Source organism: Gymnogyps californianus, chromosome 8, assembly GCF_018139145.2.
Source record: "Gymnogyps californianus isolate 813 chromosome 8, ASM1813914v2, whole genome shotgun sequence".
NCBI classification, from domain to species: Eukaryota; Metazoa; Chordata; class Aves; order Accipitriformes; family Cathartidae; genus Gymnogyps; species Gymnogyps californianus.
Window position 1 is genome coordinate 5,490,784 of NC_059478.1, and position 268,382 is coordinate 5,759,165.

General features: G+C 40.8%; 5 protein-coding genes across 13 annotated transcripts; 3 read left to right on the top strand and 2 right to left on the bottom strand.

Moving 5' to 3' along the window:
• The first annotated feature begins 5,312 nt into the window (after positions 1-5,312).
• RALGPS2 (Ral GEF with PH domain and SH3 binding motif 2) lies at positions 5,313-133,884 on the top strand. 3 transcript variants are annotated; one of them, XM_050901452.1, is made up of 21 exons: positions 5,313-5,405; positions 26,111-26,241; positions 29,945-30,052; positions 40,825-40,875; positions 49,351-49,434; positions 58,739-58,828; positions 62,297-62,389; positions 66,661-66,787; positions 93,150-93,287; positions 93,462-93,464; positions 94,185-94,275; positions 96,998-97,065; positions 97,738-97,873; positions 98,706-98,857; positions 110,125-110,179; positions 113,828-113,905; positions 115,478-115,583; positions 116,310-116,402; positions 123,824-123,929; positions 125,143-125,234; positions 127,503-133,884. In XM_050901452.1, exons 2-21 carry the CDS (start codon positions 26,185-26,187, stop codon positions 127,530-127,532), a joined length of 1,758 nt encoding a protein of 585 aa, XP_050757409.1. In that variant the 5' UTR covers positions 5,313-5,405; positions 26,111-26,184; the 3' UTR covers positions 127,533-133,884. The 3 variants fall into 3 exon arrangements, with proteins under 3 accessions (XP_050757409.1, XP_050757407.1, XP_050757410.1); XM_050901450.1 differs by lacking the exon at positions 93,462-93,464; XM_050901453.1 differs by lacking the exons at positions 93,462-93,464; positions 113,828-113,905.
• ANGPTL1 (angiopoietin like 1) lies at positions 73,025-82,770 on the bottom strand. Its single transcript, XM_050901454.1, has 4 exons — positions 81,930-82,770; positions 76,740-76,933; positions 74,230-74,500; positions 73,025-73,212 (listed from the first exon to the last, which is right to left on the bottom strand). Exons 1-4 carry the CDS (start codon positions 82,753-82,755, stop codon positions 73,025-73,027), a joined length of 1,479 nt encoding a protein of 492 aa, XP_050757411.1. The 5' UTR covers positions 82,756-82,770.
• Positions 133,885-170,033: 36,149 nt separating the features above from the next.
• On the top strand, positions 170,034-189,022 carry FAM20B (FAM20B glycosaminoglycan xylosylkinase). The gene is made up of 7 exons (XM_050901285.1): positions 170,034-170,538; positions 173,310-173,396; positions 175,692-175,801; positions 178,029-178,200; positions 180,944-181,135; positions 183,439-183,498; positions 185,264-189,022. The coding sequence occupies exons 1-7, from the start codon at positions 170,162-170,164 to the stop codon at positions 185,493-185,495; spliced, it is 1,230 nt and encodes a 409-aa protein (XP_050757242.1). The 5' UTR covers positions 170,034-170,161; the 3' UTR covers positions 185,496-189,022.
• Positions 189,023-193,425: 4,403 nt separating this feature from the next.
• Positions 193,426-201,320, top strand: TOR3A (torsin family 3 member A). The gene is made up of 6 exons (XM_050900914.1): positions 193,426-193,729; positions 194,138-194,251; positions 195,006-195,271; positions 195,944-196,119; positions 198,349-198,473; positions 199,032-201,320. Exons 1-6 carry the CDS (start codon positions 193,426-193,428, stop codon positions 199,280-199,282), a joined length of 1,236 nt encoding a protein of 411 aa, XP_050756871.1. The 3' UTR covers positions 199,283-201,320.
• Positions 201,321-203,696: 2,376 nt separating this feature from the next.
• Positions 203,697-252,271, bottom strand: ABL2 (ABL proto-oncogene 2, non-receptor tyrosine kinase). 7 transcript variants are annotated; one of them, XM_050900868.1, is made up of 15 exons: positions 252,091-252,271; positions 226,649-226,677; positions 224,982-224,995; positions 221,003-221,022; positions 218,160-218,330; positions 217,083-217,378; positions 216,136-216,408; positions 215,271-215,355; positions 213,381-213,558; positions 212,553-212,737; positions 212,103-212,255; positions 210,506-210,595; positions 209,072-209,245; positions 208,186-208,419; positions 206,417-207,870 (listed from the first exon to the last, which is right to left on the bottom strand). In XM_050900868.1, exons 1-15 carry the CDS (start codon positions 252,269-252,271, stop codon positions 206,723-206,725), a joined length of 3,231 nt encoding a protein of 1,076 aa, XP_050756825.1. In that variant the 3' UTR covers positions 206,417-206,722. The 7 variants fall into 7 exon arrangements, with proteins under 7 accessions (XP_050756828.1, XP_050756825.1, XP_050756823.1 ...); XM_050900866.1 differs by having other exon boundaries at positions 206,417-208,419; XM_050900865.1 differs by lacking the exons at positions 221,003-221,022; positions 224,982-224,995; positions 226,649-226,677 and adding exons at positions 244,082-244,110; positions 244,306-244,333 and having other exon boundaries at positions 206,417-208,419.
• Positions 252,272-268,382: the final 16,111 nt, after the last annotated feature.

The window sequence follows — 268,382 nt, forward strand, 5'->3', positions numbered from 1 at the left end:
CACACCTCCATCTTAAACAGTTTCTTCCCCTATTTTTTTTTTTTTTCATTGAGATTAGGGATTAATCTCTTCCTTTATATTTGCTTGGAGCTGAGTCATTTGGGCTCCTCCTTTCATTCAATGAATAAAGCTGAGTTGAAAACTTCCTTTAGGGGTGGGGAGTGTAATTGGTTGCATTTTGTCGAAGTATAAGACATCAAAGGCATGGTATATGTCTGATTTGAGTGTTGGTTTACAGCCCTTGTTAGAAAAGATACTTAAAAATGCATTTTCAAAATAATGAGAAAACATTTCTGTTAACCTTTAGATTTAAATACCTGGAACAGCTGCAGTAGAAATCATCTTTTAATATTTGTGCATGCGTAGTATTTATTGCAGGAACAGAAGCTTTGTGGGCTTCATGTTTTGTCTATTTATGAACTAATCACCTTAAAAGACTGCTGAAGCAAGACAGTCTTAATCTTACAGTTGAGTGTTTTAAGTAGATGCTCTGTATGCTTAGTCCCCTAGAATGTGCAGATATGTGACTGCAACTCTTTTTCCTTTACATAGATCCTTTAAGGCCTCGTAGGACTCCGGGGAAAATGGCATTGGAATCCTTCTTGTGGGCAAGCTGGTACCACCCAGTATTCTGCCGAGCAGAAAGGGGACATCTGAAATCAGAGCTGGAGCAAGGCAGTTGTGGGGTGTCAGGTAGAGGGCTTGCAACTCTTGCTGCTGCAGTGGCAGTCCAGTCACTGGGCTAAGCTGGTGGCAGCAGCTTTACGCAGTCAGGAGGAGCTGTGTAAAACATAGAAGGTAGGGGGGAGAAAAGGAGAGGGTGGCCCAAAGTCACAGAAGAGGAGGACGTATTCAGCAGCATGGTATGTTCTGAACATTGGAGCTTCTTGCTGTGACTTTCGAAAGTTAGCATGGTGTAAATGATGGTCATTGAACCTGCTTGCTGGCTGAGGAAGAAGGAGACTGTTTCTTGTCTGTGTTTCAGTTTATAGGAGAATTTGTCTAGAAAAACTGACCTGTTCGCTGAATCTTACACTATAGCAAAATAAAATACTGGGAAATCTAGTGGGCCAGTACTAAGTATTTTAAAATACAATGTTCCTGACATGCATAAAAGGTTAATGTTTTCTCTCTTGGGCTCACTGTTCTGAGGTGTGCTACTTTCAAGTACACTCAAAGCTAGTCTTTTCAAAGCTCCCTACAGGCTTCCAGATGGGTTGTAGACTGTCAAATGGCACAAATGGTGTCTTCCTTGAACCCATGGAGATGCCTTGAGAATGCTCTCGGAATCCTTGCTATCCCGGCTTTATTGTCAGTGTAACTTTTTCTGTGGCTGTAACTTCAGTGCAGAGAAGCGACAGCCTCCATGCTTATTGTGTACCTTTCTGTAAGTAAGGATAGGATTCCCTTTTCCTTCCCCTGCCTGTGTTGTGTTACAGTCCCAACTGCAAGAATGACAGTTTAGGTAGAACTGCAGGGCAATAATGCTGGGGAAAAAAGAAGCTGTGTACCTTGCAGGTCCCAGAAGCTTTGCCCTTGTTTCCATAGGGCTGCACCGGTCAGGCTGTGTTTTGGCTTTTTGTGACTGTATCGGGTGCATCAAGAAGTCAAGGTTTCCTGCCCCAGAAAATCTCTGGCTGTGCTGCAGTGCGCCTCTCTGCCTGACACCGAGAGGCTCAAGAGCTTCTTGGTCGGAATATCAAAAAACGCTCTTGTCAGCCCCTCGTATGCATCATATTTGTGGTTTAAAAACCTGCTTATTTCTCAGTTGTAAAGAACAGCCTCCTTTGTTAAAGGTTAAGCATGTAACATGGCAGTTGATTTGATGCCAAATTTGAGAGAGCAATGCATCTGTTGCTGCTTGATGGTTAAATGGAAGCCCTCCCCTTTTTTCTCTTGGAGGCAGATACTGCTTGCAGTTCCCTATGGTAGGATTCACCTTGGTGCAAACTCTTTAGAATAGTTATTTATTTGGTTTCTTTGAGGTGTCGGACTTGTGACCTATTCTCCATGCCTGTTTCAGAATTTCATTTAGATGTATACATATGAACACATTTCGTAGGCAATGTAAGCTTTAGATTGCAAGTGAACTGGGAGAGGCATGTGGCTGCCCTATTTTCTCTGGTCTATCTGGGGAGACTGTAAGTCTCCCCCATACATTGCAAGTGTGACCACAGCAGTTAATGTAGCTCAGTGCCTCATCAGCATGTAGTTGAGATTTGAACATGAATTAGAACAAGCCGGCTGAAGTTCAATCCAGATAAAATATACATGATAATGTGGATGTAATTATCAGCCTTCCTAATTGAAGGAGTGCATTTGCCATTAGGTGGAAGTGTTAGTGCCCTCTGGTGACTCGAGTTTATTAGTTGTTCTTAGCAATCATATTGAAGCAGTAAAATCAGTTTTTTTAAATCTTTGACTAGAAGATTGAGACCTCCTAACCTGATCAGAGCTGACTAGAATTTGGCTGGAAGTCGTCTCTGCCCCTCCTCCCATCCGTTTTAGATTGTTATAGCAGTTCCTAGTGCAAGTGATGAAATATAACTTGGGGAGAGCCTGGGTCATTTAAGGAAGAAAGAACAGCATGCCTGGGGATAAGCAGAAATGCCAGAGAGGGAGACTGATCGTTAAGCTTGCTATGGGGTCCTCTGCCGAAATGTGGTCAGCCCAATTTAGTAATTTCTTGGAGCTCGTGAATCTCTTCACTTATACTGCTTGTACTGTAAGTCCGTAGGCTGTCCGAGGGCTGAAGCGCTCAGAGTGGCAGGGAAGAAGTGCATAACGAGGGTTGCAGAGGAGAAGCTTGAGCTACACTGGCTTTTATGCTGAAACTCCATTTTAAAGCAATTTGGAGGCAATATGTGGTGCAGAAGGTTTTGCCGGTTTTGGAGCCGTCTCGGTAGGATTCAGTGACACTGATGCTTTGGGATATGTATGTGTTACCTCTTTTTCTATTTAATGGAGCTGTGGTATTGGCAGCAATCAATTAAGTCTGAAGTGACCTAGGTCTGGCTATCAACTCTCTGACCAGTGTTGTAGTAGTGTGGCATTAAAAGCTGTTTGATTTGTGCCTCCCTCATTATTCATTAAGGGACAGCTTTGAGACTATGGAATTTGCTCTCCTCATTGAGATGGGCTCAGATTGATTGTGCTGGGGAAGAAGAATATTGATCTTTTTTTAAAAGTTGAAGTTGTATTTCTTAGATAATAGTGGCTAGATAAAACTGGCAGAGATCCTGAAAAAGTGATCTTAATGTAGTTTGTAAATTGGATTGCTTTTATCACATTATTAAGGTTCCCAGGGTTTGGGATAATTGTCTAAACTATAGTATTATATTTTCATTTAGATTTAGAATAAGTGGTATAATGTCACAGAGTAACTGGAGTTGGACCAAGAAGTGAATAAACAGGACTAGTACAAAGCACATTTTCTGCTGTGGTACAGCCTTTTCAGATTAATGTATAGGCAGACAGAAGCCTCCAATGAAAAGCTGGAAGTCTCAATTTACTAAGTTTTTCTTCATAAGCTTCATGTCTGAATTTGTATCTGAAGAGGTGTGTAAGCACAGGTGGACTTGTGACTTGTTAGTTCCATGTAAAACTCAAATTTATAAACTCTTTAAAAGCTTGTGTTTCTAGTCCACTCGTTTTATTGCCAAGTTGTTAGTTTAATCTTCTAATTGCTCTTAAGTTCTGTTACTTGCTTGATAATGTTGGGGTCCTCCACAGTTGCAACAAATTTAAATTGGTTTGTAATTCAATTAGGTTGTGACCCCACAGGCAGTGGGGCAGCTTTATTTATTGACTGCTGTCCTGGTTTCGGCTGGGACAGAGTTAACGCTCTTCTTAGTAGCTGGTACAGTGCTGTGTTTTGGATTTAGTGTGAGAATGATGCCGATAATCTTAAGCCAAGGATTTTTCAGTTTCCCATGCTCTGCCAGCAAGCAGGTGTGCAAGAAGCTGGGAGGGAGCATAGCCGGGGCAGCTGACCCGAACTAGCCAAAGGGATATTCCATACCATGGAACGTCATGCCCAGTATATAAATGGGGGAGTTGGCCGGGAGGCGCGGATTGCGGCTCGGGAACTAACTGGGCATTGGTCAGCGGGTGGTGAGCAATTGCATTGTGCATCACTGGTTTTTTTTCTTTTCCCCCCCTTCCTTTTTTTGTTATATTCCTTTTCATTACTATTATTATTATATTTCATTATTACCATTGTTAGTATTATATTTTACTTATTAAACTGTTCTTATCTCAACCCACGAGTTTTACTTTTTTTTCCTTCCTTTCCTCCTCCTCACCCCACTGGGAGGGGGAAGCGGCTGTGTGGTGCTTAGTTGTTGACTGGGGTTAAACCACGACAACTGCTCACTTCTCACACTGTTTTGGCAGAAATACTAGTACAGGGAACTGCATCAGGGAACTTACCCAGCTAAGAAATTAATTTCTTTTTTTCCCTTGCCTTGTTTTTCAGTTTGATAGTTCCCCCAAACTGTTTATTCTTCAGCCATACAAAATCTTGCGCTGATGTCATGGCAGGGAAATGACAATGGGAATGAAAAAAAGCAGTTAGTGGCAGAGATGACTGACCTGTACAAAATCAGAGTTCCCATAAACGAGCTGAAATCGATTAAGTGGATCAGTTGTCCCTTTGGTTACAGCTGAGCTTGGGGCGTGCTGATTTCTGGTACTAGAGCACAAGCTCAACTCTATCTTGAATCCCTAGCTGGGTTTGCAAGTCTGGGAACTTGGGAAAAACTTCTTAGTTTCAGATTTCATGCAGAAATATTTGAGGCATTATAGGATCCTTGTGACATTTTTGAAAATTGCTTGTGCATGGAGCTAAACTTAACAATTGTTGCATCTTTTACAGTAGGCTGGTGGAGCGAGTTGGGAATGATGATGGTGTTACTGGAAACTTGGTAATAGAGCTATTTGTCTGATGAAGCAAAAACTAATCCAGAAGCCTGTGAAGTATTTTGGGCATTCCAAAAGCATCTGCAATCAGCTTACTTGTGTGAAGTGTTAGAGTGCTGGTAGCATCGCATAGTTTCTTTAGGTGTACATTTTAGATTTCAAAATGCACATAAATTGTTTGAAGTGCTAAATCAATAAAAGAAAAAATGGCCCAAAGATTTGGGCTACATTCTCCCCCATTAATGCATCACTGTTTTGTGCTGTCACTAGTTAGTAACTCTAATATCATGAGGTATATTGATAAAACATATGGTTAAGTGGATGACTCATAATCATTGTATTTCCTCTTCTACTCTGTCACATAATTAATTTTCTCTGTGTGGTTAAAGGGCACCTGAACTGTGCTGCCGTTGCTAGCAAGTCCAGACCACTCTGCCAACAGCCTTGTCTTTGATTACCAGCCAGTTTTCCCATGTGCTTTATTGGTAAGTATACCTGAGTAGTGGCAGCTATCTCATTTATTTTTAGAATAATAGTCATGTACTTTTAGACTGACCAAGTTGTTTGGGCGTTAGTTGTCGGGCTTGTCTGGTAAGTACCTTTAAATAATTTTGATATTCTTATTGATCAAACTTTTAAGTAAATGTACCAACAGGCATTTCGGAAAGGAATAATGTATAAGAAGAGTAGAATCTATTGAGTTCAGTCCTTCCATGCAGTTGAGGTGGTCTTCAAGTATCTTCTGGAGCTCAGAGTGCAAAATTACTGAAGGCTTAGCAAGATTTCTTCTTAGCTACACACTAACCCTGTGCTTCTGAGAACCATGAATGTGGTGGACGGTGAACAGCCTGAAACTTGAGATGTTTGTTAGGGCAGATAAAACCTGGGCCTTGCAGGTCTGCCTTAAGATAGGATGAGGATAAACATTACCTAGGTATAAGGCTTTATTATTACTACTTTTTAATATGCGATGCATGGATGGTGTCAGGTGTGCATTTTCTAATGAAACTGTTTTCCATTTTATTTATATGATAATGGCAAATGTCCCTGTGTAGTAGAAATGTTTTTGCTACTTCCTGTTTGAGAAATGCTTGGCTAGACACCCTTTGCTGGTTGATTGCCTTATTGATGATACATAATTTCTTCTAATCCTCCTTTGTTTTTTTTTTCCTCCCAGTCTGGGCCTATTTTGGATTTATTTTGAACAGATTTTGCCAGATAACTCTTTGATAATAGATTTTTGTATTCTTAGTGATATGCCTTGCTAAAGGTGCTTTTCTCCTTACTAGTAGACAATAACTTTCTTTCTGATCCAGTGTAGTGTATGGCATTTCCAGTCACGGTAATAGATAATTTTTAATGGTAGTTTAAACAAGTATGTATTGTGTTATGTTGGACAAGGTCTTCATTACAAATGTACCAAAGGTCGTAGTACCAAATCTAATCGCAATATGAAACTGTGATTCTTTAGTTAGTTTTTTTATACCCGTGGGTAGATCTAGCTATGCTGGCAGAAAGTTGTTTTATTTGTGGAAGTTGTTCAGCTCTACTGGCAATATCTATTAAAGTGTTCAAAGTGTCCACCCAGAATACTTCTAAAGGAATTTGGAAAGGAAAATGATGTTAACAAAATTGTAGTCAGGAGATCAAACAAAAAGGCAAGCTTGATACTGTTTTCACTTCAGGTGGGTGCCAGATGTACAATGTTTTATAAAGTTGAAGGCATATTAAAGTGATATGAAGGAAGTGGAAAAACTGCTTTTGAGGTACAGTATTTCTTTACCTTTGAAGAACGGCAGCTATTCATAAGCAGATAGCGTGCTTTAGGACCTGCTTGCAGATAGCGCTTCCTCAATGTCTGCATGTAATGGCTTGCCCTTGTACTTAATTAACTTGCTGGCTTTTTTTTTAATGTGGATAGGGTCTGTGTGATGACAGAACTCAAAACTGTATTTCATGCTGTGACTTGTGTTTAATACTTCTGAAAAGTCAGTCTTGACTCTTTTCTGAAGCTGTCTTAGTGGTGGAAAGGCTTCTTCATTAGGACCTAGTCCATGTTTCAGATAAGGTAATTTAACTTCTCTTAAAAGAAGTATTCATACAAATCTGTGTATAAGCTAGCATTCAAAGACTGCAGTTAGAGCGATGTCTAAAAATTCTGTTAGAGACCAGCAATCAGAACTGCTTCAGTTTCTTCTCTTTTTGGTAACGAATGCTGTATGATTAGGAGAGGGAAAGAAGTATCTGCGTATTTGTTGTTACATGATCCCAAATTATTTTTTGTATGTACAATGGAAAGCTTTGCAGTATTTAAGGTGACATTATGCCAGGGCATCTAGAGAAACTTACTAAAAATCTTGGGGATTTTTTTGTCCTGTGAAATTTGTGTGCCTTCCCTGTTCAATTTGATTAGCTTATGGGAGAAAACTGAAACACCCACGGGTGTGGAAGCAGGGTTGTACACTTACAGCATGTGCTTGTTGTAAGTCCAAAGTGAATATATGCAAAATGGGTATGAATTCTTAAACAAATTTAGACTTATAGTAACAAAGGTATATGCACTAATGATTTGAGACTGACGCAGTTTTGTTGAGGAATAATTCTTGATCTGAATTTTGTAACTTAGTTATAAGTCAATCAAGACATTAATTGAAAGGATATTGCTGAGGCCAAAAAGCCTTTTATAGAGGATAGGTTAGGAAAATGTGAAATCTGTTGTGCGGATCTATATAGTAATATGATGCAGAGGTGTGTCGTATTTGTGTTATGCTGTTAGATAGACACAGAAATCTAGTTAGCCTATGTTAAGTGATACTGCTAAAAAGAGAAGCTTGTTTAATAATGCAAGTAGCTAGCATGAAAGATGTCTTGCTAAGCTATTGCGCCCACAAAACTTTTGTTAAAGCCCTCATTTATTGGTAAACAAAGGTATGTTGTAGGAAAGTTGAGAGCTTTAAGTAATTCTTTCAGCTGTACCTATTTTTTTAAAAAAAGCTAGCTCTTATTTTCATGACCTAGAAAAAAGTCCATGGTTTTACATACTTTTTCTTCCCCTCTTTCTATGAAGTGATAGTCTTAAGTGGAAAATGGAATCAGGTAGTGCTGGAGTTAAAGGACATGGACAGAAGTGAGATCTCTCCAGGGAACAGGAAAAAAGACAGACTTCCCTTGCTGTCTTGGGATGTGCTGGAGTTTCTGTGTTGCTTTTAGGTGTCAGATTGCTGTGTGGACTGATACTGAATGTCATGGATGTCTTCTTGATTTTACTTGTTGGAGTGAGGGAGGGAAGATGAGGAGAAGTGATGGGCTTCAGCAACTGAAGTTCTTGTTGCTGGTCTCTTTCTCTGGTGTCATCTTCCCCTATTACATTCCAGGTCATTAATGGAATTGGATATCTTTTTTTCCCTAGGGCAATAGGGCATGTTTCTATGATCTTATCATTGGACTAGCTGATTGGTATTTCTTTGCAGGTTTTTCTGTATTTATGATTCTCCTAATGTTGGTAGAAGTGCTTTGCTTACAGGAAGAAAATTACAATCTTTTGGAATTCATAATTGGCACCTTCTCTAATGCAGAGGAGGCCAATGTTTTTTTAATGTAACAATCCTCAAAATCAGAAAACACATCTTGGTAGGGAAAAAGGGGTCTTGCCTAGGTTGGAGATGCCATTTGCAAATTGTGGTTTTTTGGGGGCTGGGTTGAGCATGCAGTTGGGTCCCAGAGTGAATTGAAGTTGAGTTTGCTTCATTCCTCAGTGAGGGAGCTGGCTTACGTGGCAGTCTCTGTGGCAGAGCAGCCCCGCTGCCTGCTATTTGATAGCTTTGTCAGATTTACGGTGTTTATTAGCCACACGCAACTCAGCTGGAAAACCCTACTTTGTTACTTGTGAAAAAACTAGATTCTTAGATTGGAAAGATCCTGTAAATCACTATATGAATATTGCATTTAAATTGGTAGCTGCATTTGCTGTTTTTGCTGAGGTTGTTTTTCTCTGTTGTCTTGGAGGCAGTGGAAGATAAGTTTCTGCAGCTCGTTAAAATATCTTAGCTTTTAAGTGATAAAGCTGTTTCAAAAGTATACCACCTGCCAAAACCACGCTAACAATGTTGTGGCTAGTGACTTCGGTGGTATTTCAACGGTAAGGTACCAATACTCTATTTATGATGTGGCTGGCTCTCGTTTATGTTTAAATAACGTACATGACCAAAATGAACCTCCCCAACTTGGCAAGCTGAATATGAAGCTAACTAAAAAATTAAAGTATTTTCAAAGTGCAGCCAAGGTATTGGCTTTTTCGGTGATTCTTTTAGCAGGTACTTCCTGGTAGTATAGAATGGGGAAATGAATGACTAATTTGTGTGTTGTTTGTTTTTTTGGAAAAAAAAAAAAATATTCACTAATATGGATGGTCTTGGCTTTGAGACAATACTGAAAGATCTGAATGTATTTAGTTAAAATATATATTTTTTTTAACTGTAGAAAAATTTATCCATGTGTTCATGTCTTTCACCAAATTATTTGTAGTTCAGATTTTCCAAATCCTCATGGGCAGTATCAGTTGAATCTCTCATGGTGGTGACAACCATGAAGTGTTGCAGTATCATCAAGTATCAAAACACAATTAAACCTTTTGTCAAAGACATAGCAGGGCTAGGAGAAGTGGGTGCGGATAGGGCTTGCGCGTTCTCTCTCTTTGCTTCTGCCCCTCCATGATACCCAGCTGATTTGCTGTTACTTGCTCATTGGACTATTTCAGAATATGAGAGGTTGCAGGTTTTCTTTCCTATTCCTGGATTATGGCCTTCCATTGCCAGTACACTTCATTTCTTATTCTGGGGTCCACGGGCTTTCTCACCTCTGAACCTGCGTATGCATGTTTGGTGGTCTTGCTTTTCTGTGATGTTTTTTCAGGAACAACAAAATGGACTGTGATCTACCTCTGGTGCTCATTGATATTGGAGGGGAGAGGCCACATAACATCTTCGTCTGGGCTATCTGAGTATCCATCGCAATGCTGCTTTTCCTAGCTAGGAGAACATACCCATGCCACAAGTTGATTGCTTGAAGTGATGCATTTAAAAATAGCTTTCTGTGACTATTCTGCAGGATCTTCTTTGTATTTATTATGAAGTAGAATGTTGTTGTTGGAGGCTTGAAGCCATATTTTACCAGATCTTCCTAGAAGGAAATAAGGGGAGATTCAAATAAGTTCAAACAGATCTCAAGCTTTTTTAATAATGTTTATCCACTCTTCTTGGAATCTAAAAAAATACATAAAATTCACATCATCAAGAGAGCGGGAAATGAAGTAGATCGTGTGGTTTGATTCTGCTTGATCAGTATATTTGGAAATACTTCTTTCTCTCTGAACCTACACACTGTTTTAATTAGATTGTTAACACCTTTTGTGTTTTCTTTAAAGAATCAGAATACTTTAGGGGGACACACCTGGGGGTCATCTAGTCCACACTAGATGTTGCTCAGGGCATGGCAAAAACAGTTCAAAAGAACTGTTTGAAAATACTGCAATGTAAAGTATTTTAATATATTTTGTATGTCATCAAAGAATACCTTCTGGAACTGCAAATTTATGCAATTTCTGAACCGGCAATCAAATTTACTCCTTGCCGCAATATTGCAGTGATAAGGTAACTTGTCTTAAACTCAAAGTAATTGGTCATTAAAAATGCTTAAATGGTACAGAATTTAAAAGCATACAATTCTGCACAACAGGGTTCTCCAGCTGGCAGCCCATGGGCTGTGGTCTGCTCTGCAGGGCAACAAAATGTGCTGCTGGCAGCTGGGCTGCCTGTCCAGCTCTCCCAGCACAGTTTGTTTCCCAGCACAGCTTTCTCTTCACCGAGGCTTTTTTGTTGCTTCAAGCAACAAAACACCTTGTTTGGTGTGCAGTGTCCACTTATGTTTCTTATGTTGACAGATTTCCTTGTACCTCCAGGACAAGGACAGTTTAATGTCAATAATGATGAAGCGGTATCAAATCCTTGTCCAAACTGGAACTTAGGCTACTGGTTCCAAATACTTAAAAACTGTTCCTCAGATTCTTTCAGTTCTCTGTATTAGTCATGGCCTTTTTTTCGTGTTTTTCCTCCTATTCAAGGTGAATCTTGCGTGACATCAAAAATGCTCATCTTGGCCAAGCTGTGTATTTGAGTGGCTGAAATATATTTTTTTTTTTAAACTAAAACTCTTAAGGCAGCAATACAGAGCGTGACAGGGTCTCAAAGTGATGTTGTATTTTCATTTAGATGAGGTGAAGAATTAGCTTTCATTGGTTTGTCCAGAATGGCTAATCTCTGTTGCTTAAGAGTAAGCCAGTGCTATTGATTAGTCTGGGCCAGAAGATCCCCTCTCTGTAGAAGTCGGGGGGGAGAAGAATTTTGTGCAAGATTTAGGGCAGAACTCCTGCAAAGTTTCCTGCCAAAAGTTGCCAGAGAACAGAAAAGCTTACCTGGTAGGTGTTTTAGGATCTGAGTATCTTTGCTTTTGTCCTAATTGTGAGTTCCCCCAGACGTGCACTACTCCTTTGTTTTAGCACTGGGATGGTTTTGGTGATCCTAGAAAGATTAGAGATTTCAGCTGTTAGTACTAAGTGAAGTAGCAGTTATAGTGGATTTTTTTGGAAGGTGCCAGTCTGTGAACTTTTTAAAGATACAGTTAACATCGCTGAATGGTCACATGACAATGGTTTTGTATTCCTGATTGTGATACTCTGCCATCTCATGGTGTGGACTTTCTTGCATTATAGCATTCTAGATTTACTTTTTATCAGTTAAGAGATCAACACAAAGATGAATGTAATTTTCTTTTTAGTTAAATGAACTGTTAAACAGCATGATTTCCTTAAGAAGAAATAGTGTAATTGGCTGTAAAACAGTAGATGCACATTCAGAACACCATTCTCCTCCAAATGTCTTATCGAAACTATATTGTGTACAGGCTATCTCTCTGTCATTGCTCTTGGACCCAAGTTTTCAGCTTGCACGTATCTGCACTTAAATCAATTTCTAATGCATGCATCCATTGATTTGGCAGAAATGGACACAGCTGCATTTGATAAGCTGAAGGATATGTTTGAGTAATAATTTTCCAGTCATCCACTGAATATCTCAAATATCCAAGTAGAATTTGGGTAGGATATCACTTGTTAACTTACTGTGCTGAGTTCGTAGTGCTGGAATAACCTTAAAAATTCTGCTTGACAGACTGTATCGAAGGCATACTGGAATCTTTGTGTGTAGGGTAAGTGAGCTGGACTTGACTCCTAACTACTGAAAAGACCAGCAAATGCTGTTATTCTGTCAGCAGTTGCCACGCTCTTAAAGTCATATAAAAATTGCGGCATTCCTCATGCTTTCTGTGAGATCTGGAAGAAAATGCTTGTCCCTGCTTTGAACATGTTTAGCTGTTCTCACTTGGCTTAAGTGTCTACAGCCTTTTTGTGCCTGTCGAACTATGCAGGCCAATCAGCATTGTGTGTACATGTGAATCTTGTGCCTTTACTTCTTTAATGCCAGTAAACAGTGTTCAGGTTTGTGTTCTGCTTTCCTGGCTTGTTGATCATATGGCCACTAAATCCAGTGTAGAGCAAAAGGATATATGCACCTTTTTAGCAGTTAATGATTTTTGCATTCCTCATTTGAAGCATGGCTCACAAACAAAATAGCATGCCTCTACCTCCTTAGGAAGTAATTTGAGAAATTATTTCATTTCCTTGGTCCCTGGTTAGTTTAAAGTTGTCGTGTGTGCTGTAAAGAACTTTATCGTTAATCTTTCCCCTGCAGTTTGTCTTTTTCCCTGTTTTGTAACAAGAATTTGAGGCTTGCCTTTACTATCATTAGAGGTATACAAATGTTTTTGCATAGTTGGTTCGTGTGCTTTGCCAGCTATGCTCTTCAAATTAATGCTTGTGCTACATCTTGTCTTTTTGATGTCTTCTGGAAAACATTGTATTCTACATCAGTTACACAAGTTCAACGAACTCTGTAGGTATTTATTATGTCATTCCTTCTTTAGAGTAGATCCTTTCATCAATAATGTAGATAGATGGCTTAGAAATAGCTCCAGCAGGGCTCTTATTTATACTGTCCATGTACCTGAAACCGCATTTAGTTTTTTCTGGTGATTCAACTGTTGTTGTTAGCGCACAAGAGGTAAGGTGGGTATACCAGAATTTCAGGTCTTCAAGTAAATTCCTGTCTGCCTTGAGTATCTAAAGAGACAAGACTTCCCTGCAATCTACTGTAAGTTTCTGTTTTGATAACAAGAAAAAAGTCTGATACCATCTTAAAAATATGCTCTCCTCCTTCATGAAAATGCTCACTCTGAATTATTTCAGTTGAAGTGAACATATGCTTGGTCTCCAGTTTCAGGCAGTTTGAGTAGGTCATTGACATCTGGTTGGGCCAGCTGACAAATCCTCCAGGGATTTATCTGGTCATTCTTGAACATTTAAAACAAGATTCCAACATCCATTTGGTTTGTTGAAGTCCTGGATTTGTCTGAATTAACTTGGATTTGCTCGGTTTCTGTATCACGTTTTACTAGGCGGATGCTTTGGTGGTCAGCAGTTACTGACTGGTCTTGGGTGAGGAAAAGTATTTAATATTAAACTATTGGTATTTGGGTCTTTACCTGCTCTCTCATTAGTTGCCTGATTTACTGAGGTTCTTCCAAAGGGATTAAGAAATGTGGGAAAGGTGTGGATGCTTGGATGGATAAATAACTGTTTTGTGTATTGTTTGCTTGTAGAAGTTGGATACTCTGAGCTTGACACGCTTTCATAAACGAATGCAGGGGATAGTGGCACAGGCAGAAAATGCAGCTCTCTTCCCCAAATGTCTATTGTAGTTCCACATAACAGTCGTCATACCAAATATAGGCAATTCATATGCTGTTAGATTTTTACCTGTTAGCACCATTTCTATAGCAACGGTGCAAACTTCCGTATCAATGCCTGATGTTAAAAAAAGCATAATTATAGAGAACATAATTGAAATGTCCTCACAGGTGTTATTGATAAAGACTGTACTTATCTCTCTGAAAGCTGAATTTTAAAACAGACTAAGATATTGTGTGTCTTGTTCAAGAAAGATCCTCATTATCTATTAATGGCTTTACAAATAATACAGTCAAATGTTCTCTCAACAGTATTTTCTTCTTCCTGAATGAGAGAGGCATTCAGTGTGGGAGTAGTTTTGCCTTCTTTTCCCTAAATGTAAATCTTTTTTGTCTTACTGTACAAAGAAAGTGTGCAGTTGAGGCAGGTGTACGTACTGAGTTTTTAATTCTGTGGATTTGGAGGCTGTTACTCAGCAACAGTTGGTACTTTGTCATCTCTCGCTTGTGAAAAATCTTTCCTAGGATGATTTGATCATCTTGCTTTTGATTTGGCTGTTTGCAATTTTGACTCTAGCACTTAATGGCTACAGAAGATTATTCGATGAGTTGCATGAATATTTGAGTTTTCTTTACATCCACGTGTGATGTGTAGGTTTACACAGAATATTCAGTCTAGATCCTCAGTCTCAGTTTTCATCACTGGTTTTTCTTATATGTGCTTCTGGCGCGCAAGTTGTGGTGACTGTTGGTGACAGAGTTCCTGTAGCCTATTGACAGTAACAAAGCTCATGCTGTCAGTTGTCATCTCTGTTTCAGAACTTGCAAGTGTGCAGTTGCACATAAAATTTTATTTAAATATTTTTCCCAAATCTTTTTCCTGTGAAGTACTTTTTCTATTCTGAGAGAAGGTATGCCACCCACATGGGTCCATTTGTAGATTGTTATAATGATTTTCTTCAAGTTTGTCTTCTGCTGGAATTTAGTGTTGCCTTATTTAAAATAAAAAAATTAAAAAATTTATAACTAAGAATATAAAAGGCAGCTTCTAGAGACTTTTCACAGTGAGCGTGTGGTGATATTTTTGCTGATGCGCAGTCTATAATAATTCTTCCGTATTCATGTGGTGTTTGCATTATCCAGAAACGAAGCAAAACTGGATCTGAGTACCTCTGAAAAGAATGTTTGGATCCTGAAGTTCATGCTAGCAGCATTCAGTGCTGCGCTGTTGCATGCTCTTAAGTATGACTTTTCTGTTCAGAATGTTGTCCACGGATGTATTCTGCCTTTGCTAGTTCCACTAATATTGTGCCTGTGCATCTAACCCATAACAAAAATATTTTGCAAACTGAGTGTCAGTTAATCAACATGATATTAATGGTTTACTGCTCCTCTCGTTTGCAAACAAAACTGATAGCTACATGGCCATGTGGTCGGGGTCTTGGAAAAGCCAATTATGGAAAGGTTATCTTATAAAACTGCCTGATTAATTAAAAGTATCTGCTTCTAGTTTAAATCATTCCTATTTATTTTCTTTGCCCTCTTTTTACTTCTTATTCATGGAAATAAAAATCAGTAGTTCCTACCTTTCAAAAATGTCTCTAGGTTATGATTTCTCCTGTTTTGTGTGTTTGGGGTGAGGAGGGATCCTCCTCCGGTTCCTGACTGAGCAAGCCTGGATTGTCGTCTTCAGATATTTGAAATGTTGCTCAAACAGCCTAAACTGTCGGTAGGCTTGGATTCTGGAGAGGGAGACTGAGGAGGGCAAAACCTTATTATACTCTATGTACTTTCTGTGCTAAAATAATTTGGTTCCCTAGTTCTTACCCTTTTGGCATGTGGGAGGAAAAACCAAACCATGCATCATAACTTCAGATGTTCAGTCTGTTCTGACAGCAATTGTAAAATAATAGCCAGATCCAAAGGAATAAAACGTTCTTCTGTGCAATGTCCTTTCTAAAGAACTACAAAACGGAATAGAGGCTTGTAGGTGATCTCTGAAGAAAGAAGCTCTGGGAACCTGATAATTTGTAAGCAGTTTGTGAGCAGAAACTTCTTCAGTTCCTGTGCAGTTAAGTTATTTACTTAATGAACCTACATTTTGTCTTTTAACGCTCAAACTCTGCTGGAGAGACCTTTTGTTAGAAGAAAGCACAACCCCAGGCTAAACTTAAATAGCATGTACACATGTTCACATTTTTGGCTTACTCCATTTGTTGCCTGCAATGATTCTTTCCCTCTGCTTGATTCATGCTTGCGTTGTGCGAGGGCCAGGATCTGCTACTGCTTGCAGCTGTGTACCAATGCTAGTGCTAAAATTTGTTGCCTTGTGCTATGCTATCTACCAGTTGGCTATGAGTCAGTCCACTGAGTATAGCTGGCTTTTGAATGGTGGAAGTCAGAACGGTAAGGATCTCTTTCCTATTTGTGTGTAACTAATTTTAAAAACTTTCCATTTTGAGCTGAACTTCTTTATTGTTGTTGCAAGTTGATTACAAACTGAGCTAATAGTTTGATTTTTGTAATAAGATTTGGTAAACAAGTAACTTGTGCCCTGGAGAAGGATATTCTCCTGGATTTTTGAGGTTTTTTCTTTATTCCATCTGAGGAAATGGAAGCTACGAGCTGTACCAATTCTTGAGATTAAAGAGGAGAGCACTGGGTACTGGAGCACCATGAAGAAGGGATCTTGATAGCTGGAAACTGAGTAAGATATGAATGAGACAGAGCCTTACTATGTATTACCTTAATGTTAGCTCTCTCTGTTTCTTTTCTCTCTCCCCCTCTGCCGCCGAAGTCAGAGAATGAGGTGCACAAAAGCAACAATAAGACGATTTTGTTGCCCAGAATGTGAGCGCACACATGATAGTGAAAGTGCTCTGTGGGTGGTGTCTTCTTAAAAAAGAATAATAATTTCACTGAATTGTTTGTCCAGGTAAAGCCTTTTCTAGGGTAAGAGAAGAGAATCTAGATTAAGGACCATATTTAAATGAAGCATTTTTTTTATTTAAAACTTCATTGTCAAACCTAATAAAATGATTTTTTTGTTCTATTTGTTGCTATTTTGTGGATTCTAATTTCATCTGTCTTGGAGCTTAAACAGCTGATACTACTGTGACTGTTGTGCAACAGATGCTTAGGGAAAGAGTGGGTGTGTGACATAACTTTTGAGTGGTCGAGTTGTATGGGTATAGAAGTGCTTTGAGTTTGCAGCAGGACTAATCAAACCAATGAAAAACGGAGTCTATGTTACTGGGTTAGTTATACTGCTGATGCAGGCGCCATATGACACGAGTTCTTTCAGGAAGGAGTCTAGTATCAACTTAAGTAGCTACGGTTTTTTGCTTTTAGTACTGTTTTCTGGAAACTGTTCAAGAACCCGATTGCTGTATTCTGATTTTGAGCATAAATTTACTTTTTATTCATATTCCTGGTTTGTCCTCCTGATATTTAAACGTGGCAAGTGCATCCTCGTGCAGATTTCAGTTTGTTAGCATAAGCAAGCTGAGGTCTCCTGGTTTCTACTTCTGCAGTGGAGTCTTCAGAGAACCTGGAAGCCCTTCTTTGCATATATTTCGTTCAAAAATCTTTTGGAAGCCAGGTGACCAGAACTGTGTAGAGTACAGCATCAATGTCTCTTGAGAAATGTTTTGGAGGTAGTATTTGTCCACAACTAATGCAAACATCTTGATCTCATGTGGCTACTTCATGCTTACAGCATTGGTGGCAGTCATTTCCAAAGGATGTGCTGAAATTCATAGCGGAAATTTTACAGGGATCAGTCCAAATGATCCTTTAATGATTGACTTTCATTTTTCATTGTTTTGTCCATCAGATAGTTTTGTCCTGTACTATGTTGCTTTCCTGTATTTCCAAACGTTTTCTCGTTCTAATGTTTGTACTGGTGTTGCATATTTAATAACTGTTAGTAACCTCTTCCTACTCTAATATTATGCTCCTCTATCTCTGTTTTCGTCATTTCTCTACCCCATGCATGCCTTTTACTAGTGTCTCTTATCTCAGTCTTCACTAGTGGCAGCTTATCAAATGCTTTGCCAAGGTTTATGCATCTGACTGGAGATTTTGTAATATGTGAAATTTTAGGTCTGGGATTTGATTATCTTCAATGATAAATTTCCTGCAGGAGGATGGGGTTATATTAAGTTGCTTGAGCTTTTATTTCATCTCTGTTATGGAAGTTTCTATTTTTATCAGTTTTGCTATCTTATATTACCTCTTAATATTATCATGCTTACTGAAAACTGAATTAAAGCATGTGTTTAGGTGGCTTTCATTTTTCTTTTTTAATGCTGTGTATGTACTATCTTTATTCTTACAGTGCAGTGACCTAGTTGGGTTTTTTGTTTTGGTGGGTTGAGTGTAAAACTGAAGAATACAGTTTGGAAGGTACAATTTGGTTTGACGTGACAAAATCTTCTTTCATAGTTGGATGAAGATTCTTTGTTCTGTTGCCTATTCCTTGCTGACTTTCTGCTTAATTGTGGGGCTTTTGTGTGTGTTGTTTTTTGGTGTGGGGTGTGTGTGTTTTGTATTTTTTTTAATGTGTTTTGTCTGATAGTTTTCTTGTTTTGGTTTGGGTTTTTTTAGCAGTTATCTCTGCTTTTGCCTTTTAGACAATAAGCTTTCTTCCCATCTTTAGACATGTTTCTAGCTTTACCTATCTGTACATAGCTCCTATGGACTTTGAGAGGTTCTAACAGGAAGTAATTAATAAAGAACAGTGGCTTCTGGGGCAAGAGAGGAGGCTATGTGTTTATCTTTAAGTCAGGAGCGTTAAAAACCTGGTGGTCCGCTCAGACTACCTTGGATTTTTTTCCCCGCTGCAGTACCTGTAATGACTCCTGTTATCACAGTGCAGTCTTGTGCTGCTTCCCGAATCTTTCCTGTTGCAGAACGGACAATATACAGCCCGGCAAACGAGTGATTTTTCTTTAGTATTGGGTAATATGTGCCTTTGCTAACACAGTCCTTATGTGCACAGGTCTCCTAGGCATATTGAGGTGCATGTGCACCAAACTGCAGGGAAGCACCGTGAGTGTGATCAGCCCTTGCCCTGACAGCAGGTGGCATGAATACTTGTATAGGTGGTAGACATAGGGCCTGCGTGCCGGGGCACTTTCTCTTCCTTACTTAACCTTCCTTGGCGCCTGCATGTCCCTGGGGCACCTTGAACCATTTCCAAACAGCTAACTTGGGTGTGTGGCAGCTTGTATGCAGCTAGGGTCATACAGCACCCTTGTACATACAACGTTGTCCAGAACTTCCACCTGCCAGCTTGACACAGACCAGCGAGAGGTGCGCTCAGTGTGCCAGGCATCTGTGTTGGGGGTTGGGTCAGCAGAATTTCCTGTACCCCTACTTGCTCAAGGTGCAACACGTTACCTAAGTGAGTCTCACAACATGTATATAGTGATATTATGGGAAGTATAATCCATATTCTATTCATCTAAAAAAACCCCAAAAATCAGACTAAAAGGTATTTCATAACTGTATGCCTTATAAAGATTAAGGAAAAAGTACCTGGAGAATGCATTAAAGTGGCAGCATCTTAACATTGCCATATTTTTAGTATTGTTTGATTTATTTTGGCCATATTGTTGTAACTTTTTAGCAGAGAGATTTTGCCTCAAACTACTGAGGGGGGGAAGCGCACAGGAACCCACCACCCAAAACCACAAGCATTTCTGGGTGTTCTTCATGTAAGGTAGGAAACACCGTGTGCAAAATAAGTAATTGTAACAGAGGCTCTTTCTTGTGGCCCTGTATGGTAAGGAACTATAGATTAATTGGCCTGTTTTGTATTTAACAAGTTCTGATCAAAAGGACAGTGAGGCATCCAAGATACTGAAGTGATTCCACAAAGTACTTCGAGACAGAAGGATCCGACTTGGTGCATATTAGGCGAATGTGACAGTTGCTTGAAGAACTTGAATTCCTTTTTCATTGAAGCTTCTACCTTGTGTTTGGTGGTTAAAAGCAATGTTAATCTGGAAAGTGCCAAGCAGTGCTGGAAAAAAATACACTTCTAATTAAGAATCAAAGGGCTCAGATCCAGTGGCTCCAAAATGTCACTGAAGTGTCTTGAGGTCCTGGTATGGAATAGTTGAATCTAGCTAGGCTGTACTATGCGTGGGGGAGTGAAGATTCAGTGAAGCCCAATACACTTCTGTTCCTCGTTTAGAAAGAAATTGCTTTTTCTGTACTGTTTGTCAAAATACCAGTGAGAGTTTCCACAAGATAAGGAGCTCAGGCTGATTGTGTCAGGAACCGATTTTTTGGTTCCTACTGTTCTTTGGTCCCCAAAGTCTTTGGTAGTGTCTCTGCATTCGTAGTTGATCATAATCCATGCAAGGCACTTCTCTTTTCTTCATGGGGATCTGTGATCAAAACAAATGACACTTTGTACTGACATTATGAATAAGAACAAAGGGGATATTGGTCATCATGACTCTTGAGCTATTCATAAAATTGCACCGTGGCTATACTTCCTCAAAGCTTTTGTACTGTTCTGGACAGGAAGTTTTAAATGTAATTTTAGGGTTGTCTTTTAAAATGCTGCTTGTACAGTATATTTTGGGGATAGTGTTTGACCCAAGCTGAGACAAGAATATCCCTGGATTCTCCTGTGGAAGGGAGTCAGGCTTAGGTGTCCTGTTAGGTACCTGTCAGAGTCCAATACTCTCTGAATAGGTTCTTTTAGATATTCCACACATGGAGGGTATAATGTTTAATATTAAATTTACTATTTGAAGATAGTTGAAGTTACAGAGGATTTCTGATTTAGCAGAGTGATAGAAAATGTACTGAAATCACGATACAAATGCAAGTTAAACTTAGCAAAATATAGCAATTGCAATATACAGTTCACACACAATACCAGTGTGATCCCCATTACTGGTCTCTAGAATATGCTTACTGTCATGATGTTGGGCGTCCCCAGTCACCAGGAAGGAATACGTGGGTTGAAGCCAGCTCAAGCCTGTTGCTCTCTTTGAAATTCCTTTGTTAGTTATTTAGTTTCTGTACTCTGTTGGGCTGAGCCACGTATTCACTCCCCCATGCTGGTCTAGCTAACTCAGGGAGACATTCACTTTTTTAATGAACTCAGGGAGAAACATTTACACCACTAGTTGATTCACTCGACTGTAATATAGTCAGTTGATGCACTCAACTGACATAGCTGTTTATCTAAAACAAAGGCCACCCTCTGGTCCCCTTTGTGCTGAGATAAAGTCAGCTTCTTTGCAACAGCTGTGGTCAGTCACACCCTGCATTATTCCCTGAGCTTCTAGGGCATGTTGCCCTTGCTCATGTCCACTGAGCTGCCTTCCATTTTGGGGGTTTATAGGTCAGTCAGTGTAATGGAATGATCATCAAATACAGCCTTGGGTGAATTTGCAGAAAAACTCGCACTCATTGAAGACAGCAGACCCTGCTTAGTTGTGCTGGTTTTGGCTGGGATAGGGTTAATTTTCTTCATAGTAGCTAGTATGAGGCTATGTTTTGGATTTATGCTGAAAACAGTGTTGATAATTCAGGGATGTTTTAGTTACCGCTGAGCAGTGCTTGCACAGAGTCAAGGCCTTTTCTGCTTCTCTCACCACCCCACCAGCGAGGAGGCTGGGGGTGCACAAGAAGCTGGGAGGGGACACAGCCGGGACAGCTGACCCCAGCTGACCAAAGGGATGTTCCATACCATATGATGTCACGCTCAGCATATAAAGCTGGGAAAAGAAGAAGGAAGGGGGGGACATTCGGAGCGATGGTGTTTTGTCTTCCCAAGTAACCGTTACGTGTGATGGAGCCCTGCTTTCTTGGAGATGGCTGAACACCTGCCTGCCCATGGGAAGTGGTAAATGAATTCCTTGTTTTGCTTTGCGCGTCCGCATGGCTTTCGCTTTACTTATCAAACTGTTTTTATCTCAACCCATGAATTTTCTCACTTTTACTCTTCTGATTCTTTCCCCCATCCTGATGCGGGGGGAGTGAGCGAGTGGCTGTGTGGTGCTTAGTTGCCCGTTGGGGTTAAACCATGATATTAGTCTAGACATTTTCATTCTTTTGGTATGATGAATCTTTTTATCAATATTTTTAGTTTGCTTTTTACTGTACAGTATGCATGGTATGAAGAGATAGGAAGATACCACATAGTGTGTCCAGGCTTCAGATTGGCATAAATGCATGCTTAAGTATTTTATGCATCATATAAAACACTTTCAATTCCATGTTTAATGCATTTCTGAGCACAAAGGCATTTATTAAATTGAAGAGGAGAAACAGACTGGAAGTTCAGATTACTCCATGTAATTCAGTTTTTGTAATTGGATATACAAGGTATGCAGTGAAAACTGTGACTCATTATTGCAGTGTGGCAACAGTCATTTCACATATCCAGCTATGTTGCTCTGAACAGCTCTGCTGTTGATCACTTTCTGATATTGCTGTTTACTACTTATTTTGGTGTTGAGCAGAAGGGTAGTATAGCAAGCAAATTATTTAATTATTCCAGTGTTGGGATTTTTTCAATATTTGTCTTAAATGATACACTGGCCAAAATTGTTGCTGTGACTTCATTGTTATGGGAGTGGTGATGTTCTCATGTCTAATGCAGCTTTCAAAAGTACACTTTAAATGTTGCAAATTCTGGAACTTTAAAGTTGATAAATGCTAGTTTATAGCAGTTCAGTACTTATTCTGCCCCTTACTGTATCTCCACGAAGTGGGAAAAAGTATAGATGTATTCAAACATAATATTGTAATGCAGCCATGGGTACAAAGTTAACATTGTGTGGACAGCTTTGTTATGATACAGCCTGACTGGCAGATGTTATATTTTGTAATCTCAGTTTCCTTTGCATGCAGGGTTTTTCTAAGTGATTTTCTACTTTAAAAAAAAAAAAAAAAAATCCACCTTTTATTTTACGTGCCTCATAGGAGTCTCTTCTCCGCATGGTGGCCAATTTCAACCATACTTGACTAAGGGACAGAGTTCTTACAATTCTCGTCACGGTCAGTAACCGAGTAGAAAAGGAAAAGCCACATCAGCGTGCAGCACCACTGTACCCTCCAGGTACAGTCCTCTAAGGTGGGAAGTCTATAACATAGTTGCCAGGCTCACCCATCCCATTTAGCCTGCTGTTAGGTGAATAGGCATGTGCTGTGTTCAGACAGCACAGGAATAAGTGCCTGTCTGTCTGGCGCTCAGAATGGGTGGGCAGATGCAAACAAAACTCGTAGTAGCTTAGGAAACAGGTAGCAAACTGGAGCTGTTATGTTAAGGGACCAAGGGTAAGGCTTGAGAGAGTGCATTAGGAAATACGGGGGTGGGGGGGAATTGCTGGGCCCTGTCTGGGTGCCTGTGGGTTATGTGAGACTAATCATTAGGAAATTGGGCTTTAATGGTATACCATTTTGAACGTGTGAAAGGCCTGAAACTGGTTTTGGAGATGTGATACCTCTGTCCTCTACTGTCACTACATAAATGAAAATTATGACACATCAGTTAGAGTTTTATTTCCTTGCTTTTCAGTTCAGTAAATGAAAAGGCTATAGGAAAGAGGCATTGGGGAGCTGAGCATTTGGAAATATTCCACATGCGACAATCTGAAGGGTAATTGAGATAGGAAAGGACAGGACAGCAGTGACACTCGCAAGCCAAAGATGAGGTATTTTTTTCTCTTTGTATGGTCTGTTAGTGTAATACCAGCTAAAATCTAAGTGCGGTTAAGTGTATTTTTAGTAGAGGAAACACAATCTTAATTATAATGTACGGGCTGGGAGTATAATGTTAAAATGAAATGTGGTGTCTTCTGTCCTGTGAATGAAACAGTCCCATCAGTTTTTTAAAAAAACAAAACAAGAAAGGGTAGAATGTGGATGGCTGTTCTGAACTGCAGAAGTACATTTCAATGTAGTTCAGATGGGGCATATTAATACCCCAAAATACCTAGAAGCTATAGTGTTTGACTGAAATTTGCTATGTGGCTCTCTTTCAGTTGCCCTCCTTTCTGTATTGCGTTCTGTATTGGGTTTGCATGGCAAGGTTTTGGTAGCGAGGGGTCTACAGGGGTGGCTTCTGTGAGAAGCTGCTAGAAGCTTCCCCTGTGTCCGATGGAGCCAATGCCAGCCGGCTCCAAGGCAGACCCACTGCTGGCCAGGGCCGAGCCCATCAGCGACAGTGGCAGCGCCTCTGGGATAACGTATTTAAGAAGGGGAAAAATTTACTGTGCAGCAGCAATTGCAGCTGGAGAGAGGGGTGAGACTATGTGAGAGAAGCAACTCTGCAGACACCAAGGTCAGTGAAGAAGGAGGGGGAGGAGGTGCTCCAGGCATCGGAGCAGAGATTCCTGTGCAGTCCGTGGTGAAGACCATGGTGAGGCAGGCTGTCCCCCGGCAGCCCATGGAGGTCTACGGTGGAGCAGATATCCACCTGCAGCCCATGGATGACCCCACACCGGAGCAGGGGGATGCCCGAAGGAGGCTGTGACCCCGTGGGAAGCCTGTGCTGGAGCAGGCTCCTGGCAGGACCTGTGGACCCATGGAGAGAGGAGCCCATGCTGGAGCAGGTTTGCTGGCAGGGCTTGTGACCCTACAGGGGACCCACGCTGGAGCAGTCTGTTCCTGAAGGACTGCACCCCGTGGAAGGGACCCATGTTGGAGCAGTTCGGGAAGAACTGTAGCCCGTGGGAAGGACTCGTGTTGGAGAAGTTTGTGGAGGGCTGTCTCCCGTGGGAGGGACCCCACGCTGGAGCAGGGCAAGAGTGTGAGGAGTCCTTCCTCTGAGTAGGAAGGAGCAGCAGAAACAACGTGTGATGAACTGACTGAAACCCCCCTTCCCTGTCCTCCTGCGCTGCTGCAGGGGGAGGAGGTAGAGAACTTGCGAGTAAAGTTAAGCCCGGGATGCAGGGAGGAGTGGGGGGAAGGTGTTTGTAAGATTTGGTTTTATTTCTCATTATCCTACTCTGATTTGACTGATAATGAATTAAATTAATTTTTTTCCCCAAGTCAAGTCTGTTTTGCCCGTGACAGTAATTGCTGAGTGATCTCCCTGTCCTTATCTCGACCCATGAGCCTTTTGTTATATTTTCTCTCACCTGTCCAGTTGAGGAGGGGGAGTGATAGAGCGGCTTTAGTGGGCACCTGGCATCCAGCCAGGGTCAACCCACCACACATTCCTACAGTGACACTTTAAAGTTACTGCTCTTTTTTGAGGATATTTTATTATTTAAATATTGCAGTTTCTTGCCTTCCAGGCTGATTTATCTGACATACCTGGTTTAGGTCACTTGGAGATAGAGCTTTTTGGATTGCTTTATTTTGTTTATTTCATTACGTAGAGGTCTTAAGTATGAGATGCTGTAATAGTATTTTGTCATGTGGTATTACTCAGTTAACTGTCACTTCTCCATTTATTTGCAGACTGTGTAATAGTTCTGAGTTAAACTACAAACCTAAAGTGAATTTCATAAATAATAGCAACTTCAGAAACAGTCACACTTGTTATAAACATAGAGCTATGAAAACTGATTTATAATCGTTTTCACACTAGAGGGCACTAACATGTCATGAAACTTAAGCCCAAACCAATTTTTACTCTCTCTGTTAAGCTTAGATATTGGGTAGTCTTACTGTTTTTGTAGTGGATGCCAAAGGTTTCCAGTTTCAGTTTCTTTGCAGCCTTTTCTCTGTAGAAATGAAAAGTAATAGTATTCTTGCAAGGATGCATTAAAAGTTAGTGTGTGGACTTTTCCTTTGTGTGTTGTTTTGGGTTTTTTTTTTTTCCTAAACAATAATTTTGGGTAATTTGTGGAGAAAAGTGTAGATTCCATTTGTACTCTTAAATTGCTTTTAATGTGGTAATTTTTACTTGAAGGTGGTGAATAGGCATATAAGATAGGAAATTATTGGATAACTTCTTATAGAAGTTATCTAATAGAGTTAACATCTGGAAAATAGTTTTTAAAGTTGGTAATCAAAGGAAAAGAATCATATGTGAACTGATGTTGCAGGCCTAACTTTGAGTTAGGGTTAATGCGTACATTTACATATTGATACCTGGTACATAGAAAATAGTAGGGAAAAGAGTATGAAAGTCTATACTGCCAGTAAGTAATGGAACACAATGGAACCTTTAGTTGTTTATGTCATTTTTAAGTAGGTAATTTTAGAATATGTGTTTGAATCTGAAGTTTGGACCACTCAAAGTGGTGTAGCCATTTTGGAAGTACTTTATTCTTGTTATGGGGTTTAGATACTGAATCTTGTTTAAAACATGTGAATAAAATGGTTTCTGATTACTTTTTGTTCTTTGTAGGAATGGTTATTCAGTTGCCTTGGAGATGATCCTGCTGCTGTAAATGTAGGGCTGAAGATTAATTGTGGGGCAGTATGGACCTAATGAACGGACAGTCAAGCAGTGTTAATATTGCGGCTACTGCTTCAGAGGTAAGGATTACAAAACCCAGTTATTGGATACTTAAGACCATAGGTACTTAATTTTTTAAAAATGCACCAAAATGAGTTTTTCTTTTAACAGATCTGGTGCAGCAGATTCTTGTTGTGTGTATTGGTTTCATGTGCTCCAGTTTAAATGTGAATAACTTAAAAGTTCTGACCTTTGTATACCAAAATAAAGCATGAGCTAGCATTTACAGCCTTGCCGTAGCCAAAGCTGCCTTTTTTATGATCTCTTCCATCACACCTAGACAAGGAAGCTTTTCTTTTCAAGTTTTAACAATAATAGATGCTCTTAGTGCAAGAAGTTGGGCTGGCAAGGCCTGTGGGAAATGTTCTCTTCTTTGACGGGTAGTTGTGTGTGTGACAGTCTGACACAGCGCTGGAATAAGGCTGTTCGCTTTGTCTCTTGGACTGTATTCAGGCATTGGTACGGGTCCCCTCCTGCCCACCAAATTTTCTGCCCTCTAGAAGTGAACAGCTCACAAGTCAAGAGCATGTGTATCAGCCAAGCAATAGAGCTTGGCCTCCTATACTGATGCCTCTTATTTTGAAGTTAATATAGTTTTCCATTTGTCATCTACTTGTTAAGGAAAAGAAGGGGTGGGGTGAAGTTAGTACCAGAACTTTTTGGCTTTTTTGCTAGGGTCATTTGAGGAGCTGTTGAGAGTAGTGACTGATTTCTAAATTCTTAGGAATGTTGGAGGGTTTGCAAGACCTGGTTGGTTTGGGTTTGTTGTTTTTTTTTCCCCCAAAACTCTTGCAAATCATTCCCTCTTCAAGTTTTTGTTGTCTTTTTTTTTTTTTTTTTCTTAATGCCTTGTAGTACTGGGATGAAGGGAACTGAAAATCTGCCTTCAGTGTATATTGAGTGATCTTTCCAGATGCATTGTTTGTCTTTCTTTTTTAGGGTGCCTGAATATATGCTTTGGCTTGTACAGATGTACAATACTAACCTAAGCTTTCTGCTCAGGGGAGGCAGTTACTTTATTGCTGATGCCTATTGTTTTTATTGCTTTTGTCACAGTGTGAAACATATTTTTACCATAGTGGATTTCAGTTTGTCTTTTTTTTTCTTTCATTCTTTATTTGTCTTTTGTTGAAAAGACAAGGTATTCAAGAACACTACAAAGTCAGTAGTGAGCCACAAAGTAGAGCCACAAAGTCCTGAAAACAGTTGCTTCCTTGAATGAATCTTTGGACCTTAACAAAGATGTTTATTTTATTTATATATTTACACATGTGTTTTGATAGCAGAGCTGCATGTATGCTATGCACTTGCATGTGCATATGGAAATGGAAAGTAACACAAACAAGGTGAAAGGAAAATTGGAGTGTGGTGTTATCAAAAGGAATCAAATATTCTCCAGCACAATTTCACAAGTATTGTCAAGATTTAAACAAGAAAGCTGGCGTCAATCTCCAAGACCATTGTTTGTTTTTGTACAGATTCTTGTACTTCCCTTATCATTGTATTATGAATCATTAATTGACCATTTGTTGGCATGCAACTGAAAAATTATCTTGGAGGAAAGCTCTGTTTTTATTCAACAAGAGAGTCTTGAATGTTTACATGATGTCTGATTAAAATTGAGTAAAATATGTTTTGGCGAAGTTACATGAGTCTGCTTTCAGCAAGTGGTAATTTTTTTTTCGTATCTTGACTAACCGGGAGGAGGGAGGACTTGTAACTGAAATGTTTCTGTAAGTATGTTGGTTACTGAAAATGCCTGTCTGGTTTGGATTTTTTGTGGTGTTCTCAAAGTCAGGTTTTTCAGAGAGATGGTACTGTTGGAAGAACCTAACTAAAACCGGACATGATTATTAAATGAGTATGTATTTTCTTTGTGTGTCCTTATAACAAAAGTGCTTAAAAATGGACAAGAGTGTTTCAGGTGGCTGAATTCTCAAGGAGTTCAAATGTTCTCGTTTCTGTGAGTGGGAAGCCAGAGTCAAAATATATAGTGTAGCCCTAAAATACTGCCTTGTTAGGTTTTCAGGAGAAGACATTAGCACAGTAGAACTATTTACCAGCATCAGTGACCAAGTGCTGTTTTCCCTCCTGCCTTGGCATCAGCAGACGTGATGCAGGTGTTACTGAAAGTACGATGTAACGGTGCTGAAATTTGGCTTCCACCAGAAGCGATCTGGTGAAGTGGTGATTCATGTGCGTGTTGTGTATATGGCCCATATCCATGGTCTTGAAAACTTTCAACATTAGCAGTAAAATTACACAGACTGTCAGAAGGTGCCTTCATTATGTGGGCCAAAGTCTAATCTTTTTCAGCTTTCTAGGAGGTATCCCCCTGTGATGGCGGTTAGGTTAGAGTGCTTAAGGATACATCAGTCTCCAACATAAGACTAGGCAGGTCTTGATTTGTGCTCAGTGTGTATTGCCACAGCTGAGCTGGAGCTCCCAGCAATGGTGAGAATAAGCTCTGTGCACCAATACTAGTTTTCTTTCTCTCAAATCTCTCCAAACAAAGTGTTGGCAAAACTGTTGTGGGAGCTCTGTTAGCGCTTATGTCAAGGCGATGCTATTGCTGAAGTATGCAGGTGCCATACTGTACTTCGGGCAAGCATACTGTTTGCTGAAGAAGCAGCGTTAAATTTGATACAGTTATTGACTGTAATAGCTGTGGTCCTTCATGATGGTTTTGTCCACGTGTCTCATCTTATTTCTTACTTAGTCAAGAGTTTGCTTTATGCCAGGTTTCTGAAAGTGAGAAGAAACTAAGAAGCAAGAAAAATGCATAGCCTTTCAGGTCTTCAGAGGAGAGTGTGGGGCAGCAAAGTGATTGCATGCAGTATGCATATTTCTGAAATAAGTATGCCTGGGGTTCAGATGAGAAGCGTACATCTGGATATGACATCTCAATCTCCATGCGAAAATACCCTTCTTTCCTGTAATGACTGAACAGAATCTAGGTTTGCATCTATACACTAGAGGAAGCGATTACTCCTAACACAGATGTATTGTTTCATATGAAAACAATATATGAAACATATGGAACCAATACGAAGTGTTAATTTCATACAAACTGTTAATTTTTTGAACCATATTTGTATTTTGCAAGGAAGCTATATCTTTATGTTGTAGATAAAGATTCATAGAATAATATTGTAGGATCAGGTATATTTTGCAAATGTGAATTACTAGCATTTAAAAAAAAAAACAAACTAAGATTGTTTATACTAAGTGTCCTCAACAGGAACACATATGTAGCTCAGAGTGTAATTTTTCTAAGTTTTAATGCTTCTAAGAGAAACAGGAAGAGATTGATACTGGTCTTTGATGTTAACTATTTCTTTGGGGCAGACCTTGTCTTTTTCCTCACCATAGTGGTATTTTTTCTGTTTGAAATTCAGTGTGACTGTGGTGGTGGTGGTGGTGGTGTTATTATTAACTTTCCTGTCAACAAAATTGGAATTTAATTATGCGTTGAAATGTAACTGTTGTGTTTTGAGGAACACCTTTGAAATCCGTTGAAGTCAGTTTGAGAGTCTCTGATTTTAGCAGTCTTTGTCAGGAGAAAGTGTGTCTTGTGACTGACTTTTAATTGATAATTTGCCCAATAGAAAAATTCTGCAAACAGTGACGTTTGAACAGAAATTTTGCTTTTGGGAGTGTAAAAAAACAAAAAAGAAGAGGAGAGAACCAAAATATCATCGATGGGTTTTTTTGTTTCTGCAGAAGAGTAGCAGCTCTGAATCCTTGAGTGACAAAGGTTCAGCTGAACTGAAGAAGAGCTTTGATGCAGTGGTATTTGATGTTCTAAAGGTTACACCAGAAGAATATGCGGTAAGCAATTAATTTTTGTTACTTTGTATGTGAATCTTCTTGGCAGCTTTTCCTCTGCTTCTCCATTTCTATGTTTTTTGCCTAGCTTCTGTCATCCATGGGTTTCAAAAATGGATCCTTTACTATAGTTCTTCATTGTCTATATTCTGTTTAACGTTAAGTGATCTTTTTGGGCTATGCTGTCCAGGCATTTTTCACACTGTTACATATAACATAGACCAAAGATTCTTAAATCTATATGATGCAGCTTAATTCTGACATGCATATTTTAGTTGCAAGAATAGAATTGATCTGTACTTGTTTTTTCTGGACGTGTTTTCATTTTTAACTCTGTTAATTCTTACATCTAGGGAGCATTTTCTTCTTTCAGGTGCAATGGTACAGAATAATGAGTTGGATATCCTGCAGAACCAAGAACAAATGAGTAAAAATGTTTAATCAAAACATTGGGTGATTTTTTTTTCAATTTTTTTTTTCCTACTCTACTTGTAGAGGTTAAGATGACAGATGGTCCCTCTAAGTGATTCAAGTATGTTACTAGAAAGATTGCTAACAAGCTATTGCTCTTACTGCATTTATAATTCAAGTGATGAGATTCATCATGAGTTGTCCTGGGGAGATTATCGATATGTGGTAGTATGTATCACAAAATATTCCCATTAAGTTTGTTCTATTTTTTAATCGTTAATAACTATTTCAGTTAATTATTAATGGCTAAATTGATTTTAATGAGCACACTGAAAATTTATAGCATATGGATTATGAAGTGGTACTTACACATTAAATTCTTTTTGGATAGTTAATGGGATTTATTTCTTACTGAGGTTCAAGTCACGTGGTTCGGGCTTCTCCCTTGCTCTGTTGTCAGGAACAGCTGGGCAACGAATCACCTACTTTTCATGGGAAGATGTTTTTGGGGCTGGCTATCCTTTCAGTTTTATCTTACGGTTTCTCTACATAAAGGAAATCTAAGTACTTAGGGAATTTGGGGCTGGGGGCATGAATTCAAGTGGAATTATGCATTCAGGCCAGAATACCTACAGGTTCCTTTGAATGGCTCTGCTATGTAGCCAGTGGTGGATGCTGTTGAGCAGCAGAGTAAATCACTTAGTCTCTGTGGAGTTGCTGTCACTTGGACATCAAAATATACAAAGGTGCTTTGTCTTGTATCGCATTTCATAATCCTTTTGCTCTACTGTCCTCTACTGTCTGATCCTTCATCTCTCGTGCAGAAACCTGTTACTGTCGCGGGTGTTCTGAATGTTACCTACCTAGTAAATCTTGGTCAGATAAAAATCTTCATTAAAATCCAATGTTTTTACTGTTTTCATATTATGCCTCAAACTGGGTAGAGTTCCACTCACAAACAGGAATCTTTTAATTAAGCATTTCACATTACAATTACAAACCTGTGGCTGTATTTTTGGTTTATATTACCTGGTATAATTTTGCTGTTTTCTCAATTCCCCAAAAGAAAACATCTTTACTCTTAGCCTTCTCCCTTTTAAAGTATCTAGTTCTTCATATCAGGTTTCATTTGCTGTAAATGGATCTGAAATGTCTTATAGATAGAATTCTGAACAATTGAGCAAAATTGCTGGTAGTCAGTGTTCAGCCCTTTGACAAGGTTATAATTAGTTTTATTTCTTTTTCAATGTTTCTGTACACAGCTGCAGTTCTTTGTTAAGGTTTGTTTCCCCAGGGAAGTTTATCTGCTTTTCCAGTAGGGCTTGCTTGCTTTGAATGCTGTCTTTTTCTGACCATTCTTGCTGAAGGTTGTAGAAATAAGTAAATTTGCCAAAAACTTAGGTACCTTGGAGGAAAAGTACCTTTGACTCTTACACTTGTTTTTATTTTATTGGCCATTTCCTTATTCTTCCTGGTTTTAGTCCTATCATAACAGAAGAGTATAAAATCTTCATCTGGATTTCGGTGTTAATGTGAAGACTACCAGAGTGATGCAGTATGGCCAAGCTCTTGAGGATACCAGCGCTAATGAGAAAGCAAAACTGTGTTAGTAAGGTTTTCATTATAATAGTGGGTATGTACCTCTCAGATTGGACGTGGATATGCTACCAATTGCTTTTTCAAAGTGTGAGAAAACTTCTAGTTTAGTGATAGCTCTTGTAAAACGGATGCAGTGCAGACTACTGACATCTGTGACTTAGTAAAGACTGAATTCTATTATCAAATGCAGAATGAATACTGTTTTAAAAAAAAAAGTTTTTTTAAGTGGTAAACTGGGGAAATAATTTGTGGGCTGTGTAAGTACCTTATTCATGGAGAGAAAAGGTAATGTGATAAAGCCAGTAAAACAGCAATAAAAGCAAGTTGCTGCACAAGAGCTAGTTAGACAGCTGTCTAATTAATGGTTAGGAAACCTCGGGTTGAATGAAAAAGAATTCCAGTGCATAGGTAGCATAAAGATGAGAGTTAATGGAGAAAGTCAACTTCCCAACGTCAGCATTGGGAAGGCTCGTGCTGTACCTTATACAATATGTTGCATTTTGATCAAAATGGGTCACTGTGTACAGATGGGACAAGTACAATTATGCTGGAGAAAGAAGAGCAAAAAATCTGAAAGATAATTAAGTTTGAGAGATGCTGGAAATAAGATTCATGCTAGTGGTTTCATTACCAATGAGAGACACACAGATGTCTTTTCAGTTCCCACTGTTAGACACATCATTGTTATTTCAAAACTCGATCTGTTTAGTCAGTTAGTGGGTAAGAGACAAGTTGGACTACAAAAGCTATTGCTTGTAATCCTGTATTTTCAAGAAGCTGTTTACTAAGCCAGAGAGAAGCCCAAGTGTAAATATTTTTGGTGATTTTATTTCCATATTCTTCCCTTTGGCAGTCATCTAATACTATCCTGAATGCACAGTCGGTGTGCTGTTTCATGTAATGGTCCTTTGTTCAGTCTTGTACTAACTTTCTAGTAAAAGTAGTCCAGCCCTTCAAGGAGTCTAGTTTGAACAGTAACGGAAATTCTTATTGTAATATGTGTGTAATAGTCCAGTTATACTGTTGTTACCAACCAGATGTAAGTTCTTTGTAAGGTTGAAGGCCGCTTTGGAAAGGGCCAAGTTACAGCTGAAACAGGTGAGATCTTCAGGCGTAGCTGCTGCTGTTGCAAATTCGTAGTTTGCTTTATCCCCCTGCAGCTTACAAAAACAGTTTCCAGGGGATGTATTGAATGCCTGCATGTTTCATAAATTTTGGGGAAAAAGAATCCCATTCAATGAGTATGAAGTAGGACAGGTTTGTTTTCTGCTAAGGATTCTACAGACAGCTTTCTAGCTGTAACTAATAAGGAGACTGTCTCTGTTTTAAATACCTGCTTTTAGGCTGATCACTGCTCACTTCTTTATTAAACGGCTAAAAGCCACAAAACAAGTTGGTGCCAGGATTACCCACTGGTGTCTGGCCCTGCCGATGGAGCCGTTGTGTGTGTGTACAGGGTAGACACAGTTGCAATGAATGCTGTCCATTTTCGTTGAAGGGAGAAGTGTGGTTTCGAGCGTACAGGGCACAATTTGTGGGGGAGGGATATGTTAATGGTGTAGTGGCAGTAGAAAGGGGGGGCTGGTGAGACTGAAAGAAAAAAGGAAAATGCTTGGGGACATGAGCTCCAAATTAAGATGCTGGCGAACCTCAGGTTGAAGAAATATTTATTTTTTGCTTTACAGTAAATTCTTATTCGTTAGACTGCTACTGTTTAATTATTAAACTGTTTATTACTTTTTGACTCTCTCTTCCATTTTATACTTCAACTTAGCCACAGTGGTGTAAATATTTGAGGTAGAATTAAGGGAAGCGCAGCTGTATAAATCCATTGCTTTTTTTCCACCTAGTTATCTAAGAAGGATTCTTTATTCTTTGCCCTAGTCTCTGAAAGCGCTACGAAGTAAGCTCACACTAACATGTATGTGTATTTCTTTCTTTTTGATTCCAGTTAAGCTTTGTCAAATGGATGTTGGAAAAAAGAATGTTGCTTATTTTGGAAACAATACGCAAATAAAGTTTATTTTTAAAATGTTTAGAAGAAACAAGGAATTTTTCTCAGAGGCGTTCTTACGACAGTTAAATATCAAGCTATCTATATCTGAAGAAAGAGCACGAGTGTGTTTTGTAAAGGAAGCAGGTCCCAAGTGTTCTGGAACCGCATTGTGTGTGTAATAAAAGTGGCAGAAATAGGTTTTGAGGTGTGTGGGGTTCAACAAACTCATTTTTTGCCCCTTTGAACGTAACAAAAATAACTTAAACTGGCCCAAGGTTCCCCCCAGGAGAACTTTCTCTCTTGCGCGGGACTCTGGCAGATTCACAGTCCCCTCTGCGAGTTCCTGCGCAGCTACTAGTGTGAGTTGTGCTACGCGGTTCCTGGCAGTAATGTTGGTTTTGGCCTCTCCTGAGGCTGGTTGTCGGTGGATTAGGGAGTTTGAGGCAAGTCTGTCTGCTGCATCTGAGAGCAGTTTGAATAAAGTGAAGTACTGGGCCCTAGGAGCTTTTGATGAAAAAGGACCTCTGCTTGTATGTGTTCCTGTTAGCTTTATTTTACAGAAGAATATTAAAGAATAAGTATGTTCCCAATGAGAGCAAGAAGCAGCAACTTAATTATAGCGTGTGGAGGAACTATTAATGATAAAAGTTTTGGAGTGGACTTTGTGAGAAAACAAGTAGAGTTTCAACACAGGAACTTTAATCCCCCAGCGTTCATTTTGGACAGCAGAATTATTCTCCTGCTGATGCAGTGCTTAACAGAGGCTTAGCTATTTTTTCAGTGAGGAAAAGTATTCTGGCAGCCTGGAGAGACAGGGCTAAGCCAAGTTGGAAGGCTTAAATATAATTCCTTCTAAAAATTCAGATTAAGGAACAATTTATGAAGTGCTGCTTGAACCAACATGGCTTGAAGGAAAATCAGATTATGGCAGTGTTCTTCAATAACCAAAATGTAGACGTTTGATTTTTTTTTTTCACCTCAGACAGAAACTTAGTTTTTCTTTTCACACTGAGGGTCTCTGTCCAGGAGCTCTATGGGAAGTGCACTGTCCTTACAGTAGGTACATGGCAGGAAAACTTGTAGTACAGCAAGTAGCCTGATAGGAGTTCATGCTTGAGGAGGTCTAGGGACTAGAAAGGTGGGATTATAGCCCAGATCGAATGGGAACTTTCATATAGGAGTGTGGAGAGGAGCTCAATGCAGTGGTGTTAACTGCAACTAGAAGTTCTTAAGTTACAGGTTTTTATGGAAGGAGGGTAATCCATATGTATTCACAGAAAAGGGAAACAATTGGGGAATATTTTAAAATTTCATTTCATTGAGCTTCTCCATATTCCTCAAAGCAGCAGCGTACTGAAATGTAGTTCTTAATCGTCTGGATGTAAAATTTCTGGCCTGACAGATCTCCCTGAGAGAGGGGTAAATCTCTTAATATGTATATGAAGCTGTGTGGTAATAATTTTAGTATTTCGAAGTACTTAACTGTTAACAAGTGCAACTTCTCAACACCCAGGAGAGCTAAAATATTTTTAAACTTTGCTGTTGGGGACTGTCCCCAGGCAAGGTCTTTCTACTACATGCAAAAGCTCCCATGGCTGTGCAGGGGGGAGAAATTATCTTCCAACTACCATTCCAGTGTGTTAATTGCAAGATGATCATTCACTGTTTTTAAAAGATGGTTTTCTTTTGTAGGGTTCTTCAGGTGGTTGAAAACTGGGAAATATATCGGTCATACATTAAAAACCATACCTCTTCTAATCATATTCTAGAATTGTTATCTAGGATTTAGGGCAAACAAACACAAAACTTCCATTCAGCTCTTTCATTGCCTGAGCAATGAAGTAGTACTTTAATATATAAATGAACTTGATAGACATATTACTTCTGAAAAGGCAGAAAATACCAAGTTTCCCTATCTTTGTGTAATCGGTATGCTTACTTAAATAATAAGTAAGAATAAGTTCACAGTTTTGTATTGCACATGTAATTCTATTTTTTTTTTTTTTTTTTTAAATCTATGCAGCAGACAACTCAAAAACCAGAGAGGTTATGGTTGGCTTGCTTCATGTAACAAATTGATGTGAACACTTACAATTTTTGGTTTGAATATTAAAACATTAAACCACATTTAGGAGAGGGAACTATCCAGGAGTTTGCATTGGCTGGGTTAAGGAGCTGGAATGAGAAAAGTTAGTGCATTGTATCTCTTTCGCTGCAGAAACCAAACTAGTGGCTTTGTTTATTGGGGTTTAAATTCCCCTTGATTTGGTCATGGTAGAAGGTGGTGGTTGTTGTTGTTAGAGTTGAGCAATGGCATCTAACATAAATATCATAAATTATTTGCAAAGTTTTGTCATTTCAAGTGCTATCAATTAGAATTCCAGCCTTTCAGTTTGCTTTATTTTTGACTTAGCAGTGAGCAAGCACCTTTAAAAGGGTAAAAATTCAGTTAAGTGTTAGACTTAAGAAGTTAATGTTTAAAAAATTCGTTTTTGTCAAAGGTATTTTTAAACTCTTATGTGAGGTACACTGTCATATCTACAAACTCAAATGGCTTCTTATCCATCAGCTTACGTATTCAGCTATCAGTCGCTTGCCTCTTGAATTGTGAACAATTTTTTAAGTGCTTGGAACTCTTGATGGAAATTGCAAGCTCTCTAAGAAAGGAACCTCAGTGAGGGATGTTTCTTGAACAAGTGGTAAGGTGATACAGTGTTACTGAAGATGGATATTGCTTTTAGTGAAAGCAGCAAGATGTGTAAAGCAAACAAGCAAAAAAAAAATCAGCCTAATATCAATGTGATACTAGAAGAAAGAAGTTTCTCTTTAAAACTTACTGAGTTTTTTTGGTTCTCAGACTTGCTTTTTTTAATATTGTAATGTACTTAATAGCGATTTCAAATCTTCTTAGTAATGAACATTAATCTTGAACTCTGACATTTGTGTGGTTTTTCAATGTTAATATCCCCATTTAATATCCCCATTTAAAATGTACAAATTTATTTTGATATGTGAATTCTGGTGTGAAGTTATAACAACAATCTTTGTTTCGTAAATATTGGGTATTGATCCTGTCTTAAAGTAGTAATTTATTTAGGAGTCACTGCTGAAGCAAGTAACAGTCTAATTTAGCTAAGGCAGTTCAGGTTGATTACAAGGATAAATTCTGGAGGGCTGGGAAGAAAGACAACATTTATTTTTAAGCATTCTCTCTTTGATGTGAATAACAAATCAGTTTCCTGGCTCATTTTTATTGTACTGTTGTTGTAATCTTGTTTTAGTAAGGAGGATTTGCAGTGAAATGTTAATAACCATTGAAATGCCTGGGTCTTTTGTAAGAATGTTTTAATATACCCTATATTCAAATTTTATTGAAGTGCCCGTTCTTTTGGTTTCACCTTCCCCACCCCAAACAATTTTCTAATTCATTTCCTTTGTTGAGAAGCATAGCGATACAGTCAATCAGCCACATATTTACCTAAAATAATGCATTTCTCAGAAAGCTTGGTATACTTTGGCAGACAAACAGGAGACTAGAGATTGAGTTCTATGGCTGGTGTTTCAGGACTGGGTTCTTCACCTTGGAAATCAAAAGGAAGAGTTAACTCTTGCTGTAATATGTGGCTGCTCTATGGTCGGGAATGGATCAGGTGAGAGAAATGAATCCACGCTTTCCTTCTGTCCCTTTGTCTCTTGAGTATTCTCTGCAGGTAAGAAAGTGTAATTCATTGGTGCTCGTGCCTGCACAGCCATGGATACATGGTTAGATGATTTACAGAACTGGGATAGATTTGCTCTTTCCTAGTAAGTGGGAAGTTTAGAAATAACACACACCCCCAAATATCAGGCAAATTTGTCCTACACAGTGGTGTAGACTTTCTGTGCAGTATTTAGGTAAGTGCTGCCTTCATAGGGAAGCCCTTTTCTTAGGCATTCTCAATTTATCCTCTTCAACTTTTGAGTAAGATTTAGAAATAAATATATAAACTTGTGCCTCAACTCCTTTTAGGTTAAGTATTCTCTGAACGCATCTTGCTTATTAGCTTCAAGTCCATTTTAACTCTAGAAATTAGTTAGCCAGATTTTCCCTGCCCCCTTCTTAAATATCATGCTTTTGGGGAAAAATCCTGTGCCCCCTACTTGTTGGATGTCTTTCTCTGCCCCAGTAAAGACATGCCGTGCCTATTTGTTTCCTCAAGAGCCTTATATGTAGATATCTCAAATAAGAGAGCATACTATTAAATTGTCAAGATGAAGCCATGTTTGCTTACCCAGGTGCAGTGTAACATAACCCAGAATGGCATCTATGACATGGTTGGAAGTTTCTAAAGCTCTTCTGTGCGTAATGTAAAGATCCAGCTGTACCCTTCACCTATAGCAAAGCATTGTCAAGCATGTTGTGGCTTTTGGCAAGGTGGTACTCCTGTCACTGTCCGAGGGTCCTAGTCCTTTCCCAGATAACCTGCTCAGGTTGGGAAAAGGTGGGAAGTAGCATGAAAAATTACCAGCATCGTCTGTGCACACATTCAAAATCCTTCAAAAGCAATGTTTTATTAACCAGCGTTGGAATAGTTTGTGTTGTATGGGTGCACTTTCACAAATTTGTCTGCTTCGGTCGCCAGGAATGACTTGTTGCTGTCGGTACTTTTTGTGGCAAGATAAAACTACCCCTCTTGAAAAAAGGCTTCGTGTGAAGATTTCTGTGCTTCTGACATTGACAGTGTAAAAAATAATGCTGAAAGAGTCTTTAATTTTAGGAAAAGAAACCATTTTTATTCCTTCAAGAATAAGTGACTTTTTTGTAGGCCTCATAATAAGAGTAGAATGGTTTCAGTTAGCAAGGTTGCTTTCAGTTTGAAAGGCATCTTTTGTTTTTGGCAAAAGTTTATTACATGTTTTTGCTGTAGTTGCTATGCGTGCAAGGGAATAGAGAAGTTAAGTGGAAGGCAAAGAGTGTTTTGGCCTGCTATATTCCTGAATTTCTATTCTTCCTAATTGCTGCTGCTTAAAACAAACTTTGGGGGTTATGTCTGTCTGATATCCTTGCCTTCATCTAAACTTTTAAGGTATAGTATAATTGGTGCTGTCGAGACAGATGGTGCAGCTGATCGGTTGATTGTTAAACCACATTTAAAAACGGTAGTTCGGGGATTCATTTTTAAGCTGGCATTTAAATAGTTTATGAATATTAATGAATTGTAGGTACAAATCATATGCCTCATAAGACATTCTTGGTCCTGTAACCAACAGGACCAACACTCGCATGTGGTGTCTATGTAAAAGTTTGTACAGGGTTTACTGCTACAAAGATGTTGAGACATGCACATTTGTGAGCATATATTGTCTTGTTTGTAGTTACGGATATGGATTCGGTTAAATTGGTCTGATTTAATCTCACTTTAGCCCAAGACTAGAAAAATCTAATATAGCTTTAAAACATCATTGTTTGGAAGAAGGAGCAGCCAACTAAAGCAGAGCCCAGGAAATAAAGTTTGTAAAAAGGAAACACATAAAGGGCTTGTTACTTCTATGGTGTTGTACTGCAAAATACCAGATGATTGTGTCCAGTGTGTCTGTTACAGAAAGTGGGACTAATTTATATCCCTTTTTTTTATGGTCATGTTTGATTGCCAGAATTCCTATCTAAAAATAGATTTAGAGGTCAAGGAGATGTGCTACAAAATGTAGGTTTGGTCGTCTTTGGCAAAACACATCACTTCTTGTCTCATTAGAGCAGGTACTCTCATTAGAGCAGGTGCATCTCTTTGCATCTGCTTTCTTTCAGCTAGAGCATCCTAGTTAAAATTTTTCTGCAAGGTTGACTTTATCTGAGAAACTATTCTGCTATCCAATAATGGCATTCAGTGGCAATTGCAATTTGTGAGAGTCACAAACCTGTCAGTGTGTATCGCAGAGTGTATAAATAGGGGAACCGCTGTTTTCAAGGAAATGGGAATAAAGGTATGCAGCTCACATCTCAGAAAACCAAACCAGGTCCCTGGATTCATTGTTAAAAGGGTATTTGTGATATCTAACTTGGACGGCACCAGTATTTCTGGGCTACCTACATACTTTTTGAAAGAGATGGTCTTTTTCTTTTGGATACATAGGCAGACAGCAATCCTAAATTGTATGCTTAAAATAAGGCTTTGTGAATATGTTTCAAAATGCAAAATCTGGTCTTTGACTCTGTGAGTTCCTCTTTACCCTTTTCAAAGCTAAACAGACATCCCAGAATGACAATGTACTTAATGGTTCTGACTTGCTGGAATCGAGATGGCTGTATTTTAATTTTAACTGTTGCTGTGCAACTGAACAATTACTTGCTTAGTTATTCAAATATGGTTCAAGTATTGATTGAAAAATTTTAGGGATGTTTCAGTAGAATTGTGTAATGCCTAGACTAAGATTCAGAGTTTGAAGAGAAACTGCCTTGAGCAACTAAAGTTAGTTCTTTCTATTCTGGGATAACTTCTTATATAGTGTTTCTGAGTTCAAGCTCTGACTTGCATATGTAACTGCAGGATTATGCTGCTGAGAATAATTTCTCATAATTTATTTTATTAAATGTAAAGCTTGGAGCACTTTATTCTCTTGTTTAGCAGGACGGCTCTGTGGTAGGAGCCGAAACCTCTGAAATCAGCTACAAAATGAAAGTGAAATAAAAGGAAACAGAACAAATACAGTTCTCATGCAGCACAGCAACTTAATGGAATGCAAGGTTAATTTTGAGCTTAACTTATGATTTTTATTTTTTTTTTAATTTCAGGGTCAGATAACGCTAATGGATGTCCCTGTATTTAAAGCAATTCAGCCAGAGGTAAGTAGTGCATTGGTTTTGTTTTCAAATTTAAATGAAAAAAAAGTTATGCCAGTATATAAATTCTGGAATTGCAAAGTGTAAGTATGTCAATAAATCTTAATTTTTGTCCTAGTTCATATAGCTCTGTAGCAGATGGGTTTATAACACAAATATCTGGAACTAATTGTTTGTTTGGGGAATGAAGTATCGGTATTTAAATATGTTCAGCTGGTGCTAGAGGTGAAGTATCTGGATTCTAATGTTTCTGAATGATAAACATCTTGATTTGGTTGTTCTGATCATAATGTTTTAGGTCTCAGCTCCTGACACCTCATGCCGTACCTCATCCTGTCCTGTGTTGCCCTAACTGGTTCATATCTTTTATGGAAAAAGAAAAATGGCTGTAACGGCATCTTGGATTCAAGATGGGTGTGATCTGTGGATATATTGGGATACTATATTGATGATTTGTGTTCTTTGTTTTGTTTTTGTATAATACCATATTCCTTTCTGATTGCAGTGTGACTTGAACTGATATTTTCAGAATCTTCACAGTGACTATAATAAATGATGAATTTGTTTATCCTTATTTCTGTACAACTAGCATTTTCCTGTGGGTATTGTTTTGCACTTTTGAAGGTTTATTTTTCAGTTTGTTGTGCACTTTCAGTAGTGTGGAAGTCTTTTTCAGCTCATCAGTCACCTTTAGACTATCATAAGCTATTTTATTGGTGGCAGGCTTTTGTCCTGTCACTCTTGTGGCATGCTGAAGAATATTTTGCTTCAAGTGGAGAAACCTGCTGAATCTCTTGGTTGTGATTATTGATGTCATTGTTTATGTACCCACAGATTTTTTGAAGGCTTCCTTTTGATCTGTACTTGAACATATTGTCATGATTTAGCGTTCATGATTTCAGCAAGCTATTTCCCAAGCCATATGGATTTGTGTGGGTTTTTTGGTTGGGGTTTTTTTTGTTTGGTTTGTTTTTTTTAAATCCTTCAAAGAGCCTCCCATTTGATCTCTTCCCCCGCCCCCCCCCGCCCCGGGCATCATTAGAGTCTTTTTGATTGGCAGAATATGTTTATCCTGATCTTCTAATAGGATATCTTTTTTTTGAAGCTATTTTCCAAAACTTTAAAGCATTTTACCCTTTTATCTGATTCTTTTAAATATTTTCCTTATATGTGTGTTTGTGTACTTTTTTCTAAACTTAAGCATTACTGCTATGTAGGGTTCCCCCCACCCCTGAGTGTTGAAGCTGAATAAGCCCTGGGTGCTTTTATGCAGTGCCTCATCTCTAGTTACACTGAACTTCAAAGTACTGGATATTGAAAAAATCAAAACACCAATTTAGCTAGTTAGGACTTTTCCTAATGATCTGCTGATAAAGAAATTCCACTGCTTGAACTTAATGGTAGTTTATTCTTTGCAGTCTGCTTCCAGCACTGCACAGGATGAGCAGTCAGCTGTGTAACAACCACAAGGAAGCAAGCAAGCAAGTTAGATACAGTGGCAGTGATCCAGTACTCCATACCTCATAATTTGTTGCTCTTTTAATGCTACCTGTTGTATCTCAGGTTATGTTGTGTGAGCAGACCTACAGAAAGTCTCTGGGAGATGAGGAGAAATGTCAAGAAAGTACATTTAATTTTGTTGGCTGTTCTAACCCATTATTGTAAACCATAAAAGGAAAAAGCAGAATAAAATAATGAAACTTATCTAAAAGAAAAACTGTGAGAGAGTAGGTGAATATATCTAGAAAGTAATTTCTTTTAAGAAATCTGTATGTACCACATAAGAAAAATTCAAATGATGCCTTCACTGGAAAATACCCATATGAGGAACGGTAGCTGTTTTGACACTTCTCAAGTGTTTGCGCAAAAGCAGTTGAAGGCACTGACAGTGTGCAAGTATTATCTGTCCATCAGTGCTCCTTCACAGGTAGACAGAGGTCTGTCTAAATTGTGTTAATCCCCTATAGAAAAGGGGCGTACAGATTAACTCTCAGGTTAGAAGAAGCTAGACACAGTTAAAATGCTTTCCTCCTGTTTTGCAGAAGGGGAAAACAAACATGGAACACTTAGTTTGCCTAAAGGTGTCTTGACAGCAAATTAATGAAGTGGTGTAGGTTTCTGAGTTTCTTTGAAGTATCTACCAGACTGTGTGCCATATCCATATCTTGATTCAAGTTGTGAATCTTTACACATACCTTGACACGTGCACTCAAACATTGTTGAACTTGTAATTAGAAAACAAAATAATGTTGAGCTGATTTCACTTGTATAAAAGGGCTTCGAAACTGAAGCTTTAATGAGTGACTGAAAGGCGTTGATAGAATTTGGTTTTTTTGTATTAGTGCTAGTAGATATTCTATTTAGAACCAAATTTCACAGCTCTTATCCGCATGCATTGTGGGAGATGAAGAACAGTACTTTCCCAGTGTGCCAAGATTTAAAAACTGGGTGTTTATTACAGATTGTTGTAGTTCACCAACAAATCTTTGTTGTACAGGCTGTGAATCTCAGTCTGCTTCCCAAACTCTGCTCCAAACATGAATGAATATTTTTAGCATTTAGTGTGTTTTCATTTGTTTTTGCACATAGGGGTTCTGAAAGATTTATTCCAAGATGCTTAATTTTTAAAAGAACTGGAGATGAATTTTCACCATCTTTAGGAAGTGTGTGAGCAGTATTCTTTAAATATCATAGTTTTTCTTGACTATCTAAAGTATTGTATTGCATCTTCTTCATTGTGTTAAAATCTTTTCTTAAGGTATTGTAGGTTTGTTTCTTTAAAAAGCAGCATCAGAATTTCATCTTGTTTATCTTAACAAAAACCAGAGCTGAATAACACTTTTTACAGCGATATATAATAATTTTTCCTTTAGCATCAAAATCAATGAACATACTCATAGCACACACTTGTATACTTCTACAGCCTTTTGCCTCTGTCTGTAGCAAATAAATACAATTCTTTCTGCCTATATTCAAATTTACTACAGTTATCGTGGGTTCACGTGTGTGCTAAAGTTCCTACACATCACCCACTACAATTTCCTCTTTCAAGCTCAGGAAAAATCGGACAGGGAGTTTTGTGTAGGCCGCATAACTCAGGATTAAGGTACAGTGGATCACTTTACATTTGGGGTGGGCCAGAAGCATGGACTTGAACAGTTACCGTGGCTCAGATAATATATAGTGACGTGATCCTCTGAGCTTTAAGCAGACGGTATCACTCCAAGCGATACTGGAAACCACCTTTCTTCATCATTAAAATGCCTGCAAGTTCCTTCTGAGAAAAGAAAGTAGAAGGAATTACTGTTTCTTTGCTAATTAATAATTGGGGAGTGCAGTATAAGAAATTAAGATAATAAAGAACACACCTCTGCTACATAAACTTCTGTCTGTATGAAAGCAGCTGATTTGCACTTTCATTTTTGGGAAACAAAAAAAGATGGAGTTCCCCAAGTCAATCATGTGATTTCCATCTATTCCCCAGGAATGACAAGTGGTATGTTGGTTTTTGTCGTCTTTTTCTTGTAGCGGTTGTGGCTTTCTAGACAGCGGTGACTATAAAGCAGAAAGGTAGTCATAGACTTGCTCAGTTGTGCTGCTGGTAGCTATGTTAACATTAACTAACTGCCAGATGTCCTCTTGCAGAACACATTAGCTTGCTTTTATTGGAAAATCTGATTACTTATTTCACATATTTTAATACATTCTCCAAAATTATTTACCCATATGTACTCAAATTGAAAATCTTTACTGGGTTATTGCCTTTAACTTCTTTATTCCCTCTGCTTTGCTAGGGTAGGCAGTGGAAAAAAAATAATTTGCTTATTGAATATTCATCTCTACTTGTTCTGAAGTTGTATAGTGGGTCCACTATTAATCCTTTCTTTTTCTCTCCTCCTATTTTTGAAACTTTCACTTTGATGCGTATATATAGATTTTAATGAGAAGCACAGTCTCTCCTTCTGCCATGTAGTACAGGTTATAATTTAAGTGTTCCTGTAGTATTTTGTTAAGGAAAATAAAACTCTGTAGATTCAAAAATGAATGAAAACCAAAATGAGTTATGAAGAAAGTTTAGCTTTTGTATTCTTGATCCTAGGTCTTTCAGTCTTGCACCTCATTTTAAATAAATTACACAGAATAAGAAATTGGTAGCTGTGGTAATGTAGCTCCTGTGCTTGAGCTGACTGACAGACTAAGGAAATAGTCCTTGTGAATACTTCAGGTTTAAAACTCATGGCAGATAAAGTGCAATTCTAGAGGAAGATCAAAGAAACATGCCTGAATTAGAGTAATGGAATAGGAGGCACGGTCTCTTTAATTAACGAAGAAGGGAGTATTTTTATAGAAGTATAAGAATGGTTTCTGAATTCCAGTTCAGCAAATTCGTGTGCTTTATTGCAGCAGTGTGAGCAGAGTCAGGCCCACGCTCGTTAGGACTGTATCATGCTTCTCCCAGACCAGATGCAGTGAAGGCAAAAACCTTGGTGGCTTCTTTTCTGTTGATGGCATCTTAGGGTGGTGGGATGAGCAGTGTCAAGGGCAATGACTTTAGGCAAGCAGGTTCTAGCGAGGGGGAAGAGGGTTGTGAACAACAGAGCTTCCCCTGAGGCAGACTGATCAGGTAATAATGCTGAGAAAATGTGGACAGGCAGCAAAGGGAAACTACTTTTATTTTAGTTTATAGTCAAGAGAAGAGAAGAGAAAGCTGGCTGTACAGGGGAGAGAGGTCTTGCAAGTGAGATGGAGAAGCTTTGTGCAGGAGGTAGAAGAAAAGTTCAAGTTAAAGTAGCATATACATATGCATTTGTTATGCCCGCCTTTATATTTCTGACACTAACTAAAGGGAGGGGAAAAAGGCTTTTTGAACTCTTGAAAGTCTGTGCCTCTCCTGTGTCTGTCCTTAAACAGTGGTGTAGACATTGGCTTAAGCTGTTGAAGAATCTGAACTGATAGCACAGGTCCTGGGGGCCTGTGTAACTGTGCCTCGGCACCTCTGTGAAAGGATCTTGATGTGTACCTTTCCAGTTAGGAGCAGGATCTTTTGCTTTGCAGTATCCAGTGCTACGTGCTTTCGCTGAAGAACATGGATAGAGCTAAAGGAGTCTCAAATTTGTTGCCACTAGCAGTTATTGGGACTGCTTTGTCTGTTACTTCTGTGCTGAGCTTCAAGCGTTTATAGGAGAGGAAGTGCCTTTGGCCCTGCTGTTTTAGTTGGGACTCCATATACTCTGGAACCACCTCAGTCCCATACCTATCTTCTCTCTACTGCACCCATGTATTTTCAGATTCTTAACCCTAAATCTGTTACAATGTAGTTTTTCTACTCTGTTTCCAGTCAACAACAACTTCTGCCTCCTACCTCCTCCTGTAGTCTGAGTTCATCATCTTTTTCCCCCTGAAATTTAGCAGTCCAAATGTGCCTGTAACTCTCCCATCTCATTGTATACCTCAGCCCTGTGCCTCTGTGTCCTATTGTACACTCCACAAATGACTGTTTCCACTTGTGATCTTACTACAGAGTTCAAAGGTTTTGGGGGAGGAAGAGAAAGGAGAGTTAGTAGAAGAGTGGTTGAAGCAAGTGCTCCATGCAGGTGGAGCTGGGAGCTGCTGTGCCTTTGAAGGGTTCATGTAGACCAGTAGCATGTGTAACACTGTTTAGGAGTCACTGGGTTGGAGGAAAATGTGGTGACCTTGTAATACCCTTTGAGTGCAAGATGACAGAACATTGCCTTTATACAATGTTTCACCTGTTTAGCTTTAATGGTGGGGAAAAATGCTAAAAACCTGCAGTAACGTTGAAGAATATTTTTTGTCTTTATTTTGGAAAACGTCTAGTTTCAGTCAGCCCTGGTGGGTTATTCTGTATTCTTGACTGAACTAGAATTTCAGAGTTTTAAACAGTATTTTATATGGTCAATAATGTACAAAGAAATCTTTACCTTTTTGTGAGACTGCATGAAAACCCATTTCATTCCAAGGTAAGGATGATCATGTACAACTCTATGTACAACCTTATAGCCAGCCTCAGGCCCAGGAATACAGAAACAGTCCTGGTCAGGAGAATCTGTTAGGAATGTGTTCCAAGAGCTATTTCTGCTGCCTCTTTTTTTTGATTTCCATCTTATTTACCAAAACATTTATGTCTGCCAGTCATTGCTTTCTCTTTTCATTCAGATAGGGAAAATCTCAACAAGATTTTTCTGGAGCAGAGGCTTTAGTTGTCTAAGCCTTCTGTCAAAACAGGGGAACTCATTCTTTCAAATAATAAAAATATATATGCGTATATATGGTTCATGGTCTGAGTGTCAGATCTTGCATCTGTGCCCAACTAATATTAAACCTCTCATTTTGAGTGTATAAATATGAAGTTGACCTTAATGTTAATACTGTTACTTACGTACTATCTAAAGATTCTTGGTAATGTTTTCTACTTAAAAATTACCATTTCTGTTGCTAATCACCTCAGTGCCAGCTAAGCCAGGTCTGCTTCTGATGTCTGTACCATGTAACCCCTTAGATGTAAAGTGCCAGGGCAATGGGTAACTTCTGCCTGGAATCATCATGGTTTTTTACTCGGTGATGAGAATTGAAATAGTACAAGGACATACCCTGAATTATTAAGAAATTACCATGCTTTCTCTAAACCTGAGATGGCAACTAATTTTTTTCTGCTGTTAGGGAACTGTAATTATCAGATGTTAGTAAGGATGAATCACCTTGTATTCTCCCAAGTGCAGAGCTGTGATTGTTATTCCAGGGGAAACTGCAGCACTGGGAGTTGCTGAGGGTTAGAGAATGTAAACAAGAGCCTCTTGGATGGCTTCCTTCTCCAATATCCACCTCTCCTTTGCAACAGGAGCAACTCAGGGCTGCGTGGTTGTCTTGTGCATAGTCATTGAAGTGCAGGTGCCGAACATGCCGGCATTTTCCAGGATAGGTTTTGGTGGCAGAACTTCCTAGTGAAATTTGAAGGAATGGCCCTAAATACAAAGCTAGAGACTCCGCATTCTTCCCTGTGCATGTGGACAGGAGCGTCTCAGTGTCTTCTCCTAACAAATACCAGCATGCCACAAACTTCAACAAGTGGAAGAATTCAAGGTCTCTCTTAACTGGCATGAGATTCTTTAGTAGTTTTGGGACGTTGGTTGAAAAGATGTTAAGAAGTTCCTGATTTAAAAAAAAAAAAAAACAAACAAACAAAAAAACCACCAAACCACAGAAACCCCAAAAAACTCTAGAGCTTAGAATATCCAGATACCAAATTCTTTTAAACTATGACTGTCTTAAATGGCACAATTATTGGTTACATGTTGAATCATCTTACCTACGTTATATGGTAGCTGGATGTATAGTGTGATTCTGGTTTCAGTAAGCAGTTTTCAATGCGGTGATAAAACTGAGAGCTCTTCAGAGTGGAAGATGGGGAAAGGAAGCATGAATAAATAAAAATGAAAGGCTGTACTTTGCTATTATGCCACTTCAATAATTTAAGCTGTCTCTGTATTGATTATTTTTCTTGGTAGCACTGTGGAATAGGTTGTGTGCTGTATGCTGTATATTTTGCATCTAGTCTGTATGCTGTTGTATATGAATAGAAGAGCTCATTGGTACATTTAGTTTTTTATGATTTTAATTCAAACTGCTTTATTGAAATTAAGTGGTAGTAATACTAAGGAAGATGATGTGGTTGCACAGCTGCTGACTAAGTTTTACAGACAAGTAAGAGGCATTGTAACTTTGTAGTTGTAAAGCCTGAAAAAGCATTACTTTAATTTGTTAGATTGTTGAAGCCTACAGTTTTTAGTGTGACTTAAGTACAGGAACTATGTGATTATATTTTATTTTTTAACCAGGTCCCCTTGCTCCCTTTTACTCCACAAAACTATTTGCTGAAGTGCTGAGTGTTGTTCAACTTAAAATAAAATTGGCTCCTTTGGAAGGGAAAACTGGAAATGGTGTTTCTTTTGTTGTTGCTGCAAGAGATGACAATTTTAGTATTTCTGTAATGCGACATGCCAAGTTAAAATAATGGGACATGTCTAGATTGAGTTGACAAGGTGTATCTTCTCAGTAGATTTTAAATATTTTCAGAAAGAAATAAAAAACAAAAGAATATGCTGCTCTCCCTAGCTCAGATTCACACTTAAAGCAGGATTTTTCTGTGGTAACAAAATGGATCTTGAATTATTTCACTGGTTTCTATAAGAGCTGAATTTAAAAAAAAAAAAAAGTCCCTAATCAACAAAAGATTAATTGTCAAAATCTAATCATTCAAAACAATTCAGAAATGACACTTGTGGATTCTCGATTTACAGAAGAAATCAGAAAAAGTGTAACTATATTTATTACTTCAATGTATTATTGCTCTGTTAAGTTATTCTGAAACTTTTAAGATTTGTCTCTCTATATGCTCTTGGCTCTGAACATGTCGTATGCACTAATTAAAAAAAAGAATTTTCATCCTTGTTCTCCTAGGAGCTGGCAAGCTGTGGCTGGAATAAAAGAGAGAAATACAGTTCTGCACCAAATGCTGTTGCTTTCACCAGAAGATTCAATCACGTGAGTTACTTTTTTCCGGTGTCATTATATGTACATGTTTTAAAAGTCTGGGGCAGTAAGTGTTCTGGCACATCACTTTTATTATTCATCACAGCTGATTACTTGAAAACTTAGTGTCTGCTATAAGGAGTTCCTTATCTTCAGGATATACAGAAAGACCAAAACAGTACTGAAGAAATAGCTGTGTTTTTGTTTTAAATAGCAGTTATTGATGAAACAGGAAAATATTAAGTGGTTGGGGTGGTTTTTTCCCCATAAATGCTGGCTGTCCTTTACATAAAGACAGAATCATCATCACAGGTTAAAGGCTTACCGTACAGGATTTCTGGAGTAGTAATTAGATGTAATTTCTTTCTGTGTTAGTTGAGTGTCTTTTGTTCCACGTAGATGTTTTTGTCCCTAGAAATATGAGCCTTTTGTCAGTATAATCACCTTTTTAAGGGGATTCTGGGCAAACTGTAAAAATTCCAAACAATTTTACTGTACAAAACTTGTTCTTTAACTGTCTGTTTGGCAAAATTTTTCAGGTAGTGTATTTGAGGTTTATGGCTTTCTTACTTAAATTTCTCTGTGTAAAATCAACTTCTAAAATAAGATCAGAATTTTAGCTTTCTCCACAATTAAAGCTGTAGGACTCCAGCTATGTAGTGAGCCAACCAAGTCTCAAAACTGTAATGCTTTCTTTATATAATGCCATATTTTGTATTTCAGATGAAGGAATTCTATTACCCTCATCTCTCCTCTTGTAAATGTTTAATAATGTCTCAAACTTACAAGCTCTATTCCAGACCTATCTTCTGTGCCCAGTCTCAGATCTACAGACATCTTTGTTAGTCATCTAAAACTCAGACCAAACCTCTAACCTTTTCAGGTTTTTTTCTCTCAATTGTTGTGTACTTTCTCATTTTCCATTATTGCTCACGTTCAGGATATGACCAAATCCTGTTACTTCTCATCGACAACACTTACAATGTTTCTTAACCTTCCGTCGTGGTTTAACCCCAGCCAGCAACTAAGCACCATGCAGCCGCTCCCCCCTCCCAGTGGGATGGGGAGGAGGATTGGGGAAAAAAAAAAAAAAGGTAAAACTCGTGGGTTGAGATAAGAACAGTTTAATAACTAAAGTAAAATAAAATATAATACTAACAATAATAATAATAAAAGATAATAATAATTGTAATGAAAAGGAATATAACAAAAAAAAGCAAAAAAAAAAAGGAATAAAACTCAATGAAAAAAACCACTGATGCACAATGCAGTTGCTCGCCACCCGCTGACCGATGCCCCAGCAGCGATCTGCACCTCCTGGCCAACTCCCCCCAGTTTACATACTGAGCATGGTGTTCTGTGGTATGGAATATCCCTTTGGCTAGTTTGGGTCAGCTTATCCTGGCCATGCTCCCTCCCAGCTTCTTGTGCACCTGCTTGCTGGCAGAGTATGGGAAACTGAAAAATCCTGAACTTAGGATAAGCGCTACTTAGCAACAACTAAAACATCAGTGTGTTATCAACAGTATTCTCACAGTAAATCCAAAACATACTGTACCAGCTACTAAGAAGAAAATCCCAGCCGAAACCAGGACACCTTCTGCTGACTGAAGTGCTTGTCTGGGCATGGGTTTTGGACACTTGCCTGGTTCTCCTCCTGACTGAAGAGAAAATGTTACACCACAAGCCTCTTGTGACCGTACCATCTATTGAAATCTGGGGGGTTTGGGTTGGGGTTTTGGGTTTTGTTGGCTTTTGTTGGGGGGGGAGGGGTGGGTAGGGGTTTGTGGTTTGGTTTTGGTTTGGGGTTGGGTTTTTTTTTGGTTGCATTTAGTTGAAACTTTCCTGATCTAGCTTTTGAAGTTGCTCCTTTGTTGGACTATATATCCAACCTGAGGCTACTCTTACACTAATACTTTTTACACTCATCTCACTGATATGACAGTGATTCCAACATTGTTTATTCATGTAAGCTGTCTCTTCAAAGAAACATCTTGTTTTGCTGAATATTCTGAAGTGTTTTTGTAGTAAGGGCCATGTTAGGCAGTGTACCTCATCAACGACCTCACTTCTCATTTGTTATTGTATAATGTACTAAAGAACTGCAGGAATTGGCTAAACAGAAAGTCAACTTCAGCCGTATTAAAGAATTGGTAAAATATGCTTAGTAGCAAGAAGGAAGGAGGGGAAGCCTTTTAGTGGGCATAAGCAATCAGCTGTCTGCAAACTGACCACTTGTCATTACAGAACCGCTGTTTAAAAATATTTAACCTGTGAAAAAATATTTAATGTGTGAAATATGTTAAGGACAGAGGGAAGGAAGGTTTGCCTTGTACAGCTGGCCAGAACCAGGAGGAGATACCTGTACTTTAAACGTAGCTGTTAAAGATCTTAAATGTTGCTAAAATGCTAACTCTGTTGTTAAATAGTGTTTAGAAAACTTCTAAATACAGTATTTTTAGGTTAACATACAGGAATTCCATCATGCCAGGAAAATCCTGTTAGTTTATTATGGTAATCCTATCTTAAGTCTCCCCTTCTTATTCATCTTAATGACTTTTTGGTTTTGTGACCATTTTAGATTTTAATTTTTTTAAAGGATGTTTCTGTATTTTACTCTGTGGAACATTTGTCAAATCTGTTCACGGGATTATTAATTGATGGGTGATATTCCTGTTTTGATCAGTCTTAGTTTTTATAAAAATCGATGCAAAACTGGCTATATGCATGCAACAAAGGCAATAAGGAGAATAAGATGCTAGAAATACCTGCCCTTTAGTAATACATTTCTTCATAATAGTTGGTAGTCCTGTTTCCCTGGAAAGCATTGCTAGCACTGCTAAAGGGAGCCTTACATATTTTCATTACCCTGGAGCGCATGTTAGATAGTTGTTGATAGTCACTGGCTATTTCATCTGTCTTAATTTCCTTATTCTGCTATGCTTCATTTGTTTCAAGGAACTGTTATTTTTGATTGAAAGACAGATCAAACTGAAAGAAATTATAAAAGTAGGTGACTCTCAAAGGTCTGTCGTGTCTTTGAGCTTGTTCAGTATGTTTCAATGGACTAACAGACCTACGTCACTGTCGAAATTTTTTCAGTATGGTAAAGGAGAACCTTGAATAAAATGCAGCACTCAGACAACTGCTCAAAGCCAGTCAATAGAATTTCTTGTACTATTTGTCTCCCCCCTCCCTTCCCTTTTGGCTTTGCATCTGAAGGCCTCGCTAGAAATGATGCAGTCAGAAAGGGACTAAGACTTATTTATGAACTCTCCGTTTCTGTAGCTTATTTTTGGGGAACGCCAGAAAAGCAATAAATGTACAAACAGAATATATTAGCTTTAAGATTGATGCCGTGACAGGTGGTCTATGGTTCTCTTTGGATGTCATTGTATTGACATTCCATATAGTGGTATGTAGACAAATATAGCTGCAAATTTCCTTGTCGTAACGTTTAGATTTGTAATTAAGCCTCACCCCGTTCATGTGCTTTCTCTACAGCCGTAGAAGTTGGATGTGCCCCTCTGTCAGCTGACAGGTTCCTTCACTGACAATATCTTTGCTAATGATTTCTTAAGAGCTTTCTTAATATCTTGAAAAATTTGTTTTCTGTTGTCTTTAAGCTCCAGCGAAGAGCTCTCCATCTGACAGGATCTGTCCCTGGCTTTCATTTCCCTACTGGGTTTCAGACGTTGTGTTGGCTGCTACAGAAGATTCCCTTTCTTAGATGCCTGTTATTGCTGCTTTTAATATCTAAAAGAAATACATTGCCAGTAATCTGAATTGTCCTTGGGACACCCCTGAAACAAGAACAGTGGTGAAATCTAGAGCGTGTCTTTGCTGTGTCAGTGAGTTTTGTGGAGTCACCAGTGTAATCAAGACAGGCCAGTTTGAGGCTCTATGCCATTGATTATCTCCAAAGAAATGAAAAAAGGTCTCTTTTTAACAGGCAGCCAGTAAGTACTTGAAGCCATTGCAGTTCACCATTAAATCACCTGGAACAGGACAAGTAGCTTCTCTTTCTGTTTTTCACATTGTCAGCACCATCACATTCGGATGTTGCAGTGCTGAGGCTGTCTCTTGGACTGTACTTAAAGCCAAAAGATTTGAAGGCATTTCTAGGTCGTCCTTCCTATTTCTTTTTTCTTGTTTCTGCTCTCTTTAAGGTGTCATTTGAAAAACATTGATATAGGAGTTGTAATAGCCCGTAGGAGAAACTCTGCCTTGAAGAGTCAAAGAATAGGTAATAAAGAGGAAACAAGTCCACCTATTTAACATCTGCTCAGATGCTGGGTTAGTTTGCCTCTAACCAATTTTCTGAGAAACTGCTGCATGCAGTTTTGGTGGCTGAGGGACATACTATTTGCAAGAAGCTCTTCCAAGAAGTTTGCATCAGCCTTTATTCTGGCACCAAGGAAAGTCATCAGTCTTACCTTTGAAGTATAGCAGGACTGGAGAGGGGAGGGAAAAGGAGCAAGTATTGTTTCAGTCACAGGTTCCTATTATTCATGTTAGTACCTCAACTTTTGACTTACTGAGACAGTACTTTGGATACCTTTTGATGTGGCGTGGGCCTACAGTTCCAAATGCGTCATTGTGGAGGACTCATTCATTCCAATAGTAATGTTGTATTTAGATTCACCATGCTTTCGGGAGCAGTGAAACCCAAGAATTCCTATGGGATAGGCAGTGAAAGCTGGGAATAAGAAGGCACAGTGGAGTAAGCAATTTTAATCTTCCTTGCCTGGTTTGCCCTCTCGGCGTTCAGTTCTTACCGAGGTGCTTGCTCAGCAGAGTGTAGTTCCTGTTGGGCACTTGCCCCGCTTACCTGAGGGTTTCTCACGCTTAGACCTAAAATAAGTAATCAGGAAAATCATTGTGACTTTTGGCTTTATCAGGCATTAATACATTTCATCAAACTTTTGTTAACCTTTGAAATTTCCTTGGGTTTAAATTATGCATTAAATTATGCTCTTTCCTTTTTCCCCCAACTTGCCAAAAGAAAACCATGAACAGCTCTCACTTTGTAAGTAAAGAGAATATTAAATCAACAACATCTGCTTCACAGCAAATTGATCTGCTGATAGTGTTTTGGAAACAGTAATGATTACGTGCAGTTGATTGCAGTCCACTGAGAATGAAGTAGTGTATTTCCAGCATTAGTTATGTGATAATTATATGTGGTGCCTGTAAAAACAGATTGAGTTCAGGGAAGAGGAAATCAATTGAATCGTTCCATGCCAGGATTCTTTTATTCTTGAAGAATACATTGCTACATGGTACTCCATAGATCTACGTATCTTCTATTAAGTGTTGTTTTTAAATATGTAATTTCTTTACATAATTTTTTTTAAAACTCTGATCTCTGCCTTTTTCAGCTTTCTTCTGAAAGTTAGTTGTATACTTGCATACTACTGTTGTAACTGGTAAATCTGACTAGTGCAAAATTGTCAAGTTTGTCTACTTACTAAACCATTGTTCTCTACCTTTTGAAAATAAGTGTTTATCATAAATTTCAAACAAACAAGAGGTGTGTATTTTTTAAAGATTGCTGTTAGGCATTGGTATAAAAACGTTTCATAGTTTCTGTAAAGGTAACAGTTGGTCTCCTGGTTATAAGATTATCTGTATTAAAAACCTCTTTCTTGAGGTTTTTATTTAAATGGGAGTCAACTGTGCTACCACAGAGAACATCTTGGAGAAACTTGTCAACTAGATTCAATATATTGGAAAAATTTTAAAACAAAAGATCCTACTTGAAAGGCAAATGTTATGTTTTACTTACTCTGTGAAACCGTGTTTGGGTTTTGGGGTTTGGGGTTTTTCTTGGGTTTTTTGGTTTTTTTTTTTTTTTTGAAACCAAATGCAAACATTATGTAGGAGAGGAAGTTTGTCTTGAATATTACAGTGTTGCTGAGTTGCAGTAAACTGTGATAGTGAAATTTTACTAGGTTATCAGAAATTAAAAAATGGGGTGGGGAAGAGGTTAGTGTGCTTCCTTTGGAAACAAAACAAAAGACGACAGGGATTCTACCTTAGATGTAATGATGCAAGGTCGGTACTGTCTGTTTTACATTACATGCTCTTTGTGTAGCATGTCAGGATATTTTTAACAGATATTTGGAAAAACGATCCAGAAACTCTATTAAAGAGAGAGTCTCAAATTTGCCTATCTACTAATTAGCACAGAAAGAACAATTAGTTTTGGAAGCAACAACTATGAACTTAAAAGCACCAGTATAACAAAATTAGTATTTCAGATGAGGCAAACAGGATAATTTAAAAAGCTTAAGCTGTGATTCGAGAAAAGATATGTTCTAAAGTTAAGCATGTTTTTCTAGGTTGACCTTAATAGGGAAGAATATAAATACACAAATATATGTGAAGGGTTAAATGCTGTCTTGAACTGGTATCAAGGGCATTGATGCCGAAAGGCTGTGGGTCATCTAACTGATTGATATTGGTGGGACAGTGTGAGAAATAAGACCATTTAAATGTGGTGAGAGAGGACTTGAAGCAAAATAACCACAAAATATGTATGGAACAAAAATGTATGATTTACGTGAAGAATGAACCTGGATAAAATAAAAAACTGGCCTATTGAAACAAAAGGGTTTATTTAAATTGTTTATTTTTCAGTATTTGGAATACATTAGATTACGGTGCTGTGTAAAGATACCAGTGAATAGACAAGACCAGCCAAAAACCAATGTCAATGCCAGTAAAAACACATCAAAGAGGAGTGGAGGTGGTTGGAGTGGAAATGGTTAAGTGTGTTTAATTCTTTTATCTCCTGCTTACCTTGTCACTGAAGGGACTGTATGGCTCTAAGCTTCGCAGAAAGTTTTGCATTTTGTTCTGGGGGTTTTTTCCTGCAAGAGCTTGGAAGTGTTGAGACTCAGTCTGGCTGGGACTGGGACAGAAACCAAGCTTCCTTGAGTAAATAAGAGTACTTGTGCGGCACAGTGCTTATGTCACTGTGATACTAATGAACTTTCATAGAAGTCAGGGCCAACAGAGTAAATTGTTTGTTTTTTCATCCTTATGAAAATGATTGAGCATTGCTCTGTATTTTGAGCAAGTGTTTCATAGTGTGGCCTACCACAAGCAGTCTCCTATTACATCAATGCTGTGTTAACTTGAGATGGAAGAGATTTGGGATTTTAAGGCATAGCAATACATGTATTGTCTCTAGCTGATTCTTTATGATACGAAAATCTATGTTAAAAATTTAAATTCCCTTGATCTTCAAAGGGAAAGCATCTCCTTAGAAACTCGTTCATCAGTCAAGGGAAAAGTTGGTTTTCTCAAGCTGTGTAACTACAGCAGAACATCAAACTGAAGTTTAACTTTTTTTGACAATATTTTGAAATACTGTCAAATACTTCAGTATTTATGTATTCAGTACTTATATATTTTATAGTAATGCTGTTTGCACACAGAACTGTTTTTTATATTTGTCAAGGTAACACAGTTTATCTGGAGATACTTTGCTTTAAAAAAAAAAAAAAAAAAGAAGGGAAAAAGAAAGGAGAAAGAAAACTGAGCCCCATGGCTAATTCTCTCCTGGCTAATACAGCCTTAGACAAACAGACCAAAGGAAAGCAGTTGTTATGCAAGATGTTTGTGCGGTTTTTTTGTGGTTTTTTTGTAATTCTTCCATTTTCTGGTTCCAAAGAGCTGTTGTGTTTTGACATCCCAGTTCTCATCAGATCACTAACTTCACTGAAAATGTAATAATTTTGGAGGTGAAGATCATCTTGTGCTATTCTGTATAAAGAGCTGTCATACTGCACGAAGTGAAACAGGATAAACAGGATATTTCATTTTTTTTAATTGAAATATTGGGCAGGAACCTGAATACATATGCAATGTTAGTTTACAAGAAGTAGTTTAGCATCACTCTTAAAAGTCAAAGCAGCATGACCAGTTGAAAGATATTTGCGTATGAGAGCATACATTTCTTCATACACTATTGTCATTCATTTTTTCCTAACTTCTGGTGAATACCTGAATAAAAGCTGCAGTATTTGTTACCATTTTCTAATTCTTTGCTACTGTTTTATCACAGTTTTGAAGGTATTTATTTTCTATCATTCTTTGTGCTAAAGTATATCAGGGCAGAGGGTGTGGGGGGAGCAGAGGAGAGAAAAGATTAGAATTTAGACAAGTTAACAAAGCATTTTCAAAGTATAGCTTTTATGAGGCATTCATGTAACTACGCAATGCAGCAACCATCCTTCATACCATACTGAATATAACAGCGATTTTTATACAACAGTGAAGTTAGTCCTATAAAACTTAACAAATGAGTACGGTAGCATGCTGTATATTAGCAGGTAATTGGTGTAGCCAGCAATAAGAGTACAAACTATAAACTCTAGGTTATAGCAGAGGCTTCCTACCTTATGTTCCAATTTTGCTCAGGTGATATCAGTCTGATTGTTATTTTTGTTCAGAGGTGTTGAGAATTTGGAAATGGCAGTGAACTGTAGTTGAAGCTGTTCAACTCATGTGAGAGTTGGATAGTGCAGCTTTGAAGCTGTGGAAAAGCAAAACCAAAGGATATAACTCAATTTTAGTTTTTATATTCCTTCATTTTGTAGACTCTCTTAATAAAATTTCATCATGATTTTATTTTCTTGGGAGAACGTTGTTTGAAGTTTGAAAATTTTGCCATTTGCTTTATGTCTGTGAGATCTCATCCTCAAACTTAGTCTGAAAACGAGTCTGCATAGATTGTATATAACTGATTTTGCTGAGGTTTTTTTGAGATGTACTGGTGGCAGAAGGATTTTCCTCATTAGAAAAACAGATCCCAATGTCTTTGTACTTAACTAACTGATGTGACAGATTTTACAAAGACAAGTTCTAGCCTCCCACACACTTACTGAGAAAAGCAGGCACCAAAACATGCGCTCTCCAACAAAATACTGGAGTGCATGGCTACCAGTTATGAAATGGGGAAGGTGAAGAGAGTAACAAGGTAAAAGATTCAATTCTAAACACAAGTTGGATTTATTAATAGGATTTAAGCAACTGCTTGACCATGTAATGGTAGAAGGTATCTTGGGTGAGAATGAGCAGAATAAGAGTGTCTTCAAAACACTTTGAAGAAAGTTTTTTATTAGTATCTGGATTTTATTGGTTGGGCTTTTATACTATAAGCATTTGCATCTTCTAGTATGTATTAAACTTTATAAATGGAAGTTGAAAGCTGTGAGACTTTTAATGTATTACTCATGAAATAAAAATATCAAAAATATAATGTTGAAGCTCTGTATTTTAAAAAGGCAAATTTTCTTCTTTTTAGGTAAGCTTCTGGGTTGTTAGAGAGATTCTACATGCACAAACTTTAAAAATAAGAGCTGAGGTTTTGAGCCACTATATTAAAACTGCAAAGGTAAGAATTTGGATGGTGGGGGGTGGGGTTGTGGGATTCACCATGATGAAAGTACTTATACTTAAGTTGGTCAGCTCAAAAATACACATGGGTAAATATTTATCTGATACCTGATTTAGCTGTGGTTGTATCTATTGACATGAATAGCTGTTTGCCTTATGCATGTAACAAAGTTGTCACAAGTAGTGACAAACCAAAGTCCTGAAATGGAAGCCTTTGTTTACAAAAAAATAGCTTAATTAAGGAAATGCAAAGATGCCTTATTTCAAATATTGTTTGTTAGATAATATAATTTACCAGATGTGTTTTCTAATGTTGGTTAAACCAAAGCACTGTGTGTAGAATCAGTTCAAACAGCATCAGTCAGAACAGAAATTGTTTGCTTTTACTGTTGGAAGGAAAGGATCTGTTACCTCTTATTCCAATTGTGGCATGAATAATATCAACCTAATAAATATTATTTCAAAAATACACCTGAACTCAGAAAACATTTTAGAGCTCTCATCCTGTGATATCTTCCTGAAAGCCTTTAGGACTGACATTCATAAGAAAATGGTCAGCAAATCTTGACTTACGTGTAGATGAACCAGAGTCCTGGCCCTTCAAACAGAATGAAACTTCTTCAATGTAGTGTGAAGAGAGGGATGTTTTTCAAGTTTTTGCTGTCAGCTGGTGGCTGACTGTTACTACAGCTAACGTCTGTGACCACCTCAGGGTTACCCGCAAAAAAAGATGTAAAATTTCTGTTAATTACCTTGGTATTCATTTTGCAAATGCATTCTTTGTCTTGATACGCACATTTTTTATGAAGTAATATTTTACTTCTATGGGATTTGACTATAAATTTTGGGCAAAGCAAGCTAATTTGGTAAGATTCCACAGGCTTTGCTCAATAATCGTGCTGTGGTCATAAACTGTTAAGGATCTGTCTTAAATATCCTTTGATATCTGGTGAGTTAATGTATCTTCATCTCATGTATTTTTAAAAATCAGTTCTTGGCTTTTTGTTTGAAATACAAACATACAAAAATTTGCCTCATGATCCATGTCCCTCCATGGAAGGCGGGAGGTTCACCTCTGTGGTCATAGTGCAGAACCAATCTTGGAAGCCAAGCGGGGTCAGGTTTGGTTAGTACTTGGATGAGACTTGGGTGGTGTTGGCTCTGCTTTGGGCACAGCACCCTGAACGTGTCTGATCTCATCAGTGGACTGCAGACAGCAGTGTCTGCTGAAATGCTGCTCATTTTGAGACAGTTATGTGCTCTAACAGTTAGTTGAGCTTCGCTTACGTATGGGTTGTAAAAAATCACAATTACAAAAAGCAAGAAACTATATATGGGGTGTTTTTTATATCTGTTAATTTACTTACTGTATTTATTATCTTGGTTTTGCTTACATATGGCTGCTAACATGAAGTTATTGCAGTTAGTGCCATTTGAAGGATTTTCTATTTACACCAAAGCAATTATCAAAGCCACTTGGTGCCAGGGGTCACACTAATTAACTTTTCTTCAGAGAAGCTGTAAATCCACTCTACAGTGAATTCCGTGTGCTGACAACTATCTATCCATTGTATAGCTAGCAGTCCTTTAATGGTGTATCATACTGTATTGCTTTATGCATGAGCTAATGGGTCTTAATAGTTGCATTCCCCTGAAGTTCCCAGACTATCCTGATTGGTTATGACTTCTGTTTCAATGGTGGCAGCAGCTAGGAAATCCCTTTTTTCATTTTTAATCAGCTACACTGTCCTTTGGGACAGTGAACTTTATTACCTTGTTTGGGGGTGGGGGGAAAGGGTTCACGTGTAAGCAGAGGGACAAACACGAGCAGTACTATTTGGAAGAGTAGTAGGACTATGGTATATGACAAATATCCACCCCCCTCACCTCACCTCACAAAATATTGAGTTCCCTTTACACGCAGTTACTAAAGAATCCTCCCAAAAGAGGATCAGGAGAGGGAAAGACTTCTTCAGTAGGTGTGGAAAGACTCGTTTGTCAGTAGACATGCTGGAACCGTAGGGTTCTGGGCAGCCAGACTGAAATTGCTACTAGGGTAACCTGACAGTAAGCATTAAATGTGGCATTTCTGAGTAATACCTATGCGGAATTTGTTCTATAAAAGGCTGTTAGTTTTCTGCCAGTATGTTAAGTGGAGAGAGAATCATTTGCCCTGCTCCAAAACTATTAGCCAGAAAGCCATCCTTGCAGTATCACATTCGGCCCTCCAAATACAAGGTCTACTCTGATATTCAGCATTTGTTCAGAAACAAGTTAGTCTAACTTTTTTGTCCTGTTATTTCAATGAAAGGCCTCCTAATCAAGAAAACTTGAGTAAGCTGAGTTTCAAGGAGGAAGAAAGATTTCCACCCTTTCTTGAATAGCAAGGGTTCCTTGTATTATTGTATTGTTTCTAAATGGAATCCTAACCTACCTTGGTGAATATTCCAAACGGGTTAAACAGGATTTGCAATACTGTGATTGAGCATCCATTTCTCTTATCAAAGTCTTTTTGTTAGGGGTAAAACCTCAGTTTCTGTGCGCTCCACCAAAAATCCCTGAATGTAGTTCAGATCTCTGGGTGCTCATAGCTATCGGAATAATTGATATTGCAGAAGAGCTTAAGGAACAGCATTTTCTTCCAGACCATTTTTAAGCTTTCATGACAGTAGTACCAGTAGTTAATTGGCCAAGGCAGAATGATGGTTTTGGAGACAGAGGGAAGGGAAAAAAAAAAAAGAGGGGGTGGAAATTCCAAATACATAAGAAAATGCACTTATGCGCAGTGTTTTGTAGAGAGTTTTTAAGAAAATTCTTTTACCCTGATGTTTTCTGTGTTCAATTTTGATTTCATTGTTCCTTTCCACTAGTTAGTTTTAGTTGTCATACCCCCAAAATTGTGTTTCAGTAAGAGAAGTACTCCAGGTATGTGGCTCTTGAAATTTACCTGCTTGATTTCATCCTGCAATAACATTTTTTGGGTGCTTTGATGCAGCCTTGGTAGGTACATAACCTGCAGCGCCAAATGCATTTACAATATTAAGTACTGCCATGATTACATTGTTCACAACTGGGTTATCCTTTTTGGCATGTTAAGTTTTAAAATTCTGTTGAATGCTATGAAAGGAATTTGTTGGGTTTGAATGTCAGAAAACTTCTGGCACTTCTGATATATGTCCCAAGATGTATGCCTATATAGTTTGGTTTAGTTTTTTTTTTTTTTGGAAGGGTTCTCTATGGACTATGAAACAGCTAGTATAGTCTAATCCAAAACTGTATAGATGCAGTAATGAAAAATTAGGAGGTGCCGTAAAAGTGGTTTGGGTGCACAGCAGTGCACTGTAACTAACTCTTCATTTTAGAACATGCAAGATTTCTTCATTTTTAGATTATTATTTATTCTATATTCATTATTGACAGCGCCTGGAATGTTGTTTATTGTTATTGTATATATTTTTGTCCTCAGAAACTGTATGAACTGAATAATCTGCATGCTCTTATGGCAGTTGTGTCAGGCCTACAGAGTGCTCCAATCTTCAGGCTGACTAAAACATGGGCGGTAAGTGAGCAGCAGGACAATGGAGGGGTTTTCATTTATTCTTAGGAAAATACAACATTCTGTAGCTTGTTCTCAGGGATGCAATAATTATTACAGATACTTTTAATCTTCTTGTACCGTGTACATAAAGTTTCTAGTGCCTCTTAAGTCTATGGTTTCCTGTTGAATTTTTTTTCCATTCTGGCATAGAAATATTTTCCTTTGAAAAATAGTTCCCTGCAGATTCTGCTAAATGCAGAGGCTTTTAATTTGGCCAGAAGCTATTTTGTATTTAGTTGCTGGAAAATTATGAATGCCAAAGTGGGTCATACTTTAATCGTTTAGGGGTTTATACTGTTGGAATTTTTTTTGCTATGGAGAGCAGATGTCCAGAAACTCTTGATGCAGTTTCCATAAAGAGATTTGTAGTTTCTCTGACTGATAACTAAATCTAGCAATTTTCCTCAGAGTGTTCAGAATAATTTTCATAGTTATAACAACTGCATTACACAGTATATTTGTAGGTCTGCTTGTATACAGTTATGAAAAAATGGCACTCTTTGGAAACATTTTTATTTGACATCTGTTTTTTGACTGGAATTAATATTATTTTTATGTAGTTGTATCCTTGATCAGAAGAACATTAGGAATGACTTTCGCTTATTGATACCTCAGAGCTGAGAAAGCACTGTGCTTGATTCAGCCATACATTGTGTAGTTATCCAGCTGTATAAAGAGGTGAACTGTGACATTTTCAAGTGTGATAGAAATAATCAGATGACTGAAATACTCCTGTGCAAGGGTTCCATATAAATAGAACATTAAAAAGAGCTAAAAACTTTAACTGAAGACATGTCAACACATCCTTACATGTTACAAAAAGTTTTTCTTTGTCTGATAACTGAATGATAATGTTGTTCAGTTGATAAATGTTAGCAAAATTGAATATAATTCACTCCTGCCGAGATACTCATCTAGAATTCTGGGCACATTTTGCAAATGCACAAATAAGTAAGACATTGTTGCAAAATACCAAAAATCTATCTAAGGAAATCTTAATGAAGTTAACACTTCAAAATGATCTTGAGGAGAACTTCTGTTTTTCTGGTTTTGTCATGTCGATGAATTGATGCCTCAGCAGTTTTACATAACTGTGATGCAACATTGGGGTTTTTTTTGTTTTTGGTTTTTTTTTTTTTTTTGGTGCATGACTGGAAACAAATGTCAACTATAACCATATTAGTTACTACCGTGATTATGCCATTCGGAACTGGGAGTCCCCAGTTTCTTTTCCTGCTTGGTCAACCAGAAGTCCTAGTTTGCACTTAGGAGGATTATTTGTGTGCTGTTGGCATATGTATCAGTTTTAAAAGTTTGCCCCTCTTCCAGCCTCTGAAATGCCAGGTAACTTCTCCCACATTTCTGCAGGTGTTTAATTTCTCATACAATCCCAAGCGAATCTATGCTTTTTATCATCTTTTATAAGCCTTCGCAAATTCAAGTTGCAGGATAGCTCCTAGCAATGTGCACTGCAGACTGATTTATTGTCTTTCTCTTGCAAGTTCAGTTTATAAATTCTTGAAGTAATTCTAAGCCTTTGGCTTTCTGTATATTAAAAGCAAGAAAAGACATGTGAAAAGGCACACCAAGCCGTTATTTGAGTCACCAAGTTGTTTGAGTAAGTTATACAGTAACCTTCCAAAACCTTCAATAAGGAAGGATTTCTTCGCAGTTTCTCAGATAGTTTGTAGCAACCTGCAATCAACTCTACTTACAAAGTCAGGAAAATATCCACAAGTATAGTCACTCCCCCCCCCCCCCCCCCCAAAGTCACCTTATATGGTTGGAATCTAGATTTGAAAGGAGCCATTAAATATTTGCTTGGTAATCTAATGTTCCTAAAAAAGATGAAATTCATGTCTTCTGACGGTATGTCTGAATATGTCTGAAATTTCTCTCTCTCATTGCCTGCACACCCTCTGAACTCTGGAGAATAATAAATGCTTCTAATGTGTGATTTGCCCCGTTCAAAACTTGAAAAGAATTATGAACCTTTCCAAGAAAGTTCATAGAATAGAATATTCTACTTCTCTCCATTTCATGTAAAGGAAGTCTAGATGACCAGCTGGGACTTGGGCAATGTAAGCAAATAATCATTAGGCATGTGAAGTTAGGTGGGTGAATCCTGCCCCACTCTGCCAGCACCCTGAAACCTCATCTCTCCTTTCTTGCATTTCAGAAAGATTGTCTTCAGTGCTGGCACACTATAATTAGAAAGCAAAGAGCAGTCTGGAAGGCTCCAAACCCTTCCCTGCTACTGTAAACTATCAGCCTTAGCTTTTATTGTCTCTGCCTATGTACATTTCTTTCCTTTGAGCCTAAGAGACAGAGGAAGAAAAATTATTTAGAAAAAGAAGCAGCTCTAAAACTGAAGAAATAACAGCTGGGTCCTTACTTGCCCTCACAGAAACACTTTTAATATTGTCGGCTTCTCTGTACTTTTCTACATCAATGCAGGGAAGTGGAGGCATGATGTGAATTGCACCATGAGCACAAGGGAAAGTCATACAGGATCAACTTGTTTAGAGATTATTCAAAGAGCCTGAAACGATATATCAGACTTGAACAAGATTGTGTAAATCAGCACGTTTTGAGGAAAATACAATTAATTTCATTTAATTCTGAATTTAAGCCATTACTGTATCTGTTAGTCTTGTCTTACCTTCCAGTCTGCAAAACTACAAAAGTCTTCCAGACACCAAATGGAGGCAGAATATTTTAGAATATTATTAATCAGCCTAGAGCAGCTTGCCTTTAAACTGGAACCGTCTTTGAGGAGATGAACTTCAAAAGATAAATGTCGTGTTCTGGTGGTTGGAAAGAAGTCATGCCTGTCTACTGTTTCCTTGTCCTGGAATTGGCAGATGTCTGCAGTTTTAATGAGCATGAGATGCTGTTCATCTGAATATTGGAACAAAAGCTGAAGATGTAAATTAATTGCTGGAATGTCAGAGATCAGTATGTCTTGGGAAACGATTCACTTTTTAAAAGTGACTTTCTTCTGAAAGCCAGTGTTTAGTTTGGTGGTGCGTTAGCTATCCAAATGAAGACTAGGATATAGGAAATATAAGTAAAAAGAGCAGTTATTTGAATAGGGAATTTACAGAAGTGACACTTCACTTCTATCATGTTCACATAGGTTGATCTTTAACTGAAAGAGAAAAGGGAACATGCATAAAAATTTAGCAATCTGACCCTTGTAATTTTTGCACTATTGGGTGTCTTATAGGGGAAAAATTGTGACTGGGACTAGAACACTGAGTCTTCTGCCAAAATGTTCAGCGGGAACATCTTACACCCTTCTTTAAATTCTGACTCTGAATTGAAATGAAGCCTTTAAGGTGGTTTTGCAGCAGTAGTTCAGCTAGATGTTTTAAAAATATCTTCACTTACTTTCCCAATCTTACAAGGAGAGCCTAGTTGCTGTTAATTCTGTCGAAGGAAGGGGCGGGGGGGAGGAGGAGTGGACCGTGAAGGAGATCCATGACTTTTAAGTTTTGTATTCAAAGTGGACATTCCTGTAATATTAAGAGCCAGTAACATTGCTAGTTGGTAAACAATATACACAACCTGTATTCAAGTCCATAATGTCTTCTGTAAAGAAAAATGGATTAAATCCTTACCCTTTTCCAGACCTTCGAGTACATGGATATGTGTATATCTGAATTCATTGTTTTTAAAATTGTGGTTTAGTTAAAGGTATTGTTTTGCTTTTTGGAAAATTGTTTGTTGAGATAGCTCTCAAATCAAGAATAAGAACATATTTTGGATTTTGGGTTTTCATGAAGCTGGATTAGTATAAAATTTCTCAGTGTATCTGACAAAGAAATGTTAACTTATAGATAATCAGAGTGAATAAATTACTGGTTTGAAATACTGTAGATGTGGACAGCACATGAAACTGTGATGTGCATTAGCTGTATTAGTCTTTTGGTAACTTGTATTATTTCAGAAGGATCCTCCAGGACACCAACATTTTACCTGGTTAATTTTTTAAAACAGTGGTTTAAGTTTAACAGCCAAAATAGTTGCTTTTCTGTGTAAACTCTCCAAGTACTCGTCCTTAAGTAGTAAATGCTGTAATTTTGAAGCAGTTGTATTTAAAAAATAAACCAATAACAACGACAATGGGGGGGTGGAGGTGGAAATTCATGCTTGTAAGGGTAAAAGAGAAATCATAATGATCAAACTTAAGCTCATCTGGTTTTGCCTTCCCCCCCTCCCCCTCCTAGTTATTGAGTCGGAAGGATAAAGCCACCTTTGAAAAGCTGGAGTATGTTATGAGTAAAGAAGATAATTACAAAAGGCTTAGAGACTATATCAGCAGCTTGAAGATGACTCCTTGTATTCCCTATTTAGGTAAGTTGAAGTATTTCTAGTGGGAAACACTAATGACAAACATACTTCTCCAGTAATTACACAAACTAAACACCATCTTTTAGGCATTCATGAAACTATTTCAATACTTCAGTAAAGAATCTATAACCACTAGTTGATTCTGGATACTCTGTATATGGCAAGAAATAACTTCGCTAGCTTCAGAAAGAAAATACCTATTAAACCTCACAAACACTTCAGGTTTTACATACACTATCAGTTGTCTAGGAAATTATTTTCCCATATGTTGTATAGGTACACTGACTTCTGGAGAAGTACTTAAATTGTTATGCCTGCTAGCACTCTTAGAGCTAAATACTTGACTGTTATAGTAACAACGGCTTTTAATTTATGAGAAGCTATAAATCACCAACCGCTGAGATAAATAGATGTAGATCTTAGGGTTTGAAACATGCTAAAATCTGGAGATATTACTGCATTTAATTATACTAAGGTGACAAGAGAAACTAGATCATATGACTGACTCAGCTTTATGGAATAATTGAGTAAATGATATTCTTGTGTATCTGAAAACTAGATAAATGTGTTTAGTATGTATTGTCTTTGTTGAGAAGCTCATCTAGTGTTACTTAATGTCTCAGTTAGTTTGTTTAAAGTAATCAGTGCACTGCTTTTTTTTAATGTAGCTTTTCTTTGATATCATAAGATGTCGGTAGTCACATAAAATTATGAAAACGTTTACCCAATTTTTTTCCTTTTCCAGAAAAACCAGTTGATATTTTTGCAGATACAAGTTGCTCTTACACCTAAATTCAAGATGACCTCCTGTGGTCACTAAGGCTTATTAAACTGTAATCTCTTTGTTCCTGAAGTTTGATACTTCCTTCACTCAGCTGGGCTATTAACTTTTTCAGGGTTAATAACTTGACAGTCCTCTTTATGCTGTGATCTATGTGTCAGTCACAATTTTATTTCAGTTACTTCATAGCTTGATATGAGCGACAGTACCATCGTTGATGGGAGAATCTAGAATGGTGCCTCTAAAATGCATATATTCAGGTTTTGCAAAATTGGTTGAATTTTACATGCTTTATACTTAAATAGAAAAAAATACTTTGCTGTGGAGAACCCATAATAATTTTAATGGCAAGTAGTCCTATAGAGTTCCTCACTCTGTCTTCGTTTTTTACTTCCCTGTTACATCCCTCCCAGAAACATCCATCAGTTCCAACATGATCTTAACAGCTGTTACTTTGCTGTATTTTCAAGTATTCGGATGTTGGTAATTGCTTGTGCCTAGAATGGAAGAATCAGCGTGAGTGTATTTTGTCTGAAGTGCAGGTGTGAAACTTGCTGGTGTGGCATGCTGTCACATGCTGCCCTGTTTGTTGGCATAGCTGTTAAAACTAGACCTGAATTAAAAGGGGCAAAAAAGAAGCCAAGCATAATGTACTGTGATTAAACATGTCATTTTGTGGCTTTCCCATCATGTGTACACATATAGTATATACGCACTGTATATGGTTCTGAAATGCAGTTTCTAGCTTTCCAGATGCTTTTTGCCTATTTGCCATGATTTTTGAAACATGAAGCCAGGCTTAAATTGTTTTCTTGCTGATTATAAAAGTCCCAAGCCAACCTGCTGTCAGATTTTTTTTAAAATCTCATAATAGTCTAACCCTTGCCATTATGGTCTTCTGATACTGCTGTACAGAGAAATCTTTATGATTTGATGTCTTTGTCTGACACTTTAAAAATACTGCCTTACTATGTGCAAGTGTATATTTAAAAAAAAAAAAGGTGAAATGTTGGAAAACAATGTTTTAAGTTTTGTTCAGTTACAGATGTTTTCCTCAATACATTAGCAACTTCCTGTCTAACTTCTGCATTAGAATAAGCTTTGGGCTTGACTTGATAGTTTGTTGAAGTGAAATGTATATTTCTTTTCTACTTAGAAAGAAAGAAATGCTCTTTGCTGGAACCCGCTGTAGTTAAAGAATGTGTTATGACCTGGTTTCATATCATATCAATTCTTACTAATGACATGAAGAATGTCCTCAAGCCTTTTTTAATTCTCCAAAGGAATAGCAAATGCCCACTGGTGCACTCCCTCTAAAATTAATTTTGTAAGGTTTAAATAAGTGGCAAAAAGAACGAAATTGCCTTGAAACTACAGTCGTGATAAATCTGGATCTATCTTGGAAGATTGGCTGTTCAGTCCAATTTTTCTCATTTGATCAAAGCTTTAATCTCCAGTAAGACCTGAGTAGATTTGCAGGAGTATTATTTCTAAAATTTCCTTCCCAAGGCATTTTTACTGATATAAGAGTCATATGGAACAGAAGTAACTTAAGTCACTTGTTTTACTTACTGTTTTAAGTTTATCATCTATAGGTTATAACTCCTGAAAGGATCTTTTTCTGCTGTTACTTCTGGTATAAAATTGTATGCAGGAGTAGTGCTGCTCCTGGTTTAAAATGTGTAGAAAAGTCTCCCTAAAAGTCTGCAGTTTGAAATTGTGATCATGGCATGTGCTGGGGAGGGGATTATAATCATAAGGTCCGTTTCCTCTCATGGTAAAAGTGGGGTGGGGCTTTCTTCACTCTTGGTGCGGAGATCGTGCAGTTGCTGTGCTCCCCTGAAATGCTCTTCAGAAGAGTGCAGAGAATCAAGCCTGCCACAGTTACATTTGCCATTGCAAATCCCCTCCGGAGAAGTATTGACTGTGGTCGTGAAGGACCCTGTTTGGAAGGTAGTAGGGAAAGTGAGCATATAAAGGAATTTCAGCTGTGATTTCAAGGGTGAATGTTTTACCCTCCAGAGGTTACTAGGTTTACCCTTACGCAACCAAATACCGAATGCGGGTGTGGAGTTTTTTTTCCATGACTGTCTTAGCATTTTAAGATAAAGCTTAAATGCTTTTTTTGTTTAGTCTTTGCAATGGGAGTGGAGCCACAGAAGTACAGATTGTTTTCTGATTAGCACATCTCACTGTGGACAAGAGAAAGATGTCCTTCCACGTTTAATTGGGGGGGGGGGGGGGGGGAATAAAAATATTTTTCAGTTCCTTGCAGCAATAAGTGTGATGTGATTCCAGAGTTCTAGAAATGCAAGTGAGAGCAGCACATCGTCAGTGTGGACTCACTAACTTAAATATGAGTGCTAAGAGCCGTGCAACACCAATAAAAATGTTCAGCATTAGGTCCTCATTACGTGATGTGGGATATGTCATCACTGTTGCATTACCCGGCCAACTAAAGTAGCCAAAACAAATGGGACCTGTATATGTAATGTTACATTTTGCCTTAGAATAAAAACCCATTCTCAGAGGGAGTCTTATCATGGAGTTCTGATTAATTTGAGATTGCACAATGAAACAATTGAGCCATATCTTGAGAAGTAAGATTTTTATTTAACTAAGCAGTACTACCTTGTGAAATATTTTCTTACAGCTGTCTTTCAGGAATTATATCCAGAAACAGAAAAGCTGAAAACAGGTTATTGACGTATTCACCTGATGAATATTCAGCTACTTCAGTGATACGCTTGCAATAGACTTTGGAAATATATGTGAAAACCGTGTTTCAGGTGTAGTACAGGTTAAACTTTTTCAAGGTCTGCTTGGTTAGATTTGGACTGATAGTACAGGAATGGTGAAAGCTATATCCTTCACAGAGAGACTGCTTCTGAATGTCCAGTGCAATAAGCTTGAGGGATGCTACAGCCTCTTTTGAAAAACTTTCTAAAAAAAGTGTGAGAGAAAACACTGAACCTTTTAAGTCATTTACCCTGTTTAGAAAATTCAACCCAAAAGCTAAGAACTGATAGAGTTACAAGCATTTGAAAGTAGTCATTTATTGTACAGAGTATGAACCAACCTGAAAAAGAGATGCTATGCTTTCCCTCCGTGTAATCTTAAATTGGCAACTTAAAATGAAGTCTTTCCTTTCAGAGCACAGCACTTGTACAGTCTGAGCTTTCTGGGTGTATGTTGTAATAATGTTCAGTTAACGTCATCCTGCAGCTTTAAATTGGGGAAGACTCACTTCTTAGATGTCTAACATACACGATTTAATTTAAAGGCTGAGTGCAAGCTAATTTTACTTAGGGGTTTCTGCAAAGTACACCTTTCACTGACTGCACTGAATAAGCAAACACTGTTTTTATAGCAGGCAAGAGATTCTTGTGGTAAAATAAGATCTCTTCCAAGGAGAGGAAATCTGTCAGTTGAATGAACTAAAGCTGTCAGAAGTGTTCATTAACGGAAAGTTTTGGAGGGCATTTTCAGCTTTTACCTGAACTGCTCTTCTATCCAGCTACCGTAGAAAAAAAGAATAGACTATAGATAGTCTGAATTTTAAGCATTTGCAATAAAAAAGCATTTTATAGAACACTCAATCAATGAGGTCTGTACGATACTTGTAACAAACAAATATTCCTTATATGAAGAACAATTTCAGAATTGTAACCTTAAACATTTGTGTCAGTTAAAATTCTTGGAATTTAGGAATGGAATATGCTGGACCTGATTCCCCACCTACCCACTCACTCCCGCCAACCCCAATTAAATATTGTTGAAACTTGTTGGCTTTGATCTCTGACCAAAGGTTTAACTACAACCCTTGCAGCCATATATTATCAATGAAGCTTTATCTACTCCAGAGAATGTGTTTTGAAAGCAGAATGCTATAGCATTTGCATAGCAATTGATATCGACTAATTTAACATAACAATAATATTAGATTATTCTTCTAGCTATTAGGGTTTCTTATGTTAAATAGGGGCAAAGTTCCTTAAAATCCTGAAGGCACATATGAGGTGCCAAACAAATACATTGGTTGCAGTTCAGAACAGCATATTTAGTTTTTGTGTGATATCAGATTAAATTAGGTAAGCTGTGTGGCTAAGTACAATTATTAAATAATTTTGTATACTAGGAAGAAAGCTTTAGTTTTGGAGACTCTGGTGCCTAAAGTGAACATTTTGTTGTTTCCGATTTTGGAAGTATCTTGTTTTGATGCAGTATGTTGTATGGCTTTTGTTAAAGGTTGGAAAAGTATTTTCTAATTAATTTCTTAAATTACATATTAATTCCAGTGGAAATCTGATATCTAGAATGTAGAAAACTTAATACAGACAGTATCAAAAGTTGTATACAGGTAGAGGAAGGGAAATGTGTATGTCATAAGAGCAGTCCAAGTTTGGGGTGGCAAGGAGAATAGACTCAGAGCTGATTTCTAATCCTTGTTTTACTATGTCAGCAGAAAGCTGTTGGACGAAAACTTCTAATATTCAGAGACTTGGTCCTTCTCTAAATTAGTATGTGCGAACACTCGCTCAGACCTCATCACTCCTAATTGGAGCAGGGGAGGGGTGTCCAAGTGTCAAGTCATTATTTTAATATCAGGACTTTTCTTTTGCCATTTAAGTTCAAAGTATCAAGAAATATATTTGTTCAGTTAGGATGCTTGAATACGGAGGTTGAAAGGAAAAAAAATACCGAGCAATTTGGTCATCTTAAGTTTATCAATAATTTCATACGATTATTTTTCTTTTCTTACGTTAGGAACTTTTTGCCTGAGTGTTTTACAGAAGGTAGGATATGTAGATCTTAAGGAATTGTCTACACCACTAAGAAATTTTATGTTTAATTCATCACTTCATTTTGAAATAATTATTTGTTGCAAAAATCTCTCTCTGCTAGCAAAGCTAGAATGTCTTCAATTTTTTGTGTAGCTTCTTGGAGTAAATCTTAAACAGTAATAGGAAGTCAGATTTTCATTGAAAGTAATACCAACATTTTTAAATAAATTGTTAAATAACTAATCAATTTTCACATTAAAGCAAGACAATGTCATTTCACATATTTACATTTAAGAGTTGAGCTAACCTGAAAAAGCATAAGCTTTTTAAGTGAAAAAGCTTATATCTTGTCATATATCTGGAATTTTTTACCAGCTTTAATGACTGTTTACATAAAGTATGTTGGACTTGAACAAGATAAATATGCTTTGCAAGCACAAACATCTGCTTTTGTGAATGTGTGTTTAAAAAAACACCGTCTGTCACAGTAGAAAAGGTTTCTAAAAAAAGGAGAGGGGAACACAACAGGGAAAAAAAGACAGGAAAACTGTAGACCTGCTTTTTGCAGGGGCAGATTGTGCAAAATAATGATAAAAAAGTAATATTTTATTTTTCTGGGACTCAAGCGCTGAGAAGTTTATACATGATCACTTGAGCACTGTGGGATTTTCCTCCTCAGTCTATAGGTCTGATCATCATTTGAACTGCTTTCAAGGAGTAGGAACCTCCCCGGTACTCAGCCCAAAATATTCCATCCTGATACTTGCTCCTGTAGTGGCCTCCTCTGTACCACACCCCGTTAAGGTTAGAGTGGGCACACGCGTTGTACCACCAGCCGCCTTTGTGAAAATGAGCACAGTTTCCTGTGGAACAGAAAGAAATGGGTGAACTTCGACATTAAAGAAGAGAAATGGAGATTAGCAAACACTTGCATATTCTGGCTTATTCTTAGAGGGAACTTTGAAGTGCTTCATAGCCTGTTGTGGTCATATCAATTGCTGCTTCTGCCTGAATTATAAATTCTATTGTAACAGCAACCATTGCCTGGAGGGGGGATTATTGACACGGTTTTTAATGTGACAGCTGAAAACTAAGGAGATCTGCTCTTCTCAGACTACCAGCAGTGCTTGTCCGTGAGCTAACATTCAAGGAACTCGGATTATGTACTGTTTAGAAATACTTCAGTGGAAGCAATGTGAGTTGATACAGTCCCAAGCAGCACGCAGGGCCACAGTTCCACAAAGAGTTGCTTGTAACTTGTGTATTTACTGTTACAGGCTTGCTTAAGGGTTTGCAAGATTTGTCCAGCTTTATGGTTATTGACAGCTGAGAAAAAGCAGTTGAAGTATTACACTCTCCAACCTTTCTTTTACCGCTAAGGCTTTAAGGGGAAAGCTGGAGGAAGAGAGTGGAAATGAACAAAAAAGTGTCCTTTAAGGAGAACGAAACAAAGTGATCTGCCCGTTTCTCACGTATTGGTACATAACTAAGCCTGTGCACAATTGCAGTTCCTTTCATGCTGTTCAGAGGCTTTAGTTCATGGTGATTGTTGTTATGTGGCCACAGCACTAATCTGAGAAATTGCCTGGACGGGTATTCTGACTGCAGAGAGTCACATGCAAGTGATAAGGATGTCACTGAGCTAAATATAAAGCTTGCTCAGGTGTGCCTGCAATGAGGGTAATAGAATTTGAATTTCTGACAGGGCTTGAAGGGGGCCCTGTCAACGTGATTTTTATCGTTATCGATTTGAAGCATCTTTCAATAGAATTGTTTTATCAGAATTTACATACTTACTTTGTACTAATTCTTTTTTTAAAGGTGATATCACTAATGGAATCTACTGTATTCACTTCTCACATACTTACTAGTTTCCTTACCTGAATACATATCTCTGTCTCTGTCCAGTGTTGTAAATTGCTTGCCATTATGCCATATCATGGAATCGCCTGCGTTTCCTTGGTATGTTCCTAAGCGTAGCCTGTAGAATTCGCTTTCAGGCTCCAGGCGGAAACTGCTGTATTCTGCATAGACTTTCTTATTGCTCCAGTCCTCTAACTCAATCAATAGTCTGTAATTATCCTGATTGGTAAGCATGTAAATATTTTCTAGTCCCAGCCAGTACTCTCCATCAATGTTTCCAAAACCTTTCTGTACAAAAGAAGATCAGAAGGTGATGTTAGCTAAGTTTTTTCTTGTCAAAGCACTCATCATCATCAGTATTATAAACCAGTGGAACTTGGGTACTGAAAGCCTTTAAGCTTCTGAATGACTGCTCAGCCCATGCATTTAAATGCTTCATTTTGCTGCACTTGGCCATTTACTCAGTTGGACTGCTAGGCACATGAGGTACTACCCGAATCAGTAAAGGTGGCAAAACTATCTGTTTTCTGTGATGCCCTCTTCTTTTTAAGATAAGGGGAGAGAGAATAGGGAAACTGAAACACTATATTTCTTGACAAAGCTAAGGGGATCTGTAGGAATGTATGAATAATGAAATTTAAGGGGGTATATTTCCAGGTTGGAAAAGGTATTTATGGATCAACGGTCTCAATGTTAAAGGTAAATAACTCTTTGTTGCCTTTTTAATGCAACTAGTGTGTTTTTTTTACTGTAAATTTAATCACATAATTCATCTGTGCTCTTTACTGGATTTATTAGAAATGAAATATAAAGACATCTTTCCTTTCAGATCACAGACTACCAGTACGGTAGCTGTGAAGTGATATTTCGTATCTGCTGTTTCCTGTCCCTGAGTAAACCAGTGTTGTTAATGTTTGGTGTTGCAGCTAAAGTAGGTATGTCACCCACCATAGCTATCCGTTATGATTTCTAGTTTTGAGGTCTTCCTACCCTCCTTCTCAGGCCGTTGATTATGTAGGACCTACAGTTAATTTCCTGCTTCGAATCACTTTCTGGGGAGGTCTCTCTCCAGTAGATAAACAGTCTAGGCTCCTAACTTAAGCTGCAGTTTCACAAGTGGCTTAAGTTGATCTAGCATCATGCTGCTGCCAAAAATGGTAGCGGTGCTTTTCTCCTGGCTCATGGCCACATTTGCAGTACTTCCCTTGCGTCAACATTGTAGCTGTGCAGCCACACAGAGATCGGGAAGGAAGTAGAAATGTGGGCATGGGAGACAGCTCTCTTGTCAGTGGTGCGGGCTTTAGTTTAAAGCCAGTCACAGAGGTGCACCTTCAAGTACTTGAAGTTAGGTAATAGGAATACCATCTTCAGCCACTGGAATTTAATGAGAAATCTCTTGGGTGCAAATTTGCCCAAGCTTGAGCCAGTATTAGGCACCAGTTATAACTGCGTTATAACATTAAAAAAAAAAAAAAACCAACCCAAAAACCAACCACCGACTTTTCTGAGAAGTAAAGACTTTGAATAACTGCTACTAAGGAATGATTAACATTTGAATCATTAAATTCCAAGAATGCAAAAAGTGAAAATCTTCGTCATAATTTTTTGTCATTTCCTTTGTATATATGATATTATTTTTAGATTACTGATTGAGTGGCTCAGTTCTCTCTTCAGATACAATGCACATGGCAATTGTAGATCCGTTTAAAGTGAGCGCAGCATCATAGGGAAAAACCGTGTCCTATATGTATGAAGTCAGCACATTATTATTATTTAAAAAACCCAACCAAATGGATTTTCAAATTGCCTGTCTAGCATGTAATTACTCCAAAGCAATATGAGTTTGTCATCCTAGGCATTATGCTTGCTAGTGCATAATATCGCAATAACACACAAGAATGTGTTTCCCTTCATCAGGCCTACATCTTCAGATTTCTAACCTAATTTTAAAGGTAGAAATTATTTCCTTAAATTCATTATTAGGAATGTTTTTAAGTTGAGGCCCTGATCCTGCAAATCTGTTAATGTGCTTAAATGAATAATTCCACTGGCTGAGATTGCTTATTCATAAGGGAGACAATTAAGCTTTTCAAGTACTTACTGTAGTTCTCTGTGTTAATAAAAATCATGTGTTTAGTTAGGTCTTGCTAATAAATGACTTCCCAGTCACTGTCTAGAATAACGTGTCTCCCCAGTTGTTGTGTTGTGCATTACAAATGCAGGCTGTTTCAGACAATAAGTTAGTTCATACAAAGTTAAATAATGTCTTGAGTGAAATAGGACATTCCCACTGAAATTTGTTTGCCTCTGAGGGATGACCACTCTTGTCAATTATCTTTGGTCATAAAATTAATTTCACTGTTTAACTTAAGCAGCTATCTATTCCAACTCCTCAGTGTTTATCATTCAGTACAACCATTTGCAATGAAGAACTGCATTGGAAATGTTCGCACCATCTTGATTGCGACAGATAATGTCACTGCCGCACTGAAGTGAAGCAGCTGATTTTCTGCGTTCCAGAATTTACCTTGTAACTGTCCCAGTTCCTGAAAAAGTTGACAGATCCATCTGTCCTCTTCTGAATAACTGCCCATCCTCCAGGGTCCAGGCTGTTCTCACACCATAGTTGCATTGGCTCATTACTATTTTCGGGTTTGATCATATAAATCCCGCTGTTGGAATGCCCAGCTTCCTTGGCTTGTTGGCAGTCTTTGAATGGACCTTTTTGAAAAGAAATACTGTAAGCATTCAAGCTTGGCTATGCAGTGCACATTGTTCAAGAATATTTTGTAATGGTAATGGAAAGTCAGTATTTCAATTAAGGTAAAACTACCATGGAAAACAGTGTAAAAAGTTACTGTCTTAGATTAATTGTGTATATATAAATAAATATGTCAATATCCTATATATTTTTTTAAACAAACACTTCATTTTGCTAAACAGATAATAGGGTTTGGTTACCAACACCCAGTTTTTAACTTTGACTACTGTGTCAAAGATTTATACTCTGACTCTTGATATTCAAGATGTGCATTATGATTTTCATTAGCTGTTTTCTCCTGTACCACTGTTACAAAAGGTAGACATCCATTTACTTCATTGTCCTAGTGCACCCATTTGAAACTGGTGGAAGTTTAAAACAAAGCAAAACAAACCAAAGACACCCAAACAATCCCCACACACACACCTGAATACAAAAATAGTTTGAAAACTGCTGTAAGAAGTATTTACTGCCAAAGTCTACAGACATGGAGTTTAGTGAAAGAGTATTCTTACACTGCATAACTTTTTTGCCTTTATGTACTTACCCAGTTCTAGGATCAGGCTGTTAACTGTGGATAGGAATCTTTTTAAGTTTCATGTGTCATCCTAGTGTGATACGTGTAGATGGATACTGATGAAGAAAATATGCCAGCAATGGAGAAGGACTTTTGAGCAGCTAAAAGGGCTCACATACTTGTTTTCAGGGCTGTGATTCTACAAAAATGCTGTTGCTGTTGACAGTGCTGCTTGAAAGCTCTATTTTAGACCATGTGAATAGTGGTTTTACAAATACTACTTACAGAATAGCAGCTGCTTGCTCTGTAAGAAGCACACAGCTTACATATCTCTGAAAACTTTGCCTAGTTTGCCTTTCAATTTTTGGTAATATTTTTATTTTCTACTTTTTAGAAAAGGATTTATGTGTCATTACTTCAGTTGATTTAGAGAGACTGGTTATTTACTAATGAAAAGCAGGATATGTTCTGATGGCTAGTTAGTGGTGGGTGCCCTAAATATATTTGAAAACTCATACTCAGTAAATCTGAAAGTAAATTATCTACAGCTTTCCTCTCATTTTAGAAGGCTCATTTTCTCAAATCTACTTGGAAGTTCAGAGAAAACTCATCAGTCACAGAAGAAGCTAATGTGCAAAGAAGCATAGAAGACGGTCGTTGAGGTTATTCTTTAATCAAAAGTAGAGGTCGAGTGAAAGTGACCTTCATTGCAGATTAAGGTTGCGTGACAAAAGCAAATTGAAAGTGGTCCTTTTTTTAGATTTTAAAGCAGTAGTTGCCAGTTGGATAAGTGTGTAATTAGCAAGAAATTAATAAAGCATTTCATATTAATTAGAGTGCAAAAAGCTTGTCTATCTAATGAAGGTGACTACTTGGAGCTTCTGGCTGTGACAGTGCTACCAAGAATGCTGCAGACATTGAGCCGTCGTTGTAAGTACTGCTGCATACTGTACTGTCAGTATCTGACGATGTTTTTGTCGTTCTTGCAGTGCATGCAGTAGTAGCTTAGGAAAGAAATACTGTAGCTGTGGTATATGAGTGCTTTTTCTCTTATTTACAATTAAAATTTCCATGTAGACTGTGCACATTGCAAAGTTTGTCCAGTGGATAGATAATTTCCGGGGCTAAGTTGGGTCTCATTCCCTTTCCTTGAACTGTCTAAAGTAAATTTGGGTGCTGTACAACTGAACAGGGAGGTTGTTCTAGAAGTATTATTGTAAAGCAATTATTGCATTAGAAAAAGTGTAAACAGACAAGTAGTATTTTTTGTAATGTTAATTGAATATTAAGAATAGCTCAGTTAGGTCTGCTGTGTATTATTTCACGTGATTTCTACTGGAGGAGGAATTGAGCACCCAAGCAGATGTTCAGAGTGGTTTTAAGTAGCTTTTAAGGCAGACAGAATTGTACTAGTCTGTTCATATAATACACTTTGATCACTTCTGAAATTCAGCTGGCATTAAGGTCACAGGATGCAACTTGTCTGCTTTTTGATGCTCAGATTTGTCTATGTGCTTATCGTAAGTTAATGTTGTAGTAGAGATAACAGACTTCTGCTCTTTGTGTAAGGAAATCCAACCAATCCCGTAACTTTTGGTGTATAGCCTTGAATCTTTTTTGAGAATTGTTTTAAGTTCACGGTATAAGAACTGATCCATTTCTTGTTCAGTGAAAATGCTGAGATTTGTGAAACAGTGTAAGATTCTCCACAGTGCTGGCGTGAGTGGAGGCTCTGGCTAATGAAAAAAGCATAATTATTCTGTTTGAAATCTTCTTATCTATGTAAGGAATAAGTATCTCATGCATATCTAGTCTTTTGTAACAGTCTGTGTACACTAACTTGTTGAGACAATTAGTTATAAGTTAGAAATACTCTGAGAAGATGATCTGTTAAATATTTCACTTCTAAAATTGTGGTTTAGATGTATGATTTAGTACAGATCATATTCTATTGTAAATTAGATGTAGTAGAGAAGGAAAGTGATGAAATATTTTAAGTTGGAAGCTTAATAAAATGATGGCTGAATCCTATTTTAAGATGCCAAATGTTATCTGGAGTGGATGATACAGAAGCCATGCTTGTGTAAGCTTCCTATAGAGGATTTTTTTGGGCAATAGTAGAGCAAAATTCCAAAATAAAACTGAGAGGTATTAGCAGCTGGGGGGGTGGGGTGGGAGTGGGGGTGTAATTTTCAAGTACTCTGTCTACTTGAAGCTACTTTTTGCAACATAGTGGCAGTAAAATTTGGGGACACTGGTTATTATTCCAAGGATTAAGATAATTGTGAAAGCTATAATTCACAGGAACTTTATTCTTCCTCAATTTTTAGAGCAATTTTAATACAAATTAACCAAAATACTCCTGAGAAAATACGATCTCATCCTTCTGTTCCCCATATATTTTGAATTTTACTCTCCACCCACAATGTTAAGATGCACATTGACCCTTCTGTAAACTTCCACTGCGTGCCAAGTATGTTAGGTACAACTTCATCAGATACAGTAGGAGAAACTTCCTACTTGTTTGCCAGTTGTTTACTCTGTCATAACCAAGTCTTTGGCAGGCCTGTTTCTAAATGGGACTGTTTGGTTTTCATTGGTCTTTTTTGACATCTTATACATTATAAATAGTCATGATCTTTTAACTGGAAAGTTCATTTTTCTATGACATAGACAATTTTGGTTCTGTGCACCATTAAATATGCGTACATTAATTCAAAAAATCAGAGATAACAACTGGGGTTTGTGTTGCAATTTAGAAGTGTTGGTTTTGATGATTGATGCTCTACCAGCTGTAGCAGTTCTCAACTCTCATTTTCCCAAGGCACTGCAAGAAACACTTAAACTTCAAACTCAAGGATCTAGTATTAAATAAAGGAAGTTCAATAGTGTTAAAATAAATTTCCTAAGATTTCTTTGTGTTCCCTTGCAAAAATGAATTCAAACTTGGAACTTTTAGGGGTAAAGGGGTTAGTGAAAACCATGGTAGATAATTTAGAGGAAAATATTTAGTGCTGTTGCTTCATTTTGTATGTACAGCAGGCATGTATTGAGAGAGAAAAAGATGCATTTATAACAAAACCTTGAAGCATGGGCTTTCTGGGAAACAGGAAGTCGCTGTTTTTTAGAATTATACTTTTGCTGTCTGACCAGACATTAATGTAATGCATTTATATTAGCTGTTTTCTTTGTGTTATGATGTGCAATTTAAATTCTCATGACATCTGGCATTTTACTTGGGCTTGTGCCTGAATTTTCTGCAGACCCTGAATAAAAATAGTTGTTCTTTACATCAGCAGCTAGTTGTTTGTAATGCTGTAGAACAGTCACAAATAAATGTTTGTCTTCATCTTAGGAACCAAGTTGAACTTCCAACTGTGACTAAAGGCAATTTGAAAGCAAAAAAACCTCCAACCAAACCTTTTTGCTCTGCAAGCTAACAGAAGCCAAGAGCAAGCGCTTGCATGGATGCCTGAGAAAAACTTGTTTTTCTGAATCCTTAAAATTTTTTTATCGCTATTCTGTCAAAATTTTAATGAAGTGAGAATCATGGTAGAATTCAGGACAGCTCAGAGGTAGTTAATTTTCTTGTCACTAGTTTTGTTTCTAGTGATAAATGAATTTATCTAATGACCTGAAGAATGTGACACATGAAGATGTGATACAGTCTCCTGAATGTATTTTCATAATGTTTGTGGTATTAGTTTAACTTGCCATCCCCTACTGACATCAGATTACTGGGAATGTAGTTACTCATTTTAAATTTTCAAAGCTGAGTGCATCTAATTGTATCCAGCCTTGATTCAATTATCCTTTCAAACTTATCTTACTCTCTTGAATATTTCAACCACTTAGAGACTTATTGCACAACTGTGTTGGTGGATTTAGATGTTCATTTTAAAGCAGCTCAGAATAGGAGGAGTAAAATTCTTCTAGCAGCATTAACTTCTGGCAAATGTATATGTGTAAGTATAAAGGACAACTACTTAAAATTACGTCATTTTTTAAGATGAATTAGCTTCTCTTTTTCACCATTGCCAGTTACTGTAACATGTAGCTGGTCGGCATCTTCAGAGAAACAGGGCTAAATACTAGAAAGTGTATGCTAATATTGAATTTTCATTCCCATAACTCTAACCCAGCTGGAGACAGAAAGCCCAATACTTTGTGACTCAGAGGCGTAAATTCTTCAGATTTTAATTTCTGAGTATCAACTATTTCAACAAATTCCTCTTATGCAGCTATAGCTTAAGAATTAGACTATTTGGCAAACTAAAGCTTTCCTTGGCGGGGGAGGGAGGGACGGAGAAACTCAGAATCAGGAGCAAGGGCTAGCTGTACCAGATACTTTAAATTCTTCATTCTATTTCTATAGCCAGGACAGTTTCCTTCTGAAATAGAGAAATCTCAGGTTAGATAAATAGTGATAGGTAACTCACCCTCATTAATTAAAGCCAGTGGTGGTACTCTGAAAGGACTCTTTGTAGGAGAAGTAGCTGGATCAGGTGGTGGCCTTACATCTCTGTCTCTAGGGTAACTGGGGTCTCGCTGTATCTCGTTACCTCCCAGAAGAACGGGCGTGTATGGCTGGCTGTTAGGAATGTGCTGTGGCACGACTTGAACAAGAGGTGGAGACCCATGGGTGTCCTGTCGTGAGAAGATTCTCAAGCACTGCTCTTCCAGCAGCGAGATAGTCACAGACTGATTATTTACAAGATCAGTTAGTGCTGCATATTTTACTTCAAGCTCTTTGTATTTTGTTGCCATCTTCAACATTTCTGTTGTAACATTGAGGACTTTGTTTTCCAGTTGGGAAAGCTCAAGTGAGTTATCGCGCTTTCGAATTATCTCATGCAAGAGTTGCATGTAGAGTTGGGTGACCCGAGAGTTCATGTTACGACTTTCTTTCCTCAGTAATTTTACTTCATTCACAATGTTTCCATCCACATCCACTACCAATTGCAAAATGTCAATCTCCCGCTTTTGCTTGGACAGCACATCCTTCAAGTTCTCTATGTCCATTCTTGTGACTTCGTCTTTTCTGTTACCAGTGCCTGGTGCATTAGTATTCACGCAAATTGGCCCTGTGATTTTTTGTTCCGGGACCAAGAATGTGTAACCACATTTCTTCCCTTCCTCTCCGCCGTCTGCTGAACGAGGGTGCCTCCGTTGGGATGTTTTATTAGGCGTAGATTGTTCTGTACAGCGCCCAATAGACAACAGCAGGAACAACAGTACACCCAAAGTCCATTTAAATATCTTCATTTTAAAGCAAGTATGATGACTGTCAGAAGAGACTATTGAACAGATAAAAGATAAAATCATTAAATTAGAGCCGTAACTAAGGCTCCTGTACTGCTTAAACTGCCTAAACTGATGGGTTTGCCATGGTTACATGTACGTAGACAAGTCTTTGGAATATGTTACTTGGAGTTAGATTCCATTAGATTAGCTTCAAAGAATAGTTTTCCATTTTGAGCAGCAAACCCTAAAATTTAGATACTGGGTTTAGTAGAAAAGTTGTTGCGATGGATAAATTTTCAGAAATAATGTTCTGCTTAGATTATGTATTATGCTTTCATTATTAATTTGACTGCTTAGATCTGTACTCACTACAATTAAATGCACAAGGTTATAGAACATACAGAGTGCTTGCAGAACATCTTCGTGGAAGGGAAGTAGGGAGACAGAGTGATAGTATTTTCAAAAATATATAAATTTTGGAATTTGGATTATATAAGCCTTTCTGGTCCTTTTAGCTTTATATATGTATATATAGATGTATAATTTGTTAAATACTATATATGTACCTATTCATATATACACACATTTTTCAAAGTTATATATACACAGATATGGTAGTGTCGTGGTTTAACCCCAGCCAGCAACTAAGCACCACGCGGCCGCTCGCTCACTCCTCCCTGCTTCCCAGTGGGATGGGGAGGAGAATCAGGAAAAAAAGTAAAACTCGTGGGTTGAGAGAAGAGCAGTTTAATAAATAAAGTAAAATAAAATATAATACTAACATCTAATACTAACAATAATAAAATATAATAATAATAATAGTTGTAATGAAAAGGAATGTAACAAAGAAAAGAGAGGGAAATAAAACCCAAGAAAAGACAAGTGATGCACAGTGCAGTTCCTCACCACCCGCTGACCGATGCCAGAGCCGCAATCCGCCCCTCCTGGCCAACTCCCCCCAGTTTATACACTGAGCATGACGTTCTATGGTATGGAATATCCCTTTGGCTAGTTCGGGTCAGCTGTCCTGACCATGCTCCCTCCCAGCTTCTTGTGCACCTGCTTGCTGGCAGAGCATGGGAAGCTGAAAAATCCTGAACTTAGCATAAGCACTACTTAGCAACAACTAAAACATCAGAGTGTTATCAACAGTACTCTCACACTAAATCCAAAACACAGCACTGTACCAGCTACTAAGAAGAAAATTAACTCTATCCTAGCTGAAAGCAGGACAAGTAGACTTGAAAAATACACACATATCTAACACTCTTTTTGGACATTAGTGTTAGGCAGGAGATTAGCATAAGATATTTGTCTTAAACATTGAAAATTACATAGTCAAGTAACTTCAAATTTGTAAGGAAAGCCTATAACGCTGTTTGCTCTGCATGTGTGTCCCTGCTTAGTTGCCTTTTGAGACGAACATTTAAAATTGTTGCCACGCTATTTTTGTATCTTTGAGAACATTTTTATCCAAGTAACACTGAAGTATCAGGTGTGTTATCACTATAAATACCATACTGAAGTGTTTCACCCTTTAAAGAAAATAATGTATTTCTTTTAACTTTGTGTAAAGAATTAAAATGCAGTGATAAAAATCCAAGAATGTTTTGAGACACCTGTTTTTTAACTTTATTTTTTAAATATTTGAGATGATAAACAAAGGTAGCACTTAAATTGGGGAAAAAAACTCCTTTTTCATGTTCTGTTTGCTTTGTCAAGCAGATCACTCTTCTTATCTCAGTTGTTGATCTGACTTTCCTTTCCAGACTACTACTAGTGGTTTTACAAGGCTTTGTACAGTGGCCTTTGTATAGTTACAAGGAGCAACAAAGTAAAACCAGAGAAAGCTCACTTTCATGCTCTTCCTGCCAAGTTCAAGTTTAAGTGGATTTGGCAATCCTGAAACAGTCACCCTGAAGGAGAAGCAGACCTGTGCTGCTTCCTTTACATTCACATTTACAAATGATAAGGTGGCTTTTGTGTCAGGTCACTTCTCCCAGTTCTGTCACTGGCTTTAATATAATTGCTAGAAATGATGTCTGCTCAACCTCAGAGTAAACATAGCAAGTCTTTATTTTTTGGCTTCACTAAGAGCAGTACTTACAAACTTCCAATCATGCTGTGCATGCAGTCAGGAATTATATCTAGGAATCTTGATCAAATGTTCCACTGTTGCCTAAAAAATAACTTCTTTGGCTGACAGTTGTATTGCAAGCCCTGCTTCTGGGAGGGGAAGAAAACACTTGCTTTTAACACATACTGAAAATCATTTCTTACACTACATAAATCGAAGGAGTACATAAAAGTTTGAGAAAGTTTATATTTAAAAAATTATTTCTGTATGTTTTACTGTTAGTATGTAGTAATAAGTATTTTGATGTCTACTAGTAAGTATTTTTTTCAAAGCCAGAACTTGGTTAAAAGTTTTGTTAATATTTCTTTGCTGAAAGTGTAACTTCTGTTTAAAAAAATTTTTTTTTTAAAAAGTAGGAAAAAGTATCACTTTTCTCCAGGGCTAGTTGTGTGTTTTTCTTTGGTAATTTCAGACATTTAAAATATTAATCACTTGAATAGTGCTCAGAGTTGTAAGTTCATTAGGTTAAATTTTCACATGAATCGTGGTAAACGCAAGGGAAACAGGTCTGTGTGTGGTTTCTAACTTGACAAGGATGAGCTGAACTAATTGTCTGAAGTTTGAAACCTCTTCACATCTCCTAAATTATTTTTCAGTACTTTTATGTTCAGTGTTTGTACATACAGGGAAAGTGACTTCATGGCATATGGTTAAGGATGGAGCCATAGTACACGTTCAGTATTTTACTATTTTCACAGTATATAATAGCTACTTCATAGTCCAAAAAGGTGAATAACACTTTAGTTCTTGGTAGTTTTTAAAGACCCTATACAGTTACTTAAATAATGAATGGCAGGGGGTTTTCCCCACAGCAGCACATTTTTTCCCTGAAATACATTAAAACTTAAATGAATCTTTCAAAACCAAACATTTTGCAATGCAGCCCACTTTCTGACCATGTATCTACTGCAGCCTGCTTTCCACATTTCTTTTGATATTATATGTGTTCATTTTGAACTTTTACACTTATGTGTTAGTTAGAGGTTCTGTGTCTATATATGTGCTGTCAGACCATAAAATGAATTAAATGGTCTAATACAGCAAAACCAAATGCAGCAGCTGCATAAGATTATGCCCTAGAACTTTGAAATAATTCAAACGTCTTGTATTAAACTGAGACATTCAGATAAGCAGGGATGAGTTCCTTCTGAGAATCTACCTGGTAGGCAACATATATGCTTCCATGGAAATTTTGATGTTGAAAAAAATTAAACATCTTATGATGTTGCTTGGAATGTTTGAGCAGCTTAATGCCTAACTTGTTATACAAGAATAGGTTCTGAGTAAGATATTTACCTGGAGTTTTAATCAGCTTAGAAGGAAATGAAAATACTGTTTCAGAAGTTTCCTGATGTTCTGGGCAAGCAGCTTAAAAAAATATAAACTGTTTATCCAAAATATTGCAGAATGATAGCCTAATATGTAAGACCTAAAAATGACAAATCATAGAGTTGGGAAATAGTTTTAGGGTTTTTTAATCAGACCCATTATGTCACAGATTCCCAGGTTTAGGTGTTTAGGTAGTGTCATAACTGTTATGAGATGAAGCGGTTGAGGCTCAGGGATCAGTTTAGACAGAACCACAGTCTCAAACCATTCCTGCAAGTCTGGAGTTGCTTGTAGTGAGTGGGGCTGCTGAAATACCTGAATGCAGACCTTGGAAAATAAGCAAGAGAGACCACGGTTACAGACCACATTGCTTTAAAATACGTTATTTAACTCTTTATGAATTGTCATGTTTTTTAAATTAGAATAGACTGTCACTTCACTTGGTTCTGTCGTGTTTCTGTGTCACCCAGTTTTGGGTCTCAGATTTCTGTAGAAGTTGTGTTACGTATGTTCTGGCATGCTGATGTTTTATTGCTTCTACAGGAGAAAATGTGCAGCTATTCATAGCAACACAAACTTCATCATCATCTTGTCAGAAATACTCAGAGCTGTGGATAGGGCTTCGATACCATTTTACATTTAATGCCATTCCTTTTCTTCTGGTTTCTTTCTTTTTCCAGACTGATCCCCATGCAAAAAAAACTTGTTTCCAAAATTAGTCTTTGATTTATTACTTTTAAAAGTATTTAAAGGAACAAAATTCCAATTTAAAAGAGCAAAATAAACCATTAACTACTATTTTTAACTTTCACTGAGAAACTACTGTAACATGGGCTGTGTTACCCCCCAAAATATTGTATCAGTTACAAATATTAGAGTTGCAGGGATGAGGAAGTGTGGAAGCTAGTATATATTTGGCATTTTTTTAACTTTCTACACAACAAACTATTTGTTCTTTGTTGTACTGCTGTGACTCTCAAGTTCACCAGGATGTAGAATTTGGAGACCCACAACACAAATTAGAATCTGTTCTTTCAGAGCTGGCGAAGACTGCTTCTCCCTGGGCAGTGTAGGTTGTTACGACTGAATGTAATGGAAGTGTTGCAGGTAAATGTGAATACAGGATTCCCTTTGTATGGAAAGCGCGGTATCAGTACATATCTTTATTCAGGATATTTATTAAAAGAATATGGTCAAATGATAAATACCAATGGTGCCCTCTCTTATAAACCTCCATTTATAAGCGTGTAAAACAGGAAGAGAAACAGACAGGGTTTTTTGAGAAAGTAAATGATAATACTGAGAATAAAGATCCTCTGAACATGGTACCAGTTAATCTGAAAGCTTTGTTATTGATGTTACACATACTTCATTTTCTGTTAAGCTTTGTCTAAGCAGCTAAACTCAATAGAACCATCTATGTTCCCATGTGTCTACACAGAATAAGTGGAGATTTTTGTGGGTTTTTTTAGCTTAAAACTGGGTCCATAACGTTAGAAGTAATACTGATGTGGGGAAAACACTCTTATTATAGAAGAAATGTTCACATGGATTTTTGATTTATCTGTGTACTTCAGTAAGTTACTTTCCCCTATATAAACAAGCGCTTTTCCAGCAGGTCACTCTGCCTCTGCTGAAATAACAGGATTACTTTCAATTGTATTGACTGGGATCCAGGAATAATACGTTCTTGGTTTTTGTTAGTCAGATACATGATGTATTGAGTCACAGAATTCTGCTGCTCTGAGATTAACGGGAATCTGATTCCTTTTAGGAAAGGCAATCTAAAAATCTTCAGGGGTTTTCGAAGTAGTCATTGAAAATGTATCACTTCTAAAAATTAGAGATTCTTAGAAATTCTCTGCAGAAGAGATTTGTAAATCTTGTCATACTAGATATTCTGAAAACACAGCAAAATATCATAAGATTTCCAGATTTTTTGGTGAAGTTTTTTTATGTGAGGGTTCCTTTACATTTGTTTGCAGCCATTGTGTGTGTTTGCACCATTTTAACAAGGAGGTACAATGGAGTGGTGCATTTTGCATTTGGAAATGTGTTATTTAGGGGCTCCAGAATTCTCTGTAAAACAGATACTGAAGACATTAAGCATCTAGTGATGTTTGCTATAGGAAATTTTGCTTCATTCATTGGTGTATAAATTTTAAGGACCAGACTAATAGGGCATGTTACAAAAACCAAACTAAGCCCACTAAAACAATAATTAAGACCTGATAAAGCCATGTAGTTGCTGGCAAAAGTTTAAAGGTTCAGAACTTCCATTCTTTGAAGTAAATTTCTGTAAAACTTTAAATGGCATATTTTTCCATCATACTTCAGATCATTCTTGTGGCAACAGCATAATATTAGTATTCCATTATTTGTTTTAAAGTAAACATTTCAAAATTTGAACTCTAAAGTTGGAAGTCGGCAAAGGAGAGAGAGTTAAAACCTTGCACAGAGCCAGTTTATTGCTTTAAAATTATTGACTCAGCTGTTTTCATTTGTGAAAGATTTAGGAATTCTTCTAAGCAGTGTAAATCAAAACCTTGGCTAATCGTGAATGAATGGAGACTGGTGTCCAAAGCACACAATGTAGGCTTCAAATGGGGTTTTTTTGTTGTTGTTTAGATTGTTCTCTTTAATATGTAAAGAAGCACAAAAGGATAGTAAGAAAAAGGGCTCAAGAACTTGGAAAGGATCCATCTTTCTTGTTTGTCAAGACTGCTTCAGACTTCTTTCCTCCCATAGCTACTAAATCTTAATTAAGTTTGCTTTCTGTAACACTTTGTCTCTTCTTTTAGCATCACCCCCTTCATTCTCTCTTAATGTGTCAGACATTTCTGAGAGTTTGTTAATACAAATACGTAATTTAAATTCTTTTCCATTGTTCTGGATTATTTACCGTATTTTAATTTCCAAGTCAGCTTGAAGAAAGGCAAAAAGTAGAAAATTATGTATTAGCAACTCTTTTTTGGTTTTTTATCTGTACTTTTGTCTTCTGTTTGTAAACAACTTTCTTGTTTTAATCGTTGACTTGCAACTGCATCCTTCCCCCTCCCTCCCTCCCCCAAGGAAGAACTGTAACAAAACCCTCTATTTTCCACTTAATGTAGTATTGCCTTGTATGTTGCATTTCATGTTTATGAAATGAATCTTTATTTAGAAACAAACTGCTGTTCAATTGAGGTACAATTAACTTCCCCATCGTTCCACAGATTGTTAAAGGAAGGGATTAATGCCTGTTGCAGCAATGTCTTTGGATTTTCAGCTGCACAGTTGTTTGTGCTACAGACTTGATTATATTTTGAATCAATGTATGACTCGGGTTTCTTGGTTGGTTGTACAACTCGGACTACTTCTACTGCTCAGAAGTTCCATAGATAAAAATTTAGTTGAAACAATATACAATGATTGCTACTTACAGATGTGCATTGATTTACTTGGGATTTTTTACAGTGGTTTTATTGAGGTATCCATTTTCTAGTTCTAGTAATGCTAGGTCTATGCTCTGGTGTTGGGTGAAATCCAGCTTCCCTGAAATCGATAGGATTTTTGGCTCTTGCTTTCTGGTAGGATCAGAATTTCACATTAATAAGTTCACAATACCCAAATTACATGCTTAGCAAAGAATCTGGTCATACTAATTTTCTGTAACTGTAGATAACAAAATCTACAGAGGATTTTACAGCTAAACAACTGAAAATTGTTCATCCTTACAACTGGAATGAGTTAGTCTCTGCTCTTATGCAGAGTCCTTTTTAATTCTTTCCAAGTTTCCAAAGTCTACCAAATGCCACAAAAGTGAGTTTTATATTTTAGCTGTCAAACTTTTCTCAATCTGAGAGATGCGTTTCTTCACAATTGTATGTTGAGGGAGATGTATGTAGAGTTCACAAATAGCCAAAATTAAGCTTGCAAGTAAGAATAACTTTAAAACTTACCAAGAAAAAAAATCTTCCAGCTGTTTTGCTTCTGTGGTAGATGGAAAATCCAGAGGCCAGATTGCTTTTTCTTCCTATATTACCCGATGCTGTGGATTGTTAATCTGCAGTTGGAGTTGAAAACTGCTTTTGTCTTTCTCTGTTAGATCCAAGCTGTACTGAGGAATTGGGTTTCTCCATACGATAACCAAGCTAACTAATCATTAAAAAAAAAAAAGAAAAAAGTAATGTTCCAGTATGTGTTATTCCAAAAGACAGAAAGAAATGTTTTTTGAAACTGCAGTGTTTTATTCTCACATGCAGAAGTGCACTAACCAGCTACAGCTGACCCAGATTCCATATACATCACTTTTGGACAGTTTTTTTTTTTTAAACAAACACACACTCGACTTAGACGTTCAGCCCACCTATGATGTCACCGCGAACACACTGAGAGCAGAAGAAACTCCTCCTTCGGATTTCCTATCCATACCCTCCAGAAAAGGAGGGGGTAGGGAGGCTGAGAAGTTAGGAACAAGGAAAGATTGTTTGCCAGCAGAAGGGAGGGTACCATATGGCAACAGACTGTGCAAGAGTTCAGCAGGCAATTACAAATCAAACATTTTTACTACGCTGCCTAAAGATGCCTTTCAAGTTATTACAGTACTGGGCTTCATTTAGAATAAAGATTCTTTCAGGCTGATAAAACTCGATTTGTGTTGCTGGGAATAAAAGGGGCAGCCTGGCTGGATACAACAGGAAAAATGAACCATTTATAGTCTAGAAGAATGTTCAACAGAATGTCGCATTCAATTCTTGACATTCACTTAATAAGAAACAGTTCCAGTTGTTAAACACATGAAGTCTCCGATACATGTGGAAAATGTTAAAACTGTGTGTGTGATGGTTTTGGGTAGGTATCAGAATATTTGATAACATCTGACTGGTGTTAGAAGTAGCAAAAGCCACAGAGATTATGCTCTGTGAGGAATGCAGAATACTGTTTTTAGTTCTGTCAGTAGTCAGCCAGCGCTTAAGTGCATTCGATTTGCTTTCATTGATCTTTTTGGTTTCTTCACAAAGGACGTGCCAATTACATTTGAAAGAGAATTACCCTAGTATGCTTTCAAAATTATTTTAGACTTCATAGAAATGCATTGAATAAGTTCAGAGAACAGCTCTCTACAGAAGAGTTCTTGATTTAGCTAAAAGAAAAAAAATCAGTGCTTAATTGAGCAAGTCATTCAGAAAGATAATCCTACAAATACATTGGTTTATAAAATCCTGCATAATATTGCAGGTGCCTGTTCATAGTGAATTTCCTTAATTATGATTATTAAGCATGGTTTACTTCTTTCTGTGGAAGGCTGTGCAGGTTTGGGATTTTTAAGGCCTGTTTGGACGTTGCTTAGCAAAGTTAGGTTTGGGACAGCTTATGCAGTCTAGAGAGCATAGCAATTAAATGTCACTATCTGATGTTTCTGATTAGCCTTTCTATTTTTTAATAAACTGATTCTAGCAGAATAGAAAATTGAGAAATTTAGTAGTATATCAGGTCATGTGTAATACCTTTTTATTCACTTTTTTATATGTCACCTTTCAACCACAAGTATTTTAATTTGTTTCTGTTTGTGTGCACACACGCGTGTGTATGTATTGATTTTGGAGTGATGCCCAGAGTTTCCCAACTCACATTTGAGGACTGTACTGGTTAGGTGCTATACAAACACAACTGCTGTTCTTGTGAGGTTATATTAATAGTCTTCCACCTGTAAAGCCAAACTTCTTGTTATGATTTTGGTTATACAAGGCTGAGAGGTGAAGCAAAATATAATTTTGGAAACTCCCTGTTACTGAAATAAGTTTCTTAAAAATATTATTTAAGTTTGTATATTTTTTTTTTATTATTTTAATGTCTTGTGGAAGATGCAGGGGATGAAGAGCAATTCCTTTTAATAGCACAGTTGGTCAGGATATGTTTCATTTAGTTGAGACAAATGATTAGTCTTTGGGTGAAGTACAAGAAATGGAGTTGCATTTAGAATTAAAATAAGCTATTTATCTACAGCATTACTATGTAAGGAGGAGGATTTTCCTCTCTACATGATGAAGGGATTGAAAGAGTAGTAAGGTTACAATGGTGGTGGGGAAGAAAGCAGGTAGAAGACTTGAAGAGACTTATCTATAAGGCTGTTGGGTCTTTGGAGTTGTGATTAATACGAACTGCAGGATTCGTACCCCATTTCAATCTGAGCGCGCTTTTTGCCTAGTTAACTTTTCCCGTGCTGCTGCAAGTTGAGTTTGAGTTTCCATTCAGCTTGAAGAGTTATAGATAATATGATTTTTCCTTCTGTTATTTTTTTAATTGCTGAATTGGAGGAATGAAGTAGTAGACTTCCTAAATTCATTAGTAATTTTGATTATGTATTTTAGCATTGTGTGTTTAGTATGCTTCATGTTTGTCAAGGGAATAATTAATTGGTGATACAGCAGAAGACTAGGTTCATGAGTAGTTGCGCATGTCCTTGTAATTACTTTTAGATTTAGAAATAATGACACTGTTAAAGACAAAGTCAGCTAATACATGCCTAGTATGATGCGGGAGGAAAGGATCCTCTCTGCCTCCCACTGCAATTTGTCGTATGGAGAATGAAAGCTTGCACACAGAAACCTAGCTGTACTCGTACCCTCAGCATCTGCAAATACAGCTGAGATAAAGTTGACAAAACTAAGGATTAAGTGATTGAGGAGAGTGCAAATTCAATCCCAGACAAGGGTGGCACGGTGATGTAATTTCCTGTAAGTCCAAGCGTTATTACTGTTTTACTCTGAGGTCTGAAGGCTGTCGGTGATCTTGTCGAAATGATTTCTCAGGTAAATCCAAAATACTGTTCTGAGGCAATGCTATTGTCAACCTGCATGCACGTTAGTCAATAAAAGCAAAAATTCTTCAAAGTACTGTTTTGTGAGTTTTTTCTGCTAAATGTGAGACACTAAATAAAGAAACTTTTCATTCTAATCTTATTCAGGTATTTATCTGTCAGACTTGACGTATATTGACTCTGCCTACCCATCAACAGGGAGCATTCTGGAAAGCGAGCAAAGAACAAATTTAATGAACAACATTCTTCGAATTATCTCAGATCTACAGCAGTCATGTGAATATGGTAAGCTAGTGTGTAAATATTGCAGTATTAAAGAGAACAACTTTAAAAGCTTTAATACTTGTCTTCTGTAATGCAATGTAAGTAAGGCCCAACCCATTTGAATGCCATTAACACTCTACCTCACCCTCTCAGCCCAAAAGTCTAGGTTTATTCTGGTATTGTTGGTTATGACAGAGCGTCAGTGTGAGGAGACAGAATAAAATTGCCCTTTCCTTACATCACACACATTTTTGCAGTACGTATTTTCTGATGAAAAATGTGGAATACATTGTACTTAACAGTAGTTTTACTAGTATGTTATAAAGTTGTATCCCTGTGTTTCATAATTTTATGACTGAATTCTAAAAATAGTAGGATTGCTTTTGGAGTAGTACTTTTACTGGAGATAATAAAATATGTTCAGCTTGTCTTTGGGACATTTATAGTTCTGTTCATAGATCAGATAATGTATTTTTTCTTCAAAGGTGATCTTCCTCACAATCCTCTTCAAGTTCTAGTAAAGTCGAAAGGCTGCGTTTGTGATGGTGGAATGTGAATTAGCACAAGATTGTGGCTTCACTGAAAGCTCAGTATAATGAGAATGTGGGCTGTGAAGCAGTCCTCAGGTTTGGGCCTTCAGTTTGGCCAGGGCCGTGCTCTCGCTTTTCCCTTATGTGTGCTCTGATAAGCAGAGCAGCTCTAGGGGGTTACATACCTGGCTTTATGGATGTGGGGGATGTCAGCTCAATGCGTGAGAATTGCTATGAAGGACAAAAATTTCAACATCAGGAGGGACTGTAGTTTGTACCTCCATCTCACATAAAAAGGCAAGAGGTCTGATTCTGTTTAAATAGTTTCTGGAAAATAACTGCTTAGCAATGAATGGTACAGTGATAATGGATGTCATCTGTTCTCCAGATATTCCTCTGTTGCCTCATGTCCAAAAATATCTAAACTCAGTTCAGTACATAGAAGAACTACAAAAGTTTGTCGAAGATGACAATTACAAGTAAGTATGAAATGCTATAACTGACTGTAACTCATTACAAAATAACTTGTATAACACAAAGCTTGTCACTTTTAAGATGGCACTTGTATCAGGGGATTAGGCGTCTCAGATGCACCAGTTGCAAGTAGTGAGGTTACAGCAGGGTCCTGTGCTCAAGACAATTTTCAGCATGCTGGACGGCATATCGCCTTCCTTTTCTATGCCTGACTGCATCAAGCCCTAGCTTTCAGGTCTGTTTGGTCTGTTGATGTGATCTGCAGACCTCTGAGTGTTGGCTAATGAAGGCTCCATACTTCTGGCTCACATGTAACACTGTTCAGTCAATAAGATGGATCCCGTGACTGGAGATAGCTTATGTCATTTTTTCATCAGAACAAAGTCATCTATGTGTCCAGTCCCAAGTTCTTACTTAGGGTGACTTAAGGCTTTCATTTTCATATATATTTCCCTTTCATTTTATATTTTTCTCTTTGATTAGGCTATACAGTGTAAGTAAAATGTAAACACTTGATTTTTGAGAGGTAGGTTATTGTCTATCTATATCCCTGCCCATACCTCCCAGCGTACCACCCGAAACAGATGTTTCTACTTCCTTAATTAAAAGATTAGTACTGTATTATGTGATTTGGCATCCAGCAAAACTGGATGGAAATCTTTGGGAAGAGACAGGAACAAGCCCTGAGGACAGGAAAAAACCTAAAGCAAATCTGTTGCATATGAAGAAGGTTTTTGTTCATTGGCTGATCTGCTTGAGGAGGTTCCCCACCCATTCCCATCCTGCCTGCCTGGGAAGTTTGACCTCAGTTGTGTTGAATTGGTTGCTTGTGTAGCTACATTCAAATGGTGGGAGGGGTATGCACACTAGAGGAACAGATGCGCTTTACCATTTAATAGCCATAACTTGGATTTACTAACAGGCAGCAAGGCAGCAAATGAGGACCCTTCAGTTTATATTGAAGAACAGTTAATGAGGGCTCGACACTTTGCTTGCCTTCTAAGTTTTGTAAATTGTTCTCTGCATGTTTGTGTGCAAGCATCTGGCTTTACCTTTTTGTTGAAACGTTCCATAGCCTGATTTTGAAAGTATTGCTTGCTTATCACTGAGAGTAAAGCTCTGTGGTCAAACGTTTGAAGGAAGAAAAAAAAAAAAAAAACAAAACAAAACTAGACCCCAAACCCAAGTTTCTTATCTGCAGTGTCTGCTTCTTAGTGGTGTATTGTTTTCATGAATTCCACACTCCACCTTCCTCCGCCTTCACTAGGTAGGACTCACTGCGAGTGGGAATTTTATTGCTGAAGGAGCTACAGTCTCTTCATCCTGTACAACCCATGTTTTGATAGCAGGGAAATGAATGGAGACAATTGCACGTAATGCAGAAACATGGCTGCTATTCAGAAAGTCTGTTTTTACACCTATGGGTTTTGTATGTCTCCAAACTGAATTTTGTTATTGGGGAGGAGTGTATTTTGAAGAACTATTCTTACTATAAGTGACTATTTTACTTTTTATCCCCTAAGGTGTCTGCAAAAAGGCTGAAGTTAGAGAACAGCCATTGTGACTTGAATACATGTTTTTTCTTCCTAAAGGATTTTATTTTTAAAAAATTAAATTTTAAAATTGTAATGAATCATTGCTAAATTGTCTGGGGATGGGAGGGAGAGGAGCTGTCAAACTTCAAACTTTTTCTCCCCAAAATTAAGTAGACGCTTTTCCAACCCTGCTAATTTCAAAGATTCTAGTTCTGCAAACTGTGTCGACAAGATATTCTTGATCTTCCTGGAGTTCCCTGCTCCTGGAATCTGCCCTCTTTGTGGTACTGTTGGAAATGGCATTAAAAAGTGCCTGTTACAGAAAAAGCTTGAATTATGGATGCAGTCAAGTTGATAATGTATTTTCCAAAACACCAAAGAAGGATTTTGGCTTTTAAACCAGTAAAGACAAAAGGCTTGGCCTGGCACGCTAGTGCCCTTTATAGAAAAATCTAAAATATGTAGTAAGTGTAAATATTTTAGCCAAGGTGGGGGGAGCAGTTGTATACTTTTTATCCTTCCCAGTTTTTATGCTGGAGTAGTGGTGTCGTCACTGAGTTTCATGTACCTGCTAGCAGTCCCAGGGCTGCGTAGGTCCTGGCTTATGTATGGCTATGTTTTCCCTGGAGGGTGGTGCCAACGCAGAGCAACGGCTGCTTCCCCTGCTCCTTCCACAGTGTGACTTTGCCACACCTTGTTAACAGCTCACGTTGAGCTTTTGCTCACCGAGGGTGAAGATGGCAACTGGTGGCTGCCTGTGGCTGGTTGTGCCAGCTGCATCAGGCTTCCTGATGCAGAAGAGGTTGCAGGGCTGTGCTGTAGCCAAGGTTTTGCTGTTGAGTCTCGTCCTCCTTCAGCATGGTATTGCATGCCTGTCCTGATCTATATGAACCAAAGCAATAGACTCATTTACTACATTATGCCCTAGCATGTCATTTTTTTGAATCTTGGGCCCTACTGCAAGAGCAGTAGTAGGGTTTTTTCCACCCAAAAAAAAATTTAAAAAGACTGTTTGGAAATAATGTGTGCTAAAGATAACTATGCACGGTTTTTATTAATTTTATAGTGTTTCTTGCAATTATAGAAACAGGCAGATTTCAATTGTAAATTTAAAAAAAATAATTTTTCAAAAACTTACTTTTATATGCTTCTATTTCCTGATAAAGTAATTTTTAATGCTTCTTTAATGCAGACTTTCATTAAAGATAGAACCAGGGACCAGCACCCCCCACTCTGCTGCTTCCAGAGAAGATTTAGTAGGTAAATGCTTAATAAATGTGAGAAGACTTGAGGTTGTCAAATGCATTATTTTTGAGTTGCAAACATGGAAAATATTTGCCTGAGGCTAATAAAGAAGTGTGAAGTATAAACACTGTATATTTGTAATAAAAAGTCTAAAGGTGATCTGTAAAGAAATTCTTTCAAGGAATTGAGTCATTTTTTTTAGGTTCTTGTATGTATTGTGGCACTAACTTGTGTCATTTGGGGTGAAGAGCTATTGAATATTCATTCTTTGTTGTGTCTAGACAGAAGGGCCTTCATCTAAACTTTTCATAATATAATATGCTTCCAAAAATGTACTTTATTTTTGATCATTGCCAAAAGAGATTGAAGGCACAAGTTTCAAAACGTACAATCAGTGGGACCTGTTTAATGCCAATGTAGCTATTGCAGCAACCTTTAGGACTTACAAAATACTTGTAACTAGATGGTCTATTTGAAATAAGTGTGTTTATTTTTTAACCCTGTGCAAAAACCCTAAAGTACAAGGGTTTTTAATTATCAATATGAGTATATCAATGAGTTTTATTACAGGCTATCTCTGACAAATTGAGTTTAGGAAGTTTCGTGCAACTCTTCCACAATTTTCTGAGAAGTAACCCTGACAGTAATTCTAAAGTTACGCAGGAGTAATGTCTTTTTTGTTGCCAGGCTCTGAAGTCGGAGCGTCTCCACAAAGTGGACGGAAAAATGTTGCAGCTGAAGGAGCCTTGCTACCACCAACACCCCCTTCGCCTAGGAACCTGATACCACATGGACATAGGAAATGTCACAGTCTGGGATACAAGTCAGCATTTTATTTAACCTGAAAATCCTAAGCTTTGTGATGTATCATCTGTCAATACAAAAGCTTTGCTTTTGAAAAGTAGCATGATTTGTACACAATACTTCACTTAGAGACCAACTTGTGGCAAGAGAGCAAGCTCAGAACTATAATGGTAGTATCCCAACCAAAGAGAATCAGTCAAAATAGGAAGACTGTGTGGCTGTTAGGATGATAAGAATAGCCAGTGAGTTAGCCAAAATAGGCTCTTTCTGAATGATAAAACTATCACTTGTAGCAACTCAGTGCCAGTGTAATTCTTCCAAATTCAAACTGAAATAATTGCTTTACTGGTATTTTTATAGTGAGACCTCCTTTGTAGACTTTCACATAACTTTGTATAGTAATGGCTTCAGGTTTTTTTTCTATATAGGTGTACTTCTAATTAATATCTTGATCATTATATCATCAATTCCCTTGTCATCTTTTCAAAATGCAAGATTGTAACTATTCACTAATTCATCTCTGAGCTTATATTGTGTAAGTGTAATGAGCTAGAATGCAATTCTAAAGTTCAATTACGTACATGTTATAGTAAGACAAAAATACTTTAGGATATTGAAAGTAATTTTTAAAGTAGTGCTGACTTTCTCTTTGCTCCAAGAGTGCTGTGCAGTTTTTAAGACTAGCAGTTCCTATAGATAATAGAGTTTGTGCACAATTGCTTATGACTTGAGCCATGATTTAGTTTGATATTCGGAACACGCTGCATGCAATCCTTCAGGATGTTAAAGCCACAACTTTTGAAATATATCAAAGATAATGTTCTAACAATTTTATCCTTGTTCATTTCTAGTTTCATACACAAAATGAATACGGCTGAATTTAAAAGCGCAACATTCCCCAACGCAGGACCAAGGCACCTACTGGATGACAGCGTCATGGAGCCTCATGTCCCATCCCGAGGGCAGGCAGAAAGCTCCACCCTTTCTAGTGGAATTTCAATAGGTAGGAACTGTCAACATACCCGTGCAGTACATGTCCTTTAATAAAGATTTTAGCATGATTAGTTGGCAATTGTACAAGCAGCGGTACTATTCTAAAATATCAATTCTATTTTAGAACAGATTTGAGAAATGTATGTGGAGAAGGGCAGCATAATTTATACAGCATGAACTGACAAATTATAAAAAAGCTGATTTTTTTTTTTTATCCCCTTTGACAATACAACCTCTGATACTCCTCTTCCTTGATGGGAGTGGAGGGAAGTGCAGGGCTTTTATTTCCTATTCTCTTCCCCCCCCCCCCCCCCCCAAAATCTATCCAAATTAAAAATGTCTTGTGGTAGGATTTCTATTTAAAATGCCGTATCGAATTGACAGTGAGAACTGTAAATTGCTGACAGTCTTTAAAAGCATAATTTCTAAATACTCCTGGACTAGATAGCAATTTAACTTTCAGATACTTCAAAATGTCAGAATCTACTTCATTTTGGTAAGTTCTTTATCTTCAAATATTTAGAGTATTCTTCTTTTGAGAACTTCTGCTTCCTGCGTTTCTTATGTGATGGCAGTTGCTCTTTTTTCCTGTTACGCACAGATCCTTGAAGTGGAGGGAGGGCAGGGCAAGTGCCTCTCACATCCACCTAACTGCAGCCAGGATTGAGAAATGAAACCTCTATCACAGTCCTTTTCCTCAAAATTATTAGCTTGATAGAATTCAACGGTGTTCAGTTTTTATGCGTTTATGGTAATAAAAGCTTTTTGTAGCATTATGCATTTCTTTGGGTAACTTAATTTTAAAAAACAGTTTTGCTCTTTAGCGTTCATGGAGAGAAACAAGGTCACACAGTTTCAAATTATGCTGTTTTCAGGAGCTGTTCATGTATTTTCTTGAGGAGAAGGCCATATTCTGAGCACATTATATTTTTCATGTGGAAAAAATCAAATATCTTAGAGATGCCTTTTCCACGACAAGAGGCAATAGTTTAAAAAAATTAGTTAAAAAGTAAATCTGTGGAACTAGCTTAGACCAAAGTAGTTTGAACCTGTTCACATCAGACAGCTTCCACTATTCAATGTGCATTGCCTGTCTCTGTTTTCTACAGGTTCTCTGCTGTGGCAAAGTTTGCCATTTCAAAATCATCCAGCAGGAATGGTACTTCTCATCAGCATACAGACAGCTTGCATTCTCGGGGATTGCACAGTACAGGAGAACCAAACTTTTGTCACCTTTGTTGAGATGTAGCATTGCCCTTTTCTCAGTGCAGTTTTTTTACTGATGTTTTCTATCTAAATATCTAAAAACTTCTCTGCAGTTGATCCTTTTTTCCCAGGGTAAATTATTTACTTCCATTAGAGCCTAGCAGGGAAGTTTTGCCAGAGCTGACAAGCAGTTTTTCATGAGGTACAATTAAGAACCAGTCACCATCTAGGCATTTTGGAGAATACAAGGTTTTCCTACTTTGTCTCATCTCTGAATTTTTCAACTCTGTTCTCTTGCTTAGCTCAGGCATGACCTTACTTGATATAGTCACCCTTACAAGTTGGAACAAAATTGCCACTTTAGAAGACTGTTATGAATCACTTGTAAAACAGCAACCTTATGCATTTTGTTTAAGATCAACATTTGCGGTTAGAACTTCCCCTCTCCCATTCTCTTCCACCTCCAGCCTCCCGATACTTGGATCCTTTAGTTTTATCACTGTTTTGACAGTGTAGCATCACTATTATTTTTGCTGCTTCTTGATTATGAACATTTCAATGACACAAAAGATTAGTAGAGGCGCTAGAAATGTGTATGGAAGAAGAGAGTAAGTTCTGGAGGCTTGCAGTATCTATTACTGAAGAATTCTTGGAAATGTAAGTTGTCTGGCATTCTGTACTGCTGCTTCAGCAGGATTTAAGGAAGTTGATTGAAGCTGCTAAGTTCCTCCATCATGTTTGAAGTAGTCTGTTTACTCAGTACTTGGAAATAGTACAGTCACTGCCGCAGAGAGGAGGTTTACAGTATTCTACAACACAACTTCCAAAGACGGTCAAGAAAACGTCTTCTGAATGTGTGTACTGAAAAGAGTGTTATCCTCACCTTGCCCATAAATGTGGATTTAAACCTGTTGCTCTAGAAACAGGGCTACCTTTTCTTAGTATAAACCTATATAGGACTTAATTTTTTGGATAAATGATCCCTCTTCAAAACATGGACAGTGTTTCTGATATGCCAGCACCTTGAATGTGACCTTAAAGACGACTGTAATACTCCTTTAAATCACTCTTGTGTTTTGAGGGCTCAGAGGTGTTCAGACCTTTCCAATCCTTTCGTATTGGAGGATCTGATATAATCTGCCTCTACATCAAATATCAAAAAAGCAGCAATGTAACAACAGCATTTATAGGATATTTGTATGCAGCACTGTACCGTGACAATGCTTTATCTAAATTGTTAGAGCATGTGAGTTCGTGCATTTTTTTATCAGGCCTCATATCTGAGTTGCCTTTGCTGTTAACAGATTACTGTAGTCCATTTACAATTCAGTAAAGCAATTTACAGGCATGTTATGAAGATTCATCAGAGTACTGTTTCTTTTTCCACTGGTGGGCACACCAGCTTCTTCACATACATCAGGACTCTTCCACTTGATTTTTTCAGTTATCCCTGTGATAGAAACCTTCAATCTGTGATAGAGATCAGTTAGAGCATCGCTAGGTTTGAGATTCATGGCTGGATGAAATTCTGTTCTGCATATAAGCATACTAAACCTCAGCAGTTAATCCAGCAGTGCGTGTGTCCCTAAACTAAAAACACACATTCAAGTGATGATGGACAATTTTGATTGTGTTCTGCTGGGAAAGACTGATGATCCATTCTGGGAATGGTGCATAGCATACCAAAATTTTTACATCAATGTAATTAATCTTTCAGATATGAAGGATACGCTAAGTGGGTATTTTTCTTTGCAATGAATGATTCCAACAGCAGCAGCAATGCAGAAAGTGACCCAAATGTGGGATTTCCTGAAAATGGGCCTATCTGTAACTTGACAGCCATGGTCAGAGATCTTTATCAGATTCTTTTCTTAATTTCAGGGTCTGGAGGCTGATTGTGTACATTCAACTCATTCTGCAAAGACTTAGAACTCAAAAAAAAAATTAAAGATATAGCCCCCGTTATATTAATTTCTTGTGCTTGGGTCAAAACAGTTCTTGTTCCTAGAACTATGAGACTGTTCAGCACACAGTCGTGTATTATGCTAGAGTAAGGGAGAGGTACATCTGGTTCTGTTGCCATTTTACTTCATAACATAGGTGCTTGTTAGCTGAACAAAAGTGAGAAATCTTTTTCCAGCAGTGCCAAGGCTATCTAATTAGAAGGAAGAAACACTTGACCAGTCATATATACAATATCAGATGGGAAATGTTCTCTTGAATTCAGGAATGTAGTAAGAGGAAATAGTCTCTTCTAAGTTTTAGATGTTCATTATTTAGACAGCTGCATTTGAGCTAGTCATTTGGAGCTCTTTATAATCACATAAAGAATTAAGATCTTCAAGGATATGATTCATCTCATTCTTAGGTAAGAGGTTATATGACTTGTGTCCTTAAAACCTCACTTTATTTCTGTTGACGGCAAAGAGACTTTTGACAGATAACACATGAAAATATGGACGGATGAATACTGCTGAAAATATGTCTGTTTTGTGCAGACAATCCAGAATATCTGCTTGTAGTAAATTGGGACAGATGCTTTTACTTTGCTGTGAAAGTTCATTGAGAACCTCCACTACTTGCTATCAGTAAGTCTTAAAGCTACGAGATAGTTTTGTTCTGCGATCCCTCCGTTTTGATGAGGTCACTGTATACACTCTTTCAAAAGAGTGAGCTTGCCCTTCTGAGGTCTAAGCATTGCTCTTGGCTGGGTTGAAGGAACCACCTGCACACTCTTACCAGCTGTTCTCCTGCATGTATTTGCCTGCTGTCACCTCCTCACCTAAAAGTAGGATAAATTAAGATGCTTTTACTAGATCATGGTTCCACTCAGAAATAGCATGAAACTTCCTTTTATTCATAAGATATTTTTCTTAAATACATGGTTTTCTAATACTCCCGGATTTTTCTTATACTTTTAAAGTATTCTTTTCTTGCTTAAGTGTGCTCTTAAGTATCTTTGCAGCAATGTTCAGCTCACTTCATTAATGTTCTCAGAAGTTTTTGATTTCCACCATTTCTTACAATTTGGCTCAGCTGCATTACTGAATTTCTTTTCTGAAGCTGAATTTGTTTACAATGGCTAATTGTCCAAATAATTCTGTAGAGGTAAAGGGACAGTGTAAAATAGACCCCTCTTTTCATATATTGCTTCTGTGTGGCTTTTCTCCTCTTACAGCACCTAACGTACTAGATGCAAAGTAATTTTGCTTAGGAGGTTGTTTTTTTAAGGGTGCAGTCTCACATGTGTACCACTTAAGAATAGATGTCGAGATCTGAACACAGAAATACTTAGCTGAAATTAAGAATGTAATTTTAGGTGTTTAAAAATTCAAAGAAAACACATTTATGGATTGTGTTTGTAGCAGTGTTGGATGCAAATTCTGTTCTAAATTTGGAGTGTTTTCTTTCTCAAACTATTTCTTTTTTTCCACTTATTTTTCCTAAACTACAATGATATGGGTGAAGGCTCTGGAAAAACTAAGGCTCTTGAATATTTGCCTTCATTTGTGTGTTCCAATCACTTGAGAATAACTTGAGCCTTTATTCTAATGCAATCAGAGAAATTAATGCTGCAGAGTCAAAGAAAGGTATTTTAAATCAGTGTGAATTAATGTAAGAAAGTGCCTTTGTAAGAACAGTACATTTTCAAACCTAAACTGGCATAAAATGCATACAAGAATATCAGCATTTTAATGAATTCCTCTATTAAGTCACCATCTTGAAGTACTTGAATTCTGTAAGGGATTATATTTCTCTTTAAATGAAGTATAGGTGTAGGTATACAGTGTATGCATTTACATTCAGGTTTTTGGCAGCCTATACAGTAGGGAAGAACTCTACATAGCCAGTGTTTGTTTGATTCCTTACCCTGTAGTATACTGTTCAGGTGTTTAGGACTCTGAGTCATCAGCAGTCTGTGCCAGAAGATCAAAGTTTGAGTAGGGTTTCAGGCAGAAGAAATATGTTTGGGGTTTTTTTTAATATTACGTTTAAATGAGTATATAGGTGCCTGTCTTGCTCTAAATGTGGATACCCTGTTTTGCTATTGTGAACTACTACTTTATTCATGATAGGGTAAATACAAAAGCTGTATAATACTTTAGGTTAAAAATGCACATGTAGGTGCCTGGATTTGAGAGGAGGAGAGGCATATACAGGAGTTCATCTATTTCTTCCCCAATCCTTATTAGTATTGTTTGGTCGAAGGCATGTGCTCTGGGTGTTTTGCGATTAATGCAGTTGTACAAACCCCCTGTTTCTGCCCCATCTTAATGCATTTGGTTACTTGCTTTTGTTAGTTTTTCATGATGAAACTCATTATCAGTGATGGTATTAAAAGTTTCTGTCGATTCTCTGGCATCATGTTGCTTGAGTCATTTGCCAGTCTTCACACCATTCTTACTTGGTTAACTAGCAAACCAAAGTTGAGCTATTTAAACTTTACTGTACAATAGTTAAATGGTAATGAACTAGTTCAATATATATGAGGATTTTCAGTATGGTCATAGACTCAACAAGGCAGAACGTAACTTTCAGGGTATGGAGTCCATCTCCATAGCTGGGCTGTATTGTGCTACAGCAATTGATGTTCAGGCCTTTTGACCAATTTTTTGCATTTTCATGTTAGAATTTCAAGCTCTATCAGGTCAGTCACCAGCTATAGTGACTAGAGCTCTGGAAACACTGTGTAACTGGAGCCAAGAGAGTGTCAGTTGCAGATTTGAGAAGGGGAAAGAATTTTTAGTCTGAATACTTTTTAAACTCTTTGGGGTTGGTTTGTTTATATTAACACCTGTTTAACTTTGGGGGCTAACTTCTGGATAAAGGAAGCCTGTGTTAAATGTTCAATATCCTCAGACCTTCAGCAATGAGTGGATGCCGTGACCGGGGGGAATGGGTGTGCAATGGTACAGGCATTCCCTATCACATAACTAGGAACCTAGCCTCACGCTGTTTGTGTGGCTGTAGCATAGACATATGTATATGCACATCTACAAATGCAAACAGAAAATTCACATCTGTATTCAGCTGCAGTACTAGAGCTCTGTGGAAACAATCCTGAAACTTCTCAGATAATCATCAGCACAGCGAAAAAAAACATTTTGCCAATTGCTGTTATTCCTAAGATAGGAAAAAACCTTCATGTTATGTAGTAAAGATAAACACAACTCTGATATTTTTTTTTTAATCCTGTACAAGGAATTTTTAATTTCATTAGCAACAAAGAAAACTAGGAAGATAGTGGTTTGTGTCAAGTGGCTTCTTACATAAAGCCAAAACTTGTGTTGAACATTACTTAATAGAAAGGACTTATACTACCTAGGATTTGTTATTAAGTTTAACCTGAAGACCTGCTTGAGGTTGTTGGAAAAACTCAAATATTGAGTACATACTTGAGAAGAATTTAAGAAGGTGATAGATTTTTAAAGTACTGAATGAATGAAATATTTCCAGTTGAGGTGATAGTCAAATAGTGCACTTAATGTTTAAACAGAATTTGGCTAGACATTTAACTTTTATTAAGTTAAAAACAGTTCCGTTCACCTCTGTTTTGTTTTTGAGGGAGGCATGTAATGTATATTCTTTTGCTTTTCAGGAAAGGGGTGGTTTTTAGTATCAGAACTTTCGTTGCGCAAAAAATCTCCTAAGGCTTTTTAGAATCTAAAAAATTCTGTTAGACATGTTCTATGTAGATGTTACAGGGCTAGTCAAATGCTAAAATTCAACCTTTTCCAGGTTTTTGTTACAATTTTTTAAAACCTGTATAGGCATCAATATAAGCGTTAAATCAATAGCTGTGATGTTTGATTCACTGTTTTCCAAATTAACGTTGCTTTTAAGAGTGTAATTGGCAATTTCTGTATAGATTAAACTTTTTAAATGAAACTTTTTGTTTATGAATCCCCCAAATTCGTTTAACTTTTGTAACTGTATTGATACTGTAACAAGGATTATCACTTTCTGAAAGATGACATTCAGCTCTTTTGCTCTAGATTGTTTTGCATTTTTAGAAAGCATCACTAGCTTTTTAATCTTTCTGTAGAGTACTTAGTACAGTGTTTGAAATATAACTATATTAGCTTTGCTAAGAAAGTTGCCATCAAAATGTCATTTCAGATGAAATTTTAATGTCAACCTACTTTAAATAAAAAAGTTACTTCATAATACAGGCTTGTTCGAGGATTCTAATTATGTGGGTTTCTATCACATGGGCCTCAATCAAGTAGAGCTCTAGTCATATTAAAGTTGCACTTCTTGTTAATATAAAGCTAAATCTATGCAGTAATAAGGAAATAAATAAGATTCTGAATGTCCCTAATAACTTCAGTGTTGGCTGGGTGACTAGGGTAAACAGGAATTACTTCACCATTTTGCGGGACAGACAGCTCCAAGTAGCAGCAAGGAAAATTTGAATTACGTGCAAGGAAGACTTTTTTCACATGCAGATTGTGAAACACCGTAACAGGTTGCTCAGAGAGACTGTAGACTCTGCCTCCTTGAAGAACATGACTAGATGAGGCCCTTGGCAATCTGATCACCAAGTTAGGTTTGTTTTGACTAGAATGTTGGACCAGATGACCTCCCAAGGTCCCTTCGAGCCAGAATTATTACAAAATTCATAAGTTGGCTAACCTATAGAAACAAATAGGAGACTCTCTGTTTGGACAGATCGGGATCAGGCCTTCTTAGAAACAGTCCAGGAATTGCCATACTGGACTATTACATTTGCTTAGAATAGTGCAGTCTGTGCCTTAGTTTGATGCGAGTGCACCTGATAGTAGCATCAGTTATTCACTTCCTCTTCGTGCCATTCTCTCATTTGTGCTCCGTGGTGTTAGATGGGTCAAGAAACTCACTCATGTCCTCACAGCAGTCCAGGATGCTGGATTCCCTTTCTTGAGAAATCATCATACTTGCAACCTACCTTCCTAATTGTCATTCCACCTGCTAAAAGGATTACAATATTTTAAGATCTTACTGTAAGATATTCTACTATAAACAGTCTTCCTCAAAGACAGTCAGCTGGGAGGCCTTACCCAAAGTACCTGCTTAAAATTGTCTCTGAATTCTGTTACATCTGATTCTGTCTCTTCATCCCGAAACCATGTGTCCTGGTTTCAGCTGGGACAGAGTTAGTTTTCTTCTTAGTAGCTGGTACAGTGTGTTTTGGATTTAGTGTGAGAATAATGTTGATAACACGCTGATTTTTAGTTGTTGCTAAGTAGTGCTTATGCTAAGTTAAGGATTTCTCAGTTTCCCATGCTCTGCCAGCAAGCAGGGGTGCAAGAAGCTGGGAGGGAGCACGGCCGGGGCAGCTGACCCGAACTGGCCAAAGGGATATTCCATACCATGGAACATCATGCTCAGTGTATAAACTGGGGGGAGTTGGCCAGGAGGGGCGGATCGCTGCTGGGGCGGATCGCTGGTCAGCAGGTGGTGAGCAATTGCATTGTGCATCAGTGGGTTTTTTTCCTTGAGTTTTATTCCTTTTTCTTTTTTTTTCTTTTTTTGTTATACTCCTTTTCATTACTACTATTATTATTATATTTCATTATTATTATTGTTAGTATTGTATTTTACTTTAGTTATTAAACTGTTCTTATCTCAACCCACGAGTTTTACTTTTTTTCCCGATTCTCCTCCCCATCCCACTGGGAAGTGGGGAGGAGTGAGGGAGTGGCTGTGTGGTGCTTAGTTGCTGGCTGGGGTTGAGCCATGACACCATGTTACTGGTTTATTTGAAGAGACTTTGTATATTGCCTTACAGAGAGTGCAGCTGTGTTTTTGTTTGGATGAAATAAATCATTGAGCTTTTCACTGTGGTGTGGATGTAGAATTTGCTGCAAATATTAAGAAACAGATGTTTCTTCCAGGAAATTATAAGCTTTGTTTTGGGGATTTTGCAAAGACTTCTACCATAACAGCAGGCTCCATCTGGATAGGTTACTCCAACTGGTTACTCCAGTTTTGCCTGGGATACTTCAGGATCTGTCTGACGATATTCCTGTATAAAAGCACGTAGGACAATGTGGAGTTCAGTCCACACGTTCCCTTAGTTTTCTATGGTGTGGGTCAGATGTAAACTGTGCTGAACAGAACTTCTGATTATTTTTATAGTTACTTTTTATTCACGTGCCTTGTGGCACCAGAATGACTGTTTGCTGATACATTAAATTTGTGCAGTCACTTCAAGTAAGAACACTTACGCAACTGTAGTAACTGTGGCTCTTTGATAAGTTGTCCTCACAGCTACAGAGAAAGTGTAAGTCACAGAAGTATAAGTAACTGTACTTTTCTTTTATGGACAAGCTACCTGCTGCTGTAACCTTTTAAGCAGTTGAATGCTTAAGGATCAATGATCTGAGAATGTAAGTACTAAAATCTTAAAGACACTTTAGAAAATAATTAGTCACTTGTTGAGTATTGTACTCCCCTTCTTGCAGACCTGTATGCCTAGCTTAGGAGGCAGTAGCTGCACCGGAACATCACTTTTATATGTCTCTCAGCTTCTTCCACTATACAAGTCCCTTTAACTGTAATGTTAGTGTGAACCAGGTTAGGACCTTCCTTTAGGAAAAGTTCAGGATAAGCTGAGACCAAATTATCTAGTATCCCTTAGAGATCATGTTAATATGAGGATGTTGAGCTAATGTTTGGAAAAGAGGCATCTAATTTGAATTGGCTGGCAGATAAAGGCATGTATTTTCTTTTGGATTTTGCACAGAGAGAACTTCAGTCCATGCTGAGATTTTCATGGCTCTTGGCTGAAATTACCCCTGCTGTGTGTGAATTTTTATTGCCTCCATCTTTGCTCTGTGTTCACTCAGTGGATATCCAGACTTACCTTTCTACAGATTAGCTTTATTCTTCAGGGCACCACTGTTCCCTGCTGATTTTCTGTGTAAAATTAAAGGGAACTTGTTCCCATTTTCAGCCTTTGTTTCTCTATGGGAACCCTTATGTAAGGTGTATTGATTCAGACAGTTTGGTTTGGGGTTTTTTTTTTTTGTTTGTCTGAAAATCATTGTAAATCAATTCTTCCTTTTATATATGGGTATTCAGGAGGCAGAGCAAACAAGCTGTCAAGTTAGTGTGCCAAAAGGTGGGCTTTTAGCAGTGACTGATACTGAATTAGGCTGAAACTGAGGAGTTGGGATTGTCTGGAGCCAAAAACACATGTTGGCTTGAAGTGGAGGGCAAGGATGGTAGCTGACGTGGGAAGCTGCTCTGGTCTGAAAGGTGAAGAGCTAGCAATACAACAGCTTGAACATTGTTTATGGTACAGTTAGTAACTGAAGTTACTGAGTTCTGTTAACAGTATTTCTATTCTGATACATATTTACTGATTTTTAACAACATTACAGATAACGCTACCTTGTGTCTGTATTTAAATACTAATTTTCAGGCTGATAGGATTTACTATAATTGTAAAATTAGTATGTTATTTATGGGCCTGCCATGAGTGGATGCATCAGATATTTGGATTTTGTGTTTTTACTCTACTTTCAGTGTTTAAAATAAAATACTTGCAGTAACATTGGATTACTTTGTGAAGCACAAAAGGAAAAAATACTGTTGTGATCTGATATAGTAAGTGGGAGATAGCTTTAAAAAGTTGTTTAAGGCTTCTCAAATCAGCAAAGCCTTCTAATGTATTGGAGATTCAGCAATGAGTTTGCACTACTGTGAATTTGCACCTCTGTGTCATGACCATGTATGACTTCATAAGGCATTATTTAAATAAGTGACCTTTCTTTTTAAATGCTTGTTGTGTTAATCAGACAAAGCCGCGTTTAGGATGTTCTTTAAATTTTGAAAATGCCTTTCCCATTTATTAGCGCTCCTTTTCTTCAACTTCTTAATGTGCACCTAGACCCTGTCCCTTCAGCTCTAGCTCAGTTTATGTGAAATTCCTGAAGCAAATCACAAAGTATTTTCATTGTAGTATTTTAGTGAAGTATTTTTTACACATTTAACCTTAAATATTCTGAGGAGAAACAGACATAATTGAAATAGATGGATTGTAGATGATGAAATAAAGTATCATTCATTCTTATCTTTTTCAAGGTAGCAGTGATGGTTCTGAACTCAGTGAAGAGACTTCCTGGCCAGCATTTGAAAGGTAAGAAAAACTGCCACTCAACACCTGCGTTTCTCTATTCAGACATTGCTACTTACAATCTCTCACTCAGTCCTGAAAATGATGCTTTATTTTAGTGATCTGGAGGTCTTCCTTATGTAGGAATATTAATAAACTGTAATAAGTTCACTGGATCTGTTAAAGCAGCAGAGAAGTACCTCTGCTCACTAGTAGTTAATAGGGCTTTTGTCTAATTGGGTGCTTCCTCATTGCACGCATTCTTCTAAATAGCTCATTAAACCCCAAATGAATTTTTCTGGTTTTATATATTTGTATATCCTGTGAATGCTATTCATGTGACCTATCTGTTCTTCATTTTCACTTTCCCTGAGATACTTCATCCGTTCTTTGTCCCTTTGTTCTTGTCATTGACATTGTCACCTGTTTTTTGTCTCTCATCTGCTCTTCGCTTCATTGTTACTTGCCCTTGTGTTACATGGGAAAACACAAAAATGCCCCTTTCTAATGTCTGATTTTGTGGTCCAGAGTTAACATCTTTCTCCTTATCCAATACCTGCAAATGCTCAGGTGACATTGACCACTTCAATCCTTTCCCATGTTGTACTTGAGAATGTGGAAAAAGACTAACTGCTGTAGTTTAATATAGTAAAAGGTGGAAATTTTATCTTCCCCCAGCTAAGATGCACAATACAGTGCATAGTTTGCTTCTCTAACTCAGTTTCAGGTAATCCATCAGCTTCAGAGTTGCCATGGACGACTTTTTGTACCATGCTTTGAAGACATGTTTTCTAGAAATTTTTGTCAAAGAACTTTCTCTTTATAGTTGGGAACTGTTACCACAAACCTTATATTCTGCTTGAGTTCATTGAAGCAGTTGAATTTCTGTGTTACTCTTTGGAATAAATCTTTGAAAATCTCTCTGTGCCAAAGGTGAACTCTTTGATATTTCGTGCTATAAATATGATTATATACATGAGGAAATGCACTTATGATTCTATTACATAAGCAATAAGAACATTCTGCATGATCATAGAAAGAAAATCGGCTCAGAAAGAAAATCTCTAACTTGTATGTGCTCTGTGATGCAACCTGCAACATTCAAAAGGTTTTCTTGCTTTTCCTTCCCTGCTGCCTTATGGAATTAATCAAGTTCAGGTTATTTCTCAAAGCTAAAAAGTTATATGGAAAAGCTTTAGACAAAATGGTGAACTGAATGCTTTTACCCCAAGTAGCATAAGAAACTTAAAAATTTTAGTAAGCCTCAGGCTTAAGCTCATGGTAACACTCTCCAGAATTGTTGTGTGGACTTCTGAGGAAAAGCAGAGGTTTTTCATCCCTGTCCTAATGAGAACCAGCTGGCCCAGACTCCCCCCAGTTAAAAGATTTGCTCCATGACAAACAATTATGTCAGAAGATTTGTCCTTCTCCTCCAAATTCCGCTTGCCTTCAGTACTTTCTTCTCGCCTGAGAGAGCTCTTCGAGAACTCTGTTTGAATTTGCATGTTTTTCAGGGTGAGTTCTCTTGCCTGCTTCCAGGGGAGGGATTGGGTTCCTTACAGACATTCAAAACATCATGTATGAAATTCCTAGAGATACGCAGCAACATTGCGTCTGTTCCTTGGTTTATAAGATGATGAAACGTGTTTTGAAATTTAATAGTAATACACTGACATGCAAATGTCAAAATTTAAGATAGCTAGAGAGAGCGTCTCTCTAGTTTTGATTTGTACAATGGGTTTCCATTCTTATAAAAGAGTCTTTAAGTGAGGGAGAAGCATTAGTTGTCTGGAATTAACGGCTACTGGCAAAATTGGGATACATCCAGCGTTATTAATGACTACTTCCTATGCAGTGTGAGTGGGAATTCAATATTTCCCAGTGATGTAGGAAGAGGATCTTTGGGTAGCAGGGCTTAAATCTTCATCATATGCTGAACAGGAAGAAATGAGATACTCCACACGCAGATTCCCCAGGTAACAGAAGGAATTGTAACAAATATTCTTGGTTTTCCTGGCCCTCTTGTTGTCTGTAACTGGGAAATGCAGAAGGGATGAGAACTAGAGTCACTGATTGTTTTTAAGTGCAGCAGAAACTTAGCTTGAAACTTGAGAGCGAGCTTTCAGCATTGGAGTGTCCTTTTAGGCTAATCAAAATTACTTGAAGGACTTTAATTCCAAGTCCTGACAGTTATATCATGTTAAGGGCAGTATACTAAGTGGCACTTCAGTCTCATTGGTTGTCATCCTGAGTGTCTCTGAATAGATTTCCCTGAAATAGCTCGAATCCAAGAGTGATAGCCTCCTTGTTATGCAAAAAAACAAGCTTAAAGGTAAGAAGAAAATGTATTTCATTTGCATGCAAAATATATGTACACACAAATATACAGCTCATATTATGGTTTTCTTTAATTATTGTTTTATTTGTCTGTCTTGAATGTATTTTTAAAAAAAAATCATAAATTCAAAGATTGGTTATGTTGAAAAACAAATGATGGCAAATTCTGGGATAGATAGTAGATGGTAATTCATTAGTATCTTTTTGATAATTCTTGCAGCAAAGGCAATAGTTTGAGCTGGTTTAAAAAAACAAAATGACAAAAACAAAAAAACCCCATTCTTCTTGTTTAATGCTGCTGACCTTTACTGTATCCCTTCTTTAAACCTGTTTTGTTTGCCTGCTGTATGCTATTCTAAGTTCAGATTGAAACATGACAATGCTACTTGTTTAGGTTTCCCATTCTGTGAAATACTGCCCTGTCCATATATAAGCAGCTTTCCAGCTAATGCAAAGCCCCTCTCACAGGTGACAGATTCTTAATTTATACTACGTAGGAGATTTTGCCTGTAAAATTCTCATAGGCTTGTACTTAACTGCCTGCTTCTGCAGAATTAGAGCTGATTTTCAATCTTTCAGCATAATACAAGCAACCAGAAAAATGGATAAAAAAATAGGAGGCGAGGACAAAATGCCTATGCTTCTATTGACTGAAATGGAATTCAGTCGACTAAGGGATATGATCCAGAAAAACAAGCTTCAGTGAAGCAAAGCAGTATTCAAAAGGCAGGTCTAGAACACAAGTCCTGGCTAGGGATAGCAGTATAGATCAGGTTAGGGACTCTAAAATGTGAAGCTTATAGGTGAAGTTTAAAGCTTATATGAACTGGAGAATTGAAATATTGCTTAGCTTATTTCAATGTTACTTAATACAACAGTATATTAAACAGTGTCAGGCATATTGTGATAATGCTTTTGATTCCTTTCAGCCCAACAGCTTGTGTGGGTGCATACTCGTAGAAGTTGAAACCATTTTTTTGTGGTAACATTTAAAGTCAGAATTTAAAGACAAGTTTTATTAATATGGTTCCTTTACATTGATTTAATCTCTAAGAACTAAATGCAGACTTTGCTCTCAGAATGTATTATTCTTCAGTGCCAATAAAACACTTCAGTATTATGAGTTCGGACAAAGAGAACATCTGATGAAATAAAAAAACCATGGTATCTACCCTTGCATGCATTCTTCTAAATAAAATTATCCTCTGTTTCTTATGTGGAAGAAGTGGCTTTGTGATATGCACACAAAAAAAATACTGTGCTGTTTTAGCAGTCGTGCTGTTTGTGTGAATAAAAGTATATGTAATACGTACAATTTATAATGGAATCCAACAGGAACAGGTTGTACCATTCTCTCGGTCCGGGGACAAGAGTGTCACGAAATGGCTATCGAGGCCACATGAAGGCCAGCAGGTACAATCCCCGCTGCACACAGAGGTGTCAAACTTTCCCTCTGGTGTTGGTGATTTGGTTTGGTTTAATAATTAAGTGGGTGTTTTCTGATGTTATCTTTCTAACTTACATGTCAAAATAAAGGTAGAGACCTTTTTCTTCAGACTTAAAGCTTTCCTTTTCTATGACTTAATCTATATCACCATAAGGGCTTTTGTTCATTCTGGTCTGCAAATCCAGATTCTGAACCATTGGATCTTTATATCAAGGCTTAAAGATGTTTTACCAGAGGTAGCTTTTTAACTGCCTGCCACTGTGTAGCAGTGTTGGTAGTTCTCATGTGGACAACAAAGCTGCTGCTTGTGCTAATGGATGGCATTCAAGATGTTTTCTTTGCTGGCAGTGCTGTATTGAATTTCTTTTCCCCTCTTCCCTGAAATCAGAGATATGCCTAAAATGAGTAACGCATTAAAATTTGCACCGATTTATTATATATATTATTATATTTGCAAGCTGACAGAGTAATATAACTGATTATTCTGATTAATTAAAATACAAATTCTGTCTCCAGCTGTGTGGCACTGTAGTTGGGAAAGAGATGGCCATTAACTATGAAACTTTTTTCATGTTAAGAAGCAAGCATTGTCTCACTGAATTAAATTCATGTTCACATCTATCAATGTCCAAAACTGTCTCCATATCATCGTCCTGAGTAGGTGCTGCAATGAAAATGTTTGCTAGGTTTCCAATTCACTTTGAACATTCATGAATGTTAGGATGGATGAAACAGCAAATCCTGGCTTACTTCAAAACGAGTTTCAGGCGCTGTTCAATTTCTTGGCTTTTCTGGAAAGCTGCTGGGTTCAGCAGTTTAGTTATATGCTCTGATTGACAGCTACTGAAATGATTCCTGTTGTAATTTTTTTCTGATTGAAAACGTTTTGTAAGCCAGTCAGCTCCGTAATTTTAATAAAGCTAAGTTTTCTTTTCACAGTGCTGTACCTGGCATTTGTTTTGGCCCGTTGCTCTTAGATCCTACATGGGGTAGATGATTAGTAGAGCACCAGATGCATTAAAACACCTTAAAGCTGTGGTTCGGGTTTCTACTCTTTATTACTGCTCCTGCCCACTCTTCTTGCTTTCAGATATTTTAAAGATTGTGCATGTTTGAGCTATGCTTCGTTTTTGATGTGTTAATGATTCCAGTGTTTCTAACAAAAAAATACTCAATCTTTCTTGCAAGGGCTGAAGGAGAGGTTTTAACTCATACAGCAACTGTATGAATGTACTTCAAACGTTTGCTTTTTAAAATTAATTGTTCTTGCATTTCAGTTGTCTTGAGTTTTAATTTTTTTAATTAAGGATTACCTGCTTGGCTAATTAATTTTTCTGATCACTTTTGCTTGTGAGTGTAAATTCCACAAGAGCAATTCCTTGTAACAGCCAAAGTCTTTTTCCACAATGCAGTCCAATAAATAAAAAATTGACATTTCTAAATTAAAATACAGATGTTTGCATTAGTTTGTGGTAATGATTGGAAAACTACTTTAGGAAAAAAATTTTTTCACACAAATTTTCACATGCTCCTTTCAGCTCCCTAGAATCTGAAGATTTGGCTGTTCATTTGTATCCAGGAGCAGTTACTATTCAAGGTGTTCTCAGGAGGAAGACTTTGCTGAAAGAAGGCAAAAAACCTACTGTAAGATTTTTAATTCATTTTCTCACCACCTTCTTTCCCCAGTTGTAAATACAATAAAACGGCCATTGTGCAACTAATTCAAGTGTCTGAGATCTCCTCTGCCTTGCTGATTAAGGTTTAGGGTCACTGCTAGAGTTCACATTCTTCTGTTTGGTGGATTTATTCAGTTTATAAGGCTATACCCATAATCTAGGAAGTAGAAGAGAAGTGTAATGCTACATAAAATTTCTAACAATTACTGATAACTTTGAGAGAAGCATGTTTTGTCTTCCTGAACACTAGGTGGATCCTAACAATTTATCAATAGATAATAACCCTTAGCATTTGCATTGCAAATGTTTGATTATGAATTATAAATCAAAATACATATTCATGACAATGGGGAATACCTTATGGCAGTACATAAAATGGAAAAGAAAAGGGACAAATGTATTCATAACTCAATGAAGTGTTCAATAAGGATTGCAGAAAGTATAGAGTAAGATGCAGAAAATTTTTCTCAGATTAGTGAGGAAAGGCACATGTTCTTTCTGCTTTCTAGATTTTTAGTGCATTCATAGGCCTACATGAATAACTAGAAACAGCAGCTTTAGAAAAATGGCTGATGGTTTGGCTGGACAGTTAGTGCTGTCATGTTCTTGCAGCATGATGCCTGCTATTTTACAGCTCACTATTACGAAACATTTCACTTATACATTGCACTTTTTTTTTCTCTTTTCTCTCTAGGTAGCATCTTGGACAAAATACTGGGTAGCACTGTGTGGAACCCAACTCTTTTACTACGCTGCAAAATCTCTGAAGGCTACAGAGAGAAAACATGTATGCAAAACAGGCATATTCCACTATCATCTGCCAAATTAAAATGTGATTTCTTTTGTAAACACTGAGAGTAGTTCAGGACTTGCATAATTTCTAGTCAGCACTATCCTGTCTTCCAGTCAGTCAGTCACCTCATGGATATGCCCTAATGGAAATATGCACATTTATATGCTACACAAAGAACATCTGCTTTGCATATGCCATGGGTCTCTTTGAATTTGTTGGTCTATCTGCTGTGGGTCTGTCTGCTTTTCTGAGATAGCAGTCATATCTTTTGATGATCTCTGAGTCTTGCAACAGTTTGTTGCTACTTGAAATCCAAATAAGCATTGATGTGGAAAGACTGAGAAGTCACTACATGTGACGTTAAGCACGTACTGATTTCACACATGTGGTAAAATTTGGATTACTCTCTTTTTCTGTTTAATCCTGTAATCCGTTAACTACAATGGAGTACAAAACACTTCATATGTTAAGCAGAGAGCTAGCATATCATATGATGCTGACTTTCCTTTTATTCGCTGCAGCTTCATTTGAAAGAAGCTAAAAATACTTTGCTTATGTGAGGAAGTAGTAAAAGGATTTTCTGTAGATGTTCCAGGAATGTTGTGATGTGCATAGTTCCTGTTTTCGCTGGTTAATTATAATGGAAGAGGATGCCACCAGAGATTCTGTTAAGAAACTGGGTAAAATCTGAGGTACTTGGATCTTTTTCTGAGTTCATTCACTACTCGGAACCATTACTTATAGTTGCCTTGGCCAGTGTTTCAGTTTAATTTATGACAACTGTCACTGAAAAACATTTGCTTTGCATAAAGCTTATGTAACTTTACAAACTGTGACGTGCTTCTAGAATCCTTGTAAGGGGACTATCTTATTTCTTTTTGGTACAAAATACTGTTTTCTTATCCTAACATTTTTATGTTCAGAGGGCAGAGATTTGAAGCTTAAGATTTCTGATTAGTAGACTCCTGGATATTTGAATTTTCTGTGTGGAAAGTTTGTGTGCAATGTTGTCTTAATCTACAAAAAAATAGAGTATTTTCCACTTACTGAACGTAGTTCATTAGGAAACAGTATTCTAATACTCAAAGTAGTTTAATAATAGCTAATTACTTGTAGAAGTATTTGCATAGTTTCTTTGCCATCATCCATCTGCCCCACCCCTACTAGCTTTGATTGCTTAGGTGAAATCGAAACTGATCCTACTTAATTTGTCTTGCCAGTTAAGACAATACTAGTCCATACCAAAGGCCTGTTAGCCAAGCATCCTGTCTCCTGGGTGTTTTTAGAGAAGTGTATGTGTTTGGATGCATTTGCCTCTGGTGTCACTGAAAACCTTATGGAAGGAGTCTGTCTCATTAAAAGTAAAGGTAGTTGGAAAGAGCAGACTTGTAAACTATTATGAGCAGAAATGCGAAGTATTAAAGCAAAAGAAAAAGAAAGAACCAAGAGAGAACTTGTGCTGGCATTATGTCACTAACAGTCAGTTGCTTGTTTTTTCTGGAAAAGTTGAGAAATGGAAAAGAAATTTTTTGTAATGTCAGACTTTGTGCTCCTGTTACTGATGTGATGCCTTTAGGCTTTATGCCAAAATTGCATTTTGTTTTCTTTTAAGAATAGAAATACGCATTTGTAAGTCTCTCTTGTCCATTGTCTGTCAAAGTACTGAATGATGGAAGACTTTACCATACTTGTACCTATTCAATCAGAAGCTTTTTCAGTATTGTGCATAAATATTTTAAAACTCTAAACCCATATGTTATTTAGATTGAACTTGGAAAAATTGCATAGCTGGTAATTTTATTGTTTGGAAATTAAGTATATTGAATTTTTATGTGGTCCATTTGCTTAGATGTTTCCTTCAGAATAACAATTTTAATCATTTAAGTGTTCTTGCCCTTTCTTTAGGAAAAGTAAATGACGTAAAAAGGTAGCAAATGTAAACATTCAAGTCTGGTATCTGATCCTCTTGAGTCTCTGTTACTACAAAAGCCTTTACATTTGTCTTGAAATGCAATCATATCCATTTAGAATGCTCTTTCAAAAATTATTTTCTGAACCTATTGAATTGACTTTTAATATTCCCCAAGTCACTGATGTGTTGTGATACCTACAACAACTAAACTACTCGTGAACAGAGACTAGTGCCTAAGAAGCTAAAATCTGTCTCGCATCCCTATGTTCTCGTGTTTATTTGTCCAAGGATGTGCCAGCAGACCAAGAACAAAGTTTGCAGATAGAGGCTAGGAGACATTCAAGTCCATAATGCTGGCAGGATTACCCATCAGAAGCCTGCCAGCGTTATGGCTTGCAAATACTGAGCAGAGTTTGAGCAATGCAGTTCCCAGGAAAGGGAGATGGAGGAGCGGTAGTAAAAAGCAATGACTGCTAGAGCGGATTTATTTAACAGTTGGCTCTATGAAATTAGACTGAACTATCCAGAAACTTTGTTCTGTTTGTGGATGCAAAGCATGTTATGAAGCTCAGGTCTCTGATTTGGTTTCCCAGGTGCAGGCATGGTTAAAATTATGTAATACCTGTTAGCTACAGTTTAGATTGTCTTTTATTTAAACAAATAGTTCACAGTGAATGCACGCATATTTCTGCTCCAAAGATTATTACAACACAGAGTATAATCTTTATGCTGAAACTAAGGTGGAAAATAACCTGGTAACTGCTGTGGGAGACTGAGGCTGGGGGATTAGGGGGAGAGGCTCCAGTTTATTAAAAAACCTAATAATAGGTGGTCAGTAACTTTGTTCAGCTAGTCTACCTGTGTTGTACTTTTAGCCTAGCTATTGATGGCTTAGATTTCCATCCGTTTCACTACAGGGTCATTGTACAAAGCCTCAGCTTTTGTTCTGGAGGCTGTGAAGATGACTTGTCAAGTGACATGCTTCAATTCACATTTGGTTGCATTTTCAGAAAGAAAGTCAGGAGAGAATAAACTGTAGATGGTCAACCATCTGTAGATAGCTAGTGCATGAGTATATGTTCACTGTACAAATACTGTCCAGTGATATTCCTAAGAGGTCTGTTCTGCAAAATAGAGAGATTTGAGGCTAGATCTAGGTTTTGGTTTGTTACTGTCCAGATTAAATGGATAAAAAGGATGATGCTGTCTACTTTGAAGCAGGTTTCTTTTTCAAAGATTGATACATTGGAGATTTACCTAGGTAAAATATTCCAAGCATCTTCTGGAGCCGTGTAAACATCAGTCTTTTCAGCTTCCTTTCTCAAGGCACTCTGTGACATGGAAAGGAACTCTGGCAACGAAAAAGTCAGTCTGCTATATAAAGTTTCCTGGCTAGAGCTCTCATGGTAAATGTGTCTTGATTACAGGCATGCTTTTGACCGTTCTGCTGCTTCTATTGCTTCAGGCAGCTGAGACTGAGGACTTGGAATGTGCTGACACTCAAAGCTCTTCCAGGCTTATAATAGCCAACCTCTTTGGAAAATTACCTCATAAAAATCCCAGTGTAATCCAGCAAAAAGGGCAAGAAATCCCCTCCCTTTTACACACAGGCAAGCCAGCTCTTCTTCTCATGCCTATGGTCAAAGACGAAGGAGTGCATCCAGTATAGCGTGTATTCTACATGTGAATCTAGTCCAAAGGAGGAGGATGCTGTAGATACCTGGATGTGACAAACTTTCTTGTGCTGCATCTACTAAGACAGACTACTAAATATAATGAGCTTTGTATTTTAAATAGTGAACAGGTTTCAGTTATTACTACAGTAATGGAAAATTGTCTATAATGAGCATGTGAACTTCAGAGCCCAGAGATGTGGTACAGGAGAATCTGAGAGGAATGTGTGTAGAATGCTTAAGGTTTTATCTCATATGCTGAAATGGTACCTACAAACAAGCTTCTGTGATAAAACTATAGCACTTGCGCACCTTTAGAAAAGGACAATAGTAAAAATAGCCAGCTTAAAATTAGTCTTAAAGAAAGCATTCACCCTGAAAAATGTGAATACACCCATAAAAAAACTGTTTATAGTGATTGGGCTGGAAGAATCTTGCCGATTTCTGTGACAACATAGCATCCATGAGAGATTTTTCCATGTTTGTAGGTGCTTGGAAAAGCAACAGAGACTTTTTGAGGCTTCATGCTTGAGCATGAACCCTTGTTCATTCCAAGCCTTCCATTGCATGGTATATTCAGAATTAGACCCATTTATTCGCACTCTAGAAAACTTGGTAGTTGTTACTCAGACACTTTCACTGAAATATCCTGATAAAGAATGCTGTCATTCTAGGAAGTACGTTCAGCCACCAAGAAAATTATTTTAATATTAGAAAGCTGTAAAATCTCAACAGGAAATGAGGAGGAGGAGATTTGTCGGTGCCAAAAGGTCGGAGTGAAAAGTCTGTTCACAGATTAATTCAGAGTTTTTGATTCAAAGATTTATGTATAAATGCCTTTGAGCTCAGAACAACAATAACAAAAAAATTTAGTAATGTGAAGCCTAGCACCAGAGCTGTGTAGTTTTCTGTGTGTATAGTAAGAGTGTCATTCCAGTGGCCTGTTTAAAAAAGCAAAGAGGAACCAGGAACATTAAATTACAATGAAGCTTTCATTCCCTTCATGTTAACAAAGCAGACTTGCTGTTAGCAAGGCTCTCTGCATCAGTGGAGAATGAACTGCCCTGGGGGACTATGTAAACATGGAATACAAATCCAGCCGTGCACAGGCATGGAAAACTGACATGGGTTTCAAGTGATGACGGATTGATGCTGGCAGGAAACACTTTCCTTGTGTGGAGCATTTTACTTTTTGGAGAAGTACCATGATTAACTGATTGTTTTGAATAAAATGAAAAAACAAGCGAGCTGTAGCAGTTTTGATTGCATGGTAATTTCACATATTGCATACCTTCTGTTATAATATATAACTAAGATAGGAAAGTGCGAATGTGCTATTTTCATGAAACTCTAGAAATGAGTGCAGTTCAAGAGGTACATTGTTGATCTGTAACTTATTAAAACCACTTTGACTCAAATTTCCACCTCTGTGAAAATGACCTATTAATGCTTTGTAGGTCTGCTTGGACGTTTGCATTTTGCAAGTCCTTTTTAAGTGTAAGTTGTGTCATCTTATTTTTTCAAGGCAATTTCTTCAGTGGGTCCATAGCAAGTCCTGAATATATACTTTCTTTTTTTTAAGAACTCATGAGATATATCCTTATTTTATTCCCTTTCCCTGTCTTTATTCCTTCTTTCAGATAAAATTCCTTAATGTTTTTCGTTACTGACTGGAATCTTCAAAGAAATTTTAGCTTATCCAGCCCTCGCTGTAATGAAATGTTGTCTGATAGAGCTTTATAATTTACTTCCTCTTCTTATGAGGTGTTACCAAATCTGTCCACCTCCCAAAGGCAGTAGAGTTACTTAACTGTAGTATATGTGGCTCTATGGGTTTCATGAGGAATGGTCTTTTCCCACAGTTTTATCCACAGTAATATCAAAAAAAGGGCATCCATTTTGAAGTTTGGCAGGCAGGTCTTTCTTAAGAACAGTCATCATCACTTTTACGCTTAAGCTATCTGTACAAGGATCCCTTCAAAGTTTCCAAGCTTTTATATTTCCACTGATGTTACACAAATGTCAGCTGAACATGACTGGTAGGAACTTGTGAGGGAATGGTTCCTGCAAGTGTAACTATAGTGACATAAAGAGGGCAGTACACAGATGATGCATTCAAAAGTTTATAAGATACAGAGAGACTGGACTCTTAAATTATTTTTAACTTGGTTAAAATACTTTTTGTTTCAAATATTGGTCTAACATTTGTTCATTTAAAGTTCTAATGTATTTTAAACTGAGGTTTAAAATCTAGCCTGTTGCACAAGTCCCAGGCAGATAAACTTATCTGGACGTTCAAGGTCTCCAGTTAATCTATGGCATAGATTAGAATAACTGACATTAGACTTGCAGTGGAATTTTATTTATAAAGTAATTATATTCCCATATAGACAATATTCTTATAAACTCTTACTTTGCTTGTGATACCCTCAAATTTATTAGCAGGAATGCTTCCTTTTGCTGAACCAGAGTTCTAGATTTGTAAAGGTAAAGCAATATTTCTAAATGAAACAAAACAAATTTGATGCTTAATGTTGTAAATCTGCTATGTGGCATTAGTATGAAGAATAAAAGTATTCTAAAATTATAAATTCATTTTAATGACTTAAAATATCCCTGAGATTGTTTTAGCTTTATCGTTTCTAATAATGTAATTAAAGAGAGATCAAAATTACTGTGCTAATAAAGAGGTTAGAATAGAGATTTCACAAGACAGGAGGAAGACCCATCTGATAAGGACCAGCATATAGCAGAGTTGGACCTTCTGGGCAGAGAAGTGAGGTAAAGCACTGCAGAGGGTAAGAGTGCTAGGATTGGTGATAAAAGTCTGTGTCGGACCCATGAATGTGGGAAGAGGAGATCTGGCAACTAAAGACTTGAGAGAAACTGAATGAATTAGGTATTGGGGAGTGAATGGGCCTGCCTGAGCAAGTAATGAGGGGTAAATTGTGAGGGTCTGCTAATAGATAGGCAAGGAGACCAGGGAGAAGGAAGCTTGTGGTTTGGAAATGAGTTGTATTTAATGGGCAAGTAGCCTGGAACTGAGAGGAGAAGCCTGAGAAGTAGAAAATAATACTGACCAGGTGAATGAAAAGGAGAGTGGGACCAAGGAGCTGTCAGAAGAGGGACTAGTGTAGCAGAGACAGGTATTGTGCTTCGAAGAAGCCTAAGTTACATATATGTCAATGTGTGAGTAACGTCTTGAACAGGAAAACCCCATCATTTTGAACGTCTTGTCGATAAATGAGCACGTTATGTTCTGCGCACTTGTTTACTGAATCTGCACCCTTGTTTGATCCATTTCATTCATCAGGTCATAATATTTAATTACACAGTGGTGTTATCTTGTCCACAGGACTCATGTTATGTGTAATTACAGACTGTTATAATAACTAATGCATGTTAACTTTGAATAATTATGGCACAGACAAGTTTAATTCCTCTGTTTGTTAACAGTGGAGGGATTAGCTTTGCGTTTGTTAATGCACTTTTCTTGAACTATAGTATATGTACACATGTGCAATAGCATGGTGAGGAATGCTATTGTATTCATACAGTGCAGTTTAGATGTCTGTTGACACGTTTTGGGCGATTGTGATACTCCTTTTAATTTGTTTTGAGTATCATTCATTGGGGTAAGTTCTGTTTTCACTAATTCTATATAAAATTAATAAACTTTCTTAATTTTATGAAGTGCTATGCTTCCTTTGAAATTATTCTGTGTCTTTAACAGCGTCACTGAGAAGAACTGCCCTTTTGAATACTTGTTCTGTGCAATGCAGTCAGTCTGGCTGAAGCTTCTTGTTTTACTTCTCTGCTTGTATTTGCAGTTCAAATCCACACCGAGTAAGAATGTGTCAGTGGTGGGCTGGATGGTGATGATGGCAGATGACCCTGAGCATCCGGATCTCTTCTTATTGACTGATTCTGAGAAGGGTAAGCAATGCTAGCACCAAGAATGCAGTGATTGCCAGAACATTTGCTTTGCTGAGGTATTCATAAGCAACTAAATGAAATTGGAAGGATGTTACCTTGCACTTATTCAACTGCTCTGCAACATGTCATGTTTGCCTTTAGAATGCTATGGGAACAATTGTCCGTGGAGAATTCATTAAGTTCTAAGAACTCTCCAAACTCTAACAACTCAAGTTGTGATTTTTATTGGAAGTATTCGTCTACATTCTTTTAAACTATATTTAGACCACTCAGAGGCATTTTGACATTTGTGAAAATATAAGTAACAATAAAAAAAAAAAGTTCAATATTCAGCTAACACTAGGTGGTTGACCAGTCCCCTCTCCTCTCCAAATGAAAAACAAAACCCAAACCAAACAATCTGGTCAAATGTAGCGCTATTACCAGGAAAAAAAACCCTAAGAGATCTTGACTGTTTTGCAAAGAAGCCTTGATTTCCATTACTCCAACATAGCGCCCTGGTTTCAGTTTAAACTGTGAAGAAATTGCTACTTTTCCATAGCACTTCAAACTATGCAGAAAGAGCATCATTAGAAGTTCTGATAAAGGAGCTTAACATTATTTATTGCTTTGTCTACTTCAAGTCTTAGTACATTTTATTTCTGAGCATCTATTCTAGCACCACTGATATGTGGTGTAAATTATGAATGCTTGTCAGCTCAAACTAAGCAACAGCAACCTGAAATGTTTTTGTAATACTTCGCCTTTCTGAACCCAAGCAAGCACTGTATAACACCAGACACTGAAAATACTACTCTGAAATGTATCGGTATGTTTAGGAACAATTTTCAAATATTGCTTGCTAGAGTGCATTTCAGTGCTATCTTGCACTTCATTAAAAAATTATGAAATGAAATTATAAACAAATTGCAATAATGGCAATGAACAAAAACATTTTTGTCGTATGGTTCTGAGAAATGTTTTGTTCTTTCCTAGTTGATACTGGTGTTAGTTGAAATCTAGAGTGTTGGAAAGGAAGACAGGCAAGCTGAAACTTCTCTCGCACTAGGTCAAACAATTAAGTTGCCAGTCAAAATGTAAAGTTATATGAACCTTCTGGTATTAAATCTTTTCATAATGTTTTAATTTAGAGTTATTTGAATATGGGTAGGATTTAAGTATATAGTATTGTTTGTGTTTCTTTATCAGTTTTTTCTCTACCTTTCTCCCTTAGGAAATTCATATAAATTTCAAGCTGGAAACAGAATGAATGCAATGCTCTGGTTTAAACACCTGAGTGCTGCCTGCCAAAGCAACAGACAACAGGTGAGAGCAAGATGTTGAAAAGGAATATGAGCTGTTAAGAGCTCAGAACTGATAGATCTTCAAGATGACCAAGCTGTAACTGATTGCCTTGTATGAAGAGCAATCTACTCTGAGCAGCCTGTACATTGATTTCACGTGTTTATTGATTTGCCTTAGCTTTCCTGTTTGTCCCTTTGCAAACAAGTCCTCAGAGCTTCTGTGGTAATGAAGAAAGATTTGGGGCTATCTTGAGGCTAATTTAAAGCAATTGGGGAAATGGAAGGAATGCTCTAAAATAGATGTCTGAGTGGCAGTATTTTTGTCACTGCCCATTTTTAAAAGGCTATTTTACGGTTATATAAAAAGCTGTAAACCGTAGCATTCAATATCAATTCCAGATAACTCTCCTGTAGTGCCATTTTGTCAGGTCTGGGGCATGCATGTTTTCTGTTGTTTGTATGTATTAAATGTATTTTAAAAATAGTTTAGTCCTGGGTACATCTGGCAGACTTTGAAAGCAAAAGTAGGATTTTCCATGAATCAAAAAGGGAGATAAGACTACTCCAACCCCTATTAAATTCTGTTCCCATATAAATTCTTACTGACCTTTTTCATCAGCAAAATCCTTTTTAAGTTACCACTTTGTCTTCCTGAAATCTCCCTTTTCCTCTGCACATTTGTTTATGGAGTTCCCAGATCAAAAGTACTACTGAATTTCAAGGGGAAACAAAAGGACCTTTGCAGATCTTCTGTGCTTTCTTGTTCGGTTCTGCTTTTGAGAGAAATCTAAGGAGTAAGGAGGGTTGCAGAAGCTCCCTTGAAAGTATTTGAGACAGTGCAAAGGAGAGGAAATTGTTTTCCTGGCTGGAGAATGTGGGAATAGTAGCAAATAGTGGCAAAGAGTTTGCAAGAAAGTGGTGACTTCCAGGCAAGCCTGAAAACTGCCCTCTGAGGACAGCTTTTATTCAATAAGGCTTAACAATACTATTTAATGCAAACTTCTTGAAAGCATTCAGCCCCTAACTTGTGCAAAAGCAGCAGGCTTAAGGATCTTGGCAGGGCCTCCTGTGGAAAATATGACAGCAAAGTGAAGATAAGTGTAGGAGATTTTAAAAGAAGAAAAGGAGGGGAGGATTAACGAAAAAAACCCTACCACTAAAAGGCCAAAACCCCTGCTACCATAATGTGTTGCATATTTCCTGTTTTCTGGCATGTTATGTAGTTGTACTATATGGGTTCTTGCAGCATAGTTGCTCTCATAGAAGAAGCAGTGCTTCACACAAACATGAAGTTACAAAGGTTGGTTTACCAAATGAGTAAAAAAAAAAAACAAACCAAAATCCTGTAAAATTTTTCTCTTGATTGTGATTTGACTCCTGAGCAGTGCTTTCCCTAGAGACATGCCTTATGGTACTGTTTTAAATCTTGTTTGCTTGTTAACAGTATGACTGCCTAAGAAAGACTGGATGTTTCAATGTGCTTTCAACAGAGTATAGACACCTACCCAGTTGAATAATATTGGGAACTATTTTAATAGATATTATTTTTAATTTTAATGGTGGAACTTTAGCCCAGTTGATCATTCTTGCTTCTACAGGTACATGGTAAATGCAAAGGAAGAAATGCTTGCTTCAAATGTGACCAAACTGGGTATTTATTGACAGCCATCAGGAATGTGGTGGCTCTTTAATGACCTGAGTAAATAAGAGATGTTGCTGTCAGGCAAATTCCTGATGGGGAGAAAATGGGGATATAAACTAATGTAATGCAAACTAGCTGTAATCTTCATGAAAGGGAGTGATGTCTGCAGCAGGCATTCAGGTTTCCTATGGGAAAAGCCCAGGCAAGTGTTTATGCCTCGTTTTTTTAAATTAGTCTTAAAAATACTAGAGGGCCTACATCAATCACTGACCTGTGTGCCAAGAATTCTCTAGCTGCGCCTCAAGTGAGAAGGTTCTGCTTGTGTAGTTTGGTGCTGAGATTTATCATGTTAAGGTTGTTTTGCTGACAACTTAAATCTTAAATGTCATCAAAATTAATAAGATCTATGGCCATATAATAAAATTATAAACCATGCAGCAGTTTAATATTTTGGTTATACCTGGGTTTTCTACAGCTCTAAGTATATTTGTACTGCTGAATGATAGTTGCATTCCTCTTCCCCTTTTTTTGAGACAGAACGAGCATTAACAATGTGCATTTACACAGGTGGCTAGTCTGTGAAACAGTGAAATGTAAGTAGCTACTACCCCAAGTAAAGTCTGCTATCATTTATATTTTTGTTTTCAGGTTCCTGCCAACTTGATGACCTTTGAATAATAGGCTAATTCAAAACAAAAAAAGAACAATTTGAACCATCTCATAATTGAGAACGAGGTCCTGATGAAAAATGTGCCAGCTGTATTCTGTGCCAGAACAGAGCCTGTCAACTCGATCTCTGAACTCTGGAGCCCTGAACAAAACCACTAATGGTTGGGGAGTAGAGTCCCCCAAATTAAAAATGGAGTTGCAACATGAATTGCCATGGACCATGCTTTGTTATATTCTCTGAACTGACCTGTGGAAACCACTGCCTTAAAGAGTGAAAGGAAAAACAACATGAAACACCAAATAGTGTGTGTGAAACTTCTGGCGGTGCTGTGCTTGAGTTAAATAGATTGTAGCTAGTTTGAGTTTCTTTTAACTTTATACTAATTTTGAAAATAACTCACCTTTTTAGGCATTCTTAAGAAAACAGGTAAACTGGTATTTAAGAGTTGTATCGACAGCTATGTATGAACTGGGTAAAAGAGGTACTACATGTTCTAGAGATGTTGTTTAGACTATACCAGGAGTTCTCGATGGGAGCTTGTCCCAGGCACACTTAGCCTGGAGCAATGTTATTTCTCTCAGACCTACAAGTATAAGAAATGTAACAACTGCAAGTTTAAAATAGCAGTAAGCTTGCAAACCTTAGTACTGTATAGGAGCCATATTCCCTACGAGTGGCACAAAGGCTGAGCACTTACACACCAAAAATTTTTTTGGTACGTTGTTACCTAATTCCTGGTTAAAAATGTAGTTCACATGGTTTTGGGTGGTCGGTGTGTGTGTGTGTGTAAGAGACAAAACTGAAAGCACTGTTGGGTCAGAACTGAGTGTTTTCTTCCCATTTGTTTCTACACCTGTCACTCTCCTATGTACAAAGGTTGAATGACAAAAAAAAAACCCCAACACCTGGGTATAGCTCACCGAGACATTTTACTTCTCTGGGTATCTGTTAATTATCAGTTAGGGACCACTGTTAGTGTATGGTGTTTCATAATATCACTTAAGATCTACGTTTTAAAAAGATAGAGGCACAATTTCAAGCTTTCATGTTCTCATTTGGCAATAATTGATTTTAGTACCTGTCTTGGTCAAAATAGTTGACGTTGTGTGGTATTGATAACATGGCCTAAAGCAGACCTTACATACTGAAGCTCTTTTGATCTTCAGGCAAATACTTAATTTATTAGAAGGTAGGATAACCTAAGGAGAGAAAAGGTGCGGGACTATCAAAATTCCATCCTTGACAGGAATAATTCTTGGTCACTGAAATTACTCACAGACAAAACATTACGGTTGTAAAAAGGGAGCCATGCTTTATATGTGTGTTTTATGCTTAAGACTTTGATTCTTGCTTTATTTGGGTTTCCTTGACGTCACCTAGATATAGTTTCCTGGATGATGAGTCTTTCTTTAATCTTCAGAAATACAATCTTTGTAAAGCAAGGAAACGTTGTCCAAATATGACTCCGATATCAGAACTTTGAAGTCTGTGAAAAAGTAGTAACTGTTCCATTGACATTGTGGTTTAGTGGCCGTAAATACGCTTGCAGATTCCACCATGAATACTCCTTTTTAAAAAGAAACAAGCTACCTACCAGTCTGTGGCAGAGTTCTCTGACTATCTAATAAAGGTTTCTACTTGTAGTTATTATTTTGAAAATGTACAGTTTGTTTATTGCATCTGAGTAGAAGCCTATAAATTCACTTTTTGGTTTTTTTCCAGAGTCAAATTAATCTCTTAATGGAAATGATTAATTTCTGATTTCTGGGGGGCAAAAAAGGAGGATAATCCAATCTCACAGTAAAAAACCAAAACAAAACACAAAAACCCCAACCACTTGGTGATGTAGAGTAAAGGGTAATAGGCTGGTTTATGTTTCCAAGAATTGTTCATGTGAATTGGCTCTTGGTAGAAAGAAACCAGTAGAAGGATGCTTCTGTCAGAATTACACCACAAGCATCGTGGGAATTTGTGTCACTTCGCAATTTTTTTTGTTGTTGTTTTGATGGGGAATGAATAGTCTGTTCTGATCCTGAAGTCATGTATTTTGGGAAGGGATTGCTTGTGCTGAATCCCTCTGCAATTCACACATCTCCCAAGTTTACCCATGTTGGGTGTATGGTAAAGACAACATCTTCATAGCCAGCAGTGTTAATGTAGTAGACTTTGCACAACTTTAGTTTTGTTTTTTTCATTTTAAAAATTACTTAATGTGTGTTTCTTCTCAACAATTGTTTTTTTAACAATGTGTGTACTTTTTTAAGCATTGTGGATAACAGCCTGTGGATTTTGAATTTTTAAATAAGCTATTATAGGTTCATTGCAGCATAACTGTATCTGTTCTTCTGTTAGTGAAAGGAAACGTGCAACTGGGAGCCACAGCCTGACATCACGCAGCTTTGCTAAAGACAGAGCCAGGTCAGAAGGTGTCATTTGTTATTGGTTTTTTATATTTTTCCAGCTGTTTTGAGTTAGGTTTTTATGGTAGGAAGATGGTGGGGAAAACAGTTCACAAATCATCATTTAGTGAATTGTTGCTGTTACCAACTTTCATTGTTCTTTGTCCTCCTGCTCTTCCTTGGTTTTCTGCCCTCGGATATGCTGTTTTTCATGGGAGAGATTGACTATTGTGGGAGGAGTTTCTTAAAATGTGTAGCCAGAATAACTAGAGTGATTAATGACAACATGGAAAACATTATTGGCATTTGTTACAATGAGTAGTTCAGTATTTTCCTATTGTATATTTCCTATTTAGCCATGTAGTCCTACAGGGCAACACAGAAATACTGAAAAGTTACATATTTTGAGGTAAATGGTGGTCAGAAAGAGGTGGTAGTTTTGTTCCCTGAGGGAAGGCTGCCTCAGCTAAGCTTTGGAAAGACTCAGACAAGTCAAATACAGTGTAAAGAACATAGTAATGTCCTTTCTAAAAAGGGGGTTTTAAAAATTAAATAATTAAAACCAGTGCTGAGAAAACAAGGACAGCAACGAGCTCATGGTATTCAGGTAAGACTGTCATCCAGACTACTTCAGATAGTTGGCAGTTTCTCTTTGGTTTTTATTTTTAATGTATTGCTCTAATTCTTTATCTTGTTGTTAACTGCTGAAATACTTCAGCTAATATTTGTCACTTTATTTCTTAATGTTTTGATTTTGAAACTAAAGATGCCCCTTACAGTTCCCTGTTTTGGAGGCATATGAGCAAAAGGTATTCAGAGTAGATCTTCATAGCAAGACTTCACATGTAAATGTTAATCACCTGCTGACTGCTAACCGCTTTGTTAGCTAGACTAACAGGCTTGGGAAAGATTGAACAACAGGGAATGTCTGGTTTATGAAATTGGTGCAGTGCATTAGAAATACATAACATTGCACTGGTTGTTGAATACTTACTGCTAACTTCTGTCTTCCTAACTTAATCAGTACTACTTTTGGCTAGGTTTTTCAAACCTGACTTCTATTGCAGTGTTCTTAGAAAGCAAATAAGGAGATTTATTTTTGAAAAATTCTGATAATTTGAGTAAACATAGCTCATCCCAGACACGTATTTCATTTTGCAGACATTTCATGCCAGAGGAATATTACTCAAGCTATTATGATTCATTAAGTATTCAGGTGCAAGTTATAGGCATTAAAACTACAAATGCTAAATGAATGCACATAAATACTTAATGAATGAGCTTTAGCACCCAGCTTTAAAATTGTGTTACTGTTAGCTCTTAAATTACTGTGAAAATCATATCCTACTTAAGAAAGATCTGAAAAGGAAAATACTGTAATGGCAGACATTATTTGTCAACTCTGCAGCTGGCGTATTAAGCAGCTCCCTAGTTACGCAGATGTTTTAGCCTCCTGCTTGAGGAATCAGTGTCTCTTTTGGGGAATCAGCTGATTAACTTTCCTCCTCAAAATGCAACTGCAGAGCGCTTGAACTTTTACCAAGAAAAGTGTTTATAGAAGTATGCATATTTGAAAACATATTGGGAGCAAAAGAAAGCATAAAAAACCACAGCAGGATTTTATTAGTTATCTTTTCCTCACTAGAAGTAAATTTATCTAATCTAATTTTTCTTGCAACGTCTGCCTCCTCTATTTGCATTTATACATTTTCAGCAATAGTCCTCCTCTATCAGTATCAGACATAACAAATGTTAAAAGGAAATGCTTTCCCTTCCAGCAGAACTAATTGCAGTTTTTGGTGCTGCTAAGGCACTCGAGGAGATGAGGTCCCTTTTGACAAAAGGCAAATTGATCTTGTGGTTTTGGTTAACTGTAGCAAATCTTGTCCAAATCAAGATGAGATAAATCATGGGATGTTGTTTCTTCTGGCTCTGTCAGTGGCTTTTTTCTTCGTTCTTTGTCGGTTTTTTTGGTGTGCTAACTCACCAGCATTAGTAGTTCCAATCTTTTCCATGGCCGGCTGTAGTATGCTGCCTGTTGCAAGCATCAAGACACCAGGGCTGGTACTAAATCACATCAGTTAATTGCTTATTCTCCCTACAAGGACAAGTTTTTAAAGTTTTGTTATTATTTAAGTATTGCCCTTTTTCTTTAATTTTTCTCTAAAAGTGGATAAGGTGATTTGGCTTGGGAAAGTTGTCATTAAAAGAGTCTGTATGAGTGGACATTGAATTTGTTTATAGGGGTTATCCTTTTTTTAAAACCATCATTCTAATTTGTAATGCATCAAGAGGGTGAGTGCTTGGATTTAAGGAGGACTTTTGTCAGTGCCTTATTATTAACTTGAAGACCAATTCCTTTATTTCAATGCAGAGAGTACCACAATGGCAGGCTTGCATACTGTGTCCTTGATGTACCAAGGGGTAACATTCTTTGCAGTCATTGCATTTCTGCAGAAGTTAGTTGTTTTGGTCGATGTAAAATAGTTGTGGCTTGAGTTGCTTTAGTATTTTTTTTCTGTATTTGAATAGCCTCTTTTTAGGAAAAATGCAGAGGTATTTGGTAGCTTAGGCTTGTTCAGCTTTTATCAGAAGTAGCTCAGACTTCTTCAAAATTAATTTATTTTTATTTTGGTATGTCTCTAAATAGATTTAGTAGGGGGGGAAGTTGAAAAGGGTAGTCCAAGTCATGGTCTAGAGCACATGAACTGAAGAGCTCACATTATTAGAAAGGAGCTTGCTTTTCTCTCTCCCATTTTGATTTAAACATTGAAGAGCATTCTTACACGAAGATTTATGTCTTGCAAGCTTTTTGTTAATGTAAAATAAATACTACAGGAAAAAACTGTTTGGGGAAAGAGAAGGCTTGGATAAATCTTATTCTTTCTTAATATCCCATAAGCTCAGTTTTGTATATTGTATTTCTAGTGCCAACACTATGTAGAGAGTACTGTCCTTCACCGAAACAACTGCTAGAGATTGTTTTAGTAGCAAGATTTTATAAGCTTTGGAAGGGGAAATGAAAGAAAGAATGTGTTGTTCTTAAGCAATTAAATATTTGTTTTCCTGGAACACATCCTTATAAAAACATAGCAGTTTTACTATATTGTATATAAATTCAGATGTTGGAAAGGGAAGGATAATTTGAAAGTTAATCTTATGCTTTCTAAGAATCTTCAAAGACAATAGAAGGGTTAGGTCAAAGGAGAAAAGACGAATTACTTAGTTTAGCCATGCCTCTTGCAGAACAGAGCCGACAAGTTTTCTTGAAGTTACGTTGCTAAGAAAAAAGGTGTATGAAATGTAATGAAATGCAAGTTCCTGCAGATCATGGCATGGTTATGGCTGTGAGCCTGATCTTGCTCTTAAATGACTAAAAGCATCGTAAATACTCCATTCCTTTGTGTGTTTGATTAGCATATTATTTCTCTTTGTTTGGGTAGGCTCTGGCCTTCACATGTGTTTCCTGAAGGTATTTCTTACTGTTCCAAAGCTGTTCACAGGTGAAACTGAAAAGCAGTATAAATCGATTAGATGTTGAAATAAAGGGTTCTAGGGAGCCTTGTTTACAGGCACCTCTAGCTCCTTGTGTACAGGAGCATATCCATTCAAATACTACTGTACGGAAGTGTGAAAAGCACCAGGAAATCATATATGTGTTTTATAATAATCCTGTAAGGACCAACCATCACTGGAAGGGGGATCAAGGTTGTCATGCAGTAAACACAAGCCATTTTTAATATTCCCTGCTGGCGTGAGGTGTTATAGGGATAGAGGGATTGCACTATGATCTCATTGAGTGATGTGCAGTTTGGCTGTCTTCTAGCCTTTTTCTTCAACTTTTTTAATACTTTATTCTGTGTGTGCGTGTGAAAATTGTGTGTTTGCATAAGCTAGTTTAAATGAATTTAAGTACAGGTTTCAAAAATCTTTCCTACTGAAATAAATGATTTAAAAGATGGCCTGTGTCTGAAGTTTTAATTTCTCATTAAAAAACTGCATTGGTACTGCAACCAGGTTTTGCAACATGGAATTTGACTGTCTTTCAGAATGATGCTGAGATCAGCTGGAATTTTAGTAGCTTCTTTCAATGAACCTCTGAAATGTAGCGTGTAAGTATACCATTGTCTGTTGGTACAAAAGAAATCCAAAAACTAGCAGGAAAATACAGTTCACTGAAGAGATTTATGTTTCGTTTCAGAGATCATTCTATTAAATGGCGTGGTTTTTCTCTCCATGGTAGTTTTTCAGATATTTTTTTTTTCCTGTGGTCTCTATACTTACAGATATGATAAATTTAAACTCACTGAAAGCAGTCATCAGGCAGATTGACTCTTAACTTTAGGAGCAACTACATGGATGATAAACTAAAAATGGACGAATGAATAGCATGCAAAGCTTTGTACTGCATTAGCTTTTTGTTTGGTGTTGCTTCTCTACTTTCTGTGCCTTTTTAACTCTGTTAAGCCTTACTGAACAGCCACATACAGCCCTCAGTGGGAAATGCTGTGGGGTCAGGTTGTAAAATGCTTGTCAGATTGTGAGCCTTGGGCTCCTTCTCTCCCCGCCCCCCCCGCCCCCCCGCCAATGGAACAATTCATTTCAAATGTATTTACAGAGAGAAGGAATAAAGTAGATTTTTGTAAAAACCCCCCCTTATTTCCAGACTACTGAGTTTGAGAAAATGCTTTGTGCTCAGTAGTGTAGAAAGAAACACAGAATTAATTAGCTGGTGATTTCTGTTTTCCTTTTCTTTGTTCCTTTTCAAAGATCTTTTTGTTACTCATCAGGTTCTGGCAAACAGATTTTGTGATGAGCTGCTTTATTAACTCAAATGCTAACTCCGTGCTCTCAGGCAGGAGCCTGAGACTGCAAGTTGAGAGGCACAGACAGAGTAAAGTGATTCTTGGTTCAAATGCCTCTTCTCGGAAAAGACATTTTCTGCCCTGTTTCAACTGCATCTCTGTCTACAACAATACTAGTGATTCCAAGTCTGGCGCTCTCCTCTGTTAGCTCCATCATTTATCTGTGATTTCTGTCTTCCATATGCTTTCTTGCCTTTAAATACTTACGGGCTATAGCATCTTTCTGCAGTGCCTGTTAGAAGTGGCTGGAGTGAGAGGTCTTTGAAGCATTTTTTTTATTTTATTTTATTTTCAAATCAAGGAACATGTCAAGGACTCCTTTGGCTTCTTTCCTTATGTTCTTGTCTCTTGGACTGCTGCTTACAGGAGAGGGCCTCCAATCCGCAGAGTGAGAAGACAGGTGGGGGAAAGGCACCTAATCTCTTCCTTGCTTCCCAACTGGAATGATTTTCATTATGGCTATACTTCCTGCTGTCTTTCACCAGGTGCATATGCTAGTGTGTCCATCAACTGAATGTTCCTTTTGAAATTGTAAGAAGTATGAACTACTGCCTTGGTTTTGTAACTTCACCTTTGTTTTTTTTTTTCTTTTTGCATGTGAACAAACCACAGTGAGGGGAGAGGGGGCTTCACATCTGTGGGAGAACAGAGAAACCAAACCACAGATGCATGAAATAAGCAAGCTGAAAAGAGGAGATGATCTTTTCCCTTTTTTGTATTAAGCTTAGTTTTTGTAAGTGAGAATGTTCAGTAACAAAAATGTAAGTGGATGATATCGTTTTGGCATGAACTGTATGCCTTGATTGAGCAGTGGGGAGATACGTTTTTTATAACAGCAAATAAATTGAATACAGAAGACTGAATCCATGCTTCTAACTTGTAAGTAATATTTTTATTAGTTTTTACTTAAATTGAGCATTATTACTGAAACATACATCCTTACATAGGTAATATTTATCTTTGCACTGGTAGTTGCCTCTCTCAGTTCCCCATTTTTAGTTCAATTTGGTACTTAAGGACAAAATGCAGATCCAAAGTAAAACCTTCTGCTTGTCTCCCTGAACTGGTACCAGAGACTGTTAGTTGCTGCTGTGCAACACTAGCCTTTACTAAATGTCTTTATCTTGGTCTTTAAAAGAAGTGGTTTGTATGTAATGTGTATAACATGATAGAGCATGTCAGGGACCTGATGAAAAGTTCCAGCGTATAAGATGTTTTAATTTTTATTCTGAAACATGCAAAAGGGCCTGCTCAAAGGAGATCTGCAAAGGTAAAAATGAAAGCATATTTTTTTCAGATTAAAAAAGTGGGGGTTTTTTACATGTAGCAAAACACAAAATGAGTCCAAGCCATTTTTTAAGCTAAAGAGAGACCTCATACAAGAATACAGCCAGCAGCAAAGTGCTAATATATCTTTCATTTTCTTTTCAGGTAGGAAAATGTTTCACTTTCATGATGGAAAAGGGATAAGGAGCTGAACTGTTTTAAGGTCAAATATAGCTAAACATTTAAATAATTCATTGCTTGTTGAAGATGCACGTTACAGCCAAGGGTAAACTGTGGCTTGTGTTGCTCACTACCTGACTGTGCAGAACTTCTTTACTGTTTTAGATCAACTGTCTGGAATATAGAAAGCAGCTCATTCTGTAGGCGAAGATGTATGGAAATAGTGAGCAAGCATGAGAAGAGGGAGCCATTGCCTCATACAGGAGCAATCCCAAAGCAGTAGCTCAGAGAAAAATTTATGGTATTGTGAATAGCTCAGTAGCGTTATATGATAGAACTGGGAAAAGCATATGCAAATTCTGAGTTCCCAATGCTGAAACAGCAGTATGCTCTTCAATGAGTATAAACATGTATCTAAGATTTATTCAAAACAAGACAGTCTAAATGGGACAACTGTGATCTATTATATTTCTTGATTTGGGGATGTTTGCTATTAGCAAGCATTTTACAAACTTTTGACTTGCTCTGCGTATCCAAAATACTGTGTATAGGCAGTTACTAAACCCGAGTCACTCTCACCTCAGTAATCAGTTCCCCATCAGTATGAAATCTATAATGTTACACCACTGCTGCTTTTGTTCTAATACCGTGTCTCTGATACCTGTATCAGAGGCTTCAGAGGAAAGAGTAAACCTACAGCGTGCAGATGAGGAGTGAAGTTTTAGCAAGGTAAGTAACTTCTGACACTTATTGACTGGCTTATGTATTGAAAGCTTTATAGTTTCATTTTCTTAATTCCATCTAATATGATGATGGCTGTAATAATGAAAATGTTTCTGCTAATCTCTTAGTTTCCTTGATGTAATCCATCAAAATAAAAATTTAATCCATTTTAATGAAAATGTAAACACTTCTGATAATAAAAAGACTTGAGATCTATGTTGAAAAGTATGTTTAAAATAACCCTTCTCCAGAAGCTTATTTTTTAATGTTGACTGTTTCAGTAATCTGGATTACCAAATAGGCCCACAATCAGCACAGCTGAGAGCTGTAGGGACTTCTCAGGTGAGATGAAATAATAATTTAGAGAGTAACACATACCAATGCCATTTCTAATCTTGTTTTGACCCAGAAGCTTTGCTTGACAGCACAAGGGGTTACATGGGAGCTCTCAACAGCCCCACCTTCCATTGCAGAATGAATCTCTTAAAGACTGGATAGCAGTTGAATGGCTCAAGAATCATCTTGGTCCTTCTAGAAAGGATCCAGTCTTCGCACATTTGTGAGGAGTCATATACATCGAGATACTTCGTAGCCATCATGTAGCATGCCCTGAAACATATCAGGCGTAATGGCTTGGAGAGACCCTATTCAACAGCACATTTGGCATTCTTTTGTACTGAACCTCTTTGTCACTCACTAGAAAAGTGCCAGATAGAAAATAAGGATCATGTTCTCCATATACTTGCTCAGTTTTAATTTAACCTAGAGTCTTGCTTCTGGTAGTCTCCGAATAGCACAGCTATAGAAAAATGAGAATCCATTCCTGATGTCTCTTGCCTGCAGTACTGTACACCACCAAAGCTGTAGGAGAGTTTTGTGACTGTCAGCTGGAAGCAAGGTTGTACATAAAGCCCTTTGTATGAAGCTTGCTTTTTTATAAATCCCAAAGTGTATTTGGGGAGTGGGCAGAGGGAGGGGAGATGTGGTGCTTTCGGTCCCGGTTCTAGAAAGAATGTTTTTCAAAAAGGGATTGAAGCTGTGCATGTAAGATGATAAAAGAGCAGAACCAATGTGGCATGAACACACCAACTTAGAGCCAATGTGAAATATGCCCTGGGCTTTGTGTTAAATCTTGGTTTACATTTTGTCAGAGATGTGTGTATATTATTACTTATTTTTAGGAGTCAAAATACTTCGTGTAATGTCTACACATAAGGTTATTGCACACAGCTTTGCATTTAATTTGTGAGGTGTTGGAATAAGGAAACTATTTCAGGATAAATGTATTAGCCATTTGGTTATCTGAGAATATCTGCTAGCTATTATACAGAGACATATCACGCTTGCTACTATGGTATCTAATAAATATTTACTAAACAACATCTTGCTTAAATCATATTCCTTGTGCTGCTGTTCTTCCAATCACATTTGGTCGAATAAAAGCTGTCAAATTAAGTAACTTGATGGTTATAAGATTCCAGGGGAAGCTGTTCCTCAGGAGTGTGGTGATGCCTTACTGCCCAATTCTTAATATCGGCAAGCCGTTAATATGTCTGCTCTTACCGTGGGGTTCACCAGTCGGTCTCGGAGCGCCTTACAGAGGAAACTGGTATCATATTGTCCTTGTGCTACAGGTGGAGAAACTGAGGCACAGCAGAGAAGTAGTAAGTGTTGTGTTCAGTGTGCAGCAGCAATAGTGCCAGGCTGGTGATGAAGCCAGCTCTGCTGTGATTATATCCAGTGCACTTTCCAATGGGTCATAAATGCATAAAATAATCAAGCAAGAATTTGTCAGAGCACGTCTGCTCCAGTGTTTCTGGCAAAAGTATATCCGTTATCCTGATTTAAATCATAGTTTTTTGACATTGATGATGTGGGAGGTAAAGCCCGTCGGTGGCCTGGCCATGTCTCTCAGACTGTCAGACCAAGAAAAATGCTGGGCAAGCGAAATCATTTAAATCCTGGTACTGCCAGGGCTGTAGATGGGTGTATATGGAAGTGGAACCCCAGGGATTTCAGTGGGGCTCCATGCAGACAGAACGATCTCTTGCACTTGAAGCAGCTTATAATATCAAAACCACTATAAGAAACTGGTCTCTGGACAAAGCTTACTGAGCTGAAGACTTTTCCAATAGCATATTGGGCAACGCTCCCAAGAAGTGGTTTACATAAGATTAATAATGCATTTGGATGACTGTAAGATAGCCTACTGCTCCTGTTAAGTCTTCTGCCAGTCTCAGAAGAGGTAAGCCATTGGTCCTCTTGCCATTTTGTTTGCATAAGAGTGGCCAGGGAAAATATGAGTAAAATACTTTCTTCAAATTAAAAATGTAAGGAAAAAATGATTGATTAGGTCCAAGTATAAAAAGGAAAGTACACAAACCTCTTAATTCACCCGCATATTATGGTCCTTTTCAGGAGTAAAAGGAGGTAACAAATCCTGCAAGGCTTACACGTTTATTGTTTTCTGTAACTCAGTGCTTTGTCTTGCCTTTTGATCCTTGAAGTGCTTCTTTTTCAGTGCTGAATGTAAACGAGCAAATACAGTGGGGTTTCTTCCTCCTGCTGCGCATGTATGAGGAGCTTCCAAAGGAGGCTTTTGTGATGCATCAGACTGGTTCACCTTGAGCACATCGAGTCCTTCAGTTAAGCATGAGTTCTTTAATACATTGTTCTGCCTGTCATTTCTAGTTAGATAATGGCATTGAATGCTCTGATGATATCAACCCAGTATTTGTTCCTTCAGTGTCAAGGAGATGCAATGAAAACGTAATGGGCAGTTAGATTAAAGTAAAAATATGCTGCTGGCAAGGAAATAACAAATTGGATTAAGTCAATGCTGTTTTGAATGTTGGTAACTAGATGAATTTTAATTTCTCATGGTTCATTTTGAAGAGCTATTTAGGCACCGAGCACTCCATATTTTAAGGTTATGTTACTGTTTTAAATCTACTTCCTAATTCACTTTAGTATTTCAAAAATGTATTATTCCCACATTGTGAAACTTGAAGAGGCTCTTTACCCATATCCTGGCACACAAGAAATGGAAAAGAAACATCTAAAGTAAGAGAAGATTGTCACATGAACAAATATGCATAAACTGGCTGTAAATAAAAGATAGGTTTCACACCATCAAGGAGGGAAAGTTTCTGTTATAGCTTTTCAAAGGAACAGTGGGGAGCAACCCCTAACTGGGGGGGGGGGGGTTGTGGGGCTTAATCAGATCATGAAAGAAATTATACTACTACTTAGATGTCTGCAATACCACGAGACAGCACTTAGCGATGGAGGAAGTCTCTTCAGGGCTGCAATCTCTTATGAACAGTCTCAGAGACTGTTAAATATTGAAGGAAATGTCATCATCTAAAGGTGCTTTTTTAAATACTGTATTAGTTCTAGTTTGTAAGCAGTACAAAATATTAATTTGAGTCCAATTGTACTGGAGGGACAAGTATGCCTGGCTAGAATGGTGCAGCTCTTACTGAAATGTGCCACTTTCTGGGATCTCACAGGGTAGCCCAGAATTTCCTTAGGGTTATGCCTTCTATCGAAATTCAAGTTTGTAAGATGAAAATTTTCAAGTTGATGTCTGAACATCAAAGAATTTGAGGTTTCAAATACCTATGAGCCTCTGTTTATCTTAATTTAAATTGTGGGGGTCTCAGCTACTCTGAAAATGCAAGTTTAACTGATGCAACTTCTCCAAAGATGGACTCTGGTTCCTTTGTTAGTATTAGAAGATTAATCAGAACAATGGATAAACAGATATTTTGTACATAAGTAATTACATGCTACAGAAAAGCGTTCTTTTAATTTTCCCTAAAAGATCAGGCTAAAGATTTGAAGTCATAACACATTTCTTGTGGTAACCCAAATTTAAGCCATGTGAATAGAGAACTGTAAGGGTTCCATTAGCACACATGGAAAGTGGGATTGGATCTGTAAAAGTATTGACAGTATGTCCCGTTCCAAAGTATTATTTTTTAAAATTAAAAATTAAACAAAACCCTCAAGTGGCTTTACAGTTAGTTGACAGTGCCAGCACGCTTTAATTTCCATTAAAACTGAAGTTGCCACGCTCTTCATTTTAAATGGAAGTAGTGTTCTGCTGGTGTCACTAGTGAGCTTTATTTTCTCCCAGTAAAAATACGTTTGTATTAAAGTGACTTTTGACGGGAAATCGCTGTGAATATGTTTGTCTTGGTGATCTGCTGCTGCTTTAGATGAAAATTGCTATACCAGTCAGCTTGTGGGAGGATAAAACCTTTTTTTTTTTCCTTTTTTTTAAATTCTGTCAATTTAAATCGAATGTACGCTGCTAGATATTGGAATAAATGTGGTTTGTTTCTGCTTGGAAGCCTGTTCTGGGAAGAGGTGTCTCATCCCAATGCACAAAGGCCGTTTCTCATTTTGTTGATTTTTTTTTTTTTTTTTTTTAAGAGCAATATCTATCTTTTCTGCTGGAACACGTCCATCAATACATGTGTATAAACAAATCTGGAAAATCCTCTCTCGTACCTCAGACTTCTGCTTCTCTTGTTTCCTTCCCCAGCCCTCAAAGAAGTCACACGGCTGTGCCAGGCTACCCTCAGGACTGCTGTTGGGGATCTTTTCGGTCCCCATCTGATGCTCCATAGTAGCAGCTACTGGTTTCATGTACACCTTGTGCCCTGTCTTTATCAGCTTTTCAGCAGAGTGTTGGGCCGAGGCACTCTTCTTCTAGCCTGCTTCAAAACCTGCCCTTCCATCTGCCCTGTAGCCGCTCTTTAGGCAGAACCTCTCCAGGCACTCAGGGAATAGGATAAAGTCCATTTTTTTCTGTTGCCATGAGACTAACTGCTTCATCAACGTGCAGTGGTCCTCAGTAGGACCATTCAGGAAAATGTTACCTGTGTTTTCCAGTGTTGTACGAAATGTTACTAATCCTAACTGAAAAAAAAAAATCGAGTTTAGCCAACGTGGAGCACTTTCTCAGTTGATTCCTGAGAATTTAACACTTCAGTTGAGTACGATAGTGATTTTATTTATTTATTTATTTATGTCTTGATACAGCTTTCATCCAAAAGGGATTGCCAAATGCTTTACAGATCATACAGAAAAAGAGAAATCGTTTCTGGCACCTATTGGATCAGCCAACACCGAGCAACCAGTTTACCCACCTCATAAAATACAGAACCTTATTTTGTTAGGACGTACAAATCTTTCTGCCATCAAACCAACCAACCTATCGAGTTTAACCTGCCCTTAGCAAGTTTGCCTCTGTGTTTGCAAAAACGGCCAATGGGTTTTAGTTATTTCAATGGGCATGACTTCGTCATTTGTATTTCTACTGAAAGGTGGTGGTTCCCATGGTGTGTATTTCCATAGCACGGCATCAAAATTCAGTACTGATTATGCCTTTCTGTCGGTGATTTAGAAGGTACCTCACGAGCGAAGTGTTTGGAGGAGAGGCACATCTGTAAGAAAATCTTCCCTCACGCTGGAAGGGCTGGGAAGTACGAACTCCAGAAAGGTATTTCCGTAATAGCCAGTTGGTACGTGTGTCTAAATTGGTATAGGATTAAAACTCACACACGCTTTTTCTAGAGCTGCACTTTTGTAGCAGATGGCAAAACGACCTCCTTTTTTTTCTTAATTTGAACTCTAGGAAAGGTAGTGACGTACTTCCAAATGGGGTTTGTGCCAGTGAGATACAGCTTTTGTGGGATCTGCTAGCTCTTCTCCGGGAGAAGGCTTTCTTTGCTGCCTTCTATTTGATCACCATTTCTCTTCCACTTTGAGTTCATGGTGACCAAGCACAGCTTGCCACATGCGGGTGGTTTAGCTGGTGCAGGGCAGTTGCACAAGGTGGGCTGTAATAGTGAAGTCCCTGAAAATCCAGGCCAAACACAGTTCTGTTTATTTATCTTTTCTTATTTTTCTGCTTTCTTGCCATTTTTTTAAGGCTGGCTTGATGTTGTATCATTTCAGATTGACATGATTAAGCAAAATCCCCCTTCAGATTCCTGATGATCCCCGCTCTGTTTTGTATTAACACTGAGAATTCATTTCTGTTTTGTTTGTGGTTGAGAGGCTTCCCCCCCCCCCCCCCGCCTGAGATCGTTCAAGAAATGTTGAACGGAGTGCTTAATGATTTCCAGTGCTTTCTCTTGACATTTTAGTTTTGGAGAATGAGCAATGCCTCCGCTGGGGACTTCCCTGGCAGATCCATGTCTGAACAGCCAGGGCTGGCTTCCAAGAACATTAAATTCCAGCTGCTTTTCCATCCAAGGCAAGGTTAGTTTAGTATCCCCCTTCCTCCCTGTGTCTTTACAGCAGGAGATATTCTAGCCAACGTATTCGTCATGTTTCTGAGCCTCCCTGCTGCTTGATTTATGCAGAGAGGACTAGAGAGAGAGATTCCAGAGCTGTACGCTGAGTGTGAACTACCTGCAGGTGTGCAGCAGGGCGCGATAGCCCGGCACGGCTTGGTCTATACGTACACGGCTACGCTGGTTAGTCCCCACACAGAGGTGAAGAGAGCTGAGATTATACACTGCACATTCAAACGCACAAAACGTGGCAGTTTCGGTGCCGTTGCGGTCGTGCGGATGAATCTTGTGAAATGCTGGAGACTTCGCTGCGTGGTAGCAGCACAGGGAGGCTGAGATGGAGTGAGGGATGCCGAGACAGAGTTGATTCTTGCATCTGATGTCACTCTCCTCGTTTATGAAAAGCAGCAGTGAAACAGCATGGTGAAATACTAAGTTAAACTGTAGGTAACAGTATGTAAGGCTTCAAGAAAATTCACGTTATCTCTCCATAATGTTCCCCGTTATTTTTCCATGTTGTGCAGTTTATGCGCTATGTGAGGCGAAGCAAGTGACTTATGCCTGGTTTTTTTAAGACTGGTTATGCATATTTGGTGCCTGGCTTAACACTTCAAGGGGCATAATTTTCAGTGGTATAATGGACTGTTTGAGTCTCTCTTGTCAACTGGGAGTTTGAGTATGCGGCATATTTGGAAATTCAGCCCATCCTGACCTAGCAACTGGCAAAGGAGAAATCCAAACCTATCAGTTGCTATTTAAACCTGAGATTTTTGCTTGCCTTTGTCCCATCTGAGCAGGATAAGACGTACCTGGTGTGCTCTTTCAAAGTTGGTTTCACATGCGCAGTCACATGATGAAAGGCACCGCAATGTTTTTAGAAACCCCAAACGTAGCCAGTCTCCAGTTGGTAAAATTGTCATCGTTCACAGCCTAATTGAACTACGGAAATTTACCCAAGTAGAGGATCAGGTCCAGTGTACACAGCTGGGAACCAAGCTGAGCTCAGTAACTATCTGTGCTCAGTACTAAGCCCAAGCCAACTGGGTTGCACACAGATATTTCTCCGAGGTAGCAGCACATGGATCAATGTCCTCTTGTTCGCTTGTATCCATGTCATCCCCTGTTCTCCTTCCCCTTCTAGCTAAGCAATGCCTCACTGACTCCAAAAGGGAAAGGCATCACAGATGAAAATCGATCACCTTTTTCTGATGATTCAGAGAAAAACATTACTGCCTTTACACTTTAACTTCTCCAACAGTGGTTATAATTTGTTACGTACCTTTTCCTTGTTTGTGAAACAAGTACGAGTTATGCTTGGTATGAGTAGGGGAGAGAACAGCAATAGATATTTAGGGGTGGTTATTCTTCATTGATAGCACTGTTGTAGGCGAGAAAACTTAAAGGAGGTTTTGCTTAGGTTTTTTATTTTTCTGTGACTTTGTGGTCATAATTTTTCCCAAAGCTTGTCTACAGATCTGTACTAGGACCCAAACCACTAAAATGCTTTAATGTCGATCCTTTTATGCTCCTGTGTATTCAGCTAGTATGGTAAAATGTTTTGTTTTCTTTTTTTTTTTTTTTCAGAGTCTATGAGATCATTCAAGTATGGAGACTTGGCAGCTTCTCTGTACGTACAAAGACGGCTGTTTGAATGTCGGACTGAGTGTCTTTCTGGCTAAGGATAAATTATTTGGTGTGTTAAATGAGGATTTGTTGCTTTTTCTGGCATGAATAAGGTTCGTTTATTATCAGCGTCCCATCGTGATTTACATTGGACTGCAGTTTTCTATCTTTGGGGTTTTTTCATGTTTTATTACATAAAAGTATAGGTATTTCTTTTAAACAATTTGGTAATAGAAAGGATTGTAGTAGTGAGTCAATATGGTTGTAAGGCCAAGAAAAGGCATTGCAAAACAGAAAATAAACAGGAGTAAATACAGAAGTAATGGTGGGATTGGAAAAACAAGGTGAATGTTTGCTTGGGCTTAACTGGGCATTTACACAGCAGTCTGTATAGAATTGAACGGTCACTACAAACAGTGTAATCTATGGAGAAGGTGAATAGGGACTTTCATAAACATGAAGGATTCTTGGTGAGATAGAATTCACAACAAAAAAATTAAAGAAAAATTGTTAGTACTTTTTAAATTCAGTTTTGGTATCCAAAATGCCTTGTAGCTCTCAATGGAGAAGAGAAAAAAAAAAAATCTGGTTCTAAAAAGAACTACATACATGGTCCAATACTTGTGTTTATTGTCAGCTCAGAAAGTGGGTGCATTTTATATACACCAGTGCCTCCTGTTTCAGAGACACACTCATCTGGAAGTCTCTGTCTTGGCTTGAGGAGGAGCCATTTACAAAGAGATCTGCTGCTTGAACTGCGTTTCGTTGCCAGGGTCAAGTATGCCATCTGCACTCTCTGCAGAGGGTGGGTGCTCTGCCCTGCTGAACTGCTTGGAATGCCAAAGGGATGAAATAAATGCCTTTTTTTTTTTTTTAATATTTAATGAGCATTACAGCTTGATTTACAACATCTGGATCTAACTTGAAATAGTGTTACAAAAAGTAAAACATCTGTACATACAAGCCAGAAAAGATTAATAGAGGTTTATTTGCTTCTAAATCCTCCAGCATAGATTAAGAGCATACACCACCTCTCTCTCTTCATTTTTGTTTAAGTTACACAGGCAGCTAGTCCATCTCTAATGACATTTGTGATGCTATAAAACATAACTGCCCTGGTTTGGGCCCCTTTATTTGCACACAGTGCAAATGAGTGTCAGTAGATATTCAGCTACATTTCTTAAACTAGCAAATTGCTTTGTCTTTCACAGAGATTGTACACGTGCCACTCACAGTGCAAGTCTGAGCTTTTATTTTGGGCAGTATTTGAGAAATGCTAAAAGCACAAGAATACAGTAAACACATATAGTTTCCATATGCTGTTTGACTGGTTATCTGGTTCTATTCTTCATGTCAAAAGAGTCAAGAAAGCAAGACATTACCGTTAATTGCAAGGTGGGACACGTTGTTAAAGCCCTGTGCTTACCGAAGGAAAAGCTGTTCATCCTTTGGCCGTGTTTCAAACCAGAAAATAAAAATGTCAAAGTGTGCAAAGAGCCTTCTGCCTTTACTGGTCACTCGAGAGAGTTGCAGAGCTGACATCAGGCAAAGGCAGTGCCCTTTTCTGAACAGAGGAAATAGAAAAGCACCTGGGTTAAAGTTAAAAAGGAATACAGCTCATAGGTTTGTGGTCATCCTCATCTTTTACGGGGGAGTTTCTGGATTGGGTTGGTCAACCAAAAGGTCCTGTCTCTGGTTCCTGTTTCATCTCGCTGTAGCCCTTGTGCTGGCAGGGCAGAATCAAAAAGAGGTGCTACTGAGCTGAGTGCCCTTGGCTCGGGATTACTGGGAGCCCTGAAGTTCAAGCCCAGGACTTGATTTTCTGTTTGCATAACCAGTGTTGTGATAAAGTGCTGGAGTAGTATCTTGGCCTGTGTGTGTCAGGAGCTTGAGCTGCTGCCTTTTTTCTTTTTCTTTTTTTCTTTAGCAGCTGAAATTTCTTCAGCATTTGTGTGGATTAATTTCCAACATACAGCGTGTTGCAATTAAGTCAATGTTGGAGGCTGTCAGATGAAAGATAAGCGAGTGGGAGGGGGAAGAAAAATAGAGCAATAACCAAGAGCGCTGCCAATAAGAACTAAAGTAACAACACCAAACGGTTGGCAAAGTACCCTGTGGCTTCTTTGATAGTCCCTCATCACAAGTAATAAAACACCTCTTGAGTTGTTCTTCACCTACTGGTTGTAAATCCTAATGTAAAGCTGCCTGTGTTTCCCAGAGTCCTGGGGACCTCACAAAAGCCTCTGCTCTCCCAGAGTCCAGCCTGCCCGGCACATGGAGGAGCAGAAATGAAGGTGGGAAAAGTGGGAATCGGTGAATTTCTCACTCTCTCCTTGAGGGGGAAGAAGGGGAGATTTCAGTGTTGTAGAGGGCTCCCGCTCGAATGTGAAGTCTATAGGCCATATTTTAAAACAAAACACTAGCACATTCAACGTGCCTTACTTTTGCTCCAAATCACTGCAGCTCTGGTATGTATGAAGCTGTTACTGTTGTGTCTTTTTTAATGTGTTTTAAAATGTGCCTGGAGGTTTGGGGAATTTCTTATTTCTTTTATTTGTATTTTTTTAATTCCTGCTGAAATGCTCTGCTGTTTATATTTAAGCAAAACCTCCAGCAGGAATGAATAAAATCAAAGAGCATCACAATCTTGAAATGCAGATCGGAGACTGACAGATAGGTCTGGCTGAAGGAGCCTTTTCACGAGGGATGGGGTAGGCAGGGGTTTCGGGAACAGAGCAGCCCCTTTCCCTTCCTATCTCTCTGTGCGCTCCTTTTCCCCGTCATCTCTCCTGCCCCACATCTATCTCCTCTGCGTGAAGCGCGTATCAAAGCCAGGGTTTCAGCAACAGTGGCAAGTTTCAGCAGCGTCCAAAAAAGTGAGGCTTGTTCAGCTGGGCAAGTCCGTCCAGCCCCTTGGCTGCTCGCTCCCTCTCGCCCTCCAAGAGCAGCAGCGCTGTCTTCCACTTGGAGAAGCTGCGCCTTCTGTTTTCCAGTGGAATATCTGATGAGATTTCAGTTTCCACACTATAATCCTTTTTAATTTGAGTGCAATTTTTAGCAGCCTGTTTTCACTTAAGAGTACGAGTAAACTCTGAGGGTTTTTTTTTTCCTTTTGTTAAACTCCCCGCGTCAAGTGACCTGGTGTCACATCGTTGGCCAGGGGAATGCTTTTGGCTGCAAGCACGTGGGGTTTGGTAGGAGTTCCTACTTTTATCCAGGAAAGAATCCAACAAAGCGAGGCTCATTTCTCACTATGCCTTCTCTATGCCCCTCTCTTCCAAAAATCTGGAAGCCAGGCTGGGCGGCAGTGCTGCAGCAGGCCAGTCTCGCAATGCGTCTGTGATGGGAACATTATGGAAAAAGAAGCTTCATCACAAGGAAAAGCAGCTGGCAAAGGTGGAATAATGAGTTTGTGTTTTATTTTGCTTTCTTGCGGTGTGCAGTGAAGATCCATGTGAATTTTGGAGAGAGGAAAATAAGGAAATGATAGGGGCTTTTTTTTTGTGTGTGTAAGATCCCAGGCTTTCTTGCCTTTTTAATCCTAGAAACCTAGACACTTGGCTATCTGAAGGAACTTTGTAAAACTTTCCAGCTAATGTTACCCCGGGTTAGTGGCGTTATTAGCATTAGCAGCAGTGGGGAGTCTGCTTAGTTGAGACCATCAGTTTCTGGCATGTAACTACCATCGTGTCAAATAGTTTTAACTGATTGTAGAAAAAACTACCGGGAGCTGCTAGGGCCTTGTTTATTAAGGTCATCTGCTGGTGCTGATCTACCAAGTGAGTTTTTGCAGTAGGCATTTTCTTCTGCTCAAATTTACTGCGGTAAATGAAAGATTTGGGTGATTTAATAACCTAGTCTTTAATTCAGGGACTGGAAACATGCCCCTTCACTACTTCGGTCTGCAAAGCAAAAGACTTCTTGCAAGGACAGTGGAGGAAAGAAGTCTTGATAGTCCTGCTGGTATGGGTTTAGATGGGGAGATGGGAAAGAGGAACACAAGCTCATGTACCTTCAACATGCTACGTTTCTACCATCAGCTTGCTTATGGTCTCTGCTCCTGTCCCAGGCCAAGCTAAAACTATCTATCTGAAATCTCTCCTATATGAGCTTTGCTTACATGACTCTCTTGGCCAATAATCAAGCCATTTCCCAAAAGCCTGTCTTCCAGGAACGGCTTAGTATTGGCTTTCAGGCAGGTGTACAGATATGTAGCAGCAGACGCTGTTTTCTGATTTACACCATTTTCATAGCACACCTGCAAAATGGTATTTGGTTGGATTTTGAACATCTCTTAATGCTAGGAGATTAAGCACAGTTGGAGTCGGTTCTTTGAATCTTGTCCATGTTATTTGCATCTGGTAGTTTCAGCTGATGTAGTGCTGCTTATAAAACTGCTGAGGATCTGTGTAGGAATACTTCTTTCCCTCATCATTAAAGGTAGCCCTAGCCTGTAATATTCTGATAGATCTTCAAAATTTATTGATGTTTCTCACGTTAGCTAGTCACATTTTCAGGTGGCCTATATGTTGTTACTTCACCTTTTTTGAACAGCGAACAAAGCCAAGTGCACTCCTTAAAAGAATTATGTGATCCCAGGGCAGGCAAGAGGACAGGAGGCAGTGACCCCGGGCAGCCCGTCCTTCTATCTTGTATTGAAGTAAAGAATAATCATTATCCAAATTTCCTGCATTCTTTTTTTTTTTTTTTTAAAAGACTCTGAACTGGTTTCATTAGTGTACCAAAGACTGCAGTTGAATGCATTTCTAGGCAAAAATTTCAGTTGCCTTTGATACTGGACTCTGTCTTCCCTTTCTAGAGAATTATAAAACTTTTCTAGTTCTCCGAATTAGGAGAAGTGTGTGAGTGACAAAGTATTTTGTCTTATGTCAGAATTTTTTCTCTAAGTACTGTTTGCTCTCTGTATTTCTGGCCATTAGATTAAACAAGATGCGTCCATTATGCTTCTATTTTTTTCATTAATTTTGAAGGTAAAGTATATATGCGAACAGCTGGTTTTACTGGCCTGAAGTTCTAAGCTGCCAAGGAACTTTCCTACTGCTTTTTAACTCTTGCAAGATTAGTTATTTCAAGAGTTCTTATTTGGTTGGGCTTGTGTGCTTGGGTTTTTTCAGATAGGAAAAAAAAAAAAGGAAAAGGGAAAAAAAAAAAAAACCTGGGCCTGGAGTATCCCTTTTAGCTCAAGCAGCAAAACCAAATGGGAATGTCTGGGTTATTTCCGAACTCCACTAATGTGGACCTCCTTCGTGAAAGAAACAGAATGATGTCATGTTCAGCAGTGCAGGAGAGGATCGGAGCATGCTCCTACCAATTCAGCATACCCCAGAGGTAATATCATGGGCTGATACCCCATAATAAGGCAATGAACTACCTGATGCTTACTTTTTTTTGTATATAAATGTGTGCATGCCTATATGTGTGTGTGTATATGTATGTATTTGAAGAACTACTTTTACAGGCTCTTAGAAGAAAAGAATTTTTAAAGGGAGTTTTGGTTTCTTGTGAATTTCTTTTTTTAATCTTTAACGAGTTCCCTTAGTGTTTTGCTGCAGAAGGTGAGGCTTTGGTCACAGGCTCGTTTGGAAGCTTTGTGCTTTGCTTTACTTTGTATTTCTAGTGTTTCAATGGATCAAAAAAAGCAAAAGCAGTAACATTTGACCTTCCAAAGCTGGTAATGTTTTTTTTTTCCTTCCCCTTTATTCTTGTCTTTTCATGGTGAAGAAATAGTCTAAAACATTCAGCATTTGTTTCCAGGTGATCTGTTCTTTTTCACCCTTCTCCTTCTCTCCCTTGAGATGGAGGCCCCTGCCATCCTTTGAGATGTCAGGAATTTTAGGAGAAGATTTATGCAGCAGCATAAAAAGGCATTGGACCATATAGCGAGGGTCAGACATATGGTAGCAATGATTGTACACCCCAGTAAAGCAGCTTCCCTGTGTATATTTGAACACATTATGAGAAATCTTTCCTGGGTAGCAAAGTGCTTAAAGATACACTGTGTATTCTGATCTTATCAGGTACGCACCGTGCAAAACCTGTATGGGAACAAACAAATAACTCTCTTTCTTGCCCAAAATAAGTTAAATACATTTCTGTGTGGAAATGAGATTAAAGTCCTCGTTTTCATTCTATCTTGCCTCTAGCTGTTGAGAATAGCAGCCCCTCAGGTCTCTGGTAATGTAGTCTTCACCTCAAATACGGATTCTAAAATATTTAAGCGTCTCTCTCGTGAGGCTTCTTGTTTCCTATTTGTTTTTTGTTGCTAAGCAATGCATTTATACCCCCAAACTTAAAATTTACAACTCTCAAATTGTCCCTCAGCCTTATTCTCCAAACCTCACATCTGTAATGGGTTTTCCATCTGCCAGTTTTCCCAGGTCGCCCCATCCATCCTCAAGTCTGCAGAGGAAAAAGCCTTGTGGTTGAGTCGTCGTGTCCCCCCCCCCCCCCCCCCCCCCCCCCCCCCCCCCCGTCTTTTTTTTAGCCTCCATCTGTAATTAATTTCTTGCAAAGCCACATCTGTCTGTTTGGGGCAGGGGAAGCGGGGAAGGGGAGGTAAAAAGTGAAGTCACTCTCTCCCTTTCCCAGTAAAATGCAGAATTTGGCAAGTGCGATTGTAGTTCCTTGGGGCATTTTAGCCTCTCCCTTCCACCCTCCAGCCCTCACCACCCCCTGCTCCAGTGCACAGTCAAACATCTTACAGAAGGGTGAAGTGCTGCTGTTGCTCAGCTGGTAGTTCTCCCGCCTGTGTGGAGCTTGTGGGTTTGGTCTGTGCTACAGCCCACATCTGACGCCGCAGTGTGTTTCTACTACTGGGGTTGCTGCAAAAGCTGCTGGCATCCTTTGGAAAACTTCCTTCTGTCAATATTTGAATTTTCAAAAACCATACTAAATAGCTGCCATGATGTTTCTTTTTTAAAGACTTAAGAAATAGCCACAGCGGTCCCAGTCAATATTCCTTCTCTACCATCATCTAGTGCAGCTGTTCCAAAATCTTTTTATGTTCTGCAGACCACCAGGTAGCTTCGAGCAGGAGCAGGCTTGCTGTGAGGCTGGGAGCCTGCCTGGTGCCCTGCTCTGCTGTGGTAGGGGAAAGCAGAAAGAACCAGCTGTCTTAGTCCAGCCAGGACAAACCTATAGTGCAATGACTGCTCTGGAGTCTTGGTGAAGGTCTGCAAGATGGTCTCTTGTTCTGGAGTTTCTTTGGGGCATGTGATCTTCCTCGCTTTCCCCTTGAGAACTGCAGCTAGAGGAAATAGCCTCCTCTCCTGCCTCTGTGCTGGAAATGGTTGGCATTGATCCCAGAGCCTGGCCTTCCATCAGGTCACCTGTCCAACATAAGGTCCTTACCCCCTTGTGTGACCTGCCACCATCACGTCCCAACTCTTCCAGTTCCCTTCAAATTGAAAAGGTAGTCATAATTTTAGTAGAGGTAGTGGTCATCCTATAGAAAAGCCTTTTGAAAAGGGCTACAGCAAGGAAGGTTGGCCACTTAGTGGAGGACCCACTGACCAGCTTCTGACTAACTATAATCTTGTGAATGACCACCTGAGAGCTGCTGAGCTTGTGAAGTGAGTATCAACTTGGCGATCAGGTGCCTGTTCCCAACCTCCGAGCTTGTCTGCTTGCAGAGCTTGGGACAGATTTGTCAGAGAAGTAAGCTGGTTGCTTGTGTAGGAGGAACATGAAAACCCTGAAATCTATGGGAAATCGAACCCCTAGGTATTTTTGGAGATCTGGGGTTTCATCTCTTTGTTACTCTAACGCAGGTCAAACTCCAAGGGTCTAGATTGAACATCGCTGTTGTCAACAGTGCTGATTTGAGCGTCCAGCACCTCCTTCCCACCCGCCGCTCCTCCCATGCTTGTTCCTGGTGGCACAACTCCTGTGCAGCCAGCTGGTGAATTAGATGGGATAATTAATCTGCGGTAAATATATACTTACTTTGTTGCCAGATTATTTTTAATCGAGGTCAATTCTGCAATTCAGTTTACTGCACGGCCTCACAGGCTATTGCATGGGCACAACTGAAGGGCTGGCATAGGGATGGGAGGATAAATAGTGAGAAGCATGGCGGGGGCAACTTAAATTGGTGGTTCTGCTGAAAAACTCTACTGTTTGTCAAACTACTGCCTAATATCTAAGGCAGAGCGTGTCCTCTGCAGGGCTAAGCACACAATAGGCTGCCTGTTTGTTGCCTGTCCCTACACAAGCACATTCTTGAGCATTGCTTTCAGGAAAAGTTCTTTGGGATGATGTCCTTAATATCGGTAAGAAATGGCCCATTTTAGAATAATATGATAAAGAACTGAAATGCTGAGTAGTTAATAATTGTAGAAACTTCCTGACCCAGGATTCACCCCTGTTGGACATACAACTGAGGTGTGCCTCCAATAACTCTCCCAAAATTACAGGTTAGAAGGGGAACTATTGTACGAGTAGAAGCATTGTAGAAGGTAGGCTGGGCCAATGGCAACTGAAGAAAGCCGCTGAGAATGGGAGCGTTGGTTCGGAGGGCATCCTAGCAGAGCCCCTGCAGAAGAACTGAAGCTGGCTTGTGCGGTCACTTGGAGTACACGGGTCGGTGAGGATATTGTGTGTCGCACCACACATCTGCCACAGCTGCCAGAGTACAGTGGGACCTTGTTTCAGCACAGCCATATTAGTAACGTGTCTGGAAAATCATTTTTGGCAAGGGTCAACTTAAACAGCTTTATTCTGCCTCAGAGTCAGCTCTCAAACGGCTTTAAAACACAGAATGGGTTGCAGCAGTCTCTTGAAGTGCCGGAGATGCTCGTTGTGGCTACGTATCTGTCAGGGAAAGGAAGTACAGCCCTGGGTAGGTGCATGTGAAAGAGCTCTGGATCACCTGCTGAAAGATCATCACCCAGCAGGAACTGGGAATCCCACCAGCAAACTGGTAGCAGATTTGGAGTGGTGAATGTCAACCCCATTTCAAATCTCTCTGAAATCCTCCCGTTGTCCCCAGACCACCATGACTATGTGTTTCTATCTCCCCATTTTAAGAAATTTCATTTTAATGCTGGCTATGGGAGGAAAGGGTGAGCTCTGTAACAAGCAGGCTGTGGTGGCAGCAGCTCTCTGAGGAGCAGACTCATAAAAATAACATGGTGAGAAAATTAGTTTGATTCCAGTATAAAATGACCCAAACTTGATATAACACTGACACCCTGTGGAGACGTATGGAGGGACATTCTGCAGGTCTTGCTGATCCTTGTTCCTGATATTATAGGCCAGTAATTAGATTCTTTCGTGTCCTCTTTTAGAGAAAACTTCATTATTTTCTTTCCAGTGAAAGGTTTCATCTATTTCCAAGTCCAATTAAAAAATAAAAATCCTTTATATCTTTCCTATTAGAAACAATTTTTTTTTTTTTTTTTTAAATCTTGTAGCTAAACTCACAAAAGCTCACTTGCCAAAAAGAGGATGATGAGGAATATTCCACAAGATTGGAAGAATGTACCTGTAATGGGTTGAGTTTCCCAAAGGACTTTCTTCTGCACAGCTAGAACCATTGGAGGGAGCTGCTCCATGCCGAGGTGAAGTCAGGACGCTAATCGTTTCCCGTCCAGTCTGGACTATTGTTTAAAAATGCAACAGCAAAAAGGTTTGTCTGATTGTAAATGTGCATTTTGAATATGCAGAGCAACAACTTTGTGTTTTGCTTGTTCTTGCCGCAAGTCACTTAGTTGACTGACTGTCTCTGAGGAGTGTGTCTTGAGATGCCTTACCGTGTTTGTGTTCTGTATTTACTTCTGGGCAGAGAGCATCCCAATTAAAAAGGGATAAGTTTCCCTTTTCGCTCCAGTTGAGGACAGGATCCACATTTACATGCAGGGTTAAAGATCAGAAATAAGAGGATGGTTATCAAGGAGGCTCCTGGTGATGTGAGTGCAGCCAGGCGTTGCACGGGAGATGATGGCAGTCTGAGAGCACTCTCATTTCTCATACGCTGTCTGAAACACAGTGAACCTGAGCACTGGAAGTGCACTATTCACCTCGAGAATTGCCTGGTCTAATTAATTTCCTCCAAGGATGATAACGTGTTTAATTCTCTCATGTTTGCATTGTCTGCAGAAGGGAAAACTGAGCTAGACTGGGTGAAGCAGGGACAGAATATGCAGTAGAAATGAGTTGTCATATAAACTCAATGGCTGCTGGAGCTGTTTGCAAGAAGTTGATCTTTGCTTTTGTGGGTAAGCAAGGTTGGATACAGTTAGTGTTTAGCTGTGTTCAGGAATCATTTTCCCCCTGAAGGAATGATGTTGGTTGATCGGCCTTAGTGCTAGACCCTCGCTCCATCTTTGGAGATGCCTTCCATCCTAGAGGAAGTTCGAGCTCTAGTGTATCGAGGGCTTTAAAGATACCATCTCCCTTCTCAAAATAATGGATGTTTCAGGACTGCGGCCAAATTGCAGTATGGTTTTACTTAACTAACTAGCCATGTCAACCCTCCCTCGGGCTCCATACTTTCATCTCTGCTGAGATCAATATTTAATATGCTACGCAAAGCTGCTGCATGGGGGAGCAGCAAGCTGGCCAAGCAATCGTCTCGTTTTCAAGCACGAGCCCTATCTCGGCGATGGGGGAAGGGACTTCTGCGCAGACCCAGCATGTCTGTTTGTAAAAAGCTTTGAGATGAAACGTATTTATAGACACTTAAAAAAAATTCTTACGGCCGGATCCAGCTTCCAAGACTGGAAACGCTCATGGAAATAGGATTAGACTCGACATGTGAATAGCTTAGCCCCAAAATGGCTGGGCTTGCTCTCTCCCCGTCCCCACCCCCCCCCCCCCCAAAACCCCTCCTGGTTGTGCTCCAGATGCAATATCTGCAGCCCTGCCAGCTGCAGATGGGGTAATGCGGGCTCCCCTCCGCCAGGCCGACTGTGGCCCCGAGGGCTGCCGTTCAGAGGTGTATTTCCTTTCAGTTGTCTCCTGAATTTACTGCCACCAAACGGTGCTGCAGCCTTCTTCTGAACAAAAGGGGAGAGAGAAATTCACCCCGTATTCTGCAGCAGTTGCCTGCAGCCCTGAAGGGAAACCATCAAGAAGGCTATCTGTAATGAAGTGTGTCAGCTCGTAGCCATGGAGGACAAACAGCATCAATCGCTCCTTTTAAGTAAAGGTTAGGTAAGTTTGGGTGATGTCCTGTCTCACCAGGAGAGGAACTGGAAGCCTTTTTCATGAAAGCAACTCTCTTTCAGCCCTAGAACCGTAGCTGCTGTGTAAGCAGCCAAGTTAGGGTCAAGATTAAATAACTTAAAAAGAAAAGTTCCCCAAGTCGGTTTCTCAAGCCTGTGTTTAGGATCCTTGCCCTGACCTCTCTCAAAATGGCTGAGCACGCTTTCAAAAGGCTCACGTGAAGAGTGAAGGACGTTCATACCGGGAATCAGATAAAACAGTCACACAGATAAAAAATCCACGTGACTGCTGACAGCCTGAAAAAGTGATAGGAAGAACCATAAGAGCCTCTGCACGACTGACTTGATTTGCTCTAAAGTCAGCTAGTTATGACTTAAACATCTTTAATTACTTCAGGCTAATACACACATACAAGAGAAGAAAAAAGGTATACAAAAGCCTGGCTGGCATGTTATCGTGGCACAGTGACTTGTTTCAACCTCTCAGCTGAACAGGGCTTGGCTTGTTATGAGAAGCTTGAGAATACTATTGTTTTAATCCACTATCTCTAACACTTCTGTTATTTCTAGTGAAAAAGGGAAAATCTCTGTACTGTAGTATTGCTCCTTTTCTTTGGCACCATCTTGCTCTGTGGAGTTCGTTTTCCAAGCAAAGCAGCCCCTCTTCTCCCTTTCTTTTTCCCAGGCTGTGCTGAACCCTAAGCTTTTAAACAAGGCTCAGAATAATGCACACAGCTTTTATTCACCAAATTCTACCTTCCAAAAATTGATTTTGGCCACTGATGCTTCATGAAACAACCAAATCAGACTTGCAGTTTAATTTAAAAATACTCTGAGTCAAAAAAAAAAAAAAAAGGGAATTTTTAATCTTTCATTCCTTTCATGCAAAACATGAAAGCACAGAAAACCACCTTTAACTCCCTGGATTTTGTTTTAGCAGTGACTGGACTGACCGATTTGAAATGGCCACTCCAGTGCTGTTGCTAGGTTTTCGGTGTGCGTGCAGCTCTCATGAGATTTTTTTTTTTTTTTTTTTTTTTTTTTTTATGATCCCCAAGCTCTCCGTCTTCTCCCGGCACAGCCTCCAGTGGGAAGGATGCAGGGGGTTGTAGTTGTGCTCCACGGGAAACCCACCCCAACCAACACCTGGGCTTCGTTTAACTGCTTTTTGTTTTCTTCTTCCAAGGGACCAGGACTCTTCCCCCTCGCCACGAGGAGGTTTGATCTATAGTGAGCTGGCTGCTGCTCCACCGCGGGATGAGGCTGGGATTCGGCAACTCCCACGCAGGAAAACAGGCAGGAGCAGGCACGGGGCCGTCCAAGGTACGGACACACACAGAGGTGCCGGTGGGGAGGCAGGGAGTATAAAATCAGCTTGTGCAAGGCAAACTTCTATCGCTGCGCTATTCCTGCTCAGGTGGAGAGGTGACGTCTTAGTGCTGCTTGTCAATTATACTGCAAATAAACACTGTTTAATTTGTAGTGACATTTAAAAGCAATTAAGGAAGTTTAAATGTTAAATGTATGCTTTTGTCTTTCCAGTTAAACACAGTTTTGGAGGAAAAAAAAAAAACCCAAGTATTCAATTATAAAAATTACAATCTAATTGTATAAATAAGCCTGACACTACTATAAAAGGATTTTTAATCTCTTGTATAACTGCTTTAACTTCATGCTTCAGGGTGCGGTGCTCTATTAAAACACTAACGTGTAGTTTCTTATTGTAACTCTTCCACCCAGCATTGTCTGGGGAGCAGTTGGGGTGTGTGTTTCCTAATCTGCTTCGGGCAAAATCACCCAAGGTAGCTCAAAGCACCTATACAAACTAACCCTGCTGATTTTTTCCCTGATAGGGAGTGATGATGCAGAACTTCTCAGCGGGCAGAAATTTGGTGCTAGTGACTTCATCTGCTGGTTGTGACCAGCAGTATCTCAGGCTGGATCTGGAAAGGGAGGTGTGTTGCCGTCCTTCCCTCTGGACAGGTTGAGGAGAGAGGAGCAAGCCCTGCCTGGCCTGTCTGCTCCTCAGGTGCCAGCAAACCTGCTGTCAACTGATTAGGTCACCTTGACTGAGTCATCATGTGTCATGCTTGCTTTTCGTGCTTGCTTGGGAGACTCCTGCATGCTTTACACATTGTCCAAAGCCCGGATCCCATCCATCTGATCCCAGTACTAAGCATCTGGCCTTTTTGACCATATACTGAGGGACCCCTTTGCCACTTTCTAGTCATGGTGAAAGCTTTCTTGGGGTGTCTTTCCACTGAAAAATGACCTTGTGGCCCTTCCTTTTGCCTAAAGGTAGCACCACAAGGAAGGCGTGGGGAGGGTGGCCACTAGGTTGCATTAACCACCATACTAACGTGATGGGATGCAGCCAAGCCTGGCAAGATGGAGAAGCCCCCATGCATGTGAGTGCTCCTCAACCCGCCTGCGCCGTCCTTCCCCAGGCTCTGTCTCATCTCTGCTGGTCCCGTTATTTCAGGTTCTTTCACCGTTCCTGTTTCATAATATCCAAGAACTCCTCTTCAGAGGTAAGTCAAGGCATCGGTACCTGTTCTTCTCACCACTCCCTAGCAGGGAGAAATACAGAGTTGGGGGTAGCACCTATTTAGTTGAAGAGTTTCCATCCGAGAGCCTGTGCTTGATACCTGACCTCAGCGTCACCCCGTCTGAAATTATTTCTGTAACTTTAGCTTATTGTTTCCATTGGCACATGGTTTTATTTTGTATAGGTATCTTCTGCAAAGTGATACTTAACATGCTTCGCTGGGTCTAAGTGGTGTTCTTGACTCAGGAATTTCTTTTGTATTGTATAAATCTGATTTTAGTCTGTTGTCAGGATCACACACCTCTTTGAATAGGAAGATCTGTGCAGCATCTGGTGACAGCGTGTATGTTGATTTAAAGCTTTCTCCTTCTGAGCACGCAGAGATTTTCCTGGAGCAGATAGAATTATTTAACAGCCGCTCTGGCTTCCTTCCCACACCAGCCCCAGCTTTTGAGACGGCCCTTTGACTGCTGTTCCCCAGTCAGACCTTGTTCTCCAGCTTGACAGAGTCCTTGTTCCCATGACCTACAGATTTTTGTAGGCAGCCCCAGCTCCGTCAGCTCTTTTTCTTGATCTTCCTGGGGTCCGCTGACTCGTTGGCAAGGGACAACGGAGCTCTTCTGCCTGTCAGCTTTGGAAGATGATGGCCCATTGTTACTACCCTGTCTCCTCCTGGTCCCTCTGCCCTCCACCATCCCCAGCTCCATGGCTTGTCCATAACCCAATCCACTTGGCCGCTTCTAGCTCTTAATGTTTCTATAGCTGTAGTCAAGTGCTCAGCACTCAAATATTAATGTGCTAATTAATAATGAAAACCATAATTGTAGTTAGGTTTAAAATTTTAATTTGGTGAGGAGTTAGCAGAGATGCAGTCCATGACAATGAAACTGCGCTATTAATATATATATTTAAGTATCTTTCCCTCTAGCAATAACATTGCACAAGAGAAGTATCCTGTGTATGGATGTCTGCGAAGATGTTTGCTTGCGACGCTTGGAAGGTTGGAGCAGGAAGTCATAAAGTACTAGGTATGATTTTTTTTATTTTTTTTTTCAAAGGGGTTTTAAAAAGTCCTGTTAAAAAAGCCTCATTACGAGGCTTAAAAATGGAGGAGAGGAGGGGAAAATTCCTGGAAAGAAATATATTTATTTTCCACTTCAGACAGGCCAGTCTGCAAATGCAGTATTTGTTGCAGTCGTAAAGTAGCCGAAGACATTGCATTCAACTATGTTTATAAAGTCACAGCGAGCCCATGATAATAAAAATAGTGCTGTTAGGATGCGTGGTACCAAACAAATCCGGGATTCTCTGCATAGGAAATGTTAGATCCATGTGCTAGACGAAAAATTCCCCACCAAATTCTGCCTGTCTCTCTGCGAGGGATTGCTTTCCAGCACGACAGAGAGAAACTTTCTTTGGCTTAGGAAGGAGTCGGTGGAAGCCAGACGGATCGGGACAAAACCGCAGTGCGTTTCTCAACAAGCTCCCCTCTTTCCCAACAGCCGATCCCGCGTCTGCGTCCCCACTGTGCCTGGCGGTGAACTCCTTCCCTCGCAGCACGGAGGAGGAGAGCTGAGGGATGGAGCTGCCGCGTAGCAGCCTGCTTCCTCCACCGCGAACTTCTGCGATGGAAATCTTGTACTTCTTCTCCTTGCCCTGGGAACTGAGGTCTGGCACTCTCCGTTTCTGACTTGGCCTTCAGACCTGCTTCATTCGCACCTCTCGCCCAAGGGTAGGGAGTGGTTTGTGTAGGAGACCATCTTCCAAGTTGATATGCAAAGGACTTCTCCCTTTCCCCCACCCAAATTAATGAAAAAAAAAAACGTAGCGTCTAGTCTTCAGCAGCAACTTGTGCAATAAAAAGCAAGATGCGGTTGAGGGAGGCCTGGATGGTGGGTACTGGGTTGGTGAAGAACTACAGGCGGTGCCCTCAGGAGGTCTGAAGAAAGGGAGGGCAGGATCTTTCATGGTTTGATGGGCTGATTCCAGGAATAAGAGGAAACAGGGTGGGCAAAAGGGCACAAAAAATGATCAGGAACCGCAAGTGGAGCAGAAACGATGGAGGAAGTGTTCTGGCTAGTGAGGAGCCGTGGAGGAGCGGGATGTATAGGCTGTAGTTATGGAGCGCGTACGGTGCCTGCATGCCCCGGGTGGTATGCGTGACTGGAAGAGCTGTGCCTTGTCAACCCACTGCTCCGCTGCGTTCCTTGCTGTAATATTTTTCTGAGAACGTTTCTGCGCTGTTCAGTGGTGACTCCTGCTGAGACAGGTTGGCGTCGCACCAGCTCTCCGCGTCCGCTGCCAACCTTCGAGTAATGCCTGCTAAATTAAATCGACACCGGAGCATTATTTTTTTAATTAGGAATGTGTAAACATAGGAAAAAAAATTAAATTATTACAAATAATGTATTAGATATACAAATTCTATTAATGCTATGGATAGATTTTAAAAGGAGGTATATAGTTTAGTACTGTAATGTAGTCCTAATATATAGTATAATAGGACTATATACTATAATAATACTGTATAATATAGTATAATAGGGCTATACTCCTAAATTCACAGAAGCCAAACATCTCTGAATATTGTTGTGTGTTGTTACAGGCATCTTTGCCCCAGAATCCTGTTCCCACAGAGCGCTGCTGCACGCAGTCAGAGCTAAGTATTTTTACTATACATAAAAAAAAATGCCTCTTTCCTTTGATTTCACCCTAAAATGTTTGCTCGCTCCCCCGGAGCACTAGAACAGGACCTTGCCCTGTTGAGCGGCGGCTGCCGCTCCCCGCCGGGCAGGACGGGGTTAATCCCCGCTCCCACCCCATTGGCCGGCCGGAGGTGGCGCTCCCTCCGCCGCTCCTATTGGAGGCAGGAGGCCGAGGGCTCTAGGAGCCGGCCTATGGGAGAGCGCGCCGCGTCCCGCTGGCGAGGGGAAAGGCGGCCGGCTCATTGGTCGGCAGGCGGGCGGCGAGCGGAGCGGGGGAGGCGGGGCCGCCGCCCATTGGCTGCGGGGCGGGGGCAGGGTGCCGGGCGGCACCATGTTGGGGAGCTGGCGGGGGCTGGCGGCGGCGCCGGCCGGGGTCATGGAGCGCGGGCACCGGGCGGGGTGAGTGCGGGGCGGGGGCCGGGCCGGCGGGGCGCGGGGCGCTCCGCGGGGCGGCGGGGGCCGGGGGAGGCCGCTCCCGCGCCTGCCTGCGTGGCTCGGCGGGGCGGCGGCACCTGAGGGGCGGGCACGCCCCTGCCGCCTCGCCCTGACCGGGGCACCGGGCGGGGGGGGAGACAGCCCGCCGCCTCCCTCCGGGGCACAGCGGCCGCGGGGCCGGGCCTGCTCGCCGGGGTGGCCGGCGGGGGTCGGGTATCTGCCGCCGCCGCAGGGGCTGGGTGCCGGCTGAGGAGCCCCGCGGAGGGAGAGAGAGGGAGGGAGGGAGGGAGGGAGGGAGGAGCCGTTAGAACCGTTACGACCGTTGGCCAGGGGCGCGCGGCGCCCGCGCAGGTGCGCAGCTGCTCCGCCGGGCCCGGGCCTGGCGGGGAGCGGCGGCCTCCCGCCGAGCTGCCCCGCGGGGGCGGCGGCGGAGGAGGAGGAGGAGGTGGTGGGGGCGGGGGCGGGCCGCGCCCCGCGGAGGGGCTCCCGCAGGTCTGGCCGCGACCGCTCCGCCCTGCGGTGCCGCGGGTCTCTGTGGTCGGCGTTAGCAGCGCGCTGAAAGCCGCACGGCTGGGTCCTCCGGCACGTAGGGACGTGTTCGGTCTGAGCAGATCTGCCTCACTGCAAATACCTCTACGGTTTCCATATGTGGAAGGTCAGGTTCCCAAAATACCTCCCGCTTTCATCCGTAGTCGGTTAAGGACTTCACGGGCATCGCTGTAGCAGATGTGACTGTTTATCTGCGCTCTTATGTTTCCTTCCTCTTCTGGATCCTTGCTTTCAGATGGGAAAAGAACGCCGCACAGCTGTGGAGCCTGCTGCCTTTCTGATGATGTACTCACACTTGTGAATAGCTGTCTGCACAATGGACTAGCTCACAGAGTACCACTTGCAGCTTAGCTAAGGTCATTGTCCGGTTGTGAAAAATAAGATGTGTATTGTTCAGCAGAAATGCTGACCGCGGTTGTCAAAGCAATGGCTTTAACCATTTTTAAAGGACATCTGTCTTTAGATCCTTTCTGGATACAGATGTGTATAAGCAGTGCAGCTGTTCTGGTTTATGCTAGCTGAGGCCCTAGTCCTACAATATACATACGTGCTTTAGGGTCTGAGCAAACAGAGAAAACTGTGAAATGTAGATTCTAGTCTTGCAGTGAATTCCATGTGAATAGATCCCACCTGGTACTTATTACAGAACAAGGCATTAGTACTATGGTCTTATTTTAATTTGAAAATAACTCCATGCACCCATTATGTTCTTAAGTCTGACCTACTTAGTTGCAACAAGATTTGTCTCCGTTTGCAGTACAAAATCTTAGGAGGATGAGGTGGATTTTGTTTCCTCGCACATTAACAAAGTTTTGGCTCATTGTCCACTGCCTCTCTTCTTGGGAGTGGGGGAAATTGATTGGCGCTATCTTATTGCAGAGACAGGCTCGGTGTTGCTAAATGTCAGATGGGTATATGGACATGTCAGGTTGAGAAGGAAAACTACAGAATTTTCTCACTGCTTTGGCTTCACTTCCAAGTTGAACAAGGCTCCCTAAAACATTTCCAGCTCGCGTTATTGTTGTTGTGTATCTGCCCACGATGGTCAGGTGGAACTTCAGTAACTCCAGACAAGGGGGAGTTGTTCCCTTAGTAGTGAAAGCGGCGTGTTTTCCCCCTACCGTTCCACTTTACGGTACTTTTGAATCCTTCCTTATCGTACAGTGTTTCCAGCTCCGTGTACCAGCTGTGCGCACGCTGGTTGCCCAGATGGCCAAGGCGAACAGACAACTGTTGAGCTAACGCTGCAGCCTTTCCCTCAGCGCTCCCCAGCTGCCAATTTCCAATAAACACATAAACTCTGTCTTCAAAACATCTACTGTTCTCTCAGATACATTTGAAATTAGCCAATGGATCCAGAAGCTTACTGGTGAAAAGCGTGATTATATAAACTTTGTTTCCATAGGAAACCGTGCTTGAAGGAAAGTTGTTCTGTGAGGAGAATTAAGGAAGCGTGGTTTCCTGAGGACTTGTTTGCCACATCCTACCATAGTAACTCCTGCCTGTCTGCTACCGCCCTCAGTCCCCCGGTAGCTTCTCTCTCCCCAGGACTGCACCCGGGTGCCGCCTGTGTCCCCATGTGTCCTGATCTGCCCTGTCTTTATGTGTGCAGCCAGCCGAGTCAGGTGTTCCTGTTCGCTGAGCGGCCAGCCGGCTGCTGGTAAAGATTTGAGGATATATACTGAGTTGTCCTTGGCTTCTTGAGGCGTCTGTCCTCTATCTGGCCAGTTGTTTTTGTAAAGCTTATGGAAGTATTCTTCTGACAAATTTGGCAGAAATATAGGTCATGGATTCTAAAGTTACTAAGGAATATAATGGGGCAAGGTGGACAGACAGATGGATGAAATTATTTCATTTCTTTCAGAAGACGTGAGAATATATCAGGCAGTCACTAATTTTTACAGTTGCAGGCATAAGATAATGCAGTGGTTAAAATGCTTGTGATCTTCCGTATTTATCTATATTCTAGCTCTCAGCTGAGGACGCAGTTGTGCACGTGGAACGTTTGAGCATAGACTGTCACAAAGATTTTGCCTATAGATAGCAGGGCTTTTAACAGAAAAAGAGATGGAGAAATAGCAGACAAGTAAATACACGTGAAGCCTTGCACGCTGAATTGCTAAACTCGTACATAAACCAGGCAGCATACAGAGAGTGGAAGTGACAGAATGAGTCTGAAAAATCTAAGCAAAGGTCTGTGGGAGCCTGCCTGTGAAAACTGAAATAACAAGGCTTACATTGGGAGGGAAAGCATGAGCTCCTGAGGAGCTGGCCAGAGAGGGGAGGACAGGAAGAAACATTCATCTGGTGAGACTGAAGTATGTTTTGGGAAGAGGAAAATGTCACTGCTGTATACGCTGTTTCTTCAAGGCATTTTCCAGGATTTACTGGAGAACTTTTAAAGACTTTTTGATAGGAGATCCCAAAAGGCATAGCGTATTTAGGAAGAGAAAGCGTGCATTTAAACAGGAATTAGAGCATACTTAACCGTATTTATTTCAGATTGGCATCTGTTTGAGCTATGATTTTTTGTGTACTTGTGCTGACAAACTAAACCTTTGCCTGCCCTCAGACCTTATTTGTCATTTGGAGCATAACAAAATCCTTGGAAATTGTGCACAAGTCTTTTTGAGATAGTAGCTTTCTAGCTTTACGATATAAAAATAAGATTATGATATGCGGCATAGCGTTGATCTTGTGACTCCAGTAAAAATCGTTTTCTGGGATGCGTTCCTCTGCTAACTTTGTAGGCTGCTTAGGGTAGCTGTGATTTTGCTGCTCTTTGTAACAGGCAAGTTTCATGCTGCTGTTTGAACTGGGAATAAAGTGGTATGATGTTGGTATTTAATGCCGGTAGGCATGCTTTAGTTCAGGCGTTTGTGTGCACAGTGACCCCACCATGATATTTAGAAGATGCTGTTATTTGAATATAGACTTGGAAGAGTTGTTACTTACTGAGAATACAGACCTGGTTGTAATGAGAGACAAAATTGATCAGGAAATATCCCAAAGAGGTAGTGAAAAACAAGGAGCATTTCTTATGCAAACCCACCAGTTGACTACACTATTAAAAAGCTGGTATGGTTGTTTATCTGACTATTTTCTTTTCCAGGTTGATCCACGAGTATGGTAAAATGGTAGAGAGGGAAGTGAGTTTTTCTGTACTTCTGTAACACGGAGATGGAGTTTGGGTGGTAAAGCAACAAAACTCTTTGGATTATGTCTTCTGTTTAGTGATGGTAGCTGGAGATAATGCTAAGCAGAAGCTCAGGAAAAAAGAAAAGGAAAAAAAAGAAAAAACACTGTTAAGAGTTACCTGACCTTGGTAAGAGATCAGTGGCTGCTGCCCAACAGCAGGAGGGAATGTGTGTTTTTCTGGGACTGTAGGTACACAGCGATTATTCTGTCATTGTATCATGTTAGCTCTGGTCAGACACTTAAAACGTACTTGACTTCTGAAAACTTTATTTGGGTTTTTCCTTCTCTGGTGCCTTCTGGTTCAAAGAGCATCTACTATCATTTTGTGCATCCCGTATTCCCACGACTCTTATGTAGACGTAAGCGGCTACTCTGTCCCTTTTCCCCCTTTTTGTCAAGCGTGAAGACCCTTGCCTTATCCTCTCACCTCTGCCAGTTTCTGGAACTATTTCCTTTTTGGGTATCCTTCTGAGATTATCCCTGGGTTTACTTTTGTCATTGTCCTAGACCCTTTTGCCCTTCATTCCACAGAGTTCTGCTCACAGCTCACCCTGTTTTTCCCTTTTTAAAATTTTGGGGTTTTGTTATTATTTCATTTGTTTCTGTGGCTACCTTTCCCATCTCTGTCCTCGTCCCAAGACCAGGTTCATGCTTCCTGAGCTTTCATACTCCTCTTTTCCAGTCCAAGTCTCTTCCAAAGACTTGTCCTTTTCTTCAAATTACTTTCTTCCAAAACTGCTTAAATATTTTCTTACAACACCTCAACACTGTCACTCTTGCCATCTTCAATTTAAAACAATAAAATTTAAGTTCTTGCTCTCTGCGGTGAACTTCTTCGTGAAGGGATTCATTTTTGTTGGCTCGTACAGCAAGGAGCATAATGTTGGCACCTGAGGAGTAGTGTGCAGGCTCTGCAGCTAGCCTGTGAAATCGATTGCATAGCAACCTCAGGGGTGTTTTGTTGTTTGTTGGAGAAAAGCAGCTGATGACTCATTTCAGCAGATGTCAGTAAAAAGTCAGAGCCAGCTCACCTGCTTAAAGCTACAGAGAGCAAAGTCAGGGAGTCATTGTATAACTTGAGGAGGAATGTTTGGTGAGGATTGGTTGGTCACTTCAGGGAATTACTGAAATGTCTTATAGCAAATATTTAATTTTTTTTTTGTAAATTCTATCTACATTGTTGGAGGTTTTCAGCCAAAATTAGTTTCAAAGCTGTCACAAAAGATAAACTAAGTAAATGACCTTTAATTTAAGTGGTGGCTCTAGTTATATTCTCCCCACCCCCAAGAAGAATACCCCTAGAGAAACTCAGCATTCCTGAAAATCAATCTGGGAAAGTGAGTGCCCAGCTTGAGCTCCAAAGGTATGAAACATTTCTGTCCCGTGCTTTAGCTGGCCAACACTGGGTTGTGAGGCTTTCTTAAAATATACATGTACGTATCTCATAATGAGGAGTAACTGTTCTGAAATGAGCTGTGTTCTTCTGCGTAACTTCTTACAAACTCTAATGGATTTTTAAAATGATTGAAAGCAGATCTTGATAACAGCAATGTTCAAAATGGTTTAGAATTACTAGTTTTAAAGAAGTGAAATTATGAACTTACAACGAGAGGGTACAGTTACAGCCTGATCTGCTTTGCTGGCTTTCTTAGACTTAATAATATTATTATTATTATTATTATTTAGGACTCGCCTTCTGGGTGAGTCTGTATTTGCAGGAATGAGGGCTTTCAGGTCAGGTGCATCTTCCTCGTCTGCGGTTCTCATTCTCGTGCTTGCAGTGTGTAATATGCAGATTGGTGTGCTGTTTGGAGAAATACAGGCTGCCTGAACAGAACTGAGATGAACAATAATATGTTTTGATTTCCATATAAACGTGATTTCTTATCTTTCACTATTATTAGCACAAGCACTTATTTTCCAATAGATTAAAATCAGTATTACATAGTTAACAGGGGACCATAGTACTAGTTTGAAGCATCCCTGAGACTTGGTAGCCTTCTTTTACCATACCCTCCACCCTTCATGGGGTTTTTATGTTGCTATAAGTGGTTGCCATTAACATTAAACCACTTGTTCACGTTTCAGTTTTAACTCCTTGTCAGTAGGAGACTTTCACTTTCTTTCCTGCTTCAGCAGACAGGTTTTTATAGGATTATTTAAGAGGCAAAATGTGTAACTCGGGAAGGGCCAAACTGAACTGAGCTGTCACCTGAGGTGGGACAATGACAGCAAAAAAATTCAGATGGTAAACTGGGCTAAAAGCCACGCTACTGCATCGTCAGAGCGTGTCGCCTGTAAGTTGAGTGCTGCTCAGCTTGGTTGCTGTGCTGACAAGAGTGATTTTGAAAATAGGAAGATCTGACAGTTTGTTACTGAATTTCCTTGTCCCTCTTGGTGGGCTCTTTGTGACTGTTTCTAAGTGGTTCAGCTGCTAATTCTTTGTCGGGCTGGCCTGGGCCATAGTTTTACCTGCACGTATATCGCTAGTGCTGCTGCCAGGAGAAACACTTGTTCTTGGCCTCGTGGTGTGCCCTCCTCAGGTGCTTGTGAAACTACGTTGGAAACCAGATTTGGGGGAAGGAGGGCTGAAGCCAGAAATTAATAAATAAATAAAAATGTTCAAGCTTTAACACTGCTCAGGTCTTTCATGGAGTTCATTGCATGAAGGTGGGAAGTACATGGAGGGGAGGGCCGTTCTTTGGGTGACAGGGCTGACTTGAGTAACTTAAGGTGCCCCTCTGAAGGTAGGTAGGCTTTGTAGACACTTGATGGGTCATCTGCCACTATTGGAGCTGCTGTGCCGCCCTCCCTGGTCTCTCTGACTTGCACCAGTAGTAGCGTTCTGTAGTCAGATGATAAACTGTGTATTGGCTCAAAAACTAACAATAGTAGGTGGTTCACACACAAACCAAAGAAAGTGGTTAATGTTTGGGTGGGTTGGCAACCTGGATAGTTGAACTACTTTGCAGCTGGGTTGTATGGATGCTAACACTGATGCAGGGGAAGGTGGGAGAGCCACGTAGCTGGGAGGTAGGGTGAATCCGCTATAGACCTAATGTGAATTTATTTAAGGTGCTGTGGGGTCATTCTTGGGCTTGCATGTGCTTTTATACTAGTGCTCTTATACTGTGCCAAACCTGATTCTGCACTGATGACTTGCTCAAAGGATGCACCTTACTGTCGTCTGCTGTTTGCCAAGGCCTTAATCTTCGATGGAGATGCACCTCAACGATATGCTTAGGCCCCTCAGAACCATTGTACCCCCCGTGACCTCTGCAGGCAGGGCATGGTGTCCATACAGACCCTGAAGATGGCTGCAATCTGTGTTTGGCCAGCAAGTCATAGTCTGGCTGTCCTTTGGTTGCTGCTGGTAAATTAACTTAGCCTGTGCAGCTTGTTTTTCCCGTGACATGATTAATAATGACTGGTTTATACACTTATTGTTAAATCACATGAGAAGGCTTTTCTATATTAGTCCTACCACAGCTCAGGGTGCCGTTTGTGGTTTTCATGATTAGCATAGCTTGTGCAAAGAGAAATCTCTGTTGGCTCTGAGCATTTCTCAGAGATGTGCCTTAGTATCTGTTTCTATTTGGGTTTTGACTACATTCAACTAATATTAGGAAGATAATTTCTGTCCTCATAATTGAAATACAGGTGATTAACTGTGTGTTATGTGGTCCTTATATGCTAAAACTGTACTGGCAAAGTCTTGTTGAGGGGTGAGATGTCTTGCAGCCCATTGTAAATACAGAAACACAGATGTGGCTTTAACTATGTTGTAGGTGAGGTTTCTGAGAAGGGACAGTATTAGTGTTTTGGGGGTTTTTTTCGTGTTAATTTGGTGTTGAGATTACAGCTATTTTGTATATTTTTTTTGTGGTTATTGGTTTTACGGTTGACTGCAAAAGATACATAGTTAACCGCAAGGAAGTAAAGATGTCCTCTTTTTTTTTTTTTTTTTTTTTTTTAAAGAATGGAAGAAAGCTGAGTAAATTATAGTGGCAGCAAATGAAAGGCAATAAACAAATTAAGGCTATTCTGTCCTTATGTCTTGTACCTTCAGGAAACTAGGCTGTGCAGCTGTTCTCACTGGTTGTCAGATGTCAGAAAATCTACCTGGGAGCTTTCTCTTGAGGGACAAATCTTTAGGAAACCAGAGGTCGTGGGTTCTCTTACTAGTGGAAGAGTGTTTGTGAAATTGGAGCAATCAACTTAAACTACAATTCTCTGCAAAAGTCTTGCCCATGGTAGTTGCAGCTGTTATGAATTCAGCTGTGTAGAGATGCTATCGGGCAATTACCCCTTTCTTGCAGATCACTGAAAGGCTACAGGAAGACAGCAAACTCCATGTGTTTTAGCAGCAATGTTTGGGCTTTAGGGTACAAGTGTACATAAATGTAGACTTATGTTCCAAGAATAAACTTGATTTTGAGTTTGGTGGGATCTGCAGGAATGCAGTTTTGAAAGTTTGTGTTTTGTTTATTTTTAGGGGTACCAGAAGATGCTTCAGTGGTGATACCTCTTTCACAATGCAAGTTATGAATGAAATTCATTAACTAACATCCCCTTCCACACCCTGATCTCCGATAGACTTCCTGTAACGCTTGGAAGAAAGGGTCAGGGGAGAAGGGTTGAAGGTCACCATGAAGCTAAAGCAGCGAGTTGTGCTGTTGGCCATCCTCCTTGTCATCTTCATTTTCACAAAAGTTTTCCTCATTGACAACTTGGACACCTCAGCTGCCAACCGGGAGGACCAGCGCGCCTTTCACCGTATGATGGCAAGCCTCCATGTAGAACTGGACCCCCGACTTGACCATACGTTGCAGTCCCCTTGGGAGATTGCAGCCCAATGGGTGGTGCCTCGGGAGGTGTATCCCGAGGAGACACCCGAGCTAGGGGCTGTTATGCATGCCATGACAACAAAGAAAATAATAAAAGCTGATGTGGGGTACAAAGGGACCCAACTGAAAGCTTTGCTAGTACTTGAAGGAGGACAGAAGGTTGTCTTCAAACCCAAGAGGTAAATATTGCCTTCAACGACTGAATTAATAACTGCTTTATGTATATATATTTTTTTATCTCCATGTTGTTGCGTTAATGTTTAAGTTACAAATTTACACGTAAATGGAAAGGCCATTCTGTTATTTGTGAGACGGACAGAACAGAGCCTTTCTGGGGCTCTAGTAACATTAAGTTGCTGGGCCAACTGTCTCTCAGGCTGTATAGCTTTGATGCTCGAAACAGGCTGTCTTTAGGTTTGAAGAATAATCACTGTGTTCAGTCCTGAGGGAACGTTGGTTAAACCTGATGTTTCTAAGCAGTATCGCCCTGATTGTGGAAGTACAGGTTCTGGCAGTGTGGAGACAAGTCTTGCTTACTCTTTCTGAGTAAGGGTCATGTCAAACTGCCATGAGAGAATGCGGTTCAAGAACAGGGAAGGAGTGAAAGTTGACAGTGGTCTTAAAAGTAGATCTGGGTGTCTGGTGTAGCTGCATGAAGACTCTAAAAATGGCTTGGTAGGTCAGAGTGAAAGCCCGAGTTTCCTGTCTGCTGATAGTGAATACTGGAGGAGCCATGTAAGAATGGGTGGGTAGTGATACTTCCTTGGTATGGCCTCTGTTTACAGTGATCCGCAGGGGAATTCGACATGATTGAACATTTATGAAGAGTCTTGTGCACGTCTGTAAAGCGCTTTGAACTGTTTGCCTTCAGGGAAAAGGAGAAGAAAGAATGATGTAAAAAAACTAAGGCAGATGTGTTTTACGGGAGTGCACTGCAGATGTAAAGTGTTAGCATCACAGAATGAGTACATCTCTCTCCAAAGGATATTGGGTTGAGCAAGCATGAAGTTTTTCTGTCATGTTAATGAATGACTAGAGAATGAGGAAAAAAAATCTGCTCTCCACTTCTTGAATTCACAGTCCTGTTTCTGTATGGTCAATTACTAGTCTGGCTGGAGCTTCACTGTGGGGCTAGGCTGTTTAAACAGTGTGAACCTTTCACACAGCAGTCTTGGTGGTATGACAGGCAACTCGTCCAATAAATGCAGTAACAAGACATGGCATTTCTATAGTGCTTTCTGCATAAGTGAGTGCTGTAAAGCATTTCACCAAGCATTAAATTACATTCCCATAATGGAATGTCTGTGCAGGCGAACGCAGTGACTATGCTCCATCAAGGACATGTGCAGCTGGGAATGTTTATAGGAGCGCTAGACAATTTATAGGAGTGCTAGACAGTGTGACCCTAGCCATACTGGTAGACCCGTGTTCTGTTTGTGACTGCTGAATAGCTAGGCTTGTAGGTAGAGTATTGTTCTGTCATTGCAAGATACTCTATTTAACTAGCTTTTGACCTGAAAGTTATGTCAAAGTTACTACTAAAAACCATTTTGAGAAAACTTACTGGTTGGGGAAGAATGAATTCTCTTGTTACCTTTGCTCTAGAAAGGACTAGATGCCTACTGTGCATGGAAGCAAGAATTTGGTTGTGTTTTACCAATAAGTTTTAGCTCTGCAGCCTTCAAAATGTGACCATGTTTTCAAAAGCCTGCTGTAAGTACATACAAAAGACATGACGTCAAAGAGATGTTCTTAGGGTTAGCTGTCTCATTTCAAAATTACTTGAAATCCAGCCTGAGTTACTAATGATTAATAGTTGCTACCATCACATGCCAGTGGTATATGTGAAATAAGATGCTTGTTTGGCATGAGTTCCAATTTGGCAGGAATCTGTCAGATCCTCCTCCCAAAAAGTCCATACCATCCTGCACTGGTTAATTCTCTTTTGAGCTGCCTTGCAGAGAAGCTAAAGCATTTGCTCAGACTGATGAAACGGACTGTCGTCGTGCCCCAGATCTTCTCTGAGCAGGGTTAAAACATCAAAGCAGAGCACTGTGCTTTCTCTTACACTGTTGCTGCCACTGCTTGAACCCTGAGTCTGTTGGAAATAATCCAGTCTACACAATTTGATACATAGATGGAAATGAGAAAATAGGTAATCTAATTTGGCCTTACTGTGTTTGAAAATGTATTGCATTGCACCCATTTGCTCAGTATTGACTGTGGTATTTTATGCTCATTTGAAGCATGCTTCTTAAGCAGTATCTGGACCTGATTCAAATGTCATGAATCTCGGAAATTTGTGTTTGCCTTGACTATTTAAGTAACATCTATTAAAAAAGAAAAAGGGAAAAAAAGCCCACCATTTCACCGAAATATACCATTGTTGTTGTAATGAGTGTCTAATTTCTATTTCTTGCTGTTCATTATGTCTTTTCTCCACCAGAATAAAGGGTCTTTTTATATCCAGTATTGTCCTCAGGTTCACGCTTGCTGATCTTCTAGCTACTAAAGATTGCATTTGGCATTTCTTCCACAATATCAGATTGTATTTTCATGTTAATCTACAATCCATTCTAACCCCAAAATCGCTTGTGGAGTTGCTGCTTTCTAGTATAAATAGTCCCCTGTTCTGTAGCTGGGTCTGTGCTCTTTGTTCTTAGATGTGACTTGGCATATGGTTGAATTAAAACTCATTAGTTTGAATGGGCACTGCTTCCCAGGCTCTTAGGAGCACTGTACATTACCGACCTTTCCTCCTTATTTACTACTTCAACAGTCTGTACGCTATTTAATCTCATTAATATTTTTTCTCTCTCCCATTGGCAATCGTTTTGAAAGTGACCCAGAGTCTGTTTAACATAGCACTGTTATTGCACTCGTTACTTGGAACAGCAAAATCGATGGAAATCCTGCATGAATCACTTTATTTGACTTATTTCAATTATAGATATGCCAGGGATTATGTAGTGGAAGGAGAACCATACGCTGGCTATGACAGACACAACGCAGAAGTGGCAGCCTTTCACTTGGATAGGTATGGAATTTTTGGGTTGCCTCGGTTTATTGTCTCTGGTAAACGCTTTTTCAGAGTTGGGGAAAAAGGAGTTCCTTGAAGAATACACCTCAGATGTGAGCTATTTCTAATGTCCAGTACACTAAAAAGTTAAGTCTAATGTCTAGACTAACAATTTAGTCTAGACTAAGTATGAATCAGTGCATCCTAGAGGAAAAACAGCTATTCATGTATTAATTGTATTCAGGGGTACCCAGGTGGTTTTGTGGACCTCAGCTGGAGGTGCAGTTACCAGAAGAAAAACAAAGTTACAGGGCATACAAAGAATGGGACAGAAAATACCAAACACTGAATGTCAATAGTTACGAAATACTGTTAGAGGTGCAGTTTCATCTAGAATAAATGAGCGCAGTCTTGGTCTCCTCATTATAACAGGACTATGTTGGCATTTTGGAGAAGATTTCTGAAGATAATTAAAGATGTGAAAAATTCTTACATGAAGAGACTTAAAATCTTGGGAAAGGAATAAGGAGGGACAAATATAATAACAAATATAATAAAGAATAGAATGGTTGAACTTAAACTGAGGTTTCTCAGTGCATAAATAGGAGGCTCATCACTGTGACTGAATTCATAGGTGGTAAAAGATATGTTTGTTAGTCCTAATTCATCTGTGGAACTCATTGCACAGGCAGTGGAAATTAGTAATTCTAGGAAGGTTTGGTGATAACTAGTTGTGTAACACCCATTGCTGCTGTTACAGTCTTGAGGTGGTGGGCCAAAATCAGGGTACTTTAAGACCAAAAAAAGGTGATGTAGCCAGATGTCTGTTATCCATTTGTGCTTTCAAGAAACATACAGACTTCAGTTTCCCTGAAAAAGCAGTGATGAAACATTGTAAAGCAACAATTCAAAGCCTCTTTCCAGTGTCCAAACCCCTCTTTCTTAGCTCTTCCTTGCTGTCTGTTTGGTTGTGGGTTTGTGCTTGTTTCTCTGGCCTTTCTCCTCTCTTTGTGGGTATGCACCTCTGTATTCTTCAAGAATACCTAGCAGAAGCTACCTGCCCACGTAACTTTAGCACGTACCTGTGTTTTGAATGGTGACAGTTACGTATTTTGTCCAAGGATGCCATTGTTTCAAGAAGGATCTGAATCATATTGTATGTTGACCACTAATGGGGAGGCTGTGCTATCCAGGATGTGGCCTTTCAGCTGTGGGCCTGAAAATACAGGGACAGGTTTTCCAGATCTAAGCTCTGTGCTTATTTACTTGGAACACCTGCATTTTCTCAAGCTGTACATAACTCGCTGTATTGGCTATGAATTTTGTCTTTAGGTATACATGATTTGTTCAGGCAGACTTTTTGTGTTGCTCTTTCTTAGAGGTATTTTATACTTATGGAAGGGGCCTTACTCATTGAATATCTAAAAAAAAAATACTTTGCAGCTGTTAGCGTGACTCTCCCAGTATCTCTGTGGAATGTAGATTGTCCCTTTTTCAGAAGGGACAGTCCCTTTTCAGTCTCTCTTTCTGAGACGCAAGGACTACCAAAAGGGTATCGAAAGTACATTGAGAGAGCTGGGGCTGACATTGTGCTGATGTTTGTACTCCTCCTTTAAGCACTTTTAAAATTCCATTACAAATACCCAAGTCGTTTGTGGTCACAGAGCAAAGACTGTGGCAGACATGGGAGTGGAACCTGGATCTTGTGACTGCAAGCTTTATGATTATTCTTCCCACCTCTCTTTTTTTTTTTTTTTTTTTCCAGACACTTGAGGCATTCGGTTTTGTTCTACCGTTCTCTCTTCACTTCTCCCCCATCATGCCAAACAAAATAACTCCTAGATTGTTTACTTTCAAGTATGATTAAATTGGGCTTAAACATAACATTTTAATAGATAGAAATTCCCACAAATTATAAATGATCTTTCCAGGTGACCGGCCCAAAGGCCATATGGTTACTGCTTCAGCCTATACGCAAGACAGATGATGGATATTTCTGGTATGAGGTCTGATTTCTGAGAGTTGGAGCATGGTGCATCCTGTGTTGCTCTGCTGCAAATGCTCTAATAAAGGAGTGTCACTGATGGCCTGTAAAGCAAGTTTAACATCCAGGCCCGTAAGAAAAATGAGTTTCCTTACTTTGCCTTGGAGAAGAGAGGAGGTTGCTGCAGGGTTCCAACTTTATTCTTTGGTCTCAATCATCTCAATTTCAGACAGTGGCACAGAGGCTCTGTTTTTGTTTTGTTCTGTTTTAATTTAGAACTGCTGCCTATGTTGCAAATTCTCCTGTCATGTTTTTTCCCCCCAAATTAGAATTCTGGGTTTCCGACGAGCTCCACTGGTGGTTGGCAGGTTTGTGAATCTACGTACAGAGATCAAACCAGTAGCCACAGAGCAGCTTCTGGGTACCTTCATGACTGTGGGTAAGTGGATTCCATGGATTGTACAGGCCAGTAAAGAAAAACGTGTTTAATGGGGAAAAAGAGCCATGGGAATCTGACACAGTTATAGAACAGTTAACTATGATACAGGAAGCTGGTAAGTCTCTTTCTGTGCCAAGAGAGATCGTAATGCTTGTATAACCCCATTTGGCGGGGGAGGAGGACTTGATTTTCTGCAAGTAGTTTTTCCTCTGTAACTTCTCTGTGTTCCCTCGTGCTGCTGTTACAGATGGGATTTTTTCTGAGTAAGAATTTTCTCTCTGCTGTCAGAGGTGGTTAGAAAAGTCTACGATTAGACGTGAAAGGAAAAAAATGGAATTGTATTTAACGCGAACACAGCGGTGATTTGGGATAATTTATAGAGCTGATGCGTCGGTTGGTATTAGATGTTGTTTGTGCTACATCAGAGTCTGCTGAGCATTCATAACTAAATGTGTCAGAACTTCCGTATGTTGTTTACAGTAATAATGCTGTGAAGGGCACTTAATGGGAATTATTAACGTGAACTCCTACCAGGTGGTCATTAAGCACCAAGAAATGACTTATGCTGCAGCCTTAACTCCTACAGGCTTTCATAAAATATCCAATTATTACTCTTCCCCCCCCCCCCCCCCATAAGAAGACTCTAGAGATGATTGTTCATTACAGCTGATAAATATGCGTGCCTGTGTATGTTTCTATTACAAGCACTGTTGGTAGTCTCACCTACTAAGTTTACCTAACACTTTCAGTTATAAAGCGTAACTTTCAGATGAGAGTAGCTCTGCCTTGCCAAACTCTTTTTGCATTCAGATTGGGTGTCTGCCTCAGGCAGACTTTACTTTTTCTAATTTCAGCCAAGATAACTAAGCAGTTTTCTAGCAGTAATGCTGACTTGAAAAGTATGGCTCCAGAAACTTTCATTCCCTTTCCTTAGATTCCTTGGAACCACCTGTTCTGAAGAGCATGAACCAAAGAAATGGATGGATCTGGGGAGAAGGTTGTGATCTCTTGTCAACCCAAATTTGACCAAGTTTCTGAGGCTTTGAAGAAAAGATAATTCATGCATACTCAGTGCAGATTTGATAGAGTTGCAGCTAGAATCTCAAAGAATTCTGTCTCTTGCTAGACCTGCTGCAGGCCATGGATAGGAAGAGAGACTTGCAGGGCTTTCCATCCAAATAAGAGATCTGGTCTGCTGCAAGCTTCTGTGTTGCTAACAATCATCTGTCTGATGTCCTCAAGTTGGCTGACTGGGGTAGTGGGAGCACAAGAGCCGGGTCTGGATGGAGGACTGCAAAGGAGTGCTGGCTGGCTAAGGGATTGTGAAGTGTAAGGATGGAAAGTGAAAAACATGTCTTTCAGTGAGCTGGGCCTGGTTTGGGGAGGATATTGGATGTAGAGCCAAAGGAAGAAAGGACAGGAAAGAAGTGGAATCACAAGGAAGTGAGACATAGTTGAAGAATGTTTTGGAAGAACATCTGTGAGTACAGAACTGGAATTAACTTGGCAAGGGTCAAGCAAAGGCAGGTTAGAAGGGTGAAATAGAAAAGGTTAAGCTAAAAATGTTAATCTAGGCTACGTAGATTACTTTATGCTACAGGCTACATAGGCCTTAACGGACTAAAGGCTGCAGGGTTTCATTGTTCCTCTCCTGTCAGAAGACACTCAGGAAACTTTTGACAGATCTGCATTCCTGGATCATATAAGAATGATGGCTTGTTTGTGTTTCCCCTGCTGAGTCAGCTCAAGTGAGACGTGTGGCAGGTCTCAGGACTCCAAATCCATTTGCGTTCTCCTTAGTCTTTTTTCACTTGTCTCTTTTTGGTCAACTTTTTCGAAAAAGTGGGAAATCTGACACATGAAGTGTGAAATTTAAAAAACAAGCGGTGCTAAGGTTGCAAAGTCAACGTCCTAAGGACTGGGAAGGGATCACAAGAACTTGTTGATAGTGCAATGTTGTATTAACTCTCAGTGTGATAAAAACATTAGAAAATATAATTACTCTCTCCTTTGAATATTAGTCTTTAATGTTGTTTGAATTAATAGATGTCTGTTTAATCTCTTCTGAGTCTCTCCCTCTCAGAGATAGGAAGCATGAGGTCAAGTGCAGTGAAATCCGATTGCAGGGATGGCTCTGCTGCAACAATATGCTCCTGAATTTCAGTTGGCATCCCTTGGATTAAGTTCTGCTCTTTTGATACCTCTTTATTTTTTTTTTTTTTTTAAGGTAATAACACTTGCTTCTATGGGAAGTGCTACTATTGTCGGGAAACAGAACCAGCTTGTGCAGACGGGGACATCATGGAGGGGTCAGTGACTCTGTGGCTACCAGATGTCTGGCCTCTTCAGAAACATCGGCACCCATGGGGTAGGACTTACCGTGAAGGCAAACTTGCCAGGTATGAGAACATGATAGGGTTATTCTTTATACATGATATTTTGTACTAAAATTACCCTTGCAATACAGTGGCTAATTAAGGAGCAAGTGTTCTCAAAATCTAGGATTTTGCCGACAGCTTTCTTGATACGACAGTAGAAATCAAGAAGTCTAGGATGAGATTTAAATTAAAATGAGCAAGAAAGAAACCTTCATTGTTTTGCACGATAATAAGTGCTGTCCTTTTCCTCCTTCTTGCCTGGAACAGAACTCCACCATGCAGTCACTCCAAGTTCTGAAAATCTTGGCTCTGGGCAAACCAAGACTCTTCTCTTGTGCCACTTGACCTTCTTTTGACACTGTGCCTCTCTGTGGCCCACTAAAATACAGTAGCACTGTGCTGTTTTCTGCAAGACCTGATTTCATGATCCTTGTAGTTTGTTTCAAGAGTAGTGGAGTTGGTTTAGCTTAAGTAGGTAGGCACTGAAAAGTTCTTCTTTGCTCTGAATACCATTGGTGTTTGGTGACCACGCTCAGCATCTAAAGAATGCTTTCAGAGAAGGACAAACATGGGATCTAGCAATCTTGTACAATAGAAGTAACGTATCTGAGTATTTGGATTGGAGATGTTTTTGCCATGACCAGAGCAAATGGGTTTGAGCTTAGTAAATTTTTCCAAGTCTGTGTCCTGGACGAGTGATTAGAAAGAGAGTTTTAGTCCTTGATCTAAAATATCCATTGATTTCCAATGATGTGATTGTTCTCGGAAAGAATCTCATCCAAAGGCTTCATTGAATTGTTTTAGAGTATTAAATGTACAATTTGATTTTTGAGCAGCAGATGTTATCTCCTTTCCAACAGGTCAAAATCAGCTGTACTTAGTACATGGTAAATTGCAGTAATGAATGGACTGAATTTCTTGGCGGCGTTTCTTTTTTTCAGAGACTATTTTTCATCATAAACTGCCTGCTTACACAGGAGTTTACCCTGTTACCTATGCTGATTTGATGTTTGCTGTATTTTAAACTTACTTGCTCTTCCCTTGTTCAGATGGGATTGCAAGGTTCTGTTGTTTTGCACCTTGTCATGTTGCACTTTTCACTTTGAGAGCATCAGGAGAATTAAACGTTCTAGATGTCATGCTCTCCTTTTTCTGTGTCTGGTAATTATGGAAAAATAACTCTGTAGGAATTTTTTTCCTGATCTAGCTGCTTCTATTCTGTCCTGAGTTGACCTTTTGAACATAATTCATATAGTCACGTTAGTGTACATAATTGTTAATGGATGTGTAATAGATAAAATCCCTGACCTTCGAAGTCCTATGCTAGTACAATATAAATGATCAGAAATAAATGTCGGAGAAAGGTCTGTCTTGAAAGACTGAATGGAAAATGAGAAGAGAGAGCATAGTATATCTGAAAAATTGTTGCAAGGAGATTAAGTACTGATCTAAAGTAAAATGAGACACTTGAGGGAGAGAGGGATGTGGCATAAAAAAAAATGTATCCAGTACAAGGAGGAGTACATTCTGAGACTTTTGCTTTGTGGATTTGTGCTGTAAGTTGAATGTGAGTTGGACCTTGATGCAAAAGAAAGAGGGAACTAGAGACAGCATTTGAGGAGTGTGTGTGTGACGTGTTAACAGAAACATTGAGAAGATAAATTTTTGGCCGCTCTGATTTGGGTAACTGGAGGAAAGATGGGATATTGGGATCTTAGGCTCCAGACCCCTAGAAGATGAGGTGGGGTATGTGGCAGTTCTAGTAGTTAAATTGTGATCTTCTCCCTGCTTTTATGATTCTCTGCAATTTTGAGCACATCAGCGAGTCTCTCCAGCTTGTGTTTCCTCCATTTCTGTTTCCGAGTCACAGATGGTTTAAGGCATTTCCAGTTTAACTGCTATTTTGTGAAGGATTGTTTCGGTCCTTACATGGAAGATGTTATAGATGTACTTGTTATTTAAGTTGACAGATGGAAAGGATGTACACCAGAGATGTGGCTGTTTTGGTAGTGGTGGTGTTGAATAGCTTTGAAAACTGTAAAGAAGAAAATGAGAAAATATAAAATCCTAGCTTTGGAGAATTGAGACATGACATCTGTGTTACAAGACCACAAGAACATGCCTAGGTTACGTGTAGAAGGAGAGGAGAGAAAAGGGAAGCTTGAAATCTTGCCAGTGGAGAAGACAGTGAGATACTCTGAAAGGAACGTAGGGAGGAAAGAGACAACTGTGAGTGAAGGAGAATGAACATGCATGAGGCCCTTCTTCTCGGGAGAGAGGAGGTCATTAGTAACCATGATGAGGTTATTTGCATTAGAAAGGAAAAAAAATGAAGAGGATCGCTGGAAAGCAAGACTGATGGAAGCAGGTCAAGGCAGTAGAAATAGACACAGTACTTTATGTCCTTAGTTAGGAAGTTAAGGGAGGCAAGTCATGACAATAATCTTGCCGTGAGGCAGCCCAACCACTGCTGAATTGTGAGCAGTGAGGAAGCAAACTCTGACCTTGTTTTGTGTAGGAAGATGATGTGTAACCTTGCACTGAAACTATAGCTTGCTCTACATGCTAGGGTGTTAAGACAGGATTTACTCTTTTAATAAAACACTTTTGTCTAGCTCACTCTTCTTTATATTGCCTTGACTGCTGTGCTCACCTTTTCTTTATGTACTCATAAGTGAATAAATGGGCAGCTATAAATACCGTTGCCGTGCAATGATGGAGTGTTCCTTGAAGATTTGATTTGGTTTCTCTTGATGGCCTGCAGGTGGGAGTATGATGAAAGCTATTGTGATGCTGTGAAGAAGACTTCACCGTATGACTCGGGCCCTCGTCTCCTTGATATCATTGACACCGCCATCTTTGACTATTTGATTGGGAATGCTGACCGACATCACTATGAGAGTTTCCAGGATGATGAAGGAGCCAGTATGCTCATCCTGCTCGATAATGCCAAAAGGTGAGGGTAAGGGAAATGCTGGTGGCCAGGCAGTGGCGAGCACAAGGGCACACATTTATCTGCTCTGTATCTCTCTGTTTTCTTTCTCTCACTAATTGTTTCCTTAATACCTTTTGTGCTAAAAATCCAAAGCTTTCCTTCTTACCAGAAATTACTCACCAAATATTAGGGTTCTTCAAAGGCTGTGGTGCTTACTCTGTGCTCTAGATACTATGACTGCTTTGGGCAAAGTCTTACTCAAACTACAGAAACTCCCAAATTAGCACAGTATGACCTTTTTTCCCCAAGCAACTTTCAAAGGTTTGCTTGTCTCTCTCCTCCTATCCCGAGAAAAGCCCCTCCCTTTTATGCTTTTAATTAATGGAAGATTTAAAACTTACGATTTATTATTTACCAGTGAGTATTAGTGAGTGTCATAGTAAAAGTAGGTCTTCTCAAAATGCGTCTCTGAATAATTTGGCATTCCCTGCCTTCTGGATATGTCTACTCTGGCTTTAAAAGGTTAAAAGTTTAAAATGGAGATAGAACTGATACTGAGAGCAAAATATGATGATGTCCTGAGTGTGGACATAAACTATTATCAAAAGAAAAATGAAGCATGTAGTACTGAGAGGAACTGATGAGAAGTCCTTCTTGAGGCCAAACTTTACTATGCCTATGTGTTTAAAATGTGAGTTGTTCTGTCTTTGCTATAGTTATAGGTTTTTGTATGTTGGCTGGTATAGTTTAGGTTAAAAATCCTATTGAAGATACAGCCTTGTTTAAATCTTTCTTGTTTAAATTTTTCTTAAAAAACAGAGATAACCTATTCCACTTTCTCATGATGTAGTCCAGAGACTCCGGAGTTGTTTTTTCTGATGGGCACTAGCATCTGCAGTGGCAGTGAGTTTCCCCTTCTGCGGATGGACCAGCATCTGGTGGTTAGCTCTGGCAGTTCCTGTGCCAGGCTCTGCTCTGCAGTGGCTTTGTGTACCACTTGTATGAAGCGTACACAGCAGTTGAGACCTCAGATCTAGACAGATTCTTGGAAGGCTTGGAGTTACCATTTCTTTCTCCATTTGCCTTTTGTATAGTGGATTCCTTCCTTCCTTTGTTCCTGATTTATCTACAGTGGCTGAGTTTTTTGTCTTTATGCATCAGCCTGTTCAGTAATGCTCCTTCAGTTATGTCAGCAGGATGCATTCCACCTTGGGACTGCTGAATTATTGCTGCTTTCTGACTGCTTTAGGTGAATTGGGCAAAAATTGTCTTTCTGTAATGCTCTGGCAATATGCTAGGAGGAAGTTAATGTATTAGTCACTGGAAGTGAATATGGTAGTTGAAGGTCATGTCAGACCTTTCATTATGGCACATGCTAATAACGTTATGAAAACATTTCCAGTCGGGCTTTGCAGGCCCAGAAGTAAATTGTTTTCTTGAAAGCTTGCGTAAAGTTCTTTCAGCTCCTTTGAGATAAGGGATAGGGGGACAGTTTTTCCATAGAATCATAGAAGACCTCAAGTTGGAAGGGACCCGTAAGGATCATCGAGTCCAACTCCCTGCTCCTCACAGGACTACCTAAAACTAAACCGTATGACTAAGAGCATTGTCCAGATGCTCCTTGGTGCCGTGACGCTTCCCTGGGGAGCCTATTCCAGTTTTAAAGCTACTCGTAACAGAATTATTTGAGCAGAGTAATGCCAGACTCCTCGAGTAAGTTATCTTTATTGAGGGGAACATTCTTTGTTGAAAACAGTATTAAGAGGAGGTGAAACTATGAAAAAAAAAAAAAAAATAGCATGTGTTTAGATGAAGCTTGAAATACTATGAAATCCTTTTGGCAGGCCTCCCTTAGAAAGTGTGATCATGAAATGTTAAAGTTGATCACCTTGTTGGTTGAACTGTTGATCTAAGCTTGCCCATCTAAACCAGCACGTGGCTGCTGTTTTGTTCATTCCCTGTCCAGCTGTGTCAGGCAAAGCTCCCGCTCTCTGGGTCCAGAATACCAATTATTCCTTTCCCCTGCTTCACAAGATGAGCTCAATTTCTAAACTCCTCTGAAGTTCATTTTTAAGGTGCCTTGGTCTGATAAAGAACGAGGTACACTGGTGTTGCTTCCGTTTACCTGGTACATTAGCTGATGCTCTTGAGAGTTGTATCTGTAATTGGTCATGGCCTGTTTATATTTTAATTTAAATTATTTGATCTGTTGGAGCATGAAATTGCCTAGTATTGATTTTTTTTTAATTCTTTACAGATCTGTTGATGTTGAGAACAACATTAGGAGTTCAACTGGTTCACTTGGTTTTAATTTTGCTTTTCAGCTTTGGAAACCCTGCCCTGGATGAAAGAAGCATCTTGGCTCCTCTTTATCAGTGCTGCATGTAAGTGAAACACAGGGATGCTGTTCACTTTACTTATGCAATTGCTGTCCTTAGGTTTGCAGTATAATTAAGTTTGAAGCCTTCTGGCAACCTGAAAATGTTCGCTCGGGTACATACTTTTTTGAGGTACTATGTTTGTTTGATGTATTGTCACTGCTCAAGAAGCTGAGAAATACGTTTTTATTAAGGTAGTAAATCAGACGGTAGACCGTAGGAAGTAGTCTCGCCTCCAGGTCACTGGTTCAATTGTATCCTTTGTCAGTCTGACAGGTACTTTGCATCTGCAGCTGTCTCCATCCAGCTCCTGCCGAATAAAAGTTCACATCACAGTTTGAGTTCTCCCTGACAGAAGCTAAGGACTCAATGTGTCTGGCAACTTAATTACCTTCATTTCCAAATGTTCTTTCTAAATAAGACTGCAGCACTGCTCAGGGTATTTCTTTCAAAGTGAAGTTTGTAGGTTTTTGCAGGATTTTGCTTCTGCTTTAGCTTTGTGAGCTGTGTTTTAGCTTGTTTTATTTTTAGAGGCTGTGACTTGCTGATTTCTGTTTTCTGTGGCTGCTCTCTCACCAGGCCATTGCTACTTCTCATTAACAAATAGTTAAAAGTACCAGGAAGAAAAATACTGATATATCCGTTTCCTGCATCTGTTACTTCAAGATAACATTAACTCCTTTAAACCTTCCAAGTTAAGCATTTGGTTGAGAGTTCCTTGAGCCTGTCCTTGGAGGGTTCTGTCTCCCAAATTCCTTGGGGCCTGTGAAACCTGGGAACTCTGCAGAAAGCCTGAGCTCTCACCCCCTGCTTGCGCCAAGCAAGGCTCTATGCATGCTACAGTACACCTGGCCTACATTCTGCAAGATTCGTGCAGAATCCATATGGAGAACAATTAAAGTAAATGATGTTCAAATTCTTTAGTTTTCCTACATTAATTTTAAATATATTTTTGATTTCCTGTTTTATGAGGATCTTTTGGAGTCTTTCTCATCTAGATTCTCCCAAATACAACCAGAACAGAAGTTTATCTATGTAAGAGACTTTGCAGTTTCCTGCTTTTCAGATATCCTTTCATTCTGATACCAGGCAAATGCCGTACAAGAATTCATAAGCATTATTGTTTTAACTATAGGTTTGTTACAACACTTGCTTATATTGCTGGTTTCTTTGGAGGCCATCAAAAGCCAAGAGTTTAGACCAGTGGTGCTAAAACACAAAAATTTGGGGCAGAATCCCAAGAGACTTCACAGAACAAGACAGTTTACGTGGGCTGACATGAACAAACTCAATGGCCAGTGAAGCAGAAAGATCACTGCTATGTTCACGTTCTGTGGAAGTTCAGTCAACTGACTTTTGTTCTTTGTGATTAATTGTGGGTCAGTGATGCTTTTCCTGAGGTAACATGAGTTTTGGTTTTTAATTAACAGCCAAACTGTTCATTTTCTTTCCTTTTCGAACTGCGTCTGGAAGGCCTCAGGACTGCAGAACTTCCTTGCTAGCGGTTGAAAGTGTTCCTGTATAACATAAGAATTACGTCACGTTAGATTCTTTCTTCTTCACCTTCAGTTTTCAAGTTTCTCTTAGATATTGCATATAATGCAGTTGTACCTGGACCCTCCCATCCCAAAACCACTTTTGTAATAAGACTCCGTTCTATTTAGATAAAATCATGATGTAACGGGCTCCCTCAAGAGGTTGGCATTGGTATTGCTGATGGGACTTCAGCCGGACAGTGGTACGGTGACGCGTGTGTTTGTTTCTTTTCCAGCATCCGGGTTTCTACCTGGAACAGACTCAATTACCTGAAGAATGGAGTACTGAAGTCTGCCTTAAAAACTGCTATGTCGCACGACCCCATCTCACCAGTGCTTTCTGACCCTCATCTGGATGCCCTAGACCAGCGGCTTCTCAGCATTCTGGCTACAGTGAAGCAGTGCACAGACCAGTTTGGGCCAGATGTTGTGCTGGTGGAAGACAGGATGACTCTGTCTCATTTGTAATCGTAGTGGAACACAGATGAAACTCCTTTTTTAAAAACAAACAAACAAAAAAGCGATAGAAAAACAGCACAATCAGTTCAGAAAGGCTGTGGCCAAGATGGACTGAAATGAACAGGAAAGCTTCCAAGCCAGAGGAACAGAGGGGTGACGCTGGCTTTTACCTTGGGCTGACAGCAGGGAGAGGTGGGAAGTTGGAGCCTTGGACGGCTCAGTACCCGTAATGGCGTCTTGGCCGTTGGGGTGTGTCCATTGCCGGCAGTGGACATTGCACTGGATAAAAATGGCTCTTGGTGTTGGTGGAAGTGTGTGGAATACAGACACTAATTTGTGGACTGAATCTAGAGGGGACAAATGGAGATGAACAGTACGATCCTCTCCCCTTCTCTTCCCCACATAGACTCTTGCGAGTTTTTGTCCGATTCAGGGTTGTACATAATCAGCTGTGAGCTGGTTAGGCATTTTACTGCTTCTTTAGAGAAAGAGGAAGTGGTGAATAAAATAATTATTAGACTGAAGAGTTGTGCCACCCCCCCCGGGGGTGGGATGTTCTTCTGAATGCCATTAAGGGTGGGAGAGGGGACCTCTCTGCTCAGTTTGTCTTTTCCTCGATAAAAGGCTGCGAAAGGGGGTTTGCCTCGTGATAATAATGCTTCAGGGTTTTTGCTGAAGTCCTATCAAAGATTTATCCACAGGGTTGGAGATTTAGGGGAGGACAGGGTGGTTATACAGCACTTGGTAATTAAGGGGTTAAAGTAAGTTTCCGTGTGTCCTGTCACTGTTTTCCATTTATAAGGAGTCTGGCAAGGTCTGAGTAGAGAAAATATCCTTGCAGTTCTGTGTCCGTATTAACCAAATTTTCATTATATTGTGGCTGAGGAGGAGGACAGAATCTGTCCTTGGAAGCGGGTTCCGTTTAGCGAGGTCGTGCCGCTTACTGTATGCCCTATTTAATGTGGGGAATCTGGGCACGTTGCACTGGGGAAAGAGAGGTGTATTACTGGACTTCCCCAGTAACCAACAGCCGTGGGCAAGGCCCTGAAGAGTGGAGAGAACCCTGAGCTGTGCTCTTTCTTCTTCATCTCGTACGGAGAGAGCTTCCTGCTGCTCGGTGTTGTAACCACAGCTCAGTGCTGCTGTTTTGTGGAACATCAACAGTTTTTCAGTCCCACTGTTTACCTGGTCTGGCTTGTGGCTGAGCTCTGAAGCTGTGAGCACTTCCAGTAAGTTTTCTGCCTTCCCCAACTGCTTCCTGCAACCCCCACTGCGATGTTCTGACTGGGGTGATCATCCTGGGGTCCTTGCACCTCATGGTTTTGCCGTAGATAGGGGAGAGTTGGTGTAAGTTGGCTCTTCAGGGCAGACTTGTAGCACTCATCTTGTGCTAGTCCTGTCATCCTTCAGCACTGCGTCAGCCTGCGCTGCGGATGAGCTTGTGGCCGTAGAACTTGTCACGCTTGTGGTAGGTCTGAATCTGTGTCTCCAGAAGGGAAGCAGCTTCGTCATTACATTTCCAAATTTAACGGCTTTGCATCGATTTTCAGTTTGGACAGTACGGCCCTTAGAAGTAAGGAAAGAGCTCATTTCCCAAAGTGATTACGTATTATTGCACTTGTGAGCAAGAGCAGCAAAATGTCAGTTTAAGACCTTTTCCTTGATATGTCTGTCAAAATCTTTCTAGCTCTGCAGTAGTGTGGCGGGCAGATAAAGAGCTGTTCCCTGTTCTTGCACCTGCTGCCATACCTGATCAAAGAGGTGTTAGTGAGAGAGTTTATTTTAAAAATGCAGTTTTATTTTGTTGAAGTCTTTTTGTCATTGCATGAGCAGAGTGTCTTGAAAGTAGAATGTGTCTGTTTACCTGAAATTGGATTTTATGTTCTTCTAGATCTCTTCTGGACTTGGCCACATCACAGACCCGCCCCAGAGTCAGGATGGGATCTGGAGTTATTTATTGGTGTTACTAGTCAGGACTGTGACACACAGCCAGCTTTTAGGACACTGGTGTTAAGATAGTGCCGGTTTATTGCTGTACTTGGTAATATAACAAATGCTTTAGAAGCCATGGTCCTTCAGTGAGTTTAACCCGCCGGCGCGGATTGTGCCTTGCGGGTTCCCTTGGGGCAGAAGCGAGTGCGCTCGGCTGATGGCGAGCGTGGGCAGGAGCCACGCAGGGATGGCCCTGGGCCCTCGCTGGCTGAGCCGGCCCGTCGCTTGGCTGGCTGGCAGATTTCGGCGGTTGAGCGAGACATTTTTGGGAAGTACTGTGGGCGACAGTTGGGCGGTTAGTGAATGCTTTTATTCTAAAGCAGAATAGGTTCTTACCGAGGCATTTTGGCATAAACTGTTTCCCAGGAAATTTAAGATGATTTACACAAAGGGGAGATGGTGAAGCACATGGTAGTGGCTTGTAGCATTTTTCAAAACATGTTCTTCTCTTTGACCTTAATCACGAGCACTTAATATTTTGGGAGGGATCTACCAAAATTTGATGTTTTGATTTCTATATGATCGCTCTTGATTTGATTTAATAATGGATTCCAAAAGAAGTCCTTCTGTCTTTATGAAATTAAATTAGTGTTCAGGACTTATGTATTGTTTGTTCACGGAGCTCTAAGCTGAAGCTTTTGCCGTCAGATGGAACCTGGGGATAAGTTTTCCCCCAGTATGAATGTCAAAGATTTAAAGCAGTGTATTGGTTTATTTGTGAACAAAGGGCTTGAAGTCCGGCGTCATCAGTAGGAGGAAGCAAGAAATGGTTGCTTTTTTTCGTCTTTTTTTTTTTTGTCATATTGATACTTCTGGTCACTGTAAACACCACTGGAGCTTGGTGTTCTGCAGCAGGAAAGAAGAATGAATTCCTCTCTTACCCAAAATCAGGAAGATCTGATTTTGGCCTTGTGATCATCTCTGGCATTTTGGCAGTGATCATTGTTTTGCTTGAATACAGAACCCTGAGAAATTTTAACTTGTAACCATTGCAAAGGAAATAAGCAGCAGCATCCACATGCGAACAGGGTCTGCTTGGATCTCTGAAAAACAGTGTCATTTGTGAGGCAGGTGCTATGCTTTGTCAATGAGGTTTTCATGACACCTTCTAATTCTTGTTCACTGTGCACACTGTAATCCGCTGGCTCCAGATGTTACAAAATGGTTGTGTTGTGGATGTTAGTAATATCAGAGCACTTGAAGCATAGAAATCAAGAACTAATTAAAAAGAGAGCATCATCAGCCTTCAGGAGGCACTGAAGTCGGCTCCTCTTCCAGCAGCTAATGAACTGGAGTGTGTCTTGCCAAACAAACTTCAACTGAAAAATACTAATTTATTAAGAAGGTAATTTATTTGCTGTGGCAGCTGGAGCAAGATGCTCGAAACAGACACCCCTCTTGGAGCTGTCAGAGGATTGCCCCTGGGAGCAGCTGCACAAATGGAGGTTGCTAATAAGAAAACAGAATGCAATCATGACTTTCTACTTGTATCCCCCAGGGTCAGATTCCGCATAAAGCAACATTGTGTGAATAAAGATTTTAATAAACCAACAATTGATGGATTGTTTAAGTGTCTCTCTCTCTCCTATCTCTCTCTCTCTTGTTCCAACATGTGATGGGCTGAATGTTTAAAGTGTTTTGCTACTGATGTTTCACAGTTATTCCTTCACTAATAGTTATCAATGGCATTTATTCCAGTCAGGTAGACTTCCAGATCCAAGAATGGGGTCAAATGTGTAGGTTGTTCTCAAGAGCCTTGTTGGTAAGGAAAGATGTGTTTAAGAAGTGTCCCAAAGTGATACAAAAGAAGAACACACCTAGCTTTAAGCGGTCGTCAGAGAGCAAATATTTTTTGTTTTTGAAAGTGCATCCCGTGGCCCTGCATCTGCCAAGCCGCCTAGGCTGATTTCTTGGTTCTGTCCCCATAGGTTGGCTTTGTTATATGGAGCAAGGGATGTATATTGAGTTGGCAAGAGAAGTATATAGAGTTGGCAGGTGCTCTTGGTTGGCTTTTCTAAGCTTTTATTGAAGCCCTTTTATGAGATGGGGCAAATAAACAGCCGTCAAAATCTGTTCCCACAGAGTGCAGGGGTTTAATCTGTCTGTGTCGGAGCTTGTTTTCTTAATACCCCACGGCAGTGCATTTTTCAGAGGTAGGAGGCGATGCTCACGGTTCTGAATGTCAGGCATCTGGAAGCCAGGGAAGCCACCGAGAGCTGCTGTGTACTTCCGAGGACTGCGTGAGCTGCTGCCAGCCCCCGCACGGCTCTGGGGGCCGGGACACCACGACACCGCCAAGGCACTGTGCCGCTCCTGGAAATGCAGGGGTGGTCTTTGACCTGGCCTGTAGCATCAGCGTGGTGGTGTGAAACGACCAAAGGCACCTGCATTTCTTTTTAAACTAGAGTTTCTCAGTTGAAACTGTGGACTTCAGCATTGCTGAATTTTGTAAGAACTGGTTTTGGGGTTTTTATTTTGGGGGTTTTGGGGGGGAGGATGTTCTGGGGTTTTTTTGTCTCCTAGCATTGTGTGGTGACAATAATTTTTCATATCCTCCGCCTCTATTTTGAGGTGCTAGTTTGCTCAGGGAGCAGGACAGGATTCTTGCTTGTGTATAAGCAGTTCCAACAACTTGCAGAAACTACAGATGCTTTTAAGTTTTGAAAGGCTGAAATAGCTAGTTTTGAGAGCTGTTTTTACAAGCACTTTGTTGTATTACTGCTATGTAATTTTGGAGTGGTTGGCCTTAGTAACACAGTGAGAATTCATATAACTGGAAGATTTGAAAGTGTTTCTGATTATGTAATGAACAGAATTTTACAGAACGAACAGAAACAACTTTGAGACAATGGATAAACCAAAGAGTTTTGAAAATTAGCACTTTCCCTGAATTTCTTTCAAATGCTTTCCCTACAAATTTTTATTGATTCTAAAAATTAGAAGTGAAAAGAAGTTCTTGGTTCATATATCCCATGTGTGGGACTGGTGTGTCTCAATATATTTAAGAGACTAGGGATAGGACTTTGTGGGGCCAAAAACTAAAGGAAGGAGGGGGAAGGACTCCCCTTATATCCTTTATTCCAGATCTTCCTTTTATTTGGTGATCTAATCCATAGCTGTGTTATACTGAGCTGCTGGAGAGAGACTCTCCTCCTCCTGCCTTCTGTCGGAGTTCATCTATGGACGTGCAGAAGGAATTGCTGCATGGAAACTGGAAAACCCATAAAAGGATGGATGCACGGCACTGCCCTGTCCGGCGGAGACAGCCTGTACTACAGAATCCTGGATTGCAAGGTTCTCTCTGAGTGTTTGCTTGTACCGAGTTGTGTTACGGGTGCTTGCGAGCCAGACGTAAGCCCGTTTTCGTGGTGCTGGTTTTTCTTTCTTTTTAGATCATCCCTGCACTGTAAGACCTGACTTGACCCGAGATCATGGATTTTTTAATCAGGTGGTTGTTGCTCGCCAGGACTGCTTTGGAATAACCAGGCGTGAGGTGAAAAGCTGTGCATCCTAGTATCATCTCTGGGGCCATGCAGATCCCTGCAGCTACCTCTTCCTGCAAGACTGTCAGCTGAAGATTAGCAAATACTATAGTGAGTGAGAGAGATTCAGTAGAGGAAGCAAAGGAAAAAAAGGGGGAGGATATAATCCCAGCAAGCTGTACTAGGGCACTGACTGCTGTGCTTCCGAGCCCCATCCTTCCCAAGTCAGGTATGAGCGAGTTCTCCTCGCTGTAGTGCGCTAGGATCTCTTCCAGTCTCCTGCAGCTTCCCATCTAGTCCATGGGGATAATTTCCTCCCTGAGGCCCTGCAAAGGGAATTGAATTAGGCAGGGAGTGGATTATTCCCCCCCCCCCCCCCTTCAGTGCTGTGTTAACCTCGGAGCCAGGTCAAACAGGGTATAGTTGGCAGGTTACTAAACAACTATTTTTATTTTCCTCTCCAGCTCTTACAATGTGCTGCACTTGAGCGAAGCTGACATCCCAGGAATTATGCCGTAGTACCGTGGAGCTGGTGTGGTGGTGGACAGTCAGTCAGAATTTGCTTTTTTCCTTTGGAACGTGGAAGCATCTATTTTTTTTCTGAAGTCTGTCCCTTTTGATAAGCTCTCTTCAGCTAACGCACTTATCCCTGGGAGGGCAGAGTTTGAATGTTACAGCTATGAATTTTTTTATGCATGTATATAAATGCTTCAATTCAGATACTAGTTTTCAGAACGGCTGATAGCAGTTTAATTTGCTGTGGCTACAGTGAGTTCGATTTTTAATTGATTTTCTTAACGTGCCCTGCTTTTAGTTCTGTTTAAGTTATTGCAACTGGTGTTAAGGTTTTAGCCTCACTATTTTTGAAGCTGGAGGGGGCAATTATGTTAATACCAGTATCTTTAACGCTGATGTGTAATATTTATAGCCACCTGTAGATGGTGATATGCTCTGCTCCATGCCTTGGCCGTGCTGGATCCCACTCCCCATCCACCTGAACGAGTGAATTGCCAGGCTGGATGAATTGCATTTAGTATCCTTCTTATTTTTTTTTTTTTCTGAGCACGTGGGATAACCTTGAAATTCTTTCCATGTCCAAAGGATCTTGGCCTCATCTCAGTTAGGATAAGTTGTGGGTGGACTTGTCCTGATGCTCAGTAACTTGTAGAGGTGTTAGTCTCTTATAGTAACCAGCAGTGGGTACAGCTTAAGGTAAAATGCAAATTATATGGGGCTTTTCCACTTTTCATCTCCCCCCCCTACAGCTGAGTTTGTGTGCGTACCTGTTTCCAAAATCAAAGCCAGGCTTTGCATGGGATCCTAGAATCTCCTGCCAAAGCACGGGCGGGCAGCCCTAACGACTGCGCTTGCTGCTTCCCCGTACAGGAGGGGGTTTACAACTTGTTGGAGAAAACTGGTTGTTGGTGGTGAGCTCAGTGGTGCTGATGAGTTGTACCTCAGTTCTCGTGCGCAATTTTGTGGTGGTTCTGTGCTGATCTGAAATTTTTTTTTTTTTTTCCTGGCTGCTTGAGTGGAGCCCACCCTACCTGTCTTAGTGTTTGGACATACTGGTGCATGAAGATGCGCTGATGTAAAAGTAAACAGCAGCATTTCTTGGGGTCGATGAGGAATGACACGCATCCAGTGTCACACAGCAAGCCCATCCCAGAGCCAGCAACAAAATCGTTTGTCCTAGAGCTTTGATCTAATTGCTAAACTGAGCTCATAGCACAGCAAGGCAGCAAATACTCCCTGCACAGCACAGTGCAGCTCCCTGTGCTGCCGGTCTGACTCATCCGCTGCCTCCTGCTCCCTTGTTTACGCCTGTTATTTTTGTCTCCCCTCGGAAATGACCCTGATGAACAACAGCTGCTGACGCCTCTTGCCTTTGTGGCAGTAAAACTTCAGCTGGGCTACTGGGCTACTTAAAAACCAGATTATTTGCCTTCCCCAGGCATTTGTTGCTGGTGCTGCGGCGTGGAGGCCAGAGGGAAGGCTGCTGCGGTACGGTTCTGTGGGAGCAGGCTGGTAGCGGTCAGGGAGCTTCCTTGGGCATCTCTCCAGCCCAGCTGGAAGAGAAGCCGCTCGCCTCCCCTCCCGGCGAGGGTTGGCAGGGCCTGGGGAGAGGACGGGGTCCAAGTTTTGTGCAGAACAGAGACCGGAGGGGTGCCGGGTGCCTCCTTCCGGGAACAGGGCCGGGTTTTGCAGCGTGGGGCTGGCAGGAGCCCTGCCGAGCCCGGCGGAGCCCGTTTGCGGGATGGGGGACAGGCGGCCGCGAGGCCATCGGTGTCCGGCGTGGCGGTGACACCACCCCACAGCTTTTTCCCAGCGACTCCAATGGCAGGCGGGCAGGAAGTGAGATCACGGGCTCGGGCGGTTTAAGGGAGGCCGGGAGCCTGCGGACACCCAGCAGAGCCGAGGCAGGGTCTGCTCCCACCCTGCCCGGGGATCCCCGACCCGCCGCCATGGGCCAGGGCAGGTTCCCAGCCTACCTGGGGCTGGCCTGCTGCCTGCTGCTGCTGGGGGGCTCGGGAAGCCTGGGGAGCCGAGGGATGAAGACGACGCGGGGGCCCTGGGAAGAGGAGCAGGGCCCGGTGGTGGAAGGGGGACCGTGGGGCAGGGCGAAGTACGAAGCCGTGAAGAAGCACTTGGGAGCTGTGGGTGCTCTCTCCAAGCAGTATTGGCAGTACCTGGCGTGCAAGGTGTGGCAGGAGGGCTGCGAAGAGGGAGAGCAGGCAGAGGAGGAAAAAGAATCCAGTCCCAGGCCCGGTAAGCACCTTCCTCCTTTCTCTCCCTCTCCCATGCCCCAGAAACAGCAGCGGGTCCAAACACCCTGCTTCCCCCAGCACAGGGGTCTGTGCCCCCAGCTCCTGTGGATGCTGTCCTTCCGTTCCCGAGCGTCACTGCCCTGGGCACCTCCCTCCTTACTCAGCATAGCCCGGGTTACCACAAACATGTCTGTGGGTGAGGGGGCTCTCCGTGCCCACTTGAGCCAGCTGCTGCCCGTTACCTGCTTATTCCCCCCTCCCCACAGCCCGAGCTGCCTGGCAGGGCAGTGTCTGAGTCCCTGCACCTGGGAGGAGGGCTGCCGTTAACCCGGCTCAGCTGAGCCTCCACACACAAATGCAGAAAAGATGCTTGCTGGCATGTCTCTGCTCAGCCCACTGCCTTTTCCAGGCTGGAGCTTGCCTCTGGTGGGCCAGGATTACCTGGAGATCCTCTCTGGCTGGTACTGCAGCTTCGGCAAGTGCTGCGAGACAGGAGACTGCAGGATAGTCAACAATATCACAGGTAGGTGCTGTGCTGTATGTGGGAGACCCCAAGCAGTGCTTGTCTCTGCTGCCTCTCCCTCTTGTCTCTTTTGTTGGTTGGTTGTGGTTTTTTTCCTTTAAAAAAAAAAAAGTGTATTTCAGCAAATGATGTAAGTAAAGGGCATTTCTGAGTAGGGTGCTGAGCGCAAGGGGCTGAGCTAAGTCCTGTTTCCCATTATTCATTTGTAGTTCTGAGACTGCAAGAGAGTTTGTTCCTTACTGTACGGCATATCTGCTCCGGTTTGCCGTGAGCCCTGCCTTCATCCATTAACTCCCAGGCATATGCAGTGGGATCCAAACTGGCCCAGTAACCAGCCCCAGGTCGGGAGAGTACACCGAGACCTGCGAGTAAGCCCTGCGCAGGTGTCATTGCATTTTGCTGGCCCTGAGACTTCTGGTATCCATGTACTCTCTGCTGGGAGCTCATGAGGGCCTTTGGATTTCAGTGTTCTCTGCAGTTGTCAAATACCTCCTCCGCTTCCCAAAGGAAAAAAAGGAGTCAGCAGAAGATCTGCGTCTTTTTGCGGTCAGTGGCTGATGCAGGCAGAGTACAGGCAGCCTGTCTCATTGACCCTGTGGCTTTAATGCCACTTCAGACTCCTCTCAGACAGGCAGCCCCACCAGCAGGGCCGTGTGGGCTTAGTGCCCTGCCACATTTTCTCCTCTTATTCCCACCTGCAGCAGCAGCTGCGCTTGCAAGTTAAAGCTGAGCTCTTGCTCTCTCTTTCCTGCAGGGCTAGAAGCAGACCTCAATGGGCAGCTCCACGGGCAGCACTTGGCCAAAGAAGTCGTCGTCCGGGCGGTGCAAGGGTTCCTGCAGAGCCCGCAGCCAGAGAAGGCTCTGGTCCTCTCCTTCCACGGCTGGTCCGGCACAGGCAAGAACTTTGTGGCTCGGATGGTGGCCAGTCACCTGTACCGGGATGGGTTGAAGAGCGAGTGTGTCAGGGTGTTCATCTCGCTCTTCCACTTCCCCCATCACAAGTACGTGGAGTCGTACAAGGTGAGAGCCAACAACGCGGTGTTGCTGTGGGGATGGTCCGGTGTACTGGGTCTGGCTGGGATGGAGTTAATTTTCTTCATTGCAGCCAATACGGTGCTGTGGTTTTGGATTTGTGAGTAAAACAGGGTTGATAACACACCGGTGTTTTGGCTACTGCTGAGCAGTGCTTGCACAGCCTCAAGGCTTTCTCCTTCTCCCACTCTGCCCCTGCAGTCAGTAGGTTGGGGATGCGCAAGAAGCTGGGAGGGGGCACACCAGACAGCTGACCCCAACTGACGAAAGGGGTATTCCGTGCCATTTACCATCGTGCTCAGCAATAAAAACTGAGGGGAGGGGGTTTTGGGGTAGGAAGCCATTGCTCAGAGACTGGCTGGGCATCAGTCTATTTGTGGTAGGTGTGAGTGGTTGCCTTTGCATCACTTTGATTTCTTTCTTTCTTCTTCCTCTTTCCTTCACTTATTAAACTGTCTTTATCTTGACTCACTCGTTTTCTTTTCTTGCTTTTGCTCTTCCTGTTCTCTGCCCTGTCGGAGGGAACGAGCAAGCTGCTGTGTAGTGCTCAGCTGCCAGCCAGGGTTAACCCACGGCATCCAGGCTCAGCCCCTGCATGATGATGACCTGGTGGCAGTGACTGCTCCTGGGCTTCTCACGCTCCTCCCTGCTGCTCTGCAGGCTCAGCTGAAGAAGCAGATAAGCGAGACTGTGCAGCTCTGCAAGCAGTCCCTGTTCATCTTCGATGAGGCAGAGAAACTTCATTTCAGCCTCCTGGACGCCATCAAGCCCTTCATGGCTCACTATGACAACAAGGGCCAGGTGGATTACCGGAGATCCATCTTCCTCTTCCTCAGGTGATTTCTGGGCCCCCAAAGGGATGGGGAGGAACAAAGTGATGGAATTTATCCCCTGAGGTGTGCGATACGAGGGGCTCGGGCTGCAGGGGAGGGGGAAGAGATGTCTAGCTCCTCCAAGAGGTGGTTGCCTCCATGGTCAGTTTTGCTTATCGATGCTGGTCATCCTCCCTGGGTGCGGGGCATTTGCAGGAGGAGCTGAGGTCCAGCTTAGCTGGGACACCTGAGCCAGTGTGTAGGCTTCGAGACAAGGAACCAGTGAGAGTCAGAGCTAGCGAGGTGTCACCCTGCACCCTGGACAGCTGAGCAGGGAGATCTCATACTCCAGGGAGGAAAGCTGGGGCTGCAGGTCTTGGTGGGAAGTTCTTGTGCGCTGTGGCACTGTTAGTTGGGAGCGGGAGGTGGGGAGCGCCCGCTGCCTGGCCGTGGCTGCAGGCTGAGGTGCCGTCAGTGTGCTGTGCTGTGAGGGCTGATCCTGGCATCAGCTCATCCTGTGGTTTAGTCGGCTCCTTTCCCATCCAAAGGGAGAAAGGGCTTTGGCATGTGCGCACCCCAGTGCTGTCCCTGACCCAAGCCTGGGTGGGAGGCATCTGGAGGGAGAAGTGGGACATCTCAAAACCAAGATGTGAGGTAGGCACGTGCCTGAAGTAGCCAGTGAGAAATGCCAAGGAGAGACAAGCATCTTGGGCCCCCTTCAATTTAGGAGTTACAACCTTCAGCTTGGCTCTGGCAAGAAGGTGTTCCCACAGGCTGGAGGTGGGCAGAGCATTCGTTCTCCATCTCCCACCGTCCAGGCGAGTGTTCTAACCTCCAAGCTTGGCGGTTCCCCAGGGAAGTTTCTCTGCCCACGGGGGACCTGTACGTGTGCCCAGTGCTTGTGGAGCTGACCACGTTTCAGGCCTACCTGCGTGGGCCTCCGGCGGGAGCCGTGGTGGAGGGGGCAGATTCTCCCTTGTTGCTCGGGGCAGGGCGGACGTGCTGCCGGCTGCGCTGAGCTGACCTTGTGTCCTACCTGGCAAGCCATGCAGGTGTGCGTGGGGGGAACGTCGGCCCCTTCGTGTCACCGAGCAGACGGGAGCAGGGTGCCTTGAACTGCAGCAGTGTGTAATCCTGGGGGGGTTTCATCATACCCGCTGGCAGCGTGACACAGACCTGTTGTAGGAGGGCTGGCTCTGCCCCAGGGCTCCTTTGGACACTGGCCTGGTCCTGCAGCTTTGGCCACGTTTGGGGGATGGGGTGGGACCGGCTGCCTGTCCTCAGTCAAAAGGAGCTGTTTCTCCCGTGGTCCGGGTGGGAGCAGGATCGGTACAAGCTGTTTCCCTCACTAACAAGGCACCGGGGACGGGGGATGGCAGGAAACAGTGGTGGCTTTTTAATTTTGCCTCCCCTCCATTTGGGGAATGGGTCCAGAGCCTCTGATACAAGAGGAAAGATGGCTGCAAGATCTGTGTCTCCCAGTGCCTCTCTGCCTCCCACCTACACAAGCTCTGCAGCCAGCTGGGTTCCCAGTATTGCCAGCTCACTGGTGGCGGGGCACTTAGGGCTGGGGGCTGTTGTCTGAGGCTGTTGGAAACCCCTCACCAGCACTCGGGGGCTGTCTGGCCTTGAACTGCTTTCCAAGGTGAGGGGCTGCCCTGGGAGCCTCAATGACTGTCAGGATCTCATGTCCCACACCATGGAGCTGCCCCCACAGTGGGTATCCAGAGGAGTCCTCACGTGGGAACTGCGCTGCTTTGTCCCTCGGGCAGGGAATGCTTTGCCAAGTCCTGGGCCGCCACTTGAATCCCTGCCCTGGACCTTTACTTCTAGTGGGACTCCTGCCATGTGCTCTGCCCTCTAACTTGGACTTTCAGTGGTGGCTTGTTGAGAGTCTGGTGTGGAACCAGGTGTCACCTGTGAGGTCAATGGCATCCCAGCCGGGACAGGGGACTGATGGAGATGGAGGATTCTGCTGGCTCCTGGTCCCACCCTGGGAGAGAAAGCAGCTGCCTCAGGGTCTGAGCTGGCAAGATGGAAGATAGCTGTATAGATGCCTATAGAAAGGGCCTCTTTGGGAAGAAAGCTGGTTCCTCCATGTGCTAGTATTTCAGATGCTGATCCTACACAGATCCTACACATCCTTCATTGCTGACAGAATTGCTGAGGCCTGTCTGTAGGGGAGGCTGCTGGTAGCTCTCAGCAGTTCATCTCTGGGGGCTCAGTTGAATGACTTCTCTTCTGTGTCCACAGCAATCTTGGCGGTAACACCATCAATGAGGTAGCCCTGGACTTCTGGCGGGCCGGCCGGGCACGGGAGGAGATCTCCATGGAGTTCCTGGAGCAGCGGCTGCGGCTGGAGCTGCAGGAGCCTGCAGGTAAGAGCCGGGCTCGCTTGCGGGATGCCGTGGGCAAGCTGCCCGTAAACCTGCCCCTCTGCGCCGGGTCAGGGCCTCGCTTACGCAGTCCCATCTACCCTGTGCTGCACGAGTGCGTGTGCTGTGGAACAAGCCTTTATTCCAACCCTCCCCCTGGGGTTATTTGCAACGTGAGCCCCTTCCTTCATCCACATTAGCACAGCCCCACGAGCCCAGCACTGCTGCAGCAGCGAGGCGCATGAGGAGGGAGCTGCGAGTCCTTCTTGCCCTCTTCAGCCCGGAAAACAGCCAGGTTGCAAGAAGCAGCCTAGCACCGTAGGGAAGTATCAAGGCTTCTCTGGGGATTCAGGCTTCTCTTGGCCCGAGATGGGCAAGCCGTAGCGACATTCTGTGTTCAGACTAAGCGCTGGCCAGCTCTTTACAAGTGGGTGTCTCTCCCACCACGTATGGCTGGATGAGCCAAGACAGCCCCCTCAGAGAGAAAACCTTGCCTCGCAGCGGGATGACAGCTCTCAGATGAAGCTTCTGAAGTTTGTTTTGTCTTGCGTTTTGCTACAGAGAACGGTTATGCCCGCAGCCACCTCCTCCAAGAGAACCTCATTGATTTCTTCGTGCCATTCCTGCCCCTGGAGTACCACCACGTGAAGCTCTGCGCGCGGGACGCTTTCCTGGCCCGTGGACTTCCGTACGCCGAGGCAGCCCTCGACGAGGTGGCCAGCATGATGGTGTTTGTCCCCAAAGAGGAGAAGCTTTTCTCTGCACAGGGCTGCAAATCTGTATCCCAGCGCATCAATTACTTCCTTCCTTGAACACCAGGTGGGACTACACCAGTGGTGAAGGTGGGTTCTGCACACTAGGAGCTGCTCTCCTTGCACAAGGTCAGGGGAGCAGATTACCCAGCCATGCACTTGCACAGGGACAGAGACTTAACCCCTTGTTACTCCGAGGGCTGTTTGCAGGGAAGGAGGCGCACCCTGCCCAGCCTTACTCCTGGGACACGAGGACAGCCTGCGCTTGGCTGCGTTTGAAGTCTGTCCGGTGTGTTTCAAGTCCCTTCTTTTAGCAGGTAGTAGCCTGAAGTTGTGATTTAGTTGTGCTGACGGTGCTTTGTTTGACGTGAGCGGGGGATGTCCAAGTCCTTGGTTTGTTACCATGTAATGAAAAGGCAGGCCTTGGACAGACTGGTCCTGTTGAGACAGTCCAGCAGAAGCCACGTCCTCATCCCTGTCCCCAGTTTTCTCTGTCACTTTGCAAGATTGCACGGAACTGTTTTGCTGGAGTTGAGGTTTGTTTGTTTGTTTGTTTGTTTTTTCTCCTCTGTTGCTCTCCTGCATTCACAAGGCGTCTGCTGCTCAGGGATGCCACATGCCAGGATCACAGTTTGTGCACAGAGGCCCTTGCATAGAGAAAATGACTGAATAATCTCCTCTGGAGATGTCAAATCCGTAGCCTCTCGCTTTGGAGTGTCCCTCTCTCGTTGGAGTCTTTCGTTTTATGGAAGCAGCTGCGGGGATGAGGTGAACTTCTGCTGAGATTTTTTTTTTCTAAGCAGTTTGGTGAAGAGCCTGTTTGCTTCGCTGCAAAATGAAAAAGAGGAGACTAATTCCCCTTTCAAGGGCAAAGGGCGGTTGAGGAGGATGGTGGCTGAAGGAGCAGGCTGCAACTGAATTTGGGTTTTCAGGGATGAAGCTTGGGTTTTGTTTTTTTTTTTTCTTTCTTTTCAGTATGTTGCATGCTGTGGGGTTTTTTTGGCTGGTATCAGCATTACTACACTAAGGGGCTGTTTGCTGTCTGGGTACTTGCCAGGTGATAAGTATGTTACAGCAGGACCAAAAAATTTCAACAGTGTTACAGGAATCACTTTGTGACCTCTAGGTCAAAACTCCCTTCCAACACAGCTGGGCTGGGGCAGCGAGGTGAAACGGCACATGCCAAGGACAGGGCTCAGCTCCCTGGACACCCCACGTGCGGACCTTTGATCTATTTTATGCTTTGAACCTCGCTGCGGTGCCAGCGATGAGCAGCACGATCTCTGGGAAAAGATTGACCAGACACACTCACTAGTCCTGCAGACTTTGAGTTCGCATTTCCCTCCGGGCACGCTGGCTCCGTTATCTCACGAGGCTTCATAGTCCAAGGCAGGAAGATGAGCCAGCTGCTTTCTTACTGCTCAACTGATGCAAAGTTAGTTTAAACTTACCTGTTGTCTCTAGATTGGACCTTAGGGCCTGTGCCAGCGTGCGCTGTTATCAGGGATTTCTGAGGCTTGGTTTATGGTTAATCTCTTAATCACACGTGTGTAAAGCCTAAAGTTTCAGCCTGGGAAACATGAGAGGGAGATGGAGCTGGGGAAGGGAGGCTGCAGCCCCACAGAAGGACACAACTCGGGTTGTGTGTCATAACCTGGGCAGAAAGCGTAGAAAGTTGTTAGTTAGTTGAAGGTTAGTTGCTTAGAAGGTTGTGTAAGCCAGGATAACCTCTGATTTATTTTTTTTTTTTTAATAATGGAAAAGAATCTTCAGCTGTCCAGGTTAGACTGATGCTGCTTGGAGCGGAAGGGAAGGGAGTCACTTTGTCGGCCATTTAGCCATTGCGGGGCTGGTATGAGGTTGGCATGTGAAGCAGTTCCTACCCTGTTACTTACTGATTAAGGAGGTGGTGGTGTTACTAATGAGGGCGACTGTCAAACTGATGATGCAAGACCCTGCACTCTGCCAGGTCACACGTGTATGTTTCAGAATTAAGTGAGCATTTGATTATGCAACCCCAACAGCAAGAACTGCTCTCCTCTGACCACTCCATGGCAACGTTAAGTTTGATTTTAAAGGCATAAATAAAAATAGTGCTTTTCTTTGCAATCTGGCAGAATTAAATTATTTCTCTTTTTAACAGGTTTATAATAATCTTGTCTTTTCTACCCAAAATAACAAGCTTCAGGTTAGTACTGAGCAGCTTCAAATATTCCTCAAGGAAAGAAAGCAGCATATACTCAAGTGGTTTTTGCCAATAAAATATTGCAACCTTTATTTAAAACAAAATGCAAATTGGCAAAACTTTGTGGAACGACAGGCAAAGAGGCCCTTCAAAGGGCCTTATTTACATCAAGTTTAACACTGTTCGCAGTTCACAGTCAGACGATAGTGAGAGAATTAAATTAGAAAAACAACCAAAATATATTACAATAACAATTAAAAACAAAAACAGTTGACAACACTGGTAGAGTGATTGGTGATTAACGTGTTTCCTTTTAATCCATTCCTGCCCTCAATGAGTTCACTACTGACACAAACACTGTGCCGAGCCGATCGGGCTTTCCCTCCCGTGCACAACAGATACATCTGGAAGAATGACCTCCTTTGGTACAGACGTTTCTTATCGTCTAGGTATTATAAATAAGTCAGGTGTCCCATAACCTCTTGTTTCCTACCACCAGGGAATAGGCTGAAGGTTTTGTTCTACACTACAGGCAACTGGAGCGCAACCCCAGTGCCCAGCCGTGCGAGACGGTGCCGCTCGCACTGAAGCGGGAGGTTTCCGAGCATGCTGTAGTAGCTACCCTTCGGTTTTCCTGCCAGCTACCGATTAGCAGCAGGGCTGGGTTGAGTGTTTTAAAGAGAAGACAGCAGCCAGTTACGTTTGCAGAACCGATCTTCTGGATTCATTAGTGCTTGTCACAGCTGCTGATGCCCAAGAGCACCAACAAGCAAAACGCGGAGCGCCTCAGCTGCTGGGGAAGCCTGCCTTAGGTAAGCGGGACAGACATCGGGGTCTGGATGTCTCTACTCTATGGCTGCACAGCGTAACCCATCCTACCTGCTCGCACACCCGCTGCCTTTGAGGGAGGGGCTGCTCTGTTAACGCAGCAGTTTTGGTGCCGCTATTGCCCCACGCTGTGGGGTTTGGTTCCTGCTGCCCGTGGAGAGCGGTGTGCCATAAAACTCTTGCATAAGCACACCCGGCGGGATGTCAACATGCGTGTTTGTGTCTCGCTGACACAAAGCCAGTGGTGGTCAGGAGAAATGTCCTGTGTGAGGAGGACGGGAACGGACAGCTCCCCCGTCCCCACTGTGTTCTGCATCAGCAACACTGATCCATTCAATTCCGCTTTCCCCGCAGCTAAGTTTGATGCAGTCCCAAGACCCAGACTCTTAATTCAGCTTCACCCATCCACACTAATGAAGAATATGATTAAATCGAAGTGCTGCCAGTCAGACAGCTGAGCGCACCACTTCTGGGGTTAAAAAGGGTGCACAGTGCAGGAAGAAAGGAGAATTGCACCTGTGAGTCGGCTAGGAAGAGAAAGTGCCCCACGTCAGCTCGCTTGTGTGAGCACATGCTTTGTGCTTGGCATTACCAGGCCCTACATGATGCCATCCCCCGTTGCAAAGACGACTAATTTAAATTCTAGCCCATACTAGTGCAAGTGAGAGAGCCCGGCTGCAATCGCATCCGTACCACACAAGGCTTTCTGACAGTGGTGAGGAAAGGAAACGCAACAGGAGTTTATGCCTTGTCCCCTACCCTAAAGAGTGGAGCAAGAAGTGCTCTTCACTGGGACAAATAACAGGGCTCCACCGTCCTTATGTCACTTTGAACATGCTGTGCAAGGCCAAAAGCAGGGAAGCTGCTACAGTAGAGACCTTTTAAGGCGGAACAGAAAGCCAAACCTAGCAAAAGGGAGAAGGACCGGTAACAATTCTAGGAGAGTAGCTGTGGAAGGAAGAACTGAACGGTGATTTACAGCAGAACCAGCTTTCCCAGATATCATCCTTTTGCTATCCTGCCAGAGGGCAGGGGAGAATTCCAGTTTGGGAATAAAACACTGTTGGGCAGCAGAAGCAGCAGCAAATTCTGCAGCCTCCTATTTAGGGGAAAAAAACCTAGTGTCAAGTCAGCACTACCTCTGCCACCATCTGCCTACCTGATTAAGACAATAGGTAAGAGCAGAGAAAACACTCTCCGTAGGAGCGATGACCGGCAAATCCCCAAATTCCGCTGTTCTGTGTTTTTTCCACCACAGGAGGGATCAGAACTGAATGGGCTTCTGTGTTGCCCACAGAGGTTGTGGAGTCTCCATCCTTGGAGATATTCAAAAGCTGTCTGGACACGGTCCTGGGCAGGCAGCTGTAGATGGCCCTGCCTGAGCAGGGGGTTGGACCAGATGACCTCCAAAGGTCCCTTCCAACCTCAGCCATCCTGTCACTCTGTAAAAGCGGATGGCTGCTTCAGCTGGGTTCCTGCCCACTGCCCTGTCCCGCTGCCCATCACCTCTGCCATGGGGGAGGAGAAAACAGGCGGCATCTGAAAGGAAGCAGGGATGACCAGTGGAGGGGGAACCAGTCCGTTGTTGGGGCACAGTTAGTTTCTTCAGAAAGGGCTGAAAGAGGGGAGTTTTAGTAGTTAGAAATTCCAGGAATTGTTTGCTGCTGTATCACTTTTGCTGGAGCTTTTCTGGAAGACTGGCGTTCAGGAAAAAAAAGGCTTCTTTCAAAATACTCATCAGAACTGGACTAACAGCCTTAAAATTTTCTGTTTAAAATACCTTTCCCCTGAGAATCACTTCAGTTTCAGTCCGTTTGTCCTAGGCTGAGTAGTAGTACAATGATGAAACCACGCGATTGTCTGCCAGGGCAAACGAGCTGCCCTTCTGCCCTGAAGAAAGCTCCCATACCTTTTAAATCCTTCTGATTGTTTGAAAGGCCATGTGAAGCAATACCACAAGCCGCCTTCCCTTTGCAGGTCACCTTTCCAAAGGCAGTTAGTTTGGTGTGCAGCGATGCGCACCTTCAATAAAGATGACTGAAAGAGATAAGGTAAACCACAAAAGCCCTCAGTAAAGTCTACAAGATAACGGTTTGGTACTCTGCCTTACGGCTGAGCGTTGCTCTGAAAGAGCCCCAGCACAGCCTCCCCCGACCCACCGACCTGAGGGCTGCAGGAGAGCCTGGGCAGAAGCTGAAGATCCCACTGCAGAACTAGACAGCAGGCTTTGTTGGGTAGGCTTGGTACTTCTAAGTCAGGATGAGTAACCCACGCTGGACTTTTTCATTTGTCTCCTCTTAGGTACCAGCTCACTGGAGTAAAACTGACTCGTAGGAATAATTAATTCACTTTAATGCTTGTCAGTTGGGGTGGGGGGATTGCTTCCCCTGCCCCCATTTCACTTGGACAGTGAAGCTCACGTGGTCCATTTTACTTCCCATACTGCTCCACCAGTGTGCATTCATGCATCGTGACACAACTTTGTTTACCACAGACCAGTAATAAAATGAGGATTCTCAGACACCAGCCCATTTCTAAAGATTTTCCAGGCTCCTGTCTTGCTATGCTCCATGGAAAAAAACAGGGACACTCACTGAGACAGCCCAGCCTACTTCCAAGCACCAACAGGGCAATGCTTCTAGACAGAAACAGAAGTGCCCATCTTCTAAATTCACATCTGTGCCCCAGCTCAACTCTAAATGCTCAAACTAAAAGCAGCACAGTCACACTTTAAAAACAAGTTAAAAAAGCATTTTAGCTGAAAATAAAAGATTTAAGGTGCAAAGCAAGCGAGATCGTCTATCATCACCAATAGTGTGAAGTGAGCAGCAGCATGCAGGTTAACATGTATTTGGAGCCAGGTATTAGGCCTGTTTTCTTCCTCTCGCAAACCAACAGTTTAGGTGAGGTCTTCCTACTTGCCGGTACATTTACATCTCGGGGAGTTGTGCGTATACGCAGAAGACCGGCTTTTTGAGGCCACAACAGTCTACAAACAGCACTAGGACCAAGGAAGACAACTTCAACCACACGACTGCTTTCATTCTGGGATTGTCAGTAGGCATCAGACATCGGAGACCATAACCCAGGGGGAGCTCTCTGAGGCAGAGCCGTAACATTTCTTGTCACGTCTCAGGCAGAGGAGTCCGCAGTTTATGTGCATGTTCCCTACGCCAGAGCATGAGATTCTGGTCTAGCCTTTAAAATACAGGAATAAATAAAAAAAGGATGGCTGTGGTTCCCCTGGGTGCTGACATACCTAGTCACCTTCATATGCAGGGAAGCTGAAAGCCTGTGAGACCGGTAAGCACTAAAACAAATCCCAGGAAGCCGTCAGTGTGAAGTGTGTGTTTGTTAGTGTTACACCAAAAGTAGGGCCAGGTCCAGGGAATCCTGCAGCAGCGAGGGCACAGGGCGAGCAGGCCAGGCTGGACTTTCTGGCTCTCCAGCTGGCCCCGCAGCGCTGTGACTACTAAAGGAATGTGGAGAACAGCCAGGGGTGGTGGAGGCTCTGCCTTACCTACCACCGATCCTCAAAGTGATGAAACTGAATTGGGGAGTCAACCTGGTAACATGTTAAAAACAATCTAGAGCTTAAAAAAAAACAAACAACCCACCCACCCCAATGACAACACTGGCAAGTTGTGCAAGAGCCCCCAACTACTCACAAATGACCATCAAGCAGCACCCGTGCTAGACCACTAGAAATAGGTATCAACTGAGTGAAGGCTGTGTGGTGGGGAAGGGGTATTCCAGTGGTAAGTCTGCCCAGCATCCCTGACGCTTCTGATTGATACAACGAAGATGAGAACATGTGGTGGATGAGGTGGACAGGAGGGAAAAGGGATAGGTTCATATATTAACAACTAATTTTGCAGTTCTCTTTACAGCAGCAACAGCGCTGTGGAAGTAAGCCATCTGGGCTAGTGCATCCACCTCCAGCAGCTCTGAATACTGTCAGTGCATTAGACCTTCCCCCAACCGCACGCAACCTCCCCCTTCGGAGCTACTCCAGCTCAGACTGCTTGGCAGTTGGTACCGATAGAGCCCCAGTGCCTTTCCTCTGCCTTGTCAGGAGGCCAAAGCATGCGTTAGTGCAGACAGGGGAGGATCTGTACAGCCGAGTGGCCTGCAGCCACTCCAGTACTCCAGCTATCACACGTCAAACCATCCTTCCCAGAGCGAGAACCTGCCATCGATTCTCCTGCCTCGCCAAGGGAGGAGCAAGGAACTTCCTTCCCTTGCCATACCAAGCAGATCAGCCTGACTAGGTAGGGACAAATACTTGATGTTCTGCCCCTTACAGCTTTACTCTACCCTCTCCATCCCCATTTTTTGAGATGAACCTGTAAACGTGAGGAGAACTCAGTGATCTGAGGTACTTCACATACTCAAGTATCAGTCTTTCCTTTTGAAAGCATCAGTACAGAAAAAAAGTCATTGTCCCCCCACCCTGTGTGTATTTCTCTTACCCAGATTGACAGTAGCTACCTTTGCACCACATCGCTGATTTCTTGGACACATGACAATAAGTTATTAAGGACGGGGTTTGCCCCAGGGACGCTAGCAGCTGTTGAGGACACCTGCAGTTCCTGCAGGCTGAGTTCCAGTTTGCTCACGGCTTCCCGGAAGGCAAATTTGTTGCGCGTATGCGGGATGCAGTCCACATAGCCTGAGCAGTAATCCAACAGCTGGTGCCCTGTGTCCACCAGCTGGCTGTTTGGTGTCGGCTCGGCGATGGCACTGGAGAGAAGATCTGCGCACTCCAGCAGTGCTTCCTTGCTGATTTTGTCTGCGGAGATTTTCTCAGCTGCCTGTTTGGTCTTTCTTAGCGCTACTTTTGCACCAGCCGTGCCGTTGGCCATTTTCACTGGGGAGGTGGAAGACGATGACAGAGGCACTTGAGGTGGAGGCATCACGGGCCTCCCAGATTTTCCACCAACAGGTGCTGCTGCTGCTGCTGCCTTCTTACTCCCTTCGCTTGATTCCAGTCTGTGCTGCGCTCCTGCCACGTTGCTCAGCTCTTCTGCTGCATCTGAGCAGGCAGCTGGCTGTTGTAGGAGCCTCATCACTGGTGGTGGAGGTGGAGCACACTTTGGTTTTACCCGTCTGGGCCGGTCCCTGTCGCCGGAAGAAGTGACCTGATGCTCAGATAAGAGCTTAAATTTATTACCCTGAGAGTCTGTGCCAATGAGCTGCACGTCTGCTGGAGTGTGTTTTAGAGTGGGTGAGATTAGGACTGGCACTTTGTGGTTATGAGTGGTTGGAAGTATTGCTGCAGCCTTTACTGGAGATGACCACCCCGGTCTCTCACCATCCTCAAGGGCCCCTTGCCGTGGGCCACTGTTTTTTTCTTTGCCCTTAGGAGCTGCTGCTAGCCCTGGACCTTCCTTTTCTTCCGATCCGGAGGGGGTTCGGAAAGGGAGTGCTGTGGCACCCCTCGGCAAGAGTTTTGCTTTTGGTCTCTCTCTGGTCAAAGCAGGGCCTTCTTCAAACCTTTTGGGAAGCAGGTCATTGGCCCTCCCCGTGCTCTCATCGGGCTGAGAGGAGGTGGACACTGTCCGTTCCAGCTGGATTTTTGACCTCTGGGAATTTCTGGGAAGGGTCATTGCCATCCTATCCTGCTCTGGAAGCCCTGAGGACATGGAAGATGTAGAGTTTGACCTTGGAAAAGGCTTTGAAGCTTCTTCATTGCCAGTGGGTTTTCCTGCTCGTAAACCCAGCGTCTTTTTAATCAAGCGTGGTGTAAAGAAACCAGTGATGCCCGACCACCCACCACCGGTGCTTACGCCCCCACCACTGCTGGTACCAGTGCCATCATCGTTGTAGAAGGTCCTCTGCACAATGCCCCCGCCATAGCACTTGGGTGGCACCAGGCTTGCGTCCTGCTGCGTGGGAGCAAAAGAGAACCCATCCACATGCTGCAAGGAAGCAACAGATGAAAAGTTACCCGTCAGCTCATATTTCTTATGGGGCTGATTCTCCATCTCCCGGAAGGAACTGCTGCGCTTGGGAGGCGTGGGAGCATTCCTCTTCTTCATAAAGGAGCTGAAGAAGCCACCTTTTCTGTCCCTGGTGAAAGTGGTCTCTTTGGCATCCTCCAACAGGCTGCTGGGTGACTTGTCCCTCTGCTTGCGAGGCAGTGCGGGAGACCCACTTGTTGGCTGTGTGCTTCTGATAAAACCTAGACAGAAGAAACAAGTGTGAATCTGCAAAATCAATTTCCATTTCCACCTCCCTATCCTGCAGTGGGCTTTATGGGCCTGGCATATTTAGTTGCCCAGGTTCTGCAGAGAGAGACTGACAGAGGAAGTTAGCACTTCTATTTTTGTGTGAGGCTGGTGTGCTTTTGTTTTTTTTTTACTTTTTTTCCACTTCTGCATGCGTGACTTGTCTGTTGTCTATACCGAGGCGGCCACTTAGGAGAGAGCTCAGGAGAAAGTGAAGTTGCTCTTTTCTTCCAGTTTCTTATTCCCTTCCTGTAGTTTTTTCCTCCTTCCCCAAATACCGCAAGTATAAAAGAAAATCCCTTGTTGCATTGTCAACTTTAGTTTTGAAGCTGTCATTTAAAAAAAAAAAAAAAGCAGCAAAACTAAATTTAAAAGAAAAAAATACAATGGGATTTACTAAAAGAACATTGAACAAGCTGCAGTGTTTTCTATTTGCTAGCAAATAATTGGGCTGCTGAGGTGGCCAACAGCTTTTATGACATAGCAGCACAAAGCACCTTCCCATGTCACGTTGTTCTCTTTTCTTCTATTTCTCTGGCAATTTACACCAGCAGCAAGCCTATCCCAGAACACGTGGCCTCGCTGCCACTGTCCCAGTGCCCATACCTGGTGCTGAGCTGGAAGCCGAGTGCTCCACAGTATCTTGAGTTCCTTCAATGTTCTCCTTGTTCTCTGCCTGTTTCTTCAGTGTTCTAGTCTTGGAGGGAAGCATGGGTAACCGGGGCAAGTAAGGAACTATGGATGAGGAGGAAGCTGTTCTTCCAAGCTCCTCTGCTACCTCTGTAAGGAAAAAAAAACAAAACAAAAAGGGAATAGTTGGAACAGAGACCAGCAGAGGAAGAGGAAAAGAAAATCTGGGTCTTTACTGCAAACCCAGACTGGCAAGAAGAGATACATGACTGAGAAATACATAGTTTATGGATTTAGTTTTTGCTCAAGTCTAGAGGTATTCAGGGCAAGATGTTTTTCATAATGCTTTCAAACTCATTTACGTTTTTATAAACTCAGCAAAAAAACCCAGTGGTAGGATCTGTACAAGAGGTCTAGTACGAATCTAGCTCTCTGCTGGGTTAAGGGTTGCTCAAGAGCTAAAGGCAGCACTGAATGCATTTGCCTCTGTTTCTAATTAAGGTGCCTCCTGTTGATGCTCCTGGGATCCCCCAAAAGTTGTATCCTCTCTGGATCTGGAGCTAAGCTGCTTTGCTTGAGGCAGAGCACTGCACCTCCTTATTAGAAATGAAGACTGCATGTTTCCTTCCCAACATCAACACAAGGTATGTGATTGAAAAAAAAAACAAAACAGAAAAAACCCCACAACCTCCTGGCCACACCCAGGTTGGCATTTGTGTGGGCTACCTGATGTGCCTATTATAGATCTTCCTTGGTAGAATTCGACCTGGTGTGTTTTTTCTATAGTAGGGAAGTGGATGGATCAGCTTCACATTTAATTTGAAAATTTAGAAGATGCTCAGACATTTCTGCTTGTCTGCTGTCTAGTATCACACTTCTTACCTGTATTTACCTCCTAGCTGATTATATTTGAGAGTTGAGTTGCACAGATTTGCTCCTAGAAGCAGCTAAGTAGAAAATCCAGAGATTAAGGCACACTTTTTAAAAATTAAGGTTGGTAGAATAGTATTTCATGACGTAATTGCTGCAGTCAGCAAGGGACTGTGATATGCAGACATCTTCCTTTCTCTCTCAGCATCACTCACTATTCCTTACTCTTCAGTCTGGGAAACAGGAGGCTTCCTCTAATAGAGGAGACAATAGTCTTTAAAGTAACTCTTTGGCATCTTAGTGCTCAAATGAAACTATACTGTCCCCTGCACTGGTATATGTCTAAAGTTTATTCAGAATTTGTGCAGTAAGCAAGAGAACATATTTACCCACTTTTGGTTAAGAAATTAAGTAAAGGATGAAGCTTCATCACAACCTCCACTGCTAGCAGATGAGCCTTAAAGGCCTGTCCATAAGACATGGCACTCTGGGGGATAACCTCCAGTACTGTTTCAGAAATAAAGCAACAGGGGCTCTCACCCTCTGAGATGCTCGAGTCATGGAACATGGTTTCAAAAGCCTGGTGGGTCTCAGCAAAGGAAGGTCGGTCTGGTGGGTTCCACTTCCAGCCTGCAATGTGAGAAAGCAGAGTCAGTCTCAGTGCCCGAAACGGGTAGGAGATAAATTTTTACTCTGTCCAAGGAGACAGAAAATACCTAAGCTTTCTCAACTGTAGTCAGACTGTGATCTCCTACTATTAAACAGGCTTTAGAGTCATTCACAGATATTCATAGCAGCAGTCAGTCACCCTACCGTATCCTAACAAACAGATCTTGAAAGGAAGGAACCAATTCTAAAAATCCCAGCTCTCTGCCAACTCCACAGGTTTTTCTGATCTCCCTATCCCTCTTTCTGAATTTTCTGGGCAAAGGAGAATTCCATGTTTGCTACCTTGGCTGTTTGGATTGAACACATCTAGCCCAGTCACATATAACTGTGCGTGCAAAGCTCTAGGCAACATTCTGCTCACATGTTCTTAATACTGAAATTCAGGCAGAGCCTTCCAAAAGGAGAATGTATGCACCCTGTGGGGGAAAGAGGAAGAGAGTGCATTGATCTAAGATGGAGCTTGGAAAGTTATAGGAGGGTATCATGACGAAAGTGTAATTTCTGTAGTTAGATATCTGCACTAGGGGAATGTATTCTGGAAGCGCTATCTGTTGATATCACCATAGGGTCTGGAAAGTGACTGGCATTCTGCTCATTTTGGGTTGCATTAATATCTTATGAATTCCCTGCTTTTGGGCTTTTGTCAGCTTCCTGAAGGTTTTTTGAAGCAATATCCTTCATCATTACCCAGCTGCTTTGTTTCATAACTGAAGTTCACCCTGACTTTCTTTGACACGCTGGGGATCAGGCATCGCTGGAGACAGGCTGTAGAAGGGCCTCTTAAGCCCTGGTTTGTCTGTCTTGTACATTGAGGGCCACACAGATTGCCTGAGTTAGCACCAAGGAGTCTCTTCCCACCCTGGTCACACTGACAGGGTCTCTCCGCTCAGAGCTGCTCACCTTACTCAACAGCATGGCCTGGTTTGCCCCCTACGATCGTCAGCCTTTTGCCCAATATATTCTCTGCTCTTGCGGGACTGAGGGAGATTGGCAATGCTCTTAAACTCTGTTGCTCTCTTCCTGTAGTACACTGTATCTTTTGGCCTTTTATTAGTAGATTTTCAATTTGTTATGGAGCATTAGGGAGCTTTTCAGGGCATGCTTGGAGGATGCATTTTGTGCAACCTTGCCAACTACGTGTCTCCTGCACAGGTGCTCTGTTTCCATAGAACTAAATTTCCTTCTAATTTGGTGATTCCACAGTACGAGTCCTACTGACAAAACACCAGTACAATTTGCCACAAAGTGCTATCTAACTGTACTCAGAGATGACAGTTTTCGAGAGTGAATTCTTGTTCCCTAGAGACCAGACTCATTTTGCATCAGTAACCAGGTACATCTCAGGTGACGGGGCCTTTTCCACATTTGCTAAAAAAATGGCACATAAGAAGCAAGGACTTCAGAGTTAACTACAGATTTCTCCCACCCCTCCCAGGCTTTGTCCCCCAAACTGGAAAAAGATACTCACATGCCCTCATCAGTTCGTAAACCTTTGGAGGGCACCCCTCCGGTTGTTCCATCCGATAGCCCTTTTCCAGCAGATCATACACCTGAGAGAGGTCAATGCCTGGGTATGGTGACATCCCATAGGTAGCAATTTCCCATAACAGCACCCCAAAGGCTGCAAAAGGAGGAAAACAAAATTCCTGGTCATAAGTCTGCCCTCCTTTTGTGTTGCTCATTACATTGTGGCCTTTACTGCAGCTTGAGGCAGCATTGTTTTCTTGCAGATATTTCAGGCCAGTCTAGCTGAAGACATTACATGCTAAGAATGCTATTGATTCATGAAGTTGTGGCCTGGCATGTGACTGTCTCCTCCCCACATGTTTCTGCCCAGGCCGGAAAGCAAGTTACTGTCTAGGCTGGCAAAGAAAAACAAAATGAAAAAGAAAAGAACACTGAAGTGGAGTTTTCTTACCCCACACATCTGATTTGATTGAAAAGGTGTTATAGGCCAGGCTCTCAGGAGCCGTCCATTTGATTGGGAACTTGGCTCCAGCATGAGCTGTGTAGGTATCTCCAGTCATAAGTCGACTTAAGCCAAAGTCAGCCACCTTCACCACATGATTTTCTCCAACCAAGCAGTTCCGTGCTGCCAGGTCCCTGTACAAAGGAAAAAAACCACACTCCTTTACTGGAGCAAGAGCAGGGCTATTGAATACAGTCTTGTGGTTGCATAGCCTGTCCCTCTCTTCTGAATCGGGAAGCACTCTCTTTATACAGCAGGTAAAGGCAACGTGAGCTTTGCTCTGAACAGTGTCAGAAATTGAGTAGACGTTCTTAGGAGCAATAAGGTAAGTCAGGATTAGTGTTCATTCTTTAAATTCTATTAAATTTCCAGTAACAATAGCTGTTACGATTAGAAGTTTATGTTTCCTGAGAATAGGATGAGATCAGCAGCTCATCACACACTGGTCACAGCTTTATGGCACGGCTTTATCTGACTGGATTAAAATAGGACTTGGGGTTGACAATGTCTTGCACATCGGGGGTACCTCAGAACAGCACAACACCGATTTTCATAGCTGTCAGGCAGTTATACGCAAGATTGTAAGTCTGCTATGAAAGTCACGGGGAGAAGGTATTGCAAGACAGTATTGAAATGAAAAGAGCCAGTGGATAAGCAAGTGTGAAACCTAACTCTGGAAGAAAGCTCCCCAAAAGGAGGAATTCCTGGGCCACCATGCTGGTAGCCAGTTCATCATTGCAATCTGCGACTGTACCAGCTCAATGTGACTTTACCCACCTGTGAATGAAGTTCTTCTTCTCCAGGTACTCCATAGCAGAGGAGATCTGAGTGGCCATGTAGAGTAGCACAACAGCACTCACTTCCTCCCGGTTGCATTCCCGTAAATAGTCTAGCAGGTTCCCATACGGCATGTATTCTGTCACAATGTAAAAGGGTGGCTCCAGGGTACATACACCTAGCAGCGAGGAGGAGGGAGTGTGTAAATAAAGCTTCCCCTTCTTCCCTAGCTTACCACTATTCCTGATTTAATATCCATTTGTCGCATTTTGTACCGATGGGTGTTTCTCTGAAAAGTGAAGACTTCCATCTACAAGACCCAGATTAATGCAGCCCAACTTAAAATTCAGTGCTTCTGTCTATTTATCTGTCCGTCCACTTTATGGATAGAGAGAAACATGTCTAGCAAAGCACTGCTATTCCTATATAATATAGGCGAAGAAGTAGTTCTGTTCTTTGGAAGGTTACACAGTGAAACAGGAGTTATTTTGAACACATATGATTTGCTTTTCTTCCCCCCTCTTCCTTCATAAAGCTAAAGAGTGGCCAACTGGAAGTAGGTACCTGTCAACTGGCAAGATTTCCAGACTGAAATGTCACTACAGAGTAATGTGAAGCACTCCCATGTGTGCTAGCTGGGTAAGTGATCAGCACGGTGGGACCTGCTCCTAAAGCAGCATTCTCACACATTCCTCAGATGACTACTTGCTACAGTCATTGCAATTATGTACAAAGTATGTATTAGCGGAGGAGGGGGGCAACAGGATACTCATGTCAAATCTCTGTGAACTCCCACTGCAGCACTGTAGAATGCGTGTTCATACCGTTACGCACACACAGGCATAAAACACAACGACACTGTGCATCAGAAAGAGCAAAAATGCACCTCTGATGAGAAATCTTTCAGTCTCTACTCCTGGAACCAGACAGGGCTGGGCAGACACCTCATCTGTGCCCATTTTTTAAATGGGTACAGAATAGTTGCCATTATTAAAAGCCTTCACATTCTTCACATTTCTCCTTTCATCCTAGGCTTGGCTTGACAGCTTTGCTCCTGAAAGTAGCAAAAGTCCAGAGGCAATTAAACACTAGTAAAGGTTTAGGGTGTCTCCTTAAGAATCTTTGTACATGTAGAATTAACAGCTACGCTGGCTATTTAATAGTGATCGTCATATCATGCATTTGTTAGTGAGACAAACAGGGCACAGCCAAGCTGTAAAGCCTGCAGATTTCTTCCATTCATGTGCTGTTTGATCTGACTTGCATCTCCACTGCCTTGATCTCCTGTACTTATTTGGTGATACACAGGGTGCCTTACAACAGCAGCGATCTGGTTGTCTTATGCTTAATTATGGACTGATCTTTCTACTTAGTGCAGCTTTTTCTATAAATGTCTCTGATTTGAGAAGTATGAAGAACGGTATTTGTTGTGCTTCCAATATAATTTTTTTTCTTTCACTTTGAATTTTCTTATAATTTTGTTCTGTTCTATGAGAAAAATAAGTAATGGAAAATAATTTCGTAAATCTGATTTAACACAGCAGAAAAGGAATCTGACCCTGATAACTGAACCCTGGAGCATGTCTAAGACCAAGGGTACAAACTTACAGGAGGCTGATATTGCAAACTTTTACATAACGCATAGACGTGCCTGAACAGCAAAGCTGTCTACTAATGTAAGTTGACTATATTTGATGTTTTATTTAAAATTAGTGTCTCTTAGCTCCAATACTACATAAAGGAGTAAGCTGTCAAAAATACCAGCCCATAACCTGACCTGATTCAAAAAGTTCTATAAATACAGAAAATCTGCCACTGCTTTTAAACAAGACAAATTTCATTTTGGTGGAAACTCAAGTAAGAACAGAAAGAGCAAGGAATTTCACTAACCTAACAACTGCACTAGATTTGGGTGCTTGATCTCCTTCATCACAGCAGCTTCTTTCAAGAACTCTTCCACCTCCATGGTATCTTCCTAGATAAACAGACAGGCAAAAGAAGGGAAAATTTATCTTCATGACCAAGGTCTGCTTAACACCACATATCTGAGCTGAATATAAATAATGGCATCCTCATCTCCATTCTGCTGTTTTGGCTTTTACCAAAGCAAAATATAACACCCCTGAAAAGCTGCCTGGCTGGCCTGCAGCATGGCCAAGTGACAGATCTGCAGTACCCAGAAAGTGTAAGGCTTTCTTGTTTGGTAGCTATTGTGGCTACCAAAGCATTTGCGGCTGGTGAGAGGAAGACTCTCAGGATCACTGACTTAGTTCCCCTGCCTAGCTATAAAAATTAAGCTTGAAAGCTCCCTTACTTAGGGGGTACGTAGAATTGTAGCTGTTAATGTTGAAACAAACAGAAAGCTTTGAAATGGACAAGCTGAATTTTCCCAGGAGTAGGGGAGAGGTTGTAGAAGATATTTCCAACACCTTTGATTTCTTAAAGCTTCCACAGCTCTTCTGAGGGAAGGGAAGGGGACTTGTTAACCATTTCTACAGATCTGACTTGGACATTCCTGCAGGAGCTTGCTGGGCCAAAATTCCAAATTCTTGCTAAGCCACATGCACTGGTGCAAGTTTGATAAGCTAACTTTAGTTTTGCAAAACTACTCTCAAGCATGGATTTTATGCAGATCAGCACACTCCATTTTCTGATATTTGTATCATTAGGAGGTATAACTGAGAACATTACAATTTCCTTACCCTTATCACAAATGGTGATCAAATCAACACCACATAACAATCTGAAAACTCACCTTTAATGTTTTCACAGCAACCGTGAGATTGTATTTCTTCCAGACACCAACGTACACCTCGCCATACTGCCCTCCCCCAAGTTTGTGCTTCATGGTGATATCAGTCCGCTCCATCTCCCACTTGTCGTGGATGGGGGACACTCCATAGACAGTGGGCTTATTGCACTTGGGTGCTGGGTAATGCAAAGTTGTCACCAGTCCATCTGCTACTGTTGAGTGATGGTGCACTAGCTCTGCTAGTGTGCTGAAACGGCTTTCTGCTGTCACATATACCTGTTAAGAACAAACCAGGAATCTACTTAAATGAAGGCAGCTGGAAGCTTTCAGTAACACTGGAAAACAGGTACAGTAAAAACATTCTAGCAGGTTTAAAAAAAAAAAAAACCAAACAGGCAAGGGAACCAGACTTTAGAGTATTTGTTCTCATGTTGTTGGGCAAATGAATATTAATCTGTGGGATTTTTACCTGCAGAAGGCAGCTGGATATAAGCTATCACTTGAGAGCAGTGCTGTCTCCTGCCTTGTGCTTTACAGGGCTAGAAACTGGAATTCTTGTAGCCAAGCGCAAGGCCAGTTTCTGCACCACTCAACACATTGTATTGCTATTTGATCAAGCTTTCCAAATGCTGATCAGAACTGCTGACTTAGCAAAGCTCTGCTTGTTCTAAGTGGATCAATGGAAAGATATCACATCAAACCACAACTGCTTTGCTCCCTAGCTGCTTTTCAGCCAGGATAAGTACCATCTGCACTTCTTCCAAAGTGGTGGTCAGTGAGTTACCACCAAACTCTTGGCATACATGTTCTTTTTTTATATTAATCAACCAATGGACCTGTTTCCTCTCACATACACCCCTCTCTTAACAGTCTGCAACTTGAGATTCTGTACCACCTCTTAATTAACATCCTCATTTCCTCTCCCCGCAGCATTACCCAGAGATCCTTACCTTTCCATCTGACGTGGTATTGATCCTGTAGTGGTAAACACGTCCTTCGTACCTGAGCGAGATGGATAGCTGCCCTGGGCTGCTCTCGCTTTCACGAACCAGGAAGCTGCCATTGATGAGACTGCTCAACAGATACTCTGCTGCACTGCGTGACACTGGCCCATGGTACCATGAATGCTTTTCCAGGCTATTTACTGGTGTGATGTAGTTGCTTGGTACCCAGCCCTGCCCATTCTTCGAACGTACCTCACTCCATTCACCATTCTGGTTGTAACCCAGGACTCGCAACTTCTCGCCTATGACCAGAAAGAAAAAAGCAGAATAAGCACACTGCAATCTATTGGGTCTCATTAAGGGAGAAACTCACCATCAGCTGACTAAGCCTGGGTTTGTACCTTAACAATAAAAATCTGCAGCAGTGATCTTATAACTAAACTGCTATATATAAAGTATTTATGACGTAAAGTTTCAGACAGAACACCGAGGATACTGTTCCCTAATTTACTGCAGTGTGATTGATGAACTCAAAAAGCTTCCTGTAGTCCAGCTTTTTAGACTAGAAAGACTTTTTTTTCTTGGAGGGATGAGGTTTGTCTCGTTCTTGAAGCCTTAAATGGCACGTGATTTAAAACAGTTCTGCAGCAGGTCATATTCTGATATACGTACTGAGCAGCAACAGAAAATCTCTGTGAAATTCTTATTTCTTGATTTTGCCCCAGTTGAAAGTGCTGAATTCTGTTATCATCAATAACGTAAAGGTTTTCCTCTGCCCCTCCCCAAAAGAGGTGTCTGAAAGGGCCGATGATTTGGGGAGCCTAGAACGGGAACAGCCGTAGCTGGGCTAGACTGTTCGGCAGTGTTATACAAAACTGTACGAGGAGGACTGCCCGGCAGGTGTCTCTCCAACACAAGCAAGAGAGAGACCGTCTGCTTATAATCATCAGTTTAGAGAATGATCTTCTCTAACTGCACTCATTCCTATTCCTTCCAACAGAATGACAGGAGAAGGATTCTGCTTTCTATTTTGCTGCTACTAAGTTTTCAACCTAGAGGCTGCTCTGCGATTCACAGCCTTACCTTTGGTGATGCTGAGCGTGTTGTCACCGCTTGCTACAAAATCGTAAAGTGCAACAAAGAGATTGGGATCGCTCTCAGTGGCTCCAAGCAGGTTCTCCTTGGAGCTCCATCTGATGGCTTCATTCAGTGCCTGGGGTTCAACATCGCAACCATAGGGGCGGTGCAGGGCCTCTGAAGAAAGAACAGAAGAGGACATAACTTTGTGTGCAATTGTAAATAGATCAAAACCCGGTGTACAGCAGAGCGAAGCTCCTACTGCACAATATGCTCTCTATGGAAAGGGAACACCACATCTGCACATCTTAGATCAGTGGTTTTCAATCCCCGCTTGGCTGACTCTTCATTCTATAGGTTACTTCTAACAGGGGCTGGAGAAGGTGATTAGCTGCCTATATACCAAGTAGCAAGCTACGTATATAAAATTTCTATTTAATATTTATTATATATACTTCTATTTATCTACATCTCTATTTGAAAGTATTTAAGCATTCATAGATAAAAAATGGGTGAGAAATTAAAAGTGCTTTTTTAAATTATACGAAGTAGTGAAGGAAACCTTTCGACGCTGAAATGTTATGGTTTATGTCTTTATTGTTTCTGTGGCTGAAGCAGATAGCCTGGATCTGAAACTGACATTACAAATACAGGTAAGACAGACTGAATTATGACACAAATGGGATCTATAGGTTGGGACAGTAACTGATTCAGTATTAGCAGGAATGATGGTGATTTGTAATACATTTCAAGACTGTGTAAATAAAAGGTGGAAAACGGACAGGGACAGAAAGTAGTAAGGGCGATGCTAGGTATTTAGCAGCAGTGTTTCTGAATACCCAGGCAGTTCTGTTTTGCTGTTTCAAAGGACAACTGATGCAAACTTGATAGTACAAGGGAGTGGGGGGAGGAATCAGACTTGTTTTATAGACAAAAGAAAAAAGTCCCCACAGTTCCTGTGATGATGAAAAGCAATCTAAATACACAGGGTTTTGGAAAGAACTGTAGTAAAAAGCAAAATTGTCTGAACACTTCATGGTAGTGCTATGCCAAGACCATCACTGGCTTTCTAACCCATAGAGAGGTTTTCCAGGAACATGTAGCAGAATAAATGTCAATATTAAGAGAAAGAGTGATGATGTGGTTTCATACATGTCGGCTGCTCAAGGGGCCAAAAAAATATAAAGGTGTAAAGATATAAATATTTTCTCTGATGGCACAACTGACGGAAGTTCCTGTCCCAATATATTTTTCCGAATTCTTTTGTTGAACTTACTTATGGAAATGTACACTGTAAAGAGATTTCATTAACTGCACTAAACATAAAAAGTCCTCTTTAAAAAATCTGAGGCTTTCTTTGCTTTACAAGCATTGCTTTGGCCCATTTCTGAGGGGCTGAGAAGTCAGGCTCAGGATGTTTTTAAGCAGACCACTGCCAGAGAACGTGTGCATGTGACTGCCCCCTTCCCCGCCCTCTCATGAGATTTACATTCGTGAGTGAGAGCTAGTCTATAAGGCACTTTAAAAGAGAACAAAGAGCTCAAATGCAATACAGGACGGGAAAACTGGGAAGTTGGCAGGACACAAAACAGGAAGAGGTCTGTGCCAAGTAACAGGCAAACATATGCCAAATCTGTGTCACAGGACTGAGCTCAAGCCTGGAAAACAAGGACATAGGGGGTTTCCCAGCATCTACATGCAATTTTTCGACTGTACTGTAGCTACATGATAAAGTAAATGGTTGAGGTTTGTTCTGTTTTGTTTTTAAACACGTAGCTAAGTGGCTTTTGACAGCATTTCTGGTAATTATTCAGAGTTATACTGCTTGCATAACCAGCTCGTCCTGCAATTACTTAATAACCTACCTCCCAAGCCTTGCCAAAGTAGCCCTCTATCAAGGTTCTCCTAGCAAGAACAGAAGTGACTAGAGATTAAGCTACCAAAATGTCACTTCTTTGATTTCATTGTCTGCAGATGCAATATTTACATATGCTTCTTGTTCCTAACTATCAACTGCAATTAGTTTTACAATATACTAACCCATCAGACTGGGTGCTATCATGGAAAAGAGAGGAAATCCCAATGCCTGCTCAACTACCTACATTATAGCATGGCTGCCAACATCCCACTGTAATTTTTTTAGGGCTGGGTGTGTGCATATGCATGTCCAGTTGTTAAGCACCAGGAAAGAACACCAGTTCCTAAATCCAGCTCTCTTTATGGAGTAAAAATACACATTTAATTAACTAATACATTCTTTATACTCCTACAGTGACATGTGTTAGAGAGTGTTTCAGTGTGTTAAGCAAAGTCACTCAGCAAATGACGCATCTCTGCTAAGGAGCCAACACAAAAGTAGGCAGTGTTTCCAAAAGATATCCGACCTTTCAGCTCCAAAATACCTTAATGGTGTTTAAATAACTTCTTACTTTCAACTATATATCTGCCGAAATGTGAAAGGCTTTAAACAAAAATATATGCATTTGTTCTAAGTCAAAGCATACTTTACGTTTCTTTCTCAAGCCAGAAAAGCTCACGAGCTGAGCATCCAACCCCTACTTCACAGACAGCACAGAGTTAAGCCTTTAACCACGCACTCGATGGGTAAGCCTGAAGCAGCCTAGTATCAGCTCAGCTTCAGAGTTGCCACAGCAAATCCCATGACCAGCTAAGCCTGCCCACGCTGAGCCCAGCAGCGGGCACTTCAGCCAAGGCAAAACCAGCAGAAATGCCACCTGCTGCTTAGTGCTGAGCAGCTTTGCCCACGTGAAACCATTTGTGGTGCTGTGCTGGATTGCCAGCGAGGACTCAAAGCAGATGTGGGACTACTACCACTTCCTCGGGAATGCCTGGGAGGCTGGCACATGTTCTTAACACCCACTTTATGTACAAAAAAAGCCAGCAGAAGTTAATGTTTGATGAGGAGCTTCAATCACTTAGCTACAGTGCTTACCTAAAAATCACATTACCTAAAAATCAAATGCTTTTAAGAGTTCATGTCTCACTAACTTCCTTCACTTTCATTTTTAGAGTGACTTGGATGCTTAAGTAACTGTAAACGTTACCCAACATCTACTAAAAGGGAATTTACCAGGATATAAAAGTACCTCTTGCAGGTTATTATGTAATAATAACCTGTGCTGCTCAATATGGTGTGGGATCTATACCATCCAATATGTAAGGATATGGAAGGTCAGTGAAACATGATAACCACATAGACCTCATTAAGGAAACTAAGATAACCAAAGCATATCACAAATGATACCCCTCCAAATGAATAGTCTGGAAGCTCTATTCACATCAGGAGTAAGGAAATGAGCTGGGAAGTTCTGTTTTATATCAGCTCCTTTTAAAGGCTAACCATAAATTATATATTACCACTTTCATTTCCTATACAATGGAAAACTTACATCATCATTTAGTGTACAAGTAATACACGGTCATGCGAGGAGGTTATGCTTCATCCATCTCCTTCCTTTTCTTTATTCCCACAATACAATTTGCTTCTCTCCGGATATGAATGCTTTTCCTATTCAGCCAACACGTAAGGGGTGTTTTGTCCCCCACCCTGTGCTGCCAACACCGCAATTACCAATCTCTTCAGTCCAAGAGCAGGAGGTAGTATACGCTAAATCTTAAATTTTAGAGTCACATCAAGTGCTGAAGTGGTCTCTCTTTCTGAAATACTAACTGTGTAACTGCTCATAGAAATGAAGCATTTCAGTAATCCTAAAACCCAGATAAAAGCAGGCAATCTCAGTCCTGTCCGTGGCTGGTTTCATACTACAAGACAAAGATAGACTTGAAAGGACCCACATCCTCCTTGAAGCACTCGGAGAAATACAGAAAAGGGATAGCACAGCATTACATCCCTGAGCATCATACCTGTGAAACTCACGCCAGGCTCAGAGGCTTCCTCGCCAAGGCAGCAGAGCAGCTTGCCCTCTTTGCCATAGCTGCTAGACTGGAAGAGGACCGTCCCCACAATCATGCTATGCTTCACAGCAAGCAGAAGATGCTGCTTGACACGAGAAGTCCTGGGCTGCCACTGCCAGCACAAACACCACCACGTGCAGACGATCACTGCTCGCAAGGCTGGCGGCCAATGAAAAAGCAAGCACTGCCGAGCGGGCGAAGGAGAAACTGGCAAAATCAAGCTGCGAATTAACTTGGTTATTAGCTGGAAGTGAGGGTGGAGCTTTCCAGGGAACGCTGAACAAACAGAGGATGTGGGGACTGGACTGCAAGTTGAAACGATTTTGAGATGAGCTATAAAGACAGAGTTTTGTTCCCCTAAGAGTTAGGCAACAAAGTGTTTGGGAAGAAAGCAAACAGTTTCCTTGGAGAAATTCCTTTGTACAAATCACAAAACAGATCACCCATTAAGGGGACCGCCCAGATTGATTCATTTTTCCACTCCGCATACCATTGCTGGAGCACTATTTATGTTAATCAACAGGAAACTGTATCAGTGAAAATACATGTCTAAGAGATGTACAAGCACTGAGCAAGTAAACACTCTTGAACATTTCAGGATTTCAGAAAGAAACAGAAAGCAAGGGCAGTACAGTACGCCCAGTCTGAGCTGCATATTTGCTGATTTAGTAAGACTCAGGACAGCTCTCCAAAAGGGCACCATCAAATGACCTCTCAAAAAACATAAGATTTGTTGGATGAATTCTTTAAAAGCCCTAGTTTTCTAGCAAAGGCTGTATGGTTTGTAGCAGGACAGGCTCCTCCTAACACGTGGACAAGGAAGGGTTAAAGAACAAGCAATCACCATAGCAGCCTCACACCTGGGAGGGTGGTGGGCCTGCAGAGGGGTATAAAAGGGAGCAGGGAAAGGGAAGTCAGTGACTTGGCCTTTGTAGGGGGACAGGAGCTGTTGCAGCCCCCCAAGGAGAAAAAAAAAAAAAAAGCAGGCTTTCTATAATCCATGAACTCCACCGATCTGTGAGAAAGGCAGCTGCACCACGTGATGAGCACTCAGATCAGGCTAAAGGTAAGAAATGAGCAACCTGGCTTATTCCAAATGTTTGTGTTTTATAAGGCTATGGATGTGGAAAAACACTATATAAAACTGTGAATATGCTGTGGTGATGAGGAGCTGCTTTTCCTCACATGGCCTGTGACATGAGTTATTTCCCCCGCCACCATCACCTAAGGTACGTGGCAAAAATAACCAGACAAAGAAAATACCTTAGGATACCCGCATACTGTTGTCTTCCTAAAGTTCTGACAAGTGGGTGACCTCCTTTCCTCTTCCTACAAAACCAAGCTCAGTGAATGCTGCAGCATGCCACTCGGTAGTTATAGGTTGAGATACCTTTACTTACAAGCTCCTAGGCTTTATCTCTTTTCCCCTTTGTTTTTTCCTCTTGCAGTTTATTGCTTTGTCCCATCTCTTAGGTGCTCCGAGTACTCTTAAGTACACTGGTATTTGTACTAGCCGTTATGTATCTATTAATACACAAAGAATAAGCAGAATTTGTAGGGAAAGACAGCATAGCCTCAGAAACATGTGGATGAGCGTTGTGACAAACAAGCTTTTCAGGTGGGTCTGAAATGGTACCAGGAAATGGCAAGCTATATACGCATTTGTGACTAAATTAGTCTTAGCTGTAATAGTTAAGAAAGTTAATAACCAATTTACTTGTTAGTTAAAATACAACAGATGAGTAATTGGTATCTCTGGAACAAAGAAGGATTAGCAGAAAGTTAGGTTGGATTAATAATGTAACTTGCAAATGTATCTATTGAACCTCTCAATTTGAGCCTCTATCAGAAGAGTATCCTTAGCCAAAGCCTAATGGCTGTCTGGTCTGTTAACGAGCTCCTGATGGGAATCAAGTAGTGGCCAGCACTGGCATTATGGGCAAGTAACATTTTGGCTGTAAGCTTCCTGTAACAGGGCAATTCTGTCCCTGCACCCTTCCAGCCACCCTCCTGAAGGTGTTTCTCAGTGGGAAGGACATGGGGTGTTCACTTGTACATGAACACAGTAGCTGTTCATAAGGTCCTGTCAAACGCACCCAGGCAGAATAAAACCACGCATCTTTCTACCTTCTAGATGAGTGTTATTTCTTTTACAACTGATTTTCCTAGATAGTTATTTTACACTGTAGGCCATCACCTTGACATCTGCATCCACCACATCTGCATCCTTTTTCTATTCCCTTCACAGTAACTGCACAATATAAAATCTTAGTTCTGGTATACTCAACTTCCTCAGTGGAAGAATCCACCTTCCAGGCACAGCAGCTCTTCCCAGCTCTTTAGACTATTCCCTGTGGTGCTCTTCAAAGCTGTTTCCTGAGAGTGGTTACCCTTCCTGTACAACTTAAATCATCCACTTAGAAGCATTTGTCTAGTTCTTCCAGCAGTGGGAAAAAGTTGAATATAAGGAAATCTTGCTGACTACACTACTTTTGAAATGTACAGTTCAGGGAGCTTCTAAAAAATTCGTTATACTCTGAATTTATGAACTAACTGTCAATTTCTCTTAAACAAAAGAATGTATAAATGGAAATACAGCTCTGAAAAGGATTTGGTGATGTTGGCAGTAGGCCAAAGTGACTGGTTTGTCAATGGAAGGAAGAGACACAAAGAAAGGGTTATACGGTAAATACTGGTTATTGCATACAGTCTCAATCTGGTATCTTAGCATTTTACATCAAAAACCATAGAGGGTGTGTGTGTATATATATGTACACACACACATGGTGTTCTATCTTCTGGCTTCTCACATGCCTCTTTTTCACAAAGAGACACTTGAATACAAGGCCACCAAGATCCCTGCATATGCCACATCTTTTGCTTTATTTTCACTTCGAGTTTTCAAACTAAATACCAATATAAATATCCATTATGCTATTTTACACACAGACTCATTTCATATACTTGCTTTTAAGACTACCAAAGAATAGGCATTGGTCAACTTAGAGCATAGAAAGTAGACCATCAAGTAACTAATGACTGTTAGCATAATTCGTACGCTCCACTGCATCTTCAAAACATACATCACTTTACTAACTAGACTTCAAGATCTTTAACCAGCTTGTTAGTGGGAGGATTTCTGCCTTAATGAAGACGAGGAAACAAAATTGATAACACAGCAGCAAGTGGGTTTCCTATTTTGCTGACACGATTGGAATAGTATCAAGTTCTACAGTAGCTTTGTTTCTGAAGCCAAGTCTCAGAGCTTCCTACTAACCAAAAATACTCAAGGCAAACTACATACTAAAAAGCAAACCAATGCTGAACAGGCCAAGTTCCTGCTGTCTAATAATGCGGTAGCACAGAAGCAGACCTATGAACTTTCTTTACCCTGTAACAGACTTAAGCCCTTACCTAAATGGACCACCTAGTCTTTCTGCTGACATACATGTGGCCGTGAAAAACACCAGTTTAAAAGGGTCAGACAGCTCACATATGGCTTTGGTAAAATGCAGGCAACCTAACTAAATGCCATTCCTAGGTGTTCCTCTCCTGCAAGCAACCAGACTCTTAATAACGTGGTTTTCTTGAGCTAAGCACAGATCCATAGTTAGTCTTTGGGCCTCCCACAGAGCGGTGCAAGGTTTAAGTACTGTAAACAACCCACTGAATAAAGCCAAGAAATACAACTCCAAGCCAAGAACTTGGGATGGGCAAGGGATTGGTTTCTATTTATGGTACCAGGCTGGGAGAGACAGAACGGGAGGAGACTTCAAAGTCAGTGACAAAATTGCATCACGAACAGCTCACATCATATAAAAAGAAATGTTTCAAGCCAAGCTGGTAGCACTGTCTTGCCTCAATTATCAAAATATATCTGAAATAGAAAAGGTTAATAAAAGTGATCTTTAGTATCAGAGAGAGAAATATATGCAGAAACCGAAAAGCTGTCCATACACCTCACCTCTTAGGAGCAGATTTATTTTGCAACATGATAAACTCCTGCATATGATATTCCCCTGCACTTATTTAATGGTTAAAGTGCTGGGTCTTTACCTAGAAGATGTGCTTTTTGGCTAGCTTGATAGAAAAATCCAAGGGAAGACAAGGTTTGGGTTTTTTGTGTTACTGAATTTTAATTGGTAGAAGGAGAGACACAAATTGATCTCAATTGATTTAGTTACACCAATGTATGACGAATTCAAGACATTGTCTGTCTACCTGAACGTTACAAGAGGTTACCTATGTTAAGATTTTTAAAAAACCAAACAAACCAATGTTGAGAGAAGGAACCGCCTGTCTTCTGTTTCACTGGTTCCAGTTATCCTCTCCCTTTGTTATTAATGCTATCAAATAAATAGAGGTGTCCCTCAGCCCATTTCTTTGCTCAGATGTCAGTGACACATGTATACCATTTCTCCCAATATCAACCTAATGCAGCACTTCCCTATTTTTTCCTCAACTAATTTCTGGTAAAGAAGTATCTTTTTGGTGCAGAATCCAGTATGAAATAAATCAAGCTTAAGCTCCAAAGTATTCACGTGAAAATCTTCATTCACTCCTTGTTGAATGCAAGATGCATAAATCTCTTCGTAGATCAACAGCTGTACAGGCTGTGACTGAACCTTCTACTGAAGCATTTGGTAGCACTGCTGTTCTAAGAGAGAATTTCAAAGTAGATGAAGTATTGATCATCTTCAGTACAAACGCTGCTAACTCAATAGACTGGCTTTCATTACCTCTAAGATTTTCTGTCCTCACAGAACTCGAGCAGGAAAGTGACTCTGGGATAAACGCAGCTAGCAAAATGACGCAGGTTTTTAGACGCATTTAAAAAACACTTTAGGGTGAGGAACTCATGTGAGCACAGGAGAGCTGGACCTAACAGTTATTAAAAGGTGCAACGGATGTTTCCTGTCATAGGTACTGGGAATGGTCAGAAGCACCAGAATCCACTCAAAGTACCAATCTGACTTCTCTGAATGTGCCTCTGGGTGAGGAACCAAAACCCAACAGCACAACAGATAATAAGAAAAACACTTTCCTGAAGTGAAAGAGAGATTTTAATGCAATTAAAATGATATACAAAAAGGATTTTAGAAAAAGCTACAAATGTGACCTCTCTGCAAAATCCTGAATACTCTATATCAAAGTGTTTGTTACCTTAATGACTAAGGATTTGTTCAGCTCCTATAAAACTAGTCAGTTTTGCAATTGCTGGTATCTAGAAATAAGCAGAGAGACCACCACCTTTAGATGCTCTTTACATACCTCTTTCCATTGAGTACTGAGGTGATGAAGTTCCAATCTTTGTTCCTCTGAATCCTGCCTATAGTGGACAGTAACTACTCCCACAAGGACAGTTTTAGGGAAAGGAGTGCTATGAAGGGACACCTGGATTTCAAAGATAACTGGGAAACTGCATACATGTAGATCAAGTCTATCTGACATTCTTCCTCCGTTGTGGTAAGTTCCAGTAAACCTCTCCAGTATGAAGGGTAAGGAGGATTAGGTCACCCAGTCCTCCAGGAAAGGTGGGATGGCCAAACATTATGACAGCTTACAGCAAGTCATTTAGCACTTTTTTAAATCAGTACTTTGGGAGAGAAGTTGCTTAATGTGGATTACACTTAACTCCAACAGAATTCCTGAGGAGTCGTTAATACTGGCCAGATCAAAGTCAAGATATTATCTACTTCTAAGCAAATTAAATGAATAGCTATTTACTCACAGTGTTAAGACAAACATTTGAAGTAAGAGCTCTTCTGCAAAAAGACTACTTGAAAAATCATGGCTCAACCAACCCCTAAGCAAGCCAGAAATATCTACACTAACGAAATCTAGCTGGTGAGAGGTTTGTTTGCAGATGTAGAGTACTAACTGATCAGACCTTTGAGTTAACATGACATAAATGTCCAAGCTGCTTTCCAAGTGACATAATTACATCTCATTGGAAGTCTTACAGTATTAGGCACTCTCCTTAAACTCAGCAGCTGGAACAATGACCACATTAAACTGTTTCTCAGCTGGCTGTTTGAAATTTATTTTTAGCCTTTCTAGTTAGAGGGGAAAACTTGGAAGGAAAGGATAGAGACTAACTCACTGACTTGTAATCTCAGGAGTAAAAGAAAACGTCAATCTAACAGCCCAAATTTGAGTTGATGTCACATCTTGAGGCCCAAGTAATTATTTTTGCAAGCGCCTCGGACAGGCAGCACTGCTTACCTTTTGGAGGATATTCGGAGGGCAGAGCTCCCCAGGTGAGCTGATATAGCTTCAGTTTCCAGTACATGAGTTTAATTTTTTAATGGAATCCCAAAATGCTTGTTAGCACAGATGCGACTTCTCAGTTCCATCCACCCACACTGAATATGCAGCAACTGCCAAAGCTACACAGTACTTGTTTTAAAAAAAAATCTCTAGCTAAAAATAAATCACAAAACTGTCAACCTCATTTGTCAGCAACCAATATGCTGTTCAAGCCATTGTCCACAGCCATTTTCTTCTCTTGAACAAAGAAGGGGTTTCCTTTTTAAAATATTTACTTCATCATGAATACTTGCCCAAAAATTGCATGCCGTCTTGTTAACTTCAGAACCAGGGAAAACTCTTAATGTGGATGCTTGTCAGGAGATCCCCAGAGTCTGACATTCAGCTGAGCCCTGGCTGAGGGAGTTTTAGTTGTCTTGCTCCTTCTCAGCCCTACGGGCTGATTCACTTTTGTGGGGGGCAGTGTGAACATGCACGTATGAAGTCAGAGAAACACATCCATTGCACTAAACTTAGCTACTGGCTGCGGTGCCACTTCCCGTTGGTGAAACCCAGACACTTGTAATTGGCTCCGCTGACCAGACAAGGGACTCCATTCACCAGCGCCGTTTCCAACAGCTGCTAAATAACCAGGGTAACACGAACCCCAGCCTCGGCAGAAGGAGAATTCCTAGCTCAGCGCCGACAGCTTTGCAGTTTCAGGCTGTGTCACTACATTTGCTTTTTCAAATCTACTAACAGTGGTGTTTAGCCCTTGTGTGTCTGAGTCCAGTATTAAGACAAGAACGTACTCACTGAAATAACGTTTTTGGAAAATCCTTTCTGGGTTATGGCAGAATTAATAGAGCTTTGAAGGAAAAGAAACTACAGTAAGATTGAGCAAGTTCAATACTCCTATTCTAAAAGTAATCAAAGCTACAAAAAAGTCACTGTTTGACTTGCTGGTGTAGTAATAAAATCAGTTTTACTAGAAACAAGGATAACTGTAAATGAATAGAAAAAGATTATGAGTAAGCTAAGTGGATCTGGATTGAAAATGCTTATATAATTCAGTAAGTTTGTGATGAATATTATTCAGTAGATCTGATATTTTTGGACAGAATAACAGAAGAAAAACAGTGTTTTAAAAATAATTAATTGAAGAGAGGTAAGACTAGCCAATATATTCAACCTGAATGAATTTTATGCAGCTAAGATACAAACATGCATTTTATGTACGTCCGCTACTATAGTGGTAGCATCACCTGTAAAGTTAGGCATTGAGATTATTTTTTCTTTTTAGGAAGTACAAGTACTTCTTGATTGTTAACATCAAAACTGTAGAACATTTAAAGGAAGTATGACAGGAAAAACAAGTCCTGCCTCTCTGATTTAGCAGAACACTTAGGAATGTCAAAAGCAAGTCAGATAGCTGACAACTGGGATTCTTCAGGCACGTAACAACCACCGTATTGGGTCACTTATAGCCCAGCATCCTGCTGCTACCATTGCCAACAGAAGTTGCCTGGCAAAAGGGTAATGATATTATTCCAGATTACTTTCCAAGCCTCCAACATGTTGCAGCTCAAGGTCTTTCTGAGCCAGAGCTGGCGTTGTTGTAGTTAAACTTCTTAACAGGTTTCTTCCATTATTTTGTCCAGTTGCTGTCTGAAGTAATGCAAACCAAACTCATCACATAGACAATATCCTGCTGCAATGTTATCAATAGCTCAACTGCACGCTGTAGAATAAAGAACAGGCTCTTACTTGTTTCAAACACGACATCTGCTAGTTTCATTTGATGATCCTCAGTCTCTACAGTGGCAAATCCTGAACGATCACTACCTGTTGGTGCTTTCCCTGCCACTTGTGATTTTTATAGGCCTTTATCGTATTCTACCTCAGCCACCTCTCTTCCAGGCTGCAGAGTTTGTCTTAAGCAGTCTGTTGTTGTTGCCTTTGGTCACCTTTAAACAGTCCTCCTCTGAGTTTTTTCTAGCTCTACCATACACCCCTCTAGATAACCAGATCAGAATTGCATGCAGTATTCAAACCATAGCTTTGTACAGTGGCAGAATTATCTATTTTTCTATTCCTAATGCTCTGCTTTTTGGACTATAATTCGAAATGTTGTCATGATACTGTCTTATTACAGCTCAAAGATTTATTTCTATTGTTATAGTAGTCAGCTCAGAGCTAAATACCTCACATGCAAAGCTAGAACCATTTTCCTCTGTGTACCACCTTCTACATGCTTACGCTGAATCTTGTACCATTTTTTCAACCTGCAACCTCCTGCAATTCTTCAGTCAACTTTTGTCTCTACTGTCTTTAATAACTTAATATTATTAGCAACTTTACCATCTTGCTATTTGCTTTCTTCTTCTTCACATCATTTGTCATAGTCTGAATAGCAGCTTTTAATTAAAAAACAGGTGAATTGAAGAAAAATTAGAAAGTTGAGTAAAAGACACTTTCTTTATTCCTATTTGATAGCTGCTTCATTTCTAGCACCTTTTCACTAAACAAAAACATTAATGCGTTCCAGCAAGTTATATACTATAATCAGTGCTTAGTATAGTGTATGGTCTGGTTAAGCCATCAGATACTGCTATCCTATGGTGAGGAGCACTTAAAAAGACAAAAATGACTTTGCAAGGGAAACTGCTGAACTAGAAGACTGGTTAAAGAAGATATAACTGGCTCTAGGGAGAAATACTCCAGGAGATGTGCCTGGATGCAAACAGAGCAGAAACATCCTGTAGATGATGTTTTTTCTACTAATTTGTTTTCAGAGCAGTAAAGAAAAGCAAACAAAGTACAACAGTGTGGAAATGAGTGACTTAATTCTCCAGAAACATTAGGCCACATCTTTTGACTAGGTTAAAGATTGCCATTTCGAAAACCAGAAACTGCACGGAAAATGCTTAGATGAACCTTAAATTAGGCTAGCAAAAAGATTAGGCTAGCAAGGACAGAATCTGATCTACAGACAAATAAACATCATGAAGGAGGTAGCTCTAATTCCAGGTTTATCTAATAATTTGTCAAAAGACAAATCCCCACAAGAGCCAAGATCTGCTGCCAATTTACAATGCTAACCTGAACACTAACAGCTTGTTTTTCTATAACACCGCAAACATTCCCTCCTTGTGCAGGGGAAATGTGGAAGAGGAAAACAGTTGTATGGCTTTATCTAGAATCATAAAGGGCTTTGAGGCAATCCTAACTAAATGAAATCCTATTTTATTGAATTGCTACCACAAAACCTTCTATTCACCTGGAATAAGAAGAGACAGACAATGTAAGCTATATTGTAAGAGTAAGGCAGGCTTTTCAAGACTGGATTATGCACACTAACTTAAAAGCATGCTAAGATTAACAATGAGAGGGGAAGGGATGAATGCTGCCTTAGCCCCCTCAAAATGCAGATACACCAAAACCAAAACATAGACAAGTGTTCTTTTGGACTGCTTCAGTGATGAAGTTCAATAGAGTGCTACTCCCCCAATTTTAACCAAATCTATTCCTCTTTTGTTCTGATTTTCATCTGTTGCTTAGAGGTTTTTGAATAGAAATGCAAAATGACAAGGAAAGTATCCGCTGCCTTATAAAACAGATCTAGCAACTAGAAAAAGCAAAATATTTCATTTTGTCACTTGCTTGCCACACAATCACTTGACTAATTTTTCCTGTTCAGAAGGTGAAACAACAACTCAGTGTTGACACAGTCAGGGAATAAGACCCACTGCTAGTTATTTAAAGAGCCTTCCTCCCACTTAATACTGGCATAGCTGTCTGAGACATCTCTCCTGCTGCCAGTATTTGTGGTGGTACGACTGGGATGCTCAGAGGATTGGTCAGTATATTGTCAGCTGTTTTTAACTGAAGGCTACTCTACCCTCTATTCCTGCTTCTGCCTTTGGGTGCCACCTCCCCCAATGCTTAATTTACCCTATTTACTATATATATTCTGAAGGAGGAAGGAAGAGGGAAAGGGCTGGAAATTCCCAGTGGGAGGTCTAACATTGCAGCTCACTCAGCAGTTCGTTTCCTCTCGCTCTGTAAAGTACTGGTTAGTTCCTAAATTGCATCCCTCTACAACATCAGTTTTTTGACTGTGGATAGTGACATCCTTTTCTACAGAGACAAGGAGTACAGCACATCATGAACTGGGAGGATGCATCAATACTACCTTGCCTCTTGTGGCACTGATAAGTTTCTACACCACCAGCAACGGTGGTAGTGACTAGTAGAAATGCACAGAAACTGCCATTGAAGTTGATACGAGTTATCACTGATACATGACGTGCGTGAACAAGACAAAAATATGACTTTGTAAGTCATACAAAGCAGAGAAATCAAACCAGTCATACAGCTCAGAGGAGTACTTCCAGCCCACAGGAGGAATGGTATCTGTACTCTATCACCATCAAAGAATGGGGAAATTAATGAAGTGCAAGATGACTTAACCTGAACTAGAAAATAAGATCTCTGACAAAAGAACATTAGCTGCATTCAGTTTCATGGCAAGATTTTCGCCAGTTGTGCCATACAGCTTGCTTTGAGGGAGGGAGGTAAAACTGCTTCTTAATTTAGGAGTGTTGTTTTATGAAACGTAAATTTTCAACTGAGATTGAGACCAAAGTCTAACTGTGCCATCCAGAAGGGAACTTGCTTGCAGCATCCCCACATCTGGTTTGAAACACCAAGAAAGGTCCCTTTATCTTGTTAAATTAAGATATTTTTTCTTCTAATTCGACAGAGTTCCACCTCATTCCTTCTTCCTCCCACTCCACAGAAAAACATTCCCAGTTGTTGCTGGCCTATATAGGTTGTCAGGACAGCTGACTGCTTGGATTACACAGGGCTATATTGTATCCCCTCAAGAACCAGCCACACTAAGTGCTTCCTTTGGGACCAGGGCTCACTACTGAGCTGTACCAGCACACCAGGTGCCGCCTTGAAGTTGGAAATTCCAAGACAACAGGCAGTCCTACAAATGTTCCCCTCAAAATCATTCTCTCTTGAGCCTTTTAGAGTACAAACCTACTCCAAATCAGATATTTGAGTAACCAAAAGCATAGTGAACTTGTACTCAGTTCTGACTTAGCCTCTCAAAGCAAAGGGACAGAATGCTGTCTTCTGCCTTTTGTCCAGGTACTGGAAACTAAAGCAGCTCTGGCTTTTGGTAGCTTGGGAGAAGACTTTTCAGTTACATTTCTACTGTTTACAACAGTTACCTATGGCAATCCTGTATTTAAATGTTTTCAAAATAACTGTAGCTCTCCTCAATGCAGTAGTTAGAAAGCAGAATATTTACCATCCCATGTAGATACTGTTTCCAGCCAAGGGCTTCTCTATCTCATCCTTATGGAGACCTCTTATTTAACACTACTGCAAGACAGTCAATCACTGACAGCTTCTTGACATGCCACTAAAACCCTGCCTTTTATGGCACTTCTCTATTGCAATTCCATGCTGTTGTGATATGTTACTTAACTCCCAAATTTCTTTGAAAAAGTACCCTCGAGGTAAACTACAAGACATGCCTCGGCTCAAGAGTTGCTATTTGGCAAGCAATGGAGCATCTAGAAGCAGATACAATTGACTTCAGATTGAAAGCTGCTGTACCATGTAGGTTTAAAATGGCACTAATCAGAAGCTAATTAATATTTGAAAGTTATTTGAAGGGTCTTTAGAATTAATGACATGTTTCCCGCTCATCTACATCATTGCCAGAAACAGTCTTCCCATTGCTTTCAAGCTACTTTAAGCACTTAAAGCCAATGTAGCTCTGTGCTGCATGGGCTGCTTAGAAGTAACAACTTCCTGGATAGGTTATAGAACTGAGCAGATGCCAAAACTGTCAAAAACAATGAGGGAAGTGAGGCAAGGGAAGATGTTTATATGGACATATTATTGCTTTGAGATCCAAGTCTCTTATAATCTAAAACAAACCATACAAGCATAACAATGTTAATTTTTTATAAAGCCTGCATGGTCAGTCCCTGAAAAACTGAACCAAGAGCTGAAATTTAGAAACCTGGAAGCACCCAGCACATTTAAGCTCCTCCAGCAAGGATGCTAAGGCTCCTGCATGAAGCACCAGCAGAGATTCTGGGGCAAACACCCCTTAAGGTCATGCTTTCATCATGAACAGTAGATTGCCTGTGCCCCAAAAAAAGAAAAACCTCTGAAGCACCTACAAAGACCAAGTAAAGCACCCATGAAGATGAGCAGCACTCACATCCATGACTGAAATAAAAGGTGAAAGCCTGGTGAATATCCAGCAGAGACCTGCATCGAGTACAAAATATTCTTTTTCACTAAAAAGACCAGTAAATTAAACATGCAGGGTCACACCTCAGGTTTTGAAGCTGGAAAAGCTGAGTAATGGCACATATCAAATTGTCGCGATCAAATACACCAAGCAGAATCAGCCCTCAAAAGGACTGACGCATCTAGGCTGGCATGTTCTCTTATTAGTAACGTCAAATGTGACTGTTTAATAAAACTTCTATACTGAGAACTGGGTCTAATTAAAATGCAGCAGCAGATTACCAGTATAAGAACTTAATTCCTAATTACTAGAGAAACTAGACTAACAGATTTATTCACAGAACTGAGACTCTTTTGGGAGAAATACTGGTCAATTAATCCATTTGGTTATCCAACTTTAGGTTCACACCTAGTTCAGCTTGAAGGACAGCCAGCCTTTTCCTTTAGCTGTCAGTCTCACCAACTCAATGACGAGCCGCTCTTCATGGGTACTGGGTTATAATTAGCTTTCCATTCAAGGCATACATGTGTAGCATGGTAGAAAGCCATTAAGGCCAAGAACTCAGCGAGCACTGAAGTAAAATATATGTTAAAACCCCCCACCCTTAAACCAGATAAGAGGTGATCCTATTCTTAGAAACTTGGGGAAGTAACCTCTTATGAAGAGATACTGCCTTTGACTTTAAGCATCTGAGTTAACTCATTTCTGAATTTCAAAGATTCTAAAAGGACAAATTTCAAGGGCTCATTTCAGATAGCATTGTATCTCTTTAGCATGGCTGCTAAGTGTATGTGTATAGCCTATTAGATTTTTTTTTTTTAATAGTAATCCTAAACCGGATTCATCAAAGCCCTCACCCAGGCACAAGAGGCAAAACCACTGAACCATTTTGCTAAGGTTTTGAGGGTGCAGACCGACCATGTGGCTAAGTGAACCCAGCAGGCAGCTGCTGCCAGATCGGTGGTTGTTTCCCCTCCTCCCAGCTGCCTCCTTTGCTGCTTCCCACATGCTCGCACCCACGTTCATCTCACGTGCAGTAAGTTGGGTCAGGAAACCAAACCAGCACTTCAGAGTTTTGTCGGTTTAGCTCACTGGACTGGCTCACCATAGGGCTAGATGAGAACTAGTACTGGTAAAGAAGGAGCATGGTGGTGGTGGGGACAAGCTTCTCCTTTGACAAGTTTTCATCACTTCAGCCTTATCATATTGTAATTCAGATGACCAGGATACAAACAGGCTATATCCTGTAAAAGTTTACTTCAAGATTAGGTATTTCCTAGACCAAGTTATAACCCTCTCCATCATAGAAAAAAATTAATGCAAGTATGAAAATTCCTGGTGAATCTTTTGGAAATTATGTATTGTGAATATTGTAGACAGATTATTTATAACGGACTTCATACTACTAGTACCGCTACTGTTGGCCCCATTAAGGGGAAATTACGTTAGACACAATAGACACATGCTTTAGCAGCAGGACTGAAACTAAATGACTCACGCAATTAAAATATATGGAATCTAATGATTTTACTTCTAAAGAAAGGGCAGGGCTTCCTACATAATGACAGGTACAATATAATTATGGAGAAACTGACAGTCTTGGCTTTGTTAATACATGAAGGTGGCTGCTGTAATCTAAGACAAATACATAAATTGCAGGTCATTCCTTTAAATTGGGGAGCAAAAATATTCAGGTCTGGGTGTGGAGGTTTCAAACTAGTTTTAATGGGCATTTCGCCAACGTTACGGAAGCAGTATATCACATGAGCGTGGTAGCCTACTCTCAAGGAAAAAATACAACTGGAAAAATCAGTGTGTGCAAAAAGAGGTGCAACCTGGGCAGGGGAAAAGAGGAAGGAGAACCGAGAGCACACTGGCAGAGCACAGAAAAACACTATGGTCTATATGAGCATTATTTATGTTTAGAGGGACATTGCATCCACACAGTCTCAGACCACCAGAACTCCACCTCTATAAAGAGGTTAGCATTATTTTGACAACTTGAATGGGGATATGTAGCCCTTACAACCATCATTAGAGACTTATGAAAAGAAACACTTCAAATAACTCCTTACCCTAATTAAGATTCATAAACTGAGCCTTCTGCAGCTGTTGAGATTCATCTCCTGTTTTTGTCTGGAGATTTGGGGTGGGGATCATTGTGGAGAGCACAGACCCTGGCAGACATGAATGCTAACTGCGCAGCTGTCTTCAGAGGCACGCTGCTGAAAGGACTCGGCATTCCTCCTCAGCGACCAGGCCTGAGATGCGCAGTCATATCTTTTCAGATTTAAAATTGCATGAGCGCTAACATACAAAGTTGAGAGTGAACACACGTCATCCAGTGATGTGCCTGTTCTTTTACATAAGAGGCAGTCAGGAAACAGCAGCATGAGTATCTCATCCCAAACCATGAAGTTTTTCTACACCTAGATAATTGTTCTCCAGACTTGTGACTAGATGCAACAATATTTTTCCAATGAGGATACGAATTCTATTAAGATCTATTTGCAAACCCTCTAGTAGGTAACCATCTAGATGGCTCATACGTCTACAACTAAACAGTAAGATCCACAATTTTTGCTGAAACACTTTGTCCTTCTCTTTTCTCCTTAAATTACTAACAATGTATCAGATCCCAGGCTTCTGCTGAGGCCGTACCTGTTTTGTGGGTGACTACCCTCACTAGTGCTAACCATGCTGTACCCTTCACCAGCAGTAAATGCTTATTCTCACATGCATTAAATTCACAGCCTACAGAACATTCTCAGTCAGGGCATGCTAATATTATGACTTGATACTACATGGGATATTTTTGTAGCACTTGATATATAGAGTGCCTCACAGTTTTGATATTTTATTCTCTTGACAGTCCTATAGGGTAGGGTAAAATTTGTACTATGCAGAAGAAGGTCTAACGCAAAGAAACAAAGTCATTTGCTAAATATCAGACTGGAATCTATGGCAGAGCAGGACTCAAACTGGCGTTGATCAGCCATCCTTTCTAAAGTGCAACACTTGGAGCTTTCGTTACAAAATCCTTACAGTATGTCTCTAATGGGTAACACTTTCAATACAAAGACATACAACACTTTGAAAACAGCTACTGTCTCGACTATTGATGTTCTCTAAACAAAAACTCCTACACTTCCTCACACTAATGAAGTAGGATTAAAACAAGTAGCTTTAAGTTCAAGCATCAAAAAAGGGAAGAAAATCTGTCATAGGGCAAAGTATAACAGAAAGCCTCTACAGTCAAACTTGGAAAAGAAAGCATGGTCCTGTGGAAAGGGTGCTGCGTCAGTAGTTCTGCTAGAGACATGCTGCATAAACCATCTCGTGTACTCAAGCCTCTCACTTACCTGTACGATAAAACACTGTCTTCCTTTTATAAACTTACTACTCTACCAGTGGAAAACAAATTTAGACTAAACAGCTAACTACTATAGAAAACAGCTTTCTTAACTGCAGTGATTTTTACTCATGCCAATATCTCATTGTTTTATATTTAAACAAAGATGGTACCTTCATGGGGAGAAACCATTTTCTTCAATTCCTGCAAGTCTGTATTCCTGGTTTTAGAGCTGACATTCTTTGTCTGTCAGCAAAGGCAAGGAATTTGGGAACAAACTGTTTCCCAAAGAGCAAAGAGGGTCAGATAGAAAGACACGCTGCATCACCTGTCTCATTTTCAGAACAGATATGGCTCCAAATAAAGATACAAGCAGCTGAGTAAGAATGCTAAATGCTCATAGGAAAGGAAATAGTTCTTCCTAATTCGTCACCAGCACCGATTCCTGGACATTCAATTCTGTTTCCCTTTAAGCCTCATTTCACACAGTATTCACCATGGAATGACACTTGTTCTCAACACACAGGATCATTATCTAATTTCTAAAAGCACAAGAGCAATCCCTGGAAGGGTAACCTTCAGTTTGGTGATATGAAGCACCGCTGTACCAGAGCAGTTTATTCTATGTACTAAAGCCTGCTTCTCTATTAACAAACCAAGATGCTGCTTCTATAATAGCTTCTATGGTTTCAAAAATTACAAGCCCACCTCCCTGTAGGCTCAGGGGGTGCAACATAGGGGGTAACTGTGTGATGAAGAGTGTTTTAATCTTTCTGTAAGAGGAAATAACGGATGGGTGGATTTAACAAAGCCAGATGCCAAGGCCTGAAATGCACGCAAGATCTCAACCTCGTAGTAAATTAGCAAAGTGCAGGGGAGAAAAAAAGGACAGCTACAGCATACCAGAAGTCATGCCTTTGCTTTTACATGATAGTATGCAAGACAGGAAGCCTGTCTTGGTCATATTTTAAAAAGATTTTCATACCTCCTTTCTAGTAGTCTGTTTTAGGACTGATTAACGTGTTTCTTTCAATGGTGCCTTTCACTGACTAGTATTAAAGGGAATGATAAGTGACTTTTAGAAAAACACAAATGCATCCCAATTTAGTGTAACAACTACCCCACAGCTGAGCAGTCAATGATGAACACCACAGTAGCGTCAGGTGACCTTATTTTTTTGTAATTACCAGGTTTGGGATCTCTTTGCAGAGATCCTGTCTCCCAGCCAACCACCCAACTGCATGAATGCTTACTGCAATTCACTCTTTTGTTTGTATTGCTCTATGGCTAAACAACCAAAGACAGTATACTAAAGTTCTCTATCTGTTGCTAATTCACTGCAGCTTCAGCCTCTTTATGGATGTTTGATAGATAACATTCAGCAAAGCACAGTGCTTTGAGCTTCCATTTCAAGGCAAATCAAACAATTAACACAAAGACTAACCTTCTTTCAGATCTATTACCATGCCACAAGTGTTTTGAAATACAGGCTAGAACCACAACAAACACATGTTTCTCTAACAGCCTACAGGATGAGACAAGAGTGCATGACTGAACATTTAGCCTGCAGACAGCTTTTCTGTGTTTGTTTACGCAAAAGTTAAGTCTAAACATCTCCATAAAACAAGCAAGCATTATTGCCATTTTACAGATGAGAAGTGCACAGAAGCAATGAGAAGTGACTCTTAATTCGAGGGCTCAGATTACCCAGCAGACGTATCAGATTTAATGTCTTTTCATGCACGAAAGGTCGCCTACTTACACATAAACAAGCTGGAAAACCTCTCTTACTGGCAGATGAAGTTAGCTAGGATAAAGCCCAACAGAAACAAAACAACTAAAAAGGAAGCAGTTCAGCTCTTAAAGGCAAAAGCAAAATAAACATGTATTCCCTTAAAATTTAAGACAGCTACATCTGCCTTTTGATATTTGGATCTTGCCTGCTTACATAAGACAAAAGTTACTTAAAACACTCTTCACTGTAACACAGTAATGTTGAAAAAACCCCTTCACTTTTCCTAACAGAAAAACCCGTTAGCGATGGATAAATTAAGTCAAAGCATTGTAGCACCCTCTCGTGGTAGGCTGGAAAATCATGTTCTCCATAAGCAGCTGCAATTGATCCTTTTACCTTCTTACTTTAAAATTCACACAGCCTCCTGTGTGCTGCCTAGGTTCCTCAGCTAACGTGGTAGTTCTGCCCAGCATGAGGCTGTGCTCTTTCATACTCACCTGCTCCCCGCTGACAATGTGGTGCATGTTTCAAAGCCTGCTTCCCTGCTCGAACATAACAAGGTGAGCTTTGTGTGGAGAGGGGAAGGTTAAAGAAAGCAGAAAGGCTGTCTAAGAGGTTCCTTGTAGTCAAGTACTGTTCTTGTTCAGGAACAAAATACTTACTGGCAATGCCTCACGCATATCAGCTGCAGTGTAGTTCTGTAACAGCTGATGCACAACAGAAAACACGCTAATAATCAGCACCCGGGGATACCGTTCCCCCCATGTGTAAAGCAAGAAAACTAGCACAGCTCACCTGAGTCTAAGCAGCCTATAATTATGTTGCCTTAAGGCATGCCACTTTCCATAGCTCACAACGCAAGTGAGTACAATACCAGGGCTAAGTCCATCCACCTGTGGCTGAGCAGGTACTGAGAGGCCAGCTGAGCGTTATTCTAGAGCTAGGCTGCACCTAGAAGCAGTTATATGCTTTGCCACCAACCCCTAAAATGAGAAAAACATTTTATTTAGCAGAAACACTAACAAGGCACACAGAAGAAGTCATTGCACCTTCACTGTCATGGTGCAAGCTTGTGTGTTGATGGAAAGACACATACCAAGTGTCTTACTCAAATTTAGCTTAACCATTTGACAAAAATTAGATGGAAGCTATACAGACTTACATCAAAATAAGAAAGAATTAGAACTTCTGTACAAGAGTACAGACAAGGTTAGCTTTGACAGACTTAAGCATGTGGCCTATTTCAACTTCTCAAAGCATATCTATACTTATAACTAGGTGCTAAAGTACAGAAATTACCACACAATTAAATGACTCTGATGTAGAGGGAGGTGCCCTCTTTAAACATTTTACCCCTAAAGAAGCTAAATATAATTAATTGTGATGACCTAAAAAGAGAAAATGAAAAAATTTTCTGACAAAACAGATTTAGTACTGTTATGACAAAAGCAAAAATTAAACCTGCTGGCCTTCTGTTTCACAGGATAGCTATGGCAGGCTACTCAAATCATCATTTGAGCATCTACTGACTTTGCACATCAATCCTAAGCCATCTAATGCACCTCTGGAAGAAAAAATTATGAGAAGTGCACTAGCTGTTCTTCCATAGTTCATATCAGACTCAAATTTATTAGATTACTCGAAAAAAAATAGATCTCAATTTCTTCTAACATGAAAAATCAGCTCCTTCACCGCTATGTTGCAAACCTTAATATCCACAATTTTTCGAGATCCTGAAGAAAAAAACTAAATATAACTTGAAATACTAGCACCACAAGACACTATAGACCATTTTCCGACTTATTCCACGGAGCTTCTCTAGACAAAGCCTTTTTAATCTGATAAAGTACCTCTGCTTTCTCTGTTTACTCTTGGAATTTTTTTTTTTAAAAAGCCATAAATCAAAACTAAGTAAAACCAACAAATATCATCCTGAATAACAAGCATACAATTTATGATTAGTGGAAAAGTATTTTGCTGTGCTTCACTGGGTAATTGGGCCAGAGCACAGGTTTCACACTGATATCAATTACAAAAGCACTGTTCATCCCTCCCCAAGCTGTATAGTCGCCCTGCCTCAAAAAAAGACAACAAAACCTACAAAACCCCACTCATCGTTCCTAGTCAGGAGAAAACGCAAGAATTCTCCGGGGCCTGCAGAGAGCTGGCTCTCACTATTTATATATGTTAGCACCACAAATTATAAAGCTCATTGTGGCTTACTTGATGCCAATCCAGTCATTATAAAAGCAGGTTTGAAAACAAACCAGAATTGAGTGATACCACCACAAAGTGATCAAAGAAACAACTTTCAGAGCATCTGTTCAAGGTCTTGCCTATACCACAGCCTTCATGTTTTGATCAAGGTGCCATTCTAAAAGTAACTTTACCGAGACTCGACTCTATTAATATCAACAATATTCTAAAGAGCACATGTAGGACACTCAGCAATTTAAAGTTCAAGTTTGAAGTACTTGCTATTTTAACTTTAGTATCTTAAATCTGAGCCCAAGAGCTGCCAACTATTAGACTGAATTTTTTTCTTTGCCGGTTTAATAGATGAAAAGATGAAAAAATTTAATTTATAGGAGAAAAGGAACCACAAATCAGCTCTCAGACAAAGGATGCTGTTTCTCTTTCACTTGTACTGAAGCGAACGGTGGACATAAAGCTTTACAATTAAAACCTGTGTTCTAAAATAAAACTGCATTAAACACAAGCAGTGAGTAAGTCCACGCTTATGCAATCCAGCTCAGGCCAGTATAAGCTTGAGTTCTGCTGCACCCAGTGACTTAAGGAAGGAAGGAAGCTATGCCATTATTTCAAAAGATCTTCAAGGTTATTCAGATCTCCAAGAAGAGTCCATTTCACTCTTCCTAGATGACATAACTTGTACCAATTTTTAAAAAATTTGCATAAACAGACTTCTTTTATTGCTGAACAGTCACCATAGTTTAATTAACGGGCAAGTTCTGACATATTAGATTGCTGGTCCAGAAATAACACTTTAAAATTCTTTCTTTTTAAATCTCTTCAAGGCTAATCTAAATAATTTTTCCAGTTTTCTTCTACTATTAAGTAAATTTCAGAGATACTAGTATAGCTGTATCTTGTCTCTACTTCTGCTCTCGGCTTTTCTAAGCAGCAACACAAAATTGATATTCTCATCAGTTGCACAGCCTCCCACAGGTTTCTGAATAGCAGCAGTAAAACTGAACAGTCTTGTTAACTCCATGACACTGCTGGTTAGCAAAATGAACCCTGAGCAGCAAAGGCTTTGAAATAATCTTGAGAAACTGAGTTGACCCTGTAAGCTAAGGAATGCCTCATTATATTAATTTACACTCCAGCTTGGGTTTGAAGGGTTATCTTCACAATCCAGGGGCTACAAAATTAGAATGTACAAATGTTTTTGGTTTTTGTCTAGAAAACAGATCCGTCCTCTGTAAACACCTTTTAGACCCCTGATGTCTAGGGTAAATGTAGGAGGTAATACTAATCTACTTGGATATAACAATATTTAAACAAGCTTCTAGGCTAGGCCATTGTGGAGTGTACACAGATTTGCAATGAGGAAGTGTTTCTTCACTTTGCAATTCCTATATGTTTTGGTGTGTCTACTGTATAGGCTGCTCTCTACAGTCAACTTTTCCAAAAATTATGGGTCTAATTGAACACAGAATCTGAAAAGCAGGAACGCTTCATGACCTATGATACATACTACCACCATAATAGCCAATATTAACATCATTTCTTTCAACCAGAAGCCAGCCTGACACCTGTTTCAAAATGAGCCACGGTGCTGAGCACACTTAACCCGCAACAAAAGTGATTATCGGAATCTTATGCCAATCCACTGTAAATCCCACATGTGAACTCTAAAGAGTGTGCATGTGTATCGACTATTCAATTGTATTTGATTCTACCTCTGGTAAGAAGGGAACAGGAGGAGGAGATCTTGTTGGTGGGTTTTTCCTTCCCAAAACGAACAGTCCTGCAAATTAACATTTTGTTGTGCTCCAGGAGCTTGGAACTCCTCATCTTTTTGTGCCTGGTATCAGTCATCAGCTATGTCAGCCCTGAATCGGTCAGGCAGTTGGACGAGATGATCGTTGAAGGTCCCTTCCAACTGAAATAGGCTATTCTACTCCATGTGGGGAAACCCCCCCAACCAGTATGCTGCCCATTACAGGGATATCAGTCAGTAAGCCACTTCGAACTTATCATAGATCAGTTTAGAAGACCCACAAGTCTCATTCAACAATTACTAAATATATCCAAGACTGTATTTTAAAACATTGTATTTCAACTGTTCAGCTTTGGAGATAATCTCCAGTGTACTGAAATGCACTATTAGGGAGAAGCTGCAAGACCAGCTTTTACCCTTTTCTCTTTTTCCAGTCTTTCCTTATTGCCGTTCTTTCCTCTCCAGCATTATCTGTCTTTCTGGAGATACTCTTCTCCATAGTTGTTCATCCTACATATCCTAGTTGAGATGACAACAAATAGGAACAGCAGAGACACGCTTGATGCCTTGTTGTTGGCATTATTGTAGGAGAAAGGAAGGAGAAATAGACTGGGAGGCGCCCAGGGTCACAAATCCAGAATGTTCTCATCCCCCTGTCCTCTAATTTGATTCCTAATTTGACCCCACCAGCAGCAGAAGATGGTTCCTATGCCTTTGCCATATATAGCTTATAACAAGAAGCTACTGCGGTTTCACTTCAGTATTAAATAACAACAACAAAAAACCACCAAACAAACCAGGAAAGAGCCCAAAATCCAAACCAGTAACGTTATCAAATTAAAGGATGAGGGGATGCAGAACTGTCCTATAGAAAATGAGTTTTCCTTCATTGACGAGCTACTTTTCTTACATAACTGTAGTCCCAATTCTCACATCACTATTGTCATAGAATACTTTCAAATCAACATAAGTGAAGCTCCAAGTTTATTAACACATGTCATTATTTTTAATGGAAGTATCACAGTAAGATTAAGATCCTAAGGACAACGTTTGGGAGGGAAGGACAGGAGAAGAGGAAAGGCATTTCTTCAAGAAGTTCAGTCTTAAAAGAAATATGTTTAAATGGCGTTTAAAGAGCACGAGAAGATTGAAATAAAACCAATTCAATTCTTAGTGAAGTATTTCTGTGCATCTTTGTCTCCCCCTCAAAAAAGGCAAAGTTATATTTGGACTGTTCTTTGAAATTCCTGTAGTGATTTAGCTGATACTGAAAGCCACCTATTAAAAAGTTAACTTATACACAGTTGAAGATCAGCAATCATATTGGGAGATGCACATGTCTTTATAGAAAGCCCACAAAGCACACGAAACTTCCTAAGCAGATATGGGTAACATAACTAAGCTTTGTTGTTGTGGTTTACAGTGTTACCAACAGGAAGCCTCAATGGTTTTGTAACAGTCACTTATTGTAGAGAGAATAATCTCTATGGATAATACCATGATCAGCCTTTAAAATAAAGTATTTCATAACCACAAAACCAGAGAAATGTCAGGGATGATGCAGTAACAGTGAGAGAACCATTACTTCAGACCCAGCAAGTCAACAGTGTTACTCCACTCAGCACAAGCTTTTGTTTCTTTCCTGATGTGTTGAGGGAAAGAGATTGCTGGTGGTCCAAACAACTATGAGAAATATTTCTTTACCAGTCAATACTCTTCTGAATGCTGCTAAGAACGACCCCGTATGCCTGCTTCACAGATTCACCTGCAAAGCCAGTCAAGGGGCCATTTGTACTACAGCTGCCAAGCTTTGCGTCATTCACAGTTACACACTAACCATTTGGCAAGCAGTGATTTAAGATATCAGATTCTGAAACAGTTATAATGTAGGTGAGGCTTTATTCTGTGGTCATCCATTCTTGGCTTTCTGAAATACAACCAGGTGAAAATGAACTCAGCAAGTCACTAAACAAAACCTGACTGTATTACTTTTAATAAGTTTCACACGCATCCCTACTGGAATAAGTATAAACTGCTGTTTATTGTTTTATATTAGTTGGATTTTAACATAGTTTCTTATGAGTGTGAACTAGTCAGCTGTCAGCAGTATTTAGAAGACAGTTCACGGATAGGAAGTATACTGGAAACATTAAGTTGTGACAACTAAGAGAAATGGGCTAGAATAAATCATGTTAACGATCACCTAGCTTGATCTATAAAACAAAGATCTAAAAAGTATGATTTGACTTCAGCAAGGACTGGCCTGCTTTAAGAACAAACAAATATGACATATGCTGAAGTAAGTGGGTCACAGAACAGGTCACTTCTCCTGAACACCAGTGAAAACATGATTTCAAGCCTACTGTCCCAGAATCTGTAATTAGTACCAGCCACAAAATATTCCTGAAGCCAACCCTGCTACAGCATCTCGAGGAGATAGTCCAACTATCTTCCAACTCTAATTGTGTGAGCTGTCAGTCCCGCTAGATTAAAAAAGATGATTTAAGCCACTTGTGGCAATTTGCTTTTGTGTCCAATAGCTTACACATTCACTTTCCACCGATTGGTTCACTTGGCCATGTCCCTATTTCCAAAAAAAATCCCACAATTTTTTTTTGCAAAACATTGCACTTGCAAGCAATAGCAAGTTTGTGAAATATTGCTAGAACAACTTGTACCACACCATCTGCTACATGTGGAGAACTGAGAAATCAGAGATCTGTCTGGGCTTTGAAATTTGATTTTTAAGTTAGTTCTGACTAACATCTTCTGAAGTAACTTCATTTCAGTCTTACCTTCTTCACACTATGTTCCCCTCTCTATGTGAAAAGTACATAGAAAATATAAATACGCCAGGAATTATAACAGATCCATAGTCTGTATTTTATTGTCCCTTCCATCGAGTTGGTAGAGTCCTCTCATTTGCGAAATACAGCGTGCAAAAATCCCAACTTATGACAAGGTATAAAAATGAGTATTGAATGCAACTGAATCTGCAGGAATAACTTGGATATCATGGAGAATGATGCAATAGAGAACACGCCTATAATTTCATGTTCTACAGGAGATGTTCCTCTAGACACTTAGCTGAACTATCCTTTATTCCCCAAATAATTAGTTAAGAGTTATTTATACATTATGGTCCCACAAGATTTCTGATCTACAGTACAAAGAGTCAGGCACTGAATACAGTGATTATATTCCATCTGCACAGGGCATTTACTGACAGGAAAGTCTGCGGGCAAGTAGCTCTGGCCCGAGCTTGCTGCATTTCACTGGGATGAAAAATAAAGAATATTTTAGGCGGCCCACAAAGTGCAGTTGTTAAACTGACCCTATTTTTTCTCCTTCTTTCCATTTTCCTGCATCCAGCCCTTCAGTTTCACTGAATTTCAAAGGGATAGTGTTATTTATGCTTCTTCCTATTTTAGAATGTTTTTATCATGTGGCACAGCACTCCAACTGCCTTAGGGGAGCTTTAATGATAATTTTATTTTTAAAAGTATAGGCTTATCTTGCCTGACCTTGATGCACATAGTAAAAGGTTGCTAAACTCCTCCTCTAGAAAACAAAACAGGGAACAAATGTCCTGCGCCTGCTGGATCAAAAGCTCAAGTGTGGCAGAGCCTTCCGCTACCCCAAAATATATCACCAAGGCAACCGTAGCAGTATTGCAAACAGGTATTGCAAAGGCTTCCCAGCCAGAATTTAAATAATCTGATTTTCCTGCAGTATGTTTTCTACAACACTCGGCAAGTCTTTTCGGAGATTAAAAGCATGCTAACACCATTCCAAAGAATATCTTGGTACAGTAGGCAGTTATCACTGCTCTTCAGAAAGAAAATTAGAACATGTCACTGTTCAAAGGTCATATGAGGAGCCGAGCAGAGCCCATGCAACTTGAAGTTGTTGGTTGTCATCAGTTGTACCCCTTCCCTCAAACAAACTACTCAAAGGATAAGGAGATAACCTACTTCCCTGTTCTCTCCCCTATTCCTTCTCTGAAAGGGAAAGCAAGCTCATCCTGTAATGGCACCAAGTACTTCTTTTCTTTTCTGGTTGCACTGAACTGTAAGAATTTGATCATAACCAGTGTTAGCTACACCTTCTCCCTCTTGAGCAGTTGTCCCTGTGGTACTAGTTAATTCTGATCCAGTGTACATGGGAACACTAGTGTTTGAATAATCCTTCTGTTTACACTCTTCCTTTCTAGTGCATTACTAGCAACCAACATGCTTGATGATCCATTGCTTGCTTTTGTAAATCACAGATTACATGCTAGGAATGCTCGCAAAGGGGCACTTTGAAAGGCTAATTGCAAAAGGCTGCAAAATCCATGACTATCTTTTGCATCTTGGAGAACTCTGCTCCACGGCTAACAAATCACACCAGTATATCAGCTTGCTTAGGACTTTTCTGCTCAACTTCATAGCAGTGCTCATGGAATTCAATATTATGGTGAGCTGAAACCCTCAGGCGTCTGTTCTCATGATAGAATAGTGGGGTGCCACAATACAGATTTCCTTGTTCTTTCCATAAAACAGAAAACATCTTCAAATTCCTTGCTTATTCCAAAAGTACATCCTGAAGTAGGTAGTGCCTGTATACCTATAGTGCTTCTCCTACACAACTGTAACACAGCAAACACGCTTGGGACAAACTGGTTCAATTCAATCTCTTGATTTTTCAAGGACAACTAAACTTCAAGTTAATTGCGTAAAAATGCTTGTCTCAGGTTTTCGGTAGCCTCACATAAGAGATTTTACACTTTATTGATTTGACACAAGCTGTTCTTCAAAATCCTGTAGCAAAATGGGTCGAGGCTGAAAACATTGTTTACTTCCATCCTTTTCAAAAACAATCCAGAAGCAGCAACCCCTCAAAATCAATCTCGGCAAGGGTACTTACTAAGGTTCACATCACTCCTGGCACAGTATAGTATGAAACTTTGCCAACATGAGCTGAGGCAGGGGTTTATACCTGTAAGGGTCTAGCATAGTCAACAGGTTGTCTTCCTCACATCAATGACTGTATCAAGGAAAGTCAAGGAAGGTAGATAATCCAGGCTCATCTTTGGCTGGTTTAGTCACTGGTCCAAGAGTGCTAGCCCATAATCCTGTGCTTTTTCCATCACTTTTCATACACAGTGAATACATGTCCTAGAGACAGGATGGAAGGTTCAGGTTCAGAAAGAAATGACTAGAAAAGAGGAGTCCGGATCAAGTAGTATCGCCAACAACCACAGCATCTCAGCAAAAGAAGTGTAGCACTTAAAGAAAGCTAGCAGAAAGCCAGGTTAAGTAAAACCAGAGAACAAGGTCAGTAAATGAAAAATAAGAGTAGAAGTTGAGAGGAAAAAAGTTCTCTCAGACAAGGGGAGTCAGGATCACAAGAAAACAATTTCTCTGAGAAAGGAAGTGAACTCCAGATTCAGGAACACAACAAAAACCTTTGGTTATTGCCCAAGACAAGTATTTAAATAGGTACCCAACTTTGACTAGCATTTGATACAGATTATTGAGTTGTTCACTCATTTCTAGTAAAATGTGCATGGAATCAGGGAAAAATTTAACATGGCTGAGGTATTCACCAAGACGGGATAGGAGTTTGAAGCCTGCCCTGAAACTCTCAAAAACTGGATTGCCAAAAAACCCCACCCCTTTTACATAATCTATAAGAATAAAAAGCTGTATCTTATTTTCAATAGACGCATCTTCCTTTACAGTCTGCAAAGAAAATAACAGAAGCAACAAAAACCTAAGTAAAATGATATCCATTACCTTACTGCTGAAGCAGATAACCTAAGCAATATAAATAGCAATTGTTTTAAAAGATACAATCGCTGTGTCGTGGTTTAACCCCAGCTGGCAACTAAGCACCACACAGCTGCTCCCTCACTCCCCCCGCATCAGGATGGGGGAGAGAATCGAAGAGTAAAAGTGAGAAAACTCATGGGTTGAGATAAAGACAGTTTAATAAGTAAGCAAAAGCCGCACACACAAACAAAGCAAAACAAGGAATTCATTCACTGTTTCCCATCGGCAGGCAGGTGTTCAGCCATCTCCAGGAAAGGAGGGCTCCATCACACGTAATGGTTACTTGGGAAGACAAAATGCCGTAACTCTGAAAGTCCCCCCCCTTCCTTCTTCTTCCCCCAGCTTTATATGCTGAGCATGACATCATATGGTATGGAACATCCCTTTGGTCAGTTGGGGTCAGATGTCCCGGCTGTGTCCCCTCCCAGCTTCTCGTGCACCCCCAGCCTCCTTGCTGGTGGGGTGGTGAGAGAAGCAGAAGAGGCCTTGACTCTGTGTAAGCACTGCTCAGCAATAACGAAAACATCCCTGCATTATCAACACTGTTTTCAGCACAAATCCAAAACATAGCCTCATACTAGCTACTGTGAAGAAAATTAACTCTACCCCAGCCAAAACCAGCACACGCTGTTATCACAGAGAAATGTTCTTTTTATATGCCACTGAACAGTTTTATTCAGAGCGTGTTGGCTTTCCCGGCTTGTTCTTGTTTCTAGGTCTAGGGAAGACAGAGCAGAAGGACTGGCAGAGCGCATAATTTGTCTATTTGGTGTGCATGCATGCTTAAGGAAGCTTTTTATGTCCATTTCTCTGCCACTACGTGTAAATAATTCTCCCTACATTCTACCTTTAAAATTTAGTAGGGCAGAGGGAGGAGCTAGACAGATTTGTTCAGGATGCTGTACTATATTACTATTAAAACATGCAGCAGTAAATGAAAAGATGCGCTTGAGTCAGTCTTAGCTGTGTTATTGTGAAGTAATTACATGTCCCCACATGCTGTATCGTACTTCCCACAAATGTCCTTTCTGTCCTCGCATTGTGAGAGCAAGAACCAAATAGTCATCTTGGTACCAAAACATCAAAAGATAAGACAGTTTGTCATTAGCAGGAATGCTCTTGCCTGCTAAGTCACACTTAGCAGTCTATACAGCAATTTTGCTCTCCTGCTAAAGACACAGACTTCAGCTTACTGAAAGAAGCCGGGTACGCGCATAACTTTTGAGATCTGCTCCTAACATTGTGAATTTACAGTATTAGTCTATTTGATAGTAATTTTTCTGCCAAAGTGCCTTTTAAAGTACAAAAATACAAAAATGACAGAGTAAAACATGAAGTTGATGATACTTCAGTTGAAAGATGCAATAAAATAGTAATCCTTAGTTTTAATTGTAGTAATAGTGGGTCAGGTGTTTCAGCAAGCACAGAGTTCTGTTTTGGTTTTAAAGTTGATACTGCTCCCTGAACTCAAAAGCTGTGATAACACTGAGATTTTAAGAACCAGATTTAGTGCTGCGCTCTTGTTTTGATAGATACTTACATGTCAGCAGTCAGAGCAGATGATATTTACATTTAGACTGCTGGTTGCATGTTCCTTAATCTTTTTGCCTATGCTCATTCTATTGAACAAAAGAAAATATGTATTGTCAGAAGCAGCCTTGCTCTATAAACACTGACATCTCTCTCCACCTAAAGCCAAACCAGCCAAGCTCTCCATATCAGATTCAGTTCTTTAGGATTAGAGATGCATCCGCGCATCTATTCTCAACATGCTCGTCAAAGCAGACAGGTTTCAGTCAATCATACCTTCCAAAACTTGTGCATGATATTAAGATGTTGCCAAATAGATATAATAAATTAAAAAAACATAGTTACAAAGGGGGATTTGAAGTTGCAGGGTCCTCCCAAGAGAGATTACAGAAACTAATCATGTTGCATTAAACATTTCCGGTATCAGTTTACAGCAATAAGAATAGAAGTGGACAGGCAAAAACTTCAACTGAGAATCAGATGGCAGCTATAATACCCCAGTCAAAACAAAATCGTTTGCTTTGTCAGGAGCTATATAGCAACAGAGACTTACAGATCTAGAAGGGCAAGTTATAAGCGCCTCAGTAAACAGAAAGACAAAGCACATGCACCGTTTACCTTTGTAAACAAAACCAGAGCTAGGAACCGGTGCAGTGACAGCTACCAAGCACTGCAAGTCTTGATTCCCGGTGGTGCCACCTCGCTCCTGCTGTGGATGACGGGGAGTCCCTGTCCCCAGCTCCGCGGGAAGTTTCTCCGGCCCCGAGCTCGCTGCCAGGCTCCGGGCTGGGCCGAGGCAAGCATCCCCCGGGACGTGGCAGCAGCGGCAGGGACTGCCCCGCTCTCCCCGCCTGCCAGAGGCGCCTCTCCTCACCCCGGCAACTCCCGCAACTCTCCCCTCCCCCAATTAAACCAACAACAACAAAAGAGGGAGGGGAGGAAGGGCGATCTTGCCCCTTTCCCCCGAGCCCCCACCCGACCCTCTGGTGGGGGGCGAGCGCAGGCGGGCGCCCCCCCCCCCCCCCGGCCCCTCCCGCCCGGCGGCGCAGCCCCCGGCCCGGCCCCTCACCGTGCTGGGTGAAGATATTGAAGCCTCCCTCAGCGGTGCGCCCGGCCGCCTCCCGCCGGCGGCCCGCCGGCCTGGCCGCGCTGCTCCCCCGCAGTCCCCGCGGCTGCTGCTGGTGCTGAGGCGGCGGCTGGTGCTGGAGCCCGGCGCCCGGCTCCCCGACGCGGCCCACCTGCTGCCCCATCGCCGCGCTCCCGGCCGCGGCCCGCGCTCACATGCCGCTGCCGCCGCCGCCGCCGCTCCCCGGCCCGGCAGGCGGCCTCCCGCTCCTCCCCCCCGGCGCGGCCCGGCGGCTCCCGCCCGCCTCGCCGCCCCCGCCGGCCCCCCGCGGCGCTCCGGCCTGGGACTCACGGACTCGCCCCCTCAGCCCCCGCCGCCATCTTAAACCACAGAGCGCCGGGAGAGAGGGGACAGAGCGGCTCCCGCAGCCACCTCCGGTCCTCCGAGGGAGGCCGCCCACCCCGCCCCCGGCACACACGGCCGCGCACAGTCGCACACGCACGGCCGCGCCGGCAGCGTGGCTGTGGCGGGGACGGGCGCAACGAGGGAGCGTGCCCAGGCGTGGGCTGAGGGGCGAGACCCCGGGTTACTTGCCGGATTGCGCCCTCGGAGGGTCCTCCCATCGTGGCCACGATTTGAGGCCGGGCGACCCGACCGAAGGCCGCGGCCGTGGCCCCAAGGCTGCCCCGCTCATGGCGAAGCTGGGCCCCGGCCCCACGAACACGCGTTCCCTGCAGGCTAAAGCCGGGCTGGTTCGCCTACGAACCCAAGCAGGCGTGAGGTGTGAAGCCAGGGTCACGCACCCAGCTGCAGAAGGGAGCGGTGGTGGGCCTGTCCCGAGCCGTGTGCGACTCCTCCTCCGTGGCTCACCGGGCCCCGGGCGAACTCCCTGGGCTCCCACCGGGACCTGCTCTCCTGGCCAAGGGTGTGGAGGAAGAGGAAGGCGCTGCTGTGTGAATAACATCAGGCGTGTTGGTGGCCAGGCGTGGTTGGCAGCAGCGTCTTGTCATCGGGCGGCTGAATGTACGCTCTATTCTGTAACTAATTGGTAAACTCTTCTTTCAGCTTCTCTAATAGTAGCGTAAGACTCTCCAAAGCAGAAGGGAGGAGGTTTCATCCTGAAAGATAATGGTGCTTGTTGCAGTTTAGAGGACCTAGGCACTTGGAATTATTTCGCTCTCCACACTAGCTACTATTTCAGCAATGCTTTGGCAATGTTGCTTCATCGTGGAGGAGTTACAATGCCAATTGTATCTCAGATGCCCTCACCACATCACGGAGCACTGACATGACAGCGAGAAATTGGCTTGGTAACACTCGGAGCCAGCCAGCTTCCAAGGAGCCACAGCAACCTGTGGCTGGACCAGCCCTTGTGTGGCTGTCCTGGGGTGGGAAGGTGAGGAGAAGCTCCTCTCTGAGCTCCGTGAAAGTCAGCTTTCTTGCATGAAATTCCTAGTGACAGAAATTCTAAGGTCATATTCTGCTTTCCCAGGGTCATGAGATGCTACCGAACTGCTATCCGTACTGTCATATGCACTCAAACTGCTGCGCTGCCCTGCTGCAATAATAATTCTGCCTAAAATAGGGGTAGCTCACCCAGCTGGGCTGGTGTGTACTCTGACACAGGCTAGAGTAAATGGGAGTGAGGAGCACGTGGAGCCAGAAATGCCTTAAGTCACTAAATTAATGGACTAAGAACATTGGGGAGATCAGGAATTACAGACAGACTTGCTAATAACACACAACAAAACAGTTCTTAAAATAGCGCTGGGAACATCTGGGGTGTAGCATGGGGTACGCATTGCCAAGTGCGGGACCTTGTATGGGCATGGTTATGTGTATACGAGCAGAGGGTGTCTCTGCAGGGTGGACAGTCTCGGGCAGAACTGGCCCACATGGGTAAACTCTGCAGAGGAGATATTTCCTGGTCTCATTCCAGCTGGAATTTGCAGGGTTTGGCATTTATAAATGGTTTGCCTTGTAAACAAAATATATGTTCTCTGGAGACTGTAGAGAGACAACAAACATAGAACTCTCTCGTGCCATTTGCAGTTGCCATGTAGGATAGAACCACTCTTTAAAAATCAACAGAAATACTGTTTTTCTTTCCTAATGCCTTTTACTCGCTGATCCTAAAGAACTATCCAGAGGAAGGCCATTAGCATTTTAAAAGAAGATGCCAGTGTCAAGAGACTATTATATGTAAGTGCACTAAGGAGAATTGGGTTTAAACACTGTTCTTATTCCTCAGACCTCATGAAATCCCTCATTCTCTCTACCAGCAGCTTGTGCACATAGAGCAGCTCACTGTGGGTTACGTTAATGTCCGACTGCATGGAACTTGCCTGACACACAGAAACATCTTAACTGGGGATGGAGTCAGGCAGGAGCTTTCTAAAAAGGCCTGCTGCAAGGGGAAGAGGGCTGCAGCACAGTTACCATTTGCTATTGTATAATAGTATTTTAAATCATGCTGTACCCTATTAAAGAAGCTTCAAAACCGGTGCCCCAGCCATTGCTGGTTGTGTGCTAAACAAGCCCTACCCTCAGACTGTACCCCACTTGGTCCTCTCAACAACATTGTTGATATGGTATCATATAAACAGGGGATGCCGAGCCCTGGTTGGTGACCGCTTTTCTAGAGTGCTTGCTAGAAGAGCAATGGGAATGTAAACAAGAAACTCCCCAAACTGAAAATGACTCTGTGCTACTGAGTCACCGATGATGACACTGAGCCACACCATTCCTTATTGTTAAAACAGGGGCTAATAAGTATTTACTTCACAGAGTGTCATGGTTATTAACCACGCAAAGATTACAAAGTGCTTTGAAGAGGTAAAATCTGTATCAATGCTACCTATTATTATCAGCTGTGATGTTATCAGCCGCATGTATTATCAGGAGTAGGTTGTTTTTCAGAAGGTAATTTCTTTTGAAGAGGTCTGGCACCGTGCATTAATGAGGCATCAGTAACAGTTACTGTCCTCCTGGCGATTTTGGGCTTCCAGTCAATCGGCCGTCTCATGAGCTGTTCAAGTAAGGGATAAAAAGGACGAAGGAACAAAGGCAGCAATGAGGTTACAGTAATGTGCCTGACGAGAAATGTGATATTTCTAGAAACACTTCTGAACTGACTTCAAATATTCACCGTACATCCATTTCTTGAAGCTTCTTCTAAGCACTGACAGTGCATTGCTCCACGTCCACAGTGTGCTCCAAAAATCACACAATCAAATAATTGCTGGCTGAGCAGTCTTACGTGCTCAGCATTACATGTCATGACCGTGCTGCTGTCATCTGCTTGAAGTAGGGGTTCTGTGCCAGAAGAAGCCTGTGGAGAAATTGGAGACTCCTGAGCCTAAGTAAGTGTTGAGTCAACTGGGCAGTTTCTGTTTGCAACTTGGGGAAAAATTAACTAGCAGTACTCTGTTGGTGGCTTGAAAATTAATTTTCAGAGTAGTCTTTGCTCTTCTTCCAGCTCATATACCTTCTGTGTATCAAAGCTACACAGAGAAACAGATTTGTGTGAAACAGTCGGCCGGTATTTAGGACACGGATGGTATTAGTTAAAGTATTTGTTAAGTGCCTAGAACAACAGAGGCCTGATCGAGGCATTTGGAGAGTTCTCAAGAGGAAGGGATACATGTGGATAACATGTCAGGATTTTTTATGCTTTTATTGCAATACCAGAACAAGTTGTGGAGCTCAGGACAGCGGTAACTCCCCTGGGATGTCTGCAAAGCCAATGTGTGATGTCCACTAGATGGCCCGTGGCATTGCTGCTCAGCGTCCCTGTAACACCCCAGACTTCACCTGCGTGAAAACCAGGCAGCCACCTCTTAGCCTTATTGGAGGGGTTCTGGGGAAAGACATTTAAAAAAAACAAAAGAAAAAAGAAAGATTTAAAAATCTGGTAAAGGCTTCGTGGCACAAAATTAGGGACTCTGCAATAAACATTGAAAGCTTGTAAGTGCTGAGCCATTTCAAAGGAGAGTGTAATTTCTTGGTGCAACATGTACAAGCACTCACCCTTTCATCTCTGATTGACAGCTCTTAAAATGTACTGTCTGCACAGATCTTTCATGGCACAATAGGTAGTGTTTCAGTGTTGTCTTAGAAGTTATTTCGAATCATTACTGTGATTTAAATTAGAATTTATGTACAGTGCATGCAAGATAGCTTGGGGTACTCACATGCCTGTTCAATGAGAGTCTATGAACATAAAAGCTTTCTGGGAAAGTATGGTTTTCTAACAGATTTTGCCCAACAGCACAGAAAGGTTCACGTGCAGCCCTTGACAGATTAAATTTCCTCTGTTCATAATTGTTCTTTCTTCCACCATAGCCAAAATAAAAAATCCACACACACCCCCTCCCCAAAACGCTGCATCCCAACTCACCCAACTCAGCCCCTTCCTTAGTGCTACCAACCTTTTGTTATCTCTTTGATGCTGCTTCAGCATTATCATCATTCAAACCACTCTTCTGACACTGCCAGCTACTAGTCTAAACACTGACGCCTACCAGGAGAGTGAGCAAACGAAGGGCTCTGTGCAGAGGGAGGAAAGGGCTTGGTGTGTGGTGGTGTAGCAGAAAAGATGAGTGTGTCTGTGTGTAGAGAGCCAGCTCACTACAGCATCTCAGGCATCCCAATTCTTCTTTTATTTATTCCTGTGTTTTTGTGTTAGGTATACTGTGTAACTAACCACCCTCATGGATCATAACTGTGTGGCCGGTCCTTGTGTACGTGTCTATTAACTGTAAACAGCAACACATTAACTGTGCTGAGGTTTTGCAAGAACTAAACCCACCACGGTATAACCCGTAACCTTTTCACAGCCTCCATCAGAGTAAAGCCAGAGGTGGGGAGACATGGAATAAGCAGATTATAGGACTTCTTCAGTAATTGTTTTCCTGTCTGATATATTTCTGTAAGTACTACAGCTGCACTGCCCTTCCCAAGCATCTGTTTGAGGCACGAAAGGTTGTAGAAGGGTATGCTAATGAGAACATTAAGAATGTTGTTTGTTTGCCTTTTTCCGTGGAAAATGTTGCCTCTACCAAACAAAAATGATGACAAGTCTCTGCATCTGCTGGGAATTGCAAATTAGTACTCAGCTTGCACAGTGTGATCACTGATAAAGTACATTTGCTGAGGTAATATGAGGTCCCCTGACAGCGCTGGTGATGATTCAGGCTTTCAGGCATTCGTCTGCCGGTGGGTCAATAGGAGTGTTTTGCCCCCAGAGTTCCAGGGTTGCCTTAATTCATGTTTAGGAGCCTAATTTTTTTGGTTCCTAATTTGAAATCTTACTAGCTTATTGGACAGCGAGGGGGTTCTCTAGTTTGCAGATGGAAGCTTTTCTTCCTGTGTTTTCTGTTTTCTCTCCCTGAGAGGTTTGTAGCCAGAGAGCTGACATTTAGATAAGGGATAGCGAACGCTTCAGAGCGCAATACTATACTGCAGTACCTCCATCAATGCCTCTGAGACCGACCTAATCCCACCTTAGATTTCTCTGATGACTACTGTACTGCATTCAAATTAGAATAACCGCCATGATAGTCCAAAATAAAGGCTACATTAGCCAGAAAAAAAAAAAAATCCTTATCATGTTTTTCTAAGATGTGCAGCTAAAATAAGATGGAATTAGAATCATAGAATCATTTAGTTTGGAAAGGACCATTAAGGCTCCGAACTTAACAGTGCTTCCTCTCCATGCTCTTTGCTTCATGTGCTAGTTTCCCCTTATACCTCCTTCACCTCTATCTTCTCACCTCCTCATACTGTCACTCATGCTCAGAATACTTTGCCAGCCAGTGAGTTGCTGGCACCTTCACTTTCCTTTTCTAAACCATACTGAAAACCGTGTCTTCCAAAGTTGCCCTTGTTAGATTAATTAATCTCTCTGTGATTGCACTCCTGGTATTGTTTTGAGTTGTACACACTTCTGAATTTAGTCTTTGATCTTGTAAGGAAGTCTAAGGGTACAACTTCTTGCAGGATTGGTGCTCTGTGTTGTAAATTTAGGATGGCAAGGATCCAGCTTTGCTCTGGACCACTTTGGTAAATGCCCATGTGCCCTGGCCATGAATAGTGTCGTGCTCTATGCAATGGTCCTAAATAATTAAATCACTTTTAAAAGTCAAAGTTTGGTCTAAAATATTGTTATTGCTTCATTCTACAAAGTCTCGATAGATTCTTCCTTGGCAGGCTTTTTTATTTAATTATGCAAGAATTGTAAGTGATTGTCTTTCAAATGACATTGTGTTCCTTCCTCACACAGTTATATAGTATTAAATATCCATGCTTTTCAGCTTCCAGCTTTAATGTTATTTCTTTAAAAAATGCTCAGTAGCGTGAAACTACTCTAAAGAAAAATGTAACTGTACAACTAAAGCAGGAGAAAGCATCAGGGTTTTGTAAGATGTTTCTGTGAACGCATATGTATGTGTGTGCGCGCACAGAATAGACTGGTACCCAAGAGAGCAGCATATACATTTATAATCAAATCTCACTTAAATTTAAAACTTGTTCCTTCTGTTAAACATGCAAATATTTCCGTTCTCTTTGCAAATTCTGCCTCTCTGCTCATTACTAAACCTTTCAGAAAAGACGTAAGCCAAAATCTTCCCCTGATCAGGCTCTTAATGTGTTTTGTGTGGTCTTTATTTAGACTGTAAACTTGCTGAAGTAGGAAATGTCTTATAAAAAAACAACTACACTGTCTCATTTCACATCCAAATTCTTCTCCCATACCAGCTGTGTGTGTTTGCCTAGCAGCAAGTCTTCTGTTAATGAATGACTTGCTCTCATTAGCTTGTCAGGCTGGATATGTAGCCTGTAGTTCCCACTCACACAGAGCAGCGCTCTTTCCCTTGTAGCTTCTGGTAAATCAAACAATGAGATATACAAAGCCTTGTGTCTCTGAGTCTGACCTTTGTACTTGTAATCATTAACTAACACAGAATGCCAAAATAAAGAAACTAGCTGCTGGTTAAATGTATTTAACATAAGCAGAGTCCTATGGACTGCCTGATGGGGGGATTGTTGCAGGCTTTACCATTGTCAGCCAGTTCTAAGCCTTCTTTAAAAGAGGGGAAAATTAATTCCCTGATCAGCAGAGCCAAAGGAGTTGCACTTGATGATACATTTATTTTGTGAAGCTGAGGTCCAGAGTGGATTCTCTGACACCTCGGAGGTTTTCAGAATGAGGCCCTGAGCAGCCTCACCTAACTTTGAAGCTGGCTGTGCCTTGAGCAGGAGATTGGACTAGATGAGCTCCAGTGATCCCTGCCAACTTAAATTCTTATTCTAATAAAAGTTGAGTTCATCTGCAGGTTTCCTCCATTCAGAGCATTAATTAGGACTCTGTCCTCTAACTGGGCTGAATTTTTCACAAAACTCATAGGAACTGAATATTTCTGGAACCTCTGTCTCTCTGTCTGATTTGCATAATATTGGCCAACAGGTTCAAAAGTTACTGGGAAGTAAAAGACAGCTGGGGCAGACAGACAGACACTCCCTTCCCCACACACATAGGACAACTGTATAAGCCTTGTTTTCTTAAGAAAACCTTTCTTCCCTTTATGTTTGTGCAGAAAACTTGTCAAGTGTGCATCTAATGAGGCCTGAAGTCATGCTACGTACTCCCAGCTGCAGCCAACCTGAAATAATACCTCCCCAGAGCCAACAGCACGTTTCATACAGCTGAGGCATTTACTGTGCAATCCGAACTATGCAGGGAAGCTGAGACATTTAGGAGTGAAACCCGGGCATCTTCTTTCTGATAGTCAGAGATTATATCGTTGTGCTCACACGAGCGTATGTTTAAGTCTGCCTGGTGCCTCGTCCGTCTCTGCCAGCAGACACGGGAGTATGTCTGTTACCTCTCTGTGTCGTCCTCAACTTTCTCATACCCGAGAGTGACAGAAAGGGGAATTTGACCTCAGCGTGCTAGAGACCGCCTGGCTGTCTGCCTTTCCCTTTTTGTCTACTCTTTCTTCGGATGCAGTCACACTACAAAATTACCTTGAGTCATCTGTCTTGGAAGTTTTTCCCATGGGTTGCCTGTGATAAAGGGCAGACATACTAGGCGCATTAATAATCTGTGCTGCTAGGGGAGACGCTGATACGGCGTGAATCCACTGCAGATTGTACGTGCTTCTGAGATTTCCACCTACCTGAGCCAACTACACATCCCTCCCCAGCGTCTCTTCTGCAAGGGACCAGGTCTATAGCTTCAGTCCACAAAGCTTGCCTGATCAGCCAAGAGACTCCTTTAGCAGCCGTGGCAGCAGATCATTCTGTTTCCCTTTCTCCCAGTTTGCAGAGAACACACCTATCTTCCCCTGCTTTTGACGGCCCTGGAAAACATTACTTCTGTGTTCCTGGGAAAGAGCTTCAGAGCACTTCTATTTTCTGCCTCACAGGGAAGCAGAAACTGTGAAATTATCAGCATCCTCTGTTTGTATGTTCCCTGGAGCTGTTATACTGCGCAGTCTGAAATAGAGATCCGGCCTCAGGGATTTGCTAATGATGCATTCAGTCTCAGCATGGCACATGCTCATTCCTGGGGAGTTACTGAGTTAGCATTTATAGTTCTACACTTTTCCTCTGAGTAGATGAAACCCTCTGATTTTCCCTCAGCGCTGAGGTCTTGCGTGTTGGATTCTCTTCTCATGACAGCTTACTTGGAATGCCACCAGAAAGCTTTCAGCCTGGATCTTTCCTCCTAAAATCATAGACTACAGTAGCATCACGCCAGTGATTCTCCTATAACTTGGTGCCTGATCAGCAGGCGACAGGAAAAGGAGGTCTTGTTAGACACATTTTCAAAATAATAAAACAAAGACTTCCGCACTGTAGACGGGTGATTGTTGTTGTGGGCACTGGAAGCCTTTTGCAACTGGGTGAATAAGCTCACGAAAAGGAAGCGAGGAGCAAGCAGTCGATGAGGAAAGCACAAGTGGAAAAACTGTGGGGAGTGAGCATTGCTGGTTGTTTTGATGGTGCTAACGTGGGTCCCTGCTGTAGAGAAATGGCAGTGGTAAAGGATGAAGTGAATTCACTCAAGGTTTACCCTGTTTTCTGGTTGGTTTGTCAATTCATGTTTCTCCAGCCACTTTATGCAATGAGGGAGTTTTTTTGTGTGGGCAAGGGTTGAACTAACAGGAACACTTTTACTATATTTCGTATTAACTTGCTAGTGAAGACAAGACCTCTCTTGCATGACCTACATGCCTGAACTCAGAATCCCTCTCCTGGGCCTGCCATCTTCAGATTTAAATCCTTTGAACAAGCTCAAGTTTTCATCTCCTCATCCATATTTCCAAAGCATGTAAGCCTCAAGGCGCTAGGCCAGCAACGGAATAGTGCTGAGCACAAAGATGTTTTTGTAACCACATCAACTCAGGCCAATGCAGATCAACTGCAGCAAACCCTGCAGATTGCTTCACCTCCCAGTGTAGTTCCATTATAACCTCCCGTATTTGCTAGTCCTCAGCTGATAGCAAAAGCTCCTCTTTCAGCTTTGTAACTCTGACTTTTATTTTTTTCACTTTCAGTGAAATGCTGTTGAGAGCTGCCAGAGACTCAGCTGTGACATAGATCTATCTGAATTCAGGGTTTTGGAAGTGTTCCTTCACGCTTGTCATCTCCTTCAATAAGCACTGCATTGTACCAGGTCTGTACATTCTTTACTGCTCTACTTGTTGCTATGGCGAGAGGTGCCACGTTTCAGTCCGATTCTTTTGGGAGACTAGACAGAAATCTGGATTTTCTTTCTCTCTGCTTTGTTTATGCTCCTGGCCCCTTACCATCACCCAAAACTTCTTCCCAAGGCAGGAAGGCTGGAAGCCACTGCCCTCTCCAGTCTCTCAACTTGTATAACCAGCAGCAGTCCCTCCTTGGCCTGAATCATTGCGGCAGAGAAGTGAACACACGGATGGATTCCCTCTCTAGCCAGGTGTTTCCAAAATCAGGGAGAAGCAGAAAGGAACAGATGGGAATGGCCTTGAACAGAGAAGAGGGAAGTTTTTGGCAGGGGAGCTACAAACGCATGGTGTTGTCGGTCCGTATCGAGCTTGGGAAAGGCTCTCGCAGAAGGGAGAGCAGCAGGACGCGCTGCCTCATTGCCATGGAAACAGCTGAAGAGCTGGCTGGGCAGACTTAGAAATGTCTCCTGCTTGGGACTACTTTCGGTAGATGTCATCTATCGTTGCAGAGATTAAAACAAGGTGGAAAAGAGGAAATGTCTGAAACTGAAAGCTGAAAACGTGTTTTCTTTCTTAGTTTACAACGGAGAGTCAGTCTTCCATGGCTTTATGAAGATATTTGTTCTCCTCTGAGAAAAATGTCCTGGTCTTGATGGGGATTATTTTTCCCCATGTCCTCATATTTTGGGGGGTCTTTCATTACAAAGATCAACCACTTTTGGCATTATGATTCTAGCTGCCATTTCGATGCTCCTAGACTTCTCCATGGTGTCCCCCATGTGTCTTGCAAGCACACTGGCTACCTATGTGACATTTCTCTGTAAGATCTCTCCTTGATGACCCTAAGGATCTCATACTCCCTCAGAGAGGCTGATCTGTTCTCACCATAGCACCTCAATGTTTTTTCCCCCACACCTTTCAAGTCCAATACCTTTCCCACAGCCTCATAATGTTATTTTTGAAGACAGTCTAAAAGATTATAAAATACATACATGTTACAGCTTGTGTATGAAAGCCCTGCCCTAAGAACATGCTTTTGTTTCTACAACTGGGGAGTGGAGAAAGCCGTGGAAATCTCCCACATCAGAAAAGTGAAAAAGTCGATTACTGCACATAGGAAGTTATTAGTCCCCATAACCTGCACTTTGCAAAGTACAGAATAGGTAGGACTGAACGATTACCTGCAAACAACTGTCTTGGGAATCATCCTGGACCAGTCATTCCGTAAGCACTAATTCTCTTCCATGTCCATCAGCAGTCAGCGCGTTTATACTGTAACAAATAAATGGGAGACAACGAAATGGTAGAAAATACTGGCTTACACTGTTTTCTCCACCTAAGCACCTTAGCAGCTATGGGGAGAGCCATAGCAAAATATTTTGTATTTACTTAGGAGAACGAGAAAGGATGCACATTTTTATGAAATATGGAGAGGAAGAGATTACTACTACAGAGTAGTTAGCAGTCATTAAACTAGGTGTAAAATGTCTACTCTTCCACCTCCTGTGTCTTACCTTCACAAGGAAGGGTCCCAGCTGTGTAACACAGCTGGCAATCTGTGGAGTCACAAGGAACATGTACAGTTGCTACTGGAGGAGCGGGAAGGAGACGCTGGCCAAGTTCAGTGCTGCATTTCCACAAAAATATTTGGAAAGCCCTTACACGCAGGAGAGTCAATACTAGTAACTAGACCTGTTTGTTCTGGAACTAATCTCTCTGAAGTCACTCTTCCAGGGCTCACTGCACATTTAACGCCGTGTGTTCCTGCTGAAACAACTTCAGAGACCCTCTCATTGAGGCAGTTCAGTATTTTCATGCAGTTTTAATAAGCAGCAGACTATGCTGCAAAATACATCTGAGATTGGTTTGAGCTGGTGTCACAAGAACGATGGTAATATATAATGTGGCTGGGACCCAGGTGAAATTCTTTCTGAGCCTAACAGAAAGAGAAAGCTGGTATGTCGCAGAGGGTAAAGAACAGTTTCAGAGAACACAGTTCAGCTTAGCAGGGTTAGACAGTAGTTATACCTATACAGATTCAGTACCTTTCAGGATCTGATGTTTAGCCAGATTAGAAGGATCTTCTCCTTTTTAAATAGACTGAAGAAATAACCTCCTCAATTTAAACAAACAGAACCCCAACTATTACACCAGCCCAGCTGGCAAGATTCATTCTATTACTTCAAAACGGTAGGGAAAGGAAAAATTATTTGCTCCTCAAAAAATAATGCAAGTTTCCCTTTTCAGCAATGGAATCACAGCAATTAAGTTGGCTGTTGCACCTCCTGCTTGGTCGTGGCAAGAAGCTCAACACCTGAATTTCTGAGCTTGGAGAGGAAGCCAGCAACCTGCTGGCTGGCAGTAGGGCTTCACTTTTTTTTTTAAAGGATGATTTCAGTTCAGTAGCACTAAGTGATGTGATGTTTGAGGAAGGATACCACTGCCCTCTGCCGAGAGAGATGCGATTGTTTCTTCCCGACTGTTTCATCTGCCAGCAAAACCAGCAACTTTATTGCTTGGAAAGTAACTGCGCGAGGAATTGCTCGCTGAAGTCGGAGTGTAATTCCTGCTGCTTCTGTCTTTTCTCCAAAGTTTGCTGATCTGAATCTCTTTCACCAAATATTTTGAAAACTCTATGCCTCATACAAAGTAAAGAGGAGCAAGGGTAATTACACACAAAATCTTGACATGATGATAGCAGGAACTGTGAAAACTTGGAGTTTTTAAAAAGCAATCTTTATGATTTATAAACACTTCAGACATCCTCAACAATGTGATATCTGCTGGAGCTAGTTTTTGGTTTTCCTGCCAAAATTCAATCATGCATTATCAGATCAGGCTGAAGTCCTCTAGTTTCTTAAATGTTTTGGTTTTTTTTTTTAACTGCAGCACTTGCCTGACTGAGTTTTGGCCTCAGTCTTAGATCCACACCATTTTTTCTGGTTATGCAAAAATGGAAGCTCATTCATTGCTAAATTTATAACCTGCTTTACATTACAGATCTAACGTTACTGTAATTTTGTGGGTTTTTTTTTAAAGGAAAAAATTTAAGTGAAACACGGAACAGTATTTTTTAACCACTTGAGGGAGCTCTTTCATTTATACATTCGGATGTTGCTATTGTGCATACATACTGGGAAATTATAAACCATATTTTATAGAGCTTATTATAGGACAAACTACACTTTACTGAAATATGTGAAAGTATTGAGGCTCTCAGGTGACTGACTTTAAAGCCCAGATAGAAGTTTTAAAGGAATTAATCATTCTGGTCAATAAATGCAGGCATCAGAAACAGCCACAGCTACTTACTCCCTGGGCTGACTGACACCAAAAATCGTAAAATAGAAAATAAATTAGAGTTACACAGAATTAAAAGTAGGCAGCGTTAATCACATCTATGTTGCAACAGAGCCAAAAATGACAGGAAGGAGCAGGACCAGGCACAGATTTTATAGAGGGGCTGTGAAAGCCTCAACCCTCTGCCTCGCCTCCCCTGCCGTCCCCACCTCTCCGTAACACTGCCCAGTACAGGCCATGCTGCTGCCGCCCCAGTGCCTCCCCTGGGCTGCACAGACCCCACCAGTCATCCTGCGGATCTATCTGTCCACCTGGGCAGCACGTATGCATTAACAGCAAAGGCTTTTCTTTATGCTCCCCCTGAGCTGATAGGCATAAGGCAGGCTCAGCCAGCAACCACTGCATCAAGCATGTCTGCAGTCACCAGTCAAAGTGATGGTATGTAATGTGCGCATGAGAGCTGTAAACTGTTATGCAGACTGCTGGGGGGGCGGGAGGAGAGAGAGAGAGAGAGAAAGAGAGAAAGACAGACAGAAAGACAGAAAGACAGAAAGAAAGAAAGAAAGACAGAAAGAAAGACAGAAAGACAGACAGACAGAAAGACAGAAAGAAAGGAAACGAGCAGTGCTGCAGAAGTCAAGTTGCTACCTGGCACTGGGTAGGTGAGAGCAAGTGAAGCTGAAGCAATTCAGCCAGGAGTGCTCAGAAATGGTTGTGGTTAGGCAATCGTTGAGCAATGCAACCCATAGGATTAATGTAAAACACTCCAGAAAATCAAGATTGCAAGCACCTTGGTGACAAGCAGAGTAAACGACGTAGCTGATGAAACAGTACAGTGGTTTGGACTGGCGAGGACAACAGCAGACGATGGGCGTGAGTGGCAGGAAGCAGAGGTGGCAATGCCTTCTTCCAGTTTCTTATGTAAAGGATGGGAAGAAAGGTGACAAGAGTGGCTGCTTTGCTTTTCACCCTCGGTGAGCTGCAGGTAAACAGCCTCTAAACAGAAGGGAAGGTAGGCTGTGAAACAGCTCTGCTAGGGAAAAACCTAGAGACCAGGGAGGGAGCTCAGTGCCCATCACACTGCACTGCTTTGGCCTGGGAGATTTATCAAGAGGTGCCAATAAAATCTGCTGGCACCTATCCACTGCCTTTTTAAGGCAAATTAAGAAAAGCAAACCGACTAGCTCTTAAGGTTACATGCACTTTTCTTTCTGTTAAAGGTATCTCATTTCCTGCCACCCAGAGTTAGGGTTTTACTAATTTGATGAAACAGTTTCATCAACAATTTATTGACCATTAGGAAACTTTGGGACATGGGTGGGGTTTTTTTGTTTGTTTGCTTTTCCACTTGCTCACCCAGCCAATGCTGGCACCACAAGACACTTCAGTGTAAATAGCTAGCACAGCATTTTCAGCATGAGGGCACCAGTGATCGTGTATAGCCTGACTTGAGAGTATCTCTAAGCAGCATTGTGTTAAAATTGACTTCTTAAGAACAGGGGCAAAGTTATGTGAAAATTCCAGGTGCTATCACCCATGCAGTTATTTGCATTTCAGCAACGATAGGATTTTTATTTTTTTCTTTTAATTTTTACAACAGTTTTCCTATTAAGCAGCATGAAAGATGGATGGTGGGATAATAGTGTGAACACACATTGCAAACTACATGTTTCAGACTTTTTCACTCAGCGGCTTTGCTCAGAGTCCCCACAGATTATTTAAAACAACTTCTGAATAGTTCCAGCAGAGTTACACATTTAAAAGAGTGTGTCTTGGGTGTGTGTTGGTCAAAACAAATTTGTTTGATTAACAGGTCTGATAAGGTGAAATGTGATAGAAATGTTTTAATACCCCATCGTAGCTTTGTACCTTGGTTTGGGATGACCTTTCAAGGTGCACCTGGGTACCTATCATGCATAGCACAGCCCTGAAGTCATGACGAGAAGGAAAGACACGTACTTGCCGGTAGGAAATTAGTGGCTTAGTTCTCCTGACTTTGGGAAAACTTTCCCATTTACATGGCGAAATGCAGCAACCGAGAGGTTACTAGAGTTTGTTTGCTGGTTATGTGTTCCTGTGACTCACCGTCCCTCACGAGCCTGTGTCTGCCTGGGGAAAGAGAAAGCGAGGGTGCAAACCCCAGCCTTTCACCCAGTTTTTGACCCTCTGGAGTACCGGTTGGGACTGGAAGGAGACCTCTCCAGCCAGACCCCCTTCTCGGCTCCCCCCCTTACTGGTGAGCTGCAGCTCCCGCTCCCCAGGGCAAAACTTGTGTGGGTGAACACCCCCTTGCCACAAACCCCCCTAACTTCTTGGGGGACAGGGGGTGCTACTCAAGTTGGCAGGCACTCCATTTTCACTTCCCTTTAAAAACATTTGCCCTCGCTCCTGTAAAGCCGTTTGGAAGAACCTCACTGGGGAGGACGCGCGTTTGTACCGAACCCCGGGTGCCGGGGGAAGCGCTTGTTGAGCAACCCTTCTGTTCCCTCAGAAGGACGAGGACAGATAAAGCTGCTGGGTCCTCCAGGCCTCCCAGCCTCGATTTCTGTGTCCTCCCAGTTCCTTGAAGCAAGTTTTCTTTGTCCGGGGGGGGGGGTGTGTGTGGGGAGGACGGGGGGTCCTCAGGGCGAGGGCAGGCCTGCCCGTGGGTGCCGACTGAGCCCGCCCAGGACCATGGGCTACGGGCTGGGCGGTCACGGCCGCCCCACGTCCCCGGGGATGAGGCGCACCTCTCCCTCCGCTTTACTTTCCGCCTCAAGAGGACCGCGATAAGGTTGCGGCGAGCTGCCCCCGTCCCGCCACGACGCCTGACAGGAAAGGCGGGGGGCGGAGGGCGCGGGGGAAAGGCGGGAAAGCGTGTGGCGGGGGGGTGCGGGGGGGGGATGCGCGCGCCCCACGTGCCGCCACCCACCCGGCTTCCCACCGCCCCGCGCCGCGCGGCCCCGCCCCCGCGGAACGCCTGCCAGCCAATAGGCGGCGGCGTCGCTCCCCCCCTCCCTCGGCGCGGTCACGTGCGCGAGCCCCGGGAAGAGGCCCTGGCGCGCGGGTGCGCGGCGGAGGTGGGAAGCTGGTGCGCGTGGAGGCAGCGGCTCGGTCGCCCTGAGGTGACGCTCCCGCGGGGTGAGGGCGGCCGTTCCCTCGGCCCCGACCCGGCCGGCTCCGCGGGAGCGGGTCCGCTCCGTCCGTTCCGCCCCCCTCCTCGCCGCCGCCGCTTTAGGCCCGGCCCGCCCCCAGCGGCAGCGGCGTCCCCCCCGGCGCGGTGCCGCTGTGGTGGGGGAAGCT

Coding starts and splice junctions, on each gene's coding strand:
- RALGPS2 (XM_050901452.1), top strand. CDS start 26,185: ATGGACCTAATGAACGGACAGTCAAGCAGTGTTAATATTGCGGCTACT. Junction 58,829..62,296: donor ACTATATTAAAACTGCAAAG/GTAAGAATTTGG, acceptor TTTTGTCCTCAG/AAACTGTATGAACTGAATAA. Junction 97,874..98,705: donor TGTCACAGTCTGGGATACAA/GTCAGCATTTTA, acceptor GTTCATTTCTAG/TTTCATACACAAAATGAATA.
- ANGPTL1 (XM_050901454.1), bottom strand. CDS start 82,755: ATGAAGATATTTAAATGGACTTTGGGTGTACTGTTGTTCCTGCTGTTG. Junction 76,934..81,929: donor ACTGGCTTTAATTAATGAGG/GTGAGTTACCTA, acceptor CTTTTCAAAAAG/GTCCATTCAAAGACTGCCAA. Junction 74,501..76,739: donor GGAACTGGGACAGTTACAAG/GTAAATTCTGGA, acceptor TCTTTTGTACAG/AAAGGTTTTGGAAACATTGA.
- FAM20B (XM_050901285.1), top strand. CDS start 170,162: ATGAAGCTAAAGCAGCGAGTTGTGCTGTTGGCCATCCTCCTTGTCATC. Junction 173,397..175,691: donor GCAGCCTTTCACTTGGATAG/GTATGGAATTTT, acceptor CCCCCAAATTAG/AATTCTGGGTTTCCGACGAG. Junction 183,499..185,263: donor CCTCTTTATCAGTGCTGCAT/GTAAGTGAAACA, acceptor TTTCTTTTCCAG/CATCCGGGTTTCTACCTGGA.
- TOR3A (XM_050900914.1), top strand. CDS start 193,426: ATGGGCCAGGGCAGGTTCCCAGCCTACCTGGGGCTGGCCTGCTGCCTG. Junction 194,252..195,005: donor GATAGTCAACAATATCACAG/GTAGGTGCTGTG, acceptor TCTTTCCTGCAG/GGCTAGAAGCAGACCTCAAT. Junction 196,120..198,348: donor TCCATCTTCCTCTTCCTCAG/GTGATTTCTGGG, acceptor CTGTGTCCACAG/CAATCTTGGCGGTAACACCA.
- ABL2 (XM_050900866.1), bottom strand. CDS start 252,271: ATGGGGCAGCAGGTGGGCCGCGTCGGGGAGCCGGGCGCCGGGCTCCAG. Junction 216,409..217,082: donor ATACCACGTCAGATGGAAAG/GTAAGGATCTCT, acceptor TGTTCTTAACAG/GTATATGTGACAGCAGAAAG. Junction 209,246..210,505: donor TGACTCGAGCATCTCAGAGG/GTGAGAGCCCCT, acceptor TTTTCCTTACAG/AGGTAGCAGAGGAGCTTGGA.